Source organism: Cryptomeria japonica, chromosome 11, assembly GCF_030272615.1.
Source record: "Cryptomeria japonica chromosome 11, Sugi_1.0, whole genome shotgun sequence".
NCBI classification, from domain to species: domain Eukaryota; kingdom Viridiplantae; phylum Streptophyta; class Pinopsida; order Cupressales; family Cupressaceae; genus Cryptomeria; species Cryptomeria japonica.
This window is the reverse complement of record NC_081415.1, coordinates 729704076-729992433: the sequence shown is the minus strand read 5'-3', so window position 1 is coordinate 729992433 and position 288358 is coordinate 729704076. Positions and strand designations below refer to the sequence as shown.

Sequence of the window (288358 nt, the reverse complement as noted above, 5' to 3'; positions counted from 1 at the left end):
TACAGACATAAATTTGCTACTATTGAGGAGATCCAGACCATGACTGATGTGAACAGAGACATGTTGATTGGTAAGTTATCAACCTTTAAATTGAGTGAATTTGGTGATTCTCTTCCTAAGGTAGAATCTGCATCCAAAGCCACTATTTCTGGAAAAAGACAAGCAAAGATTTGATTCAGGTGAAAGTTCTTCAAGAAGGATATCTAGATATGAGAAAGAGATGAAGGAAATTGAAGAAGAAGACTGAGAGCTTGAGGAGCTTGAAGCGCTTATTGCCAGGAGATTACCCAAGGGAGTTGATAAGTATGAAGGAAAGTTGCCTCTTAAATGTTTTTCATGCAATAAGATAGGAAATTTTACTTCAAGGTGTCCGAAAAGAATTCCTAAGAAAACCTAGAAGCATAAATTTTAGAAGAGATGTTATTATGTTGTTCATGAAGGTGTGATAGATGATAAATCTAATAGAGGAAATTCAAGTGATAATGAATGGGTGTTTATTTCTATCAAGGAAGATGATCCAATGCCTACTAATTCTACTAGCTACATTAATGAGGAAAGAGCTTTGGTTGCACAAGTTGAAGAAAAAGATGAATGGGTGATTGACAGCGAATGCTCTCATCATATGACAGGTGATAAGAAAAATTTTGTGAGATTGGAAAAGTATGATGATGGTGTTTTTAGGTTTGGTGATGACAAAGCTAGTATAATTCATGGTAGAGGTTCTATCTCTCTTGATGGTAAGCATAATACTGATGATGTCTTGAATGTAGAAGACCTAAAGAAAAATCTTCTGAGTGTTGATTAGATGGTTGACAAGGGATATGATATTCAATTCAAAAATTGGAAGTGTATAATCTTGAGTAGTTCTGAAAATGAGATTGCATCATGTACAAAGACAAAAGGTAATATCTTTCACTTGAATGTTACTGGTAAAAGCTGCTTGATTGCTTAGATTGATGAAAGTTGGTTATGGCATACAAGGATGTGTCATGTAAATTTTGATAGCATGATTAAGATAAGTTATACTCAGGTAGTAAGAGATCTTCCTAAATTGATGAAGCCTACTAACTCTATATGCAAAGAATGTCAATTGGGAAAACAAGCCAGAGTTTCTTTTAAAAGTAAAAAGTATTTCTCTAATGGATTATTGGATCGTGTGCATAATAATTTATGTGGTCCCTCTAGAGTCGGAAATTTGCCAGGAGATAGATATTTCATGTTGTTGATTGATGATTATTCAAGGATGATGTGGGTTACCTTCTTAAGGGAAAAGTTTGATGATTTAGAGAAATTCAAGATATTCAAAGCTATGGTTGAAACAGAGACAAGATTGAATTTGACGTGTCTAAGATTTGACAGAGGTGGTGAATTCATCTCCAGTGAGTTCAATGCATTCTATGAAGAGCATGGGATAAAGAGACAGTTATCTGCTTTGAGGACCCCTCAGCAAAATGGAGTGGTGGAAAGAAAGAACATAACCATTTAGGAAGCTACTAGAACAATGATGATTGAAGGAAATGTTCCACATGTCTATTGGAGAGAAGTTGTGAGTATTGTTGTTTACACTCTTAACTGGGTGCATATCAAAGGTGATACCGGTGAGGCTCCTTATGAATTATGGTTTGGTCAATACTCCTACTATTAAATATTTTAAAAGTTTTGGAAGTAAATGTTATATCTAAAAGGATGAAGATTTAGGGAATTTTCATGCTAGATGTGATGAAGGAATATTTCTTGGCTATTCTACTAAAAGAAAGGCCTATCGATGCTACAATAAGAGATTGAGGAAGTTAGTTGAGAGTGCTAATGTCAAAGTTGATGAAGGTATGGAGAGATAGCCCAGATCCTTCGGATATGATTTAGATGATCAGAATGATAGCTCTGATAAAGGTAAGCAAGTTCAGATTGTTCCGGTGAATCCAGTAACTCAAGGAGAAGGAACTAGTGCAAGTGTAGAAGAAAGAACACAAGAATTTGAAAATCAAGAAAACCCTAAGACTCTCAAGTATGTAAGATTAAATCATTCAGAAAATTAGATTATAGGAGATAAAAATAAAGGTGTTCAGACTAGGAGAAGAATTGCAGAAGATCAAGTTGAGTATTATTTGATTTCTAAGATTGAACCTATGGGTGTGAATGAAGCATGTAAAGATGAACATTGGGTGAAAGCGATGGAAGAAGAACTTAATCAAATTGAAAAGAACAATACATGGATTCTTGTTCCCAGACCTAAGGATAAAAATGTAATTGAAACTAAATGGGTCTTCCGAAATAAATTGAATGAGGAAGGTGAAGTTATTAGGAATAAAGCAAGAATTGTTTGTAAAGGATATTCACATATGGAAGGAATTGACATTGAGGAGACTTTTTCTCCAGTGGAAAGAATTGAAGTTGTAAGATTATTTCTTGCTTATGCTACTTACAGGGATTTCAAAGTCTATTAGATGGATGTCAAGGGATTTCTAAATGGTGAGTTGGAAGAGGAGGTGTACATTGAGAAATTAGATGGATGTCAATTGACTGATGAAAAAGATATGGTTTGCCAGTTGAAGAAAGCAGCAAGCCCCTAGAGATTGGTATGCCAGATTAGATAAGTATCTGTTGAAGCTAGGATTCAACAAAGGTATTGCTGATAGTAATCTATATTTTGATTGTTGAAGTTTTTGTTGATGACATTATTTTTGGAGGATATGATAGTTTGTGCAAGAAGTTTGTTGATGAAATGCAAAATGAATTTGAGATGTCTATGATTGGTGAAATGAAATTCTTTTTGGGATTGCAAATTACTCAGTCAGATAAAGTTATCTTCATATCTTAGTCAAAGTATGTAAAGGAATTGTTGAAGAAGTTTGGATTAGAAGAATCAAAGCCAGTTGGTACCCCTATGGTGACTAGATGTAAGTTGACTAAGGATGATGATTCCCCTAAAGCAAATCAAACCAAATATAGATTTGTGATTGGTGGATTGTTATATTTGACTCAAAATAGATCGGATATCATCAATGTTTGTCTTGTTGCTATATTTCAAGCTAATTTTAAGGAATATCATGTTTTTGTTGTTAAAAGAATCTTTAGATATCTGGAAGGAACTGTTGATTTTGGTTTATGGTACACTAAAGATAATGATTTTACTTTGAGTGCCTTTACTGATGTTGATTAGGTAGTAGATGTTGATGACTAGAAGGGTACTAGTGGTGGTGCATTTTTATTGGGTAAGAGATTGGTTTCATGGTTGAGTAAGAAGTAGAATTCCATTCCTTTATCTAGAGGCAGAATATATTGTTGTTGCTAACAATTTTACTTAGGTGGTATGGATGAAGCAGATGTTGAAGGATATTGGAATTGTGTACGATGAGCCTATTGCTACCTACTATGATAATTCAAGTATTATTAACATTTCTAAGAATCTGGTGTTGCATTCAAAGACTAGGCATATATCTATTAAGTTTCATTTTCTGAGAGAGAAGGTTGTAGATGGAGGAAATGGATTGAATACGAGATTCAATCTTCTAACATCCAACAATGAAGTTTTTCCTGTCAAAAACACACATGCAAATTAAAATCTAAACTAAGAAAACACATGTGTGTCACACAATCTACTCCATTGCACTTTTTAAACCAAGTTTCATGCCCAAACTTGACCCTAGGAGTTAGTTTAACCCCCTAGAAACTCACCCAAAGTTTACCTACGGGTCAACCCTAAGTTGATCTTTCTAATGGCTCCCTATCCAAGACTTTCTTGAGACCATACTAGGATAATTGAAAAATATGCATTGGTAAAACAAATTTCCTCCAAAGGGACATGTCATTTCCAACTCATCCTACAATACATGTGTCAAGTGACACTACAAAAAGAATTACACATCACTAAAATACACATGGCAAATGTCCCTTTTTTGGAATTTATAAATTAAACAATTTCCAAATTAAACACACATCCAAGCATAATATTTACAAATTAAAACACATTTACAAACAAGGTGTTGTCTCTCCAAATAGACAACCCTTGGCTTCACAAACACACATAGGTCTAGGCTTGATTCTCTGAATAGTTTCCATGGTCACATGGAATAATTTTCCTGCACATTAGTGATTCCAAAAATCACATATAATATTATCATATATAAAAAGAATACAATTCAGACATTGCATACAATTTCAATTATAATAATCAAGTATCCAATTATCTAATAACATCCGCATAAAATAATCTACTAAATGGCATCATCATCATAATCATGGAATTAAATAATTTATAGAGCATGCATCCATAATTTCTAGCATCAAAATAAAGTACTGCAAATCAAAGTAAATGACATAATCATATCAATGTTATCCAAACACTGGATCATGTAAAATCTATGTCCATAATGCATCAAAATATAGTATCAATTATAGGTCCAACATGAAAATAATTGAAATGCTATGACGGCTCAGGGTAGGGCCTCACACCCTCCCCCTCTAGGCATGAACTTCCTCTTGGAGTTCATCAAAAAGATGGGGGTACTGAGATCTCATATGCGTTGTGTCCTCCCATGATGTCGTAACCTCGTCATAACAATCCCACTAGACCCTAACCTAGTCCAACTCTCGACCTTGAAGAGACAGTGTCCGACGAGCCAAAAATGCGGATGGGCTCCAAAGCTAGTTATCCATCTAACTCCACCTGCAAGGCATCCCAATCCAAAATATGAGACTCATCATAAATGTACTTCCTCAAAACTGATACATGAAACACATTGTGGATGCATGACAGGCTAGGTGGAAATGCTAGACGATATGCAACTAGTCCTATCCTCTCAAGGATCTCAAATGGTCTGACAAAGTGAGGTGCAAGCTTAGAACCCTTTCCATAATGGATTGGACTCTTATGTGGTTGCACTCTCAAGAAAACTCTATCCATAACCATGAAGCTATGGTCTATCCTCTTCGCATCTGCATACTTCCTCTGCTTATCCTGTGCCTCTCTAAGGCGTTGTCTAATCAAAATCACCTGTTGCTCCATATCACGAACCATCTCAAGACCTATGGCTACTCTATCCTCAATACAGTCCCAACTCAAAGGTGTCCTGTAAGGTTTGTCGTACAAGTCTTGAAAAGGTGGCATTCCCAAAGAAGTGTGATGCCCATTGTTATAGGAAAAATCTACCAAAGGAAGGTACTCTTCACATCTAGTCTGATGATCCATGACGTACATGCGGAGCATGTCTTCTAACACCTGGTTTACCCTCTCTGTCTGTCCATCTATTTCTGTATGATAGGTTGTACTAAAGTTGAGTCTGGTACCCATTTCTGCCTGTAATGCCTTCCAAAAGGAAGAAGTGAAGAGGGAGTCCCTGTCTGAGATAATCTTGCATGGAACACCATGAAGTCTGATAATATCCCACAAGAATACATGTGCCACTAGTGAAGGTATTCCGAACTGGGGAGAAGTGAGCCACCTTGGTCAACTTGTCAACTGTCACCATGATGGCATCATGATGACTCACTGACATAGGAAGACCAATGACAATGTCCATCGATATAGTATCCCACTTCCACTCTGGTATCGCATGAGACTGGAGCAACCCACCTGGATGGCGGTGCTTCGTCTTGACTCTCTGGCACTCAAGGCATCGGGCTACTAGTACATCAATGAATTGCTGCATACATGGCCAATGATATAACTGTCTCAAATCTGCATGCATCTTCTTAACCCCGGGATGCACTGCATAAGGAGCTCTATGAGCCTCCAACACAATGAAATCATGCAATCCTCTAGAAGAAGATACATAGATGCGCCCTCTATGGCGTATTAGTCCATCGGACTCTAATGAATAGTCTGCATATTTCCCTTCCAGGGTCTCCTGAGAATGCACTACATGAGATACCTCTAAATACCACTCATCCTCTGGTAGCTGCTGCAATATACGACCTCTCAAACCTGTGTCCATAGACATGGTGCATATCTCATGACATCTCCTACTCCTAGGGTCAAGTTAGGGGCATTTTTAGTGGGCCATATCATGTACCTATAGATGAAGGTCAAATTTAGCCATGTGGCTACTCCCTAGGGACTGTTTAGTCACCCCAAATATTGAGTTTCCCAAGTTGGCCGAATTTCAACTTTAGAGGAGCCTTCCTAGGCTAGACAACCCTCCTCATGAGTGGCATTGCTCCTCCCCATTCCTTTTTACCTTTTTGAGGTGCCTTGGCTAGAGAGTTTGTAAGGTGTTGGGGAGACCAACCGATGAACATCCTTCACCCTTCTCAAGTGGGTTGGAAAGAGTGAGGAGTGTCTTCTTAGGGAATAGTTTGGGAGGGAGAAGTTTGATCACCCACTCTCCATTTTGGAGACTTATATTCTTGAGTAGTTTTTGTAAAAAAAAAATTGGAAGATTTTGGCTAAGTCTTGAGGGGAAAAGATAGTGGATTTGGGCAGCTCTTCTACAAGATTCATCATCCCTTTTGGCAGAATTAAGGTTGGTTGTTTTTCTAGCTCTTGTATGTTGTTGTACATTTGAAAAGATTGCTTGTTATACTTGTTTTTCATTCTTGATATCTTAGTGTGTTTGGAAGATGTTGAGTTCTTTCCTATGTATTCTTTTATTTTGTTATTGTGATTTTTGAGTTTTGTTTTGGGAGTTTTCAAGGCCAAACTCACCCTTGGGAGGGTAGAGTGGCCTTGGGGTGAAGGGTTGTTTGATAGCCTATGAGTGTAGAGGCTCTCTTTGGAAGAGAGTGATTTACAAGAGGTTATGGGACTCTTGCTGCATAGTATATTGTTTATGCAATGGGGCTCATAAGGGGATTTTGTTGGCTTGTATGCCTTGGGGGACATAAGGAATTGTTAGGACAAGTTTGGAACTTGTGGATGTGTTATTTTGTAGCCTTGCAATGGCATTATGTTCTCCTACTTGCAGAATTATCCTCTAAGTATATGGTCCACCTTCACCCCACTTGAAAAGTCACATAAGTGACATTGTTTATCCTTGGGTTGGGAGTGTTAATGTTGTTATGAGTTTTCTTGCTTGCATGTGTTTTTGAATGTGTGTATCTCATCTAGCCTTGGTTCTCCTAGCTCGGGGGTGGCTTAAGAGATAAGTGATTTAAGGGGGAGAGTTATCTGAGAGAGTTGTTGATTCCTTTGACATTGATTGTTTTTCACATCATATGTTGCTATCAATGCCAAGGGGGGATATCATTGGATTTATGAGGATATTGTTGATTAATTTTGTAAATATGTGCTTATGAGATATCTTTGAGTGTTTGAGAGATGTGTTGTCATTGATTTCAACATATTTTCTTTGTCTAGTGCAGTGATGCAGTGAACTTCAGTTAGTTGGTTTATGTTGTATATTGATGATCAGTGTTGGTGTATTAATGGGTTTGTAGAGTGATATCTCTAGTTGATTCAATGCAAGTGTTAGAGGCCCACATGAAGTTTTGAGTGAGTTATGAGTATTTGTGTTGTGGCCTGTTTTTATGTTGTTCAGTATTGTCAATGTTCAGTATTTTGATATGCATTGCTCTGCATTGTAATAACTTGATTTGCAAATTTGGAATCATATTTGGGATGTTGATATGTGTCAACAATTCAATTAGTTCGTGGTTTGGAGCTTCGCAAGTGATTTTTCCAGGTTGACAGTCAATTTGGTTAATGTTCTTGAAATTCGGTATGATGATAACGATGATTCTAGTCATTTAAGATGGTGTGGATGTTGATGTGGTAATTCATGATCCTTGTGGATGTTTCTAGATCATGTTTTATTCATGTTGGTGGTTTGCATTGATCAGTGAGCACGTTATTGATGATTTTCTTTGATTTGGTGGCGTTCTTCATGTTTTTGGCTGACATGATGCTTGTAGCGTGTTGCAAATGCTTGATGCATGATTCTTGGAGGTGTTTCATATTAGAGGTGGTGATTTAGGTCCATGTTATGTCTTAGTTGACATTGTTTTGGTCCGCATGTGATATTATACCATGTATGGTTATATTTTTGTAATTAGGAGATATGTGTTGAGTCAACCTTGATGATATTGATCCAAGGTTGATGTCATGTATAAATTAATTTAACATCTTTGTAATTGAGTGTTTCATGGATGAGTATATGTGTGAATAATGTATTGATCTTTTAGAGGCAGAGCAGAAGTGTGAGAAGAAGAATTTATATGTGATTAACCAAAACTATAACCAGGCATTAGGAGATGATATTCCTTCAATTCATGATCTTCCGAATGTAATCTGAATGTGTTTGTAAGACACTGAGTCTTACCAGGGATGTTGCCCTTTTTTTTATTTTTGAGTAGTGAGCTCTAGGCAGTGTGCTCTAGTGCATGTGCATTCCCTATTGTAATATTTCATATACTTCTAACAGGGTATCATCATATTGTGGGTAGGTTCCCACTGTGGTTTTTCCCTTGATCGAGTTTCCCACGTCAAAAAACTTGGTGTTATGTGTGTTCATACTGTGTTGTTGATTTATGCTTTCACTGTTAATTATCAGATTTGAGATTAAAGTAAGTTGCTATAAAATTTGGTGACAACTGATTCACCCCCCCTCTCAGTTGTTTGCCCTATTTTCATTATTTGTTGGTGGTGTTACCATCAATAACAAAGGGGGGGAATTTTGGAAACTTAAGTTATTGTGTTGTGTTGTCATTGATGTCAACTTGTCTTAAGTTGTCATAGCTATTGAAGGGTTATATAGTGGAAGTTCCAATTTACAGGAGAGAATACCTATGGGTTCCAGTATGTTGATGTAGTAAGGGTGATATAGTGGAACTTCCAATATGCAAGAAATACTAGTTATGTATTCTTGTACTATTGAATTATCTAACGCAGATGTTGATGTATTTTCGGAAGGGTGGTATAGTAGAAGTCTCAATATGCAGGAAACAATATTTAATATCTCAGTGGAAGAATGCCTTGCCTTCCTTTAGCATGTGAATATTATATGATATGGTTCTACATATGATGTCTATGCACTCTGTATACATTACACTATCTATTTTGCAGGTCTTCTACTACTTAGTTGGCAAGGTTGGTTGTCATTGCTTCTGATAGTAAAGTTTTCTATTAGAACAAATCTAGAGTATGCCTGGTGAGTTTTAGATATGTAGATTTAGGTGTTGTAGTTTGGAGGATTTATTCATGTGATCGATTGATATGGAAATAGGCAAGCTAACCAGTAGTCAGAGATGAAATTTGCAGACAAAATACCAAAGATCTTTGCAAAACAAATTGACAATAATTTCTGCAAAATAATGCATTGTAAAACTTGCATTCTAATATGCTCTAGAAATGAGCAAAATACATTATTATATAGGCATTATGTATGCCAAAATTAAGGATTTGGAATTTCATCCAAATCTTCATAGGAATGACCAAAATAATAAGAAGTTCTAACTTGTACTAACCTCCTAACAATTTTCTAATATATTCTAACTTCCTAATAACTAGGAAACTAACATTTGACTTTTAACTTGTAATTTTTACATAGGATTAAAAATTAACAAACATTATAAAATAATAGAAACCCTATGCTCTATCTTATACCCTATGAATCCTCATCATTCCTCCCAACAATAGTGGCATTGGAATCCAATGCTTGCAAAAGAGAAGGAAACTCCTAAGATAGTTGGTGTTGAGAGATCCAATGGGCTTGATGCAGAAGCTGAACTTGCTTTGCAACAAGGTAGGAAGTGGTGGAATCATGTCATGTCTGACAAGTCTTTGTATAAAATACTCTATCAGAATCAAGCAGAAACTGAAAATCAGGAACAACATTTGTAGGATGGTTGACAGAAGGCTCATTTTCTAGTTTCGACTCATGGTAATGCTTGAGAAGATCAACATCAACATCATAATGGATGCCCAACTGAGGTGGAATATCAAGTTTAAATCATTCTCAAACACTTTATGAAGAATAGTGTAAGGCCCATAATGGAGTGGCCTAACCTTACTATGTGTTTTTTCCTGGAAACGATCTTTGTTCAAGTATAGCCAAACTTTATCCCCAACTTGAAAAATATGAAGGACACAATGATGATCCATAAGTTATTTTTTTCTTTTCTTGATTCTTTTGAAGAATTTGAACTACTTTGGATTGAAGATTTTGTAAATGTCGAATGAAGGCTTGGGCCTTATCTTGCTCTTTTTGACTATGCATAGTGGTTGGAGATGGCAAGGATAAGGGCAACTCATATGGAGCCAAAGGCTGAAAACCAAGGCATACCTCAAAAGGTGAGTGACCTATAGATGAGTGAACTACTCGGTTGTATGCATTCTCTATGTCAGTTAGGCTCAAATACCACTTGGTAGAAGAGATATGGTGATAAATCCTCAAAATTTGTATAAGAGTTTGGTTCACAACTTCAGTCTAGCTAGTTGACTGAGGATGAAAACCAATGGAGAAGTTAAGGGAAACTCCCAAAATCTTCCACAAATATTGCTAGAAATGGCCCACAAAATGTGAATCATGGTCAGAAATATGATGGTTGGTAAACCAAAAGATCTCCAAACAAAGCGAAAAAAGAGTTGGGCTAAGTCATGTGTAGAACTTGTCTTGCATCATAGAATGAACTTAGCCATCTTGTTGAATAAATCAACAACCACAAAAACAAAATCATGATGATGAACAGTTAATGGAAAGCCACTAACCAAATCCATGGAAATGCTATCCTAGGCATAAGAAGGAATAGGCAAAGGAATACTCAAGCCCATCTTTCTATTGGTTGGTTTGGAGTGGCAACAAATTGCACATCTCTTGAGGAAATGGAGAACATCTTGTTGCATATGAGGCCAATAAAAGAATCATTGAAAATGATAAAGTGTTTTTTGTTTTCCAAAACAACCACCATAAAGAGTAGAATGTGCCTCCTTGACAAGTGAAGCTCGATGATCTCGAGGAACACAAAGTTTATCCAACTTGTAGAGTAACCCTTCCTTGACATGGAAATCTTCAAAAGATGTTAAATTAGAAGTTGAAGGATTCTGAAGACTTGTGTATGTCATGCCAAAATCAGGATCTTGAGCATACTAAGAAGACCATGTCTGAAATCCCAAACGAGAAGTGGAAACAACAGTTAAAGCATGTGTTGTAGGAGGATGACTTAAACAATCTGCAACATTGTTGGTGCTTCCCTTATTATACTTGATGACCAAGTGAAACTATTGTAAATATGAAGCCCACTTCATACGCCTTGCTTCTTCAATTTTATTCTAAGATTGAAGAAATTGTAGAGGCAAGTGATCAGTGTGAACAACAATTTCTTTTCCTAGAAGAAAATGCCTCCAATACTTGATGGCTTGGACCAATGCATATAATTCCTTATCATATGTGGAGTAGTTATTTTTAGTAGCAGAAAAATTTTCTAAATGATAAGCCACAAGGTGACCATTTTGATTTTTAAAAACTCCAAGTGCATACTGTGAATCATCTGTCTCAATCTCAAAATGTTGTGAGAGATCGGGTAGAACAAGAATAGGTGTTGAACATAATTTCTCTTTTAATGTGTTGAAATATTGAGAGTGAATTTTTGTCCACTTGAATGCAACATTGGTCTTTGTCAATTAGTGCCCAAGTGCAACAATGTCTAAGTAATGTAAAATAAACTTGTGGTAGAAGTTGGCAAGACCAAGAAAACTCCTCAACTCAGTGAGATTTGAAGGAGTAGGCAACTCGAGAAGAACTTCCACTTTCACAATATCCACTTGAACACCACATGCATCGATGATATACCCAAGATAGGAGATAGATGTCTAACCAAAAGAACACTTGGAAAAGTTGGCATACAAACTGCTCTGCTGAAGAGTGTGAAGACATGTTCCAAATGCAAAAGATGCACTTTCTAAGTTTTAGAAAATATGAGAATATCATCTAAATAGATGATAACAAATTTGTCCAAATAATTACGAAACACCTCATGCATCAATCACATGAAAGTGACAGGAGCATTGTTGAGGCTAAATGGCATCAAAAGCCACTCAAAAAGTCCCATTTTGGTTTTGAAAGTTGTCTTCCATGTGTCCTCTGCCTGAACTCTGACTTGGTGATACCCACTTTTCAAATCAATCTTAGACAATAATTTTGGACCTTGAAGTTGATCAAAAATGTCATCAATGCATGGAAGTGGTTATCAAGTTTTTTATGTTGATCTTATTTAATGCTCGAAAATCAATACAAAGATGCCAAGTTCCATCTTTCTTGAGCACCAATAAAATTGGTGAAGCACAAGGAGATGAACTTGGTTTAATGAAACCTTTAGAAAATAAATCCAGAAGCTATCTTTTTATCTCATCACTTTGAAGAATTAATTGTCGATACATTAGAGCATTAGAAAGAGATGCAGCAGAGACAAGATCAATACAGTGATTGATCGCTCATGCTGGGGAAAGTGTTTTAGGATCTTGAAATACATGTGAATATTCTTGCAACAATTTTTCTAGTATAGCATGTGGCTTAGACATAATGATTTTTAATTTAGAATTTTCAGATTGTTGTCTTATAAAAATTAATGCAAGCTCTTGTGCCTAGTTTGTAACTTTGCTTGCTTGTTTGCAACTAAGTAGTAGATTTGCAGTGCTCTTAGTACATTTTATTAGGTATGTCTTATTATCTTGTTGCAGTGTAAAGGTGTTATTAAAGGCATCATGGTGATATATTCTATCATACTGATAGGGTTTTCCAAGCAACAAACCACAACAATCCATGGTGGTCACATCACAAGTGACCTTATCAATAAACTTGGGACTAAATGCAAAAAAGACAGTGCAAGTGTGTGTGATCTGTGAGGATGAATCATTATCCTTCCATCCAAGTGAATATGGACGAGGATGTGGATCCATTGGCAAATGAATTTTGCCAACAATGGACTTCGCAATCAATTTTTTTTGTGAGTCATTATCGATGATACAATCCACAGAAAAATTATGTGTTAAATGTGCATGAGTGACAAACAAATTATCACGTCCCCATGAAGTAGAATGATGGTTCATTAAGGTGACTGTAGATAGGAAATGTGGAAATCATCAAAGCAACATAAACATTAGCCTAGTTCAACCACGAAAAACTAAATTGCAGTGATAATCCTAAAAACATTCAATAGAGAAAGGGAAATAAAACATTCAAATGCAAATGCAAACCAACGCAAACGTGAATGTCTCCTCCAGAAATCTCCATTGTCCTTCTTTCTCCTTCAAATAGCTTTGTTTTGTGGATCTCGCCTACAAGTGCATACACATGAGATGAAAGCAAGATTGACAAGATAACATAACAGCATAAGGGTACTAGAAGCGTGATCGATTCGGCCCAGGGCTTTGATTGAAGAAATTCATCCAATTTATAGACAAATTGGAGAAAAGACAAGATTAGCATGAAATTGATATTAAAGGCAATTGATTTCAAAATGGAAAAATTGAGTTGAAGGAAGAAGGTTATGACACCTTCTATGTCATGAATTATGACATATTGCCAATGCAAAGGTTAGAAGACTAAAAGCCTATGACATCTTGCTATGCCAATAGTATGACACATGAGAAATTCATGCTTCCACCGAAGCACAAAAATAGGGAGAGACTAGAGAGAAATTAATTAGGTGGAAATTGAATTTGACAAATTAGAAAATTAGGTGGAAATTAATGAATTGGAAATTAGGAAATTAGAAATTGATGAATTTAGAAAATTAGGTGAATTAATTAACAATTTTTCATTCATTAATTAATTCACAAGAAGAGGGGGAATTAATTAGCCAATTAAATAAATATTTAATTGTGACAAGAAGACTTAGGATAAATAAATAAATTATTTAACCTAGAGGGAAAATGACAATCAAGATTAAATGAATAAATCATAAAATCCTAGAAGATGAATTAGAAATGCAAGGACGACAATTAGGTCTTGACAAAAGATAATTGATGTCGATTCAATCATGATTTTAATTGGCAGAGGATCAATGTTGATAAATGATTTGATTGATAAATGTGCCAATTGACGAGGAACAATGACTAATTGATCCAAATTGATATGATTGAGAAGGACGACGATCAATGACAAATCGATCGCAAAATGACAAGATTTTGATGACAAATTGATCGCAAAATGACAAGATTGATGACAAATTGATAAGGATCGACCAAAATCATGACTGAAAATTGTTATCGACAAGACCTAATTCGAAAGCGAGAAAAATGAGGAATGCAGAAGAAGGACTTGATGCTCGCAAACGATAAAGACCAAGTGCGCAACATGGAAGAAATGTTAATGCGACGCAAAAACCCTAAAATAAGGCAATGCGCAAATGTTAAAGTATGACTCGGCAAGAATTGACCATTTTTAGACGTCTACAATGACCTTGTTGAGTCTACCTTTCAACTCATCATAATTCCTTTCATCACCAAAATCCTCAATGGGAATATTTTTCCTTTCCTCATCATGAGACTGTAAAATTAGATTCTTCTTCTTCAACTTAAAGCATTCAAAATTTTCATGTCCCTTAGTTTTACAATAAGTGCAAAATGATTTCTTAGTATCAGAAGGAGAAGACTGAAAAGAAGAGGAAAGAGAAGAACTTTTATCTTTGAATTTTATTTTTTGTGACCGAGAACTCAAAGCTTTTGGAGGATCTGTAGAAAATGAAGGTCAAGATGCACGAGACTGGGCAACTAGATTTTCTTCCACCAATTGTGCTTGGTTGAATGCAATATCAAGAGATTTCAAGGTAGTATATTTGAAATCCCTAAACAAATGTTCCTGTAAGCCACTCTTGAACTTTAAGATTAGAGAAACAACTAGTTCTTGCACACGAAGTAGTATTCTTAGTTGATTGAACTAATAGATATAATCTTTCACTGACATTTGTTGTCCTTGTCACAGGCGAAGCCATTTGATGTACAATTCCTACTCATAGTTTGAAGGATATAATGTATCCTTTAAGGCTATGACAAGTTGATTCCATGTGGTGATAGGGTCCTGAGCATATTGTCGCTCAGTAACCAAAACCTTAGCGACACCAAAGAGCTTCAATTTGGCAAAAGAAACCTTATCAACATCGACAGTCTCATTATAGGCGAACCATGTCTCCATGTCAAGGATCCAAGTTTGGAGCACATCAGGATCTCGAGATCCATCATAGATTTTGACTTCACATTTAGCTAAAGGTCTATTGCTTTTAGGACTAGGAAGCTATTGAATTGCAATATCATTGACTTTATCAGTCAATGTGGTTATCACATTGGCAAGTTAAACAACTTGCTCAGCCACAATAGCAGCCATATTATTGCGAGTTAAAACCAGTGATATGTTTTACACCTCCCAACAATAAAAATAAACAAACGCTATGGACCAACACTCTATCAAACATGGAAGAAAAAATAATTGAATTGGGAGATCAATGAGTGTTGGAATGAAACCAATTTTCAAGGAGTTTTTGAATGCCACTAGACATGATGTAACAAAACCCTAGAGGAAAAAAACCCATTTGATCACAACATATGGAATTACCATTCTCCAAGGTAAGCTCTAGACAAAAAAAATTCAAGATTCGGGAACACTATAGTAAACTCTTATAAAGAATATAAATTTTTTATTTTTTAAGATAAAAACTATGGAAATAAGAAGAAACCACCTTTTTACACTCAATACCACATTTTTGCACCAAATACCACATTTTTGCACTCAAAGCCACCTGAGTGTTTGAATTTAGCAACTACAACAGTAGTTTTAAAATTGTCATAACTTTCTCAAAACATAACGAAATTCAGAACTGTAAAATATTTTGGAAAGCTCTTAAAAAGGTGCTTCTATATCCACAAACCATTTAACAAAATAATTCTTATGTAGAAAGTTGTTAATGAAAGAACAACATGGCTTTTTAAAGCAAAAACGTAAAAAGTCAAAAGAAAAGTGCTTACTTTTTCAAGCAAACACCTCTGGTTGCTTCTGGATGACTAACTCTCCTAAAATGAGTGCAAAATAGTCAAAAATAACATGCTATCATGGAGAGATTCAAGGCTATAATTTTTCTTTTTTATAAATGGATTTGAATGAACAGTCCAAACCCATGGATCAAAGGATGCTCTGATACCAATTGATATGGAAAGAGGCAAGCTAACCAACAATCAGAGATAAAATTTGTAGACACAATACCAAAGATCTTTGAAAAACAAATTGACAATAATCTGTAAAACTTGCATTCCAATATGCTCCAAAAAGGAACAAAATACATTACTATATAGGCATTATGTGTGCCAAAATTAAGGATCTAGAATTTCATCCAATTCTTCACGGGAATGACCAAAATAATAAGAAGTTATAACATGTACTAACCTCCTAAAAAATTTCTAATATATTATAACTTCCTAACAACTAGGAAACTAACATTGAATTTTAACTTGTACTTTTTACATAGGATTAAAAATTAATAAACATTATAAAATAATGGTAATCCTATGATCTAGCCTATACCCTATGAATCCTCATCATTTATGCAGTGTTCCAATTCAGTTTTCAGGTGGCAACTTGATCAACAAGTAGAGTTATGATGTTTTGAGTTTTGTGTGTCAACTATTTTGATCTCTGACCGATTGTAATGTTGCATTCTACTTGGATCATATTATTTGGGTACAAATATGCCTTTGTGGTTAAGTTTGGATATTTATATGGGCCCAGCCATGGTGTGTGTGTAGATCAAAATTGAGTTTCATGCATTGGAGAATGTTTTTAGGGCGATTGGTTGGTGTGCTTCATTTTTCATCTACACGTTTCATTTGATGTCAACCTTGGAGGGTTTGCTATTGTAATGTTTTTGGGTCCTCTCTATCTCCTGGAGTGGACCATATTTGATATTTTAGGTCTAGGTGGCTGAATTTATGTAATAATGTGTATTTTATCTATGACTGACCTAGTTAAGGGTTTTGATGATTAATCTTGTCTATAAAGGAGTGCAAATATATTATTGAGTGTGTGGAATGGGAGTGCATTCATTTGCTAAAGGTGTGAAAGACCTACAAGCACATTTGGTATTGGAGATGTGAGAAAGACTATGGGTGTGCATTCATTTGCTAAAGGTGTGAAAGACCTACAAGCATATTTGGTATTGGAGATGTGAGAAAGACTATTGTGAAGAGCTCTGATGATGATATTTTCAACGTGGCAAAGTTTAGAGATTGTCTTTTGGAAATAGAAGAGTTTGTTATGATATTGATTGCTTGACATAGTGGTTCAAGGTCAATTTCATGATCATGAGATCTTGTTCATTCCAATTTAGCTATTTATTCCTTTGTTGGAAGTTAGCGAGTCTCTCGACATCTTTCTATATCTTTCCCTAAACTAGTGAGTTTCAACCTTGCAAGTCATTTTTATCTTTTCCTATGGTTGTGTGCCTTAGTTATGCAAGTCCTTTCAGAAGCAGAGTGTTCCAAAGGTAACATTGTAAAAAAATTATATTTATATATAGTTTGATTCTCATTGTCATTTTTCCCTTATTAGGTTTTCCACATAAATCTGTTGTTCATCTGTTTGTTGTGGTTCATGATTTCATGATTTGTTTCTACTATTATTATATACTTGTGGTTTAAATTTTGAAGATAATATTTAAGTGTTAGAAGGTCCAGATTGATTCACCTCCCCTCTCAATCTTGTGGTGTTTTCAACAAGGAATAGTGATCACATTAGCTATTTATGTATTCTTCTTAAATCGTCTAGAATTAAATGCAACTCCAAAATTATTAGTATGGGAGTTTACACCTGGATCTCCAAACTAAGCCAGCATATGCTAATAGTCTTGAAGTACAATACACATATTCAAAAAGGTAGGATACTTCACCAAAGAAACTCTCTCCCTCGAGACTGACTACAAACTAACAATTAACATTCTCTAGAAGGTCATTGTCATGAAAGGCATAAGAGATCTTAGAAGAAATAGATTGGTACCAAGAGATAAAGTTAGTGAGTTTCTCATTCAATTGGTGCTTGTAATGGACAAGGTCAATAATGGTGACCTTGTAGCCAATGTTTTCTTGGAACCTCTACATAAACTCATTCATAAGTTGATCAAAAGAAAAGATAGAGTTATTAAACAAAGAAAAATTTCATTCTAATGCGGTCCCTTTAAGAAATCATGATAATATTTTTTCTAGAAAATGGTCCTAATGATGGAAGTAACTATAGAGAATAGTGAAAGCATTGGCACACAATTGTGAATCACCATTACCGTTGAACTTAAGAATCTTGATCCCCTAGGGTAATGGTGTATTTAAGATGTGCATGATAAGAGTCTTGGGATGGTAATATGGAGTAAGCAAAGACTGGGTAGCAACATTGGTTAGATTTGTGAGTTGTAATCAAATTTGACCCATATTTAACAATATTGTGTTTAGGACAACATTACTTATGGGGAAGGTGGAGGCAAATTTCTCATGCCATCAATAACTTACCCATAGCTTAATTGACTGTGGAAGCGGGAACTATGAAAGTAGCAATGACAAAACTAGGAGATGGAGGCATATGGTACCCCAAAAGATTTTGAGAAATGTTGACACTAGAAATGAGAGGATTCATAGATGTATTAATTATGTTACCAACAATAGATAGAGGATTAGTAGTAGGATATGTGTCAACCATATGAACCAACACCTTAGCCATTGGGACATTCAACTAGGGACCTATTATGTCCAAATGGGTATCCTAAGGAGGAGGAATAACAACTGAATAAGATGGCAAATGTGTCTTCACTATATGTGTCAAAGCTCGAAGTAACTCAAGACCCTTGCAATCTAGGATGAGAAAGTCTAAGATTTATGACAAGAGGACATACTTACAATATTATGTTTTCACAATTAAGGAATCCTTGAAAATCCCTCAGGTTCTCCTCAAGGGACTGAATTTGCTCCAAATGAACACTTAAAGTAGATTCATGATCAACATTAGGAGGAGAGTCAAGAGGGATACTACCTTGAGAGTTAAATTAATAATTTGAGGTAGAGGAAGTCGCAAATCTTGGAGGAAAAATTTGAGAGTTAAAGGGATCAATGTTACTAGAAAACATCTAATTGGGCCTAGTGGGACTATAGCGATTTAGAGTTATGCTCGGTCTCAAGCTCCTTCTAACTACGTGTCCAAAATTAAGATAGATCATATAGCTCATAGAAGAGAATCAAAACACTCAACCAACTTCAAAAAAAAGAGAGAAGAGGAGAGAATGAATAGTTTTTAAAGTTAAAATGTTTAATGCATACAGTGAGTTCATGTCAGGTTCACAAAAATGTAGAGTGTGAAATTGCTATAAAGGGTAATCAAACCCCTTGAGGATTCGAGTCTCAAATCTCCACTTTGAACAAACCTTCAAGCAACTATAGCCTTTGAGTTTGTCCACTATTTAAAATAACTCACATTTAATCAGCCATACAAATTAATCAAATTGTTTAGATTTCAAAAGATGAAAACATAGGTCACAGAGAACTCTCAGGTAGCTCAGCAAGCTCTTTGTTCAGAACAAACATGTGAGTCTAGGATGACAATGTAATGTGCAAGCATCCTATATGGACAGAGAACTAGATTCACCATAGAAAGATACATAATCATTTGAATGACATTCTAGAGACCAAATACTATGAAAGTATAAAATACAATTAATACTGAACGCAATTAAATGATTAAATGACAAGGAAATGATAAAGAGATATGACCGAAAAATGTGAATGAAGATCTAGCAAGATACACAACCCTTTTCACCTAAATCTACACATATAAGACCAAAGAGAAAATTTTGGGGCAGTTGTGTTAATAAATTTTCCTTAGTCAAACCCCTATTTTGGTGTTCCCGCCTCCATGGACAATCTTTAGACAAGATGATAGAAATAGATAAAAAAAAGATATGAAGAATGATATGTTGATCATAAGACAATTAATGAAAATGGAAAATCCAAAAAGTTACTTTTCTCAAAGACTAGAAGCAATGGAGCTTGTCGGAATCAAGAAAAACAACAACCCTTGGGATGACGAAGCTTTGTTGGATATTAAGACAACAATAGAGAAATCAGGTGGTAGAAGCTACTGCGAGTGAAAAGAATGCAATAATGGAGCACTGGTGTGTTGCAAAGTACTTGAGAAGCTAGAAATGAAGTTCATAGATTGTTTCCAAGATTGAAGAAAGCCAAGATAGTTTAGGAAATGAAGAAAAAAGACAAGTTTTATGAACAACCAATGATTCCTAACATTGTTGCATGCGTATAGAAGCGTTATCTTGCCAAAATTAGCAAGTGTAACATCTCAACAACCAACTTAGTCATGGATATTTGTGAGATGGCAGTGTGAGGCACAAATATCTCTGCAACATGCACACTTCTAAGAGCAATCTAGACCTAATGGTAGAGGAATCAAACATAATAATAGAGGAATCAAACATGAAAGGTGGCAAGACATGCATGCTTAGATTGATTTAAGGTTTAGAATGCATAAACTATATTAATTATGATTAAATGGAAGGATCATGTAATATAAAATTGTATGAAGTGTAATTTATAACATTACAACTGTGTTATAAGTAGTTAGATTGTGGCTAGGTACTTAACTCTTAAATAAGTTACATGATTATTATGATAATCATATATATGTATTTAGGTCATCCTAGGAGTTTTATTTAAATGTCCAAGTCAACCTAGGTGGTATCCAAGGCATACATATGGTATATATAGGAGGTATAGGTTAGTTATTAATGTCATTTTAAGTGTTGAGTCGTTATTAAATAATATTGGAGGCATCCCCATCAAAGTGGATTGAGAGGTTGCCCCATTGAAGTGGCATATTATTATCAAGTATTTGCATCATATTTCTTATTGTATTCTTCTTATGCAAGTTATTGCATTACATCCTAAAAATCCATTTCAAAGTTGATGAGTAATCTCACCATCTTATTTTCCATTCAAAAGTAATGATTATATGAATAATTTTTTAGTCCCTTGAAAGTGGCCAATCTAGGATATTCTCCATCTTCCAATTGGGTGAATGTCAATTTTAGATGACATTGATAGTAACCATCAAATTTACCTCAATATAATATTTTTAAATCTCATAACAAATAACCACTTGAAACCTGAGAACAAGAGAGTGGACTTCCAATCCATTATTTGTCCTTACAAACAACTTTTTAGAAGTTACTCTAATAAAAGAACCCGAATCAAAACTCCTAGATTTTCTTTAATAATCCAATCAAAATTGATTTTGGGAAAAAAGTGGCTTATAGCTAGTGCCTTGGATAGTTTGCATTGTGCCCTCATCAGGAAACTTCAAGCATTTGTGAACAACAAAGGCAATGACATCCATGAAAACTAGCCAAGGAATGCCTAGCTTCAATTTGAACAAGTTAGACTCTGGAATCACAACATATGTTGTTAAAAAAACTTTAGGTCCCACAAGGACTGACAAAGAGATGGATCCTAAAGGTGGAACAAAAATACCATCATGTGTACAAATTATGGCCTTTGACTCATCATATCTTGACCTATGAAATCCATTAATGAAGAGGGTCTCCTCCATGATCACATTGGATCTATAGGTAGGATCAACCATAATATCAGTAATAAACATTATCATTAATCAAAGTAGGAATGTAAAGAGGGGAAGGCTCTCCATGAAATGACAAGTCAAATTAGGTGTGAAAGAAATATCAAGTAATCTAACCTTCTAACTCAAAGAAGAGATCATAGTGATAGTCACCATATTCACGTATGCACAATCAACCAATGGAGGAGAAGAAGATTCAGTAATAAAGTTAGAATAAGGAGGAAATATATTTGTGTATATCTACAGTTCACCATTAGTGTTAGCCATATATTTGTTATAGTTTTGTTTCCTATCACCAACCCGAATAGTCCTATTGTATATGTGATCTTGGATGATATGTCGTAGATGTACACATCATTTGGTACCATATCTTGGTACACAATAATTTTGAAATTTAAACTTGGATGAGTCATACTAGCTGGAATACAATTTATTGTCATGGAGGTCTAACCACTAGGAGGGTGACCAAATTATCCTTAGGAAAATTTTGTAATATACTTAAATAAGAATCAGATGGTCTTGTAAAAACCCAAATGTTGTGTCCCGAGTGTATTTTTCTCAATTTCCTAAGGAGTAGTGACCACATTATCTATTGCTTTATTCTTCCTAGACCCTCCAAAAGAAGATGCAACTCCAAAATTATTAGTACAAGAGTTTTCACTAGGAGCTCCAAACTAAGCCAACATATGTTGATAGGCTCGAAGTACAACACACATATTCAAAAGGTAGGATATTTTACCAAAGAAACTCTCTCCCTCAATGCTGACTGCAAACTATAAATGAACATTCTTTGAAGGTCATTGTTAGGGAGGGCATAATAGATCTTAGAAGAAATAGATTGGAACTGAGAGATAGTTGATGAGTGTCTCATTCGATTGGTATTTGTAATAGACAAGGTAAATAATAGTGACCTTTTAGCCAATGTTTTCTTGGAACCTCTGCATAAACTCATTCATAATTTGATTAAAAGAAAAGATAGAGTTATTGAACAAAGAATAATACCATTCTAATGTGATCCCTTTAAGAGATCATGAGAATAGTTTTGCTAGAAAATGGTCTTGATGATGGAAGTCACTATAGAGCATAAGGGATCTTAAAAGAAATAGATTGGTACCAAGAGATAAATTCAGTGAGTTTCTCATTTGATTGGTGCTTGGAATGGATGAGATCAACAATGGTGACCTTGTAGCCAATGTTTGCTCGGAACCTCAGTGTAAACTCATTCATAATTTGATTAGAAGAAAAGATGGAGTTACTGAACAAAAAATAATACCATTCTAATGTGGTCCCTTTAAGAGATCATGATAATACTTTTGCTAGAAAATGGTCTTGATGATAAAATTCACTTTAGATCATAGTGAAATCAAGTCACTAAGAGCATACTGAAAGCATTGGCATGCAACTGTGGATCACCATCACCATTGAATATGTTGAACTTAGGAATTCAACCCCTTGGGGTAAGGGTCCATTAAAGATGTGCATGATAGGAGGCTTGAGATGGTAATAGGGAGTAAGCAAAGACTAAGTAGCAACATTAGTTATATTTGCAAGTCGTGATTATATTTGACCCATATTCTACAATATTATGTATAGGATGACATTACCTATGGAGGAGGTGGAGGCAAATTTCCCATGCATCATAAACATTACCTATAGCTTAACTGATTGTGGAAGCATGAACTATAGAAATAGCAATGATAGAACTAGGAGGTGGAGGTGTATGGTACCCCAAGGGATTCTGAGAAATGTTGACATGAGAAATGGGAGGATTCATAGATGTATTATTTATGTTACTAGCAATAGATAGATGATGAGTAGTAGTATATGTATCAACCATATGAACCAACACCTTAGGCATTAGTAAATTCAACTAGGTACCAATGATGTCTAAATGGGTATCCTAATGAGGATGCAAAACAATTGAATATGATGGAAAATGTATCTTCACTATATGTGTCAAAGCTCAAAGTAACTCAAGACCCTTGCGATCTAAGATGAGAAACTCTCTAAGATTTTTTATAAGAGGACCTTGTGATATTATGTTTTCATGGTTAAGGAAGGCTTAAAAAATCCCTCGAGTTCTCCTCGGGGGACTAAATCTACTCCAAAGGAATATTGTGAGTAGATTCATGGTTGAAATGAGGAGGAGAGTCAAGAGAGGTACTACCTTGAGAGTTAGACTAAGAATTTGAGGTAGAGGAAGTACTAAATCCCGAAGAAAAAGTTAGAAAGATAAAGGGATCAACATTACTAGAAAACATTAGATTGGATCTAGTAGGAATATAGTTATTCAAAGGTATGCTCAGTCTTAAGCTCCTTTTGACTACATGTCCAGAAGTAGATTAGGTCATATAGCTCATAGAAGAGAATCACAACACTCAATTAGCTTAAAAAAAAGGAGAGAAGATGAGAGAATAATTTTTTTTTAAAATTTTAATGCAAAAGGTGAGTTCACATTAGGTTCACAAAAATGCATGTTTAATCAACCATACAAATTAATCAATTTTTTTAGACTTCAAAAGATGAAATTACATGTCATAGAGATCTCTCAGGTAGCTTGATGAGCTCTCTATCCTAGACAAACATGCAGGTCTAGGATGAAAACTTAACGTGCAAGCATCCTATAAGGATAGAAAACTAGAGTCGCCATAAAAAGATACGCAATCATCTATATGAAGTTCTAGAGACCAAATACTATGAAAGTGTAAAATACAATGAATACTAAATGGAATTAAATGATCAAATGACAAGGAAAGGATAAAGAGATATCACCGAGAAATTTCAATGAAGCTCTAGCAAGATAAATGATGAGCATTTAATCTTAATACTTTTAATCATACTTTCTACTTAAAACTTTTCATATTGTGTGATCTAATATACCTGGCAGCATACCTAATGCATGCATATTTACTCTTTTTTGCTATTATATTATGCTAATTAGGAAGTATATTAGAAGTAATATTTTGCGACTAAATGTTTCACTTTTTGCTTATTAATGCGAATGAATGTTCATATTTTCAAAATAATTATCATTATGTTCTGTTTTATTTTCTTGAATGTGTTTGAAGTTAACAAGCAGACAAATAGTTGTCAAGTTTAGTTCAGCTAGCGCACCAATGATTATCGCTCTTGATCGCTCCAGCTAGAGATATGCCCTCGATCTCCTCTTAGTCTGATTTATCGGCTCTTTCTATTATCTTTAGTTTCTATCTGGAGTTATTAAAGTAATGATAAGTCTTCTTTAGTTCAGTTCATAGTTGTTGTTTTGTTTTAAGTGAGTAACCTTGTTTTTTTTAATTTGAATAAAGGATATGTATAAATATCCCTTGCTTTCTTCAAAAAGCTAGTTATTCAAGTAGTCGGTAAGTTAGCCAGCTGTAGAGTCTTGTACTTTGTAGTCTACAAACCTATTTTACTTCCTTTTGGAAGTACACTTTAATGAAAATTCAAAGTTGATCCAAGAGTAACTGTGTTTTGGATCCCACCAGAGGAAGAGCAAGGCTTGCTCGACTGAAGGGAGGTGATCCTTGTGTGATTTCATTTTTATTCAAGTATTGCATATTGATTTCATTAGATTCTATCTATTTTAATTGTGATGAATTTTTAAGTAGATGGAAAATTGATTACAACAATCATAGCTATTCACTTATGTGCAAAAGTACCTTAATAGTTGGATGAATGTTAAAAAATCTCAGTTTCATTTGATTTCACTTAGCAATGCATTTTGTTTTTATAGTAGTCATTAAGATGATGAACTTAGAATCAAGGCAAGAACCTAGACATTATTGAACCGACCCATGGAATTTAGTTTATTTCAATGTTTGTTAGAATAGATCTTATTTCCTGCAAACATAGAATAGATTTTATTTCCTGCAAACATAAGATAGATTTTATTTCTTGCAAGCGTAACATAGATTTACCTTTCATCACATAATTTAGAAATTAAATTCATAGGAAATTAAATGTTGTTTTAGTTTTGGGTAGATAATTCCATGGATAAGTCTTGATCATGACTTCTCCAAACTGTTGGTTTTAGATTTAAAATCTTCTCTACGATAGTTTAGTTTCTTTAACTTAGATCCACAGAGTGTCTTTAGTCTCAAAACTTAGTCGTAGAAAGACATCCCGATAGCTCTTGACGGAGCATGACCGAACCTAAGTCACTAGTTTATGGTGAAAAAAACCCCAATCTTAATCATTTCCTTATCATAGATAGCTTTCAGACACATCTGGTTTGATATTAAAAAGAAATTAAATGGTGCAAGTTGTGACATCAACAACCTTGCTCACCATTTCTGGCATCGTTGCCAGGGATTGAAAGATCTGGCTACCAAGTTAAATCCTTAGTGTTGATAAGAAAAGATTTAATCAGTTGATGAGATGAGCTAGAGATCCCTTTGGAATATTCTTTTTAACACATTGCAATCTCAATCAATTGCAAGACGACCAACAAGACAATTTTGAAGAACAAGAAGAACAAATCAAACAAACATAAGAAGAGATGGGTGATCGAGAAGATGTGTATAATCCACCACCTCATAGGACATTTTCATATCCCATTAACCTGAATATAGGAGATCATGAGCCTCCTATGAAAAATATTTCACCCTCCGTCTTACCAACTTTTAGAGGAAAAGCTTCTAAAGATCCTGACCAATTCCTTTTTGAGTTTAAAGTCCTTTGTCAAACTTATGACTATACCGTCGATAACCAGAAGTTGAATTTATTTCCTTCTACCTTAAAAAAGTCAACATTTTGATGGTTTATGGGTTTACACGATGGTTTTATCTCAACATGGCAAGAAATGGAAACAATATTCTTGGACAAATACCAAGATTATTTATGAGTAAGGGATAGGAAAGAAGAGTTGTTTCGAATGAAGCAAATGGAAGATGAGAGTTTGGAAGATTATGTTGATAGGTTTATGTTTGTAAATAAAAGGTGTGCTAAGGGACTCAATCAGGACATAAGCAAGACAATTTTCTTGAGAGGAATTGATGATGAATCAAGAGAATCTTTAAACTTAATGGGGAAAGGAGATATCAATAAAATTCCTTTGGAGGAGAATATTAATATCTGCAGAAATTACTCTAGGACCAAGGTTGGGACTAGGGATTTTAGGAGAAATAAGGCTTCACCACCTAATGTATCCAAAGTAATGGAGGAAATATCAAATTTGAAAATTGATATACTCCTCCATCTTAATACTTAGGTAGACAAGAAAAACATTGAACCTTTAGCTATCTATTCTTCAAAATGTAGAGGAAAACATCTTTTGAGAGAATGTCCATTAAATGAGATTGATCTTTGTGAGATCTCTGAAAAGAATCATGCAACAAGTTCTTGTAATATTTTACCAAAAATCAAGACTCATTTGAAGAAACCTGCTCTGGTGGAAGAAGAGCTTAACAATGTTGGACAAAGATCATAGAATTCAGAATTCAATTTAGGACAATATGGCTCTAGAAATAATTGGACTTCAAATCAATGGAATCCTTCTTTCCCAATGCAACCACCTCCTACATCTTTGGGATCTCCTAAGTGGATTAATTCTCAATGGAACCAACCACAATGTCAACCAAATCAACAACAATGGCAATCATAATGACAACCTAATCCACCTTCGTGGTAGAAAAATCAATCCCAATTCCAACATGGCACAACCAAGCTCCAAAATACCCTTGGGGACAACCTCCACCTCTTATTACTAGACCTAATATTGCTAATGAGTAGGTAAACCAACCTCAAATACCAACTCAACCCGTGCCAAAGCCTAAGAGTAACCATCCTCAACAAACATTTGGGGCTCATACTAACTCTCTTGGTTTGAATATTATAGAAGTTGATGATATTCAATTAAGGAACCATAATGCTCCTTCAAAATTAGATGTTTTGGGAGGTAAGGAGGAGAAGAATGAGGAAGCTCGAGAAAAAGATCATAATCTTGATAAAGTTAAGGAAGTTACTGATAAGGCCCCTTATCTAGAACGTTTGAAAACTGACCAAGTAGCTCCTGATTCCTCCCAACTAGATCACATTGACATAATAGATTCTCCACTCCTCCATGATCTAAAGAAAATCAATATAGAGATTCCTTTATTGCAAGCTATTAAGGACATACCAGAACTTAATCAGCTCATTAAGTCACTTTGCATAAAAATGTCTGGAAGAAAGAATAAATTTCCTTTCACAATTCAAGTAGGAACTAAAATCACTGATATATTATTAGGGATGTTGCTTCCTTAGAAGTATAGTGACCCTGGGAGTCCTGTAATTATATTGAGCATAGGGGAAGTTGAGATATTGGTGAAGGGGCACCTAGTCAACTTTTGTAAATATAGTCACATGTTAAGTGTTTAAAAGTCTTTTTTGGTGTTATAAGGTCTATTTAGACCATTTGCAATGCAATAAGTCTCATGGGGTTAGTTTGAGTATATTTTGTCATGTTTTGTAATTTGTTGCAAAAGTTGCTTTGCAACTTTGCAATTTTGTCATATTTGGAAGTTGAAGGGTCAAGTCATTCAAAAGTTAGTTGTAATTGATGAATGTTGGTTGGGAAAGGCTTAAATATGGTCTCCAACTCGAATTCCATGGTTGAAGGTGGTTGGAGAAGGGTGTAGTTATTTTTTTAAGTGAAATTCAATAAAGACATCTTTGTTTCCGCATATATGGGTTTTTCATCATTGTTCATTAATATGGTACAGACCTATACGACCATTTTATAGCATGATACCAATAGGAAATTAAATTTGATTAAGTCTACATTGTTCTTTTCATGGCATCAATTTTCATTAAGATTTGTGAAAGTTATGGCTATTTTGGTGAAAGCAGTTCTGTAACAGTCATAGGGTTTTACACAAGAACAATCTTGTTTTTGCCCTAATCCGTACAAAGGAACTATAGACACCTAAAATTGTCATGTCTAATTAAATAAATATCTTTATTTATTTAATTATTTTAGCCTTTCTTCTATTAATTAAATAAATCCTTATTTATTTAATTATTTTAGCCTTTCTTCTATTAATTAAATAAATCCTTGTTTATTTAATTAATTCATTTATCCTCTTCTATCCTTATTTCTCATTTAAATAAATACATTTATTTATTTAAATTATCTTTTTCCTAAATTAAATAAATATCTTATTTATTTAATTGATCCCACTTCCTCTATTAATTAAATGAATCTTTATTTATTTAATTAATTCATTAGTCTTTTCCACCTATGACACATGTCATTCATCTCTTAATTCATACACTACCTACTCCTCTTATTATTTTCTTATTTCCTTTACTTACCCTCTAATCATAGCCGACCTCCTTTTACACCTCTCAATCTTATCCCTCCATTTCATATAGTGTCTTCTATATAAGGAGATGCTTCCTTCATTATCAACCCTAATCAATCATTCTAATCAATCTATGCATCTGGCAAAAACTCACTATGCATTCAGCCCCAACTACGCTTTGCACTTTCATATGCGATCCTACTTGCAACCACATTTTCGTTCTTTGTTGAGCTCTTGTGCACATAAAATCTGAGAGCAAATATATCAAGCAAGATCAATGGAGATAGGAAGAATGGAGATTCAAACCCTATTGGACATGTGATGGTATAATCTTTGTGATTTCATTTGATTTTCATTGTCTTAGGTAATCTTCATATGTTATGGTGGATCTTTGTTGTTGTTAGGCTACGGTTTTGTGGTTGAATTCATTTAGTCTTTCAACATTGTTGTTATTCATTTTCACCATATACAGGAACCACAACCCATTTTCACATATGTTGTATAAAGCTCAAATGGGTATTTGAATCAAGATTTATTTCTGGGAGATCAATTCTGGTTTGAAAGTTATGGGTGAAAAAACTTCAATTGTTGTTATAAGTTTGTTCATGTAATTAGCCCTACTTGCAGAAATAACAGTCAATTTTTTAGGGTTTTGTTCCAAAACAACCCCCCCCCCACACACACACACAAATTGGATATGTTGTGAAATGGCTAAATGGGTATCTGAAACAGTTTTTGTTTTGTGCATATGAGGTTTGTAAAGAAAGTTATGCTCAAGTCCAATTTTGAAGGCTTGTTTGAGTTAGTTAAAAGGTAATAAGCCTTGCTTTGTATTAGTTAGAAGTGGTCTCTTTTCATCATTTCTCCAATCGAGTACTTGTGTTTTGAGATGTTAGCTGCATACATGAGCATCTTATATAGATTCACGCATTCACTATCATTCATTTGCATTCATCCTATTGCATTGAAAAATAAAAAAATTACATTACTAGACACTCATTTTCATTCATTTTATTTGCATATGAAAAGAAAAAAAATAGACATCCATATTCATTTGAATTCATACATTCATGCTGAAAAGAAATGCATACATATAGAATAAAGCATATAGAACAACATCTCATAACGAATCAACAGAAGTACAATGAAGTCCAATCGGATCTCGTAGATATATATATCATGTCAAGTCTAAGGTACAAAATGATGTCGAATGACATATACAAACTCCCATCGGAGCAAGAATCGTATAGGCTACAAAAAATGGGTGTGTCTACAAAAAATATCCAAGCTACAACAAGAAATAATCTAACTAGCACCCTCTCCCTCATCGCCTGGTGGAGGAGGAGGAGCCTGATGCCCGGGATCCTATCGAGGCACCCGAGCTCCCTCTAACCGTGCCATATACTATGAGTAGGGTATCACCTGCTAAGCAACAAGAACTACGACACTATATGCAGCCATGTAATAAGCTACCCTACTACTCTGGTGGAGGACCTCCTGTCGCAGGGGCTCTATCTCTCCTCTCATCTCTGCTCTCAGCGCTGCGATCTGGTGATCACACTCGGTCATCACCTCGACAAGCTGGCGTTCCCACTCGGCCCTCACCTCGACCAGTTGTCGGTCCTGCTCTGCCAGCTGAGTCTGAGCCACTATCAACTGTGACTGCAACTCTGCAAAATGTGCCCTCATCGAGTGTCCAGCGTCTGTCCCCTGCTCTCTCGCAGGCTCCTCCCCTCCACCTCCACCTCCACCCTACTCATCCCTCCACTGTCGGACTTGTCTCGGAGCTTCTCGCTCCTCCTCAGTCCCACCCAATCTCACTCCTACTCCTCCTAGGGATCTGCCCTCACCCCACTATTGTCCACCCTCAGCTGGCACCCTACTGCTACTAGCACCAAGATCACCACTTGTCCGCCTCGGAGCCTCAACTTTCTGTCCCTGCCTGTGGCCCTGTCCCTATCCCTGTGCTGGCGCGGGGGCATCACCCTTAACATCCTCAATATGAGGATCCTGCTCACCTAGATCTGTGAATCGCGGGAACAAATGCTACTAAAAATAATCTCTATACTGCGGCAATACCCCCGCATCCGCTACGTCATCCATGGAATCCCACCTCAGCCGGTGTAAACCAGTCAGCTCCTGCATAGCCAAAGCATAAGACAACCATGGAGACCATCCCTATCTCTCCTCATCTGCATACCGCACATAAGTTGTGTACTCCTACAAGATCCCCTGAGGCTGGTCATACTGCCTCATCACTCGAGAAATGACGAATTGCTCCACAATAGTCTGGGATCTCTCGATCAGTGGGCGTGTAACAAACAGGTCCCTGCGGACTAGCCGCGAGTCATCCCACGGCTCCAAGCCTTTGTACGGTCTCCATACAACAACTATCAGGTCATCAAGTTGTCGTCTCCAAAAATCTATCTTGCCCAAATGGGGTTGTGTAATATATCTAGCATACCTATATATGATTGGATGTCTGAGCTCTCTACTGTCATCTACTATGGGCCGACAAACAGGAAGGTGCTCCCAAGCCCACACCTGCAAAATATATACACCGGCAGCCATGCTTTGCCCATCTTTGTACAAGATATCATGCATCTCTCGATACATGTGGGCCAATAAACACGAACCCCAGCCAAGTCTCTAAGGGGTCTCTATCAACCTCTCTAGCATCTGACCCCATCCGCACTGGAAGCCCTGCTGCCCTCTATCTGGCATCAGAAAATAGCCTATGAACCCTGGTAGAACACATGCCAGAGGATACTCCTTGCTGTACCTGCTCATCAGTATGTCCCAACTCATGGAACAAGTCAAAATGTCAGGATCACCGAAGACATGCCTCACTGCCTGTAATCCTGGAAGGTGCCCTGAATCATAATCCACCTTATCCCTAGCAAAAGGGATACAAAGGATCCTATATACATCCTCAGGAGTGATAGTCAACTCCCCCACCAGCAGATGAAATGTGTTATGCTCCGAATGAAAATGCTCTACCAATGTCGTGAGCATCCCGTGATTCACACGGATATTGGGTAATCTCAACAGATGAGTCAAGTCGCACAAGTCAATATGAGCCTGCTCAACCTCAGATAAATGTCGCACTAATGCCATAGTAGGAGGATAAACACATCTGAACAACACAGGAGGTAATCGAACCTGTAAAAAACCCAACAACGAAGCATCAGAAAACATTCCAAATGAGCCTACACGAGAAGCAAAACATCACACAAATCCAACTAAGTCAAAAACAAAATCAAAATTTCACGTTTACACCTTCAAAAATGCTCACTGTCTCTCAAACGACAAAACACAGATAAGCAGCATCTCATACGAGCTAGGATTAGCTCTCGCACGACAAAACAACCTCAAACGACAAACTATTAGCCTCGCACGACAAAATGGTCTTTTTACAGACCTGTCGTACGACACAAGGGTGCATCCCGAATGATAAATCTAATGGGTTTAAACGACAAAAGAAATTATGCCAGTTACTCATACGAGATAGAATCCTGTCTCGCACGATAAATCGTGACGCCCGACCCCAAACATGCGAAATACTTGCAAAATGAACAAAAAATTCAAAATTGAAAACATAAACAGGCTTAAGATCGATCACTTACCGCTGGCTCACAGTTTCGGGGTCGATTATGTCTTCTCTGGCGCTCGAATCGATGCTGACGAGTAGGGACCACCATTTTCTTCGCAGAAGGCTTTTTGAATTTTCAAACTTGGAGGGTTAAAATGAATTGAAAATGACACTTTTGTCCCATATATAGTCAAAAACCTAATTTTCAACTTGCTCCGATGGAGATGAAAATTGTACCCTTAGCTAATTTGACCGTTCTTATTCCATTTTCGGGATCAAAATCAAAATTCAAGATCATTTTGCTAGTCAATTTCTAAATTTGGACCACTTAGCACTTTTCATCAAATGCTCTTTCTTTAACTTTGTGCTCAATTTCAATGTTGAATCTCTATTTATTTTCTACAAATCAACTTTGCGCTCAATTTCTTATCAATCAACGCAAAATTTTCAAAAATTCCTCTGAATCAATTTGTGCTCAAAACAACTTATCGTCGCTAAAAAATTGCCTATCATCATGTACCCTCGCTATCTTTCGATTTCGCTTCTGAGGGGGCATACTTGTGACCTTCTGACCTCACATTCTTCAATGTCGAGAAAATTTTCAAATCTTCATCGAAAGTTGAGCAAAAAAAATCTTTTCAACTAAAAAAAATCAAATAAGACCTCATCGCTAGGGGAATCTCAACTTCATTGCTTTATATCAAGTTGAGATCTCTTGATCATCTAAATCAAATCAATCTCTAGGGGCATATCAATTTCATCGCTTCATATCAAGCTGATATTTGTTTTCGTCTGAATCAATCTCTTAATGTTAATCAGTTTCATCGCTTTTCATCAAGCTGATTATTCGTTTAAAACTCAATCAAGGGTTTAAAGAGTATCTTTGATCACACTCAATCTAAGCAGGTGTTTGGTATTCGTCGCTTTGGATCAAGATGGACAGTTTATCTTTACTCATCGTATCTTGATCAATCAAGTTCAAGATCGATTTTTATCATCACTCACTGTGTCTAGATCAATCAAGTTCTAGATCAGTAAGATCTACTTCTTGATCAATCAAGTTCAAGTTTGGTATCTTTTGTTTTCTATCGTTCCTAAGTTCAATCAAGTTCAAGAAAGTTCAAGATCAGTATCGCTTTAATCAGACTTCATTCAGCTTCGTTGCTTCGAATCAAGCTAAACACCTTGCTTTTCACCTAGTTCGTGATCAATCAAGTTGAGAACTGGTATCTCCTAGACATCAAATTTTCTTTGAACCAATGTGCTGCTCGCACATTAATTCAAAGAGGGGCAAATGTAGTACCCTAAAAATGGTCATCTAAACCATGAGCCCCTAATCTCGACAACATCACCAAGGTCCTAACCAAAGGCAATTAAAATCAATCTTGAGCACACAATTAATTCCTTAATCATCAAATGTCACATGGCAAATTAATAACTCAATATTAATTAAATATTTATTTAATTAATTAAATCATTCCAAGTAAATCATTTTAAACAATTATCTTATTTATTTTAATTAAATATCTTTTGCATATTTAATTAAATAAATCAATTTGCCATTGAATCATCAAAAAGAGGAATTAATTTGAAAAATAAATAAAAATTGTCATAAATCTTCAAAAAAGGAAACAAATCAAGAAAGAGGAATTGGAAATTATGAGCACAAATCTTCAAAAATGGAAATAAATCAAAAAAGGAATTCACTGACCAAAAAAGAATTAAAATTTGAGAAAAAGAAATCAATTGGAGATAATCTTGAAAAACAAATTAAAAATTGATGAATAATCTCAAAGAAAGCAATTAAAACAATTAAATATTAAAATTGAATGAAATGGAGAATAAATTAGTTTTTTCTTGATTTTATCTTAATTTTAGTTCAATTTCCTTTAAAACTAAGAAAAGTATCCAATCACATCAATTCACCTGGATTGTGCTTCCTCTTGGAAAATCTTGACCGCTCATCATCATTTGATCTCAACCTTTGGTTTTTTTCTGAATTTTCTATAAATTCAGGCTCTCATCTCTCATTAGAAAATTCTAGAGAATATATTGTTATTATGCTAATTTTGCTCTAGGTTCATTGAGAATATTGCATATATATTTAGATCATTTATCTCATTTATTGCTTAAATCTTGTTAGATTAATCTTGCATCCATATAGCATTAATATCATGCTCATATAGATTAAAATCCTTCGTCTTGGTGTTGTCTAGTCACTGGATTGGTTATACAAATATGAGAGCAATCTTATACTCGCATCTTTTAGAAGGCAATGGGTCAATTTGTTATGGTTTTCATATTCATGTTTATATCTGTCTAACCATGCATGTAATGACTTGATTGAAGTGTTGTGTATTGCAGATACAGATACAGGTCCACTTTTAACACACACAGGTTGATAATGATATGGATTTGGAAGGGGATGAAGTGGTTGAATTAGTCATGGTAACTTTATTTGAACATGTTGAAGAGTATGAGGAATATGTTGAGTAGGGGGAAAACTTGACATTGATAAAAAAACTCCATGAAGAAATTGAAGAATGTTATTTTTAAGAAGAAATTAAGAAGAAGAGTCACAAAGAAATTTCACATCATGATAAGTCACATACTTTTCCTCTTAATACACTCATAGGAGATCCAACTGAAGGGAAAGGTGATAAAAAAGAAATTGCAATCTCATTAGACAAACCTCTCTTCATTAATTCATCTTTGCTTTCAACACAAGAAGAGAAATTAAAACTCACTTTGAAAAAACAAACAGAAGCATTTGCCTGGGAATATAAGGATATGAGAGGAATACATCATTCAATATGTACACATTATATTTACACTAAAGATGTCAAGCCTATAAGACAGGGACACAGAAGAATCAACCCACCTTTGAGGGATTTTGTTAAAACAAAAATAGAAAAATTGCTACATAGGGTTTATTTATCCAATTTCTGATACTCAGTGGGTTTCACCATTGGTCATTGTGCCTAATAAAAATGGGAAGTGGCATGTTTGTGTTGATTATAGGGAGTTGAATAAAGTTACTAAAAAGGATTATTTTCCTTTACCATTTATTGATCAAGTTCTTGATAACATAGCTAGCAGTAATTATTTCTCTTTCTTGGATGGTTTTAGCGGTTATAACCAAATACAAGTGGTTCATGCAGACCAAGACATGACAACATTTACATGTCCTTGGGGAACTTATGCATATAGAGTCCTTCCATTTGGGATTTGTAATGCACCAACCACTTTTCAGAGAGTCATTCTAGCCATTTTTGTTGATTTAACTACTTCATGTGTAGAGGTGTATATGGATGACTTTACAATTGATGAGAAAACATATGATGAGTCACTAGAAAGTTTGAATAAAGTGTTGCAGAGATGTAAATATCACAAGTTATCACTAAATCATGAAAAATGTTCTCTTATGATGACATAAGGGATTGTTTTGAGTGCATCAAAGTTGATCCAAAGAAGGTAGAAGTTATTCAAAAAATTGAAATACCAAAGACTCAAATTGATGTTAGAAGCTTTCTTGGACATGCAGGGTATTGTATAAGATTTATTGAGGGGTTTAGTAAAATTGTTGAACCGTTATTCATATTGCTTAAAAAAGATGTAGAGTTTTCTTGGACATCTGATTGTCAAACATCTTTGAAGCTATTAAACATGCCCTGATCACCTCTCCTATTATTAAAGGACCTATTTCGAGAGAACCATTTCACATTCACGTAGATGCTTCAAACTTAGCCATTGGTGCAATCTTGGGACAAAAAGATGAGAATGGAGTAATGTATGCTATCTATTATATCAGCAAAAAATTGAGTCCAACAAAAAGGAATTATACAACAACTGAGAAAGAATTTTTAGTTGTAGTGCATGCAGTTAACAAATTCAAGCATTATATTACTGGTTATAAAGTTTTTGTTCACACAGATCATGCAGCCATTTGATATTTGATGAACAAAGTTGTTGTAGGAAGTTGAATAATGAGATGGTTGTTGCTTTTACAAGAAGTTGACATTACCATTGTGGATGAACCAGGTAAACATAATGTTGTTGTTGATTTTCTTTCTAGAATGTTTTTGCAGGGAAATAATAAACCAGTAAATTGTGCATTTCCAGATGAACACTCATTTTCCATCTTAATTCAATCATCTTGGTTTGCTGATGTTGCAAATTATCTTGTAATAGGGAAGTCCTCAAATCATTTCAGTCCTAAGCAAAGGAAAATATTAATTCATGAAAGTTATAGATTTCAATGGATTGATGGCCTTTTATTTAAAATGTGTCTTGATCATTTTTTTGTAGGTGTTTGCAAAAAATTGATGTTTATGACATTATACATGCATGTCATAATGAACCAGAAGGAGGGCATTACTCGATGATCAAAACAATTCACAAGATCATCGGAGTAGGTTACTTTTGGCCTTCTATGACTAAGGATGTTTCATTTTATGTGAAACATTGTGATGAATGCTAGCGCATGGGAAGACCGACAACATCAATGTAGATTCCTCTTCAACCTCAAATAGCTATGGAACCATTTGAAAAGTGCGAAATTGACTTTGTGGGACCTGTTGATCTTCCTTCTGAGGGATGCTGCTATATCTTAGCCTGCACAAACTATGTTACAAAATGGGCTGAAGTGAAAGCATTACCAGCATCAAGAGAAGATAAAGTAGCTAATTTTCTATACAAACACATTCTTCAAAGATTTGGTGCACCTAGAGAGATAGTATCTGATCAAGGACCACGGTTCATGTCTATTATGATAGAAGCCTTCATGCACAAATACAAAATGACACATCGAAAGTCTTCACCATACCACCCAAAGGCAAATGGATAGGTGGAAGTCACCAATTGTGAGTTGGAGAACATAATAACAAAAATTGTTTCTTTGAGGAAATCAAATTGGTCAGATAGATTAGATGAGGCAGTATGGGCCTACAACACAACATGGAAAACTACAACAAGATTTTCTCCATATAAATTAATATATGGGAAGACCCATGTTATGTCAATCGAGTTTGAATTGCAGACATTGAGAACAACACTGGCAGTTGGAATTAATTTATCTGAAGTAGAGAAAACAAGAATTTTGCAGTTGAACATATTAGATGAAATGAGAATGGAAGCTTTGCAGTATACAAAACTGATTCATAATCAGAGGAAGTTGTGGCATGACAAGCATATTATTTCTAGACAGTTTAAGAAAGGAGATTGGGCAATATTATTTGATTCTCGGTTCCTAGAGTTCAAAGGAAAACTTCAGACAAGATGGTTGGGACCATATGAGATTGATCAAGTTTTTGACAATGGTGCAATTTTGTTAGTGCCTATTGATGGAGAAAGAATAACTATGTTGGTTAATGATCATCATCTAAAATTATATCATAAACCAACATCTAAAGAAGAATTCCTTTTAGAGTTGTAGGACTCCAGAATTGAACATTTCATCATGGAAGATATCACTTTTGTGATGAAATCCAGTTTTGAATAAATTCCAGCAAAAAGACAAAATAAAGGAGGTAAATTAAAAACTAGTAATGGCAGTTATCTCCAAAAAAAAGAAAAAAAAAAGGATAATTGAAAACCAAAAATGGCGATCTATCCTAGGGGTGAATTGAAAACCAGAAATGGCAGCTTTTTCCAAAACAACTACAGTTTTCTCCTGATGACTCATGATGGCTCTCAATTATCTAGAAATAAGTCTGTGTAACTAGGAATTTGGAAAAACATCAAAGCAATAAATATTAGCTAACTACGAAGCTAAATTACAATGAAATAAAATCCTATTACCATCAATAGAAGAACTGAAAATAAGACATTCAAAATAAATGAAAAATCATCACCAATGTCTCTTTCAATTGGCCTCCATTGTCCTTCTTTCTCCTTCAAATTATCTTGTTTGTGGATCTCACCTACAAGTGAAAGAGCAAAGTATGAAAGCAAGCAAGATGACAAGATGAAAATTGTAGCATAAGGATACTAGAAGCGTGGTTGATTGATTGAAAATGTGATTGATTCTGAAAATGTGATTGATTCCTCTTTCATTGAAGAAAATCATCCAATTTATAGACAAATTGGAGAGAGGACAAGATTAGCATGAAGAGATTTGAAAGGAAATTCAAATCAAGAATGGAAAAATTATGACAAATGACAATTTGCTATGCAAGGAGTATGGCAAATTATGACAAATTATGACAAGTTGCTATGCAAAATGCATGACAAATTATGACAAATTATGGCAAGTGGAAGCATAAACATAGGAGAAAATGAGGGAATGAAATTAGGGGAAATATTAGAAAAATTAAAGAAAATAGGAGAAATAGAAATTAGGAATTAGGAGAGATTAACAAATTAGAAAATTGAGGAAAAAGATGAAATAGAAATTAGGTGAATTAATTAATAGGTTTTCATCCATTAATTAATTCATGAAAGAGACCTAGGACTAAATAAATAGATTTATTTAACCCACAAAGAAGAAGAAAAGGATTAAACGAACAAATCATAAAACCCTATAAATAAGAGGACAAGGAATTAGGTCAAGACAACAAGAAATTAATGTCGGTTCGATCATGATTCTGATTGGCAAAGGACCAATGTTGATAAATGATTGAGATTGGTTGACAAAAATCAATGACAAATTGACCAAGATTGACAAGGAGATCAAATTGATAGGCGCCAATTGATGAGGAACAATGACTAATCGATCCAAATTGACATGATTGAAAAGGACAAGGATTGATGACGAATCGATCGCAAAATGACAAGATTGACAAGAGGACAAAACCCTAATTCTATCATCGATTAGGATTGACAATGTCCAAAATGATGATAAATGAGCACGCACCATGATGCGACAGGATAAGATCAACCAAAATCATGACTAAAGATTTCTATCGACAAGACCTAATTCAAAAGCGAGAAAAATGAGGAATGCAGAAGAAGGACTCGACAAGCAATGCATAAATGTTAAAGTATGACTCCACAAGCATTGACCATTTTTAGATGTCTACAAAGTCTTTTGCCAAATTATTGTTCCTGTTACTCCTTATTATTCTTGATACAAAAATCTTGAATATTGTCTCCAGGTTATTTAATGTTTATTTAGTCCATGCAGCTAGGGATCTGAGTAACTCCTGAACAACTTGTTGGTTTTATTATCGATGAACTAATATTTATGCTCCAGATGGATCCTGATCAATATGTCACTTTGACTTTTTGGCAAAATGATCAATTCTGTATGATAGCTCCTTATTGACAAGCATTAATCGGTTCTTCATAGTAGCTCCTGACAAATACACATTGATTAAGTAAAACATATACATTTATCATAAGTATTATTTTTGAAATATTATTTTCTAATTTTGTGGATGTAAAGTAGAAATGATGTATTTTGTTTGTATAAAGTTTCCACCAGCTTATTAATAACATTATTATTACAAGTTAAGAATTATTAAAGGGAAATATAAGGAATAGATGATATATGTCATTTCAAATTTTAAAAGTAATGATTATGGTGATAAAAAACGCATATTATGACCACCACCAACTTAGCAAATCAAGAACTAAAGAATAAGTGATGGTGAACGGATCGTGCAGAATGAGTGTGAAATTAATGAGCCAATGTGTGTAATTAATTGATATCTGAGATGGATCTTTTATCTCAAAATGGAAATTATTTCATTGCTTGTTTTGTAAGTCAAGTTCATAGTTGCATTGCAGAAAACATAATTCTCTGAGTAAATATAAAATGGGGAATAAAAGAGTAACAAAGCCAGAGAATTTCAGCTTAGACACAGAAACAGAGAGATTGCTAGAGCAGGCGGGTTGGCTGAATTTCATTAAAATGTATGAAGGATTTGAGCTAAGAATTGTAGGGGAATTCATGGACAATTTTCATGTAAATGTCACATGAGTTAGTGGGGAGATAATAGAAGTGACATCTCAAGTCATTAGTGAAATATTAAGCATCCCTGTTGTAGGGGAATTGATGAACAAAGGCCACATTAATTTTGATGAGGTAATCAATGCATTTCCTGAAGGGGATGAGCCAAATCCTAATTTACATGTCCATAAGGGAAGCACAAAAGGTGTTAATAGAAGCAATTTACGAGAACCATGGAAGACTACATTGCTTTGGCTAATGAAGTTCTTCACTTATGAAGGGAAATACAGTATTGTGATGGGGCCAGGCATGCGGCTATTAATTCACTTGAGGTATGCAAACACTAGGCCTCAGGCTAGAGTGAATATTCTTGCTTTCTTATTTTTGCAAATTTCCTCTATGATAGCTAGGGTAAAAGAAAAAGATAGTCACATAAAGTATCCTAGTTTGATTCACCTTATTGATAAGCATCATTTCTTGAAAAAAGAATCTGGAAAGGAAAAATGGTTAGAATTTTTGTCCTCACTTATCAGAAAAATGAAGAAGTGACCCATATCAAAAAGTTTGAAAATAGAAAAAGGGGAACCCTAAAAAAGGAAGACAAAAAGGGTAGATAGGGAACCCAAACTCACATAAGGGGATAGATTAAAAAAAAGGAGGAAAATAGAAATTGATGAGCCTTGAACCTCTATATTTACCCGTCGCTCTACTGAAAACATCAGTGAGGAAGAGACAAAAGAAAAACCTAGCTCTCCTACTAACACTCATAGGGATCCTGACGACCCCTCTGTTGCAAACCCTAGTGGGCCTGACCAGTAAAATCTGGTACAAAATCCTCCTACTTCACATTCCCCTGAAATTTCACCACTTGTATCAACTCAACCCAACCAGCTAGATGTTGATAATGTGACACCATAATAATCAGAATTTGAAAAAGTCCTTGAACAATTTTCACCTAAGATCATTACCATTGATGATGAATCCTTGGTTTCGGGATTCAACAATCACCTCGATCCTCCATACCCTCAGGAGCCAATACTAAAATACTGGAAGCTTTTGAAGAATTTGAGGTTACTCAAAGTTAGCCATTACCTTCCCATAATTTTGAAACCTAATTACCTTCATCTCCTCCACAGTTTACCAGAAGAGAAGGTAAAGAGATACTGATTGAGGAAGAAATTCCTCATGAAGCAAACAAGGGAAGAGAAGAAGAAGATGAATAATTGTTGAAGGTAATGATGTTGTCATGAATTGAGACAAATTTTTTTTAAGCTAACAACAAAATAAAGTTTCTAGGAGAAAGGCTAAAGCAAAAAGATGAAAAAAATAAGGAAAGCCACCTTGCAAACTAAGCAAGCACAGAAAGATGCTGATGTAAAAGAAAAAAAATGGAGAAAGCAGATGGAAGAAATAAAAGAAGCATTACATCAGGCCACTGCTCAGGCATTACAAAATGATGAGGAAATAAGGAGGTTGAAAGAAGAGTTGGCAAGAAAAGAACAACAATTTAGAGGTCAAAAACCACCAGCTCCTACTCAAGGAACTTCAACTTCCTTTGCTATTCCCTGGGAACTCTCTTTGGTTGTTGAAAAATGAAAACAAGGAAATACTAAGTTACCAAAATAACTTGAAGAAGTAAAAGACCATAGGGATAAAGCAACTCAATGAGTATAACAAGTGGTAGAACTCTCATCATCTTTGTTAGCAATGAGGAAACCCTCTAGTTTGTATTCTTTATTTCTTCATGAAAGATTTCTTCAGTGGAAGATTAACCAACTAGTTTTAGGTAGAAAAAAAAAGTATGATGATGACGATGATTTCCTTAAGGATTTCTATAAGAGTCATCCTCTCTATCAAAACCAAATTTGTGAATTTTATTTACACAGTTTTCTTCTAGGACACTATTATCAATCTTTTTTGAACATTTATGTTGGTGAAGTTCAAGTCAAAGCATTGGTATCTTTATTGTAGAATCAAGTAGAGTGGGAAGACAGGTTAAATCAATGCAGAGATCATCAAAACAGGATGTGACTTCCAATTAGAGATGAAACACCAAAATATTTCACATTCATATCAAAATTCATTTCCATTGCCCAGCTTGAGCAAGTACAACCGACTTACAAAAGAAATCTCACTGTCAACATAAGAACATTCATGGATTTGTAGAATCAACTACCCTACCGAGCTCTTCAGGCATCTATAAATAGATATAATACTATTCTTGTGCCATTAAGAAGGAGGGAGCCTATTTCTCCTACCAATATCACCTGGAGCCTAAACAGAGTAAGGTCGGTCATTAGGATCATTAAGGAGCGGGATATACATTGGGTAGGAATGAAGTTTAGACCCCCATTGATTCTCATGCCTGCATCATAATTGAATGCACCAAGTAACATTGCAGGGGCATATTTGAGAGGATGGACAGATGTTGTGGAGCAATGGAATGGATATGTACCTCCTAGGAGATATCATCAGTATAACTTCAATTGTTTGGATATGGTCTTGTGGATTGAGAGACCAAACAAAGATATACATGATCAACCATGAGGACATGGTTTAAAATGGGAGGCGGAGGAATGATGAGCATTTAATCTTAATACTTTTAATCATACTTTCTACTTAAAACTTTTAATATTGTGTGACCTAATATGCCTGGTGACATACCTAATGCATGCATATTTATTCTTTTCTGCTATTATATTCTGCTAATTAATAAGTATATAAGAAGTAATATTCTATGATTAAATGTTTCACTTTTTGCTTATTAATACAGATGAATGTTTAGATTTTTAGAATAATTATCATTATGTTCTATTTTATTTTCTTGAATGCATTCTTGAATGTGTTTGAATTTAACAAGCAGACAAATAGTTGTGAATTTTAGTTCACCCAACACACCAATGATGATCTCTCTTCATCGCTCAACTGGAGATATGCCCTCATTCTCCTCTAAGTTTGATTTATCAGTTGTTTCTATGATCTTCAGTTTCTATCTGGAGGTATTAATGTAATGATAAGTCTTCTTCAATTCAGTTAGTAGTTGTTACTCTATTTTAAGCGGGTAACCTTGTTTTTGAATTTGAATAAAGGACATGTATAAATATCCCCTCACTTTATTTAGAAAGCTAGTTAGTCAAGTAGTCAGTAAGTTAGCTAGCGATAGAGTCTTGTACTTTACAGTCCACAAACCTATTTTACTTCCTTATAGAAGTACACTTTAATGAAAATTCAAATTTGATCCAATAGTAACTGTGTTTTGGATCCCACCAAAGGAAGAGCAGGGTCCACTCGACGAAGGGAGGTGATCCTTGTGTGATTTCATTTTTATTCAAGTTCTGCATATTGATTTCACTACATTCTATCTAGTTTAATTGTGATGAATTTTTAAGTAGATGGAAAATTGATTACAATAGTCATAGCTATTCACTTTTGTGCCAAAGTACCTTAATAGATGGATGAAGGTTAAAAAATCTCAATTTCATAGTTTCATTTGATTTCACTCAGCAATGCATTTTGTTTTTATAGTAGTCGTTATATACATATAAAAATGGCTATGAGCAATTAAATAAATATTTTATATTTATTTAATAATTATTCTTCTATTAAATAGTTAATTTGAAAAGATTAATTTATTTAATTCATTTCATGTCCTTCTATTAATTAATTTAATTGAAACATTTTATTAATTAATTCATTATATCCTTTTCTTCTAATCAATTAATTAAATATCTAAATATTTAATTCTATCTACTATCCTATAGTATTATTAATTAAATAATTTCTTAATTATTTAATCCCTTTTTCAACTCATCTTTCCATCTCCACTTCATCTCCACTTTGCCAACTCATCCATCATGTGGCTAAGTTAATTCAATAAAATTAAATGAAATAAAATCATTTATTAGCCACTTTCTCCAACTTCCAAAATAAATGAAATTTTGTGTACATACACATATTTCCTAACCTTCTTCTATATTCTCTCCAACATCCCTATATCTTAGGAGGCACTTTTCCTCTCATTCCTACATCTTCTCCAACTATCCTATATTCTCTCAAGTCTTCAACTTAGTCAAGGTGAGATGAGTGACACTTGTCTTCTCCTTCCCCCTTTCTCTCAACCTTCAACCTCTTTCTCATAGCCATTCAATTTGTAAGATTCAATTATGACCGTTGATCTTTGCCACCTACTATCATGCACTCAAAATCTATAAAAAGAGGTCTCCTAAGCCATTTTGAAACTATTAGCTAATCTTACAGTCATTCTAGGAGTTTTTATCTTACATCCATGAGTTTGAGTTTGAAGCCATTAGCAATTTTAGAATTTTTATCATAGCTTAATATCATGTTAGCTTAAATCATTTGCATATGCATATCATAGTATTAGTTAACTATCAGTCCATTCTTCATATGCCATCTTGGAAGCTATCAGTGCTTGTCTGAGAGCAAATCATCTACAACCAGAAACAATGGAGTTAGGACACAATGAGACATAAATCATGAAGGTATAATCTCTTTTATTTACTTTTATTTCATGATGTTTCATTGGTTGAAGCTAAATATTTCCTGTAGCTTTCTTTTATATTATGTGATGGATTAACAAGTTTCGGGTCAATTCTTTGGAGTTCAACTTTAGTCTCAACATTTTTGGCGCCCACCATGGGGCTCAGGCCTCGTACAACTTCTAATATGCTATCTTTTTCTTGCTTAACACATTTGTAACCTGTTTCACGCCTGTGTGGAAAAGGACAACGCTTTTGGTAGTTAGATTCGCGCTTTTGTGCTATAGGTTAGCATTTTTGTGTTGTAGGTTAGCGCTTATGTTCAATGGGTTAATGCTTTTGGCAGTTGGGTTAATGCTTTTGGTTGAGGATTCACACATTTAGTCACTCAAAGCAGCGCTTATGTTCAACAGGTTAGCGCATGTGGTTGGTAGGTTCACACGTTTGGTCGAGGATTCACGCATTTTGTCACTCAGGACAACACTTTTGTGTCTTAGATTTGCGCTTTTGTGCTATAGGTTAGCGCTTTTGAGTTAAAAGATAGCACATTCGTTAGATTAGTGTTTTTGTTCAATTCACATGTAAAATTTTTAAAACTTTCAATATGCTAACAAACTTTTTTGCAAGTCCAAATGTTCAAGAACTTTGAATTTGAAAACTACTAACATATTTGTGTGCAAGGTTATTTTGAAGTAAAATTCATGCGTTTCCTCACATAGTTAATTAGGAGTTTATTTTGGAGAGTAATATATCATATCTTGTTCATCTAGTCTAACTAGGGGGACAATCAACAACATGCAACTTGCATTTGAGTGTCTTTTTTAAAGTAGTTGCACATAGATTTTAGAAGGCTTAAAATAAACCTTTGTCTTTCATGCTTGTTGAAGTAGTAGGCGAGTATGCTCTCACCCTCATACAGTAATAAAAAAAACCAGACCTATTTCGTTCATGTGTAACCTTTAGAGGGTCTGCCTTCCCGAGATACCTTGAGGGGGGCAGTGAGAGGGGAACGAACCAAGTGGAAACAGGCTAATATCGAGTCCCTCTGATCCACTCTAAATAAATTGTGTCTGTGACGAAAGTCATAGACAACGTGTGCTGATTAGTTCATATTGACACTATGTTTCCCCATAAACCCTATGGAGTGTAACCTCTATAGGCTAGGAACCTTCTATATTTATAGAGTTTAAAGTGATGCATGTATGGCCAGATGACCGAAAGCCCTTACTAAAAATATTTTGTAAAGTTGTCAAAATCCTTCTAATTGTTGGCACGGGTAGTTGGACTTTTGAAGCTGCTCACACACATATGGTTCTTAGTAGAGATATGAAGTTTTCCATGGGGATTTTTCATGGAAACTGGTGCTTGGCTACCCTAGAGAAGTGAGTGTCAAGGGTGGAGCCAGTGGGGTCAAGCACCTAAATATCCGCTTTGAATAGCGTAGCCTTGGGGGAAACCCCATGTGAAATTCAACAATTACTGTCTCGACTTGCCATAGGATTTGTGTTTGCTTGTGCACTTTAATTTATGAAACATTGTGTCTTTTGTGTCTACAAAAACGTTCTAAAAAATGGTCAAAAACTTGAAAATTCATCAATCTGAATTGAGCAAAAATCCTACAACTTATTGGAAAAATTGAAAAATCTCTTTAACATAATCAGAATCGCGTATTTTTTGCACAAAACAACACTTTTTACCAATAGAATAGCGCTTTTAAACAATAGTACAATGCTTTAATCCCTTAGAATCACGCATTTGATAATTGGAATAGTTCTTTTGAACATAAAATCGCGCTTTTACACCATAATTTAGTGCTTTTATTCCATAGAGCGGCGCTTTTATCACACATAGTAGCGCATTTATCGCATAGGTTGGTGTTTTTTGACAAATAGGTTAGCGCAAATGTTTTCCCACATCTGAAACATAGGGCATTTCTACATATCACAACAAAATTTCAATATCATTTTTCAGATACCCTTTTTCGAGTAGATTGGTTTTCAACTATCACAGGTCTTCAAACTAGCTAGATAATCAGGTTAACAATCAAACATGTTATTTCCAAAGGTTTTCATAAGCATAAAACATTCAACAAGTTAGTGATTCAACCATCTCAAGTGCAAAAATCAACATCATTATCAGTTTCTCATCAGGATATATCAAATCCTTTATCATGAAACTTGATCATATCAACCTTTGTTCATTATTTTGGATATATTATTCCTATTTGAACCTAGGTTATATCAAAATAAATATTTCACTCACATTGGAATCAAACAAACTTGTAAACCATCATAAGCTTATATGACTTTTAAATATCACCTTAAGAAAAGAAAACCCAGTTATAAGGCTACTCTAAAGAGGATAAGATTCTTGTATATCAATCACAAAATCTTGTTAAAACATAGGACATTCCTACACCCTTTTGTCACTATTTTCGTGGTTACGAAACAGAATCTGATGAAATTTTTTTGCAAGCACGTGTCTTTCAACAACAAGACGCTTTATCACAACGCACTAATAACAATGGTAAAATCAACAAAGCTTATCTTCCTAAACCAATAATCACTTATTGAGTTGCATTTAGAAGGTCATAACTTGGGAAGTTTGCAAATCAATCACATGCCAGTTTGGACTAGAGCTCAACACGAGCAGTTCAAAAGACAACAAAGACAAATGGAAGAAGAAAATTCAATGTTTCAAACTTTTGGATACACAGATGTTGATGAAGAGGCAGTCAATAACACCATTAGAGACCTTGAACAAGATGATAAATTTGACAAACTAATGGAAAAGTTATTGGAGAAAAAAAGGAAAAATACCTTCTAATGTTGGCAAAATCAAAAGCTAAATTGCCACAAGACTTTAACATAGAAAGTTTGAAACAAGATGCAGAGACGAGTAACCATCAAAACACTAATGATCCCAATAACGAGGATGTAAATCGAGTAAATCATGATGAAACAAGAGGAGATAAAATAAGAAAAGACCATGATGATACAAGAAGAGAGCGTGGTGACAGAAGAACTTATGAAGATACAAGGAGAACCCGTATTGATAATCCTTTGTTAACTCTCGCTCAACAAATGTAAACCTTACAACAACAAATACATGATATACAAAATGGAACGAGTTCCAAGAAATATTTATTGGAGGACATCTGCCCATATCCTTTTGACAAAATTGTAAACATGATACCATTCCCACAACATTGGGAAATCCCTAAATATGATAAATATGATGGGAAATCTAATCCTCAAGCTCACATTAGGGAATTTTGCACCATGAGTATGGAATTTGCACACGATGAAACTTACCTAATGCATTTATTCCCTAGAAGCTTAAGTGGACAATCAATGGAATGGTTCTCAAGATTACCATATGGAATTAAATCTTTTGAATAACTTGTGAACAGATTTATCTCACAATACTCCTACAACATAAGAAATGAGATAACAATGCTAAATCTATGTAATGTTAAGCAAAAGAATGGTGAACCTTTTATGGTCTTTTTACAATGATGGAAACGAATGTTCAATATATATCCAAGAGATGTACCCGATCAAGAGAAAATGGACATATCCATTGACAACCTTATCAGTGAAATGAGTTACCGTCTTAAATGGAATGTCCTCCTTTTGCTAAAATGATTGAAAACGGTCTAAAGATAGAAGATGCAATGGTAAAGAAAGGAGAGTTAAAATTTTAGAACAATTCTTACAATAACAACAATAACAATGACAAACCTAAATTTTAGTCAAAGAATAGGAATGTTACCAATGGAGGAAATGATGACAACAATACTATCAAACAACAACCAATCTTCAACTTGTCAAGTCAACCACGAAACAACAATAACAAGAGAACAATAAATCCAAGTCTTTCTTCTCCAATCCTTGCAGGAAATTGACAAACCTTGGGGGACCCCTGGAATCAGCTTTGAAAACTCTTCTTGCAAATAAATTAATTACTTTACCAGAAGCAAGAAATTATGAACCTCAAGGCAAACCTAATTGGTAGAATGACAATCATTTTTGCAATTGTCATCGAAACAAAGGACACCAAATCAATGATTGTCAAATATTGAAGCACCTTATTCAAGATTTAATCGATAATGGAACTATCATAATGGATGGTCATAAGATGAATGAATCGCATCTAGCATTCAAAACTCCACTTCCAAACTATGAAAAAGGTGAACAATCCAAACCAAAAGATGATAAAGGCAAAGCTAAGGTAAACTACACGTACACATATGATGATGTGGTAAATGTCATCATCGTTAAAGACAAAGCGTCTTCAGAACCAATCAACGTCATTACAAGAAGCAAAGCGAAAGTTACATTTCTGGGTATAACAAACGAATCAACATTCACTTCAAGACAATACAACTTAGTGGAACAATTGCAAAAGATACCCTCTCAAATATCAAATTTGGAGCTCCTAAAAGTTTCACCTATGCATAAGGAAATATTGGAGAAAGCTCTAACGGAAACAACAGTCTCAAAAGACCTGGATGTGGATCAATTCCAAAACATGGTAGGACACCTCATAACCCCATATTGCTTATCCTTTTCTGAAAATGATGACGCGTCCTTGCAACACCCTCACAATGATCCCTTACATGTTGAAGTCACCATTCATAAAACCCATATCAAACACATACTCATAGATGGTGGAGTTGGCTTAAACATTTGTGCATTAAGTTTAATAAAGGCTTTGGGATATTCAGAAAACACAGTGGATCCAAAGAAGAAAATAACTATCAAGGCCTATGATGAGGAAGAACATTTTTCTAAAGGGATTGTGGTGTTACCAATCAAAAAAGGACCTGTGGAAAGAGATACATTGTGCCAAGTTCTAGACTACAATTTATCTTATAATATTCTTCTGGGAAGACCATGGATTCATAACATGCAAGTGGTTCCTTCTACATACCACCAGTGTGTTAAGTTTCCTCATAACGGACAATAAGTCACTATAGTCGCAGACTCTAGTCAATATTGCAATAATCTGAAACCAACACAAGATGCAAGAGTTCCACATAACAGAGAATCGGTCTATCCCACCAAAGAAATTCAAGAAAATTTATGGGAAACCTTCGAGAAAAAGCTTGAATAAAATGATGAAGGAATGGGAAAGTACTCTTTGCATAACTTGTCACTTTCACCTAAATCATATGGAAAGCCTACAAATGTTCACACACGGATTTTAGAGAAATTAGTTGAAATATTTGAATTTGTTAAAGCTAGAACACTTGCAGAAGAAACTGAAGACAAAGACATTCTTAGTTGGTTGTACAAAGATAAAAACGAAACTATAGCAACAACTGCAGAAGTTAATATTCCCATAGAACAATATGACAATGATTATAAGATCATGCAAAATATGGGATATGAAGGAAAAGGACCAATTGGTAAGAGACAAGAAGGTATTTTAGAACCTATTTGTCCTCACACACAATCTAAAGAAGATAAATAAGGACTTGGATATCCTAAATTAAAGCAAAAACAACATAATTATAACATTCGAGGTGGAGAAAGAAAGTAGTCCCTAAAGAAGAACCATGTCAAGAAAGGCTACACCAAGCAACAGAAATAGTAGCTAACAAACATAAACAAGAAGAATATGAGAAACAACAAGAAGAACTTGTAATCAAAAGAGAAGAAGAAACTTGCAAACAAGTTCAAGGAATACAAACAAGCATGGAACCTGATCGAGTTATTCTATAAATACTGAAAGAACAGATGGCCAAAATTAGAGAACTCTTCTCACAATATAACATTCATGTTAAATATAGTGGTGTGATTCTAGAAAATGGTTCAGAAACAGATTCAAACAAATATGAATGGGGTCTAGATCCATCATCTGATTTATCAAGTGAAGAAAAGGATGAAGAACAAGCAACTATTACAAATGAAGACTCATCTTTCACAAAACAAATAATAGAATTGGAAAGAAGACAAGAAGAGATTAGAATTCAAAGGAAAGAGGCATATGCAAAACAACAAAGGAAAGAGGATGAAAAAGAACAAGAAGTGACCACAAGAAACACAAATAGTTATTGATCAATCATCAGAAGATCAACAAAATATCAAATCTACATCAAATGTTGAGCCAACAATATTAAGGTATGAAATAACCATAGAAGAATTAATAGATAGTCAAGCAGGATTGACTATTAGTCCAGAAGAAGCTAAGTTCGAGAGAAGATAGAAGATAGAAAAAGAATCCTCTATGTCATGTGCACAAGTATGCCAACTTCAAGATACAAATGAATCTATTGAAATTGATCAAGAGGGAACTTGTAGTATCAAAGATGTATGTGTTAATATAATCCATTTGTTTGAGGGAAAAACGTTAGATGATGAGTCACTTGATAGTGAATCACAAAATACCAATCTTGATTTCATTAGAACTGATTGGAGAACACTTGGGAGAGACTATCCTCAAGAGAGTTATATCTGTGACATTACCTATTCTATGCCAAACTATGACTATTATGTCATGAACCTTGAAACACCCAACAATGATGATGACTATGACTTACCCCTGCTTCATTTAGAACTAATTGATTGGGATAACCTAGAAAACCCTGAATTGGATGTCTTTTCCAATGATCATGATTTAGATATATATATCTTAATGTTGTAGAACCAATAAGACCTAAGATATCTTTCACCATGGAATCAAGTAATGCTTCTTACATTCAGGAGAGTACCAAACTTTCTAGTCGCAAAATTAAAATAAAACAAGGAAAAAGACCTAGTGCTGAAAACCATTTCATGGCAACACTAGATCAATGAAGAGGAAAAATAAAGGACGTATTTGACGGTGAAAACCTCCCTGAGGTGCCAGAAGATGGAAAGTTTGACACCCTCCCTGCATATTTTCAGGAGATATATGTTATTTTAATAGATCTAATAGAAGCAATAAATATTGGTACATCAAAGGACCCCAAAGTCCATCATGATGCATCATTATCAGATGAAGAGAGGAAATACTACATGGAATTATTCAAACAAAGACAGATAAATTTTGCTTGGTCCTATGAAGACATGCTAGGACTTTATCTAGATCTTATCATGCATCACCTCAATGTAGATCCAAAAGCAAAACCAGTTAAACAAAAGTTAAGGAAGATGCATCCACACATTACTCTCCTTGTAAAAGCAGAGGTAAATCAACTATTGGATGTGGGTTTCAGAAGACCTGTCGCCTATCTAGAATGGGTTTCAAGCATTGTGCCAGTGTCAAAGCCATATAAAAGCATAAGAGTCTGCACCAATTACAGATATTTGAACAACGCATGTCCTAAAGATGATTTCCCATTGCCCAAAATTGATATAATTGTAGACTTATCAGTAGGACATGAGATGTTTTCATTAATGGATGGATTCTTGGGGTACAATCAACTAAATCTATTGCCCCTAAAGATCAAGAAAATATAACATTCACCTGTGCATGGGGTACTTACTGCTGGAATGTTATGCCATTTGGGCTTAAGAATGCGGGAGCAACTTATCAGAGAGCCATGACAACAATTTTCCATGATATGATGCATACATTTATTGAAGATTGTGTAGATGACATACTTTCAAAATCTCATACAATGAAAGAACATTTGAACATCTTAGGCAAGATCTTTGACAGGCTTGAACAATATCAGTTAAGATTGAATCCAAAGAAATGTGCATTTGGAGTAACCTTTGGAAAACTTCTTGGGTACATTATATCAGCTCGTGGAATTGAAGTAGATCCAGAAAAGGTCAAAGCTATCATGGAAAAGGAGTCACCCAGGAACATAAGTCAATTGTGTTCTCTACAAGGGATATTACAATCAATCAGAAGATTTGTCTCTCAATTAGCAGATAGATGTCATCCATTCACTCATCTTTTACACAAGAGTGTTCCATTCAAATGGGATCAAAAGTGCGAAGAAGCTTTTATGCAAATCAAATAATATTTGATGAATCCTCCAGTACGTGTATCACCAATGAAAGGGAAACCATTGTTGCTTTACATCTCAGCAACAAATGTATCACTAGGAGCTCTCTTAGCACAACATGATGAAGAAGGGAAAGAAAGAGCAGTGTATTACATCAACAGAACACTTGTAGGCTATCAATTGAACTATACATCAGTTGAGAAGACATGCCTAGCAGTTGTATTCACAACTCAGAAATTGTGACATTATATGCTGACTCATTCTATGAAACTGATAGCAAAAATAGATCCACTAAAGTATTTGCTGAGAAAGTCAACTTTGATAGGCAGACTGGCAAAATGGGTTATGGTACTAAGTGAGTTTGATATAGAATATGTTGATTGAAAATCTATCAAAGGACAAGTCATTGCTGATCAATTGGCTAATGCACCCTTACAAGACGACACACCATTGCACATTGAATATTTTGATGCAAACATTCTGACAATAAGCACAAAATTTTGGGAGTTGTACTTTGATGGCTCCTATACAGAATATGGATCAGGTGCTGGAATTTTGTTCATCACACCTCAGGGACACACAATTCCAAAATCATATAGACTGCAATTTCCATGCACAAACAATACTGCAAAATATGAAGCATTAGTTATTGGGCTCAAAATGGCTATTGAATGGAACATCAAGGAATTGCATGTTTATGGTGATTCACAACTTATAATCAACCAAATAAATGATGATTATCAAAATAAGGATGACAAGCTCATGCCCTACAAATAGTTGGTTGAAGATTTTAACGAACACTTTGAAGAAATAACATTTACTCAGATCCCAAGAAATGAGAACAAAGTAGCAGATGCCATGGCTACAATAGCATCTCTTTTACAGAATCAAGAAAATCAACAACGTTACGAATTCCTGGTGGAAGATATCTTGAATCCTACCATTGAATCCCAAAATACCCACATGATTTTCCATATATCTGGAACTGATCAATCCTTATACAACCAAACTTATCGATACCTAGAGGAGAATATCCTTCCTCCTGACCTATCCCGCAATCTAGGAAAATAAATTTTATTGGTTAGTAATCCCGCTATACTATCATTGTTGATATCTTATATAGATGAGGTCTAGATAACACTCTACTGAGATGTCTCGAACAGGAAGAATCTAAGAAATTTCTTAAATAAGTCCACATAGGTATTTGTGGCACGCACTCAAGTGGTTTAACGCTGGCCAAGAAACGTATTCACTTGGGTTACTATTGGCCTATTACGGAGAGAGATTCATTTACATATACCAAGAAATGCAAACAATTCCAGATGCATGGGAATCTCATCCACGCACCAGCACAAGAATTGCATCCTATGGCAGGTTCATGGCCATGGGGCCTTGACTTGGTAGGTAAGATAAATCCTTCATCTTCTAATGGACATAAGTTCATTCTGACTCCTACTGAGTGTTTCACTAAATGGATTGAAGTAGCACCTTTGACAAAAGTGACAGGAAAGCAAATATCATCATTCATCCTGAATTATATAATCTATCGCTATGGAGTCCCTATGACCATTATCGTTGATAAAAGTAGACCATTTAAGAATCAAGATGTGAAGGAACTATGTGAGCAATTTCATATCCAACATAGGTTTTCTACCCCATATTATCCACAGGGAAATGGTCAAGTTGAGGCATCAGATAAAACAATCTTGAAAATCCTAAAGAAAACAGCCAATGAAGCTAGAAAAGACTAGCATATTCAGCTAAATCCTGCTCTTTGGGCATACCGAACCAGCATTCGCACACCAACAGGGGCAACCCCATATTGCTTAGTATATGGATCAGAAGCCATATTACCAGTAGAAGTAGAGATACCTTCTCTACGAGTGTCCTTGAAAGGTCTTATACTAGAAGAAGAAGAACGATTCTCTAGACTTCAAGAACTTGAGTTGATTCAAGAATGTCGCCAAAATGTTATAGATCATTTGAAAGCATATCAACAGAGAATGGTGAGAAGTTACAATCACAGAGTTAAGCCATGCATTTTTCAAATTGAAGATCTAGTTCTAAGGGAGAATCCAAGAAATCAACAAGATCGAGAAAAGAAGGGAAAGTTTGAACCGAACTGGTTAGGTCCTTTTGTAATAGTAGTGTTGGTATTATGGATGTGTTGCATTGTTTTTGTCATTGATGTCAACACTTGTCAACACTTGTGAACACTTATCAGCACTAAAGATATTTGGTTATGTTCACCGACATGTTCAGTGGCTTATGCACAATCATGAGTATCTGGTTCACCGACATTGAGGATGATCTGTTATCATCTGGAGATTACTTGGTTATGTCGAAGACATTGTTTGGACACTTTGTTTTAGTGATTTGTTTATTGGTCTAATCGGGTTTGCATATTTGTTGTTACCGGCAAATAGGTCTAGGTTATGGATCGACAAGCGTTATCTATTCCAGATCAGCACGACACGTTATGGAGATGTTTTATTGATTGGTTATTATTGTAAATGCATTAAGTTGACATGATGCATCACATATCGATTCATTTGTAAATGATTTAATTGTAATATTCTTACTGAGCCGACCTACACATAAGGTCTTAGGTTTTGGTATATATGTAAGATCTCATTTGTGAGATGAAGAAGAAGGTGTGGTAGAGGATTGTAATAAGGTATATACGAATATAAGCAAAGTTATACACGTAGACATCATTTGAAGATTCAAGGAAGGTATGAAGAAGACAATCAGAGCTTAACTAGTACTCAATCCAACACATGAAGATGCTATTTTGAGTAGTACATTATCATTGGCTTTAACCATCCAATTGTAGTCAGTGTGACTCCCATTTTGTGATTGAGCAGTGAGCTCTAGGCAGTTGGCCTTTCTGCATGTGCAAACCCCATTTGTACACACATACTATCTGCAGTAGTATCATCTGATTGTGGGTAAGGTTTCCCACCATGGTTTTTCCTCTTACAGGGTTTCCACGTACAAATATTTGTGTTATGTGTTGTGGATATTATTTGTCTTTCTGTTTCATGCATTAAATTTTACCCGTACTGTTATTAACTGTTAAACTGTCTACCGACATTAAGTTTGGTTTACCGGTATTATACATTAAGTTTGGTTAAGTTATATTTGGGTTGAAATTAAATAAATAAAAATATTTATTTAAATGAGAAATAAGGCTAGAAGAGGATAAATTAATTAATTAAATAAATAAGAATTTATTTAATTAATAGAAGAATTAAGCTTAAAATAATTAAATAAATAAAAATATTTATTTAATTAGACAAGATCATTTTTGGTGTCTACACTATCCATCTCAAGAAGTTCTATGCTTGAGATAAAAAGTCCTAAAAAAAATCAGTAAAAAAAAAAAGCATATAAAGTCCTGAAGAAATCAGTAAAAATCAGAAAAGCAAAAAATCCCTAAAAAGCATAAAACAGTGGAAAAAAATAATCAAATATGGAAAAAATGCACTAAATTTAAATAGTGAAAACTTGGTAAGCAAGTGCTATCTAAGAGTAAGTTCTTCCATCTATGAGATCGCTTCACACACCTTTTCATCCTATCGCATCTATCATTTCCATCTATCCTAGCCTATCCAATTATCTTTCGCATCCATTTCTCTGAACCATTAGCAGGAAATATGCAGCTTATCAACAATTATCAATCTTTGACATACTTAGCGTAGTCATTGTCTTGGATTTTATTATTCATATTTGCATTATATCCCACCATGGTTTGGATCATCCTTTTGTACATCCATAATAAAGTTTTGTTTCCGTTGGGGGAAAAATCCTAATTTCCTTTTACTAAGGTGATCTTTTAAATCTTTGAAAATCCAAAACATTCGGAAAACTTAGAAAAACCAAAAACACCTAGGGTTTTGAAACAGATAATGAACAACAAGCAATGAAGATCAAGGCATTTGTAACAACTGAATTGTGAAACTTAGAATACGAAGATTCAACCAACAAGTAATGAAGTATTATCAATACTTATTCATCAAGTTGATTATATCAGTTAATGACCATGAGAACATATGTATGACATACAAAATTCAATGTTTATATCTTGAGTTTTTTTTCTAATCATGTACTCTATGGGAATCAAGGATGTCTATGACTAGAGTAGCTATGATGGGGCATGATTATTTTATTTGTTTGTTGTTTGTGGTTTATCTCTTAGTAAGGTATGCACTTGTCTAAGGATATGCTCGGCAAAAGATCAAGGAGGACATTCTGAGTCATGCATGAAAAAGGATAATCCTTGTCTGTTCTGCAAGAAATACTCAAGTCAGCTTGATTCATCATATCAAGTTGCTTGTATTAACTTGTCATATCAAAATCCATGTAAGAAATACTCAGGTCAGCTTGAATTATTATGTCAAGTTGCTTGTATTTTCGTACAACATTTAAAAAGCTCAATGATGAAATCAAGCACTGCTATAATACAACATATGAAGAATGGAAGTATCGTTTTAGTTAGATCATTTTAGATTAGCTCATTATTCATCTACATTATAAGCATTTATTGTCAATTACATTATAAGCATTTCATTCCATTTAGAGATCAACGGTCATAAATAAAGATTGAGTATACTTGGAAAAACAAAAACAATTTGCATTTGATCATTGTAGGTTCATTTATCTTTAGAATCATTTAAATTATTATCATTCGTTTCATTTAGTTGCACTCAATCATTTGCATTTCATTAAGTGCATTTCATTGATCATGTGTAGTATATAATTTTTATTTACATTAGGTTCATTATCATTTTAGTTCATTTTTATCCATTAAGGTCATTTAATTGCATCTTTGCACTTAGATTCATTTATCATATCATTTTAAGCATTTCACAATATCATCTCATTTATATAAGCATATGCATCATCATATAGGCATTCATCATATGAGTTTAACCAAACTTATCATTTAAGTTAGTATCATTTTCATTTACATCCATAACCATTAAATTGCATCCATGGTCATCAAAAATTAAAAATTAAATACATTTCATGTAGATCATTTCATCATTTTCATCATCATACACATATACATCAAAGAGTTAAGAAATCAACATTCATTTACATACATCATCATTAAAAGCATTCTCATATAGATCATTGCATTTACATCATTTTAAGTAAAGCATTGTAGAATTAATTTCATTTGCATCCATGATAATTAAAATAAAAAATCTAATGCATTATCATTTCATAAATCATCACATCATATAGATCATCATCATTATCATCAAGGCATATAGATCATCATGAAAATGAAAGAAAGAGTAGATCATCATAACATCATCCATCTAAAACCCTGCATATATAATCTATGTAATAAATGCATATAGATCATCATCATCAAAGTAGTGTAGTACCCTAGCCCTAATCAGACTTTTTGAACCCAGTTTGACCTTGGTTGACTTTTTAGTGGCTTACTTGGATGGTTGATATACCATGTTGTGATGTTATATTCAGGTATTATGCTTGATGTGTGTATCAGTGAATGCTGATTACATATTGATTCTTATGTATGATTAGTTGTTCATTTGATTCGTGTTATTAACCCCAGGCTAAAACTTTCATTGAATACATATATGTGGAACCCCTTCCTTGATCAGCCATTGTAGATTCATGCTTCGACTTTAGTTGACTTTTCAGTGTATGTTGTTACGCATTACTTCCTTATGATGGTTAAATGTTATTATATTGGAATATTGACATGACTGACACATTTATGTTATGCATTTGCGAAATTAATTATTAAATCTTAAGTATTTAATTAGATTAAATGTGTTTTTATGCATTGGTAAATAAAAAAGGGTATACTAGTCCTTGTGTATACCTTGGTTTTGGGAGTTCGTTTGACTGTGGTTAAGTGTCATACGAGAGAGTGACTTTCGAGTGGGGGTCGCGCCCAAAGTGGTAGTAGGGTAACCCATCGAAAGTGTGTCTAAATAAGTGATAACTTAATAGTATATTAGGAGAATTGGTAGATGAAAATACTAAGTAAGATAATTATGCCTCGTTCATGGGTTGAGTGCTAGTACAGACTTAGGATGCAGTGAGAAGGCCTGGAATGGCAAACCAACAACCTTGTCTTCATGAAAGGATGTGTTGGGTCCACAAGAGGCTTGGATGGGTGTCGAAGGTTTGGGAGAGGTTGCCAAGGTAACCCAGTAGATGGGGGTCGGGACCTATGGAGGCCTTCCAGGGTAAGCATACCAAGCTATGTGATGACACTCGTCCCTTATGTTCACTAGTGCGCAGTTTGTGTTGTTTTCGCTAGGAGCACTATTGTGGAGTTATATTTGATTTCTTATGCCTTTGAGAGTACCTGATATTCATGTTAGACCATGGGATGCTTATGATGGGTTGCGAGGATTTAGTTTGGTTGGTGCTCCAGTTGTTCTTTTGTATTTGCTCCATTTCATGTTTCAAATGGATCCTCTTTCTTCTTCTTGGATCATCCTTGTATCTCTTGGACCGATGTGGTCATATGTAATATTTGTTTATGTATGCCTTGATTGAAGGATGTAATGATGGGGTCATATGTATTATTTGTTTATGTACGCCTTGATGGCGGGATGTAATTGATGTGAACCTTATGTATTCTTCACCCTATTATTTATTAGAGGGGTCTTGCAGTTGAAGTAGACCCAGAGATGTAGCCCATTAGGGGTGAACTCCAATATCAATTTGGTGTTGTGTGGTGTATGTGTTCATCTGGTTCCTTTTTATTTTGGATGTATGAATGATATTATGGTTAAAATGTATAATGTAGATTAGATGATATAAATCTTAAATGCATGTATGAAGTTATCTAATTAGATGTTGTAATATGGATCATGAAGAATGTAGGTTTAGTGAAATGCAAATTATTTATTATCTTATAATGCAAACAAATTATGTATGGAAATTAAATGTATGGCATATGTTTTAATTTAAGATTGGATGTAATGTATGGTTAAATTGCAATAAATGAACTTAATCATGTTATCTGTATCTTAACCTATCGAATAAATTTAACCATTGATTGAGTATAATTATGTTATCAAGTTAATCAACTTAATTGGAGTTGTTAGCGTGAGTTGAGTTAGTGGTGAACCAAGTAACCACGTTAGGAAACCCCTAATGGATGTTAGTTAAGTCTTCTGCTGTGTAATCTGAACTTAATGTTAACTCAATTTATCATTAAACTAATTAAAGTTAAAAAAAAAATTGTTTACACTCTTATCTAGTGTTTTAGTTTTAGTTTTCCTTCGGGGTTGTCCTGGCGGGGCATTACAAGTAGCATGCATAATAAATCATATAATCAACATCATATAGAGTCCATGTCTGCATATCATCATAAAATAATAAACAGTCCAAGTATACAATGATATCAAAGAAATAACTAATAAAATGCAATGTCCCATGATACAAATCAATGTCTCATATCAATATGTCAACTAGGATGAAGAGCACCACTCTTTTCAGATGTTGTAGGCCTCGTTGATCCTCCCGTTCCCCCCTGGATGAATCAATACATCTATATCCTCCTACAACATTATATCAACAAAATGTCTGTTCTTGATCCAATCAATCAATCAGCTATCCTATCCGCTCACTTGAGATTTCTATCAATCTCTTTGACCACGTATTAGTGACGCTCATTCATCATGAGGTTACACATTTAGTCTATCCAATCTTGAGTTTACATCATTGGCGTTCATCAATCATGAAGGCAATCAAACTTTATCCTATTAGATAATCAAAGCTTCAATTTTACATCATTGACGTTCATCGATCATGAGGTCAATCTGACTCTATCAATCATCAAATCAAGCAGAATATCAAAGTAATCAAAGAGTGGACATTTTCATCAACCAAAGTTGTAGAGATCTTTTCAATCAATTATCGTGATATTTATCGCTTACCCAATTTTTTTTTTAACAATTTCACGATCAATCTCCCGAGGGGGCACACAATCAGGATTTTTATCTTCATCATGCGCATTATTGAGACTTGATTTAATCTTTGAAACAATGTTGTCTCAATGTCATTTCAAAAAGGGGCAAAATGTATACATATAAAAAAAAATGGCTATGAGCAATTAAATAAATATTTTATATTTATTTAATAATTATTCTTCTATTAAATAGTTAATTTGAAAAGATTGATTTATTTAATTCATTTCATGTCTTTCTATTAATTAATTTAATTGAAACATTTTATTAATTAATTAATTGTATCCTTTTCTTCTAATCAATTAATTAAATATCTAAATATTTAATTGTTCCTCTATCTACTATCCTATAGTCTTTTTTTTTTTATCGATAATCGCTTTTGACTGGACCTTTGAACCAGATTACAGCCGAGGTATTAACACCCCTGTGGATTTGTCTCTTGCAGTAGTAGCACAACTCCCTACTCCTTATCACTCCACAAATATCCTTATAACTCCCGCTCCACAAATCTCCTTATAACTCCTGCTCCTTATCACTCCAAATCACTCCATCCTTATGCCTCCCCTCCCTATCACTCCACGAGCCATTCTTGTTGCACCGTTTCTTCTCCTTATCGCTCCAAGCAGTCTCCCTTTCTCTCCTATCGCTGCCCCTTATCTCTCCATGCGGTCTTCCATCTCTCCATTATGCTGCCCCTTATCTCTCCATGTCTTCCATATCACCACCGTCTGCTGGCACCAAACTCCTTCCGTCCACCAGCCCACGCTACTCCACGTGGCAACTCCAATCCTCCCTGATCTACTCCCTCCTCGCCTTCACCTTCCAATGGCTACTGCCCACTTGTCCTCCTTGCACTGTCAGCAAACCTTCCTCCCATAGGCTGTGTTCAAAAACTCCTACCGTGATCGTTGCATGTGATTCGAACCGATACTGCCCTATCAATAGGGCTTCGCAACTACCATTGCGTTGCAGGGATGTCCCCTACTATCCTATAGTCTTATTAATTAAATAATTTCTTAATTATTTAATCCCTTTTCCAACTCATCTTTCCATCTCCACTTTGCCAACTCATCCATCACGTGGCTAAATTAATTCAACAAAATAAAATAATTTATTAGCCACTTATCTCTAACTTCCAAAATAAATGAAATATTGTGTACGTACACATATTTCCTAACCTTCTTCTATATTCTCTCCAACATCCCTATATCTTAGGAGGTACTTGTCCTCTCATTCCTACATCTTCTCCAACTATCCTATATCCTCTCAAGTCTTCAACTCAGTCAAGGTGAGATGAGTGACACTTGTATTCTCCTTCCCCCTTTCTCTCAACCTTCAACCTCTTGCTCATAGCCATTTAATTTGCAATATTCAATTATGACCGTCGATCTCTGCCACCTAAGCTCATGCACTCAAAATCTATAAAAAGAGGTCTCCTAAGCCATTTTGAAACTAATAGCTAATCTTATAGTCATTCTAGGAGTTTTTATCTTGCATTTGTGAGTTTGAGTTTGAAGCAAATAGCAATTTTAGAATTTTTATCATAGCTTAATATCATGTTAGCTTAAATCATTTGCATAGGCATGTCATAGTATCAGTTAACTATCAGTCCATTCTTCATATGCCATCTTGGAAGTTACCAGTGCTTGTTTGAGAGGAAATCATCTGCAACTAGGAACAGTGAAGTTAGGACACAATGAGACATAAATGATGAAGTTTCAGGTCAATTCTCTGGAGTTCAACTTTAGCCTCAATAGTCATTAAGATGATGAACTTGGAATCAAGGCAAGAACATAGACATTATTGAACTGACCCATGAAATTTAGTTTATTTCAATGTTTGTTAGAATAGATTTTATTTCTTGCAAACATATAATACATTTTATTTCCTGCAAACATAAGATAGATTTTATTTCTCGCAAGCGTAAAATTTATTTACCTTTCAATACATATTTAGAATTTAAATTCATAGGAAATCAAAAGTTGTTTTAGTTTTGGGTAGATAATTCCATGGATAAGTCTTGATCATGCCTTGTTCGAACTCTTGGTTTTAGATTTAAAATCTTCTCTAGGATAGTTTAGTTTCTTTAACTTAGATTCACAAAGTGTCTTTAGTCTCAAAAATTATCCGTAGAAGAGAGATCTTGATAGCTCCTGACAGAGCATGACCAAACCTAAGTCACTGTTTTATGGTGCCAAAACCCCCAACCTTAATCATTTTTTTTTTATCCTAGACAACTTTCAGACACACCCGGTTCAATATTGAAAAGAAATTAAATGATGCAAGTTGTGACATTAATGACCTTGCCCACCAATAGACAACCCTTTCCACTTGAATCTTCACACAAGAGACCAAAGACAATATTTTGGGGCAGTTGTCTTAAGAGAGTTTCCTCAGTCAAAGCCCCATTTGGTTGTTCCCACCTCAATGGACAACCTTTACACAAGATGATATAAATAGATACAAAGAATGAGATGCTGGTCATAAGACAATTAATGAAAATGGAAAATCTAAGGAGTTACTTCCCTCAAAGACCAGAAGCAATAAAGCTTGCTAGAATGAATAAGAACAACCCTTGGGATGATGAAGCTTTTTTGGATATTAAGACAATATTAGATCAATAAGGTGGTGGAAGTTGCTGCAAGTGAAAAGAATGCAATAATGGAGCGGTGGTGTGTTGTGAAAATGCTCAAGAAGCTAGAAATGAAGTTCAAAGATTGTTTTCAAGATTTAAGAAAGCCAAGAGTGTTTGAGAGAGAAGGGAAATGTTGGCATTTGACATAACTGATGCAGATCAGGTGATGCAGTTGAAGTTGGATGATTGCATCGGCAAATGATTGAAGTCTATTTGTGATGAAGAGATTGAGACTATGAATAGATGACATGATCAGCTATTTGTGTTGTCATTGCTGGAAACTATTGTTCCTGATGTTTTGTTTTGTCGTCTAAGTGATTTGGTTTACCAGAAGATAGGGTTTATTGGCAGTGAACTAAAGTCTGTGAAATAGGACTTTAACCGGTAAAGCAAAATTGTTTTGATTGGATCGATCGATTGGCGATGATTGGTGATTTATGGTTTGGAAGGTGAACTCGTATCATGGAAAGATGTATATGACCGGAACCAAAACTTGTGATGATTACCAGAAGGCGTGTTTCAAATTTATGATGAATTTTTGCTAAGGTTTTAGTAGGGTTTAAGGACTGGTGTAGAAATAATCAAACCGGTAATGATTTATGTTATGACGGTGATCGATAGCAAGTCTACATGAAGTTAGTAACATAGAAAAACCCGCGTGAAAGATTTGATAGCTGTTTTGGCGCGATTCAAGGAAGATTTTCTTGGGAATCAACAAAATGCTTAGTAGAGTGTTTTGAGGATACAGATCTGATTTTCGTGATGAGTCAAGATCAACCAACGGTTGATATTGCATTGTAATTTATTGTAATGATCTAGATACCGGTCTATGATGATCTCTTGTGATCTAATTGTAAATTCATGATGTAATTAGGTTTTGTGGCTGACCTAGTTGAGATGGCTATTTAGGTTGACACAGTTGATGTTTTTTGTGTCGGTGGTCTTAGAGAATGTGTTAAGCCATCCAAGTGAAGTGTGAGATATTCCTGAGAGTTGAGTATAACTGGATCTGATCAAGCAAGCAGAGAAGTGCAAGCAAACAGATTATTTTCTTATTGTTGTTCCCTAACAGTTGCAACAGGTTAAATCCCTCGACCAGGTAGGTTTTAACAGGACTTAAACATTTAAGTCCCCTAACAGGGAAGCTCTCAAAAGAGTGTTAAATCCTTTCACAAGGTTGATCCTAACAAATCATCAAGCTCCTAATCGGGTTGCAAGGCAAATCCTCTAACCGGGTGACTCCTAACAGGGTCTTCTCTTAACCGGGCGTATTGTAAGCTCCTAACAGGGCGTAATTCAAAAGAGTACAAATATTTGTGGGTGCCAACTCCCACCGTGGTTTTTTCCCTATTTGGGTTTCCACGTCAAAAAATTATGGTGTTCATGTGTGGAATGTTTTTCATGTGATGTTCTTGTTTATATTTCATTTCATGCATTATTTCTGAGACACTAGTTATGATGTTTTATTAGAAGTTTATCAGAGGTTACCGATACTGATAAGAAGTTGTTTGAGAAAGTATTTGATCTTATTGATAAGGTTAATGAGTTGGTAATTGATCAAGTTTATATGATTGATTTGGTGGTGAAAGTATAGGTAAATGATTTGATTAATGTGTTAAGCAAATCTGATAAAGAGGTTATTAGATCTGATTACAGAAGTTGAGATATCTCACATCTGAAATAAGTTTGATTTTGAAGAAAAGTTTGAATTGGTCTTAATATTGATTCACCCCCCTCTCATTACTAACCAGATCCTCATAGGATTAATAGGATATGAAGAAAAAAGACAACTTGTACGAACAACTAGTGATTCTTGATGTTGGTGCAGGAGTACAGAGGTGTTATATTGTCGAATTTAGTAAGTTTAACATCTCAATGTCCAACTCAATCGTGGATATTTTTGAGATGCTAGTGCAATGCATGAATGTCTCTACAACACACACACACACACACTTCTAAGTGTAATCTAGACCTAATGGTAGAGGATTCAGACATAACAATAGAGGAATTAGAGTGAAAGGTGGCAAGACACACATGCTTAGATCAAATTAAGGTTTAGAATGCATATATGTCTTAATTATGACTAAATGGAAGGCTCATGTAATATAAAATTGTACGAGGTGCAATTAATGACATTACAATTGTGTTATGAGTAGTTAAGCTTGTGGCTAGGTACTTAACTCTTAAACAAGTTATATGATTATTATTATAATCATACATATATATTTAGGTCATCCTATGACTTATACTTAAATATCTAAGTTAACCTAGGTGGTATCCAAGGCATACACATGGTATATATAGGAGGTATATGTTAGTTATTGTAGACACATAAATTTGTCCACTTAATTAAATGAATATTAAGTATTTATTTGATTAATTAACCATCAGTCAATAGTTAATTAAATTAATATTTAATTAATTCATCCTCAACCTCTTCTCCTATTAACTAAATAAATTATTCAATTTATTTAAATTAATTCATTAAGCCACACTCTAAATCAATTAAATGAATAAAACACATTTATTTAATTTAACCCCCTTTCCTCATTTAAATAAATAAATATTTATTTAAATCCCTAAACTACCAAACCCACTTGTATTCTCCTACAAATGCAAGTTGCACTATTTGGTTGAAATAAAGTAATTTTATTTTAATTAAAATCCTATTTTCTCTCACTCACCAAACCTACTTGCATCCTAAACTCATTCTAGATTATTCTAAACCATTCCTAATTAGCCTAATCCCATCCCCTAATTATTATCATATTCCTAAGCAACTTGAAGTCACTTCTCAAAGCCTCAAAGTCTTTGAAAAACATTAAAGGCTTTATGTCTTCAACAAGTTAACCCTTAAAGTCTTCCAAACCATTAATGGCTCTTACATGACCATTAATGGTTAAACTCAACTCACCCACATGGTTAGAGACTTTCCCTCTAACTCAACCCTCATTTAACTCATGGGTCTCTTCAAACATTTATTACTTTGACCGTGGTTATCCCCACTAACTCTTGCACAAGAGTTTGTCCATTGGATAAAGACATTATTCATTGGATAAAAGCTTTATTCATTAACTCAAGCCTGACCTTACCTCCCAAGGTAACCTTCATGTCATCTCAAGCATTTAAAGCTTCTTCCCTCTCCTCTCAAGCCATCTCATGTTGATATTTGTCATTCTGGGATTGGGTTGAAAGCCCTCACATGGATCATAAACCCATTAATCCTGACCCTTATTGAAATTACTAAATCTCAACCATCAATTGCCCTGTTTTTCCTATAAATAGAGCCCATTTCTTCTTCATCCAGATCCAAAAATCTTGTATGCATCAAACTTATACTAATTTTGAGAGATCATTTAAAAGCATTTTTCTTTGTTATTTTGGCTAAAATTAACATAGAATAAGTAAGATATTTTCTCATATTAGCTTGTTTACATTTGCATAATTAGTTATCTTCATTTTTCATAATCTTGAATCTCCATAAGACATCCATAATTGTGAAAAAAGTTGAGGGCTACACTCATGTGGAACTTGGAGAGGAGAGGAACAAGGGAGGAGCAACCATGAGCATGTTGGAGAGCATCTTGGGGGGTTTTGTTTCTTTCCTTCATTTTTGTGTGCTTTTCATTATCTGTTTTATATCTCTCTTGGTATGCATGTTTAGGATTATAGTTTCATTTGTCATTCGTTTTTGATTGCCACTAACAATACTAATGACTTTGTCTTATGTTCTTGTGTCCTTTTTAGCGTGCATCATTTACTAACATCATGTTAAGTATTGAGTTGTTATTAAAGACTATTGGAGGCATCCCCCTCGAAGTGGATTAGTAGGTTGCCCCATTAAAGTGACATATTATTATCAAATATTTGCATCATATTTCTTATTGTATTCTTCGTGTGCAAGTTATTTCATTACATCCTAAGAATCCATTTCAAAGTTGACGAGGAAGCTCACTATCTTATTTTCCTTTCAAAAGGAATAATTATATGAATAATTTTTAGTCACTTGAAAGTGGCCAAATTAATCCAGGATATCCTCCATCATATTTCTTATTGTATTCTTCTTGTGCGAGTTATTTCATTACATCCTAAGAATCCATTTCAAAGTTGATGAGGAAGCTCACTATCTTATTTTCCTTTCATAAGGAATAATTATATGAATAATTTTTAGTCACTTGAAAGTGGCCAAATTAATCTAGGATATCCTCCATCTTCCGATTGAGTGAATGCCAATTTTAGATGACATTGATAATAACCATGAAATTGACCTTAATACAATATTTTAAAATCTCATAACAATCCACCACTTGAAACCTAAGAACAAGAGAGTGGACTTCCAATCCATTATTTGTCCTTACCAACAACTTCTTAGAGCCTACTATAATAAAAGAATCTGAACAATCTCAAATTACACACATAACAATCAAAACCCAAAGATTATCTTTGATAACCCAATCAAAATTGATTTTGAAAAAAAAAAACCACAAAATAAAAAATCTCAATTAAACCCATCTTAACCCTTTAACAAAATAAAATTCATAAATTATAATAATATACAACTTTTTAATAATTTTTTTTCCCAAACTTTTTTATTCAAAACAAACCTTAATACAACCTTCCATATATAGTTTAGATTCTAGATCAACAATAAACTTGAGTAGATCCATAAAAAGCTAAAAATCCCTAACCACACATTATCCGCACATATGGTTAACACAGTCCCCACTAATTAAAATTCTTAAAAAAGCTAAATATCTACAGAAAGCTGAAGCTTGCATTCTTTACTTTAAATCCACATTATAAGCTTCTATAATTATAAGCCATTCCTCGTGTCCTTATATCTCTGTCCCTTAAACCTTCACCACCAAAGACCGTTTCTAAAATAAAGTCAAACGAAAGAAAATAGATGAACTATTAATATTTTTTAGCCTACAAACCCCCCCCCAAAAAAATTCAATTGACGGAGGATGTAATGGCTATGGATCTCTCGCTCACTACAAAACTAATTCAATAGGTGGAGGACGTTAATGGCAATGGATCTCCTCGGTACAAAAGTTTACTGAACACCTTGTCGGAGTCTGTGAAACGGAAAATAGTTATTAAGGGTTTCTTCAGTAGGCTCAATTTTTTTCAAGGGATTCTTTCAAGGGAATAATAATAGATCCTCTTCTCCTCTCTTTGTATGCCCCATTGCACGTCACGAGTTCGAGCCCTGACCAAGCAGAAGAAGACGCATTCGGAAGACAGAAAATATACTCGCTTGCCAGATGTTGCTCAGCTTAAACCCTGCAAGAATCTAGTTTAATTTCTGTTACCGCGAAGATCGCAAACGAGTCGAATATCATTAGGTCTTCCATTCCCCTTCAGCTCAAATTTGCTTTTGGATGGCATGCATTTAGTTTACTTCTTTCAATTTTTGCAATTGGATTGTGTGTTTTGCTTTAAATATGTTTATGTATGCTACTGAAAGCGCCAAGGCGGAAACTTGTATTGGATTCGTAGGTGAAATGGTTGGTTTAGAATAGTTAAAAGTGGAACCCTAAGCAGAATTTATGGTTAGGAACATTGCTTAGTAGGATGGATTAAAGTATGAAAGGAGATCGGAGGGTTGTGTAGGGTTTACATTATAATATCTAAAATTTGCCCGGAATTTTCTCGAGCTGTTCTCATGGAGGATTTTCCTTTCTTACCTAAGCATTAGAAAAAATTCTTTAGGTAACGTCATTGGATTCAACAACAGGTCAAAGTTTCAATTGTTGCAAATGTTTTCATCAATTTAGGGAAAATCTAGCTGCAGTGTGAGCTTTTGGCGCAAAACGATTTGCGATGTGCAAATAAACATGAAAATATACGGAAATCAGTTTTATAGATTCAGGGTGTAGGGGCTCACCAACTTATTTAATTGGACCTAAGAAACTTTTCAGCAGGACTCCGAAAAGCACACTAAAAGAAATTTAAACCCTCTGAAAACCTAAACAAATTAATTAGGAAAATGCTCTATAGTTTTCTAGAGCGAGTTTCTAGCTGTTATTCATTGCATAGGAAGGGACATTGATGTGGTCCTAGACTTTTTCATTCTGATTGCGCATCCATAACAGTCAACTGATTTGGTATACACGTTTTTTGTTGGTTTTTTCTGTGATGAGTTCGGATGCAGTCTGCTACCAATGAAATTATATTTTTGTAACCATCCCCGTTGATATGTAAGAAAAATAACTCGCTTATTAATCACAATATAGCAAGAAAAATAACTCGCTTTTTAATCACAATATAGCTTTTAAAATCTTCTTGTGCTGCTTGTATATCATATTTTCTGGGAATTTATTTATGGAACTCAAGTCCTCTCGGAGATTCTGGGACCATGATATTCCAGCTGTTGGATTGTTGATTTCACGGGATTTAGTATTTGACACGATTTTGCAAGTACAAATGGTGCAAACATTCAATAATTGTATCAGAATTAATTAGCGTATAGTGCTACTGTACTCCAAATTTCACAGAGATGCAATTGAGATCTACTTATGAACATGGCAAAATCTAAAGCACGACAGCAATTGTATAGTTGGATAATAGATAAACATGGAGCGTGAAAGCTTGTCATAGGTTGTGTATATTGACGTGTTTTCACATAAATTTATGTTATTTGTTAACATTCCAGCAGCTTCTAGGCCTTTTGGACCAAGATACATTCAATCTTTGGTTGGGGGAGTTCAATTCTACAGGGAAATCAGAAAACAATAAAATTGATTTCCAGACTCAGAGAAATGTGTAGAAGCGTTTAGAATATATTGACAGTTGGAAAGCCTTTGTGCAACAATTAAGCATATCATTGCCAGAAATGAATGAAAATGACCACCTCAGATCTAGAAATATTGCATGGTACCTTCTAACTTGTCTGGAACATCCAGGATTTATAACGAATCTGAATGATTGGTCACCCTGTCGTTTTTCTGGATATCCAAAGCTTCAAGCTACATACTTGAGAATTGTGAGTTCATAAAGCAAGCAAGGAAAAAGTTTTAACAAGATGGTGGATTCATATTTTAAGCAATGAGGCAATGGGTATGCATTTAATTTGATTGAATACATAGTCTTCACAATTTGCATAAACGTCAATTCTCGCAAATACCTAGACTATACCACTAATTATCTTAATTACCTTCTGGAGAAGCTAAATCAACAAGATAAACTTGAATGTCAATATTAAAGAGGAAGTGGCACTTAGTGGCCTTCTTATTATCATTTCTCAAACTTCCACAAATGGGAAAGATGGCATTTATTAAGGACTTGCTTGTAACTATTGCTTTAGAACCAGAATATGTTTCTTTTGACTTTTTGAAATTTAAATTAAAACTGCAAAAAAGATATAAAGTTTTCATGGCTGCTTTAGTAGTTGTGTCTAACATATCTCCAACATTGAACCGAGATAAAAACCAGGCTCTTCAGAAAACCGAAGTAGCCCATAAAGGGACACTACTTGTTCCTGTGAAACCTAACCAGCAAAAGAGCTTATAAACATCATTATTAATTAAAGTTTCAACAGTCCCATGATTGCAACTGTATAAAGGAATACACAACAAAAAACAGACTTTTCGAGTTTTGCACTGGAGAATTCATTGAACTTCAGGGTTATCCTCTTGGCGTGAAGCCTTGGTTTCCACCTTGCTGCTTGGTATGAGTCTGAGGTATTTCATCAGCACCTACCACAAGCCAAGGGATTTTGTCCTGCTCTCGAGCTTCTATACAAGGGTTAGTGATTAATCTGGTGTGCAGATTGTAGAGTCTCCAAGCATGAGGGCCATTGTTCCTAACATCATACAAACACTTGAAAAGTTGCCCAATAGTTATAGCCATACTTTGTTTAGTATCTTCAAAGTATAGAACCCCTTTTAGGGAAGTAGTTCTTGAGAAACAGTATCAACCCTTTCTTTTTCAGGCTGACCAATGTCTCTCAGCATGGTCTGTTGCTTCATTACCAATTGTTTCAGATCCTATACCTCCTCCTTAAGAACAATAAACACTGGGCTAGGGCATGGGCATTAGGTATTTTATTTGTGGGGAGAAGCAATAGAAGGGGATTCAACTGTAGAAGATGAATATTTGAACATAGGAGAAGTGATGTAGTCGTTAATTGTAGCTAAGTCATCAACCAAATGTTTGATTTCATCCCTAATAGAGTCCCAAACTTCAAATCAATTTTCCTTGAGACAGATGGTGATCCATTCTTGATTAAATTATGTGATAGCCATGATTTTTCTAACTATTAAATGCTTGAAACAAGTATCTAGAGGATCATAAGGAAATAGAATTGTAGCCAATGGGCATTCAAGGTTGCATAGCTTTCAAAATTATTTTCTAGGCTAAGAGTTTCAAAATTCTTCAAAACTGTTCTCATGGTGAGCTGTTTTAAGTGATGGGGTTTTGCTTACCATTCAGTGAGTAGACAGCCAGGCTCAGCATGAGGCATCCTAGGAGGGTTAAGGTGCTGAATAACTTACTGCTTAGGGGTTTGTTGGGGGCTAAGATACGTTTTTTTCTGAGCCTTTATGAGGGAAGGTAGAATTTGTACTAGCCATCAATAACTGCAGGGAAAACAAGACAAACGAGTTGGCAGAAAATAACAACACAAATACCGAGCATGGAGCTGCAAGAACCAACTTGAAACCAAAGGCCAGAGCAAGGTAGGCCTTAATTTGTAATCTGTAAGAAAATGAATGTCAGAGTCCATACTTATACTAGTTAATGTTTATTCACCAACAATCCTAGGAGAGCAGTGCAACCATTAAAAAAACTGAAAACACGAGGGTTGGTGGAATCTCTAAGCTCATTCATAGATGAGCTAAAGGTAGACATAAAAAGTGAGCTTGCACATGGGACAAAGGCAGACATAGGAAGTGAGCTTGCACACAAATTGAAGGCGGAGTAAAACCAAGGGATAGAGCGTAATGAAGGTTAAAAAAAAGTGCCACTTCCACTCATAATTACCATCATGCAGATATCTCACACATATGAGATGCTATACTAGATCATAAATGATATGACCTAGGTAAATTCAATGCCCACTGCCAAAAAAGGGGTCTCAAGTTCGACAAACTCAATTGTATCTTACTATGTTATTGCTGTTGCATGTTTATTTCCATACGATTGCTCTCTGGTTAAAATAAAATTGGTCGATTGGATTTCCTTTGCGGTTGCCAAATTAAGGTGTATGGTTTTATAAAAAGTTAAAATACTTGCCAGGCAAGATTGTGCAATGATGCATTTGGATTTGTGGATGAAGGGCCAACCTTAAGATGCTCTATATCTTTAGGCTTAGAGCTCCCTTTCATTATCAGTAATTGATGAAAGACCTCCAATAAGCATAACATGAGGAAGGACAATGGGTTTTTCTATCCACTCTTGATATAGCTCAAGAAAGGAAGCCTATTTGGTAAGAGTGTCATCTGCTTTGTTGGCATTTTTACGAGTAGGGAAGATGTGCTAATCTTCAACTTGACTAAGAAGATTGCAAATGTCCATAATTACCTTCTTTGGTTTTCAATATTGAAGAGTCACACTTGAATTAAGGGCTAAGACAAGGATTTGGGCATCAGTTTCAACAATGACCTTGGATGTTTTATAGGGGATTACCATTATCAACCCATGTAACATAGAAAGAGCTTGTAAGGTTGTTTGTGGTGATACTTGTTGATGTGTTTTTTATGTCACTTGTGATGTTTCTGATTTTTAAAGTGACAATTAATTAAATTGATTTAAATGACAACTTAATATTAAATAATTTACTAATAATAAAATATTATTCTGTCACTTTATTAAATATATTTTTTCAAGTCAGCCTATCTTCTAGATATTTCCTGGAGACTTTTATAAGGGGGTTCTTGGTGATGGATTGAGCATGTTGGAATTTGATAAACGACTTATGATTTCTGGAGACGAAATCCTTCGGGAGTTTCGATAGAAGGGCTGGACGAAAACCGGATTCTTTTGAGAGGTGGATTCGCGATAGAGTTCACAGCTGGGCAAATTTTTGAAGTCTCCATTGGAGACAAATTTCTAAGGTTTTACTTAAGAAATAAATATATTTGGTTTTGTTTTTTGAATAATAAAGACTTTGTGGGAAATGTATATATTTGCCGTAAGTTTTGTGTGAGGCGTTTGTTATATTTCATATTGCCAATTTATATTTCAAAGTATGCAAGCTCCATAGATGATTATTTGGGCTGAACATTTGAAGTTTGCAATATTCATAAATTATATTATTATCGTGCCTTTCCAAATATCGGTTCTTATTTACTGGAGACGACTCCTCTATAGTTCAGCGCTTATAATTTGTGAAGTCGTGAGTTTAAATATTTGGTAAAGGAAATAAATAAAACCTCGATTCAAATAAGGACTTAGCGAATATATCATTGGATGCAAATATTGATGGGATTCTAAGTGATGTCTATTGTTGAAGATTAATATTTGTATGAGTGTATATCATTGTCTTGACTTGCTGAAGGAAATCATACTTCAATTAATATTCAAATACTTTGCCGAAGGACATTGTAAAACAACTTCCTTAGTATTTGGCTATTTCCATTTTATTAGTGAATAAATTAGGGAATTTCGCCGACTATTGAAGGGTGATCATTGTATTCATTTTTTGGATGATGGATTGATACCTTAGCGCACACTGGCTCTAGGATGGCACACTCAGAACCAATTGCAACACTTAGGGATCTCTCGACGCCACTTTCAGGCATTCAAAATCGTTGTAGCCAGGCACGTCCAGAGAAGGTGGACTCGCATGAGCCGATTGCAGTCTAACATCGGTCCTAATCAAGCCATAGGTAGCGAATCGACCTGTCTTTGTAAGAAGGGACCTGAAATATCAAATTGTGATTGCATTATATCAGAAAATCTAGATAAAGGTGCATTTTGAAAGTACTTATGATGTTGTATGAAGTATTCATATTCCCAACAAGTAATATTACCAATAGCATGGCATTTAGAATTTCGAACCTTCTAAGCTTTGATTGTTGTTAGAATTTTGTAAGTTTTTGCATTATATCCTAAGCTGGTATCTTTCAACGCCTCAAACTTAGAGTAAAATACTAAGTATCCTATCCTCTCTTGAACAAGGAAACCTTATATGCTAAATAATGTGATCAAGTAAGGCTACCCCAAGGTTTCTTTTGTTAGGTGTTGACTTTGCAATGGATAGACTAAATGAATATGATGTGATATGTTGGTATCACAAAGGGACTTATGTTTTTTCAAAATAGCTGGAACTTGGAAGCTAACTTTACTTATACCAAACAAAGATCAAAATGAAAGGGATATATAATCTGATCTAATTTAGACCTATGAACAATGATGATAATGATGCTTTGGTAGACAAACTCCTTAAATCAAGCTTTTCTTCACCTTGATAACAACAACCACACAAAATTGATGCGATCTCCAAAGATAATAAATGATTTTCATATTGCAAACATCCATTCAAATACCCAATGCTGGTGCAATTTGAACAAGTATCCACAATCAAACTTAGCAACAATAATTAGGTTTAGAGTAACTTTACATTGTAGCTTACAATCAACAAATCGCAAAAAGTATGAACCAAGGAATTCATCACATATCATCGCATTTCTGCATCAATATCAATGAACTTTAACTAATTGAGAAGAAACAAGAAACCATGCAAAGTGTAGAAACAACACTTAGAGTATCACCATATCTTCAATGAAAATCATGTATTTATTTCAACATATCCTTGGTGATAACTTTGATTTTCCTCCTCATACTCTACTTCTATTGCTATTCTATTATCATTAACCCTTACAAATGAAAGGCCACGCCTTTTATAGACAACCCAATTACAATTCAAGGGCTAGGATTGATTCTAAATCAATGGCCAAGATTTGGACAACAAAACCCTAATTAGGGTTAGTAACAACTAACACCTCGTTGACCAATGAGAAAATTACATTTTCTTGATTACATGTCCTTCTATGTGAAGGACTAATAAGAAAACAAGAGTTACATCGAATTTTGTGCCTTCTAGATGCCCACTTTCTTCTTTGGATGAGTCAGGTTTAATGCCCTCGGATGTGTTGACGTGGCATAACTCGATTGGTTGATGATTAGGTGCCACCTCAACATATATATCTTGTAAACTTTCATCCTTAGCAATATCTCTTGATTTTCAACATTTCCAATTGCTTGATATGATGATCAAGTTTCTAACTTTGCTTAACTCTTTTGAAACTATCACAATGTCCTTGATCACATTTCACTTTACGTTTGGGAATCCTCCTTGTTGAACATTTTTTGATCTTGTTATTCCTTCATTTGTTTGCCATCTTCACGATATCAATCCTTAATGTGTTTGATCTTCTTGTTGTAGTTGTAGAGTCCTTCATATTGTAATGTATTTCATCCTCGTAAAGCTAAGTTACTGATTTGGGTATGGATACAGATACGGAATCTTGTATGGATTTGTGGATTCGGTAAATGTTTTTCCCTTGGGTATGGGTACGGGTACGGGTACGGGTACGTCTGTACACACACACACACATATGTATATACATATACATATACTATATATTCAAACATCAAAATTATAAAATATAATTATATAATTTATCAACTATCACTACCCTTATTGATTATTACAATTATATATATATATATACATCAAAATTATAAAATATAATTATACAATTTATAAACTATCACTACCATTATTGATTATTACAATGATACAATCCATACAAATATGAAATATACAATGTGACTTTCCATACATAAATGATAAATGATAAATGATAAATCCATAATTGCCAATGCCAATAAATATTCATATATCGTAAATGTAATAACTAATAACTAATATCATATTCATAATTTGCAAAAAAGATAATATTCAAGTTTCAAAATGTGAAAATGTCTTGAAAATGCAAATGAAATGAGCTGAATGAATGTTTTGATGCATTTTATGCATCATAAGGGGCGAAATTAGGGTTTAGAGGTTAAAAAATATAAAAAAGAAGTGTTTTTTTATTGTTTTTTGGAGCTTTATGACCCGTGGGCCCTGTTTTTGGGAACCCACGGGCCTCGGTCCACTTGGGTCCGCTTGGGTTCCTCGTGGATTCCTCTCGGGTCCTTCCTAGGTGGTTGGGCCCTCTGCGGGTCCTGCCACAAGCCACCTGGGAAGGACCCGGGAGGAATCCACTAGGAATTAGGCTTGGACCAGGACTCAGGCAAAATCCGAATCAGGATCCAAGACTTTTTGGGAAGAATCGGTAACTTAGTCGTAAAGCAATCCTTTGCTCAAACTCTTCCTAGCCTAGCCCATGTATTGCTTGGCGGATATCTAACTTGTTGATTTCACGCAGCCCATGCATTAGTTGGTGGATATCTAACTTGTTTATGTAATACATGGCGGAGATATGAGGTAGTTGTGTATTACATGGAAAGATTTGCACCTATGCATGCATTCAAAGACGGGAATACAAGGAAATTTTGGAGCTTGTGGCGGAGATATGATGTGTTCATGTAATGCAAAAGGGAAATTCACCTCTCCCTTGCATTGTTGTCTTGCATTGATCATCTTCATTCCTGTTTATGTCTCGAGTTCTTTGTAGTCTTGATGAAGTGTAGATCTTGATGTTGTCTTGAAAGGTCTTTCATCCAGTGGAATTCATGTGAAGTCTTCTTCATGTTTGAGTTAGTCCTCTTCCTCTCTTTTTGAAACTCTTTGCATCCACTTTCTTGAACTTGAACACCTTGATCCCTCCAAATGGTGGAGTCCTCATTCCATGCTCCAAGTGCTTCCTTGCACAAAACCTGGAAAAAACAAACAAACAAATTTTACATCAAACACCATGGAACAAATGAAATTACATTGTTCTCTCACTAAGCAAGCATCCTTAAAACCATCTAAGTCTGGAAATAACCCTTAGAACCTCTGGAAATGCATCACCTAGTGTGAGAAAATTGCTTCCCTAGGTCTGCTTCACAAGTTCACTCCAAAGCCTGATAAAATTCACTTCAAAATCAGGTTTAAATGGTCTTAAATTTATGATGCTGTAGGTCTGCTCCTTCATGTTGCTCAAATTTCACTTGGGTGTAACCCTTGCCTAGGTCTGCTCCAAAAATTTGAATTAGGCGAGCAACAACTCACACTAGGTCTGCTGGTAAATTTTGCACCAATCTCTGCTTCAAGACCTGGTAAAATGTACTCCCAGTTTGCTAAGATGTCTTGATCCAGTTTGTTTTGCATTGTGTTTCGCTCAGAGGATCTTGTGCTTGACTAATTTTGGGAGTTCATCATGTTTCTCATTGTTGGATTTCACTCCTTGGTTGTGAAGTTGATTCCATACTATTGTTACTCCCAGTTTAGAGGGATAAAAAATCATTGCATGTAGGTGGATCTGTTACTTGCTCTTTGTCGCATGATTTGTGACATCTTATTTCGAGGAGCTTGAGGACACCATTGAGAACATTTGTTTCCTTTTTGATGACAATTCTCATAAAGTTGCATCTTCTTCTTTGGATGCTATGATGGTACATTCATATACTCCTATTCTTTCTCCACTTCTATTTGCTTCCATGGTGACACTCTTGCAATTCTTGATGCATTCAATTGATTCTATCTTATTCATGTCGACACCATTTGTAGGAGTATCAAGTTCTCATTAGTTTAGATCTCTTACTTAGATTGAGAGTATATCTATATCAAACCCTTACATGGTACTTGATTTCTCTTGTCAAAATTGTCATAGTTCAACATCAGTTTGGAGGAGTTTGAGAAATTTCCAAAGATATCATCATAATCATATCCTTCTAATAAGGATTTAGGGCAATAGGGCCATCCTTATTTTCCTAAGGCAATTCATTGAGATGAATACTTGATCAGTCTTTTAGGTTTGTTGTGAGTCCCATCTTGAAGATATGGAGGACACCATTGATGGCATGTTTCTCCTCTTTGATGATAGATTCACAACAGTTGTTGTTTCATCATCTTTGGCTCTTGTTTTACAAAAGTTTCCACATGTTTTGAGTTGTCACAATCTTCAATTAGGCATAGTACTCTTGTTTAGATTGTGCCACCTTTTAGCACTAACATGGTGATAGATGAGTAGCTTCTAGAGATCTAGATCTTTTTTTTTCCCTTTATATTGCCTTATAGAATGGGGAGATCTTCTGCATTTAGCATTTGTTCCTTTTCTTCCTAAGAGGAGAAATGTTGTTTGGCAAGCATAGGTCAAGAGACTACACATTGAATGGCGGAGGGCTTGGGGAATGTTTAGTCTCAATTCTTATCTTCTTTCTCCTTTAGGGGAATTTTTTCCTCGCATAGGGTTTTTCCCTCTTGTTCTTTTGATAGAGATCATGTTGTATATGGGTACATGACATGGTTACACATATGCTGGGGCCCACCAATCCTACCCTCTCAAGTGATGCGTATGGGGGTGTTGTTGCATATTTATTTTCTTGCACTTGGTAAATTATTTCATTGCAGTAGAGTGCACCTATGATAAACTTACTTAGGTAGGTTTCTACTTGAGTAGGTGATATCTATCTGTTGTGACGTTTTCACACATCGCCCCATTGCAAATGGGGACCCTTGCTTTTTTGCTTTTTAGGGTTTGTTCTTTAGGTTTTTTTAGGGTTTTGTTAGTTGGCCTTTGCATTTTGAGTGCTGTCGGGGAGATCAATAGGGTAGCAAGTCCGGCTTGAGTGAGGTCCTGATCCTGAAAATTTGGCTAAGTCTGGAATATCCTGATCCTGAAATTTGACTAAGTCTGGAAACTAAAAAAAACCTCCAAAAACTAGATTTTGCAATATAACTCCTGGAGGTCTGAAACCACTCTCAAACATCCTGAAAGTATATATGGAATATAACTTAAAGTATAAGTTATACTTAAATGTTATATTCCATTAAAATTGTCCTGATAGAGAGTTCGAAAATTCAAATTTCGCTCCTGTCCTTCACTAAGGATCCAGAGCGAATTTTGCTCCTGTCCCTCCCAGGAGGACCAAGGCGAAGCGCTCCTGTCCCTCTCCAAGGGACCAGAGCGAAAATGCTTAGTGGAGTCATTCCTGACCTTGTTTGGACGAATTGAGACATCAAAGGCATGGTGAAGGACAAAATGAGCATGATAGAGCATCCAGACTTGATCAAAAACAATGAAATGATGAAGTTTTTGCCTAGAAGGTCAAATTCGCTCCTGTCCCTCACTGAAGGACCAGAGCGATTTTCTTTATATGCACAATTTTAGACCTTTTTTGGACATTAACTTTTATTCATAGCATTAAGTAAGATGATATCTTCCTTAGCCAAGACATTTTTTGATGAAAATTGTAACGATTTGGCCTAGAGAGCAAATTTCGCTCCTGTCCCTCAGTGAAGGACCGGAGCTTAGAATCAAATATTGCTTTGTCCTTGCAGGATTTTAATGACTTGACGATTTGAAGAGGTCCAAGGAGATGCATTTTACCAAATGAATATAACTTGAAGTGCCGTCGTGAAGAAAAATGAACCAAAATGCAAAAATCGCTCCTGTCCCTCAGTCAGGGACCAGGGCGAAGTCTATTGTAGCTCCCGTCCCTCTCCCAGGGACCAGAGCGAAATTCTTCATAGGGTATGCACTGGGCAAAGATCAAGCAAGTTTTATGTTCGAAGGCAAGAAAGGAGGTGAATTGAACCCGTTGAAGATAAATTGAAGATTATAGAACGTCAACAAGGGACCCAAATGCCCAAGTTCGCTCCTGTCCCTCAGTCAGGGACCAGAGCGATTTTTACTTTTGACAAATTTCTTGCCAAGTCACAATGATTTCCAAGCCAAAGATGAATAAAATGGGGCACAACAAGACCATTGAAGATAATTTTTGAAGGTGGCAAAGTGTAGTTGAGCTTGAAAGTACAAATTCGCTCCTGTCCCTCAGCCAGCGACCAGGGCGATATCTTAGTTATGTTGCCTTTTCGCTAAGTTCAAGCCTCTCCAAGACAAGGTGAAGAGTGGTAAGGGCGTTTCGAAGCATCTCAATCAAGCACAAAGTTACGAAGACCACCAAATTGAAGGATTTGCACTAAAATACCCCAGTTCGCTCCTGTCCCTCAGGAAGGGACTAGAGCGAAATCTTCATGAGGACCTAGATTTCGAAAGTTTATCAAGTGTTAAGCAACCAAGGAGGATCAAAGGACTTCATTTTACACGATGAAAGATATTGCAAGTTGATGGAAGCAAGGACAAGTCCAAGACATTCAAGTTCGCTTCTGTCCCTCTCCAAGGGACCAGAGCGATATTTATCATAGTGGCCAAATCTCTCAAAAATCACGTTAAGAAAAGATCATGCGAGGTGGTAAGGGGTCTAAGGTGTCTTAAGGGGATGATATACAAAGGTTTCAAATGTCGAAAGATTATCAATTGAGCCAAAGAGGCTATATCGCTCCTGTCCTTTGGACAAGGACCAAAGCGATTTTTATTAAAACACTCATGTTCCTTCAAAATCATGACAATACAAGGATAGGCAAGATCGAGGACGTCATTTGGAAGGTAATGAACGAAGAACAAAGGTTAAAGGTTAGCAAATTTGAGCTAGGACACATGGATCGCTCCTGTCCCTCTCCAAGGGACCAGGGCGATGATCTTCCAAACATCTAAACGCCTTGTAGAAGTCAAGTGAAACAAGCGTGGAATGAAGAAACAATGTTATTATTCGCCTTATGAATGAGGAGTCAAAACCAAGAATGAAGAATTTCAAGTAAAAACATAAGGATCGCTCCTGTCCCTCTCCAAGGGACCAGGGCGATATCACATCTAGAGGCATTCGTTCACACGAGCAAGTCAATCGAGCTCGAATGACCCAACGAAAATGGCAATTTCAACGTAGGAATGAAGATTTTGAACGTCAAAAGTACAAGAATCAAGACCAAAATGGTAGTTCGCTCCTGTCCCTCAGTCAGGGACCAGGGCGATAAGGTTTGCATCTTTCCACCTTTTTAAAAATTCTTGGCGATTAAATCATTTTTTTTTTTAATTTATTTTAAATGCTAAAATCGACAAAATCAAAAAATTCAATTAAAATAGCATTTAAAATTAGCGCATGGGCCTTTATTAATTAATTTTTGCCTTTTAAAAATCGAGCTTATTTAAAATTATAGGCATTAAATTAATTAATTATAAATAAAATGGGGCGCTTGATTTAAAATTTGTTTCATTTTACAAAGGTCGGCCTTTTAAACTTATTTTTAAATTTGCCTTATTCACCAAAGTCGGCCTAAGGTCAATATGAAGGTGAGCGCCTATAAAGGAAGGTGTTTATTTCATTTTCACATCATCATTTATCATCTCTCATATGCGACTTGGAGAAGGCAAAAGAGGAGCGAATTTCATACAAAGGAAGGGCGAAATTATCATTCAAGAGAAGGTGCGAATTGTGTTCAAGGTGCGAGTCTTATCAATAGGAAGGCACAAGCATTATCAAAGGAGTTTGAGTTTCAAGTTAGGCGAACTTGCCAAGGACATTGAAGAACACATCAAAGATTCCAAGGGTGGCGAATTAATAAAGAGGACGTTCATTATCCTTCAAGATCAAGTCAAAGGCTTCAAATTTTGATTTTTGCCTGGGCAAATTCCTTTATTTTGCATTCTAGTGTTAGCTCTCAAGTAAGGTATGACAAGATCCCTTGTTTTAATTTCAAATTTTGATCGTCATAGCCTTAAATTTTGAAATTTTGAATTCCAGTAGCCCAATCGTTTTTTAGGAAATGATAATTCAAGGACTTATCATGAGGTTTCCTAAAATTAATTTAATCTATGTTATATATTGCAAAATCATGTTTCTAATTTTGAAATGTTGTGTAGGCATCAAATGGAGATCTCATCAAGAAAAATCAAGCCGGATCAAGGACGGTCTTCGACAAGGACAACCTTCTTCAATCCAGCCTAGCATCGACAAGGACGACCTTCTTCGATCAAACATCAGGATAAGGGCGACCTCTTCCAATCTAGTATTCCAAGGCGAGGTACAACAGTCATCCTGCACATCAAGGACACAAGAAGTTAGAACAAGGATTCGTTGAAGAAGCAGATGGTACCAGATGAATTAATTAAAGCAAGCTTCTCAACAACATCAAGTTGAATATCTACCAAGTTACAAGTGTCAAATGAGGTGGCATCCTAGTCATCATTTCTCCAATCAGTGAGGTCCACCTCAGCATGTCCAAGATTCAATGTACCTAACTCATGGAAGGTGGCACAAACTTCGATGTACCTACCCCGGCTATCCATTGGTCGAATTTTCTAGAGAGGACATGTGTCCAAGCAATACAATTTTATCATTGGTCAAGCATTAAATGTTATGTAATGGTTGTAACAAACCCTAATTAGGGTTTTTATTGTTGAATCTTGGCCATTGATCTCGAATTGATCTAAGCCATTGAATTGTATTGAGGGCACTATATAAGCCCTGGCATTTCATTTTGTAAAGGCTAATTAGAAATAATTAGAGAGAAAGTTGTAAATAATAGAAAGCAGTTAGTAGATAGAGAGTAGTTAGAAATTGATAGAATAGCAATTAGAGTAGAATAGGAGGACAAGGCAAGAAATTGTTGCCATTGATTGTAAACAAACTCCATTTTCATTGAAGTAATGGTGAAGTGTGTCGTTTCTTGCAATTTGCATGGTTTCTTGTTGAGTCTTCAATCCTAGATGGTAGATGATTAGATGAATGGAGGAAATGTGATTGATTAATGGTGGAAATTCGTATATCCATATTACTAGCAGTTTGTTGATTGCAGACTTGCCTTGTGTAGTCAACTGGAATCGTTCAGCTTAAGCTCAATTTCAATTTGTCGCTTCTTCATTGATATGCATCAACTTGATGGTGTCTATGCCTGCAGTGATGATTTGAACATCATAAAGCTTCCCTTAGAAGATCGCACTAGCCTTGTGGAGATGGTCCATTGATGTCAAAACAAGACCTAGTTAGAGTTTTGTCAAAGATCAATCATTGCTCTTACATTCTTAGTATTAGGATTAGATCCTCTCTTCGCCCCATCCTTTTTCTTTTTTTCAAATCTAAGTTAGTCAGAGCCTGTGTTCCAGCAAAGCAGATCGGAAGTTCAATCATCAAATGTAAGTCCCCTTGTGATTCCAGCAAATCACATCACACCACGAAGAGCTTATCCACACGTAGAGACCCTACCAAAAGAACATTGGAGTCATCCTAACTGATCCTTCATGCGAATCTTCAGCAGTTAGAGACTTTATTCAAGAGAGGATAAGATGCCTTTAGGTATTTTATTCTGTGTATGATGGTGTACAAAATACACGTCAACACTATCTTGCACACATGTAGGCCTCTTAGGGAGGTAAAATGCGTTTAATAAAAAGTGGTTGTACTTTCCCAGTTTGGTGGAGACTTGTACTACATTTGTACTATTTCTTTTATCCTACAATTTTTGTACATTCACATCTCGCGGTGACATATCTATAAATGCTCAACGTTATCTCACTCTTGAGCATCCTTTGATTGGCAGTATGATACATTTCATTGTATTGCCTCCTATGATTGGATTAGTAATCATATTGCATTCTGCAATCTTAGGTTGTGTTGTTTTTTTGCTATTGTGGCTTGGTTGTGCCATCAAGATTTTGTACCATCATGTTACATGGTATTAGAGCAATCTCTGTACAATTTCTCAATCTTACATCTATGCCAAATTTGGCTGAAAAGTGCAACCTTGAAAACTCTAGAATGCATGAAAATGCTGCTCTCCAAACATGCTGATATGATGATACTGATACAATGATAGAACTTTATGTCATGCCCCCTGCCATGAAGGCATTACTTAAACAAAAGGCCACTAATCAATCTCTCCGTAGCAGCAAACATATTAACATTACCTTATTGCTGGCCGACCTCCTCTGTTATATGCAAATTAATATTACCTTATTATCTGTTTTGGGCCTACCACACATATGGCTGACCACACATTGGTTTTTTATAAAAGGCAGTCATATAAATATATATTTATGAAATAATGAGGAGGTTGGCTAATTAATGTGCAGGGAATATTTATGGAAGAGAGACGATTGAAGAAGGAGCAGATTCATAAATAAGAAAGCAGCAATCTTGTTTGGTTAACAAAAAGGGCAGCGATTATAATTCTGGCCGACTAACTTGTAAACAAGGGGCAGCGATGGCAAATAATTAATAATTGTTTATTAAGCAGTGATTAGAATAAGGGGTGTAACCCTTTCAAAAGGGTATTAATGGCAGAAGGGTGCGACTCCCTACACAAAAATGGAGTTATTAAAAGAGAAGGACTCCATTGGGGGAAGGGCATCAAACCATCAAGATGATCAATCCAATCAGCATCAAATAGCAGATCAGTCTATAAATCATCAGCGATCAAGCATATAGATCTATCAGATCAAAGATTACTATATATTGCAGGCAATAGCGATCTTATTCATTTTTAGTATGCATGAGATGAATGCTTAATGCATGCGTGATGAAGATATCATCTAACATATAATTTCTTATGTGTTTGGTATAGTTAAAGAATTGTGAAATGCTAATCAATCTGGATTCTTAATTTATTTATTTATTCTCCCAAGGACACAATCATATGTGAGTGAGGAAGGAGATGCATTTGGGAGAGCAGTTACAGGTTTCCCTTCTAACTACACCACCCCAGGGGATGGAACTGTCTTGGTTGGATGCTCCACACCCTTGGGCTTAGTTGTGGATGGCCTCATGAAGCCTTTGTGTTATCCTCCCCAATCCCCATGATGGTTGTGGGAAGTGAAATATTTAGATTTCCTAGTTTATTCATCAAATTGCTACAAGCAATCATTGTGGAGGTAAGGAAGGGAATACAAGAGGGGGAAATTGATATGAGGTCCTCTTCTAAGTACACCACCTTATGGTGGATGGTGGGTGGCCTACCACATGCCAAGGGGGGCAATGTGTATCCCGCCCTTGGGCTTGGATGTGAAGGATACTAAAAGCACTATTGTGAATTCCCCACCAACCTCTACAATTGTTGAAGTTGGAATGGATTCAAAGAAGTCTTAATCATAGGAGGATGAATAAGGTGGCACGGATAGGGAGGGCAGGTACAAGCTTCCCCATTAAGTACACCACCTCATGAAGGATGGATGACGGAATGCCACATGGGGCCAAGTGGGATGGTATATCCGCTCTTGTGTATAGTGTGAGGATGGCTTTGAACACCCTATCATGTCTCCTCACCAAGCCCTGTTATGGTTGAACCCTAATAATGAATTATAGATACAATATGATTAAGATGGTTATAAATATATGTTCTTTAACCCTAGTAGAAATGATTGATTTTATGAATTGCATTTTCGATAATTGTCTAACATGATTTCAGGGTCTCAATCAGGATCTATCTTGCTTTAACATTCTTTGGGAAAAGCTATATCTCTAACTATATTATGTTCCTTGTTTTTATTGAACTTGTGAGTTTAGGGCAAATTACAGGGTAATCCCAAAAGGGGACATTACACTTTAATCAGCTTTGGAAATGATCGCCAAAATGATTGACTTGTCATAATTGAAACCCTAGCAGCCTGAAAGAATCCCCAACAATGGTATGTTTGATGAGTTAATTTATGCTTGCAAACCTGGTTGATTATATGACTGAAACTTTGAAGAGAAAGTGCAACCAGGGATTTGAATGAAGGTGAGAGCCAAAGACCCTAGGCACAATTGATGTAAATCAAGCTTCTTAGAAGTTAAAACCCTGTTGAAGAAAATAATCCTGATTGAAAATGAATGAAAATTGCAGAAAAATATTAAAGAACTGCTGGAGTCAGGCACCTCTGTCAAATTTGATTGAAAACTTTCAGTCACCTTTGCTGAACTTTGAATGAGAACCACTGTTATAGATCACTAAAGCTCAATGGAAACTGCTGTACTTTGAAAATGTGATTGAATTTTATCATAAAATGCTCTTTAAAAGCTGCTGCTGACATAATGATGACAACACTTGCTGATCAGCTGTTGCCAAATGGAAGGATGAAGGCAATGGGAAGAACAAAGAATAGAAGATAGAGGGTTATTTATAAATGAATTCAATCTATTATTAAGTCATCCATTTAGACCATTATGTTTTCTGCCTTTGTTTTTGATTAAAATTGAACTGCCTTTAACACTTATCGCAGCTAGTGACGAATGCCCTTTTACTTATGAAAAAGTCCCAACTATCTGGGGTAAAGGCATGGTCTTTTGTATAACTGCACAAATAAAAAAAAACAAAAAAACACAATTGGCCTCTTATTGAAGAATGCAATGGTCAATAGAGATAAATGCTTTTGTTTGAAGAGAAGTGTTCAACCATTGTCTGGCACTTGCCTATCGGTGTCATTGCAAATTTCAAATTTTAAAAACATGTTTCAATGTCTAGAGGCATGTGCCAATGTAAGAACTTGCAAATTTAAAGTTTGAAAAACACATTTCCATGTCTAGAGGTGCGTGCTCAGCTATAACATTTCAATTCTTGATCTTTGAAAGTGTTTCTCTGTAGTATGGTGCACACTCCAATCTGGTGTTGCACCTTATTTGTTAAACGTCAAACTGTTTCCTTCCTTCATTGGCACACATCAGTGTAAAGGCCTGCAACTTGACTGATAAATCATCTTGTATTCACTCTCTGTGGTGTAAGCCTCAGTATGATGTTGCAGAATTTTGAAACTTAAAACCAAAATTGAACTTTGAAAGTTAAACCAAAATTGAATTTTGAAACTTGAAACCAAAATTGGTTTTCCCTCTATATGACGTCCGCCTGTATTTAGCATTTGCAACTTTTGACGACTTTTAAACTTTTCTCCCGTCTATGGCATGTCTGTTCATTAATTGCCATGATTTTTGTTTTGAAAAATTGTTTTACTTGACAGTGGCATGTGCTCAATACCCTTATATACAAGGGCCTGTACCTTTTTCATGCCTTGACAAATCTTTGAAACGACTTTACAAGTTGACCCATTTCTTTGCCATAAGGAGTGTTTTTGAAAACCCTTTTCGTTGACCTTGCAAAGATACAAATGAAAGATGACAAAAACAGCATAGATGACCATGGTCAAGCTTTGAAAAATGGCTTGTGAATAGATGAAAAGACAAAGATTTAGCTTGTAGTTTGGCATGATATAAATTTTTTTGTATGGGGCAACAATTGTTCTCTGTCTGGGGATCAATTGTATACTTGGAGCATAGGAGATGTTAAAACAGCACAATTTTACTGTTACACAAAAAGATCAAACTGTTAATGAGTATGCCATTTTAGAGGTTCGAGATACTAGGGTTGGTCAAATGCAAGGATGGGTTCCCACCCACCACTCAATAGGATAACCTCAGCTACTTTGGGTTATAGTAGGCTTGTGCTTTATTAGTTGGGCATATAGTCAAGCTATTCCCAAATTACCTAAAAGAAGATCATCCTAAATCACCTATATGAACAAAAGGTCACATTATGAATGGGGAAGTACATCATGATATAATTAGCACAACTTAAAAGAGGAAACATGATACCATATAGCATAGAAATTGAAATGCTCTTTTATGAACATGACCAGAGGGAAAAAACGTTTTACACAACTGTTTACAGGTTAGGAAAGGTAGCGGTCTCTCCTTACAAGTTGAAAATTTAATCATGGTAGCATGCAGCCTTGCAAAATGTGTGAAAGATCGGTTGTGAAAGAAGGCTCAGGAAGACTTTGCAAACATAGGTGAAATTTGTCAGTGCTTTGTGATTTGAGATAGTTTTCCATCTCATTGAAATTTATCCACATTTCTTGGAGACACTCTATTTTTTTGAATGTATCTTGCAAAATCTTGTTGTTGTGATAGCTCGTTGTGAACAATGACAGTGTCATAAACTATTCCTTCATTATGCTCCTGATAACCCTCTTTTGTGATATTCACTCCTGGCACAAGTTCACTAGCAACTGTATGTTCATCCCATGGTTCTTCATTAATATACATGAGAGCTATTGATGACGAGGATGAGTCAAACCTCAAGAGAAAATCCATCGTGCCTTCTAATGATGGCCTGCTGAAGGATGAGTCCAATCTCAGGAGAAAATCCATTGGATCCTCTAATGATGGCCAACTCTCAAGATGTTGCAAGAAAATGTCAAGGTTTGGCAACAAATTCTCCATATCTACTTGTCATCCAGCATGTGAATTTGGAGCTAAATTATCTTCAAGAAGAAGATGTTCATCATCTAGCTGTGATCCTTCACTGACACAATGAAGAAAAATATCAACTTTTGGTAGCAAAGTTTTTATCTCTAATGAAGATGTCAATTGAGATTGAAGCTCCTCATCATCAGTGCTCACAGAATCAACCGAATTTGTTGCTTGAACCTTTTGAGAGAGGGAAATATCTTAGTCCTCTGGCTATGGAGTTGAAAAATATTAACTTGCATATGATTCCATTTTTTCAGCAGATATTTCCTGAGTAGCTCGAGTGGACTAACTTTCTCTGGTTTTGTCTTGTGCAGGTTCTTCAAAGTTGATCAAACAACTCTTTCAATGAAAAAAAGAAGCAATTTTGCACGATATGATTTTTTTTTTGTATGAGTACAACACACATTAACTTGGGGAGAACAACTCCAAAGCCTGTTTTGGATTTGCAAAGTTTTTTAATAAGCATTTTATATTTTGGGTTTAAATTGAGAAATCAAAACATGAAAAAATTAAAGGTCAAGAGTCTTGAAGTTGAAATTCTGGAGTAATAGAGAAAAGATGGTAAGCTGCGAAATATGCGAATTAAAGGGATCAAGAGAAAATTTATCTTGTAATAATTATGCATAGGCACAAATAATTCTACCCAAGAACAACAATGAGATGACAATAAATTCAGATGCAAAACAATAAGAATAATAACATTCCAATAACTCCTTTCAAGGTATGTAAAACACGGAAACGACTACATTTTATAGGCTTTATGATGCACAAGTGTCCTAGAGGAGAGGAGACTTGAGGATTGACTCCACTTTAAGAGTAGAGGTGTCAAGTGAACTCGCCTTGATGACCAAGTGAACTCATCTCGATGAGGGAGATGTGGCAGCTTACTATTGTCAATCAAGGAGTTGAATGAGGTAGAGGTGACATGTGCTCTCATCAATCAAGGAGATGACATGTGTTGTTATTTCCTAATTTACCCAAGTAAATAATATTAATTACCTAAGTAAACTTAACATAAGGTGCAATAAATACTTAAGTCCACGAACACACCCCTTAAGGGCTATTGAAGTAATAAAGAAATGGGCCCTAACATGACAAGTCATATTATGTATCTATGTACAATCTATAAGAACCCCAATGTACAAAGAGTGTAACCCCTTAGAAGTAGAAAGAGAAAATATGTAGGAAAAAACTCTAACCAAATTGAGTTATGAAAAGGAGGACAAGATTGCTCCACTAGAAGTGATAATTTTTTCGGAATCCATCCAAGACAAGGTCCACATGTGCCTCCAAAAAAAAGAGAGAGAAAGTTAATGCAAAATGTCGCATGAGGAATGCTGTAGTAAGTCTATTTGCGACACATGGTGCATCTTCCATTTGGAAGAAACAAACCTTGAGCTGTAAGATTGTTGAACTCCCACTCAGATGGTGGAATGTAGGAAGGAATTAGGATGTATGGTTTTGGAAGCTGCTCATGTGTCTCGATGCAATGTTGAATTGTGATTGTGTCATACAAAGATTTGAGAATAGTGACCATGAAATTGTGAGACTTGACTTGATGTGAATCAAGATGTTCCGAGATAAGAAAGAAAGAAAGAAAGATTCTTTTATAGTCCACGATGCCAGGCAGTCTGTATATGGGTCTACAGATGGCTTATGGCTATATGGGACTACCCTATACTCCTTGCGGGAGGCACCTAATTGTGCTACAAATGAGGCATACATACACCTTAGCCCCTTGTGGAATTTGAACTTGTGACCTCTCTTTTAAGAGCACAAGTTCTCCTTCAGTAGGTCTACTTAGGTTGTACATGATGTGGCAGACAAAGCAAGAACTAGAATAGGAGTTGTGATTTGATGCGAGTTGTCATCAAAGAGATGACATGTCCCAAATGTTATTGTCAAGATCCATTATGCAAAATTCTAAAAACAACTAATGTATGATAAGTAACATGATGTGGCAGACAAAGCAAGAACTAGAACAGGAGTTGTGATTTGATGCGAATTGTCATCAAAGAGATGACATGTCCCCAATGTTATCGTCAATATCCATTGTGCGAGATTCTAAAAACAACTAATGTATGATAAGTAGATATTTCGATGATCTTGTAGACAAGTGCAAATTTTCAAAAGAGAATTTGTAGTAGCATGTAGAGAAGCCAAGATCTTTGTCAATGTAGCAAGTGGAGGTGGTAGATAAGTTGCCAATGCTATAGGTGTGTGAGGAGGAGAAGCAATAGGAGAGGTCTTTGTTTTATAAAGATGATTGAGCCTTTCCCTATAAGCAAGTTCCTCTTTGGTATCATCATAATACAGAGGATTCTCAAAATCATCAAGGGAGAGAAGTATGTCCATAGCAAGACTATTTGGGAATGGAGGTTCATTGGGATCTTCATACATCTCCCAAAGTGTGGTCCAAAGAGAGCAAAGGCACTCAATGTGTGATAGAGGTCACAATGTGTGGTCACCAACACCAAGATTGATAAATCCTAGGACACAACCCTTCTTAGTTTCCTACATAGATTTTTGCCAGTGAGTACATAGTTAAAGAATTAGCCCATATAAATGTGACGAGATGAATCCATTGGCTGTGCTTCAAGATGTCATATCGCCAAGACTTATAGTTTCCTTCTTCCGAGGTAATGATTGGGGAATGATTTGTTATATCAATTAATGACTTAAATTGGTTACCCTCTTGACAGATTTGAAACTTATTCTAAGTTTCATGTTTACAAAATGCCTATGTAAGCTTCCCCAAGACTAGAACATGTAATGCCACTTAATAAGTTGAGTGCATGTGCATTAACAACCCCCCCAACCCCCAAATTGCTCAATTTTGACATGTGACACTATAACTTAGTGCGATTACAATACTTCTATTTTTTCAGGTTTTCATAGAGTTAAAGAGAAGGACAAAGGGCTGAAAGTACGTCTCCAAAATAGATTGAGAGGAAATTAATAAAACTATTGTGAAGTACATGGAAAACATGCACTTTCCAAAAAAGGACCCAAAAATGAGTTTGTGCAAGTTATGGCCTTTGTAATGTCCCCTTTTGTAAAATGCCCTAGTTTGCCTTAGATTACGACTCTCAGCCAATAAGGGGGTGTTAGAGGGGGAGTACCTTTATCTCCGTAAAAGGGAAAACCAATTGATTATATGGTTACTTAATTAAGTAAAGGAACCCCAATCATAGCAAGCTAGGATGGGTAACTTGATAGGGTGTCTTTACAACCGTTCCCCCTCCATCAAGCTACTTTCTCCCACTCACATGATTCCATCCATCACCATGGTAGAGAGGATAAGGATTTACCCCAATAGGGTGCCCTCTAACCCTCCTAAGCCCAAAGGCAGAGCACCTTCGCCCCCCTTTGGCCTCATGTGGACCCTGCCATACACATGAGGTGGCGTGCTTAGGGGTGACCACAACACTGTGCTCCCTATTTGAGATCCCTCTCTTCTCTTACCATGACTGAGAACATTCAGAACATATGAAGGTTCCAATACTATTCAGACATTCTACATATAACAAATAAACTGTAGAAAAATCATTAGTCAGATACGATATATAATCAATTATAACAGCTGTGCATTGTAATCATTAGTATGCAGAGATATATGTATATCGATACAGCATTTACCATGTTATGCACAGGAGACTCATACCAAACTGCAATATTCAGTTGAACTGAGTGTTTATGGAATACCAAGTCTGATGCGATGCCTCCTTGGAGTGATAAGATTGTTGTGTAAGTATCTTCTCCTTCACTGGTGAAGAGTCATGTCTGCTTGTTCATAAAGTTATAACCCTCCTCTCAAAAGGCATCTCTATATCTTGTGTATCCCATCCTTTCATAACCATTGGGCCCCTTGGTGAAATCACAGTTAATTGGTGATTGGTTAATATATCAATTTGGGTACACCGATCGATGGATAAACCAGTTAGACATTAGTTAACATGTTTATAGGATATTAATATCTTTTATGCAAGATCGCTGCCCTTGTTGTCATCTCATGGGGGTCTCATGGAGAACTTCCCTTAGTAAATCTGTTCCTCATAAGTGGCATCAACCAGTTCATTCATTTCTTCCTGCTGTTGGTCCGAATGGGGTTTCTTATAGAAAATTGTGATGTCTTGTGTCCAAGACAACTTTCTCCGAAGGGTGCGAGTATAGATATCTTGCAGTCTATATTAATAATACTACTAAATTCTGCATAAGAACATTACCAGGCTTCATATTTTAAGGATACATATTAAGCACATCCCCATGCATACCACCAAGAACAAGGGTGTTACTGCCTGTAACTTAATAACAGTTCTGATGTGATCTCATCGATGGTGATGTCACTAATTGCTTTTGATTCCGTTCCTTTATATCTCTCAATTTCAGGGAGAGGTCACACCTCTTCATCATATATGCCCTTTGGCAAGAGACACACCCTTTCACCATTAGCACCCTTTGAAAGAGTGCAACTCTTCATTATTTCTGCCCTTTGAAAGGGGCACGACCTTTCACAATCAGATCTGCACTTCTTATTTAAATGAGATCTGCACGTCTGATTCCCAAATCATCCCCCCCTTCAAATGAGTTCTCTTCTCCCTTTTTTACCTCATATTTGGAAGATTCGCAACTTCTCATTTCATGCCTTCTGACCATTTATTAACTTAATTAAATTTTAATTATATTTTTTTATATTTTCATTTTCATTTTATTTTTATTCTTTTGAATTTTAATTTTGTTATTAATATTTACCATTAGATTCTATTTCAAAGTGGGGACATTACAGCCTTCCAAAGGTATCTAAACAAGAATTGTGTAGCAAAAAGTATGAGAAAAACTTTTTTTTTTGAAAAATATGGCATCATGAGTGAAATCTACTTACATTATTGCAAAGAGCATGAAATGTTGCACCATTTCGAAAAATTTGCTTGCAAAAAGGCTTTTTAATGACCAAGAAGAAGGCCTCTTGAAGTTTGCCTCTTAAAGTGAAAATTGCATTGGAGGGGGGCAGGGCTTGCTTTTGGTGGTAGGTGAGTGGCTTGTAGGTGGTAGACTAGTGGTGGTGGAATGGTAGTAGGTGGGGGTTAGATGGTGGCATCTTGATTGAATGCTGTTGGGGTGTTGGGATGGTGGTGATGTGTTTGGAGCAGGGAAATTAGTGGTGGCAGTTTGTTGCATGCCCTAGGTTGGTAGATGACTCAGAAGTTGCTGAAATATACCTTGCTGCCAGTGGTAGTAGAAAGGATAGAGGGAGGGGGTTGTATAGCCCCCTACGCACTTTTTATGACCATTAACTGTTTTTGCCATCTAGTCATAAGAAACACAAAAAATTCTTCATAAATACTCTTATTATCCTGTGGTGGCATTTGTTTCCTCTTTAGACATTGAAATAGCCAGTTTTAAACTTCGACTAGTTAACAAATCTTGATTATGAGTAAGATATTGAAAAGCGAGATTCACAAATACATTGATTATTAAATATGTCCTTTAAGTTGATAGCATATTTATTTACAAAATCTAACACTAAATTTATTCAATAGCTAGAGCTCCTGAACTAGCTCTAGTTTTATGAGAAATTATTGCAGCTTTTTGAGATATTTACTATGGTTTCTAATTGATGTTTGGAACTATTATTATGAAGCTGCTTTGATTATATTTGTTGGAGAAATGAGCCACACCCAGACCATGTAAGGAATGATCACAAAGTGGGCTAGTAGCTCAGTGATAGAGCACCCCAGCATGCAAATGGTAGGTCCTAGGTTCAAGTCCTAGCTAGTCCATGGAAAGTTCAATATTAGATATCCTATGAAACATGTGGAAGATAACCATTGCCTATACATATATTCTAGTGGTTCTCTATCCACTTTGCCTGCTACCGGATTAGAAATGCTTGCCCTTGTTTCTTTACGAGGTCACTTGTAGGCATAGATCCTCTTGTGCTGTTCCAAGATCTACCAAATTGATATCTTCGTTCTTTCAACCTGTCACAAACGTTGGAGGCATTAAGTGCCTTTTAGATGCTAGTGATTCATTTACAAATGAAGATGAAATAATGATACGTTGTTCATCCTTTCAATCTCTCAGTCATAATGCATTATCACAAATAAGTGCTATTTTTCGAAAACTAAATTTTTTGTTACATAGTTTTTATGTTCTTTTTTCCTGTGGAGTTTTAGGAGCATGTCATGTGACCTCCTTTACAATCTAACTTAGGTGATCTGGTGTCTATCTTGGTGATATTCATTTTTGTATGTACAACTGCTTCCTATTTCAAGATAATAGTGCTACTTGTAGATCAGGGTTTATGCACTCTGATTGGTATATTATTATTCATTTGTCAAGGTTGATATCTGATTTCCACAAGGCCTTTCCAGGTTTTTCTTTCAAAGAATTTTTTTGATGCTGCCGAGCCTTGCAAGAAGTTAGAGATCTACATCTTGGCTAAACTGTTTCATGGTATCCTTGGCTGACCTCTTTTTTTCTATAGTGCTTCACATTTGTTGTTGATGCAAGTTGCAACTGCAATGGATTCATTAATATTTAATTTTTTGGGTTTTTATCAAGTTTCTTTCTCGTAATTGGCTGATGTATTCATTCTACCTGTAATATCTTATTTAAAACAGGAGAAAAGAGCTAATACCATAAAATAAAAATGTAATTGCATCAATCTATCAGTTTTCCAATGTGCAGTTGCACATCTAAGATTAAAAATCCAAAAACAATAGAAGTCCATAACTGGATACTATACGCTAAGTCCATCCAATCCATAAACGTTTTACTGACACTGCATAAAGTATCAAACTTTTTATTATAAAACTACTAAAAGTATTAAACATCTTACAAGAAGGATCAATCTTAGCCAGCATATTAATAACAGGAAAATGAATATTACAACAATGATAATCACAAACATACCCCCTCCATAACCAGCTAGATAATAATTTGTACATAAGAGAGACAATAAGAACTAAAAGATAGCTTTAAGGGAGCTGCAGGTGCAATACTTTTGTCAGTAACACTACAAAAAAACCATAGGATGATGGTGTGGTTCAAGGAGCAAGCTATGGACTGTTCACATAGACTAAGTTCTCTATCTGTGTGTTTTAATAATTTTCCCAGCCTGTAAACTCCTCACTAGTTTATAAAATCAACGAGAGAGTAAGACTATTGTTAACCCATATTGGTTAGAGCCCTGAACGAATTTTTAAAGGGTGTTGAAAGCTTTCTTGCTTCCTGCTTTCCTTCACATTAATGTTATGCAGAGCAATCAAAATTTCAAAATTTTCTCGCTGAAAGCTTCGTAGGTTTCTTCTCTTTTTGTTGTTGTTAAAGACAAGTTTCATGGTCTTGATGTAACAGCCATGCCAAAGCGCGATAATTGGCAGCTGATTTCTAATCAGATTATTAATATTGCTTCGGCAAAGCAGCAAAACTTTAGCAACCTGGTTCAGGTTGGAGAATCCTTTGGAAAATTGTCAAAATCCTTGCGATATAGGGTGAGGACGAAATTTTAATCCAGTGGCTGCTTGATCCTGGGAAGTTCTTTATAGATTTTAATATCAGAAATAGGAGCAGTGTGATGTTTGTACTTGCCTTTTTCCTGTTTGTTGTCAAAATTGATTGCCGTGCATATTAACAAACTTCAATTTTTGTATTTCCAGGAGCAAGCCATGGACTATTCACATAGACCAATTTCTCTATCAGTGTGTTTTAATAATTTTCCCAGCCTGTAAACTCCTCACTAGTTTATAAAATCAACGAGAGAGTAAGACTATTGTTAACCCCATATTGGTTAGAGCCCTGAACAAATTTATTAAGGGTGTTGGAAGCTTTCTTGCTTCCTTCTCTCCTTCACATTAATGTTATGCAGAGCAATTAAAATTTCAAAATTTTCCTGCTGAAAGCTTCTAAGTTTTCTCTTTCTTTTGTTGTTAAAGACAAATTTCAGGGTCTTGATGTAACAGCCATGCCAAAGCACGATAATTGGCAGCTGGTTTCTAATCAGATTATTAATATTGCTTCTACAAAGCAGCAAAACTTTAGCAACTTGGCTCAGGCTGGAGAATCCTTTAGAAAATTGTCAAAATCCTTGTGATATAGGGTGAGGACTGTTGGCAACAACAATGAAGAAAAACTAAGAAGGGGGGGGGGTGGGTGAATTAGTTTTCACTGGATCAACAAACTTAATCACAAGTACAGATCAGATAAACTGCAGCAATAACAAAGATAAGCAAATTGATAGCACAACACACAACACCAAGATTTTGACGTGGAAAACCCAGTTAAGAGAAAAACCACAGTGGGAACTTACCCACAATAAGATGATACTCTGTAGTAGTATGTGTAAATATTACAATGGGGAATGCACATGCATTCAGGCACACTGCTTAGAGCTCACTGCTTAAAAGATAATGACCCGAAAGGCTACAATCCTCAGGGAGGTCTCACTGACTTACAATAAGATTTAGACTACAATCCGGAAGAAATGAACTGCAATAATAACATCTTGCAAATGCTTGATGATAGTTTTAGTTAAGCACAATTGTCTGCCTTGCAACACCAATCTCTGCTCAATCACAATGTCGAAGGATGAATCACTTGTTCGCACATACACCACTCTCTGATAATGCAAACACAACCTTGATACCAAAATTACATGACAATACCACCTATTTATACAATTCATCAACCTTGACAACAAGGTCGGCTAAACCCTCAACTTACAATTACAAAATTACATCACACGATACAAAGATCGACCATCAGACCAATATAATGATATACATGACATAACATGGGCCTAATTCAAATCGCTGAACACGCAACACCATCGAAAATCACGCCAAGATCAACTGTAACACGCTACACCACCAAGAAAACTGCATAACACGAAGAACATCACCGGTTCAGCAAAATCACCAACAACTCGCACAATGATCAATGCGGACCATCAAGACAGATAGGACACAATTAGGAAACACCGACAAGCACTTTAGAATCATCAGAAACAACTGCACCAACACCACTTATCAAATCTTCATTTGTTAACGTCTAAAACTCAAGAACATTCAAACATCAACAACTGTCACGAAGAAAGATAACTTGCGGAGCACCAAATCACGAACCATCTGAAATGAAGATACACAAGACCATCCCAAATAGTCTCCCAAAGACTCAGCTCAAGATCCGATCACACCAGAATATACCAGAGGAAATATTGATTTTGCAAAGCACTGATCAGAAAAACAAACTGCAAAACCGGATCATATGATATGATCAATTAATCTTCCCAGATCACCAAAACCAATATAGAAGAATATAGTGATACTAAAAATACTCCATACACCAAACCATGATCCCAATAAACCAAACTGCAATCACTGGAGCAGGAATATGTTGACATCAATGACAACAACATATCCTAGCAGCAACAATGTCCAACAAGGACAAAACCTTAATCTAGTGGCTGTTTGATCCTGGGAAGTTCTTTATAGATTTTAGGATTAGAAATAAGAGCAGTGTAATGTTCGTACTTGCCTTTTTCCTGCTTGTTGTCAAAATTGATTGCCATGTGTATTAACAAACTTAAATTTGTGGTTTTCGTGGCCAGTTTGCAATGTTGTCATGTCTTACTCTTTGTTCTTCAACAAACAACTTTTGTTGGATGATGGAGGTTGTAGCTGTTTGATAGGAAATAATGGTGAGGTTCAAAGGTTATCAATGGCATCAATAGAGAAGGAAAAGTATGAAAATGCCTAAGTTTGGAACTCTTTTTTTGCTAGCATTTGGCTGGCAAATATAGTTGAGGTGCATGCACAATAGGGTTCAATCAATTGCAAGTTCTACCTAAGATCTTTAATTTGGCTTAAGTGGCAAATATCTTAGCTCGGCTCAAGGGTTTTGTTTTGGCATAACTGGGTGTATTCTTTTCCCAGTTTAAGTGTTGGAAAGCTCCGTCCATAAAAAGAAGGGTCGTATCTTAAGAACTCCACTTTGGCTTAGGTGCATATTGGCAATTGTTTGGCTAGAAGTTTTGCATGGCACAAGTTAATTTTTCTACCTAAACACTTTGGACATGGTTGAGTCGTTTAAATATTCTGCCTTTGTTCATGTGATCAAAAACTTTTGCATATTAGAGCATGACATAATATTTATGGCCATGTTTTAAACATATGGTTGAAGTTGGTGTGATGCATGCCTATAGTTGTTAACCCACTCAACATCTCAGAAAACACATTTTTGACATGGTTTAACAGCCATAGAAGCAGTAGTCTACAAAAAATCCTGATTATACCCAATTAATCTTGAATCCTGGAGCCAATTGATTTATTCCCCGAAAAAATCCCGATTCACAAAACCCTAGAAAAACTCGTGAAATTACTGAATTGCTTAGAAACAGGGTTGATCCGAGACAGAATCAGAGTCAATGTGGAATCAACGTTGAAAAGTTTGTCGTTTTGTCCATTTTTCAGGGGGTTCAACATTCCCCACACTTCACTTCTTCAAACCCACGAGCTCAATGGCCCAACAGGGATTTGAACCTTGGTAGCTGCCTCACTAATGGAGTGTTTCTACCACAACACTAAACGTTTGAAGACATATATATATATATATATATATAGATATGATTTATAATTTATAATTGATTTAGTTAATTTTTGCTCAAACAAAGACATACAATTCATTACGTGAGCAATATATCCAAAGTGCTCGACGAAATAAATTTGAATGACAACAAACAAGCTTACATAGTTGTAATAAAAGAGCCTCCAGCACACAATCTTTAAAACTTGTCTCTACCTAAAATAGTAGTTGCAAGCTAGGTATTGCCAACTAGTGGCTTGCTAATCTTTTACTTCAGCTAAACAAATGCGTTTTGTTGAATTCTACCCCATATAAAAGACTTACCAATTGCCATCAGGGAATATAAAGCATTGCACTTGTGGAATATGATTTGATAAGCATTCTCAAATATTAAACTACCCCTAGAAAACTCCTTGCTTCAATCACAATGAAAGTCTTGGATCACTTCAAAATGGCTTCCACTTTTAATGAATTCCTAACGATAGCTGGATCTCTGTCTGATAAATTTTGATCTTAGCTACTTCATAGACTTAGCTAATCTTTGACCTCAGACTTAGACAACTATTTGGTGTATTTGGTGACTGCCCTTTTAAAAAGTTAAATGAATATTTGCCTATGTAATCAGCAATATAAATATAAACAACAAAAATCTATTTTCTACAATTAATGGGTTAAACTCTATTATATTTACTCCCTATATCTCTATGCTATGGAAATGGCCTTACATTTTTTAAAAAGTAGTTTGTGTCTATTTTTCTACAATATTTTACGATTTTTTAAAATTCAATTTTTTACCCATTTTAAAAAAGAATCTTATACTTTTGGTTTGTTGATTTTTTCGCCAAACAATTTTTTTTGCTATGATATAAAGCATTGCAATTGTGGAATATGATTTGATAAGCTTTCTAAAATATTGAATTAACCCTACAAAACTCCGACGCCGTCTATGGGGGGGATTATTTGTTGACTTATAATTACACTATGGGGCGGGTGCAAATAATCCTCCCCATAGCTAGAACCCAAAACTCTGCCTCAATCACAATGAAATTCTTGGATCACTTCAAAATGGCTTCCACTTTTACTATTTGTCTGTCAACTTTTGATCTCAGTTACTTCATAGAGTTAGTTAATATTTGATTTTTAGACTTGGACAACTATTTGGTGTATTTGTTGGCTGTAATTGAATATTTTCCTATGTAATCAGCAATATGAATATAAACAACAAAAAATTATTTTCTACAATTCATGGGTTAAACTCTATTATATTTGCTCTTTATATCTCTATGCTATGGAAATGCCGTTAAGTTATTTAAAAAAATAGTGTCTCTTTTTCTAGAAGTTTTTGTCTTTTATAAATCCGATTTTTTCCTGATTTTTTGTCAATTTTCTCAAAAAATCTTATACTTTTGGTTTGTTGATTTTTTCCCAAACTATTTTTGGTACTATGGTCACTTTAACCTTCTAAAACCTCAACCCAATGTGAATATAAACAAAAAAAAAAAATATTCTACAATTCATGGGTTAAACTCTATTTTATTTGCTCTTTATTCTATGCTATGTAAATGCCCTTAAGTTAATTAAAAAAATAGAGTTTGTCTCTTTTTCTAGAAGTTTTTGTCTTTTTTAAATCCGATTTTTTCCTGATTTTTTGTCAGTTTTTTCAAAAAATCTTATACTTTTGGTTTGCCGCTTTTTTTTCCAAACGATTTTTGCTACTATGGTCACCCTTCTAAAACCTCAACCCAATGTGTAAAAGTTGGCCAAAGCGACTAAGAATTCCACCTATGTTTTGTCACTCAATGTATTTCTTCTAGAGGTGTGCCATCATGATAAGTTGGTCATAACATAATAAAATTCTGCCTAAATTCAGGTGTTGAGGGAAATCACATAAGAGGCATGCAAAGTATACATCAATCAGCCCAATTCATAACAAAAGTTGGCACCATATGTCCTAGTATTAGAATATTTAATTATATTTTACTTAGTTATATTTAATTATTTTATTAATGGTCATTCAGTTTTTTGCTTTTTAGTTCATTAAGTGAAACTATTGCTTCTTTAATGAGAAAGCATAGTTTTCTTTTTAGATTTTAGCTCTTAGCTTTTATTTAGCACTTTAAGTGTTTTAGCTTCATGTTGAAGCTTTAGATTAACGGTTCGTTTTTTTAGAACATCGTCTTGTAATTCCTTTATATAATACGCTTGTATATTCGTTATTAATTCATTGAAGATCACTGAATTTTTCATGCCCTTCTACATGGAAATAATTTTCCAGAAATTTTTCAAGGGATTTTTTAATGAAAAAATCTGATTGCTGATTCAATTTCTCAAGCTAGGGTTTTACCCTTTTTTTCAAAAACGAAATTTTATTGTAGGGTTCGTGGGTTTGATTTTCAGTGATTGGTTTGAGAGTTTTTGCTAAGGTAATCTAGTTTTGCGTCTGTGTTTAGGGAACGATTTGAAGATTTTTCGGCGGATTATCTCTACGTGCGAAGGTTTATTTCCGCAATTTTTCTTGAGCGAATACGCCGTTATTTTTGTGGATTTTTTCAGCGTTTTTTGTGTCTTTGCGTTGGGTTTGTGTGGCAACTTGTGTTTTTTTTTGCGTGATTTATTGTGTTTTTCTTGTGTCGATTTTTCAAACATAGGGTTTTCGGATTTTTGTGTGTGATATTATTTCTGACCTGTGGCACGCGATATTGATTTGGTGTGCGTTTTATTTTTTGGACTAGTGTTAGGAAGTTTTTTGCGTGCTTGGGTATTTTCGTGGCGGTGGGTAAACTTCTGCAGTTGCGACGTGCTTTTTTTCACACGAATTTTGTGACTCTAGATTATTTTTTCTATTTTTTTTTTTCAGAAAAATTTCAGGTTTTAGATTTTTAGAAAATTTCATATTTCTGGGTTATTAGCAAAATGTTTTGTGCATTTAGAAATTTTTTCAAGGTGTTTCAGAATTTTTGAATCTTGGGTTCTGTGCCAAGATTTTTGCCTCAGGAGTTGCACCAATTTTTTTTGTGACCTAGGGTTTGCAGGATTTTTTTTGAGTTTTCAGCAATTTGTGCATTGGGATTTGTGCCTTGAATTTCATGCCAAGGTTTTTTTGCATCTTGATATTTGTGCTAGCTGTTTTATTATGTTTTTTAATCAGATTCTTTTGTCTCATTTTCGTGCCTTAACAAAGTTGACCTCGTTCAACCTCGGTTTCTGCGATGGCATTTTTGACCAACATCATGTTGGAACACAGTCAGAAGTTCAACGGCCGCAACTACAACACCTGGAAATAGCACATGTTAACAGTATTTGAATATCATTGCCTTGATCAAATTGTTTTGGGCAAGGCTACTCGTCCTACAGCGTCAGGTTTAAACTAGGATAAATTTGGTGAGCACAATTGAGAGGCTGTCATGCTCATCAAATTATTAGTCATAGATGATCAACTCCCTCAGGTGCCTTTAGGTAAAACAACTAAAGAGATCTGGGATCTCTTGAAGGATCTTCATGAAACGCCTCGACAAGAGCCGAGCTTTCTTTCTGAAGAATATGCTGTTTTCTATCATGATGGATGAAAAGACATCTATCTAGGCACATCTTACGAAGATCAAGGACATTCATGACCAGTTACGAGCTATTGGCTACACCATGGTGGAAGTGGATATGGTAGTGATCACGTTGAAAAGCCTCCCCTGATCCTACGAGCATTTCATTGACACGCTCAATATCTCTTCTACTAGTGTTGATCTAAAGTTTTGTGATCTCTGCAACAAGCTCTGTAGCAAGATAGATGGAAGCAACAGTTTGGTAGTAATAGTCTCAGTGCGGAACAAGCGTTTACTGTCAAGGACAAAGGCAAAGGCGAGTCCACTTAGCAAAAAGGACAATGCAACTCTGAGGAGGGGTTCATGAAGAACTTTGCATGTTACTATTGTGGTGGACTTGGGCATATCTAGAAATTCTGCAAAAAGAGGTTGGCTGATCAGAAGTCCAACTAGGGAGGGTCTTAGGAGCAGGTGCAGGTGCAGGCTCATGTTGCAGAGCGTTCTGAAGAGGAGTCAGCCTTCTATGCTTTTTGATTTTGTCATTGGATGGGTTTTCTGATTTTTCTCCACAAAAATCAGGGAGTGATTTTTACCGCGTGATGTTTGGTGTTTTGCCACGTGATGTCTGATGTTTTACAGCATGACGTCTGGTGTTTTGCCATGTGATGTCTGGTATTTTGCCACGTGATATCTGGTGTTTCATTGGGTGATGTTTGGGGTTTTGTCGAGAGATATTTCAGGGTTTTGTTCAATTTTTTTTCCTCAAAAATCGTTTCAGGGTTTTTGTTCTTGTTTAGGGTTTTTACCATTTTTTTCCACAAAAAATGATGATTTGTAACTTCGGTTTTGGAGGGTTTGTCGAATTTTCCTCAAAATCGTGGTTTCAGGTTTCATTTTGTTTACCCAACATCAGGCTGGATGGATTTTGGTAATCTTGGTCATTAACACTTTGTAGATCCAGGGAGGGTCTTTGTCACAGCAGAGTGTTTTTTCCGTTTGTGATCAAAAGACTTGCAATGTCTTCTGTAGGGTAGTTAGTAGATAGAATGACCACTAAGGGAAACTATTAATTATATTTTAGTCAATTATATTTAATTATTTTATTAATGGTCATTTAGCTTTTTGCTTTTTAGTTCGTTAAGTGAAACTATTACTTGTTTTATAAGAACGCATATGCTTTTTAGATTTTAGCTTTTAGCTTTATTTAGCGCTTTAAGTGTTTTAGGTTCATGTTGAAGCTTTAGATTAATGATTCGTTCTTTTTAGAACACCATCTTGTAATTCCTTTATGTACGCTTGTATATTCGTTATTAATTCATTGAAGATCACTCAATTATTTTCTCACCTAGTTGGTTGTTAAATTTTTTTTACAAGTTTTAAAGTGAGTAGAGTTGACCCAACACTTAGATGCAAACGTTTTAACCATTAGAACTCAAAATGTTTGTTCTTTGGTCCTCACAATAGAAGCAAAATATTTTTTGTTGTTGTTGGTGTGTTAGCGATTGCTATTGCCATTGTGAAGGAACCATGAAAAACAATAGTATTGAAGGAGGCTTCTTTCATCATTTCTAACAATTCAAACACCAGAGGACTGCACAAGGGAAAATTTCTTCTACAATGGAGCTACATGAGCATGTAATTGAAACTAAATTGATGTTGTCAAATGGTTAAGGCCAACTGATATGCTTCCTCCATTGCTTGGATATTCAATATTCCCAATTCTTCTTGAATTGATCCTCTCAAACTATTGGTGTACCTTGCTGCTCTCTTTGCTACATCATGGCATCTTGATTGGATTGTCAACTTCTAGTATTCCTTTTATGGTATTTCATCGTTATATCCTTTTGCCTCAAGTTGTGCAAAATTAACAATTATAGATAGTCATTTACAAGAATGAACTCAGATTCGAAGTGGAAATGTTGGAATTAGCCTGAGGGTTGCAGCCCTTTGAGGAATTCCTGAATATTGTGAAGCCCAATGGAAGGATAATTTATAGAGTTGTTAGAAGGAGCTTGCATGCAAATGGTTGCTCAAATCAAAGAGAACTAATCAATTTCCAAAAAATGTATCATAATTATTTCAAAGATGAGGTTGGCTCGAGGATTACTATGTTGAATAGGGTGATAGGGAAACTTCAAGCTCAAACATTCAAGAGTTCGATGTTCTATATTATTATTCTATTTGTGAAGAGAAGAGATACATTAATTTGAGAAATCTAGTCAGCAATAGTATTCATGCCCAGTTGGTAAATTTCAGCAATAGTATTCATGCCCAGTTGGTAAATTTTTCTTAGACCAAATCCTTTCATATGGCATCCTACTTGGTAAGGCTTTCACAAGGTTGGATAAAGTTCATTCAAGAGGCTCCTTGTAATTGGAATACAAGAAGAGATTGAAGTAGTTTAAAAGGGTCAATGATGTCTTCTTAATATTGATAGTCAAATATCTATCAAATAAGAACCATGTTTTCATTTTATAGCATACTAGGATGACAATCTTGTAATGGGCAGATTGGTTAATCCAATTTCCTACTTTCACCTTTATTAGGATTTGTGGCTCTGATTTATATCAAGACAAGCTACCTTGGTATATGAGTGGTCAAGTTATCTTGATGGAGTATTACAAATATCTTAAAATTTCTCATGAATTTTGTAGGAAGCGAAACAATTTTGGAGCAAGTTTTCTTATACGAACTGGACCATATAATGTGCCAATGCCCTAGATGCTAAAATAATAGATGCAAAACTTTCCAATTTTAGTCTTGAGTTCCACCTTAAAAGGTGTTTTAATTTAAATGATATTATGATTGGGAGACTTGGAGTGAATTATTCTAAGTGCTTGAAATTGAAGATTCCTAAGCTAATTGTCCTAATGACTATGAAGTTAGAAGAAGGAAACATTGTTGTAGAGATCTTTCACCTAAAAATCGGAAGCCTTGGTCACTAGACAATCAGGCAATTAGAGATGACTTTTTTGTAGACTAGATGAACAAAGTCATAATGGATGGAACAAAAGGATTTCTTGAAAGAAAGCTCGTAGAGCAAGTAGTGATTATATCGAGAGGGAAGATGTCAAGAATTTTGGATTAGTGTGTTCTCTTGAGAAGAGAGTAGTTCCTAGTCCATAAGTGCAAACCATTGGTAAGGAAAATGTAGGTACTTGTGAAAGAATTGATGATGCTAACACAAAGCTTCTAGCTTCTAGTGTTGTATGTGAGATTCCAAGGCCTAACAAATTGAAATTAGTCATGAAGAAGCTGAATTTCTATTTTTCAGATTAGCCATTTGTGGTTACTTTCCACTTTAATCATTTCCTATTTTTGGGTGGATGAGGAACACCTATATCTACGCTGTTTTATTCTTTCATTGTTTCAATAGATGAGGAGTGCCTATGTTTAGGCTGTTCTATTCTTTCGTTGCTTTATTTTTTTGTGGCTTTTAGCGGTTGCTTTAAATATTTTTAATTTTTTGGGGATAATTAATTATTATTTTTTGATCGGTGAACGCTTTTTTTGATTGGAGCTATGAACTAGTGAGGCCACAAATGGGGGACCTCATCCCTGCCATTAACACAACAACATCAACCAAGACCCGCGAGCGCCCAATAGGGGCACAGATGTCGAGAGCGCCTAACACCTGTCAAGTAGCATTAATGCTGCTATGGCTCACAATCAGCCCAGAGGGATTTGAACCTTGGTGGCACCATTAACAATGCCACAACTTAACCATCACATTGTGGGATCAACCTTGGGGATAATTAATTATTATTTTCAAATCCCTAAAATCATATTCAATGTAACCTATAAATCTGGGAAAGATATTCTTAATGGTAGTTGAAGTGAATCTTATGCTGCAATTTTTTTTTGTGTATTTGATTCGAGTAATAATGTGTGTTTGTGTAGGACTTTATGAAGTGGATTAATGTTGAGCTTCTAAGGGTTCATCTTTCTTGAATCTTGCATTTTGGTTTGTTATAAGAATTAATTTCAACTAAAGTCATCTTTTGTGTATGTGGGTCTATTAGTATTTGTTTTCAGCTAGTTAGGAAGCATTCATGATTTAGTTTACTTTGTTTAAGTTGTAAGCTTTTATCATAAAAGACCTTGTTTGTGAGAGAAGAACCGTTCAAGTATTGTGTTCAACCTCTGAAAATAAAAAAAGATAGGTCAAATTATGCTTTTAGTTACTTCCTTTATGCAATACACCATGGACTTGTAGAATGCATAGAACTGTGAATCTTGTTCATAGAATAGGGTTTAGAAGTAGTGTTCAGTTTTTGATAAGTTTTATCTTGCAACTAAGGCTAGTCTTGTTGCCTTCTGTTGAAGTATCTGCATTTTTATGGATAAAGTTTATACTATATCATGGAGGAAAGTGGGTCTTTTTGATTGTCTTACATGGTTTGAATCAACCATCTACAGGTGACATTCTTCTCTATTTATTCTTGAGCTCATTGATGTTTTTTTACGCTCAATTAAATAATGGGTGATTGCAACAACAACGTTAACAACAATGGAGCTCCAACCTCTCCTTTGCCATGGGTAAATAATATTGGTCCATTGGCATTCAAAGTTCACCATGATTTCCCTTAGGTCTTGTTGATGTGTATTTAATGCACATGCGAACACAGAATAAAATACCAAGGTATCTTATCCTTTCTTGAACAAAGTTTCCCCGAATGCTGAAGATTTCGTCGAAGGATCAATCGAGGCAACTCCAAGGTTCTTATATGTAGGTTCTCTATGTGTGGATAAGCTCTTGCGGTATGATGTGATTTTTGCTGGAATCACAAGGGGACTTACATTTGATGACTCGAGCGCCTGATTTACTTTGGATATCACTGGAACGCGGGTCTTTACTCATACTTGATTAAAGAATGTAGGAGCAATGGATGACCTTTGATGAAACTCTAACTAAGTCTTACTTTGACATGCTATGATCATCTCCACAAGGCTAGTGCGATCTTCTAAGGGTAGCTTTATGATGTTCAGATCACCGCTACAAGCATAGACACCATCAAGTTGATGCATATCAATGAAGAAGCGATAACTGGAGTTAAGCTTAATTGAATGATTCCAGTCGACTACACCAGGCAAGTTTGCAATCAACAAACCGCTAGTAGTATGGATATACAAATTTCTTCCATTCATCTAATAACATGAAATTAAATTTGAGAAGGATAGAGACCATGCAAATTGTAGAATTGACACATAGAATTCACCATTGCTTCAATGAAGTTTACATGTCTTTTGCAACAATGTCTTGGCAACAATCTTTGCCTTGTCTTTCTACTCTACTCTAAAATGCTATCTACTATTGAGCTACTAATTATTGACTATCTTTCTTTTGCTAACTCCTAACTACTCTCTGACTATTAACCTTTACAAATGAGGAGCCAAGGCTTTTTATAGAGAGCCCTTTACAGATTGATGACTCTGATTGACTTAGAATCAATGGCTAGGATTAAAGGATAGAAACCCTAATTAGGGTTTGTTATAACAAACTTCCTTAGCCAATGAGGAAATTACATTCTAGGAGTGAGAACCAATAGGAAGCAGGGGTAGGTACACCGAAGTTTGTGCCGTCCCCGATAAGTCAGGTACATTGAATCTGGACATGCTGAGGTGGACGAATCCAACTGGAGGAAAAATGATTGGGATGCCACCTTGTCTGATGTCTGTCTTGGTTGATCTCTTTTCTGTCTTTTGATGCGATGAATGATGTACTTCCTTGACTCCCATATGCTTGATGAGGCTTCCTCATTGTCAAGTGTTCTTTCTCTGGTAGCATACCTCGCCTTGAAGTGTCATTCTTCTTTGTCATCATGTGGTTTCTTCATGTGGTAGAATGAGGTCTTGAGGCTAGCTTGCAACTCCTCGAACACTTGAAGTCTTCCAACGCTTCAATACACCTTGAGTCCTCCTTTATGCATCTAGAACGTCCTTGATGGTGATCGGCTTAGAATAGGTCGTCCTTGTCCTGGCCTGATTTTCTTCCACCTGCAAAACAAACCAAAAGATGATTAAGTACACATGATATAATTATCCCACATAGCATTTTCTACCTTAAATCATCAACAAAAAGGCATTAGAATGAAATTCGCTCAAGATCCTCCCCAGGGACAGGCCCTATAAGAATTTCGCTCTGGACCCTTTGGAAGTGTTAGGAGCGAAATTTGCATTTTAGCTCAAATTTCATCATCTCCTTGCCTTGAACTTCTCTTGACCTTTGAATCGCTTTCTCCTGAAGACACCATTGATTTGACCCCCAAAAAGACCAAAAAAGAGGATTTCGCTTTGGCCCTTGGCCAAGGACAGGACCTATAAGTAATTTTTCTCCGGACCCTTTGGGTGGGTCAGGAGCGAAATTTGCATTTTAGGACAAAATCTTCACATTTTGTGACCACAACTTGCTCAAATGCATGTCTAAGGATGCCTTTAATCTCAATCAAAACTAGGTTTGATGCAAAATTGGAGCAAAATACAGGTTTTAAGAATTTCGCTCTGGACCCTTTGGAAAGGTTTGGAGCGAAATTCACATTCTAGGACAAATTCTAACATTTCTCTACTCCAAAATGCCTCCCAAGACAAGCACATGCTAGCCTTCTCTCCACCAAGGCCTGGGAATCCATATCTTAATCTCAACCATGGGCAAACTAGGTGATTTTGGGAATTTCGCTCTGGACCCTTTGGAAGGGTCATGAGCGAAATTCTTGATTTGCTTGTTTTCCTTCACCTAGATCTATCCTTCTCACTTTCTATACCTGGACTCTCATTTTTGGATCCTTCCCCTATGAAGACGACACTTTGTTTGACCTCAAAATGGCATGAAAGGAGAATTTCGCTAAAAACCATGGCCAGGGACAAGACCTATTTAGGATTTCGCTCTAGACCCTTTGGAAGGGTCAGGAGCAAAATCCTAGCTCTAGCCTAAAACCTTCATTTTTGGTGGCCACAATCCATTCAAGGGCATGCCTAGGGGTATCTCTAAACTTATTTCACCTTGATCAAGGTTTGTCTTGACACAAAATATGGAAGAAAGAATAGGTTTTAGGAATTTCGCTCTGGACCCTTTGGAAGGGTCAGGAGCGAAATTCATGTTCTTGAGCTCGTTTCTTCACTTTTTCAACTTCAATCCACCTCAAAAGGCAAGGACACATCACTCCACTCCTATCCACGCCATAAAAACTAAGGATTGGACTTTCTCCAAGGGGAAAATAGGTGTTCTCAAGAATTTCGCTCTTGATCCTTTGGAAGGGTCAGGAGCGAAATTCTAGTTTTAGCTCAATTCCTTCACATTTGGTAATCACAAGCAACTCAAAGCCATGCTTAAGGACATCTTCAATCTTAATTCACCCTGATCCACACTTGGCTTGACACAAAATTTGGAAGAAAAAGGTAGATTTTGGGAATTTCGCTCTGGACCCTTTGGAAGGGTCAGGAGCGAAATTCTAGTTTTAGGCTAAAATCCTTCACTTCTTCACATTCCATCACTTCAAAAGGAAAAGACATGTTAATCCATTTCCAAATACGCCCAAGGAACAAGGTTGGTAGTCTAAGCAAGGAAGAAAATAGTGTTTATGGGGATTTTCGCTCTGGACCCTTTGGAAGGGTCAGGAGCGAAATTCTCATTCTAGGACAAAATCGTCACTTTTCAATGCTTTCATTCTCTTCCTAAGGCAAGAACATGTCAAAACCTTCCCAACAAGCCTTAGAAACTAAGATCTTGGTCTAATCAAGGAAGAAATGGGTGTCTTCTAAGAATTTCGCTCTGGACCCTTTGGAAGGGTCAAGAGCAAAATTCATAAATTAGCTTGATTTCACACTCCATTGCCTCAATTTGCCTTCAAGTTTGATCAAACTCACCTCTCCTTACCACCATCAAGTCCATTTGCCATCCACTTAGCTCAAAATCTTCACTTTTCAATGCCTTAGGCAAAATAGAGGGTCAAATGAGGATTTCACTCTGGACCCTTTGGAAGGGTCAGAAGCAAAATTCTCATTCAAGGTTGATTTTCACCATTTCATCGCCTCAAACCTCCTTCAAAGGCAAATATGCATCAACATCACTTCAAACCATGCCTTAGAAATCCAAAATTTGGCCATAACAAGGAAGAAAATGAGTTTTATGTGAATTTCACTCTGGACCCTTTGGAAGGGTTGGGAGGGAAATTCTCTTTTCAAGCTAATTTATCACTTCCTTTCTCCTTCTCATGCTTTGGACATAACTTCTCAAGCCTCCTTCAATCATCATCAAGCTCAAATTGGCATTTACTGCAAGATTTTGTGAAGAAATAGGGTCTACAAGAATTTCGCTCTGGACCTGTTGACGTGTATTTTGTACACTATCAAACATAGAATAAAATACCCAAGGGTACCTTATCCTCTCTTGAGTAAAGCCTCTGAATGCTGAAGATATCGCAAAAAGGATCAATCAGGGTGACTCCAAGGTTCTTCGCTGTAGGATCTCTATGTGTGGATAAGCACCAGTGGTCGTTGTGAATGCTATTTCTTCAAGGGGTCTTACGCACTTTTTGAGAAAGCTGGTCCGTGTTACTCTCACTCGACTGCAAGAACAAGATTTTTCCTAATACTAACAAATTCTCAAAAAAGATCAAAAGATAGGGTTTTCAAGAGATGAATTCTATTCTAATCCTAAGAATGACTCAATGTAGGCTAGACTTGGTAAGATTCTACCAATTTAAGTATTGCCAAGGAATTTCAATTCTAATGAAATTGATGCGATCTTCTAAGGTGATTAGTGGTTTTCAAATCATCAAAGACTATAGATACTATCATAAAAATACATACCAATATTCCAATAATGATTGAATGTTCAAGCAATCTCAATATTTCCAGTTGACCACACAAGGCGTCCTTACAATCAGTAAGAAGCTAGTGGTATGGATATGAATCTCACCAAAGATCAAGCACAACACTTAGTCCTTCAAACTTAAATACTACTTCGACTGAGAATGATTCAAGAAGATAAACAACCATGAAGATAGCCACAAGAATTGCAATAAAACACCATAACTTCAATATTTTATTGATCTTCAAGCCAAAATAGACAACAATTGTTTGAAATTCTTTCTTCACTACTCAATCTTGCTACAAAATAACTTTCTCTCTAAGCTCTCTAATCTCTTTCTCTAAAATCTAATTTGATCTACTCTTCTAATTTTCTAATGACAAAATGAAAATGAGTGAGGGTATATATAGCATCCTCAATTACAATGAATGGCCCAGATCAAAAGAAGATCAACGGCTGAGATTTTGACACCTAAACCCTAATTAGGGTTTGTTACAAAAAGTTCCCTTTTTAGATGAACATTATTAAATGCATAGCCAAATATTTAATTGGCACAAAAGTCGAGGAAACATAGACCAATGATAATTAAGATGCCACATCATCCTATAACAACCTTTCTTCTAGAACCTTGTTCCCTTTCCAATGCTCTTTCTTAGCATATGCAACGAATCTGGACACAATTCCTTCAACCTCAGCAATGGGAATCTCAGGAAGATTCTTCATTCGTTCCTCCAAGTGAATAACCCGATCAAAGGCAGTGAGAAGAGCCGTTTCCCATCTAGGTTCGAGTTCTTTGATCTTCTCAATCAGGAGCATAGTAGTGAACATTAGATCCCGTTGCTCATCTGTGATGACATTCTCATCTTTGCAAAAGATGACCTTGATTCTATCTTCCAACTCTTGGATGTCCACATCTGTCTCAATCTCGATTCGTCGGCCAAGTATGGTACACAAAACTTCAAACACCTTATCCTGAATTGGATGGATGACGCCTTCAACTTGATTGCATTTGGTGTTGATGTCTTCGAAAAGAACCTCTTTCATCTGGAGTAGAGTTGACCACTGAAGTAGGTTATGAGCTCCTCCATCCATTATCTTTTCTTGTGCTAGGATCTTCCTTGGTGTTTGCCTGATTACTTGCAGAACAGGAATGATAACATCTCTAGTGTGAGCGAAAGCGGCTACAGTTATCATTAGATTGTGGACAATCTCAAGGACCTGGATAGCTCGATGGACTGTTTTCATCATTCTTGTTGCAAATTCAACAACTACCGTGTGGGATTTGTCAATCCAAGAGCTCATAAGCTGAACCAAGCTCTTGACTCTTTCTGCTTCGCCAACCGATTCAAGAGGAAGTGCTTGCACAGGAGATACTGCTGGATCCTGACGTCTCAAGGGCTGATTAAGATGACTAAAGTAGCCTCTCCAAGCACCGACCTCTCTCTCAAGCCTCTTATTCTTTTCCATTTCTTCCTTAAGTTTGCCCTTAAGTGCTTCAAATGAATCGGTTGCCTCATCCATCGCCTGTTCAGTAGTGAGTGGACCAAGCTCGAATGTTTCTACATCATACTCATCTGCAAGAATTTCACCTTCATACTTGTCCACTACTGGTGTAGCTATCTGCAATTTCCTGGATCCTGTCTCATCTCTGATCACCTTGGACATCTTGGTGGCCTTCTTCTTCTCCGTTACCTCTTGAGAATTTCCTATAAGGCTTTCCAAATCAATTACATCCTCTTCTTCTTCAATCACAATCACCCTTGTCAGTCTCTCCTTCAACCAATCTGGAATGGCGGATCTTGTCTCTCTCACTTGTATTTCTTTAGGTAGTGGTTCATCTTCTTGGAGAGGAGATGTCGCTTCATCATCATTTCCCTGATCCTCTTGTAGCTCATCAATTTGTAGAGGTTGACTTGATGAATGTTGAGGTGTTTGTCCCTTCTCTGGCTTATCATTCTGTACCATGGATTCCATAGATTCATCGATCTCAGGTACCATCTTCTCTTGACCTTCAGCTTGACTTGCCTTCTTTCCATGTCGAGAAGATGTATCTGATGGGTGATCTCGATTGGCCTCTTGCTTCTTCTTGGAGGATTCTCTTTTCTCAGGTCTTTCTTTCCTCTTTGCGCCTCTAGGATGAGAATTGTCTTCACTTACGCTTGCTCCTCCTTCTTCTGGTCTTTCCTCCAAAGTAAAAGTCATTGGTACGTTCTGCTCTCTTAACTTCTGATGTTGTACATCCACCCATCTGTGAGTACATGACAAAATTGGAGCCATCAAAGCTCTCAAGTCCAAAATCTCAGGCTCGCTCCAATCTATCTTCACTCTCTTATCTTCTTTGTCATAGGATGACTGGAGGTATCTGCCGTTGTTCTGGGCTTGATCGGCTACTCTGTAAACTTTGCATTTTCTGATGAAATCTAAAGGCAATCTGGAATGCATCTTCCTTTTAACTTCTAAATCATTTGAGAGATTCATCCAAAAGTCTTCCACCTGAAACGCATGTCCGTACTTCCTAGCAATTGTCTCCTCCATATAACCATACGGATCAAAATTCTCCCGTGGAGCAAAGAAGGTGAATGAATACAAGGCTAATTCCTTCTCTGCATCCTCTGAAGCTTGGATATTAGGACATACCTCAACTGAATTCCCCAATATGATAGGCACGGGAACTCCATTTCCATGCTTGTGTCTAGATACCTTTGCACAAGCTACCAACTGCCGGGTTACCTCAAGTAGCACTATTCTGTCTGTTGGATATCTCGGCAACATGTAGGGAGGTGAAGGACATCCCTGATCTCTGATATATGTAAACTTTTGAAACTGGATGAACCAAGCACCATGCCTCTTCACAAGCTCCTGTGCATCCGGAGATAGTCGATTGTGAATCCCGCCTTGCAATATCCTAGTGATGTTCATCGTGAAGGTATCATTGACTAACCCGTAGTCACTTCCAGGTGGATGATGCAAATGAACATAAGAGTCACAAACTCTCACTTCTCCGAGTCCTCTTCCGATCACTCCTCTGTGAGGTAGCCCTGCATACTCAAAACTCCTGATCAAGGCATATATGACATATGAGCTCATGTGGAACGACTTGGTAGGCCTCAGTCTTCTCAACTGCACATCCAGGCTATTGCTAATAATTCCTGCCCAATGAATCGTTCCTTTCCCTTGGACAATCACTTGAATGAAGTAGAACATCCATTTCTCGAAGTAGAAGGCTTGGGGAGCCCCCGTAACTCGATTGAGCAAAGTTATCAAATCTCTGTACTCTTCCTGGAAATCAATCCTATGCGGTGTATTAGGAATCTTGTTCAGGCGAGGACGACTTTTGAGCAACCAATTCTTGTTGATGAGATTCAGGCAAGTGTCGGGATCATCTTCATACATTGACCTGGCTCCTTCTAGGCTTTTGTAAATCATATCTTTATGCTCTGGAAGATGAAGAGCTTCACTTATAGCCTCCTCTGAAAGGTAAGCTAAAGTGTTTCCTTCCTTGGATACGATCGATCTTGATTGTGAGTCATAATGGCGGGCACACTCGATCATCAGCTCATGACACTGGACTGCTGGGGGGAAACCGGTCGCCTTGATGATGCCACTTTTAATTATCTTCTTCGCAATAGGTGATGGCTTGCCAATGTAGGGGACCTTTCGAAACTTCTTCACATTGAAGTTTCCCAAGTTAGTATCTCCGATATTACTCCATTTGGACACGATCCTGGTCTCCAATTCTTCGTTCTTCTGATCTTCCTTCATGAGAGCCGGGCGACTAGTAGATGCTCCCACCTTTGGAGTCACCATCTTGATACCTACACAACATTCCACAATTAGTAATATATCTTGAAGCGTAGAAATATAGAATAGAAAGGAAGATTTAAGGTTTTAATTAGGAAACTTCATGATAAATCTTGAGTTATCATTTCCTAATTAACTACGCCAAACTTAGAATTTTCAAAATAAAAGTTCAAAATTCAAATCTTCAACAATGGTGTCAAGATGGTTTCGCCATACCTCCTCTTGAGTATTAAACTCTAAGAAATGATGCAAAAATAGATGAATTTCGCTAGGCAAAATGTAGATCAAAGTTCTCCCTTGGATAAAATGCGCCTCCTTTAGCCTTCAAAAGAATCAACTCCACTTCCTTCTAGTCTTCAACACTTGAAATAAATTCGCTCCAAGGAAACCAGATTTCGCACCTCCAATTAGCTCTCCAAATTCAATCTTAAGGCAATGATTGAATGATTTGAATTGTGGAAAAACACCTCCAATATATAGAGCGCTCACCCCTCTTCTCCCTCTAGGCCAACTTGGCAAAAAAGGTTTAAAATAAATAAATTTCCAAAAAAAAGGGGGGCCGACTTGGCAAAATAAATGAAAATAAGGCCTTGTGCGCTCTATATTTAATTTTAATTTAATAAAAATTAATTTTAAATGCCTTCACAATAAAAGCTCGATTTTTTAAGGCCTAAAATCAATTTATTAAATGCCAAAATTTAATGTCAATTTAATCTCAATTTTCCACATGCCTCAAAATTAGCAATTTTAGCGGCCTAATGCAATTTGGAGAATATTAATTTTTAAAACAAGGCTTAATGAGATTTCATGAGGATTTCGCTCTGGACCCTCTTTGAGGGTCAGGAGCGACTTTTGATTTTTAGCCTTGAATATTTCACATTTCAACTCGAAAATCTCCTGGAGGGTAAATTGATATCCCGTTAACGTGTTGCACTTCAAATTTGACATTTTTTATGAGGAAAAATAGGTGAAAATGCAAATTTCGCTCTGGACCTTCACTGAGGGTCAGGAGCGATTTTTCACTTTTTGCTCAAGTTTAGCACTTTTCTACCTCCAAAATTTCTTCAAGATGTTTCAACTAGGCCTCCTCACTGACTTGCAAACTTAGCTCAATCCAATTTTGGAGAAAAGGCGTGATTTTGAAGTTTCTCGTTGTGGGCCTTCAGTGAGGGTCCGTAGCGATTTTTGCAATTTAGGCTTGATTCTTCATCATTTTTCATTAAAACTTCATTCATCATTTGGCAATGCCTTCCCTTAATCCACTCCAACCAAATTTGCTTAGGTGTTGCAAGGTAAAATGAGGTTTTTCAACAATATCGCTATGGGCCCTCTCTGAGGGTCCGTAGCGATTTTTCGCTGTGGGCCTTCACTGAGGGTCCGTAGCAATTTTTCATTTTTTGACCAAAATCATCAAGTTTAAAAGGCAAAATAATATTTATCCTTCTCTTGGAGGTCTTTTCTCCTTGTCCAAACCTTGCCTTACCACCATTTTGAAGAAAACGTGCATTTTTTGAAAATCTCGCTGTGGGCCTTCAGTGAGGGTCCGTAGCGGTTTTTTGATTTTAGGCAAATTCCTTCATCTTTTAATCTTCAAATCACCTCCAAGACATAACACATCACGTCCTCCTCCTGTCCAAGCAAGTTTTTATCTCAATTCTTTAAACAAAGGAGAGAAAACTGGAAAATCGCTATGGGCCCTCTCTGAGGGTTCGTAGCGATTTTTGTAATTGCCTTCAAAATATTGATTCTCAACGATTTCTTTTCACTTCAAGGCTTTTCAAACATCGTTTCTAACCCATGCCTAACCTTAGCTTTGCTCAAACTTGGATGAAAACTTCCCATTTTAGGTTTCTCGCTGTGGGCCTTCAGTGAGGGTCCGTAGCGATTTTTTGATTTTGGGCTGATTTCTTCTTGTGTTGATCCTCCAAATTATATTCAACGGATAGAACATGCTTTCCTTCATCCCTTCCAATCATAAAATCACTTTGATCTTGCAAGAATAATGCATATTTGAAAATCTCGCTGTGGGCCCTCTTTGAGGGTCCGTAGCGATTTTTGCTACCTGGACCAAAATGCTTCACTTTTTGTCTAAAAATCACTTTGCCAAGGAAGATATCATCTTGTTCTTTGCTATGAATAAAAATTCATGTCCAAAAAAGGTCCAAAAATGTGCACACAAAGAAAATCGCTGTGGGCCTTCAGTGAGGGTCCGTAGCGATTTTTCCTTTCCTGGGCAAAATTCCTTCAATTCATCATCTTTGATCAAGTCTGGATACTTCATTATGTTCATTCTATCCTTCATCATGTTCTTGACCTCTCAAATCGACCAAATAAAGCTTACAATGGTCCTTATAAGATTTCTCGCTGTGGGCCCTCTCTGAGGGTCCGTAGCGATTTTTCTGTTTTCAACAAGGTCCTTCATCATTTCTAGCCAAAACTTCCGCAGGTGGGTGGAGAAAGTCATTTATTTTCCATTTATGATCAAAACTTGGTCTCTTTTCACTGCAAAATGAAGGAAATCAAAATCTCGCTGTGGGCCCTCTCTGAGGGTCCGTAGCGATTTTTTCCTTAGTTTCCAAAATTCACCATCTTTCACGTCTTCAAACCGTCCAAAGCATCAATTCATGTTCAATCATCCTTCCAGGAGACCCTGGACAAAGTAAATTAGAAAAGTCAGTGACAAATATGACTTAAACAACATTTTCGCCGTGGGCCCTCTCTCAGGGTCAGGAGCGATTTTACCCTTTTAGGCCAAACTGCTTCAAATTTAAGTCCCAAACTGCTTCACAAGGCAAAGTTAGGTCATTTTCAAGGTCAGGAACCAGTTAGCAAGTTCATCAAAAACAAGAAATGGTGTTCAGGATAAATTTCGCCCTGGGCCCTGTCTGAGGGTCAGGAGAGATTTGTCTGTTTCAGGCATCATCTTGCTTCAAAAATTTGATCAAAACTCACCTAGGCAAGAACACACAATTTCACCTTCAAAAAATGCTAACACTTAGCCAAAATTGGATTTTATCCTTAAAAACCCTTATTAGACCTAACCTGAGACCTACTTGACTCCCCTGAAAGGCTTACCTAATTTCAATCATCTCAACTCTTCGGGAGGACGCTTAACAACTTTATAAGTGTGAAAAGATATAATAACTGGAGGACAATAATATCTGAGTCCAATAAGCTAATCCTACTTCATTGCAAATACGGCCTGACTCAAAGTTTTATCAAAAGAAACCTCTTTGCGTTTCCAAAAGACCTCATAATTATCCAAATGAAACAAACAACCTAGCGAGAGGTCAGAGTGCTTCATGACAAAATCGCCCAATTTCAAATGGATACCCCTCAGGACAAACCAACTAACCTAAGACAAGACACCAAAACACCTAAACTAAGACCCAAAAACAAAGCGAAGGACAAACCAAAACAACACAAACCAAACAAACGAAAACGAAAGCAAACTAGACTAACTATGTACAAGGGAAGGCCTTTTGAACCCTAAGACTGGAAGTAATGTTTGAGATACCTCTCATTGACAGGCAATGGGACGTCTTCTCCAGTTAAAGTCTTTAGTTTGAATGCATTTTCTCCTAAAATCTCAGAGATTTGATAAGGGCCTTTCCAAAGCTTATCAAATTTGTCATGTTCCCCCTTTTTCTCGTGTGCTTTGCCCCAGTATAAGACAAGATCTGAGATCCGGAAAGCCTTGACTCTGGCCTGCCGATCGAACCATCTTTTCACAACTCCCTGATGTTTTGCAAAATTTTCTAGTGCTTGATCTCTCTTTTCCTCAAGATTCAATAACTGTGTTAATCGGGCTTGGACAACATCGGTGTCTTCCATGTATTCCTGGATAAATTTCAAGGTCGGGATCCTGAGTTGCATGGGGAATACCGGGTCTTGGCCATAAACCATAAAATAAGGTGAATTCCCTACTGCGTTCTTGGTCCTGATTCTATCTGCCCAGAGGGCAAATCTCAGTTGGGTATGCCATTCTCTCGGACTTCTTTCCAGCAGTTTCTTGATAACACTGAGTAAGTTTTTGTTGGTTGACTCAGCTAACCCATTACCCTGAGGATAATAATTTGATGAAAACTTAAGGGTTATGCCATACTCAAAAGCCCAATTTGAAAATCTCAATGATGTGAAGGCTGAGCCATTGTCGCAAACCAATGCATAAGGACACCCAAATCTTGTGATAATATTTTCCTCCAAGAACTTAATTACGACCTCAGTAGTGCATACTTTCAGAGCCTGAGCCTTCGACCATCTGGTACAATAATCAGTAGCAGTGATGATATACCTGTGTTGTGCCGAGGATGCGGGGTTGATGACACCAATAAAATCCATTCCCCATTTGGCAAATGGTCTTGCTTCGATCACTGGATTTAGTGGCATGGCAGGATTCTTTTCTCTGAATGCAGCGACTTGGCATGTGTGACAAGTCCTGATATGATTAAATGTGTCTTTGAAAAGCGTAGGCCAGTAATAACCCGCCCTCAGGATCTGATGAGCTGTAGCTAGGTTGGCTCCATGTCCGGTCCCAAACTTGGAATGAAAATGTTCAATTATTTGTTTGGCTTCTTCTTTGCCAACACACCTCAGATATATTCCCTCGTGATTCCTGTGATATAGAACGGATCCTTGAAGCATATAATGCTGACACTTTATCCTTAATGCTCTTTTCTGCGTGGGTGTCATGCGAGCAGGGCATTTGTTGTTGAGCAAGTACGTCACAATTTCCTTGTACCATTCATCCGGGGTGACATCTTCTAATTCATAAACTTGCTGGATTAATCCGGGCCCGTCAATTGCCAGTGTCTGTGCTAAAGCTTGTCCTCGAACAAGGTTCATAGGCTGGATTTCGATATCAAACTCTTGGATAACGGCGACCCACTTGCCTCTTCTCTCTCCTAGTTCATTTTGCATGAGGAGGGTTTTGACTGCTGCATCTGGTACTATTGCATAGATTTTGGCCCTTGAGAGGCAATGTCTGAACTTTTTAATGGCTTTGACTAATGCGTATGCTTGTTTTTCAATAGTGGGATATCTGAGTTCTGCATCTTTCAACGGGGTGCTCATAAAGGCAATTGGGTTCTCGTCCTTCTCTTCACTCCTCTGGTTAAGAATAGCCGCACAAGTGTATTCAGAGGCGAAGGAATACAAGTAGAAGGGCTTCATGTAATCAGGACTGATCAGTACTGGTGCTTCTGCGATTGCCGTCTTTATCTCCTCGAATGCCCTCTTGGCCTGTGGCGATCATTCAATCTTTGCGTCCTTCTTCAGCATTTCATTCAAAGGTCTGACTATCTCCGCAAATCCGGTGATAAATTTTCTGACAAAGTTGATCTTATCGAAGAATGATTTGAGTTCCTTCTTACTGGCTGGCAAATTGATAGTTGATATAGCCTTTACTCTTTCAGGATCGATAGAGATTCCTCTTTTTGAAATGACATGTCCTAATAGTTTTCCCTCTGTTACCCCAAATATGCATTTCTTCGGATTGAGAGAAACACCATATCTTTTGCACCTTTGGAAGACCCTTCTTAAATCATCCACGTGATCTTCCCTTTTTCTTGAGAAGACTGTGATATCGTCCATGTATATGATGATGCATTTCCCAATTAGGTCCCTGAAAGCAATATCCATGGCTCTCTGAAATGTGGCCCCGGTGTTGATAAGCCCAAAAGGCATTCTTTTGTACGCGAATGTTCCCCACTTGGTAGTGAAAGCCGTCTTGAGTCGATCTTCAGGCTCGACCAATACTTGATTATAACCTGAATATCCATCTAGAAAAGACATCATCTGGGATCCGTTAACAATCTGTGATACTTCGTCTAGCAATGGCAGTGGATAATTGTCCTTTTCTGAAGCTCGGTTGAGATTTCTGAAATCGACACACAGTCGGATCTCTCCATTCTTTTTTCTGACAGGAACTAAGTTGGCGACCCACGTCAAATGTTTTACTGGGAAGATGATTTTGGCTGAGAGCAGTTTCTTAACTTCTTGATATATAAGGGGTTCCAGCAGAGGGTTGACCGGCCTTTGTCTTTGTCTGAACGGCTTGCTTCCAGGCTTCAGAGGGATCGCGTGAGTGATAACTGCAGTGTCATAAGTCTTGAGATCTTCATAACTCCAAGCGATGACATCTGGGAAATCTCTTACATTTTTCAAGATACCGTTTCTTTCTGGTGCGGTACAGGGCTTTCCAACGAACACATTCTTAACTTGTATATTATCACCAACGTTGATTGTGTCGCACATATTACCTTCCATATTGTTGCTTTTCATTTCTTTCAATTTGTCAGGGTCAAAGATTCTTTCTAGCTCCACCATTCCTTTTGGAATAGTGTTTGTCTTCAAATTCAAAACTCCTTCTGCATCCAATTCTGCTCCCTCCACTTCTTCTTCATCAATGATTTGGGCTAAGAAGACGTCTGTGTTGGTCAAGAAATCCAATATATGCTTGTCGTCTTCAAACACCTGAAAATTGGTAATGTTATTCGGGACTGAAGGTACTGAGGTTAGCTCTACTGTGAACTTCTTCAATCCTTCCATTGTTAATGGAATCAAAGAGCTGGCGGCTTGTGCAAGGGAATTAGCCACTTGATTCCGATGCCTATATATGGACTTGATGTTGAATGCTTCAAAACTCTCAATAAGGTCCCAAACTCGATTTCGGTATCTAGTCAGTCTTTTGTCATGGCAGACGTACTGCCTTCTGATTTGTCTTATAGCTATTTCTGAGTCTCCATATACTTGCAGTATTTTAGCTTTCTTTCTGATAGCCAGCAGTAACCCATGAATCATGGATTCATATTCAGCTACATTGTTGGTGCAAGGAAATTGTAACCTATGAGCGGCGAGGTAAGTTTCTCCTGTCGGGCTAATTAATTCAAAGCCTGCTCCAGATCCTTGTTTGGATTTAGATCCATCAAACCTTAATGTCCATATTGCATTTCCTTGGTCTTCCGTCTCTTCGTCCTCTTGGCTTTCGACTGATGTGTCGGATAGAGTTTCATCTTCTGAGGAACTTTTCACTCCCGAGTCTTCAATTTCTTCTACAATCAATGTTTGCGGGACTCTCTTGTATACTTGTTCCAATGCAGTCTGGCACAAAGCACATGATAGTTTTGAATGGATGGCATTATGTATCCTACACCAATTGGGGAGGAGTAAGTCTCAGACGGATGCCATGTTGCCAAGTTGCATACTTTGTCGCACGTTCTTATGAACAAATTTTCTAAAATTTTCAAACATTCCATCATCCTCTTGGTCGGATCCTTGGTCACTTTCCACGACAATTTCTGTAGATTCCATCACCTCTTGTTGACCATCTATGTCCTGCAGGTTTTGTATCATCAAGACCTCTTCCACTTTAGGTTTGTATGTCCCTAAATCAGTTTCTAAGAACAGGATTTCATTATCTTCCCCATACTCAGTTATCATAAGTCTCAACCTTGGAGTACTGTCGATTTTGATTTGGTTTGGGACTCCTCTCCATGGTAGCCACATATGTGCAAAGTCTGTTGACACATACCCATTCAACTTTCGTGACCAATCTCTACTCAGAAGCATTCCATATGAGTCAGGGATATCTACGACTGATATGTCTATGAAATTTTGAACCCTTGGGTCCGCAGCTAATTGCATGTGGATATTACCCTTGAGTGACCTTTCTTTTGGTAGGAGCGGGAGTTATACCTAGTCTCTAACAGACAGCCAAGGGCATCACATTACTAGAAGCTCCTGAATCATAAAGGCAATTGTGTAGTAATTTCCCAAAAATTCTGACCGACAGCAGGAACGGGGCGGGCTCATCTTTTCCTTGGGAAAGGACCGAGGAATCCCCATTATGTTCTTGATTCTTCACTTCGTTAACCTTTGGATTGTTATTCCTTTCTGATATTTCCTCTTTTGAGTTGTCCGTCTTGTTAGGAGATTTTCCTTTCTTGACCACATCTTTCTTAACGGCAACTCCCTTCTCTGGAAGAGTTTGGCTAGTGGTGAGGCTTTCTTTGATGGCGGGCTGAGTTTTCTTAGCCTCGCCTCTTTTGAGTAACATCTTGCCTTCCAACATGTCTTCCTTTTTGGCTGGGAAGGCTATGGTCTGGACCATACATTCGTCTTGTTCAGATTGCTCTTTGTTATCAGCTTCCCCTTGAATTACATTGACGGTAGCTTGAGCATTGTGGGTCGTCTCTTTGGATGCGTTTGACCTTACTGTGTTCGAATCACTCAAACTATTAATCACAACATCTTTAATCTCTGAGACCTTCAAGAGCTCATAAAGTGGTAGGCTAATCTTGACCTTCTTGAGTTCTTCTAATACCAACATGGCCAATCTCTTCATTTCATCGCCTATGGGAGGTGCAATATTCTTTCGCCTATATTCTTGCGTATGCTGTGGATACTCTGGATTATTACTAGCTTGTGGACCTTGTTGGAAGAAGAATCAACACAAATATAAAGCAGCCTTTGAAAATTCTCGAGTTGCTTCCTTAATGCATTTCTTTCAAATATTGCATCCTTGATCAAAACCTATGAAGTTGATGAGTTAGAAGATGCATAGACATGAGCAGTCAAATTGGAGGATGGCATGATTATTCTTGGAAAGATCAAGAAAGATTTGATTTGATCTTTGATCCAAAGTTCAATAAGCCAAGTTATTGGTTTTAGTGCAGATGTAGGTATGGGTATTGAAACTTGGTATGGTTGTATGACAATTTTTTCCCCTGGGTATGGGTATGAGAATGTGTGTGTGTACATATGTATCGGAGGAGTGTTCTCTATTCTAAAAGTGGAACTATAGACCATGTCAGAGTTCAAATATATCTATATATATGTATGTATTAAAAAATCTATTTTATATAATATAAAACAATGATATTTCATAATTACCAATAAAAAACATTTAAATTCTTCATAATTTTTAAAAATGAAAATACTTATAAATTCATAATTCAATGATTGTCAAATGTCAATAGATTCAATACAAAATAAAAAATACAATCAATATTTAATAATCTTCATATTGCTCTTTATCAAAAGCATCGATGTCTAACATTTGGTTCACTTTTAGTTGAACCACGATGAGTTACAATGCCACTTCCACAAGCCATGTACTATTCAAGCTGCCTCATCTAAAGATATTTTTTGACAAGTTGTGTAACAATAACGTCTAAGTCAACACATTCAAGAGTTATATCCCAATTCCTCATCACCCCCTCATTGTAATCGAGTTTCTTATGTGACAAGAGATTCTAATAACTATAGGCGGTCTAGGAGTGGAGACCTGGGTTGAGGGGCAACATCCCTCATGGGGGTTTGGGGGCAACACTCCTCATGGAGGTTTGGGGGCAATGCCCTCAGTGGGGTTGAGGGGTAGCACCCCTTGCAGGGTCTAAACAAGGTGAGGTTGAGGGGAAAAGCCCTCACCACCAAGCCCAAATTAAGGCCTTGGAAATGACACAAACCTTCATGACGCATGCCATTATCACAATTTTATCACTTAAGGTGAAATTATGTACGCAAGCATTTTTTTTTTAAAATAACTTTTTTTTTGTTTTTCTTTTAGGCAGTCCATGGGTTTCCTTGGGCTTGCTTGGGTTCGACATACATTCGGCCAGCTCGGGTACACATAAGGACCTTGGGCGAACCTAGTGGAGAACCAGCTTGGGAACCGAACCTGAACCTAAACTGTTATGGGGGAGGTGGGCGGGGGGGAGAGAGTTTAGAGGAACCTGGAAATGGAGGGTTTAAGTGATGTAACTAATATGAAACTTCAATTTTCATAGGATGCCCTAGCACAACCATATCAAGGCACTCTATGCAAAAAAATTTGGCCCTTCAAATGGAATGACTAGATTACTTGCCACTCTTGCTAGACTTGCATTAGAGGCTCCTCCAAACAATGAAAAAATAACTTATGTTCATTTCATAATATGAGTTATCATGATGCAAGTGAATGTTGTCAAACACATTCAATGTTGCAAATCATCTTTATGGGAAGTCAATAATGAAGGTTTATTGAGTAAGTAGAGTCTTCTTCCAATGAACTTGATATCAACTATAGTATAGGTTTCACTCAAACTCAATGCTTTTGAAGATCCAAGATCCAATATTCTATATGAAGACATTGGACGTGGGACTTATATGATGATGTTTGCTGAAGAGATTCAAAGCACTTAACCTATTTGTTTGGAAGAGAAGACAAGAATTGGAGAGCAAAGGATTTGGTCTCCAATTTGATGGCAGTTGTTTGGCCTGTGAATTAGAAGTTGGAATATTGTTAATTTCCCTAGGAGACAAGTTAGGCAGGGGTCCCATGGAGGGGGCTTAAGCTCTATTTTTAAGGAAGAGGTGGTCCCATGAAGAAATTTTTTTTTTCGCTGTGGGATTATTTGGAATCGTTTCCTAAAAAATAGGAGCACTTACTTTTTAGGCCTGTAATTTTTAGCAGTTGAAAATGGGGTGGGGCTAGAAATTGCCCCACCAGCTTAGGAATATTTTATGCCACTTGTCAATCATCTGAATTTTAGAGGGAAAACTAAATTTATTTACAACCAGCTTGCTTAAATCTAGGATTTTAAACTTAAGCTGATCTGCACTACAAAATTCATGGGACCACTGACATCTTTAAATTTAGGAGCTTAAACTTTTAAGCTGAAGTGCAATACAAGATTCATGAGACCGCGGACTTCAAAATATTCCTAAAAAATCTCAGCAGCTCCCGCTCTATTTTTTAGGAAGCCCCCCCTCCGTGGGACCCCAGCCTTATATCCATTCTTGTATCAATTGTAATTAGACTGCACTAACAACATTGTTGAGTATGAAGCCTTTCTTTTTGGATTTGAATGTGAAGGATATGAGAATCAAGTGGTCCAAAGGTAAAGGTGATGCATAACTGCTAGTTCGTCCAGAAGAGTCCTCAGATCTGGGTCTGATTCAAACTTGGTCAGGTGCACTTGGGGAATCAAACAGCGGGTGTTGTGAAGTCTGTGGGTTCGTCCCCTCTGAAGCCAAAATAAACCTGAATGTATCTAATTGAACCTAGACAAACGTACTTGTACATGCCTATTATTGATGAACCAATGTGGCTTGTCATCAGGATCCACACCCTAAAATTTGAGGGAAAACCACTCCCATATCCTTGAATGTGTTTACAGTCAGAGCAGAAACCATTAACACTCCTGTGAAAGAAAAACCAAATATAGTCAGCTGCTTATGACCAAGTTTTAACAGTAATTCAATTGGAGTTAAACAGTGCTTACACTAAAGATGCAGGACGGGTGGTAAGGTAGAGTCCCAAACAGAATAACAAAATAGGCCTTGCCACTGGATCCATGGTCTTCTGCCTTTGGTAATGTAAAAGCAATAATTGATTGACAAAAGCTTTTCATTCACCCATGCCGTGTATAGAATATTAGGTCTTAGTAACTTTGCATCATATGCAGTTCTTTGATCACTGATTGTGCTGAAAAGAGGAAAAGTCAACAACCTATGCGTTGACAAGCTGCTGTCCCATAACATGTCATAATCCTTGAAGATTCCAGACTTTATATCTGCACTGTTTTGAGGTACTATGCTCCTCCTACAATTTTCCAAAGTCCCTGGGATGAAATTTTTCCCAAATACAAGTTCACAAGGCCAGGGAGTGAAACCCCTAGTAACACTGGTTATATAGCTGATAGTTTTAGTTTCTAGTCAGGCTGATGACTATAAATATTTCCAATATTGCCCATTATGCTTTTCCATCGTAGATGTCTTTTTTCCTGCAGACTGTTATTTAAGACACTTTTTCTGACTTTTAAGTTACATGCCTTTCTTCATTTGTAGGTTGTTGAAAAACATTGAATTGATTTGAATCTTCCAATTATTTTATCTTGTGTGTCAAATTGTATATCTTAATATTTCCTCCCATCACTTGTACAGTGAAAATCCAGACGATTTTTAATTTTAAGATGGTTCATAGTTGTGTAAGATGCATAATATGATAAGTGTCAGTTCTAAAATAGGTGCAAAATGTGATGAATGATTTGTTATGAATCACAACTACAAAATATGGCAATTTCTTCTAAACATTCATAATGTCAAATGTAAGAAATGACACACATGCACTCATCTAAGCTTTATTTTACAAGGCACAAACTCAATCAGGTGCAACAATTGGACTTGAGACACCATTACAGTTTAGTTACAGATTCAAAGCGTGTCATTTCCTGGCAAGAGTTGTTTGTTGGCAGTTATAGTAAGGTGTGCTTTGTACTGCATGAAATCTAGTTTTAATAATAGCCTCAAGGAATTGTGTAGAGGATATGATTCTTGCACATCTGCACACATCATTTTGAATGTTTTGATATCTCTTGAAATTCCCACAACTGCTATTGGAAGCTGATATGACTGCATGCTTGACAGCATGCATTTTTAATGTCGCTATTGTAAAAATAATTTTAAAAGAATTACATCTTGTAGGTGTATCTGCAATGCACCGGGTGGGAAGTACAGGGAATACTTCAAACTCTACCCGTCCTCGGAAAGAAAGGCGGCTGACTTATGTTTTAAATGATGCAAATGATGCTAGAGTGAGTTTCTGTTTAGCGGTGATTTGTTTTTGTTTCACCATTTTGTCTTATTGTACCTATAATTATGTGAATGATTTGTCAGGATACTTGTCTATCTTAACAGTGCAATTAGACCAAAACGTACTCTGCATTACTTACAGTGTTTTTGCATTCAATACTGAACTTTGAATTGTATCCCTATACAGCATTGTTCTGGAATAAATTGCCTGGCTATATCACAGTCATCACTGCCTGGTAGCAATGACTTATTGTTCAGTGGTAGTCGAGATGGGACACTTAAACGATGGGAGTTGGCTGAAGGTTCTGCTGTCTGTCATGCAACATTTGAATCCCATGTTGACTGGGTACTGTTTCTTTTACTTGGTGGTTCTTAAGATATATTTTGACTTATTGATTTTCTGGTCTTGCTAGTACACACACATTCTTACAAGGTTTTCCTTTGAGTGATGTAAGATACAATACAAATGAAAATAATTTTTTCTTTACTATGTATTCAATGCAATTTTAGTTGGTTAACAGATCTCTGTGTTACGAAGCTTTAAATGTTGTACATACCATTTTAAGTTTACACCTAAAATGACTGTTTTCCCTCATTATTGCATGGACTAACTTAAGCCTTACAAATTAAGCATTGTATCTGTGGCCAAGTTTATTACACTATCTTGCCAGGTAATTTTATAAACCAATAAAATCAGAAAGTTTACCTTGTGAATTGAATTTATCTTTTCAGAATTGCAAATAAATTTTGTGCAAATCAGCATAAATCTATACTTCTAATTAATCTCAAGTTCTCAACTTTAAAGCAGGAAATAATTGTTTGTCATGATGTGCTTATCAAATACTTATGTACTTAGTCTTTGCTTTCATTGTCTTATATAATTTCAAAATGCTTTTTAATTTTTTGAAAACTGGTTCGGTTGTCCCTGTCTCCCCTAGCAGTATGAGTCTGTCTCCTCATAACTACAATTCCTTAGAGGAGTGCAGAATAAATAAAGAGACTATTAAAAATATGGTGATGATTCCTTAGAGAGGAAGCACATAATAGAAAAAGAGAATTAAAAGATGGCTTTGTCACAATGGATATTAATTTACAATTCCCTTGATGGCAAAGCTGATTTGATAGTAATTTTTGTAATTTGATTGTTCAGGTAAATGATGCAGTCCTCACAGGGGAGACACTTGTTTCTTGTTCTTCGGATACCACTCTTAAGGTTTTTTGCCTATTTTTTTTCAATGCACTTTTTTTTCATTTTGGTTCATGTATGCAGTTTTATAATTCTTTAATATTCTTCCAGACATGGGATCCTTTCTCAGATGGTGTTTGTACCAGAACATTTCGTCAACACTCAGATTATGTTACATGCCTTGCAGCAGCATCAAAGAATGTGATTTTCTGTCTATTTATCTTTGATGCATTTCTAAATATGTTGTAAAAATGGTTTTAACTCAGTTTCTTGACAAAATATGATGTGAAGTTGTTTCAAATTTTCTTAAGGTAGGTGATTTGGTTTTCTGTCCTGTCTTCTGATCCTTCCTTAATGTTATGCATTTTAGAGCAATATTGTTGCTTCAGGAGGTCTTGGTCGTGAGGTATTCATATGGGATATTGAAGCAGCCTTGACTCCAATCTCACGGACCTTTGAATCAATGGATGATGATAATTCCAATGGTGTTCTCAGTTCTGGAAATTCTGTTTTGACTAGTACGACAGGTCGAGTTACAAATGTCACCAACAATGCCACTTCCTTGCATATGTCACAGATGCAGGGGTACAGTCCAATTGCAGCTAAAGGACACAAGGAATCAGTGTATGCATTGGCTATGAATGATGTGGGTAACTTGCTCGTCTCTGGAGGAACTGAGAAGGTAATGTCATTTTACCATTTTATCAAAAATCAGTTTATGTTAGCTTCATCAATGCCTTTAATGTGCATTGAGATGTTTTCCCTTTTCATGTAGAACTTGTTTTCATAGCAGGTAGTGCGGGTGTGGGACCCAAGAACTGGAGCAAAACAAATGAAACTCAGGGGGCACAGTGACAATGTGCGAGCTCTGATTTTGGATTCCACTGGCAGGTTGTAATTATAGTATGTGTTCTTTAGGAATATCTTTTAAGTTTAGCTGCTCTAAGGAATCTACATTCCATAACAAGGTTCATAGGATTCTGTTTAGATTGTATCATAAAGAAGATAAGTGATATGATACTTGACACTGCATTTGCAATGTGTTTTGTTATGACTATTGATGCACTTTATTGTAAGGCAAGTAACAGTTTTCCAATGGCTCAGACATTTTGTATGGTTGTTATATCTGATGTAATATTGATGTTTTTGAATTTATTTTATATTTAAATGGTGTACAAAGGGAGATAGCATACAAAGGACTGCTATGGTTGCATGCTTGATTCATGTATATCTTTATTTGATTTGGTAAACAGAGAGAATTTTTTTTGTCTCATGTAAGTAAATGTTACTGAATGTTCTAGATATAGTGTCCTCTTGGGTGTATGGAATGGATGTAAAAACCTTGTGTGGTTCGAGGTTCTCTCTCTCTCTCTCTCTCTCTCTCTCTCTATATATATATATATATTGCATGCGTTATACAATTGGGTACTTTTTCTGATATATTTTCTGGCATCACTTGTACAAATAGCAAAATTCTTGCCTTTTGTTGAAGGCACAATGTAGTTTGTCATGACAGCTTGTATTTTCATGTTTTACTGCTTTAAGATGGAACATTATGTTCTGCCAATAGAAATCAACTAGGATTGCCAGAATTGGAGTAAGTCATGTCGAGATGGTGAAATTGTGACTTTGCCTTTGGTTCTCTGTTCTAGCTTATAGCCTAATGTTTTATGATTCTTTGGTTTACTGTTTTCATCTTATATCCATGTGCTGTAATTGGACTTTTTTGATCATTTGACTGTTTTATGCTGTGCTATCATTCATAGAAACATGCCTCAGTATTGAATTAGCCATTCATGTACAAATCTTCGTTTTCTTTATTAGCAGATTATGGAAAGTCTGACATGACTTTTATTTGAATCTTTGACTTTGCAGGTTCTGCTTATCTGGATCATCAGATTCTATGATACGGTGAGCACTTCTCATTTTGAACATGCTAAATTTGATCCAAAATGTTATGCTACTGTAGATAATGTTTTCTTAGATCATCGAATATTCAAGCTGCTTTTGCAAATGACCTATATTCTTCATTATGTGGTCTTCCTTCAAGTGCTTATGACTTTATATGACCACTTAAGAGCTGAACAAGAAACACGAGCTAAGCTATATAAACTGCTCATGTCAAAAAGAGGAAATTACATAGGTGTGACAGTTTGTACAGAATCTACAGATAACCATATTAACTGGGGAAGTGTGATTTTACCTGGTTTTGGTGTTTAATTTTTTAATTGCCTTTAGTTAGTGCAGTCAATATATCATGGTCAATGAGTGGTCTATGATTGTACATCTGAGTTTACTCTAGGACCACCTGCCTGAAAATGAACCCGTGTCTCATTCACTTGGGGGTGAAGCTCAGTATCACAAATGTAATTCTTTTACTGCCATGTTAGAGTGAATTTAGTGATTATGATATTATGAGCCCAATTGTAACTTGCTATGGCTGCTGTAAATCCTAGAGTAGAAACCCTGCGTCTGAAAGCATTTAAGAAAAAAATGGCTTTCAACTTTAGAAAGAGAACACCTGAAATTCTGAATGCTTCTAAATAATCCTTTCTATTCTTTTAAATTTTAGAAAGGAATTTGAATATTTGTGAATGATCTTGTTAAATTTCTTTGACTGTTAGGAATTATAGAAATTTGTATTGTTGAAACAAATTTTACTTTCATGGAATCGTCTTCCAATCTTCATCTGTCATAATGTTCAGAACATTATCATATATATGCTAGAAACTAAAATTCATGTTTGTCTTGTGTCAAGGTTTTCTTAAAGTTCTTTTAATGGCCTAGAGTTAAGCTTTTAACATAATAAGAAATGGGTGAGGAATAATTTTTCATGTAGTTTCTTTGTATAGTTCTTTAAAATTTTGCCAAGATCGTGTGAAGGCAGATGAAATTCTACAGTTTCATGGTAAGACACTGTTGAACAGAGCTGCAGTGGCTAGTGTACTTGGATTTCATAATTGCACACTATACCTGAACACGTTTCTTGCACCTAAACAGGATAGGGAATGAAGGAAGTTGCTTGTAATATTGTTGAGGAGAATAATTTCGTGCATGAGTAGTCAGAATTTGGTAGTAGGAAGTTCTTTCGTTTCTTAGATTTGTCTCAAACATATTTTAAATGTCAATGTTGTTTCTAACCTGAAAATCAGCTGTAATCATGACAGGAATCCTAGAGATGAAAGCTTAAAATCTAAATCAGATATGCAAAACTGGAAAGCAGAACAATACTAAAGATTTGAGAAAACTTATATACACAAATTTAATTAATATATTAAATAATATCTTGAACGGTATATGAGGAAAAGACTTTCTTGACAATTTAAATAATAATCTCTGATAATTTTGAATTCATCTTAATCAAACATATCAATATATATTCGGCTAGAATAATTCATGAAAGGGGTTAAAGGTTTCAACCCGCTCTTGTTGATGGAATTTGCACTCAATCAAGAAAATACATAATGCTAGAAGGCAGGTACAAGTGTGTTTTTCCCACCATTTTCTACTTCGCCGAACCATTTCAAATACAGGAGGCTGGTTAGCTCTTCCTTTTACCTGCTCATGTGCTTGGAGTTTTTATGTGGTTGATGTTTAGCTAACTAAGGCTGAAATACTGCTCCACCAAGGCTTGATATATATACTTTATCAATTCACTAAATGCAAAGTGGCGCCTAGGCAACTTTCCATAAAGGTAAAGATTATGGTGTCTTCTGGGCATGATGCTGGCCCCTTCGAGCACTCTTTTGGCAAGGTGTGCTTCTTCCTTTAATCGATTTCTATAAAAATCCCCTCAGAGAAGGGGGATGAAGCTTGATCTAGTACTAGAGCTAGGAAGGCAAGTTTGTTTTATTTCTGAAGGAAAACAGAGGAAAATATGGTGATGGGGAGGATGAAGTTCAGGTGTTCTCCACAATGACTGATGGGTATATTGAATAAATCAAAGGCAAGGGAATTATTGGTGGTAGCAATTCCCAGATGGAGGAGGCAACAGGAACCATGAGGGGGAAGCCCTTTATTAAGAGTGAAGATTAGTGCTCTGCAAGGAAGCTAAGATTGCCATGGAAGATGATAAGGTGGAGGATAGTACAGCTAATGATGAAGGAGAGTTCTCTATAAGGAATTTAGTCAGGAAAGTGAACTTGTTAGAGAGTGATTGTAAGCTCCAACATAGTATCGTCAAATGGTTTATGAATGAAACCAAGAAATTGAATATAAGATTGAACCAACTAAATCAATAGGTTAATGGCAAACAATCCCAATTTGAGGTCCAGGTTGAGTTCAAAGATGATAATTGGAACATGCTGAAGGATATCTGTTAGATTAGGAAGGATATAGAAGGGTTTTACTCCTGGTTGAGTACGATTGAAGAAACCATGGGGATTTGGAGGTGTCTTTGAATAAGATCATCTTTTTCAGCAGAACCACCATTAAAAACTCCGCAGCTAGCATATTATTGCATCAGAAAAATCTGTTAAAAAAGAAAGAAGTTGGATCCTCAAGAGTAGAGAAGGAGCCATATGAGGCAGGAGGGCATTGTTATTGACTTAGTCAGTGGGGTGATGGAGGATCAATTGGAATTTCTGAGGGACGAATGGAATGCTGCGAACTTCTTGAAGTAGCTCTTTTCATCTTAGCTGTAAGGTTGGTGGTGTTGCTGTTATTGTGCTATCAGTCTGTTGCTGTCTAGTTTTTTACTTCTAGGGATTGTTGTTTTTGTTTGATGAATGTGATCCTTTAATGATTATTTTTTGCTCTTGGTTAAAGGGTTTGGGCCTTTTCAAAAACCTACATCTACCTATTAATAAAATAAATCATAAGACGTTAACATTCAGGATTTGTCAAAATTTTTAATTAATTTTGAGAGTTTGACACATTTTCACACATTCAATTGTGGTTCTGTTCCAAGTGTTGTTATAAATTTTAATATTTTGGATTTTGTGCATGCATGTACACCAGAGACAGTCATTCTACCGTACCATGATATACTTGGATTGCACAATTGGTGTCTTGGTAGCTTCATCCAGACCATAACCAATGTATTCCAGCAACATGGTTTTGTAGTCTGGAACCATCATATTATGAAGAGTTAGTTGTAAGTTAAGAGGCAGTTGATAGTTATAAACACACACTCTCTCTCTCTCTATGGATATATTGTCTGGCACATCTGAAGAAATCTATCTGAGGGTTGAACTTGAGTCTATGTGATGTCTGAGGATACATATCTTTTGAGAAGAGAGATTTGCAGAGAGTGAGACACACATGCAGACATCATCTTTGTTTTATTATGCACGGGGATTAAGGGTTTGAATCATAGAAGCAAATTAAGAAAAAGCCATGGTTAATTGTGAGCACATGGCACATGACAAGTTTGCTAAGTTTAGTTGGGGCCTTGTGGCTCGTCCCACCCCTCTTAATTTCTCTTAATTTCGCTGCTTCTTTTGTTGTAAAGTAGGGCCTTTTCTTCTTGAAACCCTGATTTCATGGTTGACCAATCTTGGATGGCAGACAATCATTTTTGGGTAGGCAGGAGGAATAGGGGATGACTTGGGGACATTTTCACTGTGTACCCGTGTCATCAAAACATTCTTTGTACAAGGATGGTCTGAAAGCCCCTGAGGGAGGGTGGGGGGTGTGCATCTTGGCATATTGCTGGAAGTTTTAGCTAGTATAATTGAATATTAAAATCTAGCATATTAATTAATTTTTTAATATATTTCTTGATAAAATTAAATCAATACAATTTTTTTAGTCAAAACTATGATGTTGAATTTTATATTTGATTTTAAGTTGTCAATAAATTTTTCTAATCCTAATTTCATCCAAATTTAAAATTAGTGTTACTACAATCTGTGTTTTGGTTTTAATTTCTAGTTTACAATTTTCATAGGATTGTATTTTGTTTTAATTTTGAATAAAATTTCAAACGTTTATAAAAATATTTAAGCATTTAATAATATTAAATAAATATTTTTATATGATGACGATTAAAGTTTATTAAACACAAATATGATTTATAAATTATTAATATCAATGTTTATAGTTTAATTTGTTGTTTATTTTATTGACTGCCTACATTAGACTCAGATAGGGGATATCATCATAATTTTTGAGTGTATTATTTGATATCATCATTTTCATAATTTTTAGTGTGATATTTATTTAGTAAATCTCATATTTGGGATATTCAATGTCATTATTTGGCTTCTAAAACACATAGATTGTAATTCAGTGCCCCAAAGTCAAATTTTGTGGGTGGAAACATGTATGTTAATAATATCAAATATTGCTTGTGTGGTCATCCTTTCTCAAGGAGTTTAACAAGGGTAGTAGCCCAGCTGCTTGGCAGTTTAGGTGGTTGTGGAGGCAATGTTACTCCATGCAACGTTGTGAGTTCAGAGATCTTAAATATAGGGTTAGACCAAGCCTCTAAAATTGACAAAAAAATAGAGGAAATATAGGAAATGTCTAGGTTTACTTCACTTCAATATTTTTGTCTTCAAACATTGCCAAGGCTACAAGAGGTGTATCATCATAGCATGGAACATTAAACACCTATGGAAACTATTAGAGAAAGAACATGCACATGATGCTTTTGCCTGATTTGGTTTATTCAAATACTATTCCATTCAACATAGCTAGAAACCCACATTTTAAAAATATAAGAAAACGTTGCCGAGTTTGGCAAATGCTACATACATCTCACCTCAGAGGCTTTTAGAATAACTCTTTTGAATAGGTGAAAAGCAGGGCTGTTTAAGGAATTAGCGGCAGTCAAAGCCTCTTTGAGTGCAACATGCTGCACCTTACCGAGTCATGGATGGTCAGATATGTGTCAAAGGTCATTGATTAATGCTTTGGTGGTTTGCCCTCAAAGCATAGTGTTTTGTAAGGTAATGTGGCTACTTTTATTTTTTTAATGCATATTTTCCAATGACAATGTCATTTTGGGGGACCAGATTGTCATACTTAGTGTAGTTTGGATTCAAGGCAAAGGTTTGATTCGGTATGTATATAGTATACGAATGCATTATATCATATGTACACCACTTTTTAGGAAAATTGCAGACTTTATGAACTTTGTTTTTTAAAACACATCTATTATTTTTGGGTTTCTGTTTTAATTATCATCGTCTGATGCAGGCTCTGGGATCTTGGTCAGCAGCGTTGTGTACATTCATATGCTGTGCATACTGACTCTGTTTGGACGCTTGCAAGTACACCAAATTTTAGTCATGTGTACAGTGGTGGGAGAGACCTATCGGTATGTTTTGTTCAGAGTCTAGTAGAAAAGAATCTCTTAAAATTCTTCTTACAATGTATTTCCTTTTACTTGAAGAGAAACTGATTGAGCACCTGCACTTGTAGCCTCATCTAATTTTCATTTGATTCTTCAACTTCAGTTATACCTCACAGATTTAACAACAAGAGAGAGTTTGCTGCTTTGTATGGAGAAGCATCCTCTTCTACGATTGGTGCTACAGGATGACTGGATATGGGTTGCCACAACAGATTCTTCTATACATAAATGGCCAGCTGAGGTACGCAATCCACATAAGATTTTTCAAAAGGGTGGAGCTTTCCTGGCAGGAAATTTATCCTTTACAAGGGCAAGGGCATGTTTAGAAGGATCATCACTTGTAAGTAACTCTTTAACTTCTAATCCAGTGAAATATCTTTTGGAAAAGTATATTATACTCTTCAATTTCCTTTTTTGATTGTATATTTGCTTTGCTTTTATGCTGTAGCATGCCTAGTTTGCTTCCTGTTTTGATGCAACCCTTCATTAAATCATAGTGTCTAATGCAATAGGCTAGAAACTTTCTGTTTGCCTCATACCTCAAGGCACCAATCTTGCATTTATTGTTTTATTACTTGTTTAGTTCCTCAAATTGTCTTCGTAATTTATTTTGTTTACTTTTTCTTGCAAAACCCTTGTACAGTCATTATTATATTGTTTATTTCATGTCCAGGTCATAACTGATTTGTTAAAGCCTAGAATACGTAGAGTTTTGTTAAGTGTTAGACTTATTATCGAGAAATCTGAAATGCTGCTTGCATGTGGTGTTTGAGAAACATATCATTAATACCCAAAGTTGCTGGTTCAGGTATGGGTTGGGGTTTGCTTCCAGGTGTGGTACAGTGGGTACAGCCATACTCTATATGTAAGACCTATGATATTAAAAATAAGGACATTTATTGACATGTACAGGTATCAAGACAATTCCTCAAAGGCTCAAAATAAGTACAAAACTAAATGGGAAATGACATGAGTATGCAAATTTTACTATTACAAATATGTAAAAGGGATTTTGTTCTCCCTTTTAAATAGACATCACTTTATTAGCCTAAATTAATTGTAAGGTAGGTTTATTAACCTTAATCTGATGCACATAAAGAAAAGCAGAAGATGCAATTTTTTAATGGATTAGAAGCATACAGCTGTAACAAGTTAATGAAAAGCAAAGTGCATTGCTGTTGTAAAACGTACTTGATACAGAGATGGACAGAATTGACAAATTCCGTAACATGCATGGCCATATCAAGTCACGACATGCATAATTGTTACAGAAACATGTAGGCTCGGTTAATTGACAACAACATGTTCTGTTACGGTTTGTTTTCTCTAATGCAGTTGCCCAAACCCTTGTTTGTTTCTGAATCCTGGTGTTTGTTGGCAAGACTTTCCCTGACAAAATGTACTTGATACAGAGATGGACAGATTTGACAAATTTCCTTAACATGCATGGCCATATCAAGTCACGACATGCATAATTGATACAGAAATATGTAGGCTCAATTAATTGACAACAACATGTTCTGTTAGGGTTTGTTTTCTCTAATGCAGTTGCCCAACCCCTTGTTTGTTTCTGATTCCTGGTGTTTGTTGGCAAGACTTTCCCTGACAAAATTTGACATTGACTGATTTGCATGGTGTTTAGTGGGTATTTTAAGAGTCTATCCATATCCATCGTCAGTACCAAACCTCAAAATTTTATTTTCTGATGGTCCTTTTTTATTTCTTATTTTTTCCTGTCTGTCTGTGGGTGGGGGCATATCCACGAGGTCTCAGAACAGCAGGGCCGTACCCTGGTGAATCCAGACCAGACCTGTGCTAACATCATATCTGTCCCATCTGGTATGGCAATGGCTCCCAAAACAGTAGAACCTGTTTACTTAGTAAATACTTAAAGAGATTTTTGTCTAAGATACACGTTTTGGATTTTTATATGAGATTAAACTATGGCTAATCTCAGAGTGCATGTCTTACTTTTAGAGTACATATTTGAAGTAAAATTTTCTTGATATCTTGATTCGAAGATGATTGAAAACTTATCATGTATTTTTGTGCTTTTCAGGTTCCCGTGTACACACAACCTTCATATGTCATACCAGGCTCTGCTGGAATTGTACAGCATGAAATATTGAACAACAGGCGGCAGGTTTTGACTAAGGTAGTTTTTTTCTATATCTTTGAATAACAAGGAATATGGAGATGACATGCATGGCTAATGCTCAGAACTTCAGATGGATTTATTCCGAAACACTAATATGAATATTTATAGACATTGCATATCTATTCTTCTAATACAATAAAATGAACTTTTATATAATCTGTAGCACATAAATAAAGTTCTGATTTGCTTTTGTTATAGGATGCTGAAGGGACAGTTAAACTATGGGAGATTACCAGAGGTGCAGTCATTCAGGATTATGGAAAGGTTTTCCCGCTATCACTAATTCTGTCATATGCATTATGTAGAATTTTTGAAAATTAGTGTTATTCTTTTTAATGATATAATTATAGTCTTAGTCTCTAAGAAACTGAGATATAATACTTGCAGGTTTCTTTTGAGGAGAAAAAGGAGGAATTATTTGAAATGGTACAACATTTTGCCATTTATTATGTTGCATTTGCAGTAGGAAAATATACTTTTTACTGTAACTTGTCTTCTGCCTACTATTATTAAATGATTCTCAAGCTGAAGGTATGTTTTGCTTTGAGTGTAGCCAGAGACTGACCACAGCAATATTAAACATGGCAGGTCAGCATTCCTGCTTGGTTCACAATGGATACCAGACTTGGTAGTATGTCTCTCCATTTGGACACCCCCCAGTGTTTTTCTGCTGAAATGTATGCAGTTGACTTAAATGTGCCAGGATCCTCAGAGGAGCAGAAGGTGAGCAAAATGCTCTATGAAATAGATATTTTTTACTTATTTAAAAGCTTCAAGAGCTTCTACACAGTTTTTCTAGAAAAGCTTCAGCGGTATTGTCTCATTCTGTTTGACTATATCCATAATTGAGCGCTTGAGCAATATCATGTATCTAGGGATTTATATCATTTTTCAAGAAGGAATAAGGTTTTGTATTGCTTGAGGAGGTTAGAATCAGGTCTCTACCTGATATGTATCATTTGCTGAACCTTCACATATATTCACTCAAATTCATGCCTAGTATTTTTGTAGGAATTAGATACAAGCAGTTTTAGATAAGATGTACAAAATGAATCATTTGGCAAACTTTGGCTTTGCGCATTGATATTTCTGGAATTTTCTCGTGTTCCTTGGGCTTTCTTTACTTTACAATGTGATATTTCATAAAAAATCATCATTTAGTTGAAGCTAATCCATTGAAAATCACCTTTGACTCTCTTGTTTTCTCTACTTTCTGCTTGAGTAGATTTTGTAAAGACCATGCATTAGAGAGCTTACATGCTAACTTGCTGGTTCGTGTATGGGTGCGGGTACGGGAACCGGAACCCAGTATGGCAATATGCCGGTTTTTTTTTCCTTGGGTATATATTATGTTTGACTTTATTACCTTTGTGTTGTGATGTTTTCACACATCGCCCCATTACAAATGGGGACCCCTACTTTTTTTGCTTTTTAGGGTTTGTTTTCTAGGTCTTTTAGGGTTTTGTCCGTTGGCCTTTGCATTTTGAGTGTCGCCAAGGGGATCACATGGATAGCAAGTCCGGCTTGAGTGATGTCCTGATCTTGAAATTTGGCTAAGTCTGAAAGTCCTGATCCTGAAAATTGGCTAAGTCTGAAAGTCCTGATCCTGAAATTTGACTAAGTCTGGAAATTGAAAAACCTCCAAAAACTAGATTTTGCAATATAACTCCTGGAGGTCTGAAACCACTCTCAAACATCTTGAAAGTATATATGGAATATAACTTAAAGTATAAGTTCTTATACTTAAATGTTATATTCCATAAAAATTATCCTGATAGAGAGTTCAAAAAGTCAAATTTCGCTCCTGTCCTTCACTGAGGATCCAGAGCGAATTTTGCTCCTGACCCTCTTAGGATGTCCAAGGCGAATCGCTCCTGTCCCTCACCAAGGGTCCAGGGCGAAAAAGCTTATTTGAGTCATTCCTGACCTTGTTTGGTCAAATTGGGACATCAAAGGCATGGTGAAGGACGAAATGAACGTGATAAAGCATCCAGATTTGATTAAAGACAATGAAATGATGGAGTTTTGCCTAGAAGGGTAATTTCGCTCCTGTCCCTCACTGAAGGACCAGAGTGATTTTCTTTATATACACATTTTTAGACCTTTCTTGGACTTGAACTCTTATTCATGGCGTGTAACAAGATGAAATCTTCCCTAGCCAAGACATTTCATGGTGAAAAGTGAAGCATTTTGGCCTAGGTGACAAAATTCGCTCCTGTCCCTCACTGAAGGACCGGAGCTTGAATTTCAAATTTGCACTATTTTTGCAAGATCAAAATGATTTTATGATTTGAAGAGATCAAGGAAAACATGATTTGTGCGTTGAATATAATTTGAGTGGTCCACAAGCAAGGAAATATACCAAGATGACAAAAGGCGCTCCTGTCCCTTGCTGAAGGTCCAGAGTGATTTTCCAAAAGTGCAATTTTTTTTGCAAGGACAAAACAAGTTTTGTGATTGAAACGAATGAAAGAAGGCATGTTTAGCCCGTTGAAGATAATTTGGAAGCCTAACAAAGGACAGATAGACTTGAATTTGCAAAATCGCTCCTGCCCCTCTCCAAGGGACCAGGGTGAAAAACCTAATATCCACCCTTTCTCTTCAAGTTTGGACAAATCTAAGCCTTGACACAAGTGTGAAATGAGGTTTAAAATGCCTTGAGGTGGAATTGAGATGCAAAGATTACAAATTTTAATGACAATTTGCAAAATCGCTCCTGTCCCTCTCCTAGGGTCCAGAGTGAAATTTCTAAGTGTGCCCATTTACCTTGCATTTTGAGATAACTTTTTTGTTTCCAAGACTCAAAAGGGAACGGGGAATGATGTTCTACACTTTGGAGTAATTTGAAGATTGAAGTGATCAAGAATTTATGCAAAGAACTCAAGAGCGCTTCTGTCCCTCTCCTAGGGACCAGGGCGAAGTTAGTGGCATTCATTATTTTTTACCATACTTGAACGTTGATATCCTCCAAATTGCATTAGATGCTAAATTGCCAACTTCGAAATATTTGAAAAAATTAAATTAATTTGGCATTTAATAAAAGACACATTGGCATTTAGTAAATTAATTTTGAGCCTTGAAAAATCGAACTTTTATTGTGGAGGCATTTAAAATTAATTTTTTATTAAATTAAAATTGAAGATGGAGCGCTTGAGATCTTATTTTTATTTATTTTGCTAAGTCGGCCTCTCCTTTTTGCAATTTTATTTATTTTTTTAGCTTATTTTGCCAAGTTGGCCTATGGGGAGTAAGGTGGTGAGCGCTCTATATAATAGGGGGGCATTGTTTCAAGTTCAAATCATTCATTCATCCCTTCTAAAGTGCGAAAGTGTGGAGACTAAGGAGGATAATTTCTAGACTTTTGAAGGCTATTGGAGAGGCGAATTTCCAGATTTTTGAAGAGGCTAGTGGAGTTTATTCTTTTCCAAGCTAGGGGAGGCCCAATTTGTTTAAGGGAGAGCTTTGATCTACATTTTTGCCTAAGCGAATTCTCCTATTTTTGCATCATTTCTTAGAGTTAATTCTCAAGGGAGGTATGGCGAAATCATCTTGACACCATTATTGAAGATTTGAATTTTGAACTTTTATTTTGAAAATTCTAAGTTTGGCATAGTTAATTAGGAAATAATAACTCAAGATTTATCATGAGGTTTCCTAATTAAAATCTTAAATCTTCCTTTTGAATCCTAATTTCTACACTTAAGATATATTATTAATTGTGAAATGTTGTGTAGGTATCAAGATGGCGACTCCCAAGCTCGAAGGATCTACAAGTCGGAAGGCTCTCCTCAAGGAAAATCAAGCCAGATCAAGGACGGTCTCCTCCAGGAAGATCAAGCAAGGAGAAGGGCGACTTCCTCCAGCCTAGCATCGACAAGGATGGCTTTCTTCGATCAAACATCAACAAGGGCGACCTCTTCCAATCCAACATTACAAGGCGGGGTACATCAACATCCTGCACATCAGAGACAAAAGAAGTCGGAGCAAAGGGTTCGTTGAAGGAGCAAATAGTTCCAGAAGAGTTAATTAAAGCTAGCTTCTCAACAACATCAAGTTGAATATCTACCAAGATACAAGGGTCAGATGAGTTGGCATCCCAGTCATCACTCCTCCAGTCGGATTGATCCACCTTAGCATGTCCAGATTCAATGTACCTAACTCATGGAAGGTGGCACAAACTTCGATGTACCTACCCCAACTATCCATTGGTGGAATTTTCCAGAGAGGACATGTGTCCAAGCAATACAATTTTATCATTGGTCAAGCATTAAATGTTATGTAATGGTTGTAACAAACCCTAATTAGGGTTTTCATTGTAAATCTTGGCCATTGATCTCGAATTGATCTAAGCCATCGAATTGTATTGAGGGCACTATATAAGCCCCGACTCTTCATTTGTAAAGGATAATAGAAAGCAGTTAGAAAGGAGTTAGTGAATAGAGAGTAGTTAGAAGGTGATTAGAATAGCAATTAGAGTAGAGTAGAGAGAGAAGGCAAAGATTGTTGCCAAGATGTTGTTGTAAAAGACTTGTAACTTCATTGAAGAAATGGTGAAATTTATGGGTCGATTCGACAATTTGCATGGTCTCTATACTTCTCATATTTGATTTCGTGTTATTAGATGAGTGGAAGAAATGTGCTTGATTGATGGTGGAATTCGTATATCCATACTACTAGCAGTTTGTTGATTGCAGACTTGCCTTGCGTAGTCAACTGGAATCATTTGGCTTAAGCTTAACTTCAATTGTCGCTTCTTCATTGATATGCATCAACCTGATGGTGTCTATGCCTGCAGTGATGATTTGAACATCATAAAGCTTTCCTTCGAAGATCGCACTAACCTTGTGGAGATGGTCCTGGGATGTCAAAACAAGACTTAGTTAGAATTTCATCAAAGATCATTCATTGCTCTTACATTCTTAGTGTTAGGATTAGATCCTTTCCTCGCCCTCATCTTTTTTCCTTTTTTCAAGTCAAAGCTAGTAAAATCCTGTGTTCTAGCAAATATTCAAAGCAAATCAGAAGTTCAGTCATCAAGTGTAAGTCCCCTTGTGATTCCAGGAAATCACATCATACCACAGAGAGCTTATCCACACGTAGAGATCCTACATCGAAGAACCTTGAAGTCACCCTGATTGATCCTTTTTTGCGATATCTTCAGCATTCAGAGGCTTTACTCAAGAGAGGATAAGGTACCCTTGGGTATTTTATTCTGTGTTTGATAGTGTACAAAATACACATCAACACTTTGGAGTTTGCATCAATTTTGTGTAGTTGTTTCCTTATGGCGAAGCAAAGCTTGATTATGGAATCCATCTATCAAAGCATTATCTATTATCATCATTGTTCTTAGGTTTAGATTAGATTTCTCCAACCTTATCTTCCTTTTGTCTTCTATTTTTCAAGTTAAGTTTAGTTTCCACGTTTAAGCTAAGCGTAAGTCCCTTTGTGTTACTAGCAAAATCACATCATATACACCAAGTCTATCCACAATATAAAGTCGATTGTTCGCATTGTAAGCCTTGGGGTTGCCTTGTTTGATCACAAAGCTTAGCATTCAAGGTTTCCTTGTTCAAGAGAGGATAGAATACTTAGTACTTTATTTTGTGTTCGAGGTGTCATAAAAAACACATCAACAGAGTGTAGTAGAGAAATAATGATGTATCTTCCTCCTTAGTCGAGGAGATGAGACAATTTAACAGAAGTATGTTGAATTTTTCTTCCTCTTGATTGGCTGATAAGCATAATGTTGTGTGTGTAAGAGTAAAGGAAAGTCCTTGTTGTTGTACTATATCAATAATGTATCTGATTTTATGTAATAACCCTAGGGATTATTATTTGTCTTTACTAAAATTTAGACCAGTATTACAAAGAGATCAGCTAACACCAATCAATCTGCCTTAAAATACTATGGAGATCATATTGCACAACACAAAGAAGGGGTGTGTTATGTATATTTCATCTTCCATGTAACTTTTCTTCTATCAAAGGATACGAGGAAAGATCTTTTGCATCTGTTATTGTCTTGACTTTTTCACACATGGAATTTATTTCTTCATAAACTTCTCCCAAATATGGCTTGTGTGAATATAAGTGTGTGGTGATGGTTACAAATAAACATTTGCATTTTCTACCCTTTCCCATAAGATCTGAAATCCATTAGAACTTGCCAATATCTTTGAGTGCATTATTCAACGAATGCACACAACATGGTGTCCAAAATATATGCTTGTACTTCTTTTGCACTATCATACCCGATGTTTTACAAACAAGGGCAGCATCGGTAACAGTTTGGACTGAATGTAATGCCCCTACCATCAGTTCTGTCACATAGCTGGTTATGAAGAAATTTTTCATTTCTTTCTTGCCCTGAACAGTCTACTGCCTTCAAAAAATAAGGCCCATTGCTGCATCTTACCATGAGATTAAGTAGTAGATGCTTTCTAGTATCTGTCCACCCATCCATACAATACTACATTCTTCTGTAGCCCACTCTCTTTTCATTGGTGCATTTTGTTGTTCTCTAATCGGTTTTTTTCTTATCAATAAGAGTAGTGCAAAGCTATTTTGACCTAGGTGGATGATTCCCAGCTGGTCCATTATTGATAGCTTAGACCATCTCTCTAAGGAAAGGTGAGTGAGCAACATTAAACGGTATTCCATTTGCATAAAAGAAGCGTGCAATGGTTGCATCAATTGCTTCTTGACCTTGGACATCAAATAGTCTTTCAATGGGGTTTGAGCTGCCAACTTGTGGTCTCTTGTGAGAATGTTGTGCTGTTACATCTCTAGAAGACACATCTCTTTCTGTCTCTGTATTCTGATTATGAGTTGCAGCAGTTGCCCTTGTCGTTGAAGCATGAAAGGAGCTCATATTATAAACTTTCCCATCAGCCCTTTCTTGATCCCTCACAACATGATATCATTCTAACTCATTTGGACAAGGATCAACATCTTTTCTAGGTATTTGAAGGAAATGAGCCCTCACCCTCGTGTAAGTACCTTGCCATGCCATTGGACAAAGCTTACATTTGATCCACCTGTGGTCATGTACCTTTTTACCCCAAAACATGATCACAATACTTTCATAATGGGTACAAGGCTTGTTTTCACCCACTTGACATTCTACGCAAAAAATAAAAAATTATCAGAACTGTTTGACAAATCAGAACCCACAGTTTTAGGCTCAGCCTTTCCATTTTTATCTTTTTTGATTTTTGCAGTCTAACTTTAAGCCAAGGTTACCGGGAGACGGGGGTACTTGGAGACTCCGGAGATTGGTACAACTAATTTAAAAAAAATAGGAGATGGGGGTGCTTGGAGACGCCAATTTTTAATAAATAATATTTAATAATGTCCAAAACATATTATGACAGAGAACTTTGAAAACGAAAACAGTGGTAAAGTTTACATTAACTTTAAAATTGAACAAAAATTGAAATTAAAATTGCTTATATTACTAATACCATAGCCAATATAAATTGTTTAGTGAAAGTAAGGTAATATAGATGTTGAGCACACTCAATATTGTCTGCTAAATAGCAAAGGCAATTTCTCTTTAGACTTTTACAATGATAAGAAGTCACTCCTCTCAAAAAGTCTACACTGTCAATAGATCCGATCACTATAAATTTGCATGGATTTTTGCCTTCCTGTGAAACAGTTTCCTTATTAGTCATTTCCCTACAACTTTGCTTTGTTGCAAGCTTATCTTATTTGTTTGCTTTTTTTTTTGTTTGCCTTTTTACTGCATTTTGCCCTCAGTTTTCTAGGAGGAGACGTCAATTTTTAGTCAGGAGACTTCGGAGACAGCAGCCAAAAGCACCTTATGCATCAAGAAGTTTCCAAAGAAGTATCCGGTGCTGGAGACGCGTCTCCGGTACATCTTCTGTACCGGTACGGGTCTCTAGGGGTAGGAGACAGGTCTCTTGGTAAGTATGCTTTAAGCCAGTGAAAAAAATTACAGTTACAGTGTTACTGTTTGTGCCAAAGGAGGAGCTTTGAAACCGGGTATGGACATCCATAAAATCATAGAGGAAATTTGTCAGACTTAGTTGCCTCTGCCCTGATAGACATGTATGTAAATTTGCAAAATGTGAAAGCATAAGGCACCTGAATTGTTTTGAGGCATCTAGTCAAATTCATATGCCTTGTGAATGCTTCCACATTTTGCATACAAGTAATTATATCAAATTTTTAATATTTTTTTTGGTCTTAACAATTAATTTTTAAATTGTAATAAATTTCTTGTAACTTTTTTTTAATTAAAATAATATTTAAATTTAAAAAATGAATTTGAAAGTTATTGTTGTTATTTTTAATTTTTAAGGTGGACACATTAACTTTAAATTGTAATATATTATTTTTAAGTTTTCTATTATTTAAGATATCTTGTGGCATATTTCATATAGATTTATTTAAGACATATATGCTGGTTATAATTTAGTAAAGTCATTTGGGCAGACATAATAATAATTATACAACAATTATAATTAATAATATTTCTTATTATTATTGTAATAATTATTATAATATTATAATTATTATATTAGATTATAATTAAATATATAAATATTTTATTTTTTGAATCCGATTTTTCAAAAATTCTATTACTTTTAAGTTTTGGTTTGTTGATTTTTTCCCCAGACAATTTTTGCGGCTATGGTCGAAACTGTTGAGCACTTGTTTTTTAACTATAAATTTGCTAAGAATTGTTGGTCTTTGAATTGAGATAAATTGGGATGTATGGTAAGAATAATATCTCAGTGTGAAATCCTATTTGGGATTGTGAAATGCTTTGATAAATAATCAATTGATTTTTGCTTAACCTGTCTACTGAAATCTTATGGTATTTATGGAAGGCTAGGAATGAAGAGGTCGCTCAAGCATTTATGGCATTCTTGTATTAGAACATGCCACTTCGTGGCTTCGTTAGGGTCAGGCTTCCAGTTTATCGCTTTTCAAGGAAGAGAGAAGGGCAAAGGGGAACTTCTGAGGGTTGAGGGCCAATGAGGAGAAAGGAAAGGGTGAGGAACAATGAAAGTTCAATCCTTAATCGCTGAATGCCTTGGTAGAAAATAAGGTCCAATGAGGGGTTTGGGATTGAGCTTCGGCCTTTCCCATTACACCTTACCCAAAAGTAAAGCATAAGGGGAAGAAGGTCGAGGGTTGAGGGCTGACAAGGAGAAACTAGAGGAAAAGGGTGAGAGCACAAGGGTTGGGCATTGGACGTCTGTCTCTCACCTCAACTCGTTTCATGAAAAAATGGAAAGAGTTAAAGAGAAGATCCAAAAGCCAACAATCGAAAACTTGGGCAAAAGGGTGGAGGGAAGAAGTCAAGTGTGAACAATCGAAAATACTACTTAACTCAGGAGATTGAGGAAAAGGAGGAATCAGACCTCGATTGTTGGGGTTTATATCTAACTCTCTCTTAAAGATAAGGATTTAGAGAGAGAGCCTGACCCTTGAAGTCCAATTGACTTAGAGGAATTAAGTGAAGGGAAGGTGACGGCAAAGTGTGGGGGTGGCGGTGAGAGACGAAAAGAAGAAGACTGAAAGCCTAAAGCTCAATAGGGGATTGAGTTAACCACTGTTTTAGATTTTTTAATCGAGGAACTTGACTAAAGCATGATAAGAAGCAAAATGGTCCATATAGTAACTCTCGGATTGGGTATGAAGGCTTGAAGATCCGAAAGCCAACAACCAAAAACTTGGGCGAAAGGGTGGAGGGAAGAAGACCAGTGTCAACAATCGAACATACTACTTAACTTAGGAGATTGAGGAAAAGGAAGAATTAGACCTCGATTGTTAGGGTTTATATCTAACTCTCTCCTTGGGTTTTTATCTAACTCTCTCTTAAAGATAAGGAGAGAGTTAGAGAGGGAGCTTAACCCTTTAAGTCCAATCGACTTAGAGGATTTAAGCGAATGGGAAGGTGAAGGCAAAGTGCAGGGGTAGCAATGATGAGGAAGGATGAAAGCATAAGAAGGAAAGGAGAAGACCAAAAGCCTAAAGTTCAATAGGGGATTGAGTTAGCCACTTATTGGATTTTTTAATCGAGTAACTTTACAAAAGCATGATAAGGAACAAAATGGTCCATTTAGTATCTCTCGGATTGGGTATGATTGATGGACCCCTAGAGTGGCATGAAATGTCAACATTTTGGCGACCTCTGGAGGATGTTTACTTGTTAGACATGGGATCCAGAAGCCTTAGGTATCCATTGGGTGTAGACTCATAAGGGGAATTGCAACAACTAGCATGCCTCAAAAAACACAAGATGTGAAAAACATGCTCAAGTTTGTGCTTGGGGGAAACACAACACTAGACATACATTCCCTTAAGGAGAATGCAAGGTATGTATCAACACTTCATGGAAATGAAAGAAACAATCTAATATGTGCATGAAATTACAACCACCACTAAAAAATAGGGTTTAAGATGAATCCCATTGATTGGGGTCGGGAAATTTCACCATCTAGTCTAGAGAGATGGAATGCTTAGTCTTCCTTGCAATTGGTAATGACATATGGATCACTCTAGATAGCATCGAATTTGGCATGCCTTCCTGCTTTGGCTCTATTTGCATCTTGAAGACCATGTTGACAACTTTCTTGTCAAAATTCCTTTTGACCTATGCTTGGTGAAATTCAAGTGTCTGCGTGGCCTTGTCCTTAGTCTCTTCTAACGCTATTAGCTCAGTTAGTCTCACTGTCATGGCATTGTTTTCTGTCAACTCTAGTATATGTGCTAACTCAAGAGAAGGCTATTCTAGTGATAATGGAAGCCTTGGTTCCCTTCTGTAGACCAGCATGAAAGGGGAATTTCCTATAGCTCTTGGGAGCAATTCTAGAATGCATTTAATTTCCATTATAACTTTCCCTTTAAAACAACCATTTATAACAACCTACGAGTCACCTTCTACTTCTAAGCACTTAGAACCCACCCTTTGGCTGATTGCATATTTTCGAGTAAAGCAAAACTTCTAAACTGAAGTTCAAAGTGAAGATCATTTTAATGTACTGATTTTTCCTCTAAAAGTAGTTTTTATCTCTCACATGGAGATCGGTTTTTACATGTAAGACACCATAAACATCTAGACATATCACATATCACATGAACAAGAACTTCATTCTTAAACCTCGGATTAAACCATATGTAAATTTATATTGCCTTGGTTACTGAGATGTTAAAATTTTGTTTCAACCATCCTAATAGATAAGGATGACCCATGGTTTTCAACCCAAGCTCACCTTACAACTTAGGGACGTTAGGTTTGCCTGTGAGCATGTATTAAACAATGCATCTAGAATAATTTAGTGAGTTCTTGAAGAAATCTTACCCATTATACATATACTTGCACACACTTTGGCATGGAGACAATCTCTCATCAAAACTGCAAAACATTGTTACACACATAACAAGATTTAAGTAACTGTCACAAGGATGTTCTAAATAATCATAGGAGTGTGGAAGGTGCTCTACAAACCCAAGTTTATAGTGGTTGAGTGGAACAAAGTCAGAAAACAGGCAAGACATTAGAGAGCATATTGAGGAAGGTTCACAAAAGTGGGATTACTCTGAAGTTGATGACTTGCCAAGTAAGAAAGATGTTCTGCCTTCCATTGCTCTATTCTTTAATCTTTTGTTTTGTGTCACTACATCATTATCTGGTTGATTTAAACCACAAAAGTTTGGTTCCTGCCAATTAACCAAGGTAGAGTCTCCTAACATGTTATCTTGCCTACCAGCAGTTGTTTGATTTGTATCAAATTGCTGGCCTGAAATTGACGGTTCATTTTGCACCACTAGAGCTTGAAAGTGCTCTCCATTTTGTCAAGCATTCTGGTGTTAAGGCTGATTACATGGGTGACACCAATCATGCTCTTGGGTTAGATTATTCTGTATTAGAACAAGTGCTTTTGAGTAGTTGGTAGTGGCTGGCTTTACACTGTCCAAGGGTCTAGCATAATTCCATTGGTTTTGTCTTTGATATGGCTGCCTATTTTGCTGGTATTTTGATTTTGAGGCTGATAAGGTCTTTTATTTTAAGTTTTTTGCCTCTTTATTGTTACTAACTCATTACCAAAATTTTGTAATAGGGTTTTTACTTCATGCAAATCGTTTGAAGCTGCAGGAGAGGCAGATGGTTGACTGGTAGATGCAATAGGAATATTTGCCAAAGTGGGTTGTTGGAGAGGAATCTCTGGAAATAGAGGCATTGGTGGCCTTGGAGCTATTTTCCCCGCTTGTATTAGACAATTTTCTGCTTTAATGACAATGTCGTATGCATTTGGCAGAGTCACTCCACCCATAGATTGTATCATAACAGACACATCACTGTTAGGGGCTCTCAAATAGTATAAAAAGGCATGATTAGGGGATGGTTTCACCAAGGTAGGGATTCTATCCCAAGTTTTTTGAAATCTGAAGTTAAAATCTCCCCTGAATTCATTTGGAGCCCTGACAATCATTGTCAATTGTTCTAAAAGTGATAGATAATCACTCTTGTCTTCAAATTGTTCACATAATTTCTCACCTAACTCATCCCAGTAGTGAATGGAGTTAGGCTGTAGACCTTTGTACCATTGCAATGCCTTTCCTTTCAAGGATGTGGTTAGAAGTCTACCAGCAACATCATCTTCAGTAACATTATGAACAAAGTAAATACTTGCAATATCTTGTATGTGCTCTATTGGGGTAGTGGTTGTTTCAACAGTGAAGTAAGGTATACATTTCAGGGTAGCCATTGGTATATATCATTTCTTTGGGTTGATATGAAGGGACTACCACCATTTAAGGTTATAAACCCCTGATTTCTACGAGTAGCCATGTTAAATAATGTTCTATTTATTTGGATGGTAGGAACTCTAGACTGTGATGGTCTATTGAATGGAGGAGTAGATTGGGATCAAGGAAATGGGCTTATAGACTCTTTGATTTTCCTTACTGGTGATAACAAATGTCTACTCTAGAAATGTAGAACGATAGCTTATGTATTGAAAATTACCTCTAGAAGATGCTCTTGTTTGAATTCTAGGTATGAATCTTGCAAACTGGTCTAGAAGCAAGATATTTGAGTTGTGTGTAGAGGTGCCAAGTACTTTATTGAATGCCCCTTAAATGCTGCATAATCTAAGAGCAGTACTGTTGATGGTGTTTTTATGCACAATCGAACACAAAATAAAGTATTGAATACTCTATCCTATCTTGAACAAAGTCTTCTCTAATGCTGAAGATTAGCAAAAAAAGGATCACTTGAGACGACTCCAGGGTTCTCGATGTCAGGTCATGATGTGTTGGATAGCTTCAATGGTGTGATGTGTTTGCTGTACCTGCGAGGGGACTTACGTAATTGTTCTTCATTCAATTCAAGCTCAATGGAATGCCGTTTCGAATGTGATGCAAAGCCAACCAACAAATACAATGAAGCACAATCACTTCTCCTTGTGTTGATGCAAATTCTCACTAGGGAGATCTTTCTCCCAACTCACCTACTCAAATAGGTGACAACTCTTCATGACCTCAAATGCACAACTTCAAGAGGACTTAAGGCTTCCTTAGAACTTAGGTCCACCATGTATTGGATTTCAAACAACATTTCTTTATCACTTGTCACAGACTTTCAAACTCTCCCCAACAAGGTCCCTATGCCCTATAGCCACAAACACCCATTAGAGTTTCCATAGTTCACCAGACCCTACTAACCTTAAGAACATCTTCAATCAACCAAATACAACATGTTTGCACCCTTGGAAACTCCCAAACATCCCGGTTCCATCTGCTGCTATACCCTTCACACAAACAACCTTATATCCTAGTAGTCCTTATTTGGAGGTTTTAGCACGTAAAGTGATGATCAATCACAAAATAAAGACACATTGGAACACTCATTGAGAGACTCTACAACATATGTGAAAACCAACATGGATTGTTTTGGAGCACACCATTCAATGAGAGACTGTCAACCGGCTACAAGGCTATTAGGACTCCTTTACAAAGAAAATGCCTCAAATCTCCACAAGACTCTTCAACCTTCTACTTCAACAAGGGACACACAAGATATTGCTCAACATAGAGTGCACAAACCCACCGGTCTTCACCACCCCATCCACCCAAAAGACCATACAAAAAAAACTACTACTGTATCACTGGTTTCACTGAGATAGTCATAAGCAATGTTGAGGACAGTCATTACCATTGGTCATTTGCTTCTTGCCTTTGGATTGCCCACTCTTGGAACAAGTTTGGGACATCTCCACAACCCCTCACAGTCTCCTTTTACCCTCTCAAGTCCACTTTTGCATTTACACCACCGCATACACCATCCATCTCACTGTCTCATCAGACTGAGACACCAAAAATCAGAGTTTTTTAACACAACTAGCATGTGCCACCTTGAATATGGAACCCTGCAAAGAAAGGAGAACAAAGAAATATTTACAAGGGTCATTCCACTCTTTGGTATGAATTGTTAACTTGGAAATGACCCAAAATCCATTATTCTACTGTCTCGGGTTACCCTAGTCAAGGGTATGGACAGTTTTACAAGAATTAATATAACTTTGTCAAAACAAGAGGAAATTAAATAAGACCAAAGCTAATTTGCAGAGGATTCACGCCTCTTCCATAGCAAATAAGTTTTTAATAATAACAAGACAGATTTCACAATGAAAAGTGAGAGATATCAGACTGTAGCGTTCAGAAAAACAGTGACAGTTAAGAAAATTTGAAATTTTATTGATCTCCTTCTTTTCTTTTTTTCTACCCAAAAAACCAACACCTCACCGAGGATTCACAAGTATTTTATAGACCTCAAACAACCACTCCAACCACCAAACTGATTTTTAAAACCTCTTGACCATTGGCATACAATTAACAACTTTTGTATTAGGACAACTTTACTTGTATTATGACAACTTTGTCTAAATTTGATCATAGACCTAAACTAAGTTCCTTGTGACTTCACACTCTTGCAAATAGGTTCAAAGAGGTCCAAAAGACCTTCAAACATGATTGGATACTTCACTTATCATCTTGGTACACATTTGCATTGCAATGACAATTTGACAATTTTGTGTCAACATGACTCCATACTTAACTCAAAACACTACATAATGGTCTCAAGGACCTTTATTACATAAAGATAGTCTTTCATGACCTTATCTGAAAACATTTAACATGAAATAAGACTCTAAAACACAAATTGGCCTCATAGAGGCATATGACTAACTAGGTGCCCTTGCACCAGAATGATGTTGCAATATCGTTCTCTTTCTACTACTAATGATCTTTGATAAAAAAATGAAAAAAGGAGCAAGGTTTAGGAATGCTATGCTAATGCTAAGAATGCAAGACAATGGACAATTTCAAGTGAGCTCAACTAAGGTTTGCTTCGACATGCTGTGAACATCTCCACAAGGCTAGTGCAATCTTCTAAGGATAGCTTGATGATTTTCAAATCACTACCACAAGAATAGATAACTTAAAGTTGAAGCATACCAATGATGGAATAGTAATTGAAGTTAAGTTTTTGCTAAAATAAGTTTAGTTGACTATGCAAGATACTTCACCATCGATGTTGTACTAGTAGTATGAACAATGAGCTTCACTATCAATCATGCACATACATCTTTCATTTATCTAAAATACTTAAAGCAAATTCTATTCTAATTTTTTATGTCTTTTCGATATTAACTTCTCATAAAAGGAATGAAGAAACAAGCAAATGCTCCAAAACTCAATAAGTCACCAACACTTCAATGATTTTATTAATTTCTGCAGCATCGAGCAACAATTCTTCAAAACTCTTCTAATCGATCCTTTACAAATGAAATGAGTTGAGCTTATATAGGGCTCTCAATTACAATGAATGACCAAGATTAAATTAAAATCAAGGGCCCAAATTTTTCCACTTAAATCCTAATTAGGGTTTGTTACAAACAAAATACCTAATTATTGCAAATTATTAAATATTAGCCAATGGGAATGTGACATCCATTTAGCACAAAATACGAGGAAAAATCCTTCAATAGGAAAATTTGACGCCACATAGGATCATAACAAACTATCTTCTAGAATCTTGTTGCCCTTATCCTTTTTCCTTTTTGCAAATTCAACGAATTTGGACATCATGAATTCAATCTCAGTTATTGGAATTGTTGGCAAGTTCTTCATTTGTTCTTCCAAGTAACTGACTTCATCCAAGCTTGAGGCAAAAGTTTTCTCCCTTTTTGGTCCAAAATCTCTAGTTTTGCTAGCAAGCACTGTAAATGAGTGTATATCATCTAGCTGCTTCTCCAAAGGTGATCCGTCTGTTCCAAAGAATATGAGCTTTACTTGTTTAACTAGATGATCGGTATCAATATAGATTCCTTCATTCATCTCAGTTTAAAGAACGATCTCTACTACCTCCACAATCTTGTCATGTATCAAATTTATTGCTTGATCAACTTGGGTGCATCCATCATTGATATCCTCAAATATGACCTTTCTCATGCGAAGCAAATTACACCATTGCTGGAAATCAGGTGATTTCTCATCTCTCAATACTCCTTCGTTCATCAAAGTCTGTTTCGACATCTTCTTCATTACTTGCAATATAGGTATGGTAAAGTCTTTGGTGTAAACGAAATTATCATATGTTGCCATGAGAGCTTGCGTTCTTTCAAGAATACTTACATCTCTATCAAATATCTTCACTAGTTCCTTTATGAACACATTTGCCCTTTTGAAAGTCTTATTAATCCAAGTATCCATCAGTTGTGCTGAAGTTCTCATCTTCTCCAAATTGTCAAGTGAGTTGAGAGGAAGCAATGGTGGTGGCGCAGCTAGAGGATCATGCTGCCTCAATAGTTGCTCGAAATGCTGGAGGTGACCTCTCAATTCACTTTTTTCTCTTTCTAATTTCTTATTCTACTTCCAACTTTAGCATGTCATGGACTGTCTTTACTATGTCATTCATGTCTTCCAATGCCTAGTTAGTGGTGGGAAGACCTAAATCAATAGTCTCCAAGTCATATTCTTTTGCTGTGATCTCGCCCTCAGGTTTATCTACTCTTGGAGTGGCAATCTATATTATTCGAGACCCTTCACCATCTCTTGTCATCTTTGACATCTTGGTTGCTTTTTTCTTCTCAGTCTCTTGAGTTCTATCCAGGAAGCTGTCCAAATCGATAGGATCTTCCCCTTCCACTATCACTTCCTATCACTTCCTTCGCTAACCTCTCCCTAAGCCATGCAGGGATAGCTGATTTCTCCTCTCCTACTTGCACTTATTTAGTTGCTGATCTTCTCTGGGTGGAGATGTTACTTTTTGATCACCATCTTCTATATTCACATGTACATCACTGCCTGCCTTATCAATGATTGGCTTAGGTGAGACTAACTTGTCTTGACCCAATGGTTGCTTGCCCTTGTTTGTCCTTTCACCTTTGCTGTTCTGAATTGTGGATTCCACGAATTCATTCACTGCACAATCAATGCTTTCTCTTGGTGTATGATCTTCTAGGGAAGCTGCTTGATTCATTTCCCTCTCATGCATGAAAGAGTTATTAGTAGATGGGTGTCGTGAACTTGATTTATGTTTCTTCTTTGGTGTCTCTTCTTTGTTGGTTTCTTTCCTCTTTAATCATTTGGAATGGGCCGATTGGGTGGCACTTCCACTCTGGCTTTCACTTTTTGTATCATCATCGGAAGACTCTTCCTCTCCCATCAATTCGAATGTCTGTTGGGTGCCTTGACTCTTCAATTTGTGGATTTGGGCATATATCCAACGTCTTGGATATGTTAAGGCTAGCTTCATTAAATCCTCCAAATTGGTGATCTTCACCTCAATCCAATTGACTTTCATTTCTTTGTCTTTCTCTTGCTCATATATTGGTAGGAGGTGTCTTCCACTGTCTTGTGCTTGATCGGGAATGTTGAAGACCTTGCATGCCCTGACGATGTGAATAGGTAGTTTTGAACACATTCTTCTTCTTATGTATAGATCATCTTGAGCATTCATGAAATGATCTTCCAATTGTAACTTATGCTTGTGTCTTCTTCCACTAGATCTTTTGATGCTTCTGTAGGGATCAAAGTTGTCTTTGGAAAAGTATGGAACAAGGAGAGACTTCAATTCCTCAACCACCTTCTTTGCTGCTTGCAAGGATGGGCATACCTCTAATGACTGTCCGACTAAAATGAGAAATGGAATTCTTGACTTGTGTTTATTCTTCTGTACTTTGTTGTATGCCATCAACTGTCTCACCAACTCAAGCAATACCAACTTGTCGGTAGGATATCTCAGTAACATGTAGGGTGGACAAGAGCATCCTTGTATCCTTATGTAGGTGAACTTGGGAAACTGGATAAACCAAGCACCAAACTTCTCTATTAGCTCTTTAGCTTGTGGGATTAGTCTTTGATGAATGCCACCTTGCAAAGTTCTTGTGATGTGCATGGTGAAGGCATCATTCACTCTCCAGTAATGTGTCTTGCTAGGGTAATGTAGCTGTTTGTATAATTCACATGCTCTCAATTCTCCAGCTCTAGTTTTAACTGGACCTCTATAGATTAACTTTACATATTCATGAACTCTGGCAAGTGAATATATGATTTATGAACTCATGTAGAATTTTTTGGTTCACTCGAGTCTCTTGAGTTGTATATCAATGTTATTGCTAATAATCCTTGCCCAATTGACCCTCTCCTTTCCAATCGATATGATCTCCATAAGTACAACATCCAATTCTCAAACTGAGAGGCTTGAGGGGCTCCTACAATCCGGTTGAGCATAGTGATCAAATCATTGAATTCTTCCTTGAAGTCAATTCTATGGAGCTTGGCGGGTATCTTGGATAAGCCAGGCCTGCTCTTCAATAACCAATACTTGTTAATTATGCCTAGGCATTTGTCGAGATGATCATCATAGAATGCCTGTGTTGTTTCCTTTCTCTTGTAGATCATACCATTGAATTCAGGTTTATGGAAGGCCTCACTGATGGAAGGCCACTATCATCCTTTTGCTCGCATCATAGTGCTTAGCACACTCAATGATCAACTCATTGCAGTACACAGCTGGAGGGAAGCCTGCTGCTTTCACTATTCCACTCTCGATCATCATCTTTGAACATCCGGAAGGCTTGGTGGTGTACAAAGGTCTTTGAAACATCTTCATGTTGATTTGGTCAAGGTTGGTGCCCCCTACATTGCCCCAAAATGATGCAATCTTGGGCTCCAGCCCCCTCCCTTTGAGTCCTCCTTGATGAGAGTTTGTCGTGCTCCTGCCATGTTCTACCTGTCAGGGTTGTCCAAGATAGATTTATGATATGATATTAATGCTTACAAGTGGAAATTAATCACCTAAGCTAACAATTTCTGCTCTAGAGCGGATAATTCATCAAAATCTTCAATATTGCTGAAACCCTAGGTGCTTATGTTAAAACCCTAGCTTGCAAAACTTGATCATACTTGAACATGATCATCTAAGCTAATGAATTACGTTTTGAGGTATACTTAGATGATCAAAAGCAATGAACAAAACATCCTATGATTAGAACAACATGAAAAAAAATCAAACATGAAGATGTGTCAGTGCCAAATCAGGGTCTGATTTCAATAAAGATGGTCAAATAACAGTCAATTCAGACCTACAAACAACCTCAATTCTAGCTGGAAACTTCAATTTGATCAATAATTTGGCAAAATTGCCCTCTATATTGATGCGTTCTTGATCAAATGCTTGGAGCAGAATCAACGATTCCAGTGATGAATTTGCTGATATTTAAGTGTTAAATCGCTGATCCCTCAGATTGCCGACCCTTAACGAAAGCAATGTTGATGCTAGCAATGGCACATTTGCTGATCAAGGAAGTCAAGTCCCTGGTGTTGATGACTAAATTCGATGCTTCCAATGACTTCGCCTTTTTCTTGATGAAAATCGCTGTCAACAAGGGATGAATTTGCCCTCTTAGCAATGGCAAACTTGACAATATGAAATGTCTGATATGTTCGTTTGGAATCGCTGCCTTTGTTAAAGTTGGATCAGATTTATATATATGATACTTTTCAAATTTATAGTCACTTAGGTTTAATCTAATACTATATTACAGAATATAATATAGATTACAAATGTCTTGATAAATTTTCAGAATGCAATGTAATATTGAATTATGCACAGTAGTATATATGAATCGGGATTTCCTTTAAACCTGATTACACTATATATATTGAGCTATTCACAGTTTGAATTATATTATTTATGTAACTGTAGATCACACAATATTCTGCACAATATCACAAACTTAGTGTATTACAGATCACTCACTTATGCCACAATGATGTCGATTGTACTCTTAATAATAACGAATACATACTTTATAATATCAACCTCATATATATCTACGGACTTCCTCAAGGGCCGTGTCTCTACACCACGAGACGTGAAGGCAAAAGGACACAAGCCGATAATTGTAATCAGGTTTACTTTCAAACCGATTCAATTATAATATAATCGATTTAGTTAATATGATAACTAATCAATTAATAACAGATCGATAATCATTGTAATAATAGATGTGACATTAACCGATCATCGATGTGTAATGCAAACAGATAATCGGATACATGCGTCAATGGTAGACATAGCATGGTAAATGGTAACCACAGCTAATCTCCGATAGTTAGTTAAAATACAAATCATGGTTAACTGAAGCAAGTAAGTCGAATCACCAAATGTCTAAGGCCAATAGGCCAATTAGACATTTGGACTAGCTAGGTTTGTTAGATGATTCTGACCGTGGCTATAAATCATCAACACTCACTCTTAGCTAGGGAGGATAAAAGATATTGGGAGCAACATTCATAAATCGTATGATGCTTATCTTGGGTCCATAGTTTCAAGATGTGAATTGCCTCTGTCGGCGATTCTATTCACAAACTCTTGAGTGGATTGCCTCTGTCGGCGATTCTATCCATAGGCTCTTGTGTGGATTGCCTCAGTCGGCGATTCTATCCACAAGCTCTTGTGTGGATTGCCTCAGTCGGCGATTCTATCCATGAGCTCTCATGTGGATTGCCTCAGTCGGCGATTCTATCCACAAGCTCTTACGTTGATTGCCTCAGTCGGCGATTCTATCCATGAGCTCTTGTGTGGATTGCCTCTGTCTGCGATTCTATCCACAAGCTCTTGCATGGATCGCCGATTGCGTGGATTGCCTCAGTCGGCGATTCTATCCACAATCTTGAGTTATTGTAAGATCATCACCTTGGAAATCATTTGGAAGTCGTCACTTCCTTATGATTTACATAGAGCCCATAAAATAATTATTAGTATTAATAATAATAATCAATATTTACAATTTTACCTCAGAAGTGCTCAATCTCTATTAGTAAGCTCCCTCTCAATCACAAGGTATCTTGAGTTTCTTCTAGATAACATAATTTTCTGAACATACGTCTGAATTTCTGACTTCAGCAAGGGACACTTGTAGTTTAAGTTTGAGAGGACAAGTTCTTGCAATGTGGCCATATTCATCACATATGAAACATTGTACTTTATAGGAGTCTCTAGGCTTCTTGAATGATCGATTACCATATGTCTTTTTATCCTTTTTCCTTTGCAAACTATAGACTGGAACTTGAACATCTTCATCAACGGGTTTCATGATTCCTCTTGATATTAGGTTACACTCTTCTTGAATGCAGTCAGCTTTTAGTCTATCAAATTTGAGAACTTTGGATCGAGCACTAACTCCTTGTCTAAAGTTTTCCCATGAGATAGGGAGCCCATTTAGAGTTATCATAGTTAGCTCCTTATTATCATAAATGTGACCAATTGATGAGAGCTGGTTCCTTAATTCTGTTATCCTCATAAAATATGAAGTGATAGTCTCTTCTTTACTCATTTTAATATTAGAAAGTTGATTTTTAAGTGTGAGGATTCTGCTCGTGTTGTTAATCTCAAACATGTTTTTCAAGGCTTTGAACATGTCATATGCAGAATCTAACCTTGTAATGATAGGTAGTAGATGACTCTTTACTCCATCTACTAATAACTCCATTGCTTTAATATTGTTCTTTTCCCACTGACTCTGTTCGTCTGTTCCATCAGGTTTAGAAGGATTCTCTATTATTGTTTTTAACTCATTCTTCCTTAGTACCAACATCATTCGTAGTTTCCATGAATCATAGTTTGAGGCACCTTCAAGTCTGTCTTCGAATCTGATTCCATTCGTCATTTTAAAATACAAACTTTCAAGGAGATATCAATCTGATCTTAATCGGATCTTCCTTCACGCGGTTAGGCTTTATAGAAGGAAACTTGGCTCTGATACCATGTTAAAGTTGTATCAGATTTATATATATGATACTTTTCAAATTTATAGTCACTTAGGTTTAATCTAATACTATATTACAGAATATAATATAGATTACAAATGTCTTGATAAATTTTCAGAATGCAATGTAATATTGAATTATGCACAATAGTATATATGAATCAGGATTTCCTTTAAACCTGATTACACTATATATATTGAGCTATTCACAGTTTGAATTATATTATTTATGTAACTGTAGATCACACAATTGTCTGCACAATATCGTTGAAAATCATTGGAGTTTTTGTGGGCTTTTATTTAGGGTGTCTATGAAAATCGCAGGTTTTTTCGTAATTCATGGGTTCTCTGATCGCGTTTTCTTTATTTGAGCTCGGGCGTTGTTTGTTTTGTGTGCTGTTTTAGAGCACATGTCGCCCTTTTTTTTTCTATGCTTGAACTCCATCTACACGCGTTTTGGATAGAAATGATGTTGTTTATTGTGGACGTGACTTTTTTGTGCGTTTGGTCTTCTTGCGATGACCTGATGTTGTTTTTACTTCCTGGCTCTGCACATTTTGTGCGTCTTTTTTAGCTTGCATACATCGTCTTCTTTTGTTTGGCGATCTGTGCTTGACTTCCCTGCGGCTAGGGTTTGTGATTTCTTTGCGATTTTGGCGACCAAGGGTTTGGCTTTGTTTTTGAGCAGCTTTGTTGGATTTATTTGTTTTTTTTATTTAGGGTTTGCTCCTATATGCCCTGGTTTGTGGGTTTTCTAATTTTTGCCCATAAAAAATTAGTGTTGGTTTTTCTAATTTTCTCCATAAAAATTAGTGGTGATTTTTTATAATTTTTCTCCTTAAAATTTTTGGAAGGGTTTTACTTTTTTCCCTTAAAAACGAAGCTTTGTATGCTGATCTGTGTCTCGGATTTTGTGCCAGCTACTCTTTAATGTTTTAGTGTCAGGGTTTTCACGATTTTTCTTGAAAAATCGTTTAAGGGTTTTGTGCGATTTTCTCCTTAAAAATTGTTTATGGGTTTTGATTGATTTTTCTCCAAAACAAATTGTGTTCAAATCGTTTCTGGGTTTTATAAATTTTTTTCCTCAAAAAATTACTGTTTCGTGGGTAATCTCTGCATCACATCACAGGTTTAGCGATTTTTTCCACAAAAGTCATTGTTTCTTGCAGCTGTTTTGGATCGCACCTAGAGTTGCTCGGGCAACATGTTGATGGTGTTTTTATGCACTATACAACACAGAATAAAATACTAAGTATTCTATCTTCTCTTAAACAAAATCCTCCCCAAGTGCTAAACTGCGTGATCAAATGGGACGGCTCCAAGGTTTTGAATTTTAGCTCTTGGATAGACTCGGCGTGTTTGATGTTATATTGTTGGAATCACAAGGTGGACTTATGCTGAATCTTGAATGCTTGAAATGATGTTGTAACGTGGAAGTTAACTTGGCTTCAATAAAAAAGGAAAAGGGATGAGGGTTGAGAGAGCTAATCTAATCCTAAGAATGTAAGAGAAATGGACAATCTTTGGTGAAACTCAACTAAGCTTTGCTCTGACATGCAACGAACATCTCCAAGGATAGTGCGATCTTCTAGGGATAGCTAATGATTTTCAAATCATCAGTACAAGCATAGATACCTTCAAGGTGAAGCATATCAATGAAGGAGTGATAATTGAAGTTAAGCATGGCTAAGATGGATCCAGTTGACTACGCAAGACATTTTACAATCAGCAAGGTGTTAGTAGTATGGATGTATGAATTTCACCACTGATCATACACAAAGTTCTTCCATTCATTTAAACCATAGAAGCAATAGTCTGCAAAAAATTGCGATTGTACCCGATTAATCTTGAATCTTGGAGCCAGCTGATTTATTCCCCGAAAAAATCCCGATTCACAAAAAATTGTTGACCCAAATTTCAGTGATTTTTTTGCATTTAATTCACGTTAAAATCATGTTTAAAACACCAAAAATGACAAAAAATTGAAAAAAGTCGTTTTAAAAACTGGCAAATCCCTAGAACTCTTGAAATTACTAAATTGCTTAGAAATAGGGTTGATCTGAGATGGAATCAGAGTCAATGTGGAATCAACATTGAAAAAGTTTGTTATTTTGTCCATTTTCGGGGGGTTCATCATTCCCCACACTTCACTTGTTCAAACCCAAGAGCTTAACGACCCAACAAAGGTAGAGAGCTTGCGAGCTCAATGGTCCATCAAGGGTTTGAACTTTGGTGGCTGCCTCACCAATGGAGAGTTTCGACCACAACACTAAACGTTTGAAGACATATATAATATATATAGATATAGATATATGATATTTAATTTATAATTGATATAGTTAATTTTTGCTCAAACAAAGACATACAATTCCAAAGTGCTCCACGAAATAAATCTGAATGACAACAAACAAGCTTACATGGTTGTAAAAAAAGAGCCTCCAACACACAATCATTAAAATTTGTCTCTACCTAAAATAGTAGTTGCAAACTAGGTATTGCCAAAACCAATGGCTTGCTACTCTTTTACTTCAGCTAAACAAATGCCTTTTGTTGAATTCTACCCCATACAAAAGACTTACCAATTGCCTTCAGGGAATATAAAGCATTGCAACTATGGAACATGGAATATGATTTTATAACCCAATCCTTAAGTCACACTTTGAGGGCTTCATTGGAAATGAAATACCTTAAGTCGTGGATCTAGACCCTCAAAGGAAGTGTTAGCTCGCCGATTAGAGGTGGCTTTGAAAATCAAGACCCCTAGTTTGCTGATTTGAAGTCTCATTGGAAGCAAAAAAATGCTTAAGTCGCTCTTTGGAGGGGTCAATGGAAATGATCGAAATGCTTAAGTCGCTTTGGTTTAACCCCTCATTGGAAGTGATTAATTTCCTTCCTAACTTTGAAGAATACACGGTTATACTGAGAGCGGGGGACGAATCAATATAACAACAAATTTCACCAATTTAAACTTTTTCAACTTCAATCACAAGTATATAACTTATCTCATAAACATATTCATTGCATACAAACACTCATATGTGATCTAACTAATATGAACACAATTATAAATTTAGAACACAAGATATATACGTGGAAACCCTTACGGGAGAAAACCACGACAAATTAATGTTTTTATAAATTTCTCCTTTTACAATGTTTGTAGGCACCAACCCCTACGTTTGTTTGAGAGCACCAACCCACTAGAAGCACCAACTCCCAAATTTGATTTTTGTGAGCACCAACCCACTGGAAGCACCAACTCCCAAATCTGAATTCTTGAGCACGAACCCACTTCACATAAATCTGATTTTCCACCTTGACAATGTTGCTATAACAACAGATGATGGATATTATTTTTCTATACAAAATACACTCATATATCACTTCATGAATCTGATCTAACACATTCTATAAATCGGCCCCAACACTCTTTACAAATCTGATCTAACACTGCTTTATGGCTGCTCAATGACTGATCCAAAACCTGCTACAAATAGGGCACAAAATCTGTTCCAAAATCTGATCCAATTTTTTTCTTCAATCAGACATAAAGTCTGCTCCAAATCTGATCCAAACTTCTGTACAAGATCTGCTCATAAGGCCTTCATAAAATCTTCATAAATCTGATATAAAGTTCTTCTCATGTACTGCATACATGTACATCTCAAGGATCTTCTTTCTATTCCATACTTGGCACACGCATACCACCCACTTCATCACTCCTATTTTCAATGTCCATTTATTCCTACCAAGATATACGTTTTATTTCAAAAGTCACACCTCTTCATAATTGAAGAGTTTTCTCCAAGAGAGATGTCCTTAAAGGAACCATCTTTTATTCACTAAACAAGTCACAATCCTTGCTAATATAAATACTTAAACGCTGCCTTTTGTAAATCGATATCATTGACTTTATAACAGATAGAAACCTTTTAGACTAATATTTATTTAATCTTTCCTTCAGCAAATCACATCTTTTTATTAATTGTATCTTCTAATTAATCTTCAAATTACACCTTGTCACTTTATATACTTTTTAATGTTTGTTTGTACTTTAATGCAAATCTTTCACCATTCCAATAAAGTCGCTCTCTTCTCTTTCGCTGACCATATCATCTTTATCGAACCACTAAATTATCAATCGCCAGACATGCAATCTGAGATCGAGCCATTATACTTTGTTATTTGTATTGCCATCCTTTCTTAATGAAATTCACCAGCATATGAATTATGTAATTGATCTTAGTCGGCTAACAAAGTACTTAAGTCATCACATCTTTGACTAGGTGCCGAGTTTATCTTGCCAGGTTAATATTTCTTTACCTGATCGTATTTAATTAATCACCGCTTCATGAAGTATTCAGTTTAGTCGCCTACCTTTTCTAATAAAGAAATCAATTCTTCTTCATGATATTTAATTCTTCCTTGGTAATGTCGCTGTCATAGAGGAAGTCGACAATATTGTGACTCAACCCATGGTAAATCGATGTCCTTTAATTTTCATTCTTTACTAATCACTGACGCTGCATAATCATAGGATAGTCGCTCCATTATCCTCTTTATTAATTCTTTATCAAATTGCTGATCATAAGGATTGAATCGCTGCACATTTTCTGGTTCAATCGTTGTTCTCTTTAATATTGACACCTCATATTTTCCTCGTCGATCACTGTATGAAGTCGGTCACCATGCTGTGTATATATCACTGTCTATGTCATATCAAACTTATATTGACACAAATGATTCATCATTTTACTGTCTAGATACAGTGTTATTCTTACTATTCTTCCTTCACCCACGAATAACAATAGAGGATTTCACGAATTATGGAGTATAGGCGTATCAAGATAATCCACGTCCAAACCTGGTCGGCTATTTGTTTTCTGCCTTTAATATACTTGATGCCTTCATACAAAATCACTATCCTTAAGCATAGCCGCTGTAGAATGTAAGTGCTACTTTTAAACTTCTATATTATCGTCTCCATGTTTATAGGTAGTCTCCTGCTGATCACATTGATCGGTTAATATTCGTGCATATAAAACATATTTGCTTTTTCTTTACAAAGAAGTTTGCTGCCTTAACATATATCGTTGTGCTTTAGTTATCACCACCTTCTTTGTATTTGTTTATGCTTTGTTAATATGTGTTTGTGTAGGATTTTCTAATCAGAATAGAAATTGTATTTATCATTATCTTCACTTTTGTCCCATCTTGGTTATGTACTGAGAATAAACTGGAGCTTTTTATTGCTTTTGTCTGAAACATTACATTCTACTTCCAGAGAACATATGCTTTAACAATTCATGAAAACCATCACTTGGATGATGATTATGATTCCATGTAAATGTCTTCTTCTCCATAAAGTCTTCTTGAAACATAAATATGGAATCGGCCACACTACCATGATGATTGTAAAATACAATGGGAACATTCATCTTGATGGTAACAACCAAAATAGAGGCATCAATGACTTATCACTTTGACATCAATGACAATTTATCTATTGCATTGTCTTTTTACCTTCTTTGACATCAATGACAACATTTCCATCAAACTTGATATTACGCAATCCTCTTAGCAACACACTTGGCAAAATCATGATCTCATTCAAATCAATGCAATGCAAAAACCTTAGTTTGCTGATTCAAGGGGTCAAAGGAAGTGGAGAACCTTAAGTCGCTTATTTGGGGGGGGGCAAAGGAAATCTTCCAAAATGGCAACTTTCGCTTTCTTGTTCCATTTGCTCCAAGCTTCTCGTGATAATTTGAACTTCAAATCCCTTTTCCTTAGAATGTTGACCTCTAGAAGCAACTTGCCTTAGCCAATTTTGCACTTCAACTCTGATTTTGCAGGCAAAAGATTTTGATCAAATGGAATGATCATCATGAATCATTCATTTCCTAAGCTTTGAGAACTAACCGACCTCACCTCATCCTAAAGAGAGAGAGTTGACTTGATTATCTCCTGGCCACCTAAGCTACTACACCTCTTCCAAGTGAAAGGCTAATAGCCAAAGACACAACAACTATCCTAGAAAGCAAAAATAAAGTGGGGCCCCCATTTGCAATGGGGCGATATGTGAATACGTCACAACACAACGGTCTGCATAAGGGTTTGCCGATTTTTCCTCAAAATCGTGGTTTCAGTTTGAAAAGCTGTTCTCGGTATCTCTGGCTACAGGGAGGGACAGTTTTGTTGGACCAATCTCAGTTTGTTTTGGTTTTCTTGGTCATTTCCATAAGTTTTGCAGAATCAGGGAGGGTCTCAGCAGCAAGCTCATTTTGCAGAGCGTTCTGAAGAGAAGGGGACAGCTTTCTCTTTGCATTCCCGACCAGAAGGGGGCAGCCTTCTATGCATTTGTGACCAAAAGACCTGCAGATTATGTCTTCTATAGGGTTGTTAGGACGATGACCATTAAGGGAGGGTATTAAAATATTGTAATGTTTCTTTGATGGTCATCTTAGTTAGTTTAGGTAGTTTCTAATTCTGGCTTCTGTTCACAATTGTTTCATTTAGAAACATCGTCTTTGTAAATCTATGTAAGGAGCCTTTGTCTCCTTTGTTTAATACATCGATTTACGATTCGGGACCACGCGAACTTTTTATTTTGATCTGTCTCTTTCTACCAATCATAGGTATTGGTCTTTACCCCGATCTAGTTCTATTTTTATATAATGCTAATAAAAGTAAAATGGTCCATTATTATTATATACCTCTGAAAACATCAGTGTATCCAAATTAACTCTCCTCAACCCTTGGGTGACATATTGTGTTTCTATACCCCTAGAACTGACCTTTAATAGAAGAGAAAAGGTGGTTGAATAAGTTGGGGTCAAGTCAGAGGTACATTGGGCAATAGAAAGAAATGATGAAAAGTGACAAAGAAGCATGAAAGGAAAAATAAGATGAAGCCTGCCAAGACAAATTACAAAGAATAAAGAAACCACTTAAAAGAATTGTCAAGGAAATGATCCTTTCTTGGATTTAACCCAGATATCTGAGAGTTTGAAGACTAATTGAGAAACAATTTTAATAACCCATATAAAGCATATTCAAAGTACAACTCTTGCAGGTAAGCTTTTGATGCAGGAGGAGACTTTTCCTGATGTTAATCTAGAAGGATTCGAGAGTCAATCAGAGGAGCAGAGGAATTACAAGACTCATTTATTAATTCGAAAGATTACTTAAATTATAAATAGGAATCTAGAGGGACCCAAGTGTCAACTGAGAAACTGCAAGAGTTCTTCTTGCATCCATAGTTGACTTGAAGCTGATTCCTCATCATCTTCAACTTTAAGAAACTGGTAAAATTGTTTGTGACTCTAAATGTGTTATATTCCTTCTGCATCCCTAAGTCACAGGATACGGCGATTTTCATGGATGAGGTTCGAATTTAATCAAATTTTAAACTTCTATAATTAAAATCGAATTTAATCGAATTTCCTCTATAAAGCACTGGTATCTGCCTCTAAACACAACTCAGCTGGTCGTGGGTATTCTTTGTATATGCTTTGTATCTATTGGGTCATGGGTGTCTGCAACTGCTGGGTTGCCCTCGGATTTTCTCCAAAAAGGGTCGCTATTCTGATAATTTATTAGAAGTATACATATATTTAAAAATAAACAAAATTATAGAAGGCGAATTTTGTCCGAATTTTTTTTCGAATTTTTCCCTTGTCGAATTTCATCCGAATTTCATGGCTGTCGAATTCGAATTCGAATTCGAACCTTGTGACTTAGCTGCATCCTATACTTAATCCTGAAATCAGTGAACGATTTCTGTGTCTTATCTCACCTCACCTTTGAAATTTAATTTTTAGAATGTATAATTTATGGTTCTCCCTAATTTTCTACTTTCCCACTCTAGTGGAAACCTCTACCTGCAGCATATTGCTTTATGTTCATCTCTAGGTCACTGGTGATTTTACCACCATACACTTCTACAAATATCTTGAATATTAAATTGACACTAATGTATCTGTAAAAACTGTATATACTAACTGGGTTGAGATACTCCTAGCTATTTTTACTTTTAGGGTACAATGCAGTCACTTGACTGTTTTCTCTTCAAAGCAGGAAATGATCATTGAAGCATCTGTCTTTAACCATGATAATTATCTTGCATAGTTTTAGTTCAGCTTGGTTTCATTTTAGAGCATGCTTTCATATTGACATTTTAAAAGGTAAACTATTGCTATAAGCCTGCACTTTCATATTCACATTTTGCATGCTGAAGTGTTCATAATGTATGCTGTGTTGTAATCATCTTTTTAATTTGGGAGACAGATTCACCTGCTTTATTTTCATCCATTTATATTGCAGATAAATCTTGCTCAGGAGACACTACATGGGCTCTTGGCCCATTGGCTATCAAGGAGACGGCAGAAGATGTCAACACAAACTTCTAATGGGGATATTGCACCAGGGCAGGAAACTGCCCTTAGAAATCACATTTCTCATAGAATAGATCATGATGATGCCGAAAACCATAATTCTGGAGTTCTTCCAGCTTTTGAGTTTTCTACTATTTCACCCCCATCTATAATCACTGAAGGTACTCATGGAGGTCCATGGCGCAAGAAGATAACTGAGTTAGATGGGACAGAGGATGAGAAGGATCTTCCATGGTGGTGCATAGAATGCGTGTTGCACGGTCGACTTCCTCCTAGAGACAGTGCAAAGTAATGCTTGTTTTTAGTCCCTTTCTTTTCTTTGAGGATGTGATGATTAGTTGGATTAGACTTGAGATTGCTGTTATGTCATGCACCACTAATTTGATTAGAGTTGATTTTATTTCATATAGATAAATGGTGTTCTATTCTGTATTTCCTGTATTCTATTTTCAACTTCTTTGCTTAGAATTGATCAGAGCACTCATACCACACATTGAGACCGTATTTAATGGTGATGGTCTACAATAGGATCCAAGTGCTTATTATAAAATTTATATACTCACAAGGAAAAATAGTGAAGTAAACTTCAAATCTTTCATATCATATCAACTATAATTATTTAGTAATCCTTTTAGATTCACAACCGTTCCAATGGGCACATGAGCAAACATAAGGGTGAATACTGCAAGATTATATATAGTAAATCAGTGTGTATTTAAAGTTAAAAAATGTTTGATGCCATTTTAGATTTTAGAAGTTTTGAGATATGGAGAGGAAATGTATATTTCTCTTGCTGGATAGAAATCTTTATGAGGCTACATACCAAATTACCCATTTCGTGCTGCAGCTATTAATGAATGGCCGCCTTGATAATATTTAGTTTGTTTGCATCTTTAGTATGTATTGCAAACTGATGTGCTTCTTGTAGAAATAGTACAAATAGAAAAGGGAGCTAATGAAAATTTTCAAATTTTAAGTTTGTGAATTCTTTAGTATTTAGTATTATATTCTATAACCATTTGCAGAAGCTTTATTATTGGCAAGCTTTGAATAGCTGCAACTCTGTATAAGTTCCCCATGATCAGGTTTTCTTCCTGGCTTTGGCAAACCTCAAAACTAAATTGCAGAACTATGGCAAATCCTTTCAAAATTTATCCCACATTCTGGAATTCATTTTACTTATTAAAGATATTTTTGATTATACGACAACCAGGAACTTTAATGGCCAAGTTCACCCTACATTTTTCATTGTGGAATGTATCAGGAAATGGATGTATTCAATTATCAAATATCTGATACACATGATCACCAATATTGATCATGCTGAGGATAATAAACATTGGTGGTGTAATATGCATCGTAGCGTTTGGGTTACGTAGTACCCTATGTTGTTTTCTCAAGCAGCATTGTTAGCATAAATATTCCACTGCTTAGAAGGCCCATCTATGTAGCCAGTATCCTCATGTGAGACCAACTGGAGCCCTGCTGTGAGTTTAAATCAAAATCTCAATATGCTTAAATGTCAATTAGTTTCTCTTTATGCTGTGAAGGAAATTCCATGCGCTCCAATTCTTTCTAGAAACTTGAGCAACTTGCCACTTGAGAAAGAAGACGTGATAAATGGCTATGGATCTCTGCAACATGGGTCTCTGCTGTGAGCAAATCGATGGGATCACACACGATCTTCTTTGCCTCATTTTGTTCGCAAACAAAACCAACAAATTGTGTAATGGCCAATGGGTACTATATCTCTCTCAGGCAGTGTTCAAAGTCACACAATGTCTTTGGATCCATGATAGTTGCTCTCTTTGTTGTTGTTCTAGTATCATGCCTTTTAGGATTATATCATGATCAGCGATATGTAGAGTTGGATTTGTTAATTTTGGATCCGAAATAAAGATAAGCAGCAAAACAATAATTCTGAACAATAAGACACAGCAAATACCCTGGGAAAACCCTCCTTGAGGGAGAAAAGCCCAGCCACAAATATATCACTTATATATTGATTGAAGGAGCAGAAGACTGATTTACAACTTGCCCAAACACAAGGTTGATCTGATACAGTGATGATAGCACCTCTCTAGATGTGAACATACAAACAATAATGAATTCTCCTTAGTATTGATCCCCTTGAAGAAAAAATATCGATCTGCTGTATGAATGCAAATGCCTCCTTGAAGTATGCAAACTTTTCTTCCCAAAAAAATACCTTGACCATGAAGAAGGGAGTTGCCTTGAATATATACACATTAAGGTGGTTTTATGTGAAGGGTCGGCCTCTTCCACAAAAGAGATGACTTTACAAAGTGAGGAGACACACCACTTGAGTCGGCCCTATAAGTTATTTAATTATTTCGAATCTAGGAGGGAAAGAGAACTGCCGCCGCTATAACATTAACAGGTTTAGATGGTTTAACCTATAGCTGATCTTAATTTGCATTTTCGTCAAGCAGATACAAGCAAACATCCTTAATATGTTAATTCTCAAAGAACGTAGAAGGGAACTTAGTGGCACAAAGTTGGCACATTGTTTGTGCCATGTGCGAGGTAAATATATAGACATGAAGAGGAATCATCAGTGTCAAAGGAACAGTCTTCTATATCCAGAGGAGTGTAGTCAATGGGATAGCTTGGTTATTAACTTCTGTAATAATCTAATGAGCAACTTTATTAATGACCGTTGTTCTCTAAATTTGGTAAAGTCCAATCATAATAAATTGTTCATTGTAACGGAAAACCACATCATTGAAAAATATTCATTATGTAATTGAAACCTATGGGTTTGATAGAAGCAAGAATCTTTTGGGGAAATGTCGGCAAACCAAAAGTATAAGATTTTTTGAAAAAATTGGGATAGAATTGGATTTAAAAAAAATATAAGTAATAAATTTAAATATTTAAATTTTTAATTCTTATATATAGTAAATTAAAATTATTAAAAAATTCAAACTATTAATAAGTTTAAAATTTCATTTATATAATTAAATTTGTTCATATTAAAATAAAATAATATTTTTTTGAAATTTAATTTAAATTTTAAATATTTGAAATTGTTAAATTAGTGATTTTTATATATAATAAATTAAAATTATTGAAAAAAATTATAATAAATTTAAAATTTATTTATTCAAATTAAACTAAAACAATATTTTATATCTTTAATTTAATTTAAATTTTTGAATTTGTTAAATTTTATATAGTAATATTTAGAAATTAAATTAAATATTTGAAAAGATTAAATTTTAAATTTTTAAATATTACACTTAAAAAAAATATATAAAAAATAAAACTATATCAAATAGAAATATCTTAAATTTGAAAAAAATTTAATATAATTAAAATCATATTTATAAACTATATTATTAAAAATTTAAATCCATCATGCACCACAAATGGATGGATTTATATGGTCCGACTGCATCTCAAGAAATAGGGTTTTCCTTCCCCGTGAGATTGGGGAAGAACAAAGCCCAACTACCCTCTATGTTTTGTTCAGCTGCTAGATGAAATGGATTCTCGAGGCAAAGCCGTATGATGTGGAATGTGGGTAGAGCTGTATGATATAGAACCAACTCTTCTGCAAAATAAAAATAAATAAAATATGAATAAAAACTAGTGAAAGGGAAACCATACAAAGCACCCTACGTGCAACATCCTGCTTGCAACAGCTTCTGGCGAAATTGTGCAGACGTCATATTTCAAACTTCGTGGACCAAATCAAGTGTAGAAATTGCGTTCACAATTTTCTGTGATTTAAATGTATTGTTTCAACCATTTTTTAATGATTTAAATGTGTTCACACCCTAAAAATATGCTGAAAATCATGGATTTAGAAAAAAAACCAATTTCTGGGAGGGGGGATCAACAAACTTGCAGATTTCTGATTTTTGTGATTAATCGTGATTTTTTTTGTGATTTTTGCTTCTTTGAATAAACCGAATGAATGCAGTGTAATTATAGGGACAAACAGGCGATAAGATTTGATCCTTGCATCCAAATGGTATGCTTGCTATACCACTGCATTAAGAAAATAGTTATGACTGACAGAGAGCATCCATACGTGTCCCCACTCCTAAGTTCAATGCCTTGTAGTTTGTACTATCCTCCTATTCAATAAACCACAATTGTTCCTTCTGTGTATTATGATTGTATGAGCTCTTGAAGTTGGCCTGTAGTACTTCTAAAACATCTCTTTCTTAATGCTAAGCATAACACAGTTCTACCCTTGGGGGTACAAATGGGTTTCATTCCAAATATACAGTATTAAGCCATCCTCATGATGGAGTTTCCTTTACCCATGTAAATTCCTTTTTGAGTGCCGGTACATTTGAATGCATTTGAGGTTTTGATGGCTTTTTGCACATGTTAAACAGCAGTGAACATAGGGTTAGCTGCATTACAAAAACTCTTCTAACTGTACAAGGCTGTAAACCGATCAATGATTCATAAAAATCCTACACAGAATTAGTCCAGGCTTCATTTTATGGAATCTTTGGAGTAAAAAATGTCCAAAATTTGAGGGTGCTATGCTAAGGATTGATCTTCTGATTAGAAGCATGAAAGCACACATTTGCATTATAGCTCTCATCTATGCCGACCCCCCTTCATATCAATTCTACTCATCTGACATGATTGATCTAAGAATATCAAGATGTTGGTATGTTCCCTTTTATAACAAATGGATCAACTATAAAGTTCAACTTTGCCCTTTATTGGATTTCTTGCCCAGTGTGACTTCTCAAGGTAAACTTTGGAGGTTCTTAAAAACACGTCCTAGACCCACAAGAATAGGGGATGTTATCTGAGATGATGGTTGGCATCTTCTTATTTAGTTCTTGCAAAACATGAGTGTTTGAACAAATCATATTTTACTGAACTTCTCTCTCTACATTGTGGCACTTAGTTGCCTGCAATCTTAGGTTTTTGCAAGCCATGCAATAAAGGCAATTCAACAATCATCATCAACCCTTGAGTCCTTCCATCCAATTGAGGAATGGAGAAAAGCAATTGTGACATCATTTCCACTCTGCAAAGAATGAGAGTTCATGTTGATCATTCTAGAAGGCATTATAATCTGGTGGTGGACATCCTTTTAACGCCAATGGCTGTTTATAATGATCTAGGATGCCTTGAGATTTCTAGAACAATCATGACCTGCTGCCAAAAGTTTGAAAACTAATGGACATTTAGCTTTCTATTGTTAATCTTGCTGACCATGATTACTCTCCAACACTATGCAACAATACATGGATGTTTTGAGTTACACTATATCAAGGTTAACAAACTCTTAGAGGTGGGGGTTATCTTAAGTGTTGTAGTATGTACAATAATGAGTATAAGAGTTCGTATAGTCGAGTAGAAATTCACTTGTTTGCAATGATCAACCAAGAAATTCAAATTTGTCCAAGGTTGAATAAATAAGATTTGCCAAAGAAACAAATTTACTTGTATATCAAAAAGCAAGAAGCAATCGAAACTGCAAATGAGAGAACAAACTAATTACCCAAGAAAGGATCACACAAGTCACCTCCAAGGCAATCTTTCACTTCTCTAATAGTGATTGCTTCACATCCATTCATTGTGACACGATCTTTCAAAGAAGATGAAATTGCCTCTCTTTCTTGCCAAAGAGGCTCATTAGATAGGAGATAGAAAATTAGCATATTGTGCATTGCATTTATGCAAATAGGATTCCTTTCAATCTAGTGAGATCACCATATTGATAGGAAATGATGATGACAATTAGGTAGACACCTATAGGTTATGTAGGTCTTGTGTATTGTTGATGTGTTTTTTATGCACATGCGAACACAGAATAAAATACCAAGGTATCTTATCCTCTCTTGAACAAAGTTATTCGAATGCTGAAGATTTGCCTAAGGATAAATCGAAATAACTCCAAGGTTCTTATATGTAGGTTCTCTACGTGTGGATAAGCTCTGTTGTTGTGATGTGATTATGCTGGAATCACAAGGGGACTTATGTTTGTATGCCTGAATGCTTGATTTGCTAGAACCTGAGTCCTAACTACTCATTGGGAGATAAAGAAATTTCAAAAGCATAGGGTTTAGAGAATCAATTCTAGGACCTAGAATGTAAGAGTATAGATGAATGACTAGGTGGAGTCCTACTGGGCTAGGTCTCACCATCAAACTGAACAATTCGACACCAACTCAGTGCAATCTTCTAAGGAACGCTCTGAATATGTTCAAATCGTTACACCATCAGACACTGATCACCATTCAAGTTAATGCATGAAAAATGTACGTATAACAATTCGAGATTAAGCTCATTTTAATGCCAGTTGACCACACAGGGTGCACTTACAATCAGTAAGAGGCTAGTGGTATGGACTAGGCGGATTCCACACGAGTGCATTCAACAATTTTCTCAATTCAATCTAATTATATGAAGATCCAACAAGAAACCATGCACATTGCAAAGGGACAACATATTTCACCATATCTTCAATGAAAATGGAATCTTTTACAATTAAGGCAACAATTTCTTGCCTTTTCCTCCTACTCTACTCTAACTTCTATTCTATTGACTATTGGCTGTTCTAACCAGTATTAACTAACTATTCCCCTTTACAAATGAAGAGCTTGAGCCTTCTATAATGCTCTCAATACAATTCAATGGCTCAGATCAATTTGAGATCAATGGCCAAGATTTTACAATGAAAACCCTAATTGGGGTTTGTTACAACAAACTCCTTTAGCGAATGAGAAAATTACATTCAATGCATGAGAACCAATAGGAAACAGGGGTAGGTACATCGGAGTTTGTGCCTTTGTGCATAAGTGTGGTTCATCGAATCTGGACATGCTGATGTGGACTTTTCTGACTGGAGGAATAGTGATTGGGATGCCACCTTGTCTAGTACTTGCTTAATCAAGGAATGTTGTATCTCTTGATATTCAATATGATGATGATGAGAAGCTAATTTTGATTAACTCTTCTGAAACTATCTGCTTCTTCAACGTTCCCTTGCACTGACCTTGGTTGATCCTCCTTCTTCCTTGATGTACCTGATGAATGATGTACCCTTCCTTGATTCTCTTGTATTTGATGAAGCCTCCTCATGGTCAAGTCACTCCTTCATCTCTAACATCTTGTGATTTCTCCATGTGATAGAATGAGGTCCTTGAGGATGGTTAGCTCCATTGCTTGCGACTGTTAAACACTTGAAGTCTTTAGCACTTTGAGTCTTCTTTTATGCGCTTAAGGGGCCCCTTGAAGATGATGAAGCTTCCTAATGATGTCCTTGTTTTTGTTTGTTCTTCCTTCTAGCCCGACCTTCTTGATCTACAAAGAAAACAAAAGATGATTAAGAATACATGGTATATATTCTAACATGGCATTTCTTACCTTAAATCATCAACAAGAAGATATTTGAATCAATTTCCCTTGAAGCTAGGAGGAAAAGACACACTTTTAGAAGAAATTCGCTCATGTACCTTAGAGAGGGTCAGAAGCGAATTTGACATTTGTGTTCAAATTCATCAAGTTTACTCATTTCTACTAGCTCAAACCATGATTATAGGTCCTTAAGGCTTGGATGAGGTCATTCTTCCTTATGCAAAATTCTTGAACCAAGGATTCTACCCAAACTGGAGGTGAGATGTAGATTTTGAAGGAATTCGCCTGTACCTCTAGAAGGGCCAGGAGCGAATTTGATCCTCTAGGCTCAATTCATACTCCTTTTCACTTAGACTTGACCTTTCAATCTCTCTCTCCTAAAGACATCATTTATTTGACCCCCAAAAAGGTCTAAAAGAAGGATTTCGCTTTGGACCTTGGGCAAGGTACATGCCTCAAGAAAAACTTGCTCTGGACCCTTTGGAAGGGTCAGGAGTGAAATTTACATTTTACTCAATTTTCCTTCATAGAAATTCATTTCTCATCCTTTTCTCATCAAAAACAAGTCATTTGCCTTCGAAAATGCTTAGGAATAGGTTTCGCTCAAGGGCTTAGGCAAGGTACAAGACCTCCTAAGAATTTTGCTTTAGACCCTTTGGAAGGGTCAGGAGCTTAGGTGGAATTCGCTTTGGACCCTTTGGAAGGGTCAGGAGCGAAATTTGGCATTTTTCTCAAAACCTTCACACTTTCAACATTTCACTTTGTTGTACACATCAATTCTCTCTCTCTATCACGCCATAGGAGCAAATATTTTGACCCCAAACAAGGAGCAAATAGGTGTATAGGAAAATTCGCTCTGGACCCTTTGGAAGGGTCAGGAGCGAAATTCATATTTTCACTCAATTTTCACATTATTGCTCATGAATTTTAACAAGTTCAAACCTTTTAAGAGAGTTTAAGCAGAGACTCCTTCAAATTTTCTTGCATGCCTCACCTTGATTCGCTCTAGACCCTTTGAGAGGACAAGACCTATAATGAAATTCCCTCTTGACCCTTGCAATTTCCACTCAAATTTCTCATCCAATATTGTTGCAACTCATTCCAAGGGCATGGATCAATCAATCTTCATTCAATCAAGGTGTAGGAGTAAGGTTTATGGTCCAAAATTAGGACCAGGGGAGGGTATTAGGAGAATTCGCTCTTGTCCCTTTGGAAGGGTCAGGAGCAAAATTCACAGTCTAGCTCAAATTTCTCTCATTTTGATCTTCAAGCTTGCTTCAATTCATTTGATAGATCATTCTTCCTTTAATTGAGGCCTGGAAGCAAGGGTTATAGTCCAAGTTAGGACCAAGAGAGGTTCTTAGGAGAATTCGCTCTGGACCCTTTGGAAGGGTCAGGAGCGAAATTCTTCTTTAAGCTCAAATTCTTGACTTTTTCTCCAAATTTCCAAATCTAAGTTTGTCAAAGGCATCTCCAAGGGTGAATTCAAGCTTATTTCCTCCCAATCCATGCCTTAAAGTGAAGGTTTTGTCCAAAATAGGAGGGCAAAGAGAGCTAAGAAGATTTCGCTCCTATACCCTTGAGAGGGACAGGAGCGAACTTGGTGTTCTAGCTCAGATTCTCCATTATTTTCAAGCCTTTGCGTTCAAGTCTCATTGATATGTTTCTCTAAGGGATAGGTAAGTGGATATTGCATCAAACAAGGCCCTGAGATAGAGTATTTCATCCAATTTTGGGGGAAGCTTTCTTTTGAAGAATTTGCTCCTGTACCCTTGAAAGGGTCGGGAGCGAATTTGAGATTCTCACCCGAATTCCTCATTGTTCATGATCAAAAGTTTGCTCAACTTAATGTCCAAGGCATCCTTGACTTGATTCAATGGCATAGGTCTCAAAAGGCAAGACTTCCTAGCATGATACAAAGACTTCCTCAAACTCAAACAAGACTTAACCCTAGAAGCAAGTCCCAGGCCCAACCTAGAGGAAGCTTTCAACAGAGACCCTGACCTAGACCACCTACTGACCCACTTGAGCCTAAGCAGACCATCTTATCCCAAAGAGCTCTCCAGAAATTCTCCAATGCAAAGATCAATAACCATGACCAGACAAGCAAGCAAAGAAAACTAACCTAGAAAGCAAAAAACAGGGGTCCCCATTTGCAATGGGGCGATGTGTGAATCCTTCACAATAGGTATGAAAAGGTTGGCTATAGAAAAGCGTTATGTAGTGAGATATTTGCAATAGGTCAAATTTCATGTGCTGAAACAAGAGTGTATCATTTCTGATGGGTGGAAGGATTGCACAAACTATTTTTTAATTAATATTATTGCACAATGCCCTTAAAGATCAATGTTTTTGAAGGCAATTAGTTGGGAGGGGCAAAAGAAGAAAGCAAAGTTCATTGCCCAAATTCTCATCAAGACAATGTAGATGGTGGAAGCTGAAATGTTGTCCAAGTCATAACATACAATGCTATAAATTGCAAGTTAGCAGATTTATTGGTTAATGCAATATACAAATACATTTTTTGGATACCGTGAGCTGTCCATTGAACTTGATGTTCCATAAGATTAACACACAATGCACAGGAGATTAATATGTTTGTTACATATGATCATATTCCAACAGCCATGTGTAGCTCCCTCAAAGTTTGTGAAATCCCCTTCCCAAAAATAGTAAGTTCAGATTGATTATTAACCCATTTTATTTTTTGTTGGCTTAATAGTAAATAAAAGTGACAATAATTTATTTAATATTTAATTTAGTCTTGATATTTCATATTTTACAAGACTATTGAATATTAAATATAATATTATAAACAAGCTGGGGTGTTGGAAATCTCAAGAAGCATTTGATATTATTTTAAATTTAACTTGAGCATCTTTTATGATAATTATCAATCACTATTTTTGACCAATAGTAAGGAGTGGCCTTGGGATATTAAATTAATTTCCCCTCCAAAATGGGGTGTGGGATTTTGGGTACCCAAGTTTGGCTTGCAACATATAAAACTTGAAAAATATTTAATTTGGGATCATCATCTTATGCTAATTTATCTTCTGGAGCACTTTGTGTTCAAGTTTCTGTGAATGAAAACACATAGGAGATTGGGATTAGTGGATGAAAACCCATTTGTTGTTGAAATTAGAGGACAAAAACCATTTTGTTCTTGAGAGCATTCTCATTTAGGGATTGCATTGGAGCTTCATAAATTTGTAGGACATTTCAATTTGTAAGATTTGGCTATGGAGATAGCCACCCAAGATCTAAAGGCTTGTGGAAAACATAGGATACTCAAAAGATCAATATGACAAAAAAAATTTGTATTCCTATCAAATAATGCAAATAGAATGGATGTATGATGTATGAGAGACCCTTGGTTATATAGGCCAAGGTGAGAGATAGGACTGGACAAGGTCATGACATGTGTCTTAATTCTATACAATGAGACAATTGACATGATAAATAGGACCTACTAGGTGAACTAGTTAGGTAAAATACCTTATTCACACTAACACCCTCCTTTAAGTGCAGCTTAGGGAGAAGTAGTCAAATGCTAATGATGCAAAGATGATGATGATTATGCATCCCAACTACAATGTCATGTTAGGTACCCATGTACAAATGTGATGTGATCTCTCACAAATGAAGAAAAGGAGAAAATCCAATGGGACAAAACTCCCCAAAAGAGAGAAATAAAAAAGCGCTAAAAAAGATGGGAAGGATAAAACCTCACGTGAGGAAAATGTGTCCCCCATAAGAGAGAATGAAGAGAGAAGGTGAAGTGACCCCCCTTGAATAAACATTCCGCACCCCCAAGAGAGCTCACAAATGGTGATACTCTTAGTGAAGGGTTTGGTGAAGATATCTGCAGCTTGCTTTGTTGTAGGATAATATTGCAAATCAATGACTTGCTCTTGTATCAGCTCCTTGATGTAGTGCATATGGGTTTCAATGTGTTTGGTACACTGACGCTGAACAATATTCTTCAAGATTTGGATGGCACTTTGATTATCACAAAGGAGGATAGTTGGCCATGGAATGGTGAAGTCAAACTTAGTCAAGATATTTTGAAGCCAAGTAGCCTCAGTAGCGGCATTAATAGTGCCTCCATACTCTGTCTCAGTTGAAGAAAGAGCAATAGCATGCTCCTTTTTATTCTCCCAACAAATGGAGTCTAAACCAAGATGAAAGTTGTAGTCAAACGTATATGGAGTAGTCATTAATGAAGGTGAGTACATAGTGAGCCTAGTTGAAAGACAAAGCTGGAAATGGACCCGCTAGATCATTGTGAACCAATTGAAGGACTTCTGAAGCTCTCCTTGGCTTCCCTTTATCAAACTTTTTTTGGATGCTTACCCATAGCACAATGTAGACATATACCATCGGAAAAGCTGATTCGAGGGAGACCTCTGACCATATTCTATGAGATGAGCTACTAAAGCTAGCAGTAGTTAAGATGGCCAAACCGCTCATGCCATAACTTACAAAATCCAAATGAGTGAGTACTGTTGTATAAGGAGATCATGGCACAAAGCGTGAGAGTGCATATAGCCAAGTCTCGTGATTCACCTTCTCCACTACAACCAAGGCATCATCCTTAAGATCTTTGATCACAACTATATTAGGAGTAAACTCAACTTTCTCACCATTACCAAGTTGAGTGATTTGATAGATTGAAAGAAGGTTGGCACACAAGTTAGGAACACAAAGAACATTCTCAATGATGCATCATCCATGTCAACTGAACCTTTCCTTGCAACTTCTACTTGTGTGTCATCACTTGTAAGAATGTGTGGTACTGTACAAGGCTCCAACGAAAAGAACTGTTCTCTATTAGAACCCGTGTGATGTGTAGCACTTGAGTCAAGTATCCATTGCTGTGAAGATTATGTGGCTACAACAAGTGCTTGTTCTTTCCCTTTTCTTGATTGTAAAGAAGTGGAAGGAGATGCTTCCTTTTTGTAGGAAGATGGTGAATTGATGTGATTTTTCTTGAGAATGTTTCTCAGCTCATCAATTTGCTTAGTGTGGCAGTCCAAATCATCACGACGAACTTTCTTGTTTGAATTCCCTTTCTTGGAAGAGGATCATGAATCTCCTTGTTGAGGAGAAAATGATTATGCTCTATCTTTGTGTGGGTTTTTCTTTGATTGCTTTTGTTTCTTATTAGATCATATCCCATGACCTACCACTGAAGCTTGTGACTTGGATGACTTGAGGATACCCATTGTGATCAATTTTGTTTGTTCAAGCATCAATATCTCTATAAATGAATCAAATGATGATGTGGTATAAGCACTTTACATAGTCAACCAATGAGTTTGGAAACTAGAAACAAAAGTCGCATATTTTGAAGGAATCTTATCTACCAAATTGAAGACCAATTGTGCATCCTTCTTATCAATGCCACAATCTTTGAGTTGTGTTGTTAATTCTTTAACATTAGCTACATAGTCTTGGATAGCATCAAAATTCTTTGGATCTAGATTAGTGAGTTGATTATCAAGTTTGTATGCCCTAGTCTCATCATTTTTTTCCATACAATTGAGCATGTTTATCCCAAGCATCTTTACCTGTTTTACACTTATCAATATGAAAGATAAGATTATCAAAAACATAGAATATTTAATGTGCCAATCACCTTTCAAATTATGATCTATTGGTTTTGAAACAAATTCATCAATGTAGTGAATTAATCATTCTTTTTCCATTAGTTTACTCCATATATTTATTTTTCATGTTACATGGTTATTTGGAAACTTAGGATGACCTGTTGTTGAAATTTGAGAGCACAGGAGAGAACTTAAAGCACAATCACACAACACAAGCCCAATGCAATAGATAAAATTGATGATCAATGCAATGCCATTGCCAAAAAATGTCAAAATAAGGCTATATGCTAAATGTACAATTTTTGTTCTCATTGACTGTAAATTGATAGGACCACTGTAAAATACAGAAAAAATTATGAACGATTAGAAAGAATACACCTAGAAGGAGTTCATACGAGCTTGAATGGAGCTCAGGAAGTTCCAAAATCATGAAAGGTTCAGCAACACTTGTGACAAATTGAATTTTTTGAATAATCTTTGCATCAAAATCAGAAATTGTCTGCACCCCTGCGTAGGGAAATCGTCTGCACCCCTGTGTAGAGTATGAAGAATTAGCCCAGACTATTTTTTTTTCGACAAACAGTGCTTTTGAGCTTGAGTTATGATCCTCAAAGGTTGAAATACAAATTCAAAAACTCAAATGGCGAGAGGTGCAAAACTTTTTAGGCACATGCTCACATCAGCAAGTAATACTCTTGTTTGGATGACATATTCTGCTTGTCAGAATATTCTCTCGGAATATGCTTTGAGTGGTGAATTTGGGAATATTCTTGGGAATCTAAGGGTGGCAAAATATTCATGTAGAATATTCTTTGTTGGAGCTATTAAAGGAATATTCCCTATCTATTGGTTGATAGGCCACAGGTTTGAAATGGACTGGTTGTGTTGGTTGAATGAAAAAGCACCATGTGGTGCATGTTGGTGAGCTAGTGGGTACACAGGTACTTTGGCGCTTGTGCAAGCTGCTTTTAAGTTTTTTTCTTGATTTTTAAGTTAAAAAACTTTATAACTGCAAAAGCCTTATAAATATTTTTTGATTTAAAAAAACAATAATACACAGATTTTTCTTTTTTGAAAAAATCATATCGTAGGGCAAGTTGGGCTGTATGGCCTGCTTGCTAAATTTTTTTGCCCCAAAATTAATTGTCTAAAATCGACATTTTGACAATCAATCTAGACATTTATGGACGATTTGACCCGAAATGCTCCGAAGTGGAAGCTACCTTTCTGATCTGGCAACCACTTCCAATCTTCAAACCCTTTCAGATTTGGCCTCCAATGTCCAACTGGGATGAAACAAAAGGTAGATCTGACTTTTTCAGGCACTTCGAAGGCAATGGTGAGCTTTGATCTGATCCAACAAGCTTCCAAAATATACCTGCAATACAAAACCCAAAAAGGAACCCCACTAGAATCTGGTATTTCTATCACACTTTTCTGATTATGTAGATCACCCAAGGATGCAAGAGAAGAGCATACTTAATACTTCAAGATCTATCAATATCTACATTCAATATCTTCTAAAAGATTAACCAAAGGCACTCAACTTGCATCTAAAGGCCTATGGAAAACACATGATACTTGGAAGATCAACACGACAAGAATAAATTGTATTCCTATTAAAGAATGCAAATAGAATGGATGTACAATGTATGAGAGACCCTTGGTTATATAGGCGAAGGTAAAAGATAGAATTAGACAAGATCATCACATGTGTCTTAATCCTATACAATGAGACAATTTACATGGTAAATATTAAATGACCTAGGAAACAATAAGTGAATGCCAAGATAAGATAGATCACATGACACCTAAGGCTTTTAGAAAGATTCCTAGGACCTACTAGGTGAACTAGTTAGGTAAAATACCTTTTTCACACCAATACAGTTATTTAGTGTGTAATTGTTTGTTCCAGGCTATAGATGAAGTATGTGTAGTTTGGACTACAGTGTCATGTCACTTTGTTGTTGTGTTACTTGTTGCTATAGGATTCCTTGTTGCTTTTCATTTTTTATGTTCCTTATTCTTTCCTAGAGTTGGGAATATCAAACTTTGTTGTGGAGGAGATCAGAGTGTTTTCAGTTCTTTTTTCTGTAGTTTGTGCCTTTGATAGGGTGAGAGTTAAGCATTGTTAGTTTCAGATTTTGTGTTTGACGATGTTGCTATTGTAATGATTGTCACATTAGTCATTTATGTCTTAAAAATCAGAATAATATCATTATAAAAGTTGCATGAGTTTCTGGTTCAATTTTGTGGAAGTTTGACTAGCTAGTTTTATTGATGTTGTATTCAAATCTGTTATTATCATTAACAAATATGGTTTAGGACATTATAGTGATATCAAGGCCAAGATATTGCCAGCTTGCAGAGTAAATTTGTTTGTTGATGATTTCAAGTGACAGAGAAATCCAGTACCAAAAGAGAGCAAAAGTTGTTAGAAGTTAGAACAAAGCCCTAGTGGCATAGAGAAAATGCCATGAGAAGAAAGAAGGCTCGGTGTTGAAGATATAGAAAAGTTCCTCCAAGAAAATGTAATCAGAATGAATGAGAGGCAAGATGCATTGCTTGATTTAGTGGTGAAAATGTCAAAAACTCTAGTTGAATTAAAGAATGTGTAGCTAAAGAGAGCAACTTAGGTTGAAGGAAGCACATCAGGAAATGGTAGATCTATGGGGAATTCCATTCCAAAACCTTTAAAGCCAAGGTTTCAAGAAATGAAAAAGTTGAAGAAAAAGCTCATGAAGATCCATATGGCAATGATCTTGAAAAAAATCATTGAAGAATATAACAACGAACCTGGGGCTTTTAAAAGAAATGTATCATTTATTACTAATTTGGAAATCCAAGATAAGAGGGCTTCAAGAAGAAGACATCATAATGATCACCATAATGATGAGAAGAAAGCCTCACAAGAAAGAATTGTAAAATTAAGTGCACCTATGTCTGACGAAAGTAATCAAATCTTAGCAAAGGGGTTGGCTACAAAAGCTGCAGACATTCTTTTCACTCAGACCTATGGTAGAAGAGGATGCTATTCAATATGTTGCTTTACATTTGGAGCGAGTTGATTATGATTGGTGGCATCATGGATTGATTACACAATCATGATTATGTGCCAATATTTGATGAATTTCATCAAAGAATTTTGGATCATTTTGGAAGGAAAGATGAATATTAGTACGTTAGAGAGCTTGCAATGATTAAACCACATGGTTAAATGGAAGCATATGTGATTGAATTTCAACATGTTGTAGTTATGGTACTTGATGTTTTAGTAAAAAGAATCATATTCCTTTTTGTTGAGGGTTTGGTTGAATCTCTCAAGGGAATTTGTGAAGGGTTCTGCACCTATAGCATTGCAAGAAGCCATTAAGAACACTTTAACCTTGAGCCATATGTACAGAAGAATACCTTTCTCTCATCATTCCAAGGCACCCACCTCGTGGTAGCAGAAGAGAGGATTCCAAAGGAAATATTTTTATGCCCCAATTCATACTGCTAGTTGCAACAAAGAAGAGGGATGAAGAGACAAAGAATGATCTCAAGAGAAGTTATGTTTGTCTTGTAGAGAGCCATGGACACTCCTAGACTTAGATGCTTAGGTAAAGGACGAGCACATTACACTGAAGTGGCGTCAAATAAAGATTCAGAGTCAGAGGATGAATTTAAGGTATTTGAGGTTGTTTCTTTCATCAGTTTGACAATGAAAGGAGCTTTTATATGGTCTGAAGATGCTCAATAATCTTGTGACAAGTTTTGGAAGGTAATGAGCTCATGCTCTATACTTTCTATTCTTGGTTTTTCATTGCATTTTGTTGTTGAATGTGATGCATTTGGAGAAGGTATTGGGGCTGTCGTAACCCAAAAAGGACACCCAATTGCATTTGAGAGTAGAAAATTAAGTAAACTGGAAAGAGGTCATTCCATTTATGATATGGAAATGTTGGCAATTGTGCATGCATTGAAAGCGTTTAGATAATGTTGGTTTTTGGAAGATTTGTTGTGAAGACAGATCATAATAGTCTTAATTATTATTTGAACCAAACATATTTGAATGGTTGCCAACAAAATTGGGTAAGCAAGAGCAAGTTGCAAGCTTATGACTTTGGCATAGAAAGAATGAAAGGGAAGCAAAATGTGGTGGTTGATGCACTTTCTAGACGGCTAACTCTATGTTCACTTTCCACTATTTCAGCCAATTGGAAAGTTCCATTTTTGCTGAGTATTTTAAAAACAAATTTGTTGCTGATATACTTGATGAGGTTGTAAAAGATGACAGGTATATTGTGATGGATGGGCGGAGCCTTTACAAAATCAGAATCTTTTTGGTCCCTGGGCCTAAAATGAAGGAAAATATTTTGAAAGCCTTTCATGAAACTCCACTAGCAGGACATCAAGGGTATTACAAGTCATATAGGCAGATCCACGAGAGGTTTGCATGGAAGGGATTGAAGGAGGATGTCCATAAGCATATTAGAGAGTGCGTGACTTGCCAATACAACAAAGGAGAACAAATCTTTCTAGCAGGCCTACTTTAACAACTACCAACACTGGAGCAAAAATGGGAGAGCTTATCTATGGACTTCATTAGTAGAATCCCCAAGGTACAAGTTAGAGATTGTATTTATGTGTTGGTTGATAAATTGACAAGTATGCACATTTTATTGCTATTGCTTCAGATTTCAAGGCACCTCATGTAGCAAATATACTCGTCAAGGAGGTATTTAGATTGCATGGCTTGCACAAGAACATTGTCAGTGGCATGGATAGCAGATTTATTAGTTATTTTTGGCAAGAAGTGTTTCATTTGACAGTTATGAAACTCACACGAAATACTAGCTATCATCCACAAACTAATGGTCAAACAGAAATAGTGAATAAGTGGGTTCAGGGGTACTTAAGAAACTATGTTTCAAATCAGCAAACTGTTTGGATCGAGTGTTTGCACTTGGGTGAATATTGCTACAATACTTGACATCATATGTCCATTGGTATGTCACCTTTTAGAGCTTTACATTGTTATGATGCACTTTCTTTTGTTGATTTATTGCTTTCAGATAGACGAGTACCTGCAATAGGTAACTTAATCAATCAAAGTCAAGAAATATTGAGGGCATTAAAAGATAATTCGCAACAAGCACAAAATCAGCAAAAGACTCACATATGGGAAAATGATAGAGGGATTTTTTGAGGTGGGTGACTTGGTTTTCTTGAGATTGTACTCATATAGGAAGACTTCTATTAAGAAGAGTGGAGTTGAAAAGCTCAAACCTCGATACTATGGACCTTATAGGATTGTGAAGAGGATAGGTGAAGTGGCTTATGAGTTGGAGTTTTCACAAAATAGTAGGAATCATAATGTTTTCCATGTGTCTTGATTAAATAATGTCCTTGGTCAGCATATTGTGCCTTTAGAGGATTTGTCACCATTAGATGTTGAGGGAAAGCTGATTTTGATCTCAAAAGAGGTAATGGATACCACGGTAAAAAACTTGAGAAATAGGAGTATCATAAAATATTTAATTAAATGGAAAACCCTACTAGTTGAGGATGCCACTTGGGAAGGACCTAAGATACTTGAGCAATCTTGGGGAGGGCGGACTTATTGCGTCCACTTTTCAAAAATATTAAGTTCATATTGATTATTAATCCATTTTCTTTTTTTGTAGGGTAATAGTAAATCAAAAGGAAAATATATTATTTAATATTAATTTTAGTCCTGATATTGCATATTGTATGAGACTATTAAATATTTATTTAATATTATCAGCAAGTGGGGGCATTGGAAATCTTCAGGAGCATTGGACATTTATGTTAAATTTGAATGGAGCATCTTTTATGATAGTTGTCATTCACTATTTTTCGTTGATGGTTAAGGGAGTGGTCTTGGATATTATTTTCAATTAATTTTCCCTCCAAGATGGGATTTTGGGCACCCAAGTTTGGCTTGTAGTATATAAAACTTGAAAAATATTTCATTTGGGATCATCACCTTACACCAATTTATCTTTTGGAGCACTTTGTGTTCACGTTTCTTCTAAAGACGGAAACCCATATGAGATTGCAATCAGTGCACAAAAACCCATTGGTTGTTGGAATTAGAGGACGAAAACCCTTTGGTTTTTGAAAGCATTCTCATTCAAGGATTGCAGTGGAGCTTCATAGATTTGCAAAACAGTTCAGTTATTTAGTGTGTGGATTTGTTGCAGATTGCAAGTGAAGTATGTGTAGTTTGGATTGCAGTGTTTGTGTACTGCTGTAGGATTCCTTGCTGTTTTTCTTTTTGTTGTTCCTAATTCTTTTCAGGAGTTGGGAATATCAAACTTTGTTGTGGAGAAAGATTGGAGAGTTTTCAGTGAGAGTGTGCTTTGGGCAGGGTGAGTTAAGCATTTTAGTTTCAGATTTTGTATTTGCTGATGTTGCTATTGTAATGATTGTCACATCAATCCGTTATGCTGTAAAATCAGAATTATATCAGTATAAAAATTGCACGAGTTCATGGTTCAATTTGTGCAACTTTGGGTGTTGACTAGCTAGTTTTATTAATGCTGTTTGGTTTAGTTTGGTGAAGTTATTGCTTATGTTCAAATCTGTTATTATCATTGAAAAATCTGATTTCAGACATTGCAAGGTTGGTGCTAAGGAAGGTATGCTAATGAATTTTTGACATTTAAAAATTAAAATTAATTTTTGATTTGTTTGGAACTTTAAGTTTGCTATAAATTTTGTAATTATATTATCTAGTTTTTTTTATTTTGTTTGACATTGTATTAAGTTAGATTTGATTTGCATGCCGCAATCATCTTGAGATTACTTGTGAAGATGGGAGAGGCATTGAGAGCCATGATCATCAACCTTTGGAGTGTATGGAGGCAATAAAATTCAGTGAGGACCCAAGAGGTCTAGGCATTGATCTTGACTGGTGGACGCGTGCATTATCTTTGAGTTTTGTTGAGCCCAATATGAGTATGATCAGGCTTCCCAATCTAGATTGATCATTTTTTCAGTAAAATATGTGATATAAAGGTCATAATAGTAGCCAAGGAAAATGATCCCACAAGCTTTTTTTATAAAGGTGCAAAGAATTGCTGTCCACCACTAGAACACTACGTCTACATCCTTGTATCTCCTAGCATTTTCTTTGTTGCTCAGATATAATAGCACATAGATACTTTCCTTGAGTAGCAGCGTAGCACCAGAGATGTTGAAGTTAGTGAAGAGTACAAGACTACAATGACTCAACTTATCCCAAATCCAGCTATAGAGGACACTGTCATGGATGAGTTTGTCAGTTTTATAACTTCAAGGAATCACATTCTTAGCACCCTTTCAGACAGGTACAAGTAGGATGCTCACACATGCTCTACATTAATGGTCAATGCATTGTGTACTTACATCCTCTTACAATCAAAGTTCTATCACATTTATTTTTACTTTTCTTTGGCAGCTATATATTATATTTTAATTTTATAATTGCAAATCTTGTATTGACTTTGTTTTCAATCTCAACAAGTTGCAAGTCAGCTGAGTGAAAGTAAAGCAAATACACTTCTATTCATTCAGTCAAGTGCAATTGGTTGGCTGGAAAAAAATGGAAGAGTTGGTCTATGTGCATTCCAACTTATGTCTCCTATCACATAAGCAAGTCGAGTACATGGAGGGGGTATTGAGGAATTGGGCTGTAGCCCTTGATTATGCTGACTCAATGCTTTTGTTGCATGAATTGCCAGAGTTTCTTTCGAGGATGAGGACACTCCTACAGATGATGCAACTAGTGGGAGTGGTACTCTAGCTACTTGCAGTTCAAATAAAATGATGACATTGATATCTTTGACATTTAATATTGAATTATAAATTATAATTTATCAAGATCACCTGTGTCTCCAATTATGTAGTTTTTTATTCTTTTGCAAATTGTGATTATTTTTATATATTTTTAATATTATATATATTGTTTGTTTGGTACCAAGCGATATTAAATTTGGGAAAAAAAATTCATCATATCAGCAAAGTGGAGCTTGAACCATGAATCTGAATCTGAAACCTAAGCCATGCTTGAACTGACATAGGTGCAGGATTATAAGTGTTATGCTTTCCCTGAAGTCTGCAACTCAAGGACAAGCAAATACTCAGATGAAGATGCAAAATAGTTGTGTAGTATCTAGTATCAAGAATTCAAAGTAGATGATGATGAGATCACTTTGGCTCTTGCTTCTCCCTAGGTTTCATCTGGTCAGGTTGGAAGTGCTTTTGATTTTTTAGTAAGGTTGAATATTCATAATATCTCTACTTTTAGCAATTATCAAAATACTAGTTTGTTTGCTACCTGTGCACTAGTTTCTCTTGTATCCATGTAGTTGCCCAACAAATATAATTCCATTGATGAGCTTTGGAGCCATCTTCATAAAACGCAGAGACATTCCCTGTTCTACTTGAAGCAAGGTAAGGATTCCTTCCTTTTTTGAAGTTCTTTGGTCTTCTAGTTTGGCAATGATCACATCTTCAATATGATCCCTATCCGTCATTGGAAAATGATCCTTCCAACTCCTCAGCAAGTTTTGGCCCCTACCTTGGATCTCATAACCCTATTGACAATGCAAACCCTCAATGTGTTGCTTTTTTTCTGTGAAATATTTATTAACTCCAAACTCCCATTGAAATTGTGCATCCAATGATTGACCAAGCAGATTGCAGAAAAGGGTTTCACTTGCCTTGCTCTGGAAAAATATTTTGTACAGTTTCTTGATAACCAAAGCAAACAATCCAGTGCATTGATCAGCAGGAACACCATTTGACAGTCATCATTGAGATAACAGTGAGGAGATATGTCAGAAAGAGGGTTGTGGAAGCAAGATTTAGGACAGAGCAATTTAGTATAAGATTTTGGCAATATACCCTACAGGAAATGCCAGATGATTTCCTCGTCTGTTTCAAGTATGATGTTTTTTTCGCCACAATACAGAATCCTGCCATGCAATTGACTAAATAACATGATCAGTTTTTCAATCCTTAGCATCTTATGCTATTGTGACACCAAGCCTCACGTTCCAAAATGATTATGGACATCTACAGTGTCGAATCACATGAGGCACTCTTTGCTTTGTAAGCTTCAATTTCTGGAAGTGAGCTCTCCTTATTACTTAGCTGTGCCTGTCCATATTTTGTTGATCCCCTTAGTTTGTGGTGGGGAATTTTCTAATCATTCTTAGTTACATTTTGTTGACTCACATTATAGCCACATTTATATCTCCATCTTGACTTTGGCTATATGGTTATACTGTTTTTATGGCCCCTTTCATTTTGAGTTGACATGTAGCTAGCCTATAAAGCTAAGGTTAGGTTGCAGTTAAGTTGAAATTAGTTAAATTATGTTGTAATCATTGGTGGGCACATGTCCATAGGAAGTGTTTAGGAGTACTGAAGAGAATCATGGCCTGGTCAATTTCTCAAATTATCTGCTAATGTTCTGTTTTGGTTCTAGTTGCTGTGGTCATATGAATGCCCATGTTGTGACATTTCATATTTACTTAGATGTGATGGCAAAGCGGATTAGTTTGATTTTAATGTTGTTCTGCTGCTTTTTGTAATTAATGACTTACCTGAAATTATGCTGCGATTCAGGTGTAGCTTTTATTTACATCCATATGAGGGAACAACAGTGCAAGTGAGCAGTAACGGAAAACTCAGTGCACCCAGGATATTGCGTATTCAAAAAGTGAGTTCTCTGTGTTATATTTAGTTTTTAATTTTTACGAATGAGGGAATAATTTTCAGTTCAAACTCAACTTGGTGAATCATTGCTTTACAATGTTCATTAACTAACAAAAATCAGAAACTTTACATAGAATGCCAGTGTTAGGTGTTTTCCCAATTTTTGCCTTCTACTAGATGGGAGATGTATTTGATCCTTTCTTTAAGCAGAAGCTTGTATTTGATGCTCTGTTTTAGGGCTAAGTTGTTAATTTGCATACTTCAATGTAGCCCATAGTTTACCTCAAAGTACCGATCTGTTCATTTCCGTAATGCTCTGAAGAAGCTAAGGATTATGCACTTCTAATTGGAACATCTATAATATTTTGGAACATCAATGATATTTGCAGGTCATAAATTACGTGATAGAAAAAATGGTACTTGATAGACCTTTGGATACTAGCAATCCAGAGACATTTACTCCAGTTTTGAGCGGTAGTCAGTCACATGTAGCAGCAATTGGAGATGGCTCTCTTAGATCTGGCATGAGAATTTGGCAGCCAAAAGCGAAGCCAATGGTGGAAATCCTTTGCAACAATCAGGTGTTCTATCTTTATTCTCTGCAGATTTGATTTGTGAACACCTAGTTGTAATGAAGGGGAAAAGACATACCTTAAAACCATTTTTTCTTAATCAAACATTCTCAACACATTCAATTGTACTGTGCACAGGTGCTTTCACCAGATATGAGTTTGGCTACAGTGCGAGCATATATCTGGAAGAAACCAGATGATTTGTTCCTTCATTACAGACTTGTGCAGAAATAGATGATCAATCTTCGGTGTAGCCTCTTTTGTGGGTGCTGTCTTAGCTTTCTAATAAAGTATTCTGATGCATTACCTTGCTTCATTTCTGAACTTTCTTTTTGGCTCACAATCTTGATAGGTTATTTTCATCATCATGTGCAAATTGTGTTGGACAAAATTTGTAGAAATCGAGTTGAGAGTTATTTTCTTCTGTAGTCTTTCCCAGTATTGATACTTTCAAGTGGCATGAAGGAGTGCCTCTTCTTTGCCGTGTAGGCTATAACATGTAAAGACAAGAGGAGTTGACATGTAAAGGCTGCTTCTAACGAGGTGTGGAATAAAAATCATCTCTGATCAAGGGGAAACTCATGCTCATCCCTTAGAGCACATGATATTCATTATTTCTTGCAGATTCCTACCAATGATTGGTATGCTCCAAGAGTACAGTGCTGCCGAATAGACTCGGCTGATGTTCACAGCATGTAAAATCCCCTCCTAGAGTTTCATATTTATATGTAAAATGGGACATTTTATTGTAGTAAGTGGGTTCATATAATTTTTGAAGTAAGGAATCATAGCATTACGTTTCACCATGGTATCAGATATGATACAACCTATTTTTGTATCCTTGTACTGACTATTTTTGTCATGGTAAATCTTTATGGATATCTTTAAGTTGTTTTTCTTCTTGGAACCTGGTAATACCAAAATATGCATTGCTGAGCCATGTGGTGATTAATGCATACAAACATATTTAGTACATATTCATGCATTTTTAAGACAATTACCGTGATGGCTATTTAGACGCTTAGAAATAAACTAAAAATATTATAGAGGTGTTATTTCGTAACATATGGTTAATGGTATCTAGAAGACCTGGAAAATTCTGTTCACAAGGGTCCACACTCACGTGCTGATGACAAAAAAATATTTTTGTTAGTGGAACCTCTGTGTTCCATTGTTCGACAAAGACAATTTACTTAAGAAATCAATAACTCGGGCATTTCATATCTTGAACTTGTTCTCCTAGCTGATAAATTGCAATGTTGATGAATCCTAAATTCAATAGTGAATGACACTTCATATTGGAAATGAAGTATATTGCCTAAAAGTTGAAGTTGGGATATCATCTCATCCATGAATTCCAGAGTCTTCCTTGGCTTTCATATATGTCACGGTGGGAAGCTTTGGGCTCAAAGTTGCTTATTGAAAGGAAATGAAGCTAACCAATATAGATAAGTTATGCTAAATTTGTTACATAATCCAAACTAAACAATAAAGTGTAAATCAATGACTAAGAATTACAAGATATATAATTGGAAATCCTTGTATAGAAAAATTGAACAGCACCACCTTGTATATTATCAAAGAGAATGATTACAAAATAAATAATTTAGTTATGTTGTTTTTGTATCTTGTATCACCGATCTTGTAATCAATCTGCAAGCTTGCACTTGGTCTGGCAATGTTAGACAACCGTGTCCAAACAAAGTGATAAAACACTAGATTTATAGACAAGGTACAGATGGGAAACTACCGAATGGTTTTTGGGGTAAAAAACCATGGACCCAAAACTCCTCCATGCAAACTAAACACTCATCTCATGAATGCATTTACAGTGCCCCAAAAAGATTCACTTGACCCCTACAAACAAGAGTATAACCAGACTAACATAGTTCTCCATTTCAAGTATTCAATTCCTCATACAAGGCTAGTCAAAAGATTCTTCTTCAATATCTCTTTGCAACACTCAATGCAACTATTTTTCTAGTGCAGCGCTCATATTATATATGACATTGCAAGTGGTACGATCAATATAGTAAAGGTAATTTCAGGATTACTCTCCAATGTGGTATCCCATTCTCTGAGAGTCGAATACTACCAATTATATTTTATTATATAGTAAGGCATGCACCTTCCTAACAATACCTCTTATGAACCTTGAAAGTAAGTGTTTTTTCCCATGTAATCCCTCTTACAGATGACATCACTAATGATATAGTCAATATATTAACGGAAGTCTAAAAAAATGGTTTCCAATATGGTGCCTAATTCTTAGTTCAATATTATAATAATATTAAAAGATCCTTATGTATGGTGTACATCACACTTTCTTGGCAACAAAACAAAGATCAGTAGCTTGGAACAAAATTTTATTTGTTAGTGTTCACTAACTTTGTCAGAGTTTACAACCTCTTTTTAGGCATAAACCTTCTCATCTTTAAGAACAATATATTTGAACTTTATTAGATACTCGTTTGGAACCAACCAATTATTTTAGTACAATCAATCATGTCCTTACTCAAAGCTTTCTATTTCATCAAAAATATATGGTCCAAAGCATACCATGACAATATGATTCAGACCCTTAATATCTTGAAGATCCTCACATTTACTTCCTTTGAGGCACTTGTTTGAAACCAACAAAATTTCGTCCAATAGATACATTATTATCACTATTAGGAATTGTAGATACTAATCCCAATGCTAGCATCCAACTTGTATAGAGCGCAACCTCCTCTTGCCAATACTTATGCCAAAGACTAATTGAACACCCGCATCATTCATTTTGCAAAGATTGTTTTTTTCTTTTGGGCTAAACCAGAAACACGCCAAACTCCAAGAAGCAACTTTGCTACCCTTGCTTTTAATATCTAATTGACTTTTACCACAACTAATGGTCTTATGAATTTAGTTATCACGTAGGTTATCACTTACATTGTTGTTTTAATAGCTGAAAACCACATCGCACTAAAAGAGTTATATGCTATATTAAGGCAATCAGTGCTTAATCCAGTGCGGTTGGCAGTTTTGCCTCATAGGCTATGTTTAGTTTCGTGGACATTAAAATAATTTCTTCTTAAATAATTTCTATGAGAAGCCCTTGAATTAACCAACCATTTATCATTGCATGCATATTTAATTAACATTTTAAGAAAGCATCTACTTATTTAGTGTGTATGTTTGACTTTGAAGAAGAGACATCATCAAATGCCTCGCTCTTGTTGGCCTTTGCAAGGTTATATTGTATTTTAATGTGCCTAGATTTACCACAATTCCAATGTTTCACCATAGACTTTCTATGAGATTTAGCTTCAGATTTTGATTTTCTTATCACTTAACTTGATTTTGGTATTATTACAATAACACAATTTCACAAACATAATGTTGTTTCCAATAATTTCCATGGATTTGTATCTCATTCCTTTTTTATAGTAAGGTTGTAACTAAGACATACCTTCAATTTAGTAGATGCACTATCAATTGGTGTAATTGAGTTATCTCAAGATTTATAACAAAGAACATAATAAGCTAACACATTTATCTTCATTGTGCATATCAACATCGAATGTTAACTAATCTATACCAATGTTGAAACCATTCAAATGTTTTGTCATAGAATCATTGTCACTCATCTTAAGAGAGTAAAACTTCTTTTGAACAAAGAGTTTGTTCACCAGAGATTGATTAATACAAAGCTTCTATCCTACCTCATAGCTTATTAGCAATGCCTCTTCCCATGACATTCAACATTAAATCACAAATATAAACTGTGATAAAACTTATTTCTTCTTGTCAAGCTTATTTTAGTCATCTATTGCAAGATTACAAATTTACTTTGCGACTTGAACCTTATGTTTTTTGTACCCCTTTTGATGTCCATTCCTCTAGTGTGGTTTTGTATATATTTTCACCTATTTTTTAGATCTTCCATGATCATAGGACAAATCAAGTAGTCTCATCCTTGAGGCTTGTTACCACCTGTTAGCAAGAAATTTGAGGGATGCGGACTGGAGTTCTATACCCTAAGGATCTTTGGTGTTGTAGTCTTTCAGAATTAGTCCTATTGAGTCAACAAAGAAAGATATCAAGACCAAAGGTTAGTTGTAAATCAAAATAAGAATAAAATATACACAATAGATCAGAACTCAAAAATATTTGTATTCATTACATTCCTTATATCTCCTTATCTCCTTACATCTCTTATATTTTACTAGCTCCTTATATTCACCTTACTACATCATATTCCTATTGGTGAATAGATCTCATAATCTGCTTATGGTTACCATAGGTGACATGGCCCTTAGATAACATCCGTAGATATATTCTATCTTCCAAAGCTCGCATTCCAGAGTTTTCTTTTCGATAAGATATGAGACTTCTCTAAGTCTATCTTTGAACTCTTTTTCAGCCAACATCATCTCCTCTTCAAAACTTAGACTTGTCCTCAAGTCAACCTTGTCCAGAATCATAATGGTAATGTTTTAACCTTGCTCCATTAACATAACACTATAGGATGTTGCCATCCAAGGTCTCTAATCAGATTGCTTTGGAATTCAAAACAACATTTATTTTATAGGGTCCTAACCATCAAACTTGAGTTTTCCCAACTTCTTAAACTTATTGTCCTATAATAGTACCATAACTCCAAGCTGAAATCACTTCATCCTTAGGTTTCTATCATGCCAAGCTTTCTACCTTCTTCGTTTTGCCCACAAGTGGTTCGACTAATTTTCTTTCTCCATACAACTTTTCCAATTCATCTAACCTGTGTTTGATAGATCATTCATCAGTTAGTCTCAATGTGAGGGCCGTGTAGAGATTATTGACTATGAAGTTAACCAATAAGATAGCTTATGTGTCATAAACTAAGTCAAAGGGTGTATGTGATGTAGCTCTTTTGTGTCTAGTCTAGTAAGCCCAAAGTATTGTTGGTATCTTAATATCTCAACTAGTTCTATTTGCATTGCACATCTTAGTGAGGGTTGTTCCAAGGATTTTATTCAATGTTTCACTTGCCCAATTTTCTTGTGGATGGTAAGGAGTACTCCGATTATGTGTAATATGAAGTTTTCTAATAACACCTTTTATAGTTTTTCTGACAAAATGTTTTCCTTGGTTACTTGTGATACTTAAGGGGCACCCAAATCCAGTAATGATATTATAGTATAGGAATTTAGCAAGAATATATACAATACAATCTTTGGCTGGTACAACAACTTCCCATTTGGTTAAGTAGTTGACACTGGTAATAGTGAATCTAGCTTTTGATAGTTTTGCCAAAGGGTCAATAGGGCCCATGAAATCCAATTGTCCACTTGTCAAAAGGATTATGTGCTAAAGACTGATTGCAGTGGTATCTCATTTGTGGCAGAAGGTCATCTGGTTCTTTGACAAATATCACATTTCTTGGTATACTGTTAACTGTCTTTGTATATGATATGCCACCATATTCTAGATAACATGATTTTCTAAGTTATGGCCTCCCCGCGATTGTGTCCTCTTGCTCTTCCCTCATTGGATTATCTTAATATTTGCTCCCTTTCGTGCTGATAGAAAACCCTTCAGAGTATGTCAGCCCTTCCTTCGTTATATAGAGCTCCTTCAACTAAAGTAAATGGTAATGATTTTCTCAATAGTAGTTGTTTGTCATGGGCATTTATATTTGGAGGGTATGTTACGATAGAGAGTAGCTCAACAACGCCATGTAATTCGTTTGATATAGTTGTGATCTAAAAAGGTATTTGCCATGTAGGTATTATGCATCAACTTCTTTGGGCTCCTCCCCTATATCAATCCTAGATAAGTAGCCCAACGCTTGATTATTTCTCTCTGGTTTGATCATTACAATGAAATTAAACTCTTGAAATCGTAAGAGCCATCTACACATATGTCCTTGTATCATTGATTTGTTTAGGAGGTACTTTAGGGGCTCATGATCAGTGTAGATGTGAAGGGAGTGGATAACAAACAGTGACAAAATTTGTGCAAAGAATGAACCAGAGCTAAGGCTTCTCAATTAGTAGCTACACAATTTCTTTTTGCTTGGGATAATTTTCTACAGAAAGCATCCATGCATTTAATTAATCATCATAACATCATTTCAATAAAATCATGACATGACATGTAGACATAACATCATATAAAATTAAATAACATATCATACATGTAAGTAAGCATCACATCATCCATAAAACATCATAGACATCACATAGAAGAATAAGCATGCATATAAAATCAAGGGCTTATCATATAATTGCCACAAAAAATACATCTCATATATGTATCTCAAAATGATATCAGTGTACAAAAACTATAATGTCTGTGAACAAGTGGAATCCATAGGCTCAATGAAATGAACAAGTGTTTATGAATCAGATCAACCAGTACTGCCTTGACCCTTTGAACCAATCGTTCTATCATGTTTGCCCCCAAAAGCTCCTATCTCATCCTATCCTATGGATGGTGGCCTAGGTGGCCTCATCGGACCAATAGCTCATCCATTGCTAGCCATTCGTCTAGAATGATTCTAGCTCTAAGACTGAGAACTCTTGTAGCTAGGTGTCGTTCGATTTCCTGACAGCACACTCTCATACAGAGCCCTCCAATATCGGACCTCCTGTCTAGCCTCAAATATATGAGAAGTCATCTCCCACACACTGGAATTTTGTATAGATGCAATAACCCTCCTTGCAAACTCATTAGCCCTTTGTGCTCTGACCACTACAGTATCTAAAGAGGCTATCAATGTATGCCTCTTTATCATCCATGCAGTCTTTTCTGCATCCATTTGTGCCTGCGAGTTAGTAATTTGATCCTACAGAGTCCTAATCTGTTGCCTCTGGACTCCTGCATCTGGAATGTCTCCTACGCCATATCCAATGGAAAAAATCATGCATATCCTCATCCCTAGGCATGTCTACATCTATTTGGGCCTCCTCATTTCCCTCATCATCTCCTTCCTTCTCCTCTATTTGCTTAAATATGGGAATGTGAATGTAATCACTCTCCCTTGTCTAACTGATGCCACAAATGCATACACTTGGGCCTATACTCTCATGTAATTAAGGGTCGAAGACAAACTCAGGGTCAAAAGTTATTCTTTATTAATCATGGGATCAAATTTGCTATGATTATCCTATGTGAGTTAAAAATTTCAAGCACACAAAGCTATTTTAATGCAAATAGATAAATGTGTCACACAAATGTGATGGGTTTAAGCAAGTGTGTTAGGTTTATATGCAAATGTGGTACATCTATACTCAAAGATGTTGAACCCACGACATGATTGAGAGGGGAGGGGAGGTGAATCAGTCTGAAACTCTACAAAACAGATCTATCAAATTTTAAGCAATATTTAACCATTCTACAACAATATTGAAAAACATCAACCATCAACATATGAACACCAAATTTATGTGGAAAACCCAACAGTAAAAAACCACAGTGAGAATCATACTCACAATATAAATAAAATTGATTACAATATTTTAGGCTCACTGCCATGGAACATCATGCATTTGATGGACTTGCAAGACTAAGGCGCACTACCTTAGGGCAAGATACATGGACTTGCACAACTAAGGTTCATTGCTTTAGGGAAAGATATACAAAGGGCCACCAAGAGACCCATTGTCTTCTTACAACAGAAAAAATAGCAGAACTGATATGAGAAGAATCTCCTGATCATGAAATTGTCCTTGAACCTCTGTGTTAAGCGACCATTATCATGAAAAACATATCTAACATCCACCACCGTCTTAGAATATATCACCACTATCACACATAATGTATCACCTTCAAAGCTCTTCACAAACTGACTTTCAGACATCCACAATATCAAATTGCTTGCACATCATTTACATTCACTTCATAGCAATTCACGCTCTATCCCATACACAAATCATACATCCACACTTCTTACATACAAGTTAGATAATCAAAAACCTGGTTGAGGGTTGGTCATAGACAAAGTAAGCAATATTGCACAAAATAAGCCGCCCAAACCAAAAAATACCCAATGCGGTCCACTCCAAGAGAAAGAGGGGACCCAAAACTTTCACAACACATCCTTCTAAGTCAAATCCAATGTGTTGCATGCACCAACACATCCTCCAAAGTCGACACCAAAATGTAATGTGTAGATATGTAATAAAAATCAGTAACCAGCCGAACAAAACATCTTCTAATGCAAATTACTTAATGCAGATCTCAACACACCACGATGAGACCCATAGCAATATTCTAACTCAACCTCTAATGCATATCCGGAGCAAAAAGTATGATCCAATCAAGATAATCTAATTAGGTACACAGAAAGACATAACATAGCTTAATATACCACACACAGACCAACATAATTCACTTGTGGAATAAAAACACCACCAAGAATTAAACTATAATATTGCATGAACCAAATAAACATGTCCACCAAACTGCAACACAAGATTCAATGTATCTGGAGGCCACCAAGCACTTTCCAAACCAATCTAATAGATGATCTCACTATTAGAGAACAACAACAACAAACTTCTACAATTCACGAACCAAAAAAATTAGATGATGCAACATCCATCGAAAACATAGAACATATGCAGAAACATAAAACATAATCTTCACCATTCGGTGGAATGCAAATAATTCTACCACTGGGGCATTAAGTACTCTTTCCTTCATATTAAACTTGCCACAACTGTAACTTTCTAGAAATACTTCAACAACACAAATTCAAGAACAACACTAAACAAATCTACATCAAACTCAATAGTAACACCACAAACTCAATAACAACACCATAAAGAGAAACCTACAACAATACAAGATCATATTTGGACCAAACTTCATCTAAAACAACAAGTTTGCCATCAATAACAACAAAACTCGGATTTCCAACAATCTCCCCCTTTTTCATTGATGACAACACTAAAATAAGCATACTAACACAAAAGTTCTCTCTCCCTTTGACATCAAAGACAAAGGTCGCAACTCAATCATGCCATAATGATCTATGCAACATATTTTCTAAAACTACTCTCTAGCTACAAAAGAAACTACGTACTCCACTACTCCCCTTGAGAGCAACAACAATATCAATCATAAAGACAAAGAATAAGCCTTAAATCTCCCCTAGAAAAATGCACCTCAACTATGCATATAGTTAGAGAAAGGAGGGGTAATGATCCCTAATTTCAGCCTGAGATACTCAAAGGTATCCTTCACGAACACTTTAATAAATATATCTACAAGTTGTTCTTTTGTAGATATATACTCCAATATGACTTCCTTTTCTGCAACCTTCTCTCTTAAGAAATGATACCACATTGAGATGTGTTTAGTTCTTGAATGCATTACTGAATTCTTTGAAATATTTATGGTACTAGTATTATCACACATGATGGGAATAGCTTTATCATACACTACTTTGATATCTTTAAGAGTTTCTAATTTCATCCACATAACTTGAGTACAAGAAAGTGTTGCTGCAATGTATTCTACTTATGCAGTAGATAGAGATATTGAATCTTGCTTCTTACTTAACCAAGAGACTAACTTGTCTCCAAAGATGAATGCACCTCTACTGGTGCTTTTCTTGTCATCAACACATCCAGACCAATCAACATCTATGTATGTTTTAAACATGAAATCTCTTTTCTTCTTATACCAAAGACCGAAATTCAGAGTTCCCTTCAAGTACCTAAAAATCCTCTTTATTGCTTGATTATGTTATTTCTTTGGATTATCTTGAAATCTTGTAACTAAACAAACAACCTACATGATATCTGGTCCAGATGCGGTTAAATATAACAATCCTCCAATCATGGATTTGTACTTATTCTGGTCAACTTCCAAAGATTTATCACCTTTGCTTAACTTACAACCAACAACCAAGGAGGTTGCAACTGGTTTGCAATTCTCCATTTCAAACTTATTTAGCATCTCTTTGACATACTTGGCTTAAAAAATGAAAATTTCATCTTCTAACTATATAACTTGTAAATCAAGAAAGAATGATAGCTCACCAATCATTGACATTTCAAGTTCCTTCTGCATCTCTTTTGTAAACTCCTTACATAGATCATCATTTCCTCCAAAAATAATATCATCCATATAAAGAACAACAATTAGTAGCTTGTTACCTTCAAACTTAAAGTAAAGATTGCATTGTCAGCAATACATATTATGAAATTTTGTTGTAACAGATATTATCCAATCTATCATACCAAGCCCTACGTGCATGTTTGAGCCCATATAATGCCTTCTTCAATCTACAAACCATATATGGATCTTTTGACAACTTGAACCCATCTGACTATTCAACATATACCTCTTCTTCAAGTTCTCCATTTAGAAGGACTAACTTAACATCCATCTGATACACCTTAAAGTTTTTATAAGAAGAAAAAGCAAGAAACATTCTTATAACTTCTATTCTAGCTGCTGGAGCAAAATTTTCCTCAAAATCAATACCTTCAACTTCTGAATAACCTTTACATACCAATCTTGCCTTGTTCCTTATGACTTGTCGTTGTTCATTTAGCTTATTCCAGAACACACACTTAGTTCCTACCACATTTTTGTTCACTGGTCTAGGTATTCGTTCCCATGTTTGACTTTTCTGTATCTGATTCAGCTCTTCTTTCATTGCCTTTATCCAACGATCTTCTTTGCTTGCTTGCTCATAAGACTTTGGTTCCCCTTGTGAAAGAAAGAAAGAAATTGCTTGCTCATTTTGCTTCCGCAACTCTTCTTCTTGTCTAAACACCTTTATTTTTATTTCCAATAATCTGATCTTCTGAATGGTTCTTTCACACATATCTGGTTGGAGTCTTAGATACTTTCTCAAATTCTTCTTCTTCATTTGTCTCTTTTCCATTGTTGTCTTGCAAATCAAACTTATCTTCTACAACAACCAAAATAATCTCAAATTCGATCTAGTTCAAGTTCAAAGGCAATCTAATCCCATTCTTCACAAACTTTTACATTTGTACTTTCTACTATCTTGTTTAATCTCTTGTAACATGATAGGCCTTTCTATATGTAGCATATCTTAGAAATATCCCTTCATCTGCTTTGGTATCAAACTTTCCTAGATCATCTTCATCTCTTCTAATATAGCACTTACTTTCAAAGATTTTAAAATACTTTTCAATAGGAGATCTTCTATTCCAAAGCTTATAAGGTGTCTTAGTATGATTTACTCTTATTTGTACCCTATTAACAATATAGACAATAGTGTGCACAACTTCTTTCCTATACAAATTATCCAAGTTAACATCTTTCAACATAGTTCTAGCCATCTCAATGATAAGTATATTCTTTCTTTCTACAACTCCATTATGTTGAGGGGCTCTTTGTCATGTCCCGACCCTAATATCCATGTATTGTATTAAAATCAGTTATGTATAATGACTAAATCACCATTTATCTTTTATGCAATAAAAATAATATTCACTTATATATGTATTATTTTTTGGTGGGAATGATTTCTTTAGCAAAGACTTAACAAATAATTAATAGTTGTGTTGACCAAAGGGTCATAAACCTCCTGACAAGATTAGGTAAGAAAGAGACGCCTCTCTTGAGAGATATGTCTCCCTCCAATAGAGGGACACAACAAATGGATGGCTTTGAGAGAGGCCGACGAGTGCCAAGGAGACATAAAATAGCACTAGAAAAAGAGGAATTCGCACAGAGACAGGAAATTCGGGAATTAGATGTCAACAATATTTTGAGCACACCTTGCTACAGGTAACATCAATATGACAAACTTAATAGCATTGTATTACATACTATTTATGGTTTAGAGTCACAGTTCACAGTCATAAATAACAATCTAAATAATATCACCCATCATAAAATAGTAGGCACAAGTAACATAAACGAATTAATATAATGGATATTATTTATGCAATTTGTTAGTAACACTACACAATTAAATAAATATATTTCAGAAATCATTGGTAACATGATACAATGAATATATACATTTAATATGAAAGTCTATGCAATGAATTATAGATATAATTAATAACCAAGCTATAAAGTACACATTGATAAGAATTTAAGGTACTATAATTAGAATGACAACACTTGTGAGGGAGGGAATGAAGGTGTAATGGAGAGGTTAAGAGAGACTCGTAAGTTGGTTGTCTTAGAACGACCCCAGAGGCATCTAGGACCTTAAGAGCACTTACCTTGAGGAGTCTAGCAACCTGGTTACAACCTCATCCCAAACTCACAAGGTAATTGAGCCATGAAGTGGGTTGATATATGAGGAGATCACTTGAAGTCACCAAGTGGAGCAAGAAGGTTGGAGGAAAAAACCTCTCTTGGGCTTAGGTAGAGAGACTCTAAAGCAGTCCTCATAGTATCCTCCCTCCAAACATCACGTTCATATAATTTGGAATTCATATCATAATATTAAACCTACATTTTTATTAATCAGAGGAATGCATCTATTTGCATATGGTTTTATTGTTATATGTAGGAAACTATATTTAATCTTATGTTTCCAAGTTGACCAGGTGTAATATCTCTAACCCTAAATTTATAATTTTCTTATTCATATTATAGAATTTAGAAGGGGACATTACAAGTGGTATCTGAGAATAATCCTGCCACCCTGTAAGGAATAGTTAATGCAAGCAAACCCATGTAGACGGGGAAAATTATCTATGGTTGAATAATTGGCCAATGAACTAAGAACCTTCATGGAACAAACTAATGAAATATTTGAAAGAACAAATGAACTACTCCTACAAGTTATCCAAAGCATGAGTAATAACAATGCTAGACCCAACCAAAATCAAGGGAGGGACAGTCATTCAATTTATTCTAAAAATATTCATTCCATGAGCTTCCACACCTAGACCAACCAACCCTTCAAGAGAAAAGTCCAAAAAATTTCCATCCAAATCCTACACTAAATATACTCGTAAGGAGGAATGACACAAGAAAGATGATAGAGGAAGGTCATGTTACTTTTGCAAGGAAAGATGGAGCACCAGACATAACTGTCAAGTGAAAGATTCCCCAAAACAAAGAGATGAATTGAGGAGGAAGAACTTGTGTTTTAAATGTAAAGAACCATGGAGGAGATATCACCAATGCAAGGAAGGGAAGGCACACAAAATAGAGGCAACTTTCGATGAGGACAGTAATGAGAATCCTATCAAAAGGATGAAGTTCAATGAGGAAGAAATTGAAACTTTAGCCGTCATCTCACAACATTCTGAGCATAGACCTTTTGGACTTAAAGGTACTCTTAAGGGGCATGAAGTAATTGCCTTAATTGATATTGGGGCTTCCCAGAATTTCATTAGCAAAAACCTAGTGTCAAAAGGGAAATTGGAAGTCGAAGAGTTTAAAGGGTTTAAAGTGACCTTAGCCAATGGATCCGTTGATCAATGCATCAAGGTCATTCCTCAACTAGAGATCAAAATGGGATATCACACCATCAAGGGGGAATTCTATGTAATTACATTAGAAAATGATATAATATTGGGATGACCATGGATCCACTCTTTGGGTCACTTCACCATGGACCTACCAAATTTAGAAATTTATTTTCAACACAATGGGCAAGAAATCACACTTAAAGGCCTACCCAATGGCTCCCCAAAGCTGGTCTCATGCAAATGAGTGGAAAGAATCCTTAGGCATGGCCAAGGAGAATGGATTGCGCAATGCATGGTACTAGACAAATCTTCCACTCCAAATCAAGCCATACACATAGACATCCATCCTATTTTGAAGAGACACAAGAAAGTCTTTAAGGATGTTCCTCTAGGACTTCCTCCAAAAAGGGGGTTTGAACATTCAATAGAATTTGAAGCAGGGGCCAAGCCAGTGATCACCACCCCTTACAGGAATCCCCAAAAATTCAAGGAGGAGATTGAGAAAACTATTAAGGAACTACTTGAGATGGGACATATTTAGCCTTGTTCCATCCCCTTTGCATCATCCTTGGTGCTAGTCAAGAAAAAGGACAGAACAATGAGATTGTGTGTAGATTATAGAGCCCTAAATAAGAAGACAATAAAAAATTGTTATCATATACCAAGGATAGATGAATTGATAGATGAACTCCACAGAAGCTGGTAGTTTTCAAAGATTGATATACGATCAGGTTATCATCAAATAAGGATGAGGGAAGAAGATGTACCAAAAAAATGCTTTTAGATGTCATTATGGGCATTTCAAATTTTTAGTTCTACCATTTGGCCTCATAAGCTAACCGGTACCAGGAAATACCAATCAGAAACATAAGAGATGGTTATCGGAGCACCAAACCATGAACCAACAGAATATGGAAAACAAATAACCATCCAAAGTAAGCATCCAAAACCGATTCCAAAGATCTAATCATACCGGATCAAAATCATAGCCAAAACCAAGATGATCACCAAGACTAATCGGGATAGGTCCAACCGGGATAGCCTCCACCCGAGATACAATGTTGACATCAATGACAAGCCTTAACCAAATCCAACATATTGCCAACAATCTCCCCCTTTAGCATTGATGGCAACACTAAATGTGAAAAACATCCAAGTGCCAAGGAAGGCCAACAATCTCCCTCAAAGATATGACCGATTTTCACATGAATACCATCTCTCCCCTTTTGACATCAATGACAAAGGACAGATACCAAACTAAAAATAATGAACCAAATAGCTGACTACTCCCTTGAGTAGTAGCATCATCTCATCAACCCGGATCAAAGAAAATATCTGATAAGCTTACCGGATTGATGCATTATTGCATCTCTAAGTCTCTCTCAGAGGGTTGGTAACCCCCAATTGATCTCTGAGATATTCAAAAGTATCTTTAGGCAATGGTTTAGTTAGAATATCTGCAATCTGCTCCTTAGTAGGCACATAAACCAATCTAGCTTCCTTTGCTTCAACCTTTTCCTTCAAGAAATTGTACCTTATAGAAATGTGTTTTGATTTGGAATGAAATGCCGGATTCTTTGACATATAAATATCAACATTATTCTCACAGTGAATAATAATAGGTTCATCATAACTTACCCTTATATCATTTAACATTTGTTTCATCCATAAAATCTGAGTACAGTTAGTAGCAGTAGCTACATATTCCGCTTCAGCAGTAGATAATGAAGTATATGATTGTTTCTTGCTAAGCCATGAAACCAATATAATCCACATGAGGTGGTTAAGCCTTGTCACAAACCTGAGCACTGTGGTGCACAACACAAGGAAACCAAGGGTGCACACCTTGCAACAATCATCAATGATCTAATCTTTGAATTTTCTTGATTTACTTACTCTTTCTGTTGTTCCTTTGTCACAGTTGAGTTTTCTGATGTTACCAGAGTGACTAGTTCACTGTTCTAAGCAGCTTCTTGCATTACCGATTCAGGTCTGATAAATTCATCTTCCGGTCCACAGTCATATGATCTGATCTGATTAGTGCCTTGTTCATCCACCTTGACATTTATGCTCTCTGATATCCTATTCAATATTTTTTTATAACATCTATATGCTTTTCTCTTAGTAGAATAACCCAAAAAAAATCCTTCATCACTTCTAGGATCAAATTTTCCCAATGCATGATCTCTTCTAGTGTAACATTTACTTCCAAAAATTCTGAAATATCTAACAATAGGAGTATGACCAAATGATAATTCATAAGGAGTCTTACCGGTATCACCTTTTATGTGTACTCTATTGAAAGTATATACAACTATATTGACAGCTTCCCTCCAATAGATATCAGACAATCTAGCTCATAGTCCTTCCAATATGGTTTTGTTTTTCCTTTCCACCAATCCATTCTCCTGTGGAGTCCTCGGTGCAAAAAGTTGTCTTCTGATTCCATTCTTCTCACATAAGTTGTTGAATTCACCGGATGTAAACTCATTGCCTTGATCTGATCTCAAACACTTTATCTTCAGTCATGTGTCAATCTCAACCATAGCTTTAAATATTTTGAATTTCTCAAAAGCTTTAGATTTTTCTTCCAAAAATACTACCCACATCATTCTAGAATAATCATCAATGAGTAACATAAAGTATCTATCACCTCGAAAACTTTTAGTCTTTGCCGATCCACATAGATCAATATGAATAAGATCAAGAATTTCATTAGATTTATCATGTATGCTTCTAAGAGAAGTTCTTACTTGCTTACCCATTTGACATTCTCTACATACCAGATTATGAGGTTTGACAATCTTGGGCAAATCTCTGACAGCCTGTGTTGAACTGATCTTCACTATGCAATCAAAATTTACATGACATGCCCTCTTATGCCATAACCAACTTTCATCAATTTGAGCAATCAAGCAAGCTTTCTTATCAAAGTTCAAATGAAAGATGTTTCCATTGGTTTGGGTTTCAGAAGAAATTTCCAATCCAAATCTATTGATGATCTTACATTTCCTATCCTTTAATTGTAAATAAAATCCTCTATCCACCATTTGACCTACACTTAAAAGATTATGCTTTAAGCCTTCAACATAATAGACATTATCAGTATTAGTCTTACCATCCAATGATATTGTTCCCTTGACTTTGATTGTACATGCCTTGTTGTCTCCAAATATGACTAATCCACCATCAAATTCTTGTAGTGATAGATTTTTTCTCTTGTCATCAGTCATGTGATGTGAGCATCCACTGTCTATAACCCATTCATCATTTTCTTCAATTTTAGCAGCTAAGGCCTTCTCTTCAGTATGATTTTCTTCAATGACAAGTTCTGGAGAATCATCCTTGATAGCAAAAAAAACCCAGTCCTTACCAAAGGAAGCTCCATTACCGGATCCACTCACTGGTTCATCATCATCAACAACAATACCAAAATCATCATCACCAACATAATAGCATGATTTATCCTTATTCCTTCTGAATCTAGGTCTATTCTGATATTTCGGATTAGGCTTATAACTATTCACAAATCTTTCATGATTTCTAGTAGCTCTTTCAGGGCATCTAGAAGCAAAATGACCAATCTTATTGCATGAAAAACATTTAAAAGGGACTTTTACTTCGTACTTACTTCCAGCTGGTCCTTTAGGAATTCTTCTAGCAATTAGGGCTTCCAGCTCTTCAAGTTCTCTTTCTTCTCTTTCAATGTCCTCCATATCTTTAGCATACATTTCCTTCCAATCTATCTTTTGCTTACCAGAGGCAGATGCTTTAAATGGAGTCTTAGTTTTTAGTAGCACTTTGATCTCCAAGTTCCTCAAGCTCAAAAGCAGTCGATTTACCAAGCAATGTATCTCTAGTAATAGGGGTTCTAGACATTGTCCGGAGTTCATTGATTGCAGTAGCCTTCATCTTATAAGCTGAAGGTAGAACTCTTAGAACCTTTGACACAATCTCATCCTCACTAATTGATCTGTCGCAGCATTTGATTCCCATAACAATCTCATTTACTCTATCCATGAAAGAACTTACCTTCTCATCTTCTTCTATCTTAAAAGTTTCATACCTTACCTGGAAACCTTCAAGTTTTACAATTTTCACAGCCTAGTCGCCTTCATAAAGAGTTTCAAGCTTTGTCCAGATCAACTTTGCATTCTCCAACTCTATGAAATTAAATAGCTTTTCATCAGATAGTATGCTTAACAATGCTTATTTTTCTCTAACATCATTTTCAGCTTTCTTCTGTTCATCAACAAGTGTCAATGTTCCATAATTAGGATCATGAGGTATATACTCTTTCTCCACTATCTCCCAAACTTCAGCTCCAAGACATCTGAGATGAATCTTCATTCGCTCCTTCCATATTTTGTAATTTGTACCATCAAATTTGAGACTCTCCTTTCGATAAGGATTGAATGTAGAACTAGATACAGTTGCCATCATATCTCCTTAAGCGGTTAAGCTTCTGCAGAGAGGACCTTTCTTTGATACCAATTGTTAGACAGATCTGATACCGAGAGTAAATTGAGAGGGAGTGGGGTGAATCAGTTTACCATAAAAAATAATAACCAATTTATATTAAAACCATTAAACCGGAGCACAAAGAAACCAACACAATGAAGGATAGAACATGAAATGACAGTACACACAACACCAATATTTTGACATGGAAAACCCAGTAAAGGGAAAAACCACGGTGGGAAACCCTACCCACAATTAGATAATACTTCTGCACCAGTATGTGAAATTACAATGGGGATTGCACTTGCAATCAGGCCAACCACCTAGAGCTCACTTCTCATCACAAAAATAAGTCTCACTGACTTACAAAACATCAGACTACAATCCAAAAAGAATGAACTATGAAAGTAGCATCTCCTAATGCTTGATACAGTTCCGATTAAGCACAAATGTCTTCCCTACAATATGAAAACCTTCACCGAATGATATATCACTTGTTCGCACATAAACCTTCCTCTGATAATGTAGACATAACCATCGATCCCATCGATATCCAAATTACATGAATAAGTCACCTATTAATACAAATCATCAACCTTATTGACAAGGTCGGCTAAACCCTATACCCATAAACCCATAATAACAAAAAATACATTACACGGTATCTGATGAGCCTAAACAATGACTTTATTTTGATAGATTTTTGATATAATACTCCTACCTAGGTCTTATGATTAGATGACATTTGGATTATAATACTCTTTTAAGTTGATACCTTTTAAGTGTATTTGAAACTGGTTTAACTTATACCTAAGGATGTCATATAATGATCTATCTATGCAAATATCTGAAAATAATTATAAATATGGTTTGTATTATATCATGTTAGCATTAGTATATACTCATGTTTGTTGTGCATTAATATCATGATGCAGGGTCAACAAAGGTGAAGTAAAGACAAATGGCGATTCAAAAGATCATCAAATATATAACTGCAATGCAGACCCAGTCAGAGAAATGCAGTAATGATCGAAACCACTTGACTGGTTCTTCAACATATTGATTTATGAAACATTTATAACTATTCTTAGTGGATCTTAGATCTAGGAGGACATTCATGCTATATTTTCTCAGCTGCAGGACAAATGTTGTTCTGATTGTTCTGCGCTGACTTCTTCTCTTGTTAATAAATCTCGTTCACCTATTTCGTAGGAATGTGGTCAATCAGTTAGAAGTTTCTTATAAGTTTTCTTATAAATAAATTTATCTCTCTCCTCTTGGGGATAACAGAGAATGACCATAGTATTTTGTAATACAAAGTCTTCTGGTACTGTTTATGTATTTTCCAGTCAAGATGAAATAAAGAGATCAATGCGATTTTGAATAATTAAATAATTGTAATCTCGAGTTCTCGAGATACTCACTCAAGGGGGCCCACTTGGTGACTAATCCTTTGTATGTTTCAGTTAATTTCATACTTCTGTAGTAGTTGTTTCTGCAGTTGTATGTTCCTGCAGCCATAGGAAACAATTCCCATGTTTGTTCCTGCAGCCACAACAACAGAGTAATTCCTGTTGCCCGCCAGAACTTTATCATTTAATAGTAGTTGTTTAAAGTAATTTCCAGTTGTAAGATTAAAGTATTAGTTCATTTGAGATTCTGTGTGTTTACTTTAAGAAGAATTCCCTTTCCTGCAGTAATATAGGATGGGTACAATATGAACTTGGTGCACATACAGTGTTGGCCCATTTCAAGTTTATGTCCCTGGTTGATAACTAAATGAGACTTTGCCACAGGAAAAGTTATCTATTTAAGAATATTCAATCTCTGAATTGTGTTTTATTACCTAGTTACCATTCCAGTTGTGAGGACCAACATTTTTGGCGTCCTTGTCGGGGATGGTGCCAAACTAAGAACCTATTGTAAACCAATAGTTTTAAGTTTTCTTAATTATCTCTTTGAATTTCCTTCATTAATCTACATGCATAGGAGGAGAAGAGATGCATTAGGAATACTTCTTCCCTCGCATTCTACTCAAGATATAAGATCAGATCAAGCACCTGCAGTAAACTCTTTTGTAGAAACTTATGTGCTAAATAGCGGTGTCTTTAATTTGTCAGAAGGAGACATAGACTTCCTAAACGAACCCCCTGAACAAAACATTTTACCTCTAGTCATTTATCAGGGACCAATGGCAGTAAATCCTCGACCTCCACCTGTAAATCCAATATTTGAGTTCCCCATTCCTGGCCTGCATGATAATGCAAATTGGAAAAACATGTCAGCCTCTTCACTTCCAAAATTTCATGGATTGGTATCAGAAGATCTAGACACCTTTATGTTTGAATTTGATATCCTTTGCAGAAGTTATTATTATACCACTTATGCTCATAAACTCAAGTTATTCCCTACCATTTTGAAAGAAGTTACCTTGAGATGGTTTATGAGTTTAGGAAGAAATGTAATCACTACCTAGGAGGGAATGAAAATAAACTTCTTGGATAAGTATACAGACTATTGCAGGGGAATGGACCGACATGGTGATGATATCTTCAGAATGACACGAAAAGAACATGAAAGCCTGGAAGACTATTTGGAAAGGTTTTTATTTAGTGTCAGCAAATCCAAACATAGTAATCTAAGTGAAGACTCTATGAAGTTGATTTTTTTGAGGGGCATCAATGATGACTGTGTTGACTCCTTAGATCTAATGGGAGGAGGAGATATTAATCAATTTCAATGGGATGATATCAGATAAATCTGTTAAAAATATTCAAGAGCTGCAACAAAAGGGGGAAGACACTATAGGCCTGGTTCTTCAATTGCAAAGTCATCTTCAACAGTCTCAAGAATGGAAATAACTCATATGTTGAAGGATTTTAAAGAAGATATAATTAGTAATATGGCTACCCAATTGGATACACTACAGGAAAAGAAGAAGAATGAGGAGGTAGAGGCTATGCTTGCTGAATTCTATCCTCACTGTCGACAAAAGAAGAAGGACTATAGATGCAAACTGTTAGCTAAAATTGATAGCCAACAGAGTTCTCCAGATTTCAAGCTCATCTACGGAGATGATGAACATCTCTTTTATGTTGCACAACAAAGGCCTTGGCCTCCAAGACAAGGTATGCCACATGATCCATTGTCATTTTCTAATCCTTATATGAACTTCAATGCACAAAACAATCAGTGGCAACCACCATATTCCCAAAACTTTGGAAATTATACTCTTCAGTCTTGGAATAAATCTCAAAACCCTTGGCCTAATTATCAGAATCCCTCATCTCAATGGCAGCAACCACAAGGGAATTGGTCTCCCCCTCAAGGTAACTGACAACAGTTACCACAATAGAGGGGATGACAACAATGGGCAAACCAGTCATCAGGTTTCCTGCAGCCACATCAACAGTCCCAACAACTAGCTTTAATGCCACCAGCTCCTACTGCCACTTCATCCAACACAACCCAACTGCCAACTCAGCCTGTTCCAAATCCAAATAATAAACCACAACAGCAACAACAAGTCTTTTCAACTGATCCTAATAACTATCCTGCATACTCTCTCAATATAAGTGATATTCATTTGAGGTCAGGGACAACATTGCCTACTCCATCTCCTCCAGTCATAACAGAGTTACCAACAGAGGAGACTGCTTAGGAAATCATACCTGATAAATATGGAAACCCTGAGCAGGTTCAGCAGTTTGAAACTTCAGATATATCTATAAGAACTCCCCCATTTCCTCAAAGATTGCAGGTAGAAGTATCTAGGCAACAAGATGATATAGCTTTTGATCTTATTGATCAACTAAAACATATATGTGCTAAAATCCCATTGTTTTAAGCTATTAAAGATATCCCCATATATGGAAAATCTATTAAAGAGGCATGTTTGAAGAAATCTGGGAGGAAGAAAAAAGATCCAAAAACAATGCATGTGGTAGGACAATTGGCTGATATTATGTTAGGAAAAATAGTAGTCCCTAAACATGTTGACCCTTTTAGCCCTATTGCCAAGGTAGTTATTAATGGAACTCAAATAAAAAATGCCTTGATAGACTTAGGAGCAACAATAAATTTGATGACTAAGGATGTCATGTAGTAACTCATCATTACTAGTCTCGGATCAACTCCAACGGTCTTGCAGCTTGTTGATAGCTCCATTGTTAATCCTGAAGGAATGGTTGAAGATATTGTTGTCACATTAGATTCTTGGGAATATCCTGTTCATTTCATAATCCTCTCTCCCAAGGAAACATTAGGTGGATATCCAATTATTTTGGGAAGACCTTGGCTGGCAACAACTGATGCATATATAGGTTGCAGATCCAGAGATATGACAATTTGAAACAGTATTACGACCAAAACACTTGCACTCTATTTTCCAGAACAACCACAACTTGATCAAGAATGAGTAGTGTGGCCATACATAGGAGAAGAAGCAGAGGAAATTAATTATGTTCAACAACTAATGATGTTATCAAGGGACCCATTCATAGCACTTCAAGAGGATGATGATACAATACTATCTAACATCATAAGAACATTATGGAGCAACTCAATAGTCATTGGGTATACCAGTAAGTCCTCTGCATACCCCTCTTCCATCTGCAGACTTTTTAAATTCTCCTACAACCACAAATATGTTTCACACATTGCTACAACACGAGATTCAAACCTCTTGTCTGTCTGAAATATCTAATTCAGAATCAACAATTCAAATAGAAGTTGTTGCAGGGAGAAATTTGAATATAAATAATCAATTAGCAGCAGATCAAAGATTGTCATTAACATAATTACTCAAAGCCCAACAACAAGTTTTTGCATGGGATTATCAGGACTTGAAAGGATTAAATCCTACATTGTGTACCCATAGAATTTATATCAAAGAAGATTGTAAACCAATTAGACAGCCTCAACGAAGGATTAATCTAGCTTTAAGGGAAATAGTTAAAGAGGAACTACAAAATTTGCTTCATGCAGGATTCATCTGCCCTATTTCAAATAGTCAATGGGTTTATCCTCTAGTTATAGTTCCAAAGAAAGGAGGAAAATAAAGAGTTTGTGTGGACTATAGGGAGCTCAACACTGCTACTAAAAAGGATCACTTCCCACTTCCATTTATAGATCAAGTGTTAGACTCTCTAGCAGGTAAGAAATACTTTTCATTTTTGGATGGGTTTAGTGGTTATAATCAAATTAGAATAGCTCCAGAAGATCAGGAAAAGGCTACCTTTACCTGCCCTTGGGGCACATATGCCTATTCAGTCCTTCCTTTTGGTTTATGTAATGCCCCTGCAAAATTTCAAAGGGCCGTCCTCAGTATATTTTCAGACATATCTCATGATTGTATGGAAATCTACATGGATGACTTTACTACTTATGGAACTACATTTAAGGAGGCATTACAAAATCTGACCAAAGTATTGCAGCGGTGTGAAGAACACAATTTATCCTTTAACTGTGAAAAATGTTTTATGATGATGCAAGAAGGTATAGTGTTGGGGCATCAGATCTCTCAATCAGGTATTCAAGTGGGTCCAGCAAAAATAGAAGTAATACTTGATCTTCCTGCCCCTGTTAAACAAAAGGATGTGAGAAGTTTTCTTGGGCATGCAGGGTACTATAGGAGATTTGTCAAAGATTTTAGTCAAAAAGCAGGGCCATTATATTCTTTATTGACAAAGGAAGTTGAGTTTGAATGGACAGTTGCATGTGAAAAATCATTTTCTCAACTAAAAGAAGCCTTAACTGAGGCCCCTGTGCTTAAAGGACCTGATTGGTCAATTCCTTTTCACATTCATACAAATGCATCCAATTTTGCAATAGGAGCATTTCTGGGGCAGAAGCAAGGAGTTTTGAAAAATGCAATCTATTACATTAGTAAAAATTTGCAAGGACCAGAACTGAATTACACTATTATTGAAAAGGAGATGTTAGCTATTATTTATGCCCTTTATAAGTTTAGACACTATATAACTGGATATCAAATCTTTGTACATATTGATCATGCAGCCAGCAAGTACCTCATGAACAAAAGCTCCATTACAGGTAGATTGGCAAGATGGTTATTATTAATGCAATAATTTCATATTACTATCATTGATAAACCAGGAAAAGCAAATGTAGTGGCAGATTTTCTGTCAAGGATTCATACACAAGATAATAAGGAGGTCATTAATGATTCATTTCCAGATGAGCATTTGTTTTCCATCATTTTACATAGTCCATGGTATGCTAACATAGCCAACTACCTAGCAGCTAACAAGACACCCCCACATTTCTCACCCAAAGAGAAAAGACTGCTGGTAGAAAAGAGTTTCAACTTCTCATGGATAACATATTGCTTATTTTATATAGGTCCAATTCAAGTTATGAGGTGCTGTGTAAGGGAAGATGAGACATATGATATACTTCATGCCTGTCATGATGAACCTTATGGAGGTCATTTTGCAGCCAAAAGAACAACTCTCAAAATATTAGCTGGATGATACTATTGGTCAACCTTACACAAAGATGTAGTTAAATACACTAGGAAATGTGACAAATGTCAAAGAATGGGCAGACCAACTCGGTCTAATGAAATGCCTCTACACCCTTAGGTGGTTGTTATACCATTTGACAAATGGGGCCTAGACTTTGTTGAGCCAATTAATCCACCATCAAATGGACGCTCCTACATTCTTGTTTGTACTGACTAAGTTACTAAATGGGTAGAGGTCAAATCCTTCAAGCATGCCAGAGACAATAAGGTGGCAAAATTCTTATATGAAGAAATCTTCACTCGGTATGGAGTTCCTAGAGAAATAGTAACAGATCAAGGGGCACAGTTCACTTCCACTCCGATCACAGCCTTAGTTAATGAATACAATGTCAGGCATAGGAAATCCACTCCTTATCATCCATAGGCTAATGGCCAAGCAAAGGTTACTAACAGTGAGCTTGAATCAATATTGACCAAAATAGTAGCACTCAACATAATATATTGGTCTAGCAGATTAGTTGAAGTTGTATGGGCTTATAGAACCACCTGGAAAACTACAATCGGGTTTACACCATTTGAAATGGTATATGGGACAAAAGCAATGATGCCTATAGAGTTTCAAGATAAAACATAGGAACAACTATTTCCTTAGATATGACTTTGTCTGCAACACAAGAAGAAAGGCCCCTGCAGCTTAATGGTTTAGATGAGATAAGGAAGTCTGCCCTGCAACATACTAAATCTATTCAAAACTAGCGCATGAAGTAGCATGATTGCTATATCAAGGACAAATAATTCCAGCCAGGAGATTGGGCTCTACTCTATGATTCCAAGTATAAAGATAATTTGGGAAAATTACAGACACGGTGGTTAGGACCGTATGAAATAATTGAAACATTTTCTAATGGTGTTGTCAGATTATCTACAATAGATCATGTTAAGTTTAAATTGTTAGTCAACGGTCATCGGTTGCGCCTATACTATAAACCTTTGAGCAAAGATGACTTCCTGCGACAGTTTTCCACTGCCAAGCATGCCGAGATTCCTACAACCACTGCTGACGGATTTTCCATCACCACTCCATCTTAATATCTTTGTTGCGCGATCATAATAAATACTTCCCCATCTGGCAGGAGTAATTTTCTGCATAATAAATATTTTATTCCGTATTCACTCATTTCTTTCCTTTCACTCCATCCATTTCCGCATCGTTTTCCATGCATGACGGCTCAAATATCTTCAAGCTGCAGTCATTCTCACGTGATGTCAGGTACGCTCGTGTGTATTTATTTTTGTTGCATGTATATAATTAAACCATATTAACTCTAATTATGATATTTTGCATACTGTCATTTCTCAGTCCTTCTTTGCATGTGTGGACACCTGTCAAGCCTTAGGTTGGGGGGGGGGGAGTACATTGATAATTACTCTAGCAGATAATTTTGATGTCTTCTCGGATTGCGTTTTATTTTTTTTCAAATTTCTAGTTTGAGGTGATATCTTGCATTTTGCTTGTTTGTTTGCTTAGAGTTATTTTTAGACCACAGCTAGGTTCTGACCAAGTAAAGACACATTGAGTATATTATAGTACAGAAACTGAACAGATTTATGGCATTATAGAGTTGAAAGTGTTATCACTGCAATGGGTGGTTCACCTATTCGGCATGAGCCAACAGCCCATGAAGTTCTTCTTCACGAACAGGATTGTGAACCAATATTCAGGAACAGTGGATGGCTGGCTTATTTCTTAAAGTTGATGGAGTTTAATGAAGAAAATGCGAGGGAATTTACCCGCACACTTTCAAATGGAGAAGCTCTAGTAAAAGGTTTGAGAGTGGTGGTTACAGAGGAACAGATAGCAGAGGTAACTGGGTTACCAATAGATGGGGAGAAGTACTCAGAGTCCAAGGATGCACACAGTGCAAGAGCAGAATTTATACATCCAGGAGACCCCCCATTAGTAGTAGATAGACAAGGAACTAGGTGAGAATCCCTTCTGCCTAAATGGAAAGAAGTAGCATTGTATGTTTTAAAATATTTAACCTGTGAAGGAAGGTTCTCATCCCTGCATTCTCATCACTTGAAGCTCCTAAGTCATCTACGCCACGGAAGAAGGATGATTGTTCCAAGCCTATTGTACAACCTTCTTTCCATAAGTGCAACATAGACCCAGAAAGGTAGGCCTCAATCTGTTTCTCATCATTGCCTAATTAAGTTATTAGTTGAAAAATCTTTGAGATATGTTTCTCCAATGCTTTGAAATGAATTTGTTGAAACTATAATGTTTAGGGTTGAGAACTTGGTTATAGAGGAGCCACTTCCATATCAGGAACAAGAAAACCTTGAAAAACCTGGCTCCATTCTTGAACCCTCATCCTCTATGATATCATTAGAACAAAATCTTCCTGCAATAGAGGAACCCTTACAAGAAGAAGCTACAACAGGGGTTCCTCCTCAAGGTTCAAGAAAAACTAGGGTTGCCACACGAAAGGAAAAGGAAAAAGAAAAAAAAGTTGATATAGAGCGTAAGGAGAAGAAAAGTAAAAACGAGAATTTACCCCCTCTTGCGGCCAAGAAGAGAAGAATTGTAAAACTAGTTCCTGTAGTAACTGTTGAAGTAGTTGAAGAATTGGCTACAAGAAGTAGTCTTGCAGCCGAAAAAGGAAAATCTCGAAGAAGTAGTGGTAGGCTTCGTAAAAAGTTTAAAAGCCAAGACCAACCCACAGAGCCAAATATTACAATCCCGATTGACTCCCCAGAACAAGAAAAACATAGTCCACTCCATGATGATATCCCTCCTTCTCCACCAAATGAACCTTGGAGAGACCATGAAGAAGAGGAAGAACTGCAAAATATTGAGGAAGAACAGGAATTACAGCTTTAGGAAGAAAGGGAACTCCAGGATATTGAGTAGCCTCAAAAGGAAGTAGGTTTTGAAAGACTATACATCTTAGCATCTACTGTAGAGTAGGTTATTGAAGCAGGGGGCAAATTAGAAAGGAAGAAACCTAAAGCACCTATTCATAGGCCACCTAGTTCCCTTACTAGTCATGCAATAGGACTTTCTCTTTATGAGGATTGGGAACTTGAAAAGGTAAAAATGCAAATGATAATTGATTATCAGAAGAAATTTATTGAGCAAAACGATGAGGAAATAACCCAGCTTAAAGATAAGGTGGAAACAGTAGCCACCATGGTACCACAACTGATGCAATGTCGAGCTCCTCCTCATGTTTAATCTCTATAATTAAGAGAAAAGCACATTAGTTTCCAAATGATGAGGATTGTCAAAGCTTTAAGTCCCTCATTGCAAACACCAAAAGAATTTTACAACGCTTTTCATACCTCTCCTACAACAATCAAAAATCTACTCTATGAACTATATGTACATAACTATTTTTTCCTGATGATGTTGATTGGAACCCTCTCCTTTACATTGGAGATATCCAATTGAGGGCTCTTATGTCATGGATGCAAAATGAAATATCAAGGGGAGAGCAGTTTCAGGTGCATCACAAGGACGAACTTGATCTTTCATTTCCCTTAAGGTCTAAATCAAGGGAACCTAGATGACTTTACTTTAATTGGCAGAAGATTGTATACGAGCCAGATTATGAAAAGGAAATCCTACCCTTAAGGGAAGAAGTGTATAAAGAATATGAACAAATAGCTCCAAGGGAAGGACAAGCGGCAATAGGACATGTAGTCCAGTGCTGGAATAGCTTAACAGATGAGTTGAAACAATCTGTGCCACACTCTGCACAAAATTACCATGCGACATTAAACAAAGCACCCAAGTATATACACTTGGGAAGAACAAATGGATGACATTGGCTGCCTCTTAGCTTTCAACGTCCAATCCTCCTATGGCCATTGATGGGATGTAGGGACAGTGATCCACCATAAAGTGAAACAATAGAATGTACCAGGTGGAAGAGATTGGATAAAATAAAATGATTCTATTGGAGCTTATCTACAGGCGGTTTTGGACAGGTTACCCGAGCAATTTCTGAATCAATGCCAGAATCTTAAATTTTCTTGTTGTTGGAGGATCAACAAGAAGTTAGGTTAGGGGGAGATGATGAGCCTAAATAATGGCTCTATTTTGATAGATTTTTGATATAATACTCCTGCCTAGGTCTTATGATTAGATGACATTTGGATTATAATACTCTTTTAAGTTGATACCTTTTAAGTGTTTTTGAAACTGGTTTAACTTATACCTAAGGATGTCATATAATGATCTATCTATGAAAATATCTGAAAAATAATTATAAATATGGTTTGTATTATATCATGTTAGCATTAGTATATACACATGTTTTTTGTGCATTAATATCATGATGCGGGGTCAGCAATGGTGAAGTAAAGACAAATGGTCGTTCAAAAGATCATCAAATATATAACCGCAATACAGACCCAATCAGAGAAATGCAGTAATGATTGAAACCACTTGACCGGTTCTTCAGTAGATTAATTTATGAAACATTTATAACTGTTCTTAGTGGATCTTAGATCTAGGAGGCCATTCATGCTATATTTTCTCATCTGTAGGACAAATGTTGTTCCGATTGTCCTACGCTGACTTCTTCCCTTGTTAATAAATCTTGTTCAGCTATACCGTAGGATTGTGGTTGATCAGTTAGAAGTTTTTTATAAGTTTTCTTATTAATAAAGGGATCTCAATCCTCTCAGGGATAACAAAGAATGACCATAGTATTTTGTAATAGACAGTCTTCTGGTACTGTTTATGTATTTTCCAGTCAAGATGAAATAAAGAGATCAATGCGATTTTGAATAATTAGATAATTGTAATCTAAAGTTCTTGAGATACTCACTCAAGGGGGCACACTTGGTGATTAATTCTTTGTATGTTACAGTTAATTTCATACTTCTGCAGTAGTTGTTTCTGCAGTTGTCTATTCTTGTAACCATAGGAAACAGTTCCCGTGTATGTCCCTGCAGCCACAACAGTAGAGTAGTTCTTGTTTCCCGCCAGAACTTTATCATTTAACCTAAGTTGTTTAATGTAATTTCCAGTTGTAAGATTAAAGAATTAGTTCATTTGAGATTCTGTGTGTTTACTTTAAAAGGAATTCCCTTTCCTGTAGTAGTATAGGATGGTTGAAATATGAACTTGGTGCACATACAGTGTTGGCCCATTTCAAGTTTATGTCCCTAGTTGATAACTAAATGAGCCTTTGCCACAAGAAAAGTTAGCTATTTAAGAATATTCAATCTTTGAATTGTGTTTTATTACGTAGTTACCATTCCAGTTGTGAGGACCAACAATATCACCAGACCAATATTATGATTTACATTACATAGCATGGACCTAAATCAAGTAACCAAACAATTCCATCTGTCGGAAATTCCACTAAGACCAAAATCCAACATGCTTCACCAATCGGTAGAAACCCTTAGTGAAGTAACATAGAAAGTCTAACCAGATCCAAATAGGACCACCTTAACAATACACCAGCCAATGCAAAATTACCAAACACTCAGAATATGATCAAGAAGCACCTTCTGCATGATAGAAATTGATTCCATAAGCTAGACCAAAATCGTCTGACCAAAACATCAAATATCACTTATCGATAAAGCTAACTGATACCAGGAAATACCAATTGGAAACATAAGTGATAGTTACCAGAGCACCAAACCATGAACCAATGGAATATGGAAAACAAATAACCATTCAGAGTAAGCATTGAAAACCGATTCCAGAGTAAGCATTGAAAACTGATTCCAGAGATCTGATCATACCGGATCAAAATCATAGCCAAAACCAAGATGATCACCAAGACTAACCGGAATAGCCTCCAACCGGGATACAATGTTGACATCAATGACAATACTTAACCAAATCCAGCATATTGCCAACAATGAGCACATGTCCAGTCTTAGCCATTCCAAATTTTACACTACCCTTTGAACTACAATGTAATGCTTCTCAAGAGGGAGTTGGGACAGTTCTCATGCAAAACAAGCACCTTATAGCATTTAAAAGCAGTAAACTTACAGAAATGGAAAGGTACTACTCCATATAATATAAATAAATGTTGGCCATCATGCATGCCTTGGCCAAATATTTTCAATACTTGTTTTGTGGGAAGTTTAACATCAAAATACATCACAATAGTTTAAGATTCATTATGAATAAAAAATATGTTAATAATCGACAACAAAAGTGGGTAAGAAAAAATCAAGCTTATGTTTTCGATATAGAATATGTCAAGAGAACAAATAATGTTGTAGCAAATGCCTTGTCTAGACGACCTCATTTGAATGTCATAACCAACATCAATGGGGATTGGAAAAGTGACATCATTGTAGAATATGCCAAAGACCCACAGGCAAATGAGATACTCGAAGGAAATATGCCAAATAATCAATATAAGGTAGTTGAAGAAATCATTCTATATAAGGATAGAGTATACCTTACACCTAACTCAAAGATGAAAGGAATAAATATGAAAGAATACCATGACAACCCTCTATCTGGTCACCAAGGGTAGTTCAAAACTTATAAGAAGATAAGGGAAATTTTTTCTTGGAAAGGCCTCAAAGGGGACATATTGAAGCATGTACAAGAGTGCATGACATGTCAAATAAACAAGATAGAACAAAGTCACCCAGCAAGACTTCTTTAGCCCTTACCCATTCCCAATCAGAAATGGGAGAGCATCTCAATGGACTTTATAATAGGTTTACCAAAAATGCAAGGGAAAGATTGCATCTATGTAATAGTGGATCGACTCACCAAGTATTCCCATTTATTTTAAATATCTACATAATATAGGGCACCACAAATAGCTGAAGTATTCTTCAAGGAAATGTTTTGACTACACAGTTTCCCAAGGACTATCATGAGTGACTGAGATAACCGCTTCTTGAGCCAATTCTGGAAAGAACTTTTCTGATTGGTCAGTATTGATTTGACTCCTAGTACAAGCTATCATCCTTAGAGAGATGGACAAACATAAATTGTAAATGAATGGATAGAGGAGTTCTTAAGAAATTATGTCACGGGACAACAAAGTACATGGATTAAATGGTTGCACCTCAGAGAGTACTATTACAAGACCTCTCATCATATGTCAATTGGAATAAGCCCATTTAAATAACTATATGGATATGAGGCTACTACCTTTAGAAATTTGATCATCCCCAAAAGCAGAGTACCAAGAGCCAAGGACTTCATATAATTGAATATAGATATCATGAACACTTTTAAGGATAACCTCCATCATGCTTAGAATTAATAGAAGATGTATGTTGATCGACAATGTGTTGAAAGGACGTTTGAGGTGGGAGATTTGTTCTTCCTAATATTGCAACCTTGAAAGCAGTCATCCATTTAGACTAACAGAGCAGAAAATCTTAAGCCACGGTTCTATGGGCCCTATAAGGTTTTAAAAAGAATCGGTGTAGTCGCATATGAGTTAGAGCTAACTAAGAAGAGCAGAATTCAGAATGTTTTCCACATCTCATGACTTAAAAGGTTTCTTGGACAACATGTAGCCCTATTTGCAAAACTACCACCATTAGATGATGAGGGAAAATTGGTATTGGAACCCAAGACTATCCTCAATAAGCGAGAGAAAAAGTTGAGAAATAAAACTATAGTCACATAAATCTGTCCATTTAATTAAATGAATATTTATTATTTATTTGATGAATAAACCATCAATAACCAGTTAATTAAATTAATATTTAATTAATTCATCCTTGCACTCTTCTAGTATTAATTAAATAAATTATTTAATTTATTTAAATTAATTCATTAAACCACACCTCTAAATCAATTAAATGAATAAATCATATTTATTTAATTTAACCCCTTTCCTCTTTTAGATAAATAATAAAATATTTATTTAAATCACTAAACAAATCCCCCCACTTGTATTGTCCTACAAATGCAAGTTGCAACCACAATTGAAATAAATTATTTTTATTTTAATTAAAATCCTATTTTCCCTCACCCACCAAACCCACTTGCAATCCTAAATCCCCTTCTAGACTCTTCTAAACCATTCCTAATTAGCCTAATCTATCTCCTAAATGTTGTCACATTCCTAAGCAACTTGGAGTCACTTCTCAAAGCCTTCAAAGTCTTTGAAAAGAATTTAATGCTTTATGTGCTCAACAAGCTAACCTCTAAAGTCTTCCAAACCACTAATGGATCTTACATGACCATTAATGGCTCTTACAAAACCATTTATGGTTAAATCCACTTGCCCCCATGGTTAGAGACTTTACCTCTAACTCAACCTTCATTTAACCCATGGGTCTCTTCAAGCATTTATTGCTTTGACCATGGTTATCCTCACTAACTCTTGCACAAGAGTTTATCCATTGGATAAAGACATTATTTATTGGATAATGACTTTATTATTTCAACTCAACATTAACCTTACCTCCCAAGCTAACCCTCAAGCCATGTCAAGCATTTAATGCTTATTCCCTCCCCTCTCAACCCATCTCTTGTTGACATTTGTCATCCTGGGATTGGGTTGAAAGCCCTCACATAGATCATAAACCCATCAATCCTGGCCCTTGATGACATTGCTCAATCTCAACCCTCCATTGCTCCATTTTACCTATAAATAGAGCTCATTTCTTCATAATCCGGATCTTGAAATATTGTATGCATCTAATTTATAGTGAATTTTAGAGAGAATTTAGCATAATCATCTATATTTGTCATTTTGGGCTAAAATTAATATTAAATAATTAGATAATATATCATTTTATCTTTGTTCACATTTGTATTGTCATAATCATCCATTTTACAATCTTGAACCTCCATAAGACATCCAGAATAGTGCAAAAAGCTATTGAGAGTTTCACTCATTTTGGAACTTGGAGAGGAGAGGAACAAGGGAGGAGAAGCTACAAGCATGGTGGAAGGCATTTGGAGATGTCTTAGAGCATTTATTTTCTTTGTTAAGCTCTCTATTTTTCTTTTAGTGTCTCTCTTGATATGCTTGCTTGGGATAGTGTTTGATTTCTGATTTTTTAACACTTACACTTGTTTGTTGCTTATTGTTTTGTGTTGTCTTGACAATATCCTAACCATCCCTTTTGCAGAGCATCGTTTGGTGATCCCGACGTGAATCGAACACGCAACCTTCTGATATCTTTTTTTTAAACTACTAACTTTTTCATGTTTTAATTGACACATAGGTCAAGCTTTAGTGCCATTGTTCATGCTCTAGCACCTTCAAAAGTTGGTAATTTAGTGCTATTGTTCCTAATAATAGCGTTATTGTCTCTCAACGGGCGCTATTGTCTTTATTTTAGCGCTATTGAACATTAAATAACGCTATTGTTCCTAGTTTTAGCGCTTTCAGCTCGTTGTTTGACAGAATTAATTCTGTTTTGTAGAGTTCTTTTAGCACTTTCGTTGGTTATTTAGCGCTTTCATTTTAAATAACGCTTATGTTTCCACACAGAGTAGCGCTATTGTAATAGAGAGTTGTAAAAAAATTTCCTTGTAACTGAAAAACCAAAAATATTAGGCTTGTAGAAGCCCACCAAACATGCATATTTTACTAACTTGTTATCTTTTGTGCAGGTTTGGACTTTCAAAAATTAAGCTTAGGAAGTAAATTTATTTATGTTGCTAACTTTGTCTTTAAAGTTAGGATAAAATGAATTCACTTTCTTTTCTTGGTTAAAATCAACTTCACTTCCATTTTTGGCTCTTAAAAAGAATCACACATTTTGTTTGGGTTTGTAAAAAGAATCTCATTTGTCAAGGTAAAAAGAACCACAAATTCAAAACCCAACAAAATTTATTTTTGCAAGATAGGAACAATCTTTATTTTGGTGCTTAAAATCAACAAAACAAATTTTATTTCTTGCATCAACTTAAAAAAATCACAATCCACACTTCATTTTGGGCAAGTTTAAAAAGAACAAACCATTTTTCCTTCAAGTTCAAAGTGATTTACTTCAAGAAAAAATGTGTTTTAAATTCAATTGACCAAGATTTCAAGTTCTTAGATTACAAAACATTTTGCCTTTGAAGTTAAAAAGAACACCATGATTATTGGAGCAACATCTCCAAATTAGTTAGATCACATTGCAATGAAAATCAGTTAAAAAGAACAAGTGTTTTTGGTGATTGGCACACTTGTGCAAAGTTTGTTGAGTGGTCCTACTTCTAACACACACTATCCTCTCCCTTGGCTTTCGTGGTCCTAGATGCAAGAGAAAAGTGTTAGTAACACAAAATTTTATCTTTTTAAGAGAGGCGTGCCAAGAGACACATCACTCTTGGGAACGACCTCGCGCAGTAAATCTTTCGATCCGCTATAGAAATCAAGTGTGAGCGAAAGTTGTAGCCTTAGGTACAGTTGTTCCTACAGTGTAACTTGCCGAAAGGACATATGGGCCCCACCACAAGTTACAAGGCTCTTAAGTGAGTCACTGCAGAATGAACTTATGTCCAAAAACATCAAACATTACTAGGCACCTTTTATATAGAAACCCACTCGTTCTATTGATTGAGGATATTTGTGATAAATTCAGTGCAAGAGCATAGATGGTTTTGCTCCCAAGATACTCAACATACATATTTCCTTGAGTAGAAATAGGGCTTTTTGAAAGGCTACTTGTAGCTTGATAAAAGTGGTGACTCCCCCATCATAGGGATCATCTATCTGTTATGCTCGCACAAGACTTAGTATATCACATCCTTACCTGCTACGACGGGATCCATAAGGTATGTAGTACCAAAGTTGAATAAATATCAAGATGTGGGCTGAAATTATCGCAACTGGCCATTTAACCTTAGAGATAAAGTGTGTTTGAAGTGTCTTCGTTTTGTGTCAGACCAGTGATAAATTGAGCAGACTTCAAGCTTTTGAAAAAAAAATACACAAAAACATTTGAAGGGGGTCAAAAATTTCAAAGATTGGGTTGATTTAAACCCACAATTATTTGTGTCTTTTGGAGGCAACATTATTGTGTTTGTGTGCTTGCTCTATTTTCTTGTCAAAGAAAATCAAAACCAATTCAAAAACAAGTATTCATCCAACACAAAAATTTCAAAACCAACATTTGGCAAAAATCGAAACAAAGTGAAAACAAGATATCAAGTTACATGACCATCCTTCACATTTTGAGAAAAAAGAATCTTCATCAACATATCAATTTGAAGAAAAGACCAAATTTGCTCAAAGGCTTTCATCAAAAGAAGGAAATTTTTCTATCTCAATAGACAAATTTTTGTCTCACACAGAACCTTCTTGCGTCATATGTGTCTATATCTTCAAGGAAAATCTAACGAGTTTGATCAAAATTCTTTGAACAATAGAGCTTTTACTCAGTATAGGGCTTTGATTTATCATAAAAACAAAGCAGGGAAAATCAATCCTGCCTTCTTTCCAAACATCTACATTACATATAACATAGCTCGGAAAGAACCACCAACCCCTGAGAGAGAGGAGGAAGAATTTGTCCCATATGTAAGAGAATTTTTTTATTGATGTTCCCATCCATTCTCACATTCATACGTCATCAATCCATTTCAACTCTCAAAAACACAAAAAGGTCTTGTCCTAAGTTCTTTTTAGATATTGCTTAAATCAAAACAACACATTACTTTTTAGAGTGTCTCTACATCTAGGATAAACTCATCCTAAGAGGCATTTCTATGCAGATTAAAACTAGTCTATGAGTGCATCTTCTCATTACTAGATAGCTTGGTTTGTAACACATCTCAGACCTTTCTATACCTTATCATATCAACATTGTTGACAACACAAAGAGCAATTCATAAAAGAACTTTGGTAACATCAAACCTTGAATGTTAGAGATCCATCTTCTAAACACTTCACAAAACATTTATCTCTCATTTCATCACCAACTCATAATCACTTTCACCAAACTTCAAAAACAACTTTCAAACAAAATGGTTCACACTAGATTGAAAACTAGACAACTAGAGATTGAAGAGGAGGAAGAAAACCTCAATGATTTCCATGAGGCCATTGGAGGAGGTCCAAATGATGAAGATCCTAGTACCCCAACTCCTGAAGAAATAGAAAGAGCACAACACAACCCCCGGTTCAATCGACTTTTTGATGAAATCCTCAAAAACAACGTTGATGCTCATTTTTTGAGACTTGCTCAAGAGGGAGCCAAACTACCCTCTGATTTTGATACCGCCCAATTACGACAAGCATCAGAACACCATAGTCGTAATGAGGGTGGAAGAGGTCGAGGTAACTTCAGATATGACCTTAATCAAGGAAATTCGCCACCTCCTCCTCCTCCTAATGACATTGACATGTTGAGACAACAAGTCGAGAATCTAGCCCAACAACTCCACAGTGGTGTGAAAACTACCCGGTTTTCACTTAATGATATTTGTCCCTATCCCTTTGATAGGAATCTACATATGCCACCTTTTCCATGAGGGTTTGAAACACCTAAGTTCAAAAAGTATCGGGGAAAAGGAGACCCTAGAGATCATGTCAGGGAATTTCATTCAGCTTGCCTAGAAGTGGCATATGAAGACACATATCTAATGAGCCTCTTTCCTCAAAGTTTGGGAGGGACAATCACACAATGGTTTTCTTGACTAACAGGCGACATTAGAACATTCGAGGAACTTATCCAAAATTTCATCGCACATTATTCACACAACATAGAACGCGATGTTACCATGGCAGATCTGTGTAATACCAAGCAAAAACCAGGGGAACTATTTTTAGCTTTCTTGCAATGGTGGAGACAACTATCTAGTAGGCGTTCTCTTCATCTACCTGAACGAGAGCTAGTGGAAATATTTATTTCCAACTTGAAAGATGAAATGAAATTCCACCTAGACATGAAGGGCACATAATCCTTTGCTGACATGATCACCCAAGGGTTAAAATGTGAACGAGCCCTCATTAAAAAGGGACTTATCAAGATATACAATGAACCAAAGGATGGCCCTCACCCGTGCTTTAACAGTGATAAACCTAACTTCTGGAATAAAAACAAAAACATCGTCAATGACGGGGTTGTAGATGTAAGGACTATAAAGACTGCACAACCTGTGGTTTGATTTGCGGGGCAAAATCCCCCTCCTAAAAACAACATTGTTGCTCCTCCACAAAATCAAGGACACAATACACCACAAGAGGAACCGAGACAAGGACAGCAAAATTATAAACCAAAACGTACATACACTCCCTTAGGGGAACCTATTGAAATAGTGTTACGTCAATTGATCTCTTCATTTCTGGCGACCTTACCAAAGACATCTAATTACGAACCTCGGGTCAAACCTCCATGGTGGAGACATAATGAACATTGTGAATTCCATCAAGGGAAAGGGCATAAAACAAGTAACTGTCATAGACTGAAAGATCTTGTTCAGGATCTTATTGACCGAGGAGAGATTGAAATTGAAGGACACGACCCAAAAACCTCAAATAATGATCATCTCATGTTCAAGAATCTGCTTCCATCACAAGATCAAAGGGGTCCTTCCACTTCAGGGTGAAACACAGATACAACTGATTATACGTGAGCCGCCTATGCCAATGAACAAATTGCAACCATCACCATCAAAGATCCAAACCCTACCTGCAATTTTGTTACGCGGCATAGCAAGATCACCATTAAAGCAGCTCCACAAGGCACAATATCCAGCCCAAAGTAGTATAACCTTGTGGAATAGTTAGATAAGAAGCCCGCACTTATATCCATCTTAGAGCTTTTCGCCTATCCTCGTCTCATAAAACAATCTTGGATCAAGCTCTCCAAGAGGCGTCAGTCCTTGCCAATCTAAATACAAATCAATTTCAAGCTATGGTTGGTAATCTAAGGTCATCACCATGTCTCACTTTCTCTAAAAGTGACAATACATCCTTCCAACAACCTCATAACGCCTCACTCCATAGTGAAGGATTTATCAACCAACACAGGATCAAGCGAGTCTTGATTGAGAATGGAGCAGGCCTAAATATATGTACATTAGAATTGGTCACAGCATTGGGATATGTAGTTGAATCAGTGTACCCCCGCAAAAAGATAACCATAAAAGCCTATGATGATGCAGAGCGTTCTTCAAAAGGAATAGTTGTGTTACCAATCCGAGTGGGCCCAGTGGTGAAGCACATCATATGTCAAGTTTTGGACCTTCCTCTACCATATAATTTATTGTTAGGAAGACCTTGGATACATGCCATGCAAGTCGTTCCATCCACCTATCACCAGTGTATCAAATTCCCTCATAACAGTGTAGAAATTACAATCCTTGGTGATGCAAATCCATTTGCATATTGTAACAATATCAACCATCATCCAGAGATTACTGCTCCCAACAATAGAGAAGCTATCCCATCCACATCATATGTTAGTCCAGCCTCTCTTTCCAGTTCAAACACCACTATACCAAAGCAAGAGAAGCTAAAAATAAAAATGGCAAAGGGAGGTCCTGGGAATACAATCTAAGCCAACTCTTTTGTGTTGGGAAACTACCCACTTCCCCTAGAACTCATGGTAAGCCTCAAAGGTTACTTCAAGCACCACTGGTTAAGCCAACATGCACTTTGGCACCTTTTATCCTTGGAAAGAGTCAGGAAGAAGAGACCAGAGATGAGGACTTAGCAGAATGGATCTATAAAGACCCTATCACCACGGAAATCCCACAAGCTAAGCTTCCCACAGATCAATATGGCAAAGACCTTCTCATTATGCAAAGAATGAGCTATGATGGTCAGAGTGCTTTGGGACCTTGCAAGCAAGGACGACACAAGCCATTGCAGCTTGAATTAAAGCCTAAAGATAACACTGGATTAGGTTTTCAAAAGGAGGCTCTTCCTAAGCTCAGATTCAAAGGGAAAACCAACAAACCTCTATATCAGCTTAACACTCTAAAGAGGCCACCCTTGATTATATCATCAACACCAAGAACCGCACTGAATGCCCCAATGAGGCGGAGAATCCCATCAATACCATCCACAACACCAATCATAGCACCAATCAAACCAACAACCCCATCAGTAGCAACAACCACATCCACAACACTATTAGCAATATCGAAACCCCCAGCAACATCAACAACACTGATAATTCCATCAGAAACAGCAGATTCAACAACACCAATACTCCCCGTATCAGATTCAAGGATACCAATAATCCTCCCCGCAGCACCAACAATTCCATCACCAGCAGTGAATCGGCCAATCACAACTGCAGTATTCTACTCAAATGATATATCAGTTTGGTATAGTAATCAGATACTGGAAAACAACTCAGAGACAGACTCACATGATTGGGAATTTGATTCCGTACATCTCAATACTTCAGATGAGGAAGATGCATCTCCCCCTCCACCTTGCAAAGAAATCTCTGTTTACACAGAAGCAAAGATTAAAACCTCTTGGGTTCCTAAACTAGAAACACCTTCCATAGACCCTACATCACATCTTGTGCCTAATACTGACAGGGAGAGTACCATCAATGACCTTCAACACAATATCTTAACCCTCACTGACACATCTTATGAACTTAACCTAATCGATGAGGTAATGCCCATTATCCATCCTGAACTCATTGAATGGAACCAACCAAATCCCCCATGCCTTGACCAATTCCAAAACGATGAGGCGATCATTGACTTTTTGGAACTACGGGATAACATACCAAGCGGGGATCACAAATCTGGATTCGCCATCAAACTTAATGGTGCAGCATACTCTGGAGCGGATGCCAAACCTTTCAGCTACAAAAATATTACAATAAAACATGGATCTTCCAATGAAAACCACACTATGGCACTGTTTGATCCCAAAAAAGTAAAAAGAAAGAGTGTATTCAATGGAGAAAACCTCTTTGAGGTGCCTATGGATGAAAGGTTTGACATCCTTCCCTCTAGTACAAATCAGGAACGATCAACAATCCTCATTGAGGAAACAAAAGAATTCAATGTGGGGACCCTGGAGGTTCCTCACCAAATACATCTGTCATCTCTTTTAACTTCAGAGGAACAACCTAAGTTTGTAGAATTCTTCCAGAAGCGTCAGATCAACTTTGCATGGTCATATGCCAACATGCCTTGTCTCGATCCTAATTTGGTCATGCATCACCTCACTGTGGTCGAAGGAGCTAAGCCTGTCAAGTAGAAGCTTCGTAAGATGTAGCCCTAGATTGATGTACTAGTCAAAGCAGAACTTAAGAAACTCTTCGATGTTCGGTTTATTAGACCAATTGATTACGTAGAGTGGATCTCCAATATAGTACCTGTTGGTAAACCAAATGGGGGGCATCCGTATCTGTACAGATTTCAGAGATCTAAACAAGGTATGTCCTAAAGATGAATTCCCCCTACCAAACATTGACATGATCGTAGACCTAACAGCAGAACATGCCATGCTTTCTCTTATGGATGGATTTTCAGGGTACAACCAGATAAAAATCGCTCCAGAAGATCAACATAAAACTGCCTTCACATGTCCATGGGGAACATATTGTTGGAACGTAATGCCTTTTGGTCTAAAGAATGCAAGGGCGACCTATCAAAGAGCTATGAAAACCATATTTCATGATATGATGCATACCATAATGGAGGATTATGTCGATGACTTACTGGAAAAATCATTAACAAGAGGTCATCTTGCAATATTAGATAAAATCTTTGACAGACTAGAACAATATCATGTTCGACTCAATCCAAAGAAATGTGTCTTTGGAGTAACCTCAGGGAAGCTTCTAGGATACATTGTCTTAAGCAAGGGTATTGAGGTCGACCTGGCAAAGGTCAAAGCAATCATGGACATGCCACCTCCAAGGAACATCAGCTAGCTACAAGGGTGGCTACAATCCATCCGAAGATTCATTTCACAAATGGCAGATAAGTGTCATCCCTTTACACATTTGTTACACAAAAACATCCGCTTTCAATGGGATGCTAGATGCCAGCAAGCATTCCGGATGCTTAAAGACTATCTCATGAATACACCATTGTTGATTCCACCAGATCCAAGTAGACCTCTATTGCTCTATATTTCAGCAACAAATATGGCATTGGGAATACTGTTGACACAACACAATGCAGAAGGGAAAGAGTGTGTTGTATACTATATCTCTCGCACATTGGTCGTCTATGAACTTAATTACACACCTATTGAGCGAGCTTGCCTAGCAGTAATCTTGGTAGCCACTAAACTAAGGCACTACCTGCTGACACATAAAGTACAACTCATTGCCAAGATCGATCCACTAAAGTACTTACTCAACAAAGCAGCATTGACAGGCCACTTGGCCAAATGGGTGATGATTCTAAGTGAATTTAACATCGAGTATGTGGACCGTAAGGCTATCAAGGGACAAGTTATTGCAGATTAGTTGGCTGATGCACCCCTCATAGGTGATCATCCTCTTGTTTCCAATTTTCCAGATGAAGAGATCTTCATGATCACAACAACACAACCATGGAAACTATACTTTGACGGTTCATATACTAGACATGGCTCGGGGGTAGGAATTATGTTTATCACACCTCAAGGTGATAGCATCCTAAAGTCTTACAGGCTAACTTTTCCATGTACAAACAACTTAGCAGAATATGAGGCCTTGATCACAGGACTCAGACAAGCCATACAATGGAAATTGAAAGAGCTATAGATATATGACGACTCCCAACTAGTCATTTGACAAGTCACAAACGAATATCAGACCAAGGATGATAAACTAATGCCATACAAGAAAATGGTGGACAGTTTAAAAGCATCATTTACAACTATCACCTTTGAGCAAATACCCAGAGATCAGAATCGAGCTGTTGACGCCATGGCTACCATTGCATCTCTCTTAGATCTTCCACAAAATTCAACACGCTATGAGTTCTTGGTAGAATAGCTTTGGATTCCCGCTTATGATATCCTCGAATCCGAGATGATATTGTTGGGAAAAATGGTGTCTCAACCTTGCATTTATGCGAGGTTACTATTTATAGTAAGTTTTTATTTGAGCACGAAATGGTGCGAAACTCTCCCTGAAGCTTCTGGTTGGCTAGATAAGCATTCCGGTAAAGTTGCGTCGCAAGGTCACAGCTAGTTTTGAAGATATTAAAGTTTTCGTCTTGGAGGGGTGCAATAAAATGTTTAAACTTGATTTTGGGGACTTTAGAGGCTCTGAAACGCCCTAAAAAGTTGCCGTAACCGGCGAAGCAGGCTACGAGGTGATAGAGCACTTCGCGAGCTTTCCGGCACTTCAAACGGTTTGTCAATCGGACACCCGGTTCTCAAGTTATGGCCTCCGGAAGTTTGTACTCCTGAAATAGGAAAAATAATTTGTATCGGATACATAAATGAGCTTTAAAAGGGAGCAACACGTGTTGATGTGTGCTTTAACATGTCATAGGGCATCTAGAAGGGAGATAAGGTCGGCTACACCTTATTGGGTGGTTTTAGCCCATGGTTTTGTAATACCGTTTGACGGTTTCTTGTATTGTATCTCCTATTTATGAGGTGTGTGAGATAGAGGTTGTGTGTAAGAGTCTCATGGCTATTGAGTTGCCTCTGAATCTCTGATTAGTGCTACTCCTGCGAAGAGCTTGCTCTGCAAGTATGTTGTAATCTATTTTTGATTGCTGAATAAAATATTGAGCTGCTTTTGGAGGGTGGGGTTTTTCTCCCGAAAGGGTTTTCCCCATGTAAATCATTGTGTTGTGGTATGATTGCTATTATATCTATTTCTATTTTCTGTAACTGTTGTAATGATCTGAAAAAGTTTTGCATTACCCTCCTCTCAAGGTTAGTGTAGGAAGTTGTTTCCGCTACTTAACTTCCTTACAAGTGGTATCAGAGCCTGATCACCTTTGGTTTCAATTGTGGGCAGTTGGGTTTTTTGAACTAATCCAGATTTGAGTGGGAGCTTGTGCAGAAGACACTTTTTGATCTTATTGCAGGAATATTCAGATGGCGAGTTCGTCAGGGAGAATAGAGGTGGAGAAATTTAATGGAAGTAATTTTGAGATGTGGAAGTTGAAGATGGAAGATCTGCTAATAGATCGAGATCTTTGGGATGCTATTGATGCGAATGTCCAAAGGCCCTCAGATCCTACTGCGGCAGCTCAGTATGATGTTATGGACCGAAAAGCCAAGGGTCTAATCAGACTGTGCCTGGCAGACTCTGTTCTAATCAATGTCCATGAAGAGAACTCTGCAAAGAAGCTATGGACTAAGCTTGGTGAGATGTATCAAGTGAAATCTTTATTAAATCAAATTTTCTTAAGAAAGAAATTGTATTCCTTAAAGATGGAAGAGGGTGGACGAATTGCAGACCACCTAGAAGCATTCAATATGATTGTGGCTCAATTAGTATCCGTCGGTGTTAAGATGGACGAGGAGGAAAAATGTCAGATCTTGCTTTGCTCTTTGCCTGATTCGTGGGATTCTCTTGTTATGGCTATCGGTAGTACTTCTGTTGTTTTGAAATCTGAAGATGTGGTGGGTGCCCTACTCGGTGAAGAGATGCGAAGGAAGGTATCCATCGGTTCAAAGGAAGCCCTAACCGTTCGTGGAAGACCTAAGGAGAAAGGCAAGAAGAATGAGAAGCGCGGCAAGTCCAAATCCAAAGGGAGATCGAAATCTCCTGGAAAGTCCAAAGTCATTTGCTGGAATTGCGGTAAACCGGGTCACATCCGTAAGGACTGCAAAGAAGAAAAGAAGAAGAAAAAGAAAAAGTTCGATTCTGATTCTGAGTCCGACAAGGAAGATGGCGATGCATTTATTGCGGCTTTGGCGACTCATGCAGGTAATGATGCCTGGCTAATTGACTCAGGTGCATCTTTTCATATGACTTCCAATAGAGATTGGTTTTCTGAATATGAAGGATTTAATGGAGGTAAGGTGTACTTGGGTGATGATTCACATTTAGACATTGTTGGTCGAGGTAAAGTTAGAATCAGGTTTTCTGATGGTAGAATAAAAAGGATTAATGGTGTGTTGCATATCCCTAGATTAAAACGAAACCTGTTATCTGTGAGCAAACTAATAGATGCAGGTGTGCAGGTAGTCTTTTTTGAAACAGGATGTAAGATGATTAAGGGTGCTATGGTAGTTGCTAGAGGTGTCAGGTTTGGCACTTTGTATAAGCTTGAAGCATACACTGTTGAGTGTAATAGCACTTCTGTAAAAAGTAAATCTGTGGATACCTCACTGGAAGATTTGAAGGTTTCACCTTCAGCAGATGGAAATGGTTTTTGGGTACCTAAGGGTGCACTTTCATCTGAAGCAAAGTTACCTGCAGAGAAGACTATGTTATGGCACCAGAGACTTGGCCACATTGGAGAAAAGGGTCTAAGGACCTTGAAAAATAAAAACCTTGTTGAAGGTTTGAATGATTGTAATCTTGACTTTGATTTCTGTGAGCATTGCATTTATGGAAAACAAAACCGCGTTCAGTTTTACTCGAGTTCTCATAAAACTTGTGGTGTTTTGGACCTTATCCATTCTGATGTGTTTGGTCCAGTAGATGTCTCTTCGATTGGAAAATCCACATATTATGTTTCATTTATTGATGATTTTAGTAGAAGGACATGGGTATATTTTCTAAAGAGTAAATCTGAAGTTTTTAGTCGTTTTAAAGAATTTAAAGCAATGGTTGAGTTGCAGACTGGAAAGAAAATAAAATGTTTGAGAACTGATAATGGCGGTGAGTTTTGCTCTAATGATTTTGATAGATTCTGTTAAGACTGTGGAATTAACAGGAAGAAGACAACTCCGTATTCTCCACAGCAGAATGGAGTTGCAGAAAGAATGAACAGGACACTGATGGAAAAGGCTAGGAGTATGTTGAGTGGTGCTGGTCTTGAACAAAAGTTTTGGGCTGAAGCTGTTGCCACTGCTTGCTACCTGATTAACAGGTCTCCTACATCAGCTCTTGTTGATAAAACGCCTATGGAAGCATGGTCAGGTCACAAGCCTTCATTGAGACATCTTAGAGTTTTTGGTTGTGAGGCATATGCACATGTGCCAAAGGAGAAGCAAACAAAGTTGGAGAACAAGGCTGTGAAATGTATCTTCATCGGGTATAGTTATGGTGTGAAAGGATACAAGCTTTGGGACCCTGTTGCACAAAAGGTAATTCACAGTAGAAGTGTTATTTTTAGAGAAATTAAGTCTCCTTCTGTTACATTGCAGCCAGAACAGACTAAAAAAGAAGATGTGATTCAACTTCCTTCTACACCTGAAAGAGTTGAATCGAGACCCCTAGATAGGCAAGAATTTGAGGAGAGCTCGTCTAGCTCTGAATCTTCAGAAGAGGAGGAAGAACCTCCAACTCAGCTTGTTCGAAGGTCTACAAGACATAGACAACCACCTGAAAGGTATTCACCTGATGATTGGAGATGTATTTTTGCTCTGAATACTAGTGTGGATGAACCGAAATCTGTAGAAGAGGCATTAGGTATGAATGATGCAGAATCCTGGAAGATTGCTATGGAGGAAGAAATGGCAGCTTTGAAAAAGAATGATACATGGGATCTTGTACCATTGCCTGAAGGACGAAAACCTGTTGGTTGTAAATGGGTGTTCAAGAAAAAGATTGGTTCAGATGGAAGCATTGAGAAGTATAAAGCAAGGTTAGTTGCAAAAGGCTACTCTCAGGTTGAGGGTGTTGATTACGGTGAGATATTTTCTCCTGTTGCAAAAATGACGTCTATTAGATTTTTGCTTTCTATTGCTACTGCTTATGATTTAGAGGTTGAACAAATGGATGTGAAAACTGCTTTCCTTCATGGTGATTTGGAGGAAGATATTTATATGACACAGCTGGAGCACTATGTGGTGAAAGGCAAAAGTAATTTGGTCTGTAAATTGAAGAAATCTTTGTATGGCCTCAAACAAAGTCCTAGGATGTGGTACCATAAATTTGATACATATGTGTTGAGTTTGGGATTTGAACGTTCTAAATCAGATCACTGTGTTTATTATAAATCTTATGGTGATCATTTCTTATTCATTGCATTGTATGTTGATGATATGTTATTCATTGGTAAAGGGAAAGGTATGATTTCAGAACTGAAGTCTCAGCTCGCTGCTAAATTTGAAATGAAAGATCTTGGTGCAGCAAAGCACATTCTTGGGATGGAAATTAGAAGAGATAGGGCGAACAGAAAGCTATGGCTAGGCCAGAGTAAGTATGTGAATTCAGTGTTACAGAGGTTCAACATGCAGAATTGTAGACCATTGAGTGTTCCTTTTACAGTTGGAACGAAACTATCTGTTTCAGATTGTCCTACATCCCCATTGGAGATGGAAGACATGAGCAGAGTGCCTTACCAGAGTGCAGTTGGAAGCTTGATGTATGCTATGGTCTGTACTAGACCAGATATTGCCCAAGCAGTGGGAGTACTTTCTAGATATATGTCTAATCCTGGTAGAGTTCATTGGGATGCAGTCAAAAGAGTCTTCAGATATTTGAAGGGTACTTCAGAGTATTCTTTGTGTTATCATAGTAATTCAGTTGGAGACAAGACTTCCCTTGATATCCATGGTTATGTGGATTCAGATTGGGCAGGTGATATTGATAGCAAAAGATCCACCAGTGCTTATGTGTTTACTTTGTTTGGTGGTGCAATTAGTTGGATGAGTAAGCGACAGGCTGTGGTTGCTTTATCCACTACTGAAGCAGAGTATATGGCAGCTACTCATGCTTGTAAAGAGGCCATTTGGCTTAAGAGACTATGTTCAGATATTGGAATAAAACAAGGTACAGTGACAGTTTACTGTGACAGTCAGAGTGCAATTAGCCTAGCTAAGAACCCGACATTTCATGCCCGGACCAAACATATTGATGTTCAGTATCATTTTGTTAGAGATATGGTCGAAGATGGTAGGGTGAAGCTGGTTAAGGTGGACACTTTGATGAATGTTGCAGATGCTTTAACTAAGGCTGTGAGCACAAAGAAGTTCAGATGGTGTTCAGAGTCTATGGGCCTTATGGCCCCTAGCAATTGATTCATTGTGTTGACATTCCCTTCCGCTCATGCAAGGTGTTCGACAAGTGGGAGATTTGTTGGGAAAAATGGTGTCTCAACCTTGCATTTATGCGAGGTTACTATTTATAGTAAGTTTTTATTTGAGCACGAAATGGTGCGAAACTCTCCCTGAAGCTTCTGGTTGGCTAGATAAGCATTCCGGTAAAGTTGCGTCGCAAGGTCACAGCTAGTTTTGAAGATATTAAAGTTTTCATCTTGGAGGGGTGCAATAAAATGTTTAAACTTGATTTTGGGGACTTTAGAGGCTTTGAAACGCCCTGAAAAGTTGCCGTAACCGGTGAAGCGGGTTACGAGGTGATAGAGCACTTCGCGAGCTTTCCGGCGCTTCAAACGGTTCGTCAATCGGACACCCGGTTCTCAAGTTATGGCCTCCGGAAGTTTGTACTCCTGAAATAGGAAAAATAATTTGTATCGGATACATAAATGAGCTTTAAAAGGGAGCAACACGTGTTGATGTGTGCTTTAACATGTCATAGGGCATCTAGAAGGGAGATAAGGTCGGCTACACCTTATTGGGTGGTTTTAGCCCATGGTTTTGTAATACCGTTTGACGGTTTCTTGTATTGTATCTCCTATTTATGAGGTGTGTGAGATAGAGGTTGTGTGTAAGAGTCTCATGGCTATTGAGTTGCCTCTGAATCTCTGATTAGTGCTACTCCTGCGAAGAGCTTGCTCTGCAAGTATGTTGTAATCTATTTTTGATTGCTGAATAAAATATTGAGCTGCTTTTGGAGGGTGGGGTTTTTCTCTCGAAAGGGTTTTCCCCACGTAAATCATTGTGTTGTGGTATGATTGCTATTATATCTATTTCTATTTTCTGTAACTGTTGTAATGATCTGAAAATTTTTTGCATTACCCTCCTCTCAAGGTTAGTGTAGGAAGTTGTTTCCGCTACTTAACTTCCTTACAGATATGTGGCCTTGTCGGTTCTGAATCCTCATGGTATGGTGAGTTCTACACCTACCTTCACGATCACACACTCCCCTCCTAACCAATCGAATAATCAACACAAAACCTTCATTCGCCAAACCACTCGATACACCATCATTGCTGAAACCCTATACCGACACAGTCTTGATGGTACTCTCCTTCGATATTTGGAACAAGATGAGACAACAAAGGCCTTGGAAGAGGTACATGAAGGAATTTGTGGGACTCACTCAAGTGGTCCTTCCTTAGCAAAGAAGATCATGTGCGTTGGATACTATTGGCCATCCATGGAAAAAGACTCCTCCTATTTTGTCAGAAAATGCAAGAAATGCCAAGTTCATGGAGACCTGATACATGCACCAGCACAAGAATTGCAACCAATCACAACACCATGAACCTTTTGTCAATTGGGACTTGACCTTGTGGATAAAATTCATCCATCTTCATCCAACGACCACAAATTCATTATTACCGCCATCGAATACTTCACAAAGTGGATCGAAGCTATTCCACTTACCCAAGTCACCGGCAAGTAGATTGCCTCATTCATCCTTAATTACATTATCTGTCGGTATGGTGTACCCAAGTCCATCATCACAAATAACGGGATTCCTTTCAAAAATCAGGATGTCCATGAGCTCTGTGAGAAGTTTCACATCCAACACCACTTTTCCACTCCCTATTACCCATAAGGAAATGGTCAGGATGAAGCATCGAACAAGAACATATTAAGAATCCTTAAGAAGACAGTCAATGATGTTAGTCGTGATTAGAACATTCAATTAAATCTAGCACTATGGGCGTATCGAACTAACATTCGAACCCCTACAGGCACAACTCCCTACTCACTGGTCTATGGCGCAGAAACCATCATTCCTATTGAGGTCGAAATACCATCTCTACAGGTTTCTTTGCATAATCTGATTGATGATAAAGCATACCGAGTCTCCCATCTTCAAGACTTGGAACTACTTGATGAAAAGCGACAAGCTGCATACAACCACCTCAAAGCCTATCAATAGTGCATGAGTAGAAGCTATAATCACCGGGTTAGACCTCGTACATTTAAGGTAGGTAATCTTGTTCTGAGAGAGAATCCTCATAACCAACCAAATAGAGAACATCAGGGAAAGTTTGAATCAAACTGGTTGGGTCCATATGTTATCACTGTTGTATTTGGGTCTGGGGCATATCAGTTAGCTACTTCAAAAGGAGAACCGCTAGCAGATCTAATCAACAACATCCACCTCAAACGGTTTCATACATAAGCTATACAGAGCATCAAGCTCCAATACATACCAGAAAAAACACCAAAAACATTTAGATAAATGTCCTGAAGAAAATACAAAAAAATCAAAATAGTAAAGAAAAATCATGCATCCAAACGGTGATCAACCACTCTAGTGGCACCTTGGGTAAGTGCAATGGTGAAAACCTGGCAAATAGGCGCCACTCGTAAAGGCTATGGCTCCATTGTCTTTCAGAATTTTTGCAATCGTATTCATTGCATCCATTCATCCATCAGTCAAACCATGGCTTGTTATTGATCTACAATCAATGATAGTACTTCATGCATCCCGCATCCTGCTTTTCATAGTAATGTCTAAACTGGGGGCAATGCTCTTAACCTATTGATGGAAGTGGATTCTACATTACTTGTGATTCATTGAGTTCTTCATTCAAAAATGTCTGGAAACAATATCAAAAACATTAGAAAACACTCACAAAATACCAAAAAAGTTCAAAAAACACACTCACAAAATATCAAAAACATTCAAAAACACTCACAAAATCCAAAAAACATGATAAAACATCAAAAATCAATCAAAAACCTTGCAACACATAAATCCTTTGTACATACACATCACAACAAACATCAACCAAACATTTTGAGCTACTCAAACGATGACCACTTATCAAATCAACCAAACAATCAAACATCGACACACAACTGTCTTAAACAGGGAGGCATCCTTCCTTACCAAAACAAAGACATGATAACATTTTCTTTGACAAGAAAATTTTGTTTAAGCTATCAAGTACTTAGTCAGTTTGACAAGTTATTTCTTCATTTATATTAGGTTCCTATGCTACTCTGGGATGTCCACAAGTGATTAGAATAGCCGGGATGGTTCCTAAGTATCATTTGTTTATTGACTACGAATTGTTCCAATGAAGTTTTGGGGCATGTACCAATTAAGTTATTAGTTGAAAAATCTTTGAGAGATGTTTCTCCAATGCTTTGAAATGAATTTGTTGAAACTAGAATGTTTAGGGTTGAGAACCTGGCTATAGAGGAGCCACTTCCATATCAGGAACAAGAAAACCTTGAAGAACCTAGCTCCCCTCTTGAACCCTCATCCTCTATGATATCATCAAAACAAAATCTTTTTGCATCAGAGAAACCCTTACAAGAAGAAGCTACAGCAGGGGTTCCTCCTCAAGGTTCAAGAAAAACTAGGGTTGTCGCACGAAAGGAAAAGGGCAAAGAAAAACAAGTTGATATAGAGCGTAAGGAGAAGAAAAGTAAAAATGAGAATTTACCCCCTCCCACGGCCAAGAAGAGAAGAATTGTAAAACCAGTTCCTACGGTAACTGTTGAAGTAGTTGAAGAATTGGCTATAGGTAGTTGTGCAGCCGAAAAAGGAAAATCTCAAAGAAGTAGTGGTAGGCTTCGTAAAAAGTTTAAAAGGCGAGACCAACCCACAGAGCCAAATATTACAAACCCGGTTGGCTCCCCACAAAAAGAAGAACATAGTCCACTCCGCGATAATATCCATCCTTCTCCACCAAATGAACCTCAGAGAGACCATGAAGAAAAGGAAGAACTGCAAAACATTGAGGAAGAACAGGAATTACAGCTTCAAGAAGAAGGAGAATTCCAGGAAATTGAGCAGCCTCAGAAGGAAGTAGGTTTTTGAAAGACTGTACAGCTTAGCATCTGTTGTAGAGCAGGTTAAATTGAAGCAGGGGGCAAAGTAGAAAGGAAGAAACCTAAAGCACCTATTCATAGGTCACCTATTTACCTTACTAGTCATGCAGTAGGACTTGCTCTTTATGAGGATTGGGAACTTGAAAAGGTAAAAATGCAAATGATAATTGATTACCAGAAGAAATTTATTGAGCAAAAGGATGAGAAAATAGCTCAGCTTAAAGCTAAGGCGGAAAAAGTAGCCACCATGGTACCACAACTGATGCAATGTCGAGCTCCTCCTCGTGTTTACTCTTTATACTTAAGAGAACAACACATTAGTTTCCAAATGATGAGGATTGTCGAAGATTTAAGTCCCTCATTGCAAACACCAGAAGAATTTTACAACACTTTTCAAATATCTCCTACAACAATAAAAAATCTACTATGTGAACTATATGTACATAACTATGTTGTTCTTGACGATGTTGATTGGAACCCTCTCCTTTACATTGGAGATATCCAATTGAGGGCTCTTATGTCATGAATGCAGAATGAAATATCAAGGGGAGAGCAGTTTCAGGTGCATCACAAGGATGAAATTGAGCTTTCATTTCCCTTAAGGTCTAAATCAAGTGAACCCAGGTGACTTTACTTTGATTGGCAGAAGATTGAATACGAGCAAGATTATGCAAAGGGAATCCTACCCTTAAGGGAAGAAGTGTATAAATAACATGAACAAATAGCTCCAAGGGAAGGACAAGCGACAATAGGACATGTAGTCCAGCACTGGAATAGCTTAACAGATGAGTTGAAACAATCTGAGCCACACTCTGCCCAAAATTACTATGTAGCATTAAACAGAGAACCCAAGTATATACACTTGGGAAGAACAAAGGGACAACATTGGCCATTCATGCTATATTTTCTCATCTCCAGGACAGATGTTGTTCTGATTGTCCTGCGTTGACTTCTTCTCTTGTTAATAAATCTCGTTCACCTATTTCGTAGGAATGTGGTCGATCAGTTAGAAGTTTGTTATAAGTTTTCTTATAAATAAAGGGATCTCTCTCCTCTCAGGGATAGCAGAGAACGGCCATAGTATTTTGTAATACACAGTCTTTTGGTACTATTTATGTATTTTCCAATCAAGATGAAATAAAGAGATCAATGTGATTTTGATAATTAGATAATTGTAATCTGAAGTTCTTGAGATACTCACTCAAGGGGGCCCACTTGGTGAGTAATCTTTTGTATGTTTCAGTTAATTTTGTACTTCTGTAGTAGTTGTTTCTGCAGTTGTCTGTTCCTGCAGCCATAGGAAACAATTCCCATGTTTGTTCTTGAAGCCATAGGAAATAGTTCCCGTGTCTGTTCCTGTAGCCACAACAACAAAGTAGTTCCTGTTGCCCGCCAGAACTTTATCATTTAACAGTAGTTGTTTAAAGTAATTTCCAGTTGTAAGATTAAAGTATTAGTTCATTATAGATTCTGTGTGTTTACTTTAAGAAGAATTTTCTTTCCTGCAGTAATATAGGATGGTTGCAATATGAACTTGGTGAACATATAGTGCTGGCCCATTTCAAGTTTACGTCCCTGGTTGATAACTAAATGAGCCTTTGCCACAGGAAAAGTTAGCTATTTAAGAATATTCAATCTCTGAATTGTGTTTTATTACCTAGTTACCATTCCAATTGTGAGGACCAATAGTATCACCGAACCAATATTATGATTTACATTACATAGCATGGACCTAAATCAAGTAACCAAACAATTCCATCCACCGGAAATTTCGCTAAGACCAAAATCCAACATGCTTCACCAATCGGTAGAAACCCTTAGTGAAGTAACACAAAAAGTTTAACCGGATCCAAATAGGACCACCATAACAGCACGCCAACCAATGCAAAGTTACCAAACATTCAGAGTATGATCAAGAAGAACCTTCAGCATGATAGAAACTGATTCCATAAGCCAGACCAAAATCGTCTGACCAAAACATCAAATATCACTTACCGTTAAAGCTAATGGGTACTAGGATATACCAACCGGGAACATAAGCGATGGTTACCAGAGCACCAAACCATGAACCAACGGAATATGGAAAACAAATAACCATCCAGAGTAAGCATTCAAAACCGATTCCAGAGATCTGATCATACCGGATCAAAATCATAGCCAAAACCAAGATGATCACCAAGACTAACCAGGATAGCCTCCAACTGGGATACAATGTTGACATCAATGACAATACTTAACCAAATCTAGCATATTGCCAACAATGAGCACGTGTCCAGTCTTAGCCATTCCAAAATTTACACTACCCTTTGAACTACAATGCAATCCTTCCAGAGAGGGAGTTGGGGCAGTTCTCATGCAAAACAAGCACCTTATAGCATTTGAAAGCAGTAAACCTACAAAAATGAAAAGGTACTACTCCATATCAGATAAATAAATGTTGGCCATCATGCATGCCTTGGCCAAATTTTTTCAATACTTGTTTTGCGGGAAGTTTAACATCACAATAGTTTAAGATTCTTTAGGAATAAAAAATAATTTAATAATCGACAACAAAAGTGGGTAAGAAAAATTCAAGCTTATGTTTTCGATATAAAATATGTCAATAGAACAAATAATGTTGTAGCAAATGCCTTGTCTAGACGACCTCATTTGAATGTCATAACCAACATCAATGGGGATTGGAAAAGTGACATCATTGTAGAATATGCCAAAGACCCACATGCAAATGAGATATTGGAAGGAAATATGTCAAATAATCAATATAAGGTAGTTGAAGAAATCATTCTATATAAGGATAGAGTATACCTTACACCTAACTCAAAGATGAAAGGAACAATTATGAAGGAATACCATGAAAACCCTCTATCTGGTCACCAAGGGTACTTCAAAACTTATAAGAAGATAAGAGAAAATTATTCTTGGAAAGGCATCAAAGGGGACATATTGAAGCATGTACAAGAGTGCATGACATGTCAAATAAACAAGATAGAACAAAGTCACCCAGCAAGACTTCTTTAGCTCTTACCCATTCCCAATCATAAATGGGAGAGCATCTCAATGGACTTTATAATAGGGTTACCAAAGGTGCAAGGAAAACATTGCATCTATGTAATAGTGGATTGACTCACCAAGTATTCCCATTTATTTGTAATATCTACATAATATATGGCACCACAAATAGCTGAAGTATTCTTCAAGGAAATATTTTGACTACACAGTTTCCCATGGGCTATCATGAGTGACTGAGACAACCGCTTCTTGAGCCAATTCTGGAAAGAACTTTTCTGATTGGTCAGTATTAATTTGACTTCTAGTACAAGCTATCATCCTTAGACAGGTGGACAAACATAAATTGTAAATAAATGGACAGAGGGGTTCTTAAGAAATTATGTCACGGGACAACAAAATACATGGATTAAATGGTTGCACCTCAGAGACTACTATTACAACACCTCTAATCATATGTCAATTGGAAGAAGCCCATTTAAAGAACTATATGGATATGAGGCTACTACCTTTGGAAATTTGATCATCCCCAAAAGCAGAGTACCAAGAGCCAAGGACTTCTGTTAATGCTTAGAATTAATAGAAGATGTATGTTGATCGACAATGTGTTGAAAGAACATTTGAGCTGGGAGATTTGGTCTTCCTAATATTGCAACCTTAAAAACAGCCATCCATTAAGACTAGCAGAGTAGAAAATCTTAAGCCTCAGTTCTATGGGCCCTATAAGGTTTTAAAAAGAATCGGTGTAGTCACCTATGAGTTAGAGCTAACTAAGAATAGCAAAATTTAGAATGTTTTCCACGTCTCACGACTTAAAAGGTTTCTTGGACAACATGTAACTCCATTTGCAAAACTACCACCATTAGATGATGAGGGAAAATTGGTATTGGAACCCGAGAGTATCCTCAATATGCGAGAGAAAAAGTTGAGAAATAAAATTGTAGTCACATAAATCTGTCCATTTATTTAAATGAACATTTACTATTTATTTTATTAATAAACCATCAATAACCAATTAATTAAATTAATATTTAATTAATTCATTCTTGAACTCTTCTGCTATTAATTAAATAAATTATTGAATTTATTTAAATTAATTCATTAAACCACACCTCTAAATCAATTAAATGAATAAATCATATTTATTTAATTTAACCCCTTTCCTCTTTTAAATAAATAATAAAATATTTATTTAAGTCACTAAACAAATCCCCCCCACTTGCATTCTCCTACAAATGCAAGTTGCAACCACAATTGAAATAAATTATTTTTATTTTAATTAAAATCCTATTTTACCTCACCCACCAAACCCACTTGCAATCCTAAATCCCCTTCTAGACTATTCTAAATCATTCCTAATTAGCCTAATCTATCTCCTAAATGTTGTCACATTCCTAAGCAACTTGGAGTCACTTCTCAAAGCCTTCAAAGTCTTTGAAAAGCATTTAATGCTTTATGTGCTCAACAAGCTAACCTCTAAAGTCTTCCAAACCACTAATGGCTCTTACATGACCATTAATGGCTCTTACATAACTGTTTATGGTTAAATCCACTTGCCCCCATGGTTAGAGACTTTACCTCTAACTCAACCTTCATTTAACCCATGGGTCTCTTCAAGCATTTATTGCTTTGACCATGGTTATCCTCACTAACTCTTACACAAGAGTTTATCCATTGGATAAAGACATTATTTATTGGATAATGGCTTTATTCTTTCAACTCAACATTAACCTTACCTCCCAAGTTAACCCTCAAGTCATGTCAAGCATTTAATGCTTATTCCCTCCCCTCTCAACCCATCTCTTGTTGACATTTGTCATCCTGGGATTGGGTTGAAATCCCTCACATGGATCATAAACCCATCAATCCTGGCCCTTGATGAGATTGCTCAATCTCAACCCTCCATTACTCCATTTTACCTATAAATAGAGCTCATTTCTTCATAATCCAAATCCTAAAATCTTGTATGCATCTAATTTATAGTGAATTTTAGAGAGAATTTAGCATAATCATCTATATTTGTTATTTTGGGCTAAAATTAATATTAGATAATTAGATAATATATCATTTTAGCTTTGTTCACATTTGTAATCTCATAATCATCCATTTTACAATTTTGAACCTCCATAAGACATCCAGAATAGTGCAAAAATCTACTGAGAGCTACACTCATTTGGGAACTTGGAGAGGAGAGGAACAAGGGAGGAGAAGCTACAAGCATGGTGGGAGGAATTTGGAGATGTCTTAGAGCATTTATTTTCTTTGATAAGCTCTCTATTTTTATTTTAGTGTCTCTCTTGATATGCTTGCTTAGGATAGTGTTTGATTTCTTATTTTTTAACACTAACACTTGTCTGTTGCTTGTTTTTTTGTGTTGTCTTGACAATATCCTAACCATCCTTTTTTGCAGAGCATCAAAAACTATTCCAGAATTTTTAGTTAAGTGGAAAGGTTTACTTGAGGAGGATGAAACATGGGAAGGAGAGGAGGTATTCAACCATCTAAGTCTTAAGTTGCTTGGGGACAAGCAAATTTGAGCAGGGCAAAAAGTCATGTCCTGACCCTAATATCCCTATATTGTATTTGAAATAGTTATATATAATGACTAAATCGTCATTTATAATTTTGTGCAATAAAAATAATATTCAATTATATATATATATATATATATATGTGTGTGTGTGTGTGTGTGTGTGTGTGTGTGTGTGTGTGTGTGTGTGTGTGTGTGTGTATTATTGTTTTGTGGGAATGTTTTCTTTAGCAAAGACTTAACAAATAATTAATAGTTATGTTGACCGAAGGATCATAAACCTCTTAGGAAGATCAAGTAAGAAAGAGATGCCTCTCTTGAGAGATACATCTCCCTACAACAAAGGGAGTTAGTGAATGGTGTTGCGAGGTGTGTGCCCTTTGTCTCCTTGTGTTGTGCAGCACAACACTCAGGTTTGTGACATGGCTTAATCACCTCTTGTAGATTCTATAAATCTAATGGTTGTATCGGACATTAACAGATCGATCTTTTGGTGCAACGACAATCGTACTTCTGACAAGTGGTATCAGAGCCTGGGTCACAGGTTCAAATCCCCTCACTTGCACTAGAGGGATTGTTGCAAGGTGTGAGCCCTTGGTCTCCTTGTGTTGTGCAGTGCAGTGCTTGGGTTTGTGACATGGCTTAACCGCCTCCTGTGGATTCTATAAGTCTAGTGATTATATCGGGCATTAACAGGTCGATCTTTTTGTGCAATGACAACCGTACTTCTAACAAATGAATGGCTTTAAGCGGGGCCATTGGGTGCCAAGGAGGCATACGATAACACAAGAAAAAAAAGGAATTTGCATAGAGCCATGAAATTTTGGAATTAAGCATCAACAATATTCCAAGCACACCTTGCTATGGGTAACATCAATTTGAAAAACTTAATAGCACCGTATTACATAATGTTTATGGTTTAGAGTCACAAATCACAGTCATAAATAACAATCTTAAATAATATCATCCATCATAAAATAGCAAGAACAAGTAACATAAACAAAATAATAAAATGGATATGTTTATGAAATTTGTTAGTACCACTGCACAATTAAATAAATACTATTTCAGAAATCATTAGTAACGTGATATACTGAATATATGGTGTATACATTTAATATGAAAGTTTGTGCAATAAATCATAGATATAATTAATAGCCAAGTTGTGAAGAACATGCTGATAAGAATGTAAAGTACTATAATTAAAATGATAACACTTACTTGTGAGAGAGGGAATGAAGGTGTAATGGAGAGGTTAAGAGAGAATCATAAGTTGGTTTTCCTAGAACAACCCCATAGGTCTCTAGGACCTTGAGAGCAATTAACTTGAGGAGTATAACATCCTGGCTATAGCCTCATCCCAAACTCACAAGGTAAGTAAGCCATGAAGAGGGTTGATATATGTGGAGATCAGTTGGAGTCACCAAATGGAGCAAGATGGTTGGAGGAAACAACCTCTCTTGGGATTGGGTAGAGAGAGACTAAAGTAGTCCTCATAGTATCCTCCCTCCAAACATCAGGTTCATATAGATTGGAATTCATATCATAATATTAAACCTACATGTTTATTAATTAGAGGAATGCATCTATTTGCATATGGTTTTATTGTTATATGTAGGAAACTATATTTAATTTTATGTTTCTAGGTTGACCATGTATAATATTTAACCCTAACTTTATAATTTTCTAATTCATATTAAATAATTTAGAAGGGGACATTACATTCTTGGGGCAAAAAATGCCTTCTAATTGCATGTTTTTCACTAAAACCTATGAAATTCATTTGAAGTAAACTCTTCTCCTCTTGCAGGTCTCAAACACTTGATTTTAGTATCTACTTTATGTTCAACCATTGACTTGTGTAGCATCCTAAATTGTACTCACCTACAATTTTGTCCTCACTTAGGCCTCACTTTGGTGTTCATCATCTAAGGCCTGATTGAAGCACTGATTCTACTCACACCAACTATCAAACACATTTTTTCACTGTCTACACTATATCCCCTTGATCTTGGAGCCCTGAATTCCAATACCATGGCATCTAGTGCCATGGTCCTCTCAAAAAGGGTCAATTTTGGGGCCTCATAATGGTCACCTAATTTGGGAGGGGACCTAGATCTCATGTTAACCTGTGTCAAAAGTTCATTTTTTTTCGACCAACAAGTTTAAAAGGAGGTCTACCCTCTCATTAGAAACATAATTGAAATTCATAATCAACTCAAGAGAGAAAAATTGAGATCTTACATTCAAGTGAGCAAGCAATCGGTCTTCTATCAAGCATTGGAGCATAAGTGAAGCCAAGATTTCATAATAGGAGATGACATTCATGTTCTATGTTTTATGAAGACTATTTACATGAAACCCTAATTCCTTGTGAAGATAAACAAAAATTCATTAGAGGTATATCATTAGTGTTCAAACATTTTCAACATTTACCTCAAAAGAAAAGTATTTTACCGCATTACTTTATTAACATTTCAATTCAATTTCATGGTTAATTCCAAAATCAAGGTATATCATTAGTGTTCAAACATTTTCAGTATTTACCTCAAAAGAAAAGTATTTTACTACATTACTTTATTAACATTTCAATTCAATTTCATGGTTAATTCCAAAATCAAGGTTTGACCTAATGCAAACCTGTATTCCCAACAATTTTCCCCTTCTTTTGGTGTGCAGGAAACAAGTACAGAGCTGTGTTTGGGAGGATCAACAAAATTCGTAGGGATGAACAAGTTCACTTTTTTACAGTGATAAATTCAGAGGGCGCCAAATTGGAGCAACATGATCCCAAAAATCAAGTCGAACTTCTAGGAACATATCTAAACCATCTTGTTCTGCTCAGATCTAAGTTGGTGGCTCTGTACGACATCTATAGCTCACTGTTTATGCCCAATCTCTTTAATAATTCACTATTTTCCCTAATCTTTAACATTTCAAATTCAATTCAACTTAGGGAAGAAAGAGCCCCATCCAGGAGGCCTAGAATTTGATCAGAATCTTGACTTATGAAGGTCAAATCTATTAGATTCCATATTTCCTCAATGTTTTGGTAAATTGGGTCATTTAGTTTTTATTATCTTAATTTAACCCTAACCCTAATTTTACACCATTACAGCTCGAATACTTTAAATTTTTCAAAGGCTTCAAATTTTTTATTCAAGAATGTAACTCGTGTCATCCTAGAGTAATCATCGATAAGCAACATAAAGTACCTTTCTCCCTTAACTCCTTTTTTCCTAGTAGGTCCACAAAGATTTGTGTGAATCAAATCAAAGGTTTTGAAGTAGAATATTCCTTGTTCTTGAATCTCCTCTTTGTCTATTTTCCTAGTTAACATTCCTTGCATGCAACATCAATAGGTTTGATAGTTCTTGGTAAATCTCTCACAACTTTAGTAGTATTGATCTTCGCAATGCTATCAAAATTGGCATGTCTCATCCTTTTATGGCACAACCAACATTCACCTCTTTGTGCTAGCAAACATCTACTCCCACTCTTGTCCTTTATATAGTAGACATTTCCACTTGTTCCAACACCTTCTATAACCAATCTCCCAGATTTTTATTTTCTAATATGGGCTTACTGAATGTGACTTCATAACCTTTATTGAAAATTTGATTAGCACTTAATAGGTTGTGTTTCAAACCTTTAACATAATAAACATCCTCGATTCTATGCTTACCATCAATTATAATGCTTCCTATCCCACAAATAGGTGTAGCTTCTTCTCCTGCAAATTTCATTGATCCTTTATCATACTTATCAAGAGTAATAGACTTCTCTTAATCACCGATCATATTATTTGAGCATCCAAAGTCAATGATCCAAGCGTTTGGTTCCACTTTGGCATGCAATGCAGTCTTTTTCACTTACTGATTTTCAATTGTTCTTCACTCCTTTTGGTCTTTTGGACATTTCCTTACTGTTTTCTTCTATAGCCTGAAACAAAGATTTTCATTCGAGTCATCACCATCTTCATCCTTAGATGAATGTGTCTCCATAGAACATATGCTCCTTTTTCCTTTATCTCTATCATCTGTCATTTTCTTTGAGTCATATCTTTTGTGTCTACCCTTCTTCTCATCGTCATCAGATCTCTTTTAGTCTTCCTTATACATACATTTAGATGAATAATGAATAATTCTTTCACAATTAAAGTATTTTAAAGGTAACTTACCTTTGTATTTTTCAGTTCCTCTATTCAATCTCTCATAAAGTTAACTTCAATTTCTCATCCATATTTTCACTTATTTTCGGTTCATCTTTAGTTATCCTTGAAACATTGAATGCAACCTCTTTTCTTTCTCTTTTGATATCTTCCATCTCAGATATTTCATAGGCAAATAGTGATCCATGGAGTTGATTGATTATATACTTATCTAAATCATGACATTCTTCATTAGCACACGTCTTAAGCTTGTAGGGTTTAGGTAGAGTCAACGAAATCTTTGTCACAACATCACCTTCTTCTATCTTCCCACCAACACCTTTGATAGCATTCACAATCTCATTTACCTCGTGTATGTAACTTTAAACACCTTCATCATCGGTCATATTTAGACACATATTTTTGTTTTAGATTCATTAATTTAGCCTGCTTGGTCTTAGGATCTCCTTTATATGCTTGACTTGTTCCAGATTGTTTTGGCTTCCTTTAATCTGGTAACCTTGCCAAATACAACATCACTTAAACATGTCTACTAAATTGAAACATTGCACAAACCAAATCAACATGTCCACCAAACTACAACACAAGATTCAACATATCAGAGGCCACCAAGCACTTTCTGAACCAATCTGACAAACGCTCTCTGTGTCAGAGAACAACTACAACAAACTTCTAGAATCTGTGAACCAGAAAAACTAGATGATGCAGCATCCACAAAACACATACAATATACCCAGAAACATAAAATATAATCTTCACCATTTGGAGGAATGCAAAGCATTCTTCCACTGGGGCATTAAGTACTCTTTCCTACATATTGAACATTCCACAACTATAACTTTCTAGAGATACTTCACCAATACAAATTCAACAACAAAACTAGATAGATTTGCATCAAACTCAACAACAACACCACAAACTCCATAGCTACAGCAAACAAAGAAACCTGCAATTGTACAAGATCATATTTGAACCAGAATTCATTTGGAATAAGAAGTTTGACATCAATGACAACAAAACTCAGATTTCAAACATATACATTGCAAGATCACTACACATATGGTGCCCATACCTAGCTAAGTTTTCCAATCAAGTGTGTTACACTTAGATAAATATGGCGTTGATTTCTCAATTGCATCGCAAAATTTGCAAGTGTGCCATTTGCACACTCAAATGCGTCACAATGCATTTGCTTGACCTAATTATTTTTCCTAGAAATCTACCTAAATCTGGCCAAAATCACTTGAAATCACAAGCAGGGATGAAGTCCTTACTACTAGAGGTACTCCTATTGGTCCTCCAAAGGTCCACACTCATGCTCCTCGATGCTCGTTCTCTCAAATACTTGACATAGCCTCACAAATTCCAACTGCTCACTATCTCTACTCTCCTAGATTTTCTCAAATGAATATGTTCAAATGAGCCTAAAATGACCCCTAATCCCCTATTTATGCCTTAAGTTTGACCCTAGAGAAGTTGGAGGTGAAACCTTTTGTACTGGTCACGATCCTTTTTTCCTTCTAGGCATTGTAGTTTGATCATGCGGGCACTATTTTTCACGCGGAACATATTTCTAGAATCATAATCATTTTGTCAACAAATTGGCCTCAAGTTCCAAATTTTATGCCCATTTTTTTTACAGGGCATCATAATATCTTGTCATCACTAGGGCATCCTTTAAAGTAATTTTATTAATTTTTCTTTGAAACAATGCTCAAAATCACATTGTCTCAAAAAGAGGCAAAATTTAGACACTAAAGATTGTCTGTCGCTTGCACTCATTTTTTACTAGTTTTTCATCTATGTCGATTGATTGATCATCATCATTCGATCAACAATTGCATATTTCTTCCATCCTTTTAGTTAAATAATTTTTAATTATTTAATAGATATTTCTTCTATTTGACCATCATCTCTTCATTTGGTTTGCCAGAACCTTCATTCATCTTATTAACAATTCCCCCTAGGTTAAATAATTTGTTAATTATTTAACCCCAAAACTACTCTTTTCCTCTCAAATTAAATTATTATTTAATTATTTAATTGGTCATCAATTTTTAAAGAAAATTAATTAAATTTACATTTAATTAATTATCCCCTTCATGAGGAAAACAAATAAATTTTATTTATTTTATTTGTTACTAAAGTTCGATTTCTAACTAACCCTCAACTCTTACCTCTTTCTATTTTTCTCTCCACTTGACTCTTCCCTCTCTCCACTTCTCACTCAACTTACCTATTTCTTCCTCCACTTAACTACCCTCTCATGCGATCATGATTGTTGATTGCCTTAAATTTGAATCGATCTTTGTTTCTTGTGTACACCTCATTTGGACAACCACGCCTCAATCATCATTTGGACAACCATGCCTTCAAAATCTTCATGCTATCATATCATTATGTTTCCAATTTGTCTTGTGCATACAAAGTTTCTAAGAGCATATTTGCAAGGAGATTAGAAGAACAGTGGAGGTTATGAATTCAACATTTGGATGGTTTAGTTTGATTATGTTGTGACTTTATCTTTTGGTTGTTAAGGTTATTTGTGCATTAAACTAGGTTTCATGGTTGCTAACAGTTCTTTGCGGGTTTACTCACTTTTACCTATGACACTATTCACAAGGAATTGGTCTAGTTCGTGAGGAATAAAGTCCAAACAATTTTAAATATCTTTTACTCATAGTTCAATTTATTTGAAAAATTAGAGTACAAGTAGTACAATTTGTGAAGAAAAAGTTCAAATAATTTAAAACATTTATATTAATTTAATTCAAATTATTTGATGTATAGGACTAATGTTCATAGTCTAGATTGTGACGAATAAATCTAAAATATTTGAAATATTTTTATAAATTTTTTATTTTATTTGGAATAAAATTATTCTCAATTTAGTTTATAGGTCATAAGTCCAAACTATTTAAAATAATTATTTTTGTGGATAATTATATTTAATTGATATCAATATTTTGGATCATACTCTATACTCTATTATTAGGATGAATAAATAACCATATGATGGAAGCAATACCTTAATAAATATGAACATGATACAAAATGATTACGAAATTATTAAAGAAATAAATAAAAATGAAGATTAATAATATTAGTATTAATGATAGTAGTAGTAGGTAGTTAAAAAAAAATTACTAATACATTTAAGATTATAAGGAAGTAGGAAAAGATGAGGGTGAGAAGGTTGGATGAATATAATAATTTTTAATGATAAAGTGAAAACTAAGGTTTGAAAGAGAGTGAAGAAAATTTAACAAAGAGTAATATGTAATTTGTTAGTATCAGTATAAGACAAGAGATCAATTTTTTTTTCTATGAAAGTTTTATATCAAGTTCATTAGATTGCTTTTTTTTTAATATGGAGGTACGAGCTTAAGGTTAAAATCTCTTTGATTGAAAGTTAAGAATTGAGGGGTATCCATTTTCATAAGAGCTGAGAGTAAAAACAAATGATAAGTATGGGAAGGGGCCCAAAAATATCACTCATGTTCCAATTACTATTCATTGAATTTTGTGATTGAAAAATCATTTAGTGGGTCCATACCCACTCATTGGTAGTGCACAATAGTTGGGAAAAGGGCTAGTAATTAGACCAATTGTGCAACTTTATTGGCACCAATAACACATCACTATTGGAACATTTGTGCATAAGTATTGGATTAATTGTGTAAATTTTGTGGTGGTCAAAGTGAATGGTTAATGGGGCAATAGGGAATATGAATGAAACATCAACTCAAAATGATCACTTTTTAATCCCTGCATGCATAACGAATCCCACAAAGTTTTTTGTAACTACCTAGAAGCCAAAACAATATCTATAAGCACTTAAGTCACATAGAAATACAACAATGAAAAAAATTGTGAAAATCCAATGTACTACTTAGGAGCTTAGGGTGCTCGAAATTAGCTATAACAACTACTAAAACCCTTCCCCTATTGAAAACAAAACAACAAGAAAATTATATAGAATGATAAAAAATGATGTCAATGTATGATGATAAAAAAAAAAAAGTTCGAATGAGAAAGTTTTACGATATTCCATGTAACAACTACATATTGAAGAAGTTAACACATAGACTAGGGGAGAGGACCAAGTAGTTGAACACCCTAACTTTGTGCTTCTCAAAATCCTACGTGGAAATTTCAAATCACTCTCAATTTTTTTACAACAGTTTACTTGGCAAGTTCCCTACTTATAACTAAGGTTTTGGGACCACGTCATCAAATATGATGCCACATGAGCGTGCTTTTTGCCAAGGTGTCCAAAACAACCCAAAAAAAAGGTGAGACCAATTATGGTCATGCAAAAGGGAGACCCACACTTGTGTAGCTAATGTGGCATCACATGATTGGTTGCTTTTAACAACTATGAGTAGTCATCATCAGCAATAACAACTTTAAAGTCACAATTATTGGTATTAGATCCACAAATGCCATCATAGTCATTGGACATTAAATCTATAAATGGGTATTAAATCAACAACTGTTATCAGAATCATTGAGACGCGCACACATATTGGATCCTTTTTCCTAATGGTCCCTCTCCCCTATTAATGATAAAGTATACAAAAAAAAGAGGGAGAGAAAAACTGAAGTCTTACAATAGATACAAAACAACGACTTTTAACATTCATGAAACTAAACATTGAAAGCCCATAAGACAGTCACTATTCTATTACCATCATTGAAAAAAAATGTGAGATCCCCATCACATAAATTTATTGAACAATCCAATGAAAAAAACAGGTGGATTGCCATCAAATCTTCCAAAGGAGGACCACCCAAATCCATTGTAATTGTACGTCTGCAAAAAAGTGATAGAGACACATTAGTTAAAAATGCCCTAAGCTTATTAAATTTCATGTAATGCCCAACTATACAATTATTGTAGAGGCAGGTTTGTTGGGATCTACGCTGACGTGGGACCCACGTGGATGGCTACGTGTTGGAATAGGGGGATACTATTTTTTTTTAATCATTCATAAAGGTACCTAGTAAAAATTAATAGATGAGTATTTGTGTGGAAGGTGGATGTTTTAAGGTACATTAAATAATAGAGGTGAATAGTGGATATAAAAGCGACATCTAACAGTCCCTCAAAAAGAAGTCGCTCTCCACAAACAAAATGTTTTTGGTTTTTCTTTTTTTGTTAACACTTTGGGAGGGAATAAAAAACAAAATGTACATACATGATTTTGTCCATGTAGCATGTAGCATGTAGCATGTTTATATGATTTGGAGTTCGTTTGGGTTAGAAGCTCATCCTTTTAAGATAAGGTGGGTCTTTCTATTTATTTTTGGGGTCAGAGATTTGGTCCGATCAAGTCAGCATCTAGTAAATTCAGTTGGCAAGAAATGAATTTTGGATGTTTATGTAGGATGTTACAGTTCTACAGAGTTTCTTGATAGGGGACACAAGGATGGGTGGATGGGTGAACAAGGGTCTAAATTTAGAAACGACGAGGGGATGGCAGGGATAGTGGCAAAGCGGTGGTGGGGGTCGACACAAATATACAAATTGAGGTGAATTAAAGTTTGATCTGAAACGTTGATGCAAAAATTCTTTACACAATCTAATCCAAATTACAACTACATTAATTCATTATGGATTGTGGAAACTTGATATCATGAATTAAAGTTTTCAAGGCAAAATTTACAATATAACATCTTTCTGAGCACTCCATTAAAGAAAACCTAGTTTTCACAAAGTTAAAGGTTGCCATTAGTATGTAATGACATGTGCCATATAGCAAGCAACCCATAAGAGGTGGCAGAGGTGATGGTGTTATGGGGGGAAGTTTCTCCCAAGTCCTCAAGTCTCGGAAACATCCTCATATTGGGGACGTGGGTTTTTTTTGGAGGGGACACATCCTCGTAGAACAATAGATTTTTTACATTAATTATAAAGAAATGAATATTGAAAATGCATTTAATAATTAAATATCTAAAATTGTTAAAAAAATTAATGTTTATTTTATATATATATATAGTTTCTTCAAAATTAAATTTTAAAAAATTTAAGAATTTTTTTTTATGATTGTAATGATAATTTAAATATCTTTCATATTAAATATTATGTAATGTTTTTTAAATATATTATTAAATTATTTAATGGTATAACAATATGCCTTTTAGCATTATTGTATAAAATACTGTAATATTATTTTTATTATACTTTCTATTTTTTCAATCAATAATATCTGTGCTTTACAAGATGGAAGAATCATCCTTATTTTTTCAATCAATAATATTTGTGAGCTCTACAAAATAGAAGATTCGTTCCTACTTTTGATATGAATATAAAATCTCTTTTTCCTTGTTCTAAAACATCACCTTATATTTACATCTTACAACATCACCTTATATTTACACCTTACAAAAATATAAGAGATATAGAATACTAGCATTTCATTTTCATAGAAATGATCCTGAACTCCTTTACACCAACATCCTAAACTTCTTTACACCAACATTTTTATATTTAATATGGTGGAAATAAAGGTACCTAATTCATATCGACTCTTAAAAGTTCTTGAATATTGTTTGAATGATGAAATTGAGTGATTTTTCAAAACATTATATCAAAGGTGGGACCTTAGAAGAAAATAGCGCCCTTAGAAGAAAATAGCGCCCATGTCTAATTCAAGTCATAGGCCTTATATATATATATATATATATATATATATATATATATATATATATATATATATATATATGCTTATTTAGATAAACAATGTTGAAAAAACAATCTTTGATCATTCAAACAAATGCTAATAAAGTCTTTATAATATTCTCGTGTCCTCTTATTAATAATTTTAAGTGTCATTCAATATCTTTATTTGAATTTTATAAAGATAGTATTAATCATACACTTAAATAATTATATTTCTACTACCATTCTATCATATATTATTATTCAAATATTCATTATAATTTAATTAAATGATTCTTATTATTTGATTGATGTGAGCTAATTTTTCATATTTATTTAAATAAATCAAAATAATCATTATCTAAAAATATTTAAAATGTGATTTTAAAAATCTATCTCATTATCTTATATAATTTATATATAAATAATTGAATCCTCAAATTCTACCTCATTTATTTGACTAATCAATCAAAAATAGTTAATTCATTCATCTAATTAAAAAATTAAAAAATGGACAAGATGGACAAGCTTTCTGATTAGCTAAAATGAATGATTGAATTTTGTATATGCCATATTGTGTCACTTGTCAATGTAAATACTACCTTAACAATGTATATCTTGAATTTGAAAAAATTTCAAAGACATTTTGAGGAAATATACTCCACAAACCAGCTAGTTTCATCAGTGCAACATCAAGTTCTATGAATTACTTGTATATATTGTGTGAATCCATAACATTTATGAGAGATACTTGCTTTTTAAGGAGGGTGTCACATTAGATCTAGCATATAGCTGGAAAAGTGAACCTCTATTTGTAGTATGAATCTCATGGATTCACCTTTTCAAGTGAGGAATATTATTATGTAATGTCCCCATTTTGAAATATGATTAAAATTTGATTAAGTTAATGAATGGTCTAAAGGCATGAAATGATGAGTTGTCTCCCTAAAATATGAGGTATAAAAGGGAGAAGAGAACTCATTTGAAGGGGGGTGGGGGGTGATTTTGGAATGAGAAGTGCAGATCTAATTTAAATAAGTGCAGATCCGATTGTGAAAGGTTGTGTCCCTTTCAAAAGGCATAAATAATGAAGATTTGCACTTTTTCAAAGGGTGCTAATGGTGAAAGAGTGTGTCTCTTGCCAAAGGGCATACATGATGAAGAGGTGTGGTCTCTCCCTCACATTGAAAGATATAAAGGAAAGGAATGAAAATCATCTAGGGAGATCACCATCGATCAGATCAGATCAGAACTATTATTAAGTTACAAGCAAAACCAATAATGCTTGTCATCGATAAGTGATAATGATAGAGGAAAGGCAGAGACCTTTCAAAGGGGTTGTTGCCACTAAAGGTTGTGACTATTGTTTGTGGCCTTCCACCATGGTGGATGGGGATAAATAGATGTCGATTTTGGATGAGAAAATATACTAGGAGGAAAGATTAAGAAACAACATAAAAGAGAGCCCTTTGGATTGGGCTCATACTCACATATTAATACTCTGAAAAACATCATTCTGGTATGAGTTCAATTTTATATATATATATAGCACCTATGTTTTTTTGCAATGATGATGTTAATGAATGGTCAATGATATTATGCAATAATAATAATATTTACATATGAATGATCAATGATATTCTACATTTATAATGTTAACTTTTGTATATGAATAATTGGTAGTATTGTTCCACATATGTGTAGTTGATAAGTCTGCATGCTCATACACGTTGTAATAAATTTGAATTGTGATATAACTAAGTACTATTAGCCATGATAGAGGGAGAAGGATTTGCAATAGGGGGAATAGTGTTGGGGTCACCCCTAAGCATGCCACCTCATATGTATGGCAAGGTCCACATGAGGCCACAAGGGGGCAAAGATGCTCTGCCTTTGGGCTTAGGAGGGTTAGACTTAGGGAGCCCTATTTGGCTAAATCCTCATCCTCTCTACCATGGTGATGGATGGAATCATGTGATGGGATAAGGTGGCTTGATTGAGGGGGAACGGTTGTAAAGGAACCCTATCAAGTTACCCATCCTAGCTTACTATGATTAGGGGTTGCTTTAATTAGCTTAGAGAATCCTACAATCAAATAACAATTTGTGATTTGTGTTCATGATCTCTACATTTATAGTTTAATTTGTAAATGTTATTTACTTTATGTATTACGACTATAGATTGTTTTCTAACTTGTCGTAGGTCTTCCCTTTAAGAATATAAAGGTACCCTATCTCTAACCCTCCCTTATTAACTAAGAATGATGATCTAGGGAAAAACTAGGTTAATTAACATAAGGGGACATTACATATTACCAATTTTAACAATTAATTTGAGACCTACATGTTGACTAGAATGAATAATTAACTAGTACTACAAAGATTGAATATAAAATATAATGTTTAGCTCTATGGATGCCTTAATTAACAACTAAACTTAGCAATAAGGAATTCATTTCTACAAATAATTGATTGATTTTAATGCACCTCACCCTTTCTAAGGAGTGAAACTCCTTTACCATCAGTTTAAAGTAGGTAAAACTACAAATGAAAAGTATTCATCTATGTATGTTTATTATATCATGTGAATGCCTTGTAGATTAATACAGCAATAGAAAATTTTGCCCATCTTGTACATTTCTTAGTCTAAAACATTAAATTATAAATGAAAAGCTATAAACCTTTCCAAAGTCTCTTAATTTGATGGAGTTGAATAGATGTTGTCATTACAAACACTTAGAGCATAAAGCACTTTCAGGGATAAAGAGCTTGCAAATAAAATTATTGATCCATCAATTACATTTTTTTTGAACTCATATTTATTTAAAGAAAATAAGCTACTAGACCATGTTTTCAATCTTTGAAAATATGCAGTAATCTAGGATCTTCTTTGGTATTTTATCATATAAATGGTGTATTATTTGTGCACGTCATAGAGCCTATATTTTTTATACACATGAGATGATCCGAATTATGGATTCGAATGACAACACCCAAGTGAGAACTTGCGGTATTGTGGATTTGTTTACATGAACAAGGTCAACACAGAATTGAAGCAAGCCAAAAAGTAATCTATTCAATTCAAAAATCCAACATATATCAGTTCATGAGATTCCAAGGGTCACCAAAACCCCTTGAGAATCAAAACCCAGCAGTCACATCTGTTTATTTACATAATAAAATCTAAAACTACGAAAATTTCAAAAAACTATATGAAATTTTGTCCTAACTTTAACTAGGCATAACTTTCTACTCAGGACTCGAAATTACAAGACGTTTAACTCGTTGGAAAGGTCTCCAAGAGCTTAAGGCGAACTCCTAAAAGAATTGCCTACGACAACCTTCTAAGAGACAGGCCAAAGTTTCAAGGTCTGAAAATACTCCGAAGGCCTTCAAAAACATCAATTACTAACATATAGAAAAACTAAAAAAAATATGAAATATTATTTTCAATATTTCAAATTTGCTTCTGATCACGAGACCTTAATAAATTTATGCATTGATAGAAGTGAATAGTACGATAACAAAGAAAATTCAATAACCAATTTGTTCTTCATTATAATGATCAAAAAATTCAGACAAACATCATTTCATACGAAACAAATTGATTAAAAAAATCTACATGATAATATCTATCATAACAGATCTTAATAGTTACGTCTATAAATTATTATATTATCGACAACAACTTCCAAATCATTTTTAAATAAAAAACATATACTAGAGAATTTAATCCAAAAACTTTTTAACTCTAATTAATTTCAAATGTACTCTGTCATACTGTCTTTACAAAGGTGATTTACATCAGAAAATGACTGGTTAGTCACAGTTATTATTTGGTATGACATCAGAGAAAGAAGATTGATTATGACGGTGAATAAAACAATCTAAATTTAAGATAAGATAATATATATTTCCCTCTAAAAACGACAATATCATAAAAAAGAAGCAAAGAAGGTTTCGTATCATTGAAATTAGACTATTTTTTCTTATTCAGAATAATTTAACAGTTGTCCATATTAAACATTTGATGGAGAATTAAATTTTTTTGGTTTGACTTGTTTTGAATTGATAAGATTGGAATACTAAGCTTGTCGGTGACACAAGACAAGACATCGTAGAACAACAAAAACATGTGCTCTTCACATTAGAATCTTTTATTTTTTAAATTGTTTTAATAAAGAATATTCTATAAAAGGGCTGTAAAGTAATAAAAATCAGTTATAGTACATAAGAGAAACCAAACAAATTTATAAAATAAATTTTTTGATTTGAATTTTATGATTTTGTTTGATATTATTTTTTTATATTTAATTTTAATAATTATTAGAAGAGGCGTAACAATTTATTACGCCACATGTTCAGTAGAGAAAAAATTACACAACTTTGTCAATATCTACTAAGTTATCCAGCAAATGAGACATGTTTGAAGATAATTGCTCCCTATCCACTATATTCAAACCCTGCCTATGATCAGAAGCCCATTTGACCAAACAATCTACAACTCCATTCCACTCTCTAGGAATGTGATAAAAAGTAACAGATTCCAAGAAGTTGCATAACCAAATAATCTGCCTAATCACCACGGCTAAATGTCAGCTAACCTCGTCTAACCGACGCTCATTCAGCAAAGTCACCACCACCTAAGAATCTGATTCACAAATGATATAAATCTATATCAATAAAATATTTAATAGGAAAGATAATATTAGATTTTGATAACCTTGGACAACTTTTGTTACTTCTATTTAATGATAAGAGAGGGGGGGATAGGAGGGAGGGGTAGCTCAACGACTCTTTTGTCTTGAGGAGGATTGATAGGGTTTTGCTCTTGTCTAATGGACCTCAAATTGGGCTCAAGAACAATGGTATACTAAATAATATATTGATTATGAACCCTCAAGTCCTTCTAGCTCCGTATTGTACTTGTATCATCAAACTCTTGAACATCTTGATGAAGTCTAACTTTGTCTAGGACCACATCTTTTGCCTCACTCAATATTTTTGTCGAAAGATATCTCCACATCATTACATCATTATACTCATTAGACTCAATAGTCACGGCCCTTCCATTCCTTGCTTTATTATCTATATTGAAAATACTTTCAAGAGTAATCAATTCTTATTTATCATTGTTTACACTTATAAATGTGCATATGCCTTTGATTTTGTCTTAGCTTCATTTGCACCTATTTCTACATATTTTTTCTATTATTAGTCTAGACATCCATACACATATTCTTGATCCTAATATTTACATTTTCCTAGTCAATGCCATGTCATTTGGGTTTGATCTTAAGGGACTCGAGAATGACCATAGATTAAAAAATTTAAAATTCAAGTTCCCAAGTTCCCACTCTTTCCTACTAGTTGTTGGGAGCTATCTTGTTTTTTATTAAAAAAAGAAGCGTTAACTAAGGCGTTGACCCTTTACATAGCCAAAAGGCTATCAAAAATTTAAGCAACAACCCAAAGGTGGCAAGAAGACCAAGCAGGGGTACAAACCCCAAACAAACAGAGTTAGATAGGCCAAACAAACTTGTCAAACCTGCAACAACCCACCCCAACTCAAGAGTGAGGAGAAACACCCAAATATTAACAAAGAGTGGGTTGGGAAAGGGGGGTAGATTTTCCCTTCCGCCTGCGATAAACAACCGTCCAGGCGACACTGTCGCTAGGAACATTCAAAGAAATCATGCGGGGAGGACCCCGCAGAGTTATTGCCAGACTACTGCTACAGAACAATAGCAGATTGTTGTTGTAGGACAAAAACAAGAGTAGAATCACCAGGAGAAGGGTGGAGCTGTGGAGAAGGAGCAACAAATGAAGGAGCCAAAGGGGTGGAAGAGTCCTCGACAACAGTAGCATTAGCATAGGCTTCATCAGCAGTAAGGGGCACCTCATCACAGGAGGAGACATCATCCTCCAGAGAGGAGTCGACAAAAACAACCTCAGAAGCATTAACCATCAAGTGATCTTCAGTAGAATCCTTCCACTAAGTAGCAGCACCTCTGCGGCGAGAGAGAGAACAATATGAAGCTAAGTGACCCGTTGAGAAGCATCTTCTGCAGCGAAAGGGGAGGCCCTCATAATCCAACGATTGAGTCCAAGGCCTGTCCCCAACCATTAGAACCACATCCCTAGGGAGGGGCAGAGATATGTCAATATCAATTAACAAGCGGGCAAAAGTAGAATGACCCATAGAAGTCATGGCATCATCTACCTTCAAAAAGCTGCCAATGGAGTTATCGATGGCCTCGAAACAAGAAGGCTCCCAGAAATGTAGGGGAAGATTAGGAAGACTTACCCAAACTGGACGAATGGTAAGGGGTTCAGTAAGGGGGTTGAAGGAAGTTGTCCAAGGCTTAATAAAGAGAGAGTGATCATTGATCTCCCCAAGCCCATAACTTACCCAAAACCGAATCGCGATCAAGAGTAGAAGTAAACGAAGTAACAAAAAAACCTTTAGCACAAGGAAAAAGCTCAATGCCATGAGCAACTAAATGCTTCCAGAAATCACTCACCCAATGGTGAAGGTCCGGAAGAGAAGGCCAAAACCTAGTAAATCTACAAACCAAAATGCAACGTTGATAAAACTCAACATTTTCCACCACCTCCTGACCACATACCACAACAGGAAGAGGACGAATTCTCTTTTGAGGAAAAGTAGCAATTCTAGCCACACGGGCAAAGCTTCATCCAGGCGCAAAAGAAGAAGGTTTGGGAGGAACAAGATCACCAAAGGGATCTTGGCACCCAAATTCCCGACGTCAGCACCCACAACCGTAGAAGGGTCGTCTGCAGCAGTAGAATCACCCAATGTAGCAGACGAAGCAACCACAGCTCCAGCTCTGGTAGCAAAAACCATGAGTGGAGGAATCTCACCATCAGCATGAGAACCACCATCCACCCCACCAATAACAGACTGAGGGACCAACATTGTAGAGGAGGAAGAAGCAAAACGCAGGGCAATAGATCCACACAGAGAAAGGGAGCTAACTTGTTATACATTTGTGCAACATGCTATTTGTGATCCTCATTTTTGACCTAGTACAATTATAAACTTTTTGCATTCATTAAAGGACATGTGTTGTTGTTAAGTCAACATTTTAAATGTTACGCATCTTGAAAATTTGTATGGGAAGTCTCTTCAATTTAATCAAATAAAAAATAATTTGTAAGTATTCCCAACGGTTTTGAAATGTCAAGTTGCCTATCAAGTCAAAATCATCAATAAGTTGGTTACAACCAAAAATGGTTCATAACTAAGTTTGATCTCCTAAAAGTGTCACACGATGGTTTAATTTTGAGACAATTTTTCTGATAATCTTGTTTGCATGTAGATGATCAAATGATTAAACAATCTCAATGGCATAACTATGTTTCCAATGGAATTTGTATTCTCATAAAGTCACACAATAACTCAAAAGGTTGATAATAGGTTCTAATTGGCCCTTCTCAAGTCTTGACATGTTAATACCAAAATATATTAAGTCCAATGCAAGCATAATAGGTTCAAAATAATGAATTTGCATTATTTAAAGATTCAACAATTGATCGTAATTAAATTGCACAGTGTGATTCTATTAAACTTATTGAATTTTAATTGTGGGATTAATCAAATCAATCAATCGATGATAGAGTGAATTTGTAATGGTCAACATTGTCCACTCAAACTTGTTACCAAATATTTGGAGTTGGTGGAAGCTCAAAAGTTGTTGACAAAAAGTAGAAAGTGACATGATTTTTAACATTAAGAGTCTATATTGGTGGAATAATCTAGAAATAAGGAGCTCTCATGACAATAGGCAGCCTTTGACTAGTTTCATCCTTCCTCTTCAAACTAATAATCGACAATACACAAGACAAATATTAAAATGACATTACATAAAAAGAAAATTTTTGTAAACACTTTGAAAAATCTACCATGCCTTGACTTACCACAATAATAGAAAGAAAAAAGAGTAAAAAGATTGAAAAACCCTTGTAAAGGTAGAATTGTGGAACCCATGAGGAAAAGTACAAATAATAGACTCTTCCTACACCTCCATTCCCCACATACAATCACACTTGCACAAGTTATATATTAAAATGAACAAAAGGTAAAGCCTATACATTCTCATGGGGCCCCATGATATTTTTTGAATGAGTTTGTGAAAAAGGCATTAAAAACTTTCAAACAAATGCAAAGCCTGATTTCACATCTACGCCATTGTTGTAGGTATTGTACAAAATTTCAAGAATTTTTTTAGCAAATTTATAAGGAAAGAAGCATTTCGGTCAAATAGCAATGAATATTCTAACTTTGTAAGCTTCTTGAAGAACACAATTCAAGAGGTATAATGGGTGGAAGGATGTGAAAAGGAATAAGTAGTACTTTTAAGTATTGGTTTAGGAAATGAGGAACGTTGTGGAAGATCAAAATCTTGTGTTCTTGTGACATGTTATTAAAGTATAATTTATATGTTTTTTAATTAACAAAAATGAATGAGAAAGGAAACATACAAATTAGATGTCATATTATATGATTCTATTTTTATGTGTTTTAAATAGAGAAAAATAACGATTGAATCTTGCAAAATGAAGATTCAGTTGAATAAATAACCCCCAAAAAAAATAGTAAATCTCTATATGCACAAATTTCACAGTTATATATTTGATTAAAAAAATATCCAAATTTGATACCAAAATACAACCCATGAGGGGACATCTTAACGTTCATTTGTCTTGAATCCATGAAATACTTGAATTGTGTGAAGACTTCAAATGTAGAATACTATATTTTTTTTCCCTTAATTAATGCTTCATTTTTTACTTTTGAAACTTTGAATAGGAATTTCAATTTTGCTCTCCAATGCCATTTTGGTTTCACATTATGAGACAAAAAAGTGTGCTTTTCACATTTACCATCATAATAAATATTTTGTGGGGCACTTTTCCATATCTCTAAAAATAATTCTTAAATGTGGATTAACGTGTTTCTCTTCAATGCATTCCCTAATTCTTAAATGTGGATTTTAGTGTTTATTTTCTAGCGCGGGCTCCAACTGAAATATTAGTTTATAAGAAGTAGACTTTTAAAAAAATAGTATGAATAAGGTTGTATCAGCTATGTTTATACAATTGAATTTAGGGTTTGTGGAAGTGAGTTGGAATATAAAAATGATTTAAATTGGTAGAAAAATTATGTTGAGAAAAGGTTCATTTATGTCTGTTGTATCGATGTTTGAAATATTTAGGGTGGTTAAAGATGTTAATTTTCCACAATCTATAATAGTTCTTGTTTTACTGCTTTTGAATTAGATTGTGTGTGTTTGTTTGCATCAAAGTTTTGGATCACCCTTTGTGATCTATCATTAGGATGATAGAAAGCTCAAGGAACTATCATCCTATGATGGATCACAGAGCATGATCTGAAATGTTGATGCAAACAAACACACACAATCTAATCCAGAAGTAGTAGAACAAGAACTATTTAGGGCAGTGTAAAGAGATGTAATTTGGAAATTTGTTTAAAAAAAAAGAATTTGTTCTTCTTTGGTCAATTTTTTAGATGAGTTGATTTAATGATGATGAACAAATGTTTTTTATTATAAAAGCAGTGAGAACTAGGGCACTGACCCTTTACATAGCATGAACTATCAACAACGCCATTACAACACTAGAACAACACAAAAACAGTTATAAGCTAAAGTCTTTCAGAACCAAAAACAACTAAGAGTTAGAACCAACAAAACACGAGGGACACCCACCCAACCAAAGACCAACAAAACAAGACCTAAGGGGTCAACTTGCAAACCCCTGTCATTTTTATGACCCTATTCCATTCATTAAAGAGGAACTTAAACAGTTCCATGGCCTCCTCCTTATCAGCATCATTGTTCGTTGTACACTCTTTGAAGAGGGAGAGAGTCAGAGCCGAGCTGTGAAGGACCTACAGACAAAATTTGTTAATACTGATAATTTGGGTATCACAGACCTCCATCCGACGTTTCAACTCTTTAACCTCATCAATGATGGCCTTCACATCCAGGAGCGGTGTCAGGCTTTCAATCTGCTTCAGGATAATTGTGACCTCCATGTTGATACTCTGGATTTGCTCCATGGTAGGGATCCCCTAGGGGATATCAGTCTCGACAACACTACCCTCCCTGTTCTGCTCCTGGATATGCAGTCTTCGTAGTCGGATCCACTTTGTCCTCCTTGGTAATCTCAATCGTGTTCACTACATCCTCATCAGGGGCACTAACCGCCTGGTCTCCCTCATCCTCCAAGTTCACCATCTTCATGACCTCCTCTGGGTCCACCAGGTTGATTGAGACCATAGGTTCCCTTTCCAACTTTGCATTTCCATTATCCATAGGGGGCCTAGAAGTGTCCACATCCTTAAGATATTCCTCCTCCTTGTCATCAACATGTTCCTCATCAGTATTAGAGACACATTGGGTTTTCATTTTTTTCTCCGAGGAGCCCTTAGACGCAAGTCTATGGGATATCCTCCTTCCTTTTGTGTCCGAAGAGGGTTTTTCCTCCTCCATATCATCAGACAAAGAGTTGTCATTAATAACAATTCTTTTGTGCTTCGCCGGAGGTTTTCCTTTTCCCATGGGGGGAGTATGAAACTTTTCTTTACCAATGGAGGAAGAGAGCACATAGTGGGTAATTTCAGTGATAGAGACAAGGGGGGGAAATTGGGCGGTCGCAAAGGCATCATGCGTGAATTGGAAAAACCTAGGAAAAGCAAGGCCAAAAGAGAAGGTCGTGAGAGGGTCTGATGTCATAGTAGAGGGTTGAACCAACATAAGGTTCCTAGGCAGGCAGAGATGTTGGCATTATAACAGACAATAAGAGATTGTTGGCATTATAACATACAATAAGAGATTGTTGGCATTTCAATAAGGATATTGAGAAGGTTGTTGATGATTATGGATATAACTGATTAAGGATGTTTACTGTCTTAATATTATTATTTTGTCATTGATGTCAAGGAATTGATTTTTTGATTCAGTATGATGTTTCCATATCTTAATAAGTATGATTTGGTGAGTATAAAGATGTCGGTAAAAGACATAGAAAGAATGTGGTGAATAAGGGGAGGAATAAGTTATTCAATGGGCAACTATTACCGAGTTAGACAATGATGAGATCATAATGTTTAGATTGTTTTGATATCCTATATATGTTGTTGATTGTAAGGTTAATAATATACTATGTTACCGAGCAAAGAACCTAGTCGGTAAACCCTGAGGTTATCGCTATCGGTTAATGAACGCAGAATGTCTACCGAGTGAAGTTTAGTATTTACCGAGTTGCAACCGAGTAATAACAGAATGCATTGAATGAATAAAAGCATTATTTAATGAAGGAAGCTAATGAACTGGAACTGATTAAATGATTGGTATGTCGTGCATGAAGTTTGTTAAGGATCTATGGCAATGAAAGATCGGCAGGAAGATCTACAGCTCAGATTGAACTGCAATACCCTAGCACAAGTTCCAAGAAATGTATGCAAGTTCCGAGGCGGGGTAAAACATTTTTCAGATCGAAGGATACATTGAACCTGGTCAAGTTTGAAGATCTAATGGCCATGATTGATCATGGGAAATATGATCAAGGAGATTCAGTGGTTGGCAAATTGTTTATAAATAAGGAACTGTTGACAAACAATGTATGCGGACAAGTGTAAGCACAGGGATGCTACATAGTGATTACTGAGCACTGAAGCTTGAAGACCTGTTTTGATAACAGAGTATAGAGCCCAGTAGAAGGAAAAGATAAGTCCTATGATTAGATTGTATTGAGCAAATAAGAATCTGCTTTAGCATTTTTAGATGTGAAGTTGCAAATATATTTTATTACTGTTATTTTGTAAAGTGACAGAAAATCTCTTAACCGAGTGGACTTAACAGTCTTATTTGTAAAACACTCTAGCAAGGTGACATTCTTATTGAGTGTTTGAAATCCTTTAACAAGGTCACTTCTAACAAGGTGAAGATCCTAACAGATCTAAGGGAAATCCCTTAACCGGGTCACATCTAGCAATGTGTTTGTAATCTTTAACAGGATTTGCTTTTAACCGAGCATACTCTAGAAGAGTATATTTCTTATTGGGTCCGAAATCCCACAATGGTTTTTCCCTATTTGGGTTTCCACGTTAAATCTGGTGTTATATGTTTTGTGATCTTATCTGTTTATGAGTTTGCATGCTTTATAGTTTTTTTGATAAGGTTACCGAGGTTGAATCTGTTGATTTTATGGAAGATTAAGTTTGTATGATTCACCCCACCCCCCCCCCCCCCCCTCTCATCTTGTTAGCTTGGCATCTGTACTAAACATTTAGTATCAAAACTATCAAGAGAGACTAATGGAAATTGTAGAGCCTATAAATAAGGCCTTGGTGAAGCGGGATAGGTGGCTTATCCCCATTTTTGGGGTCCAGGGCTTCTCTAATAGAAGTTTCCAGATAATGCAATAAGAAGAAAGGTAAACAAAGAAAGTCATTATTACAAAAGTGGTTGAGAAAAGGAAGGTGGTAGTAATAAAATACCTTGAAGTGGTCTTCTAGTATAAAGTATTTCATTATCATCAGGCAGATTTGGTTCCAAGGGTGCTTGAGCTCCTCACAGGCAAAACCACCCTGCAATTTCATCGACTCCTCCTTGTTTCTAAAGAAACATTTTAGACCTTGACTATTGGACACATGGTTGGTCCTCTTCCACCTTCTCCCTTCCAGCAAAAGGCTCGTCGCTTGAGAAATTGAGTCCTCTAAAACCTCAAAAGACACACCCCCAATTGTGACCCTTCTCTCAGTCCAAGAGGCCACAAACTGAGCCGAGAGTTGCTCATTGTGGCCAGAAAGGCGCTCCATGAAATCAACAACCCCTCCTTCAACATAGTAATTCCAGACCAGAGCATCATTCTTAAATTCGTTTGGATTATCAGGTTCGTAACACACTCTGTCACCCCCCATAGCCAAGATAGAGATCTCTTGTTTCACAAAAGACATAAGCAAAGCCACACAGAGAATGTTGAGAATGTTTCTTTTAGAGGAAATATAATTAACAATTTCACAAGGGTCAGATAAATTAAGCTCGAGGCGACTATCAAGGCACCAAAAGGTGGAATTATTGCCATTAATGACCTTGGAAATAGGGAACTTGTGTGAGTCATTAATCATAACTTGAGACAAGACCTTAGGCAAGTAGGAAATTATCTTGCAATCGAAGCTAGTTTAATTAATGATACTAGTGGCACGTGGCTTACTTTGCATATGTCGAGCCTTGAAAACAATCCAGCTAGGCCAATATCTTAACAAGTCATCATCCTTCTAGTTCATCATAAGGAGATGACCCCAAAAAGCGTACCCAAAAATTATTGCCGCATACACCTCACCTTTGGTGGCCATGTTGGCAGTCATCAACATAATCCCCTGTTGATTATTCCATCTCATCCAATTGTAGGTGGTAGTCATCAATATATTCCCCATATTTAAATTCAAAAAATAATTCCTCCCAAGACCCCAGAGCATCAAGAGGAAGTACAAACGGAGGCTAAACAAGAGCATCATCATAGGAATGCATTTTGGTACCTTCGCCCTTCAAGAGGGAGTTAACATGGGTAGGCAAAGAGTTAGGGTTCCTCTAACATCTTAGGCCAGTGTTCGATAATCTTAGGGCTGCCAAGGCATCAACAACCCCATTGCCTTCCCTATACACATGCATGATGCAGAAGGATTCAAGCCCATATATGACCCTAAGAATATCCCTGATGATACTTTCAATAGTCTAGTTGAGTTTGTTTCACCCTTTGACAATATCAACTATGAGCTTAGAGTCTCCTTCAATGTCCAGATTTATTATGCCCATGGAAAGGGACAGTCGGACCCCCCAAACCAAGGCCATAGCTTTCGCTTGATTGCTAGAGTGACCATTCAGATTACTTGCATAGGCAGCATCCAGGGCTCCACTGTGAGTTCTAATAACACCGCCCCCAGATGAGTTGCCCCATCAAAATTGAGTTTGTAGCAACTAGGAATATGGGGGACCAAACGACATTCTACCTTAGGAGACATTTAGAGCCATCAGAGTGAGAAAAGGAGCTAGAGAGGTTGCAGTTGCTAGCAATCTCCCAATCCCTTTTTGAGGGAGGATTGGGTGGCACTTTGACCCTAACTACAGAAATGTTCTCCAGGATGAGATTTAGGAAACCGACAAAGACAGATTCCAAAGAGGCCTCCTTGTCCCTGAAGATCTTGTTATTCCTTTCCTTCCAAATGCTCCAGCAGAGGTGTGGGGTAATTTGCCTCCAAAGTTGGCAGACAAGAGGGTTGGAGGAGGGCCCCACAAACTCTTGTATCAAATGCAACATGTTTTCATTCATGGTCCAACAAATGTTAAGCTTGTGACAAATCATCCCCCAAAGGTCATTGGCAAAGGTACAATTTAGGAAAAGATGGGGGGAGCTTTCAACATCCATTTTACAAAGGAAACATCTGTTAGGGGACTGAAATCCTCTATTAGCCAAGCTGTCTTGAGTCAAAATTTTGTTGTGCAGAGCAATCCACAAAAAGAAATTGTTCTTAGGGATGAGTTGAGGGTTCAAAACCTCTTTCCAATTAATAAGCGAGACAGGTTCTCGTAGTAGGTTGTTGTAAGTGGTCTTAACAGAGAAATCCCCGGAGGGGTCCCATTTGCAAATGGATTTGTCCTCCCTAGGAAAGAGAGGGGAGAAGGTCCTAGCTAGAAGCTTCTGCAGTGCAGTAGCAACAAGAAGCATAAGAGGTTGATCAAAACAAGAGTACGCCATAATCTTCCAGGTGTTGTTGAGGAAGTAGTCAAAGACCTTTTCCCCAAAGAATCTTTTAGTAGTATCCTCAATCCTTTTGAGGGAGGGGGAAGCAATGAGGGGCTTTTCCTCAAGCCAACAATCCTCCTAGAAGAGAATCTTTCTGCCATTGCCAATAAGCCACTTCATACCTTGGGAGATGAGGTCCCTACAACTGATAATATTATTCCAAATTTTAGACCCTCTAGGGATTCCATCTTCATTTAAAGTAGAGAGAAAGCTGCCATTGCCAAGGTATTTAGCCCTCATAATAAGACCCAAATCTAAGTCTTTGTGAAGAAGAAGCTTCTAGGTCATTTTGGTCATGAGAGCCTTGTTGAAGTGGGTAAATTTATGAATACCTAATCCCCCCTTCAGTTTTGGGTAGCAAACTTTATCCCCACCCACAAGAACAAGCCTTTTCTTTTCTTCCATCCCAGTCCAAAGGAAAGTTCTTTGGATATTTTCCAATTTGTCAGCCATGACAGTAGAAATTTTGAAGAGGGAAAGGAAGTAGACAGAGATACCCTGCAAGGACGAGGCCAATAGTTGAAGCTTCCTTGCACTACTAAGGAACCTTCCCTTCCACCCAACCAACTTTTTATGCATTCTTTCAAGGATAGTCACCCAAAAGGAGTTGGAGACATCCTTGACAATTAAAGGTAAACCAAAGTAAATAGGAGGAACAATGGAAGCAGGTTTGATTCCCAAGAGGACCCCTCTGTTAACCATAGAGTTGAATTTTTTGGCCAGAACTTTAGCTAAAATAAAAAGGTAGGGTGAAAGAGGGTCACCTTGTCTCAGCCCCTAGAGAGCCCAAAGGTCTCCTGAGGGCTCCCATTCAAAAGGACATAATAGTTAACTGTAGTTATGCATTCCCTAATAAGGTTTAACATTTTTCCCTGAACACCAATCTTTTGCAAAACTTTAAAAAGAAAGCTCCATTTCACTCTATCATAGGCCTTAGAGATATCTAAATTCAACACCATACTAGGTTTACAACTTTTGTCCATAGAATGAATGATCACATGAGTGGAGATGGTCACATCAAGGATTTGTCTGCCAAAGAAAAACCCCTTTTGAATCAGACTAATGAGGAAGTCCAGAAAGTGTTTAAGCCGATTGACCAAGACTTTGGTGAAGACCTTGTAAATAGTGTTGCAGAGGCTGATTGGGCGAAAGTCTTTTAGGGAAGACGACTCCTGAATTTTAGGGACCAAATCAATGAAGCTGTCGTTTAACTTCTTGAGAAGCTTACCAGATGTGAAGAAATATTTAGTAGCAAGAACCACATCAGCACCAACCACATCCCAAAAGTCCTAGAAGAAAGCGGGAGGAAAGCCATCAGGGCCCAAAGCTTTGAAGACTCCAATAGAAAACACTGCATTCCTAACTTCGTCTCCAGAAATCGGGGTCATGATAAGTTCATTGTCATCTAGCATGAGGGGGGACAAGAGGCAATGAAGGAGGTTATCATCGAGGACAGGGTCTCCAGTTCTGCAGTCATCCTGGAACAGGGAAGAGATATAGTCAGTTGTCATGTTTCCCAAGCTTTCTTCATCTTTGACATCTTGATTGAGGTCATCCTTTAAACAAGAAATGTGGTTCCTTCTCCTGTGGATATTAGCCAATCTATGAAAGAAGGCAGTATTTTTATCTCCCTCTTTTAACCATTGAACTCAAGATTTTTGTTTCCAGTATAGTTCCTCCTTAGTAGAGTTCTCTTTCCATTTCCTTCTCAAAGAGGCCTCCTCGAGGTGGGTTGCTTCAAGGGGATCCCCTTGATCAATCTGTTCTTGAATAGTCACCAGCTTGTTGTTGATTTCCTTTTTTTAAAACAAAAATATCACCAAAAGTGTTTTTGTTCCAACCTCTAACATTCTGCCTGATCAAGTCCAATTTCTGGGCAACCCAAAACATTGGTGTGCCAAGGATATTAGTATTCCACCAACGTTTAATGAAATCTTTGAACTCGGGATGGGTATTCCACATAACTTCATATCTAAAGGGGTAGCTTCTTCTAAAACAATGGGTGGTACTTGAAAGAAGAAGGGGGTTATGGTCAGAAACCGTTCTGGGGAGAGTCGAGAGTTTCACATTGGAACCAATACCCCAATTGCTCGAGATGAGGAATCTATCTAATTTGACTTGGATAAGGTCCTTTCATTTTCTGAGATTAGACCAGGTGAATCTTTGACCAATTAGGTTCACATCAAATAAACCATTCCTTCATATGAAATCCGCTAGGTTAGTTATGTTGTCAGAGTACTCCTGAAGACCTCCCAATTTTTCAAAGAGGAAAAGCGAAGAATTGAAGTCCCTCAAAATCATCCAATGAGCATTGGGATCATTATGAAGAAGAACAAAAATATCATTCCAAAGAGATAGCCTGCCCAATCTAACATTAGGGTCATAAACATTAATGAGGAATCAGGATCCTAGAGAAGAAGAGAGCCTGGAGACAACAAAGTTGGTAGAAGAGGTAATCAGGCTACCAGAGAACCTAGAGGAGTTCCACATAGTGACTAAATCGCCAGAGGCCCTGCTAGCATCACTAATGAAGAACTTGGCCCTAGGCCAAATTTTCCCAGCAATGAAAGTAAAGGGAGCTTCAGTCATTTTGACCTCTTGTAGAATGAGGACCTAAATTTTATTTTGAAAGATACAATTCTTAAGAGCATACTGCTTTTGGGGGTTGTTTAAGCCCCTCATATTCCATGAGAGAACCTTCATTTCTTACCTTTTATGGACGTGTCCAAGGTTCGTTGTCTTCCATTAGCGACTTCCCTTGCTGCTTCCTTTTGTCTAGATAGTCTTTGTGATGGACGACCCATCTTTAGGTTTTGTCCCAACATCAGTCTTCACATTCCTAGTATTGCATCTCTGTGTGATCCAGTCATCATCAGGAAGTTGGCAACCACTAGAGGAAGCTCCAGGAGAGGAGAGACCATTGCCTGAGGTAGGGGTAACATGCATAATCATCAAGCATGGAGGGCCCTTCAATAGTAAGATCTCAGGAGGGGACACAATGGACCAAGGGGCTATCATGGTTATGGAGCCATCAACAATCTCTCCCTCCTCCAGAGTGGTGATCATCTTCCGAGGGGTGGAGATAAGAACTTCAAAGGGACCGATTTCAGTATTTACCTTTTTTGATGCTAACAACACCTCCTTGTCTGGCAAGGGTTTGGGGGCTCCCTCAGCTACTTTGGCAGGTGAGCTAGTTCATTTATACTCTCCGTAAGGGGGTAGTCCTCACAACTAGCCCCAAGACCCTCTATGGAAGAAATGTCATTACCGGGACATTCCTCAACTGCAAGACCTTTGAACTTGAGAGGCTTGGGGTCTTGAACTTTGCACCGAGAGATAATATGACCCACCTTGCGGCAAATCTAGCAAAAGAGAGTAGCATTTTTATAGACCAGGGCCTGAGTCCATCTTCCCAACCTAGACTTGAGAGTAATGAAGTTAGGGAGATTCTTTTTTATCATAGCCTGCACATAGAAGCATGCATAGACCAATCTATATTTGGTTTTGGTTATGTTGTCAACACCCACATAGTGCCCAAAGGTATTTCCAATCCATCTAAAAATGGCTTCATCCCAATATTCAAGAGGGAGCCCCAGAAGGCGAACCCAAACCGAAGCTGACTTTTGCAGGTCAATCGTAGGGTCAAAACCAGCCTTCCATCTGCAGAGAGATAAGTTACATATGCCATAGGTTCAACAACCAGAGAGGACCATAGCAACGTCTTCCTCAATAATAAATTTGAATAGGAAGAGAGCCCCAGGCATTACACTAATGGAGACACTTCCTTTCAGTCTCCATTTGTCCAAAACCCATTTCCTAACCATTTCCAATGAATGTCGAAGAGAGAAAAATTTCCCCACCAGAGTGTTGGTAATGTTTAGCAGAATGTGGTCCAAAACTTTGTTAGGGAGCTCAATAGTCATGCCTTCCTCAGTTTGTAAGCAGACAGGGACAAGATTGGGGTCCACCTCCCCTAAATCTTTCCCCATCAACACAATTTTCCAACCCTTGACAGTCGTGATATCAACAGAGGTCCCTTTATTTTTTAGCTCAACATGAGTGACATAATCAACAAACACTTCCTTCGAGGAGGAGCTTGTTTGGAAACACTACAATTTTAGGATAGTCAACAGACACTTCCTTCGGGGAGGAGTTTACAAGCGGTTTATCAACCGAGCTAGAAAACGCATCACCCAAAGGCCAAGCAGGGATGCTATAGAAGTTGTCAGCACCGCAGAATCCGGGAGGGGATTGGGGTCAGCTGGTGGGGGAGATGTTCCCCACCCACATGAGCCACCATGGACAGTGAAGGTTCAAAATTCAAAGCTTGCAGAGCGGGAAAAGGTTGCAAAGCGGGAATTCCATGTGTGATGTTAAAAATTGCATATGAACAAATGTTGAAAACGACAAGCATCCAATATATATCTAAAATGGTTGTGCAATTTGACTATTCAATAAGATGTTTTATAATGTTGCGATGATGATATCATGCAAATGTTTCTCCCCTTGCACTTATTTTAAAAAGATAAATAATGTTCTTAAATATAATAATGTAATACACAAACATGCAATAGATTAGTTAGAAAAAAAAGTATATTTAAAATTTAAAAAATTTAAATTTTAGGATGTGCAAAGTGATCTAAATAAATTTTTATTTTTTTAAATTAAAATAAAAAGTAAAAAATCTAAAAATCAATACTAATTCTTAAAAACAATAAATAATAAAAATAAAATAATATTATGTTACTTGAAAATTTATTATTTCATTAAAAAAATATTTTTAAATTAATCTTAAAATATTGAAAAATGTAAATACAATGTTTTTTATCATTAAAATATTCATATAATAATAAAATATGATCTCATATCTATATCTTTATTTATCTATGAAAGTTAAGATCTTGAATCATTGAAGTCGTAATAAACAATGATTAATAACAACAAATCATCTAGTCTTACACATTTTGCTAGTATACAACAAGTTATTAGTTCTTGCCACATAATCGAACTATAGGTGAGGCTACGTTTTTAACTAGTGATCAAATAATTTTATTTGAACCAATCAAAATATTGTATTATTTGTCATACAATCAACTTTAATGTTTTAACTTAATGTAAATGAACATTTTTTATGCCAAGTAAATAAAAATCTTTTTTTCCTCCATTTTGATTAGTGATATTTGAAATCTCAACATTTTGCGGAGGCATAATAACACTATTTCTAATGACACATATTAACTAATTTACCCAATTTTTGGCAATGACAATTGTTCCTATGAAAAAATCATAAGAAAACTAGAGTTTGAACCTAATAACCCTGGTCTAGAATCTAATAATTTTTCTCCTAATGACTTTGGTCTAGAATCTAATATTGTTGTGAACCTTGTTGACAAACCTACACCTCCAAAATACATGCATTACTTTTGATCCTAGTGAGACTATTATTGCACCTGATTGCCCATTATATATCATTGTGAAGATCAGAGACAAACTCTAAAGATGGGTGCTCATTGATCCATTACTAAAGAACATCTTTATATTCAACAATTGCATCAAGTAACATATGATAAATCTGATGTTATGGTTAAGGTATATGAAGGTTTGTCTTGCCCTACTATTGGTTCTATTACTCTTTCCATTGAGGTTGGTACTAAGTTCTTAGATGTCACCTTTGCTATTATTCATGCATCGGATTAGTTTTTTGTGAATTTGGGACATCCTTGGCTCTCTTCCATGAAATCTATCCCTTCTACAATTAATAAATGTTTTAAATTCCCTCATAATGGCCCACTACTATAATAATTAATCATAGCCTTTACCAACCCACAATGAAGCATGTAAATTTCACTCTTGATTACTTTTGGCCTAGCGTGAGTCTCTTAAGCCTTGAAATGAAATCCTTCTTATCTTATCAAAAATGGAAAAATAAGATGATCATGACCTTGAGTAAACCTAGAGATTCTACACCTATAGATATCCCTCCTCATAATGGACCTAGCATTCTTCCTACACCTTTTGTTCCTCCTATATATGTCTCAATCTTGCCTACTCCCTCCTATAAAAGAAAGCACTTGGCATCAAGTGTCCCTCAACCTATTTGTGTTTTTTATGTTCCTCTCCCTATAAGGGAATAAAATAAGCCTATGCCCATTGATCCTCAGCCTTTGCAAGTTTTGACTATAACTAATAGGAATTGTTGTGGAAGCAAACACCGATGAAGACGTTGTACTAAGGCTCGCAAGATTGCTTCCCAAACCATTTCCTCCCTAAAGACACAAAATGTTGACTTGGTCCCACTTGTTTAGCCTTCACCTAACCCTAGGGAGGAAGTTCGACTCAAATCATCTAAATTAAAAATGCTTAAAAAAAAGATCTTCTTTTCATGTTAGAGATCCTATTTTATTAATTTAGATGATGATGATGATGATGATGATGATGATGATGATGATGATGATGATGATGATGATGATGATGATGATGATGATGATCTTGTTCATGCGAACAATATTGATTCTAATGATTTTGATGATATGTATGAGCTTTTTGATATTAAACATGATTTATCTTCACATTTTTCAAAAACATTAGCCCTAGCTCCTAGTGACAAACAAAGTGGATCATCATTAGAGTATGGTCCTTGTTTGGAACTTGCAGTAGCTCCATCTATTGTGCTCAAAGTGGCTCCTCTTGCATCTTGTCCACCATCCCTAGATGATGTTAAGCAAGATTGGGAGGTGGATGCTTGACTCGCTTATTCGTGTTGTGGATTCTCTTTTGTGTGTTTTCTTGTTCGTAATGTGCTTCCCCCATGATGTGCTCCTTGATATGTTTTTGTGTTATGTTACGTTCTCTTTGGATGACCCTTGTTACTTTGTTGGTGCAAGGTAATAAAGAGATTGAATCCGTTGTGGCATTCCTCTATTTTTATCTCAGTTCTTCTATATGTTGTATCTATGTACCTTGTGTTGTCTACTTGGGGACAATGCAAAACATTGAGATCTCTTTTTGGTCTCTTCCATGTTTACCAAAAAGGACACTTGTTTGTTATCTCTTGTTCTCTTCTTCCATTGTATTCATAGTTCCACTACCTTTGGGGGATGATATCAATTCAATATAAATATTCTTGATATACATTATTTATCATAAGAGCATACTAACCCCAAAGTTAGTGGATCCCTTATGTGCTTTTTCCTTATGTTTTGTGACCATTATCCTTTGATTTGTCGTTCTTTGGGATAATTTCATTATCGTCACATGCTTGTCTTTTGGATGCATGCTACCTTAAAGCAATTTCTCCCAATAAGGCATGCAATCACTTTAACATGGGTGCATACACTCTGCTCAATGTTACACTTTATGCACACAACATGACATGTTTTTGATACTCAGGTTACTTTGAAAAATAAGTTTTTTTCTTTGTGATTTGGTATTTTTATTTTTAGTGGCTCATAGTAAGCAAATATTATTAGGCCAATGCAATCATACTCTCTCTTTTCCTTTCATGTGGTGTCCCTTTTATCTTGATATTAGAGTAGTAAGATCCTAAAGTCCCTGGGGGCTTGGTGCATCTTGTCTCTTTGATATCTTGGTCAAAGTTTTTCAATGCAACTTTATACTTTACTATGAGTATGCTTACTCGCATACTCCTACTAAAGTAGGGATTAAATGCACTGTTGCAAATTGTATTCACATATAATTTTGTCCTCGCTTAGACCTCACCTTGGTGCCTCAACTTTCGATGCTTGATGTGTGTTCTGATTCTTCTCACACCACCCTTAAACTTGCATTTACACCCACTTCCTTGCCTTCCCTCCAAGCTTGAGTCCTAATTGTCAAAACCAAGGCACTAGTCACCCTAGTCCTACCTCAAGACTAGGACGCCCAAAGCCTTGGTCCTCTTAATTAGGGCCCATTTTTAGTCCTCATAACGATCATCTCATATGAGAGATAAATTTGATCTCGTGTTGGTCCACTCCAAAAATTCAATTAATTTTTTAGCAAACAGTTATAAAAGGATGTCTACCCCTCTCATTTGAAAACCTAACAAAGCTAATCCAACAACTCTATGATCCAAATTGCAAATTTAATTCAAGTGAGCAAGCAATTAGTCATTTATCAAGCATTGGATAAGAAATGAAGTCAATTTCAAGCATTCAAGATGGCATCCATGATCAACTTTTAATGAATACATTCTACAAGACATCCTAAAACCCTTGCATGAGGATCAAATAAAAATTCATCAAGGTATACATTTTAGTTACAAGCATTTTATTTCAGATCTAGCCTTTCCTTGAAAAAGGAAAGCATCTTGATGCAGTTTCCATTTCAATTTCAAGGTTAATTCCTACCAAGGTTTAACCTAAGGCAAACCCTTATCCACAACATCGTTCATCTCTCTCTGTGTGCAGGGAACATGCTCAAGAGCTATATTCGGGGATTTTGACAAAGTTGACAATGAACAGATCCATCTTTCAACAAAGCAAAATTCAGAGGACCAGGGCGAATCTGTACTACTTGGTCCCAAAAAATCAGGCCAAACATTTGGGAATAGATTCTAAACATCTTATTTTTCCCAAATCTTAGTTTGTGGCTCTATGGGATATCTGTAGTAGTATGTTTTTTCTAAGTTACTTCAGTTTTTCATTGTTTTACCCTAATTTCACAATTGCCTTCCAATTTCAACTAAGAAAGAGGATAACTAACAATAACTAGTGAATCTAATAAGAATTTCAGCCCTTTCCCTATTTGGATTATGGCTAGATTTATTGGATTCACATGTTTTGGCTAATTTGGCTTGTTAGTGGTTTTATTATCTTAATTGAAACCCTAATTCCAAGTTATACCCCAATACACGTACAACTCAAAAATTTTGATGTTTGCAGATCAATCAAAATAAGCTTCCTTTGTAGAAGGAGGAATTGAAGAAACCTCACTAGGCTGAGAGATATAAGATGTTGGACGCTTTTCTCTTTGAGCTTTATAAGATGTAGGAGGTGGAATCACATAATATAGGAGGAATAGGAGGTGTATAAAAAATTCCAAGTCTAGGATGTAGAGGAGGATTATCCATAGGTGAAGAATCCTTAGGTTTAATCAAGGTCAATATCATTTCATGTTTGATTTTTTGATAAGATAAGAAAAAAACATCTTGACAAGGCTGCAAAGGTTAAAGTTTTTTAGGCCAAAAGAAATCAAGGGTGAAGTTTCCACATCTTGCTAAGGGTTGATAAAGGCTATGATTGATTTGATAATATGCCCATTGTGAGGTAAATTCAAACATTTATGGATGTTAGAAGGGATAGCTTTAATGAAATTGAGCCAAGGATGTCCCAACTTCGCACAAAATTGGTCAGTGCTAGAGATAATGGAAAAGGTAACATCTAGGCACTTAGTACCAACCTCAAGAAGAAGTGTGATGGAACCTATAGTTGGACAAGTGAAACCATCATGCACCTTAATCATAACATCAAATTTATCATATGTATGTCTATATAATTATTGTGTATAAATATGTTCTTTAGTAATAACATTCACCATACATAGTAGACCAATGATGCAATGCCCCGCCAGGAACCTTAAAGGAAAACAACACAACTAGGCAACTAAAAGGTGAATTTTTTTTTTAAAAAGATTAAGTGCATTAAATTATAACAACTGAACGTTTAATAATATAGTGGAAGTCTAACACATGATTTCCTAAGGGTTACCAACGAAGATTAATTCGTAGATTATATTAACACCATGGTTAATCCAATTGTTCATTTAATTAGATAAATTAAATGCTTAAGATTAAACCTACACATACATCTAAATTCCATAATGAAAGAATCAAAGTATTCCAATGCATTTATTTATCCATATTCTATTTATACATAAGATCAAAGCAACTGAATTAACATACATCCCACTAGCATAATATTACAATATCCATAATTACATGGCTTCCAAAAATGCCACGGAATACAAAAGTTACAATATCAAGGTTACATAAAAGTCTGATACAATGACCACAAGGTCTCAACTGGACAATGATCACAAACATGAGCTGGTACATGAAACACGAACCAAGAAATACCAGCGAAGCCTTTCCTCACCTGAAGATACAATCCAGATCATCTGATGGGAAGTGGCACTACCACCCGACCATGTGATCCTGAAATTGAACCACCCCACTGTGCTAGGAGATAGTAGAAAACCCTCAAGCAAGCAAAATAAGACAAGTACGAAAGAACTACATGACTCCACAAACACTAGTGACTCTAAGGAGAGAGTGTCATCGCATAGCTTACAGTGGTTACCATGGTAGGCCTCCATAGGTCCCGGCCCCCATCCTGGGTTATCCTGGTAACCTCTCCCGAACCTTTGGCTCCATCTAAGACTCATGCGGACCCTACCAATCCTTTCGTGAAGACAAGGTGGTAAGTTTGTCATTTCAGGCCTTCTCGCAACATCATGAGCCCTGTACTAGCACTCACCTATGCATGAGGTACATTGTCTTAATTAATATTTAATCTACCCAACCCCTAATCAATTATTAGGTTTTCACTTCTTAACTGACTTTTGACGGGTTATCCTGCCATCCACTTTGGGCGCGGCCCCTGCTCGAAAGCCACTCTCTCTCATAGGACACTAACAGGAAAGGTCTCTCTACAAGAACTCTATGGCAAAACAAACAGCCATAACTAATCCTGACAAACCATGGGTGAAGGATACACAATCACTAACCTATGATTTACCATTTGGAACAAAACACACAATGGCTCACATCAACAGGGTTATACAACAACACCTGACCAAGGAGATATAACAACATATGACATAATGACAACTCAACTAGAATTGCAACAAAATTAAGCTTGACTACAAATACCATTTACACAAGATCCTAGTACAGACAAACTTTTCTTTAAACAACCAAAAACATAAATAACTTACAATTAAAGATTTTCCAGAAAATAAAAAAATACAACTATATTAATACAAAGAAATCAATTTTGTCATTTGTCCAATAAGGTTAAATCAATCATATAAAAATTAATCTCCTAATGTATTTCCAAGCATAAATATAGAATCTAAAATATAAGCTTTTCTGAAAATACCCAAACTCTGAATTAATTATATAAATATATAATATAATTATATGAATACATATATATACATCGTATATATATTATATACTTATAATCATATTACAAAATATATATGTAAACTCAGGAATTAATTTTCATAGTATTAAAATAATATTAAATAACATAATGCCCATTAAAAAACCTATATATATATATATATATAATAATTTAATTTAAAAATCAAATTTAATACCCTGTACGGAAATCCGAAACTTCCATATTTCGATTTGCACGAAATATAACTGGGAAAGAAAATTTAATTATTACCCCTGCCCCCTGCACGATAGCACTGCTACCGCACGGTAGCATACTACCGTCGGTAGTGGCTACCGATTGTTTTTTTTTTTTTTAATTTATATATATATATATATATATATATATATATATATATATATATATATATATATATATATATATATATATATATATATATATATATATATATATATATATATTTAAATTTTTTTAAAAATACAATAACCTAAAAACCAGTAAATTCTAATTTCAACCAAAATTCATTTCCAATTAAATTATTTACAAGGAAATTAATTAATACATATTTTCCTCCCAAAATAATGTAATAAAACAATTTCCTTTAACTTTTAATATCCCAATAAATTTAATTAATGATTAAATTTATTTCTAAAATAACTAAATAATTCCACAAAGATACACAATATTAAAAAGGACTGCCATAGCCAAGTATCGAAACAAAAATCAAACAATAGGGAATATTTTCTCTGGTAAATCCCATTCCTCCCAAATCTTGCAATTTCCATGCACAATAAAAATCTTGGCAAAATTTGCCACATTAACTTTTCCCAATTTTCTCAAAATTTTAATCTAAAAACACCCGGGAAATAACTTCTTTCCATAAACCAAAAATTAACTTCAGGAATGGACTTTAGCCAAGAACAAGAAATAATCAGACAGGATTTTAGATTTGACAAACATCTTAACACACACATCATTCAGAAAGAAGAAAGAAATAAAATATTTTCTTTAAAACAAACAATCAAACGAAGCCACCGAACCTGGTATAGCTTTCCTGGAAGAAATTTGTAGAAGAGAACCAATCCTTCAACAAGCTTCCAAATAAATTTCTCTTCACCTAAATCCCTGACCTTATCTTGTCTCCCCCTAAATTAAAGACATATTCCCCTTTTTAAACTAAAATTCTAGGTTGCATATATTTTTCCCAAAAAAAACCTAATATTAAATTTTAGTAATAAAAGCAACTTTATTTTCTTTTCTAATTTTCTAACAAAGGATAAGTTAACATGCAATAATTAAAAATTATTTTTCTTTCTTTTCTTTTCTCATGCAAATTAATTAATTTTCTAAATAAAGAAATTAAAGCAATACTTCAATTCTAATTAATTCTTTTATTCATTTATTTATTTATTTATTCTTTTATTCTTTTATTTATTTAAAATTCTAGGAAATAATAAATAAAATTAATCTAATTTAACTTTCACTAAAATTTAAATAAAATATATTTCCAATATCATGCAGCTTGCAACTTAATTTAATAACTTCTTTTAATTAACTAAATTTATAATCTCAATGCATAAAATATATAATTCAAAAATACCGGCTATGAGATAACTCCATATATTTAATTAATTTATTAAATCTACTAAAACACACAAACTGAACAAACCCCAAGCAAATACTCAGAAAAATTCAAATGACAATACACGAAGGTTGAACAAACTGACAGGACGACCAACTGACAACACTCACAAGAGTGTAATTGAGTAAAATAGGGTCAATTACTACCTCCTCCACTTCCATCGGACAATATAAGGCACGCTCAGACCTGTGAAGTCAGGTGGAGACGATACCCCGTACCTACCTGGTACTAGTACCTACAATATCCTACATCACCGAACCACACATGCATATATAAAATATAGAAAACATGACATGCACACTGATGAAGAAGAATCGCGACGTTCCCTATCTCGCTGAAATGAGTGAAGGAAAATCGTCCCCTTGCATCCAATACACTCATAGACACACAACATAAAGTAAAATGTTAGTACATAACAATAAGCCATAAAATGTCATAAATCACAAGTACTAAAATACTGCAAATAAATTATGCATCTCATATCCAGATAAAGCATGAAATAATGTCATATAAGTCTGAATAACACATCATGGTAATGTATCCACTAAAAGTAAACAATAATAAAATATAAGTCTAATGAGTTCAAACGAGGAAGGGTACTACATTCTCCCCCCAAAACTAGGCTTACTCCAAGAAGCCTAAAACAAATAAGAAT

General features: G+C 36.1%; 1 protein-coding gene across 4 annotated transcripts; it reads left to right on the top strand.

The window, feature by feature from the left end:
• Positions 1–68195: 68195 nt before the first annotated feature.
• LOC131072104 (uncharacterized) lies at positions 68196–193404 on the top strand. Of its 4 annotated transcripts, none has more exons than XR_009359339.1 (20): positions 68196–68708; positions 94950–95031; positions 127771–127880; positions 128066–128224; positions 129029–129091; positions 129176–129265; positions 129435–129746; positions 129858–129955; positions 130940–130975; positions 136208–136328; positions 136468–136704; positions 138424–138519; positions 138721–138786; positions 138910–138948; positions 139111–139245; positions 169170–169528; positions 191836–191929; positions 192315–192506; positions 192636–192787; positions 192987–193404. XR_009359339.1 is itself a non-coding variant. In XM_059213790.1 (20 exons), the coding sequence occupies exons 3-19, from the start codon at positions 127782–127784 to the stop codon at positions 192729–192731; spliced, it is 2292 nt and encodes a 763-aa protein (XP_059069773.1). In that variant the 5' UTR covers positions 68196–68708; positions 94950–95031; positions 127771–127781; the 3' UTR covers positions 192732–192759; positions 192987–193404. The 4 variants fall into 4 exon arrangements, 3 of the variants coding, with proteins under 3 accessions (XP_059069773.1, XP_059069772.1, XP_057864146.2); XM_059213790.1 differs by having other exon boundaries at positions 192636–192759; XM_059213789.1 differs by having other exon boundaries at positions 192636–193404.
• The last annotated feature ends 94954 nt before the right edge of the window (positions 193405–288358 follow it).

What these genes read in the sequence shown, in the direction of transcription:
- LOC131072104 (XM_058008163.2), top strand. Translation starts at nt 127,782, where the DNA reads ATGCACCGGGTGGGAAGTACAGGGAATACTTCAAACTCTACCCGTCCT. An exon ending in GTTTAGAAGGATCATCACTT is followed by an intron (nt 136,705 to 138,423) that starts GTAAGTAACTCT and finishes TGTGCTTTTCAG; the next exon opens with GTTCCCGTGTACACACAACC. An exon ending in AAATCCTTTGCAACAATCAG is followed by an intron (nt 192,507 to 192,635) that starts GTGTTCTATCTT and finishes TACTGTGCACAG; the next exon opens with GTGCTTTCACCAGATATGAG.